Source organism: Hippoglossus stenolepis, chromosome 3 (assembly GCF_022539355.2).
Source record: "Hippoglossus stenolepis isolate QCI-W04-F060 chromosome 3, HSTE1.2, whole genome shotgun sequence".
Taxonomy (NCBI): Eukaryota; Metazoa; Chordata; class Actinopteri; order Pleuronectiformes; family Pleuronectidae; genus Hippoglossus; species Hippoglossus stenolepis.
In genome coordinates, this window is record NC_061485.1 from 6,532,274 (window position 1) to 6,775,872 (window position 243,599).

General features: G+C 42.0%; 16 protein-coding genes and 1 non-coding gene across 33 annotated transcripts; 10 read left to right on the top strand and 7 right to left on the bottom strand.

Annotated features, from left to right (window-relative positions):
• The first annotated feature begins 18,865 nt into the window (after positions 1–18,865).
• On the top strand, positions 18,866–35,871 carry lactbl1b (lactamase, beta-like 1b). 2 transcript variants are annotated; one of them, XM_035149696.2, is made up of 8 exons: positions 18,866–19,084; positions 22,623–22,698; positions 26,029–26,203; positions 27,465–27,571; positions 29,216–29,373; positions 32,058–32,305; positions 33,118–33,223; positions 33,975–35,871. In XM_035149696.2, the coding sequence occupies exons 2-8, from the start codon at positions 22,639–22,641 to the stop codon at positions 34,951–34,953; spliced, it is 1,833 nt and encodes a 610-aa protein (XP_035005587.1). In that variant the 5' UTR covers positions 18,866–19,084; positions 22,623–22,638; the 3' UTR covers positions 34,954–35,871. The 2 variants fall into 2 exon arrangements, with proteins under 2 accessions (XP_035005587.1, XP_035005595.1); XM_035149704.2 differs by lacking the exons at positions 18,866–19,084; positions 22,623–22,698 and adding an exon at positions 25,472–25,857.
• Positions 35,872–36,095: 224 nt separating this feature from the next.
• On the bottom strand, positions 36,096–41,432 carry nmur3 (neuromedin U receptor 3). Its single transcript, XM_035150244.2, has 2 exons — positions 40,520–41,432; positions 36,096–38,545 (listed from the first exon to the last, which is right to left on the bottom strand). The coding sequence occupies exons 1-2, from the start codon at positions 41,364–41,366 to the stop codon at positions 38,115–38,117; spliced, it is 1,278 nt and encodes a 425-aa protein (XP_035006135.1). The 5' UTR covers positions 41,367–41,432; the 3' UTR covers positions 36,096–38,114.
• Positions 41,433–58,675: 17,243 nt separating this feature from the next.
• LOC118105195 (guanylin) lies at positions 58,676–59,645 on the top strand. Its single transcript, XM_035152687.2, has 3 exons — positions 58,676–58,759; positions 59,017–59,209; positions 59,339–59,645. Exons 1-3 carry the CDS (start codon positions 58,676–58,678, stop codon positions 59,395–59,397), a joined length of 336 nt encoding a protein of 111 aa, XP_035008578.1. The 3' UTR covers positions 59,398–59,645.
• Positions 59,646–63,390: 3,745 nt separating this feature from the next.
• LOC118104982 (guanylin-like) lies at positions 63,391–65,681 on the top strand. The gene is made up of 3 exons (XM_035152325.2): positions 63,391–63,483; positions 63,603–63,789; positions 65,382–65,681. The coding sequence occupies exons 1-3, from the start codon at positions 63,406–63,408 to the stop codon at positions 65,450–65,452; spliced, it is 336 nt and encodes a 111-aa protein (XP_035008216.1). The 5' UTR covers positions 63,391–63,405; the 3' UTR covers positions 65,453–65,681.
• A 1,598-nt stretch (positions 65,682–67,279) lies between these two features.
• Positions 67,280–67,351, top strand: trnap-agg. The gene has a single exon. It is a non-coding gene; the product is annotated as a tRNA-Pro (tRNA).
• Positions 67,352–82,510: 15,159 nt separating this feature from the next.
• Positions 82,511–96,002, bottom strand: alpl (alkaline phosphatase, biomineralization associated). Of its 5 annotated transcripts, none has more exons than XM_035152791.2 (13): positions 95,847–95,982; positions 94,521–94,594; positions 92,710–92,877; positions 91,805–91,924; positions 90,571–90,686; positions 88,152–88,326; positions 86,723–86,898; positions 85,726–85,866; positions 85,500–85,569; positions 85,229–85,363; positions 84,155–84,346; positions 83,912–84,031; positions 82,511–82,986 (listed from the first exon to the last, which is right to left on the bottom strand). In XM_035152791.2, the coding sequence occupies exons 3-13, from the start codon at positions 92,828–92,830 to the stop codon at positions 82,718–82,720; spliced, it is 1,635 nt and encodes a 544-aa protein (XP_035008682.1). In that variant the 5' UTR covers positions 92,831–92,877; positions 94,521–94,594; positions 95,847–95,982; the 3' UTR covers positions 82,511–82,717. The 5 variants fall into 5 exon arrangements, with proteins under 5 accessions (XP_035008682.1, XP_035008680.1, XP_035008679.1 ...); XM_035152789.2 differs by having other exon boundaries at positions 94,492–94,594; XM_035152788.2 differs by lacking the exon at positions 94,521–94,594 and having other exon boundaries at positions 95,847–96,002.
• Positions 96,003–97,601: 1,599 nt separating this feature from the next.
• ece1 (endothelin converting enzyme 1) lies at positions 97,602–120,477 on the top strand. 3 transcript variants are annotated; one of them, XM_035152182.2, is made up of 19 exons: positions 97,602–97,755; positions 105,152–105,238; positions 107,322–107,460; positions 109,700–109,912; positions 110,029–110,153; positions 110,275–110,421; positions 110,551–110,616; positions 110,937–111,125; positions 111,401–111,543; positions 111,770–111,884; positions 114,954–115,064; positions 115,138–115,236; positions 116,514–116,591; positions 116,677–116,780; positions 117,080–117,190; positions 117,851–117,918; positions 118,027–118,217; positions 118,800–118,895; positions 119,553–120,477. In XM_035152182.2, exons 2-19 carry the CDS (start codon positions 105,152–105,154, stop codon positions 119,727–119,729), a joined length of 2,259 nt encoding a protein of 752 aa, XP_035008073.1. In that variant the 5' UTR covers positions 97,602–97,755; the 3' UTR covers positions 119,730–120,477. The 3 variants fall into 3 exon arrangements, with proteins under 3 accessions (XP_035008073.1, XP_035008071.1, XP_035008072.1); XM_035152180.2 differs by lacking the exon at positions 97,602–97,755 and having other exon boundaries at positions 105,095–105,238; XM_035152181.2 differs by lacking the exon at positions 97,602–97,755 and having other exon boundaries at positions 105,095–105,238; positions 109,724–109,912.
• Positions 120,478–123,705: 3,228 nt separating this feature from the next.
• On the top strand, positions 123,706–169,434 carry eif4g3a (eukaryotic translation initiation factor 4 gamma, 3a). The gene is made up of 36 exons (XM_047339287.1): positions 123,706–124,343; positions 133,177–133,249; positions 136,689–136,856; positions 138,634–138,726; positions 139,736–139,768; positions 143,370–143,390; positions 145,518–145,694; positions 146,813–146,924; positions 147,104–147,264; positions 147,871–148,005; positions 149,626–149,738; positions 150,103–150,143; positions 150,843–151,613; positions 152,501–152,589; positions 153,511–153,793; positions 153,936–154,060; positions 155,968–156,081; positions 156,579–156,737; positions 157,123–157,320; positions 158,037–158,183; positions 158,270–158,503; positions 159,559–159,663; positions 160,608–160,746; positions 161,071–161,192; positions 162,784–162,874; positions 163,329–163,446; positions 163,767–163,990; positions 164,104–164,216; positions 164,424–164,596; positions 165,144–165,269; positions 165,548–165,629; positions 166,045–166,143; positions 166,330–166,476; positions 167,497–167,578; positions 167,699–167,845; positions 168,408–169,434. The coding sequence occupies exons 1-36, from the start codon at positions 124,180–124,182 to the stop codon at positions 168,716–168,718; spliced, it is 5,490 nt and encodes a 1,829-aa protein (XP_047195243.1). The 5' UTR covers positions 123,706–124,179; the 3' UTR covers positions 168,719–169,434.
• A 2,611-nt stretch (positions 169,435–172,045) lies between these two features.
• hp1bp3 (heterochromatin protein 1, binding protein 3) lies at positions 172,046–180,434 on the top strand. Of its 2 annotated transcripts, XM_035152659.2 has the most exons (13): positions 172,046–172,194; positions 172,659–172,743; positions 173,796–173,988; positions 174,724–174,786; positions 174,897–175,053; positions 175,141–175,284; positions 175,395–175,454; positions 175,633–175,772; positions 176,187–176,277; positions 176,976–177,135; positions 177,639–177,750; positions 178,130–178,291; positions 179,032–180,434. In XM_035152659.2, exons 2-13 carry the CDS (start codon positions 172,677–172,679, stop codon positions 179,525–179,527), a joined length of 1,845 nt encoding a protein of 614 aa, XP_035008550.2. In that variant the 5' UTR covers positions 172,046–172,194; positions 172,659–172,676; the 3' UTR covers positions 179,528–180,434. The 2 variants fall into 2 exon arrangements, with proteins under 2 accessions (XP_035008550.2, XP_035008551.2); XM_035152660.2 differs by lacking the exon at positions 174,724–174,786.
• A 1,451-nt stretch (positions 180,435–181,885) lies between these two features.
• sh2d5 (SH2 domain containing 5) lies at positions 181,886–187,299 on the top strand. The gene is made up of 10 exons (XM_035148985.2): positions 181,886–182,039; positions 182,533–182,598; positions 183,374–183,454; positions 183,527–183,601; positions 183,713–183,859; positions 184,232–184,432; positions 184,815–184,998; positions 185,420–185,525; positions 185,615–185,774; positions 186,170–187,299. The coding sequence occupies exons 2-10, from the start codon at positions 182,548–182,550 to the stop codon at positions 186,371–186,373; spliced, it is 1,209 nt and encodes a 402-aa protein (XP_035004876.1). The 5' UTR covers positions 181,886–182,039; positions 182,533–182,547; the 3' UTR covers positions 186,374–187,299.
• An 865-nt stretch (positions 187,300–188,164) lies between these two features.
• On the top strand, positions 188,165–195,270 carry kif17 (kinesin family member 17). The gene is made up of 14 exons (XM_035152361.2): positions 188,165–188,592; positions 189,057–189,203; positions 189,642–189,743; positions 189,986–190,175; positions 190,979–191,431; positions 191,558–191,652; positions 191,769–191,970; positions 192,055–192,158; positions 192,303–192,418; positions 192,687–192,915; positions 193,532–193,790; positions 193,906–193,967; positions 194,056–194,182; positions 194,481–195,270. The coding sequence occupies exons 1-14, from the start codon at positions 188,362–188,364 to the stop codon at positions 194,669–194,671; spliced, it is 2,508 nt and encodes an 835-aa protein (XP_035008252.2). The 5' UTR covers positions 188,165–188,361; the 3' UTR covers positions 194,672–195,270.
• A 1,176-nt stretch (positions 195,271–196,446) lies between these two features.
• On the bottom strand, positions 196,447–203,012 carry zgc:158258 (uncharacterized protein LOC791186 homolog). The gene is made up of 4 exons (XM_035152351.2): positions 202,942–203,012; positions 199,466–199,621; positions 199,032–199,227; positions 196,447–198,919 (listed from the first exon to the last, which is right to left on the bottom strand). The coding sequence occupies exons 2-4, from the start codon at positions 199,568–199,570 to the stop codon at positions 197,811–197,813; spliced, it is 1,410 nt and encodes a 469-aa protein (XP_035008242.1). The 5' UTR covers positions 199,571–199,621; positions 202,942–203,012; the 3' UTR covers positions 196,447–197,810.
• Positions 203,013–204,758: 1,746 nt separating this feature from the next.
• Positions 204,759–209,387, bottom strand: yod1 (YOD1 deubiquitinase). Of its 2 annotated transcripts, none has more exons than XM_035149094.2 (3): positions 209,283–209,387; positions 208,072–208,284; positions 204,759–207,562 (listed from the first exon to the last, which is right to left on the bottom strand). In XM_035149094.2, the coding sequence occupies exons 2-3, from the start codon at positions 208,277–208,279 to the stop codon at positions 206,865–206,867; spliced, it is 906 nt and encodes a 301-aa protein (XP_035004985.1). In that variant the 5' UTR covers positions 208,280–208,284; positions 209,283–209,387; the 3' UTR covers positions 204,759–206,864. The 2 variants fall into 2 exon arrangements, with proteins under 2 accessions (XP_035004985.1, XP_035004993.1); XM_035149102.2 differs by lacking the exon at positions 209,283–209,387 and adding an exon at positions 209,114–209,276.
• Positions 209,388–209,993: 606 nt separating this feature from the next.
• On the bottom strand, positions 209,994–220,336 carry pfkfb2b (6-phosphofructo-2-kinase/fructose-2,6-biphosphatase 2b). Of its 7 annotated transcripts, none has more exons than XM_035149034.2 (17): positions 220,156–220,336; positions 219,783–219,875; positions 218,938–219,063; positions 218,030–218,126; positions 216,959–217,025; positions 216,732–216,806; positions 216,441–216,497; positions 216,208–216,332; positions 215,841–216,048; positions 215,600–215,746; positions 215,261–215,365; positions 215,012–215,141; positions 214,861–214,923; positions 214,715–214,779; positions 213,062–213,229; positions 211,802–211,824; positions 209,994–211,144 (listed from the first exon to the last, which is right to left on the bottom strand). In XM_035149034.2, exons 2-17 carry the CDS (start codon positions 219,850–219,852, stop codon positions 211,075–211,077), a joined length of 1,596 nt encoding a protein of 531 aa, XP_035004925.1. In that variant the 5' UTR covers positions 219,853–219,875; positions 220,156–220,336; the 3' UTR covers positions 209,994–211,074. The 7 variants fall into 7 exon arrangements, with proteins under 7 accessions (XP_035004925.1, XP_035004915.1, XP_035004961.1 ...); XM_035149024.2 differs by having other exon boundaries at positions 213,062–213,247; positions 220,156–220,335; XM_035149070.2 differs by lacking the exon at positions 213,062–213,229 and having other exon boundaries at positions 220,156–220,335.
• A 588-nt stretch (positions 220,337–220,924) lies between these two features.
• phtf1 (putative homeodomain transcription factor 1) lies at positions 220,925–228,933 on the bottom strand. Of its 2 annotated transcripts, none has more exons than XM_035149010.2 (17): positions 228,620–228,933; positions 228,206–228,362; positions 227,405–227,461; positions 227,255–227,324; positions 226,923–227,081; positions 226,239–226,428; positions 225,939–226,059; positions 225,032–225,214; positions 224,673–224,918; positions 224,313–224,441; positions 223,932–224,201; positions 222,925–223,056; positions 222,733–222,819; positions 222,473–222,628; positions 222,220–222,315; positions 221,793–221,918; positions 220,925–221,625 (listed from the first exon to the last, which is right to left on the bottom strand). In XM_035149010.2, exons 2-17 carry the CDS (start codon positions 228,233–228,235, stop codon positions 221,605–221,607), a joined length of 2,073 nt encoding a protein of 690 aa, XP_035004901.1. In that variant the 5' UTR covers positions 228,236–228,362; positions 228,620–228,933; the 3' UTR covers positions 220,925–221,604. The 2 variants fall into 2 exon arrangements, with proteins under 2 accessions (XP_035004901.1, XP_035004893.1); XM_035149002.2 differs by having other exon boundaries at positions 228,504–228,933.
• A 1,232-nt stretch (positions 228,934–230,165) lies between these two features.
• Positions 230,166–231,192, bottom strand: LOC118105148 (olfactory receptor class A-like protein 1). Its single transcript, XM_035152592.1, has one exon. It carries the CDS (start codon positions 231,105–231,107, stop codon positions 230,166–230,168), a length of 942 nt encoding a protein of 313 aa, XP_035008483.1. The 5' UTR covers positions 231,108–231,192.
• A 4,664-nt stretch (positions 231,193–235,856) lies between these two features.
• LOC118105077 (olfactory receptor class A-like protein 1) lies at positions 235,857–236,822 on the top strand. The gene has a single exon (XM_035152469.1). It carries the CDS (start codon positions 235,857–235,859, stop codon positions 236,820–236,822), a length of 966 nt encoding a protein of 321 aa, XP_035008360.1.
• The last annotated feature ends 6,777 nt before the right edge of the window (positions 236,823–243,599 follow it).

Below are 243,599 nucleotides of genomic sequence, written 5' to 3' on the forward strand. Positions count from 1 at the left end.
AGAATGTGTTTTATATTCATTATTATTATTAATAATAATTTGTGCCTGATCTAATCAGAGCTGGAAGGTAACACGCCTGTAGACTACGATACATTTACTTTTAATACTTTAACTACATTTAAAAGAAAGTATTTACTTACTTTTACTGAAGTATAACAGTTCTGCTTTTACTTTTACTCAACTACATTTTTGTCTATTTACTTGAGTAAAATACTTGAGTACTTCACTACTGGGTTACCATGATTTCCTGTGTAATTGTGAGGTTTATGAGCAGTAATTTAGATTCTCTGATACTCCTGCGTTAACTTATGTGTGTTTTTGTCAGTATTTTTCAAGCCGTATTAAGCAGGTAATTTATACAAGAGCTGGCTTTTACAGGTATAAACTACTGTGAAGGCATTTCACACTTGCACACTTCAGTAAAGATCCAATAAAAACCCTGTGGACTTCATGGGATCTCGATGTAGATACCTTTCACTTTAGGAAAGCATAAAAATGGTTAATTTAACGTGGTTGCTGCACTGAGGGATATTACCTCTTTATTGTATTTCCTTTGTATTTAACCTCAAACCCGAGAGGAAGAGGGAGAGGAATTGGAGATCTCCAGGGGGATTCAATTATATTTTCTCCCGTGTTCACTGCACTATAATGACTTTGCAACAAGACCTCTCTCTGCTCTCGGAGCTTCTTTTTTTCCTACAGATTTTATCTCAATAGACTTAGTAAGAGAACTTATTTATCTTAAGGAGCCTTTACCTGACCTCCATATTTCTTATCCTGCAACCATCTCACATTTTCACCCTAATGAACAATATAACAGGCTAAGAAGTACTTTCCTGTCGCCTGTAGGCTCAGTGCTCACGGTGAGTCATCGCACTTAACTCAAAGCCACATTGAAAACAATTGGTTGCTGTGTATTAAATGTTTGCCTGGTACAAGTTAAAATTCAGAGACGTATATATTTCCCTGTAAATCGCGGATAACGCTGACTCCTGCCGTGACGTCACGAGCAGACATGGTAACTTTCCAAGGCCAAAAGCTTGTGGCGAGAGTTTTTTTCTCCTTGCTGGCGAGCACAAATTTGTCAGCACTGACCAGAGTTTGTCTGGAGGCTTAAAGATCTTCAGATGACGCTCAGCTTGAGAGGACTCGCCAAAACGTGTTAGAAATGGCATATGGTTATAGAAAATATTTCAAACAGCATGAAAAGATATAAGAATGTCCTTTGGCTGAAACATCCTGGTTTGATCAAGAGGAACATGCGTGCAAAGAGTGATGCATGCGTGTGTGTGCGTTTGTAGAGTATATATGTGTGCGTTGCAGGGGGGGGGGTGTTTTGTGCGTTTGCGGCTATGCATACACATGTATGTGTCAGCATGCATGCAAGTGTCCAAATGCCACTGCCTGTAAACGTCTGTGTGTGCGGAGAGGAAACAGAGGGGAGAGCTGAAACTGTTACAAAAGAGAGTGGGGAAATAGAGCAGAAGAATATGGGCCTGACATAAAGAAAATCCTGGATAATTCTGCCCTAAGATGTGCGAGGACTGCAAAGAGCAGAGTGGAGCATCCAGAGGTCGTTCCCATGGCAACCTTTGCCCAAGGAGATCACTGACCCCCCCCGCCCCCGCCCCCGCAGGACAAGCGGAGCACAGATTGTAGGTCACATATGGCACCAGCGATCCAATCAGGCCTAATCTGGCTTGACTTGTGGGTCATAAATTATACTGGAAAGCTGGTTTACACCGTGGCTTATCTCGGCGTTCGCCTCAACTGTAGGATAATGGCAGTGTTTATGGTAACATGATGAACTGACCTATTAAACGTATATGTCAACAAATTTATGTTGTGTCTATAGGTGGAGAACTAAAGTAGTTCAGGGGCGAGTGATATCCTGCTGAGTATTAAAGCACCATTATGAAGATTTGAGGGTTGAAATTAATCCTGTGTACTGTATTTGTTCAAATTACAAACATGACTCACCTCAATTTCTCTAATCGTGGCATTTTTCAAAACGTTTGATATTTTTCTCCATAGTTGTTAAATCTCTGACATTATGTCAATTTAATAACAAATATATATTTTAATTATTTCACTTCTGAATCATATTGCAGTTATAAAAACAATGTATATGAGATTTTACTCTAATTCTTTACCCTAAATCTAGTTTCCAGTATAGTTACGAAGAAATGGATATATTTATTTTTTGTATTGTCTTAACATTGGCTCATTGTTTAGGGTCCTCAGATCCACCTGTTGTATGTGGAATTAATTATATACTATATATATACTAACTGCAATTTCAAACTTTTTTCATCCAATATTTTACATATTTGATTGTGTATAGCTAAAATATCAAAATGCGTATGTGACAAAACACAAAAATGATCATAAAGAACTAAGTATAAACAAAAATGGTTCATATATACAGTATAGTATCCTATTGATATCGGTTTGGAGTTAGACACCAGGGAAATCTCACTACTTCTTAATTCTCTAATGAACAAAAAAAAAGTATTAAAGTGTAAAGAAATATAAAATAATAACAGAAATCTGATTGAGATTTGGGAGGAGAGTGCTGAGTACTATAAGAATTATTAATACACAACAGATATTGAAAATTATTGAAAATCCATTGTTTTTACACCTGTGTCACAGCTGGAGTTTTTAAGACCTAAGACACAAGATAATGTCTTATTTATTGTCCCAGACTTATAAACACGTCTTCAGTTCAAGCTCAGGTTTATGAGCCATTCTTATGAAATCAGTTATCAGATATCAAGCTGATAAAACTATCTCAAGTATGTGAGCTGTTAAAGAGGAGCCTGTGTCTCCAGGAGCCCAAACACAACATTAACGTTGAAGGATCTCCTCATATGTTAAGTATTAGGGTTCTGTGTGTGTTTTATCTGGCTCTTTAGTGAAAAAATATATTTTTTGACATCTTAAAAAAAAATCGACCTGTGTTTCGTACTGAACGTCTCGAGATGTAACTTGATAAATCCAACCTCACACAGAGTCATCAGTGCGAAACACTCGGGGAAGCACTCTATCCAGGATGCGAGACTCGGAGCCGGCGGCCATGCGGCAGAAACACAGATATGATTTGAATGATTTATACGCCATGTTTCTGGAGTATTGGGATAGTGCGGCGAGCCAGCCTCAGAGGGGCCTTAGAGTTTTATGTGACTTTGGTTAAGGGTTTCCAGATACGCTCCCATACTGCAAAGTGGAAGCTTAATGCAAACTCCTACTTTCTGAGGTTCAGAGAGCTGTTAAATCATATTTAAGTCAAGTCAGCTTCATGGTCTGGATCATCTAAATTCTTAACACTCACTTGTGCATTAATAAAAGTTTGATTTGTATATGGGAAGACATTCATTTTCTGCAGGCGTGGCTGCAGAGGATTCCTTTTTCACCTATATGTGCAACTCTCACAAATACTCCTGATTCAGCTTTGTTGTGCTGATACAAACCCTGAATCTAATCTGGATGTAATAAACACAGCGCTGCAGGAAATGGAAGTGTCTGAAAAAGCTTCTCGGTGAGAGTATAAATATTTCATGTGTGTGAATTTAAATTAAGACAGTATTGGCTGCGGATGACTGCCTGGGCATATTTTCTTTTCAAACTGTGGACAATGAAAATATATATATTTTTTCTCTCCTGGTGTGTGTCAGATGGCGAAGCTAAGCAGAGCAGCGTGTGCCTACGAGTTCAGCCTCGGCCTGATCTCTGACGGCCGCTCCTTGCTCCATCACTGCCCCGTGGTTGGCAATTTCATGAGTGAGCTGGTAATAATCACGGGTGACTGGATTCTCACCTTTTTTGCCGGGATCTATAAGAGAGAGGGCAGCAACACTTGTCGGGGCCTTCGGAGCCATATGTGGATGCTTGAGGTCTGAAGTCAGAGGAATCTCACATCTGCTTTTCATCGCTTTATCTGCTTCGTATTCGCTTCCAAGTTGAAGGAATAACAGATTGTGTTAGGGAAGATTGCTACGGCTATTTCAAAACAAAAAGTGAATGTGTCTTATCGAAGCTGTTTGGATTACGAAGACGTTACATATTGTGAGAGAATACGCTTTTAAATGGTGAGACCAAATATTAATGCTTGTAATTTTACTCATCTTGAAATATGTGAGAAAAGTATTTGCAGGTGTTAGTAAAAATTATTACAGTGTGGAACGAAGAATTCCTTCCCTTGAATTTAATCTTTCTCTTTTCTGGAGGCAAAATATTTCACATGCAACAGAAAAATGTGTTGCAGTCAAATTTAAGTGATGTTTTAAATGGAATATTTTAGAAGTACTTCAGTGTACTTGGTGGATAATCATTTTATGCAGAATTAAACCCATCATGCCACGATTTTTTTTGCAGTGTTGGCGCCTGCACATAATGCATCATGCAAACCGTGCACTGCCCCCCCTGCAGACACGGCCTCGCTCTTTCTTCCAGCTGAAGCGACGATCTTCACCAGTGTTGACATCTGCCTACACAAGAATAACTGCACACCGCCCAGTCTGCACAGAGAAAAAAACCAAAGCAACCGAACTGTCTCGTTGTCTTTATCGTCAAACTCTCTTACACTCCAGTCCTTTTTTCATTTGGAGGATATTCTGTGTATCTAGTTTAAATATATTTTAATAAATGACTAGTGACTATTCAGATGTACTGCATGGTGTCTTCAAAAACAATTTACCCATTTAAAAGTGGTTTTAAATTGAATTATACTAATTTCTCAATCAAACTGTTTCAGAAACAGAGATTTGAAATATTTTAACTCCATCTACAGGCATTTTAAACTCTTAAAATATATCATATGATATTTATGAACATGATAAGTTATTTCAAATATTCAGCTCCAGTGGAAAATCTATGTTTTTTCTTCACTAACTCACTCTTTAAATTGTATATAAATATTTTTACATATTTTCAAAATTCAAATTCGATTTATCTGATTATATCCAGATAAACATGCTTCCATGAAACTAGTTTATCTTTCTGTTACGATTGTTGGCAAACTGTTGAAATTAGGTTTGATTATTTTTTGGGTGTAAAACATAAAAAAACCCGAGGATGATGTGGAATGCCCGGGAGCCATCAGGCTCGGTCATAACACATCAGTCTAGACAGTTCCCAGCTCCCACGTTGCCCTTCTGAACTCTGCGGCTGAATCTTTAAAATGTCTTCAAAGTTCACTGAGCTTGATGGAACTTTCTGGTCCAGTCAACTGCACGCGGCGTGAGCGACCGGGCCTCCTCTCGTTACTGAATCATGCAATGTTCAACCTCTCAGACTGCTTGTTTTTCTTGACTGAGTCCTCCCCACCTGAACGCAGGAAAGAGGTATGTGACGGCGCAGAGGAGGAAAAAAGGTGACAAGAGCAGAACGGTGACGCTAATGCAATCTGAAATGGCCTCTAATGCCTCGTTTCTAAATTGGAAAAATTGACCTTCCTGCGGAGAGGTGACACAAGCCTGCACTTGGAGATGTTTCAGGGGCTAAGTGGAGGTTCTCGGAGCAGAGCCTGGAGGCCAAGCAAATATTTTATGAGTAATTTAATATCTGGAACAGGAGAGCGCACTCCATTCCGGATGCTGGCCCGGATATAGACAGTGATCTGGGAAGAAGGAGGGAGAGAAAGGCGAAAGGGCAAACCAATGAGTAGTTAATGCCGTACAACAACTTTCCTCCGGGGCTGCTCAGGGGATGAAGTACGACCGCTACCTTCAATAAATCTGGTTCTGTGCCTGGGAACCAGTCTGCAAGCCCCCTGTTGGAAGGGACGTTTCAAAATTGCAAGAAATATTTGAAGGAATTGTTCACAATCTGCCCCGATACTTTTGTTTCTGCAGCCTGCAACATTCATTGTACTCAGCCTATAAATCCCCTGACATTTAAAAGCATTCGACTTTATTTTAATGGGTTTTTTTTCTACCAGCAAAACTTCAGAGCAACAAGGAAAAAGCAGTGAAGACGCAGTAAACATGCCAAGTTTTCAATAGGTCTCCTCACTGAGCAGGGAAAGTAAATGTTTTCTTCTTGCCAGCGTGAAACTATCTTGCTTCGCCTTCCACTCATGGATGGATTACTGGATGTGCTGGGTGAGCAGCTTTCACTGCAGTGGACGGGCACCGGGTTTTATGAACTGGATCCAGTGTCGAGTTCATAAAATACCTTGCATCCATGGTTTCACGGGACAGCGCTGCAACGTGGCAGAGAGAGAGCGACTCCTCTGAGCTTCTGTTACTGTTCGACTGAAAACAAGTTTTAGAGGAAAGTTCCCAGAGTGAAAGTGGAAGAAGCTACGATGCTGGGAAGCGCTGAGTGGAGGCAGACATGTTTGATTTGAGATACATGAGCAGCTAATCACATTAATGATCCTGTAGCTCCTCTCCTCCATCGCTGGAGCTGCTGCATGTGAATGGAATGTTATCAGTGTTATAAAAACACCTGAGGCTTCTTCCCGCTCACAGAAATAAAATCAGCTCCGAAAAAAGACTTGTGACATGTGAGTGAGTTTCTATTTCTAATATTCTGACACATTTAAAAACTCGTATATTTATATTAACAGTTATATTTAATCAAGTCAAATAAATTCCTCTAATAATAATAATAATAACTTTATGTATGAAGCACCTTTAAAAAACGGGGTCGACAAAATGCATCCATGCTAATAAAGACAATTAATAAATAAAAGCAATACGAGGACGGTATGACGTAAAAGCAGTAAATACAAATACAAAGAAAAGGAGCATTAAAAAGAAGAAGACAATAAAAACCAAATAAACACAAATAAGAGCAATAAAACAAACAAAGATCAAAAGACGACATCAACTGTAAAAATCTATCCAACATCCATCTGTCTATTTCTATTGATTCATCCATCCATAAATAATAAAACTTTATTTATATAGCACTTTTCAAAAACAAGTTTACAAAGTGCTTCACAAACTCGAGATCCTTTCTATCTATCTATCTATCTATCTATCTATCTATCTATCTATCTATCTATCTATCTATCTATCTATCTATCTATCTATCTATCTATCTATCTATCTATTTATCCATCTATCTTTCTATCTATTATCTATCTATCTATCTATCTATCTATTTATCTACTATCTATCTATCTATCTATCTATCTATCTATCTATCTATCTATCTATCTATCTACTATCTATCTATCTATCTATCTACTATCTATCTATCTATCTATCTATCTATCTATCTATCTATCTATCTATCTATCTATCTATTCTATCTATTTATCTATCTATCTATCTATCCATTTATTCATCTATCTATCTATCTATCTATCTATCTATCTATCTATCTATTTATCTATCTATCTATCTATCTATCTATCTATCTATCTATTTATCTATCTATCTATCTATCTATCTATCTATCTATCCATCCATCCATCCATCCATCCATCCATCCATCCATCCATCCATCTGTCATACAGCTGAACTGTAACCTACCATGACTGTGACAGATTTCATTCACGATAAAGTTTGCCTTGTAAACACAAAGTCAGCAGATGGAGATAAAGACCTGAGGCAGAAGAAAATGTTCATGTCCTTCATGTGTGAAGTGACAAAATCACTCCTGAGTCATTTCACTCAGCAGAGAAACGTTTAGACTTCCAGGAGCAGGGAGTCACAGGCGGAGGCTCCGGAGTCACACGGGGTCAGTGATGGGAGGCTCAGGTAACACTGGGAGGTTCACACTGTTCCCATTGCCCTGAAGTGCGATGAAAAACCTGAGGCATCATCTGTTTTTGCTGCAGTCAGAGCCATGTATTATTGAGAGTAACAGCTCTCAGAACACAGTTGAGGGAGCATGTTGACGTGTTGTTCAGAGCAGAGATGTGCTGTAACACAATACCAGGCTCTGATACACAAGTAAACTCACATCGGCCACAACACTAAAACCTATTGTCCCCCACATGTCTCCAGAATCGATCCAGGCTTGGTCTCTGCACGGACTCTGGAGGTTCCCGTGGTATCGGATCCTTTAAGATCCGACCCTGCAGTAACTTCATTACTTTTAAATCGATGCTTAAGACCACAGCCTTTTATCAAATCAAATAATTATTCTTTTCTTACACTGTTACCCCTACTTCATTTTTTTCTATGCTGCTCTTACATTTTGTCACAATGCCTTTTATTAGCATTGCTGTTGGACAATTCCCTGCTCTGCCTTGCGTCCAGCAGGTTGGATTGGACTTTCTTGATCGAGTTCTTCTCCATGTTCCTCAAACTGTTCCTGACATTCTCCAGTAGATCCATGCAGACGAAGCTGAGTTTCACTGTGGAGGTTACGGCTCAGGCTGGAACAAACCAGCTCAGAACTGGACCTTCCACACTGTGGCAACCAAGATGTCAGTCCAACAGGGTTCGGTTCTTCACTTTATCTGGTTCCCTTTTACCTTGAAAAAGCAAAGTATAAAGTTTTAGAATATGATAATAGAGGATGATGTGTAATACAGTAGGCCTACTTTTTTTTTTGTCTTGGACATGTAGCTTTAATTGTCGTCTTTTAGCATTTACCAGTTATTATTTATATATATTTACGGAGCACTCACGTGTATTCGAAAAGAATCAGCTGGAAATTATACAACCAACTTGTAGCACAAGCACAGAAATGGGGGTTAGCAAATTGATTTTATCCATATTTTTTCTTTGTAGATTACCAAAAATCTAAATATGATTTAATGAATCAAATAAGATTCTGTCATCATGTGGCACAAATAAAAAAAAATCAATCACATTCCAGGACGCTAGAAGAAGGGGTACTGCTGGGGCTGCAGCATCACCTACTGGCCAGGGGTGTAACTGCAAGGTAATAGACTTATAATTACATTTTTTTAGAGTAGCATAGTAGCATGTCATGTAATGTTTGATTCTATTTTTACAACATTTTGCATATTTTGATGCATTTAATTAGAACATGATGCAGGGCGGGTTCTGCGTAACGTCTGTGTGAACTTCAGCTGAATTTGAAAATGTGGTTTCTTGTCTGTTGTTGTGTAAAATGTTGTTGATCTCTTTAATTGACGCTACATTTAATATGGTGTCATTATTTCGACTTTCTCTCCACAGCCCATCTCTGACTGGCCTCCAGCGTCCCTGATTACCTTACTTATATTTCTTGCCCAGCTCAATCTCTGACATCTTCCCTGATAACAGCTGCACAGAGTCTCCTGAACGGGCCCTTTGTCACCATGTGATCTCCAGCCCTCCTCTGTCGTGACTAAGTGCCTCGTCAGTCGATGACCAACAATGTCTTCTCCTACCTCAGGAGGATGCCGTGAAGCTGCTGACGTGAAAATCGATCGCTGTCAACACGCTGCCATTCCGGATGCCACCAGGGACGTTGATGGCCGAGGCCGGGTGTGAAGGCCTGCAGCCGAGGACACGTGTCCCTGATGGGCCGGAGAGGACTGGGGGGACAGTGCAGGAGAATGGGCAGGTTTTAATGTGTCACTTCCCAGTCTCAGGTTTTTCTTGATGTGACTTCACGGACACAGCTGGTTCAGGGGCTCATGGGATCCATGACCTTTGTAAAGCTGCAGGTGTAATAGGTTTGAACACCTTTAAAATTTCAATGTGATTTGATTGTGTTAGACTTTTTATAAGGAAGGAATTTTCTCATATTTAAATTTTACATGGGAAGAAAATAATACCTACTTGGGGATTTTAGCTCTTTTGGGTTTCTTGTTCTCTCCTTATAATATTAATATAATTTTCAAAATTTTATTTGAAAGTATACAGAAATTATTATATTTATAAGATACTTTCAACTTTTTATACGTGTATTTTTTATTTGTTAATTTTATTAAATATATTTTTTAGCAGTAGCATTGTTTTGTATTGTAATCCCTTGTAGGATGTAGAAATAAAAAATTAAAACAACTTCAGTAAACATAATTATTATTGTTGTTGTTTTTATATAATTGAGAAATATTGTTGTTTATAAGAATTGCAGTAAATCAAAATAAATATTTTCAGAATCTCAGTGGCTAAATTTCATATTGAGATATTATATCAATGTTGTGTTTTACTTAATAATTCATCCAAATGCTTCACAACTGTTTGTTGGATGTTAAGTTTTTTTAATGTGGTTTGTGTGCGTGTGTGAGTGCATTGTGTGTGTGTGTGTGTGTGTGTGTGTGTGTGTGTGTGTGTGTGTGTGTGTGTGTGTGTGTGTGTGTGTGTGTGTGTGCGTGTGTGTGTGCATGTGTGTGTGTGTGTGGCTACGAGGCAGAGTGCTCATCCTTCCCCGGCTTCGAGCGTCACCATAAGCCCCTCGCTGGCTGGAATCAGAGTGTCACACTGGGGTCATCGGGAGTTTGCTTCCATGAACCCTTCGATGTTAGCTGGAGCATGGAAGCATGGAAGCATCGATGCCCCTGGAGGCACTGCTGCCCGCTAAATCTGTGTCAAACTACATGAACCCAATACACCTCCTCTGCACCGCAAAATCATCAGAGACCTCAGCTGTTGGCCTGTGTTGGTGGAGCCGGATCAATGGGCCGCCCATGGTTATCGAGCGGTGTAAATGACAAGTGACAGAGTCAGTGAAACTACAGGGTCAGATTGGGGCGGCAAAAGGCATTACTATGTATATTGAATGACCTTTTTCTTGTTATCCTTAGGTTTAGACAGTTTATTTTGATACTAACACTAAATGAAATGATTTCCAGTTATGAAAAAAGAGTTCTAATCACTTACAGTGACGCTGAGAATCATCACCAATGTTTTCAACTCTGTGCAATACTGTCAAGTTTACATCTTTTATTTCTAAGTGCTCGGAAATGGTTGAGTTTTTCAAACAGTGGTAAGAAATGACGAGTGGCTGCTTCACACACACGCTGGTTTTATGCAGTGTGAAATGTCAGATGAAGGGAGGAGATGTGATATTTCTCTCAAGAGCTGAAGGATTAAATCAAAGCTGAACTCTGACGAACACACGCGTGGAGAGAAGAGGGGATTTCTTTTTTTTTTTTGCCCCATGATTTCAGCTTGAAATGTAAAATTGTTTAACATCCAGTACTAACGTGTATGCCAAGATTTGTTGTATGGAGTTTGTTTTGGGTTCTTTGTTAAGCAGAATCCAGTTAAATATAATAATTAACGTCATGAAATGCATTTTACAAACATTTCATCATGCAAACCATATGAACGGCTGAACAAGCGTGAAGCATAAAGAATCATTGGCAACAGATGGACTTTTCCCCCAGTGCAGTGGCATCCTGTGAAATGCACATCAACCCTGCAATTAGTTGGCTGCACACTCACAAACACACACACTCACAAACAAACACACACACGCACACAGTCGTGCATTCTTGATCTGTTTATGGTTTGCAAGTGACACTGAGGGCCATCCGCTGACCTACATAGAGCGCCGTGTTTGTGTGGCTCGCACGGGGAACGCGGCGTCCAGATGCCCTGTTCTCTGTTCTGGAGTGAAAATAGGTCAGAGGTCAGGAGGAAAAACCGGAGAACGAGGAGAACGAGCACACGAGCAGGGACAAGGACACAAAGCCTCGGCTGCTTGTTTGTGCCATGTTTGCAGCAGGATCAGCTCGTCTGGACGCACACATCAGACACCATAGGCGTGAACCTGTGTGTGTGTGTGTGTGTGTGTGTGTGTGTGTGTGTGTGTGTGTGTGTGTGTGTGTGTGTGTGTGTGTGTGTGTGTGTGTGTGTGTGTGTGTGTGTGCGTGTGTGTGTGTGTGTGTGCCACCAAGGGGCGATCCAGACGATTTTTGCTTAAGTCAAACCAGCATTGATTAACATTAGACAGAAGTGGGATTTATATGGACGTCGTGAAAGAATGAAACTTTCAGGCAGATTCAATTCACCTGGTCTGACTGTACACAACTTTACCTGGTTTCTATCATTTTGGTTTGGTTTTAATTCATCACCTCCACCAAGGAGGTTATAATAATAATAATTATTATTATTATAATTATAATAACAACAACAACAACAATACCCTGTTTGTTTGTTGGTTTGTTCCTAAGCAAGATTGCGCAGAAAAAAAACGACGAAACTGATTTTCACGAAACTTGGTGGAAGGATGTCGAAAGAAGAATGAATCCGTTAATTTGGGGATTTTCTTCTTTCACTTTCTCTAACATTGCAAATCAGGGCGTTTTTAACATTCTTAACATTTTCCAAAGGAATGATTGATGAAAGAAGGTTAGCGAGGTTGGTGATGAATTTGTGACATTCGGTGCAGCTTGCTTGAATTTAAAGGAACACTATAGATCTGTCCTTTAATTAGGTGAAATAATAACAGTGACAGTAATTTGTGGTTTCACTGTTCTTCCTGGAGCTTGTTTGTGAGAGTAAGCGGAAAAAGTGACGTTAAAAGTGAGAGGATGGAAAGAAGCAGATAACAGGGGGAGAACAAAATCCACTCAGCTGCCTTTTGGTCCAGAGGCTCCTCTGTTATTATAATTGCTTCTATTTGACTCATTTTAGTGGATTTCTCTCCGTCTGCTCTTTGTTCGTCAAAAGAAATTCTTTAGAAGGAAGAGAAGCCTTTTAAATAACAGTTCGGGGGACTTTTCCCCCCCACACTTTTAATAAAAGTCTCGAAACTCCCTGTAATTTCCTGAATGATCATACGTGACCTTCAGTGCGGTGCGTGGATGCTCTCGTAGCTCTTGTGCTGTTCCAAAATGAAGTTAGAGAAACACACTGGGGATCTGTGTGATAGTGTAATTGAGTGTCACATGTTGGTGCATTAGCTGGAATGTTCCTAATCCAATACCATGCTCACCACTTCTCCCATGAGCTGCCGTCACGTGATCGTTCTGGCAATTGGTACCGGTTCATTTTCCACTGCCCCCCCCCACCACCACCACCCTCCTCTCTTAAAGCTCCCGGCTCGACATGCTGACTGGCAGCCGGCTCCACCGAGACCTCGTCGCCATCCACACAACATCGCAAAACACGAGAACCCCAACTTTCTTCCCCCCGCGGACCTGACTCGACTTGATTGCAATTTTCTATCAGGCATGGAAAAGTCCTGTGGGTTTTCTTTGCGTTGGTGGCGACAGTTGGCAGCAACTGCAGAGACCTGGCACACAGACATCCAATAAAAGACCAGGGTGGGAGGCCAAGATGCAACACAAGCCACTGCAGCTATTTACTGCAGTTATTGTTCTCCTCTATGCTGGAAAACAGATGGAGGCTCACAGGGTACAATGGGAGTTTAGCTGTGTATTGGTGAGTTATTCTGCCACACAGGGTTTTGTTATTTAAGACCCGCCACCTCCAAGGTATGTGGTCACTCAGGAATCTTCACATGTGATCTGTGCTTCAGCTGAGGGGTCATTTTAAAAACCTGAGTGGAGCGTGAGCGGCATCTAGTGGCGAGGACATGCCACTACACATCAGTATTTCATTCATGAAGTGGTTCTCTCTCTCTCTCTCTCTCTCTCTCTCATGGTTCATGTTGTCGCAGCTGTATTAAACTTTTTCTTACTGCAAACATTTGAACTTAGAATAAAAAGGTTGAATTCTGTTCAGTCGTACAAAACTTCCTTGGTTTCCAGGTAAAAACCCTGCTGTTAAACAGGGAGAACATATTTGTAAAGCTAAGTTGTGAAATAAAGGTTTTGATGTGTTTAGATATAAAAATAGATAAAATAGACCTCAGAGCTGAAGCAGCTAAAGGTAATTCCACCATTATTAATTTAATTATTTACACCTCTGCTCTTCTTCTGTTTAAAATCGTCCATTGTTCTTTCTGTAGTTTTCAGTAAAGACAGCTTCTGGGACTTGCTGCCGTTGCCGTGGGCAACCGGGTGGCTTTTTGATGTCAGCTCTCATTACACTTAACAACATGTGCGTGTGTCAAAACATGTCAGTCATCTGCCACTCATCTTACTCGACTGTGAGGATGATGATGATGATGATGATGATGATGGTGATGATGATGGTGATGATGATGGTGATGATGATGATGATGATGGTGATGACCTTGACCTGATTTGACCAAGATTATAAAACCTCTGAAAACCTGAAAGCAGAACTAAGAAGTATTAGTTTGGTGAATCTACACCTTCTTTTAAATGAATTTGAAAAAGATGATGTCAGTGTCCCCACAGCAGAGAAATTATGTTTAATTTGTATGAGGTGTTAATATTTTATCTATTTTATCTCAAATGTTTACTCCTGATTTTATTGTATTTATTGCACTCATCTGTGTTTCTCTTTTGATGTTTTACAAACTGAATAAACCGTCTTTGTCGTGTGCATTTTAACCCATTTTATCACCCAGTGGAAATTAAAGAATTTGATTCTATTTCATTCACATTTTCAAATGGGATTTTTGTGATTCAGCCTGATAAACACGTCATGGAACCACTGGTCTGGACCAACAGTCTAACATTTACTGATTAAATTTCCAGTCTTGTGATGATTTAACAGAAAACTCACAGAGCAGAAACGAGACAGGAGCATCCACCTGCTCAGCAACTATTTAAATCATATCCAGTTTTTACTGAGCCCCACAAATGACCTTGTGTTGACGATTTGAATTTGTTTACTTCATATGAAAGCTCAGCTGGTGTCCACAGACCTCAAAGACACAAAGAGAAGTCGTGCAGAAGCCAATCAGCTTTCAAACAGATTCCTTCTCACTGGGACTTTAGCTTTGAAGTCGCCACAGGGATCAGATCATCAAAGCGTCCTCACATCATCTTTTCTCACCTTTAAGGAAGAAGGAAATTAAAATATCAGACGATGCTGTTGTTTATATTTCAGACTCAAATCCTGGGATACAACTAAAGAGTCTGATGGTGACACACATATTAACACCCATTAACCACTAGAGGCCGCTATAAGCTGTTCAATGCAGTCTGAACAAATCTGTTGATACTGGAAACATTCGTTCTCTTCCACTTCCATAATTCTAATAAACTTCAGCCCTAAATGTGTTTGCAGGTGCACGGCTGTGAAGGGACGTAAATACACTTCAGATAAAGGTTGAAATCTAAGACCTGACCTGTGGTATTTTCAGTGGAGGCAGTAGTTACATGTTGGAAACACCAGAAACACAATAAATTAAGTAAAAGTGAAGTTATTTCTTCATCAAGATCCATGAGTTATTTCCTTGGAAATCATTGAAAATGTCATAAAAAAGTGAAAAGACTAAAATCCTGGATCGGCCCCTTTTGACCAGACCCACGCCAACGTTTAATGGGTTCTGTCTTGGCCCATGTTCCGCCCCCCCCTGAGTTTCATGTAAATCTGTTCACTAGATTTTCTGTAATCCTACTGAGAAACAAACATTTAAAAAAAACAAAAACATAATCCCCTCGGTGGAGGTATTTAAAATAGTCTGAGGGAAGCAGTGAAATACATCACATCCACTTTTACTGGTGTAAGAGTTGATATACAATGTTCATTAAAATAACAAATAGCCTGGTTTCAGTTCCTCACGACCTCAAACAGCTACTTGAAGCAGAGTAATAGGAACAGATTCTCATTTTGATTTCCCCGAACACTTAATTTAAAATGTGCACAGACTGTCATCACTCTGCTCCTGTCGAGAACTTTTAAAGCGACTCTCAAGGACCTTGTTGACTTTAGATTTATTTCTATGAAACTTTGTGTTGGACAAATTTTCATATTCAGTTTCATAGATTTTGGCCTTGTTGTTGTTTTCCTTGCGTTTGGTATTTATATCTCACTTTTCTCCACTTTGAGTTCATTATTTCCAGTTTTACTCTGAAAAGTTTTGTCCTTGTGTGTCTGTTTTATTTTACTTCCTGGCTTTTGTCTGATTTCCCTGCTCCCATGATTGTCTGCAGCTGCTCTGATGTGTCACAATCATCCTCCATCCTCCGGCCTCATTTTGTGGAAACTAGTCTCTTTGCTCCCTTCTCTGCTTTCTCACTTCATCTCTTATTGTCCGGGGACTTTCCTGGTGCTCAGGTAAAGACTTTCAATCTGCCTGCCTGCTTTCTTAAACTCTTGCTGTTTGTTCTGCCACAAACTCAAAGCGTGACACAGACATTCGCTGTGATTTGCTAGAACTTTTCAATACATCATAACAATGAGCCAGAATCTGGGGGGGTTACTTCTGTTAAGTGGTGTTTTGACCACTCACCAGGCCGCTCACTGGGAATCAGGCTGTGTTGGAGTAAACCTGCTGGGACGTGGTTCTTGATTCCAGACCTGATCAAGCTTTAAGCCGTATTTAACTCCGACTCTCGACCCTAAGAGCTGATACTTGGCAGCCTGACCAGGGCCTTGGGTTTACCTGTTATCTGTTTAGGCTGCTGCTGCTTCCACTGGCGTGACAGTCAGGTGTCGTCTTACCCATCTGACCCAGTGCACCTTGAAAGCTTAGCCAGGTTAAATCCTCACCTCAGCCAGACACTTGCCAGCAGGACCCCAGGGAGCCAAACAAAGACGGACGACGCGTCTCAGCTTCCTCCCACTATTCACAAATGAAGCCAAAATATACGGAACGTCGCCATCTTGCACATTTTAAACCAGAATCTGGACCAGAAACGATCGGGGATAATCGTGGGGGGGAAACTGTTGATACACGCGCTCTACTAATCGTAAACCCGTTCTGACCACAGACATTAAGAATAATTTATACCCTGATTGTCTCATTTGCTGTTGTAGGAAATAAAGTGGAATCAATATTAAAATGAGACTGTTTCATTCCCAGTTTAAAACTCCCATAATAATTTATGCACACGTGTTAAATATAGACAATGTATCATGTGAAATATATATTTAGTAATTGTGAGAGTTAAATAACAATCACCTTGTTCACACACCGTGCAACTATTCACCGACACTACAAACCAATAGAATCATGGCAGGTTTTAAACAATCGTCTTTTTTCCTCCTTGCTGATTGTACTGTGAATCTCCCGCTCTACCACATAATCCTGTTTTCATCACAAAATCCATTATGTGAACAAGAAATTAAAAAAATGCAAAGACTTAGAACTGAAACCTTTTGTTCATGAGTATTATAATGAAACTGCAAATTAAATTAAAAAAGTTGTTCTATTCTTGTTTACAGCTCGAAAATCAACAAATGAATCATTTTACTAATGCACAAGAGCACTGTCTCTGATTAGTGATGAAAAAACAAAGGATTGTATTTTCCATTTCTGTAAATGCAGAAGTCTGAGGATTACTGATGTCGGCCTCACTAATGATGGATGCTGATCACACATCATACCTCTGCTTTTAATGAATGTAGAAGTAATTAAATGGAGTGGAGATCAGAGACAAATACACTTGCCAAGGGGATAAAAATGGATTTTTATATTGTATTCAAATGCGAGAATTTATCGTGATACTTTTTAAAAAGGTCAAAATGGTGAATGTCTCTATTTTTGCATCCGTAACAACTGGGTGTATATATAAATGAATATTAATATCGAGGATGTTGCTTGGAAACACAAATTGTGTTTTCCAGAGCCTGTTAGCGATTCCCACAAAGCTTGTTTGTGCTTTTTTAAATTTATGAGCTCAAACTGTGCATAAAACACATTAAGACACACTCCACCAAATATTGCTCTCCCATGGTTTGTTCAATACCTAATCATTTCCTCCAGGCCTGTGTGAGGTAACCAGAGTAAAGAGGGGTTTGATTAACACTCATCCTGCAGTGACCATGCAACACAGCAGCCTCTCTCTCATATTACCAGTGATTGTGTGCATAATCAAAGTGCCAGTGGACGCAGCAACACGCCTGCAACTTCATGCCAAAAGCTACGTGCACTTAATGAGAGCTGCCACCCCCCCCTGCCCTTTCTGCTCTCATTGCCCCGGAGAGCGTTTCATTACTTTTTTAATTTTTTTTTTAAATCCAAAGTGTCACGCTCCCTCGTGCTCGCAGGCAGGCAGCGACTAACCGTGCAGCCGACGTTACAGCGTGTCACCCATCTTACCTTTCACGTTGCTGTTGTTAGGGACAACAGGCCCCGGCCTCAGCACTTATCTGTGATCATCAGTTTGTATTAAAATGCATCTGACCCCCTTCCTCCATGTTCCTACTCAACATGAAACGAGAACATTGGAGATAATTAGGTCAGACGTCGTCTATACATCATAAAAAAAACCAGAACCCGAGGCAGGGGACGGAGTTTGGACGTCTTTAGATTCTCGGCGCCCGCCTGCTGGTTTTTCTGTGTGTTCCAAGAAACATCATGAGGTGAAGGAAAGTGCTTTGTGTAAGCCAACAATACAGCTCTCAGCAAGGGCGTGATGGACTTGTTTGGTAAGCAGGCTGCAAAACAACCCCCAACATGACAGAGCCCTGGAAAAAGGGATGTTTTATTTCTATCATGTATTATTCTGGAAGGTGTTTGCACGGATCCGATGTGCTCCCTCCGTCTCTGTCTCCAAATCTGGCCTGGGGACACGTTTTATTTTTTTTTATCCACTGGCCTTTTTGACTCACTAATCTTTCAATCTGTTGTCAGATAACTGTGTATTTGTCCCTTGTTTTTTCGTTTTGCTTCTCTTTACTCACTTGCTAATATTCCAACGTCCTTTTTTACAGCACTTTGCGCAGCTTTAAAGTGCTTTAGAATTCAACTTTACTCACTTTTCTATGGGAGGATGTTCTCTATATAAAACTAATAACATCTAAACTGTGTAATCTTTCCCCATCTGTAAAAAAAAAATAAAAATTCAGCCCAGTGAAAAGCACCAATGGCTTTTTTGGCTCTTTGCTCAATTGAATGACCTTGTCCTTCAAAATCCAAAGGCTATGCAAAGCAAAAAAAAAAAAGGACTCACAAATACACACACACACACACACACACACACACACACACACACACAACGAATAGGAATCCATTTTTGTGCCGTGGCAGATGTGGCCATTGGCTGTATTGGTTAATCCAGAACGCTGGGTCCGCTACAAGCAGGATTTAGCCATAACCATGATACTAACATCTGTCAGGATCCCGTCCTGAGCTCCCAAACCCACACGGAAAACAAAAGCGGAATGTTTTGGTCTCACCATCTTGATAGAGAAGAGGGGAAAGGCGGTTAATAGATTCATAACCTGAGGTAAGTGAACCAGGAATTTAATCAACGAAGAACGTTTCCCGGACGAGAGAAGAGGGTTTTTGATTCATTACAACTTATGTAACATGTTGTGTGTTTTTTCCCCACAGTCTGGCTCTAGATGCTCAGTGCGTGTGACGCATCGCTTTATTTACAACTGCTCTGCATTTTTCAAAAGTTGAATCCATAGGGGAAAAAAGCTTCAGTTACTATGACAGCAGTTTAGTGTTGATTCTTATTGTCATGGATACAACAAATATATTATATATAAATTGATCTGACAGCTACAATTACGCAGAATTTTAATATACGCTTGTCACTGCTTTGTTTCTATCAGTGTGTGAATCATTTTACTAACAAGTTACTTTATATTTAGAATTTATTTTATTGGTAGGAGGTTATTTGAGGTGATGAACTAATCAGGGGATTTGTTTTAAAGCTCTCGCTCTCAGTTGATGTTAGTTTTACTCTGTGTTTATTCCAAAACACTCAGAAAAGTATCTGCTTTTATGATCATCTCATGTAGAGTTTGAAGTGTGAATGTTTATCTCACACTGCAAATCATGCCGTGCACAATTCTATAGATCGTGAAATTAAAATCCTCACCACTAAGTCACGTGACAGCTGATATTATAACCGTCGTTAATTCTTAACAGAAGACAGGTTTTATCATTCGGCTCCAGAGTTATACCCTCGTTGGATAAAGGTCACGCCTGTTCTGTCACAATATGAGAAATGTCTTTTTATTATAAATATGACGACAGTGAGAGCAGCAGTGGACATTATAATCTTACACTGATCGATGAAATGAAAATTCTAACGATCATTACTAGTCATTGGGTCATTGCAGCAGCAGACAGATGAATGAGCATTAATATTAAGCCAGTGTCCGAGAATAATCAATTTAATGCATCAATCAAAAAGAACATGATGGGCCTGTTGGTGGGATAAATGTAAAACTATTAACCTGCTGATCCTCTTATTTTCATCTTGTGTCATTTATCTGAAACTTTAGTTTATGACCAAATTAATAAACTAAGCAAATTCTCATCAGCCTTAATTTGTTTCATGCTCCCAAGCTAAAATAAGACGCTGAACATGATTAACATTATATCTATGTTCACACTTTCATTCTAACATGTTGCACTGGTGTAAACATTTAGCTCAAAGCGCAGCAGTGCATTGAAACAGCCTCACAGAGCGGCTGGACTCATTTACACCATCACCTATTCTTGTCTCGAGCTGCATCTCTCTGCAGGCGGTGAATGAACTTGATGTCAGACTTCAATATAAACACGTGCATCCGAAAATACAGCCGCACGACCATCACTTCCAACCGCGAGCTAATGACATTGATGAAGTGATGCAGCTGAGTCAGCACACTGGGAATGTGCTCAGTAAGAGTATGGGCTAAAATGCCAGGTCAGGTTTTAGCTTGATGCTGAATATCTGATGGACTTTTAATTGGTTTGGAGGCAAAGAAATGTAGGTCAGACTTGTTTTTATATTCCGCTTCTTGTATAAGGATTAAAGATGAACATGCATAATCCAGTTTGACTATTTTTAACTGTTTTAAACATGAGAAATTTTGTTTTTTGTGAGTCTGAATATCAGAAATCAAAGTGATGCATTTTCTTTCCAATTGGCTCAATTATCAGATGATGCCTGGATTAGAAGAGAATAAAAGAAATAACCAGGTTGTTGTATTTCATCATTTTATGACTGATCTGATTTTATTGTGCTTTTCCTGCTTTTGAACAAAAATTGAAAATCCTTCATCGTCACCACTCGTCTTAAAAGGTCAAATTATTTAATCAATTAAAGAAATGTTCATCTCCGTTTTAACTGCTGTTTGTCTGAGTGTCGGCAGGATTACACTCAAACTAAAAGCTTGGGCCAAAGACGAAACCATTAACTCTTGGACCGGATATCCCAGTAGAGACTAACCAGCTAATTTAACAAGTTTAACTCCGTCTGAACTCCCTATACAACGTCTCTATTAACCAGCTACTGTGCTGAGAGTTGCCACTTGGTCTTTTCATGCACAGGTCAGGTATTCGCTTGAGACAAAAAACCTAGTTTAAATACATGAACTCCCTGCGAAGGGCTTTATTTGAGATTGTACCAGAGACAGGACAAACTTCACCACTAGGTGTCACTTAATTCTACTCACTGAACCTTTAAGGTAAAGAATCCCAGACACGTGGGCCGCCATCTTGCACTTTGGAGTTCATTTAGAATCAGAGCCAGTGCCGTCGTCCCCGACCAATCACGAGTCAATTAACTAATTGAAAACAAACTTTATGAACAAACTTCAGTAAATGGTCTTGTTGGTTTACTTTATTCAAAGTATTCACAAATCACAGATCGTCTCATAGGGCTTTAACAAGGTGTGACATCCTCTGCCTTCAACCTTCAACAAGGGTAAGGAAATATCAGCATGCTAATACGCTGTAATGACTATGCTAACATTCAGATGTTAAAAGTCTTAGTTTCTCATGATAGCATGCTAACATGCTAACATGCTAATAATTGCTGGGTGACTGACAGAATAGTAGTGGAGTAGTAGAGTAGACTGAAGGTGCTGATGAGTCTTGGCTCCCACCTTCATGTGCAGACTTTTACATTTAAATATTATATGATCAGCTTTTCAGTCCCAGCTGCCAGCTGCTTCTGACCTTTTTATTTTCTGAAATTGACCATTGTCCGACCAATGTTTGCTCTGTCGTCCCAATTCGTGTGATTCATCATGGCTCGCCCCCTTTGTGACAGAAAGCCAGTCTGCCAGGCCTGAGCTGAAAGTGGTCAGACAACAACACGCTGCTCACACTGCTTCATTTCAAGCATAATCTGACCTCAGGGCAAAGTGTGGGGGAGGATCCTGTCGGCCATTCCACCGTGCAGACGTGTTGCAGAATAGAGTCTGTGTGATCTCTTGGGCAAACTGAGCCCACCTCTGCCTCCCCTGGGTCTTGTTTAGAGAGGACAGGGTCAGAGTGAGCAGGAGATCAGCGGCTGCACCGTGTGTTTCCTGTTTCTCCACTGGAGGCTGCCAGCAGACGTGCATCTGGCTGTCTCCCTGCAGGTCTCTGTCTCTTTCCCCACCGCTCCACTGTCTGGCTGTCAGCTCCTGCCCCACACTGAACAACACTGGGTGGATGTGCTCCTGCTGCAGTTGTTGATGGTCAAGTAGAGAGCAGCTCTCCATCAGGCCCCGTGCCTTTTAATTTACTGGGAAAGGGGGAGAGCACTTTCTTCTTCTTGCTCATTATGAGTCATTCGGTGCTTGGTGGTCCATTATGTCGCCTTGTTATTTGTTAGAGTGATAAGTAAATGTGCAGCAGAAATGTTCTCGCCTGCTCTCGCCTCGTAGTACTCTGATTTAATATCTGTGGATGTCATGTGCACAGGGAATGCATTGTCATTCTGTTCTAATTATTTCTATTTAAAACATTCCATTATGCAGTGTGAAAAAGAAAAGTAAGGACGACCACTTTTCTGCGGAAGCCACAACTGACTTGTTGTTTTTTCTGTGTAACAGCTGGTGAAGTGGAGCCATGGGCAAGGCAGGGAGTAAAGTCCTGAAGGAGACGTCGGTGGACGGGGTGCAAGCGCCGGTACACACACACACACACACACACACACACACACACACACACACACACACACACACACACACACACACACACACACACACACACACACACGCACACACACACACTCACGCAAGATGTACAAACTCCTTCCTGCACAAGTACAAACTCTACACATGCAAGAATTGAGCCGGTAAAGATAGAAGAAAAGGTGTATTAAACTAAAAAAACGTGTGTGTGCCCTGGCCAGCTGCTGTGCTCTGCAGCCACAGGTTACGTAACCAGGATCAGAAGCAGCTTGCTTTCACACATTCCCACATTGCATCATCATCGTATCTATAATCATGCAAACACATCAGTGAGCTTTGGACAAACCATTAATATACGATTCAGCTGAAGGAAAGATGGTCACTGGATGTTCTCGGGGGAATAAATTATATATTTAGAGTGTATTTTTATTTATATAAGCCACCCACCAGAAGTAGATTGATCAAATTTCTTGCTTTCATGGCCGCAATGACTGAAACAAGATAACTGTGTATGTTACCAGCTGTTGGGTGGAATTGAATGATACTGTGTCCGCATCAGAAGTTTTGGTCTCGTCACTTATCTCTTTGAAAAACATTAAGTCACCGGCACGCAGTGAATCCTGGGATAGGTTATCTGGAGAAGGAAGGTCGCCCCTTTGTGGGACACCTCCAGATATTGGACAACCTGTTTTGCACCCAAAGACCTTGAAGAGTTTTTCAACTTGGCGAGCACAAGACCATCTTCAGCCCTTCTTCTGGTAAATCCAATAATTCCACAAAGAGTTTCTTTATGCTCATCTCATATCTGCGTTTAACAAGTTGGGTCCAATATGCAACAAAAGCTGCTTTCAGACATGCATTGAGCTCCTGAGATTTAGATTGAGAGCCTGATTATCTGCAGAAAATCCGGAAAATCCGGTGTGAGAACACAGCAGGAGGTTCACTGCTGGATTCATAGCAACCGAGAGGGGGGTTGATGACACTTCTAACACCGACGAAGAAGTCAAGAGAGTTTGTGGTGATGAGAGCTGAAGCTGATGTTGATGTGCAAGAAAATCACGTGATCCCTGCAGCAGAATGAACACGTCACTTCCTGTCTCTGTCTGCTGCAGCCGGCTGCTCCACCTCGCGCCTCAATAATACAGAGGATTTGTTGCTGTTGTGAAGCTCCTGCTGCGCTGGACCCAATTCTGCAGAAATCCTTTGCAGGACATGGATGAAAATGGCTTAAGACACACACACACACATGTTATTGAAATAAAACCAAGAATCAACTTCTAAATCATGTGGAGTTCTGGTCTGAGTTCCAGCCGAGAAGATCCACAGCCCAGCAGCACTCATTCGATTCTGCTATCAATGACTGGGTTTGGGTTATTACCAGAATAATACAAACAACTCCCATTGTTTCATTGCGTCACCAGAACGTTATCACACTTTAACATATCATCTTCCACCATCACCCAAATGATCACCTTTCAATTTCTTTGAATCCAGATGTTCCATTCGTTCCATTTTGCATATTCTCTGAGTTATAATCATTGTAAATATCGTTGAAGTGAGAAGATATTAGTCAGGAAATCTCATATTTTTGGACTCAAGACTCACCTTGCAAACAGGAGCTGTACTATTGAAATACAGCAGTACTGTGATACTACATGGTACAAGTACTGCTCTACAAAATTCAATTCAGCGACTTGAAGTATTTCCTGGAATGACCGGTGGTGAAGGATAAACACTTTGGTATAAACCGTAAATCTCATCATCTCATGGTATCATCATCATCATCATATCATCCTAACCTACCGTCCACTTCTGGTTAAGAAGATAAGATGAGCAGGCTTAGCAACCGCAGACATCATTATTCACCACCAAATACTAAGAGATTATCATTTATTTAACGAGTAAATTTCACTGGTTTATGGATTTTTCATCAATCGAGCAAAAAAACTAGACTCTAAAAGCAAATAGATAAAAGAAGAAGAATCTAAGCGACTCCAATTGGGTCATCGCTCTGTTACTGCTCGGGCCCTGATGAAAAGGAGTCAGTGAATTAGCCAATATTAGTTTATCACTATATTTTTACCCAATTTTGTTAATGACCTATTTCTTCCACCAGAGAAACTTCCAAAGATTATTTGTCAACTCTTTAATATTTTTTCTCAGTAAAAATATATTAATATTATTAATATTACAAAAATGAAGTATATTTTATTCTCTTGAACATTGAAAGTAAAATATTCCTTGATTTCTCCAAGAATAATTCATGGATCTTGATGTTTAGGGGACTGATCTTTATGAGTGTGAGTAATTTGGTCCAGATCCAAATATAAATCTGAATCTATATGGTGAATTTAAGTTTGGTTGCATTAGGAGACTGTTGGGCCCTTTTGGTGTTCTGAGTGTTAATCTAGTTAATCTTGTATATTTGATAAAAGATTGATTGATGGACGTGTTATTACATGATACTTGAAACTGTTAGATATGTGTGCTGTCCAGAAGAACCCAGTGCGATTGAGGCTGTGGTTGTATGTCAGCCGTCAGTGGTCAGTGCTCATCGTCTCAACCCTGCTCATCGTCTGAACTCCCCTCGACGTCCCAAAGCGTCTCATTCCCTCACAGAGTTGATCCATATTCCGTGCACGTCTTTGTACTTTGCAGCTCACGCTCACGCTCTGCTCCCAAAAAGGCCCACCCTATCACCCCCATCCCAATTTGTTTTGGCTGAGTGGGTTCCATCTTTGTCGGCTCGTACGGCTCGGCGGTGGGCTCCACAAGGCGAGGCTGGACTGAAGTGAATTGATTCACTGGGATTAAGGATTAAGATTTCCCCCGGCCGCTCTGGTGGAGTAAATCTGGGGGATTATGATGTCAACAGCCTGTGGCTGCTGGAGAGGAAATTGAATTGTGAGGGACGGCAGCGCCGATGGCCCAGAATTACAGCAGAGTCAGTGGGAAATTGAAGCTGGGAGTCCATGTCTGTGCCTTTCTCCTGCTCGGGGAAACCTCCCTGGGACACCGCACACGGCCTTCAGGGCGTAGGAGTCACTTACACAGCAGAACTAACTCTGAGTAAATGTCTGGGATGTTGATTGAGTGATAAGAGGATTTCTGTCGCTGGTAATCCGCCCTGCTCGGGCCTGTGAAGCATCAAGTGGTGAGTCCGACTAAGTGCAGCAGAGATCACTTGTATAGTGAACAAGGTGACAGGGATTTCTTCTCTCGCGGCCGGAGTCCACAGATAACGTGTAGGAGATCATGGAGAGGAAACGGCTCTACACATTCAGTGCTAACCTAGTATGTGCTGCGTGTGTGTGTGTTCTTTAAGGCGCCTCCTGCTGCTGAGGCTGCTCCTGCTGCCACCGTTAAGTTTGAGGGACTCACAAAAAGCAGCAGGATGAAGGTGAAGTGGACTCAGCTGGGGTTGGTCTTCTTCCTCGTTCTGTCCCTGGTGATGACCGGATGCTTCTTCTGGCAGTACCAGCTGCCCAAGGTCCTGCAGGGTGAGTACCAGCACACTGTCTCACAACAGGTGATGCATCAGGTTGCATGGGATGAGATTTCCTCTCAGATATTGTTGCTTCATGGGAAATAGCTCAGGCCACATTATCCACATCACTGAAACATGAAATCTGCAAACAACAAGATTTTAAAATGTTTTTTTTTAAATTTTGACAGTGATTTATTTGTCTTAATATTTCACCTTTCTTGAGACTTGAAAGTCTGCAAATTGTTTAAAATGTTCTTCCCATGACGCCTATTGCAGGTTCATCTTTATTTAATACCCTTAACATTGAGACGTAGCTTCAAGCTAAAACTCTGGAGGCTCCTTATCTCTCTGCAACAACAACACAACCTCCGTCTCTACTGATAATCACTACCTCACTTTTTCCCCCTATTAAAAGATACAGATCCTAATTGTGCAGCTTTTATCCTGTAATTATAAGGTGGAGTCCTAACTTGACAGTATATCAGCCGGCAGGTGTTGTGCTGGCTGAGGGTTTGTAATTGGCCACATTAAGATCTCATTAAGGCAGCGTTGATTAAAACTGAGTTAACAATCACAACACGGCAGTAGGTTGATCATTTTAATTCTTAAAATCTAATCATTGAAGGCGACATTCATATTAGAAATGTGAAGTGTTTTCAGTCGTGGTAAAATCAGTGTTGGTGCGTCATCCCTCCATCTGTACAAATGAGGCTCTTTGCCGCCCTTGACATCTGATATTTCTTTAAGCAGAGCACACAAACAACTTCATGTCCAGGTCTCGACTCTGTGTGAGTGTCCTTCACGGGGACATCAGGTGATATCATTACTCGGGGGGAAGCAGCAGCCCTCTGCAGGCTCTGATTCATATTTCCCTTTATGCACTAATGTATCTTTTTATATTCCAAAAAACGAATTTCTTCATGTATGGCCGTCCTTTAGAATGGAAATGCAGATCGTGGCCTGAGGCTGAAGTGAAACATATTGTAATATCATCCCCAGTTCACAGTGGGAGCGGGGCCGCATCTCTTTTGATCAGCGGCTTGTAAACAGTACGTCCTGTCAAATGCTCTCCTGTATGATCAACAGGGTTCATCAGTCAGCAGGGAGAACTAATGAAGCCCCCAGCCAGCCAATTATATTACACCACATTACTTTTGTGCCATTGAGGCATTCTTCTATGAAATACGGATTGAGAATTACAATACCCCCGTCCCCTCTTTGTACTTCCTTTAATTTCCCCTCCTTTTCTGTCTCTTTTCTCATTTTCTTTCCAGACGAGGGGATGGGTCGCAGCGCCAAGGCAGAGATGACATGTCCTCGCTTCCCGGAGCCCCTCCCTCTGGAGCATCCCCTGCCCAGTCTGAAAGAGGCCCTGGAAAAGGTGAGAGGAGTCGACCCTTCGAGCCGCTGATCTAAAACACGCCCTCAGCCAAGTGTGAGGAAATGTACAGGCTGTCCGTGCTGTAATCCTTCACACCTAAAGCCGCTGCAGTTGACAGAAGGAGATTAAAAGATACAGTGGATGAAAAAGTGTCTGAGGAAAGGGTTTGTGTTGAGCTGCTTTCAGACATGCGCTCGACTCCGGAGATCCAGACATTCTCCGGAGGGGCTGTATACGTGTGAACGCAAATGTCCGACTGAGAGCTTCCGGACTTTCCGCGGAGTTTCTCCTAGTATGTGTGCAGATTGTCTGAAGGAATCGATGTGCGAACACGGCAAGAGATCCTCCGCAGGTTCCACCACGAGCGAGGGGGTGTGCTGATGACGTTTCTAACATGCATATGTCATGAACATGCTAACGAGAGCTCTTGGTGACAATGGCCGACACCGGTGTTGATGTGCTGTAAACAAAAACGTAATCAGAAGCAGAATAAATACTAGATTTCTGTGCTGTTGTCAATGCATCTGAGTGAAGAATCTCCTGCTGGGTTGTTCACGTGTGAAAGGCAAAGTCCAGAGAAAGTCCAGAGAAAGTTTGGACCCAATTCTCCTCATCTTCTGGAGTTCATGTCTAAAAATTATTTTCTCTGTGCACTGGGAGCAGCAGTGGTCCCACATGGTCAATGACATTTAAATTTTAAAAAAATGATGAATATCAACATAGAAATTTCATTATTGGAGCCAGTTTAATTTGAGTTTGCGAACCTTTCATCTGGGCACTGACCAAACACTTGAAGCCAGAGTGATAATGAAAATCAAATACATGAAACTGTTTGATGTTCATTAAAGTGAAAAGGTTCGTGGGCAACTTGAAATCAAATAAAAACTTGTTTCAATTCAATTTGAAGAGTGATGTTGTTTTACCTGGAGAGTTTGCTTTGGAAAAACAAAAGGCTCCAGTTCCTCCCAATAAAAAAACAGACTGTTCTCATTTAATTAATATCGTTGGGAGAGAGGGACTTCAAAGTAACTTCTCTGGGATTTCATGTTGCCGTTTAATAAGGGATGACAAAGTACAAACACACAACACAAATTGAAAAGATATTCTGTAAATATATTTGAGGTGTTTTGCTCATTTTAATTAACCAATGCCTGTAAACAGTGTGGTTCCTTGGGTAAAAAGAAATTCCAATTCATTTTCCGTACACAGATTTTAATCATCAGCCATAATATTTTTACCATCCGAGGCAGGGATATATGCTCCTTATGTCCTTATCCATCAACTGGGTTTTAATAAAAATGGGTTTTATCCACAATGCCGTTACCATGGAAATGTTTACCACAACCGCAAAGATCACGTTGGCTGCTGTCGGATGGTTCAGTGTTACGTTCTGGTTTACCTGTGATTTCCTTGTCAATCATACGTCAATATGATGCTCATGCATTGATGCATTAACATCAGCAATAACATCTAATAATGTCATAAGAAACAACCCAACACAGCTCAAATATAGTTTTTTACCACTTTTATTCCACAAGTGGCTCCAAAACCCAGCAGCCTGTTAGCTTAGCTTGAAGACTGGTATAGGGAGACAAGAGGCATTTCATTGTAAACCCGCTCACTTCCTGCTCCGTCTCTTTCCAGGTGGACGCTTTGCTTCGGCAGAGCGTCAACCCGATCAGCCTTCCCGCTCTGTCGGCCATTGTGATTTTAAACGACACCGTTTTATGGACCGGCAACTTCGGCAAGAGGAACAGCAGCGACCCTCTCTCAGGTTCCCCCAATGAGTACACCATCTACAGGTGAGCGCTGGACCACAGCCCCCATCACAAATGTCCCAGTTAATTCAGTCTTAACCATCACGAACCTCCTTGACTAGAGAGGACCACTAGACTCTTATCAAACTAGAAACTCTTACTAAACCTGCAGAGGCACCAGATATAACCTCAGTGTCCTCATTTTGGATTTGCTGTCAGGAAAGTTCATGTCGTCTCCTCGTTGTCTTTTCATCCTCAGTGTTCATCCTTCCTCATTCTCTCTCACCAGTTTTTGCTCTGCTGATTTTGTGGCAGCAATCAGCCACATGAAACCCATTTGTTGCTATGCTACAGGGAAAGTGTTTTGTTGAGATGAGAATTTTTACACCATTAAGATTCCGTCTAATGGGAAAAAAAGGTGATTCCACCGCTGCACGACTACGCGGTGGCTCCTGACTTTATAGGGTAATTGATGCTGTGTGATGACAATGCTGCTGCTCGTGAAATGACAACGATAAAGGAGCAAAGGATCTGCTCGATGCGTCTCTGCAGGGAAAAGCAAGCTTCATAAAAACTGAAATTCGCAGTTAAAGTAATTTTTGGCAGGGACATTTTTTTTTTTTTTTTTATCAAATTCAATTTAAGTTCATAAATTGCTGTATAAAAAAATCACAGAAATGGGGGAAGAAAATGGACCAATAAAGATTTAGAGTAGTTGTTACAAAAAGGGGATTTTGAGTTTGTTCACGTTTCGTTTATGGCGATGATGATGTGACGATGTGAGGTTTCTGAGCGAGGACTTGATGAGGCTTCTCCATAGCAACAGGAGACATGAGGCAGCCATGTTAACAGGCTGAGACGGAGCCTACAACTCAGTCTGTGTTGTTCATGTGTGAAATTGGTGAAATGCTCGATGGTTACATCAGTCATTTGTGAGCTTTAACAAGAAAGTGTTAAATCAGTTACGAATCTATATTCAAATATTCCAGCAGTTGTTTGTCTCACATTATTTGACGAGAACACATACGTCAAGGTACCAACGCACGATCGACAGTAAATGGCTCCAATTACTCAGTAAATTGAATTCTTTAAAAGATTCTCTGACATATTAGCAGCTGCTCCTGAAAGGATTCATGTTCCATTGAAGTCAATTTTCCACAATTGAATATATTTATATTTGTCTTATGATTTATTCACTGTAAGACTCCTGCACATATTGTTTTGGCTGCCACTCATCTCTGAGAAGTGGGATTTTGTTTGTATATGTTGTTTTTTACGGCGGATGTTAAATGTACATTTTATTCAGATGTTCTTAGATGGATTTGAGTGGTTTCAAATTAATTAAAAGATTGTTTTGCTTTGCTTTATATGTGGAAAACAGTCTTTGTGATTTCTGCATAGCTTCAGCACTGTTTCCATATTGGACCAGTCTGTGTTTAGAAAGGCAGTATTTAACCTCAGGAGACACAGACCATAGAAGGTTTTAACCACAGACTGTATTGATGACAGATTGACAACATGACAGCTCCACAAAAGGGAAGCCAAAGCGTCTTGATCGCCCCCTGGTGGCTGGCTGCAGTATAGGTCATAAAACACACCTCCTTCCTGTTTGTGGACAGGACATGGGTCAAACTAAAAAGTCAAAATACGTGTGAATAATCATTTTTCTGGGATGTTCTACTTTAAGCAGTTATTTGATGCTTTAAAACCGAGGTGAAAATAGGTGTCATCCATCTTTATACACGGTCTATGCCTGATCTTAACTGCTGCCGTGTGTATTGATATGAAAATACATTTTGCACCAAATCACAAACTTCACAGATAAAAAGAGTTGTGTCTCAAAAATAATACCCACTTCACTGTGGAAAAAGAAATGTCTTGCCCTTGTTTGGTTTGGTTTAACCTGAGTGTATCCAGACGCAGCAGATTGCTTGTTACACAGAACCATCTGTGAAGGCTTCATTTGAAACCGGAAAAAATCACGTTGAAAGTGTGAGAGCGTTGAAGCAACATTTGGCAGGTGAGCGAACGAACCATCTGTTCGACCCGTTCATCACGGCCGTCAAAGGGAAGAGAGTGAAAACAAGTCGTCCACGAAGAGAAACTTTCAGTGTTCTTTGTCCTTCTTCTCTCAGTGGCAGCATTTAGGTCGTAAACCCTGACCGCACTATTTATGCTTCCATTGACGTAACCGTCTCTGCGTCATCCTTCCATGTGTTGGTTGTTAAGCAATACATCCACTAGAGGGCAGCACAGTTTATCTGTCAACAACAAACATGGCAGTGATGGAGGTTGTGACAATGTGCCACTTAAGAAAGAAACAAAAGAAACCACATTGTAGTGGGTTCTTTTGTTTCTTTTCAAGTCTTTCTTGAAAGAAAATTCCGACATTGTCAAAATTTCTTCCTCGTTTCCTATGGTCGTCTCGCTTGGACTATCAGCCACACTGCCCCCTATGATTTCCAGTGGAACTGCACCATTTTGTCTATATCCTTAAGCTTTGAGAAGACGTGCACAAATATAGATGAAATGCATAAAAGAGCTTTTAATGGGGAATTGATGGAAACAAACAAACAAGCACATAAAGAAAAAGTCAAGATGCAAATGTGAGAAGATGCTTTAATAAACACTGCATCAGTGGAAACACAAAGATTCTCTCCAAAGGTGTTTTTTTTGTTGCTGTTGTTGTCAGATAAAAAAAAAACAATCCCATTTAATCCATCTCTCAGAATTGCCAGCTTATCCAAAATCTTCCCGACACTGATGCTGTACAAACTGTGGGAGGACGGGAAGATCGGCTCCCTAGATGACCCCCTGGAGAAGTACGTGGAGAACTTCACCATCAAGAACCCTCTGGGGAAGTCACGCGACTCGGAGCTGAAATATGTGACAGATGGTCTGATATTTCTGGACAGTGGGGAGGTTCAGATCCGCTCGTCCTCCGTCACCCTGCGCAGGATGGCCAGCCAGCTCTCAGGTACTGAGACACAATGGGTTATAATGAACTAACGGAATTTATACAAACTCCATTCCTAGTGTGGGCACACATGCATATACAGTCAATCGTACATATACACAGCAAATGAAGCTGATTCTGATTCTTTGAGCACAGTTTTTCTGTTCATCAGATCAAAAGACAACTTGGTCTCAGGAAACTACAATGAACATAATTGATTCAAATTATTTGACTTAGTTTGGTTGACTTCCCTCTTTGGTGCCATTTAAAGTCACTGACATGCAAACATATCTCCTTCAAACATGTTTATTGTTGTTAAAGGTTACAAATATATATACATTTTGTCACAAAAGTAAACTATAAAAATGAAAAATTAATATTCTAGTCCTGTTTGTATTTAGAAGATTACAGACATACCTGCAGTAGAGACACTGAACACTTTAGATTCCTGCCGTCACGTTTGTTTTTCAGCAGCTACTTCTACATAATCCGCTCAACAGAAGAGTTGAATGTGTAATACTTTACTATGTGTAATGAATTCAAATGAAAGATGAAAGAGATTCCTGAGAGACGAAGGATCATAAATCTTTAAATCCCTGTCTCAGGTTATCATCGAGGTATCGGGTCGTCAATCGAGTCTGAAGAATTCTGAATCTTTCACGTACCAATAATGTATTTTCACAAGTTCAAGAAACTATTCAGATTGAAATAAAAAGCTGAGGAGGAAATGTCTCCTTTGTTTGTGTTGTTTTAATTTATAATTCTTAGTTTTTAAATAAATAATGTTTTACTGTTTTCTGTTGTTGTTCTTTTTTTACCCCGGGCTGATCCAGGCCTGCCCAGGAGACTCCGGGCAACAAACCTGCTTTGGAAGGGAAAAACACAATCTGCAATCAATCTGCTGCAAGACGATGTCCTCGTCGCAGACCCAGGCACCAAGTAAGAGTCCTTCCACTTCGTTAGTATATACAGTACTTCACTGAAAACTCAAACCAACACAGACAGTTTCTTCCCCAAGTTCATTCAACCTCTTAACCAACACACAAACAAACAGCACAACTCTTGGGATTTTACTCTTATTTTACACTTTTAAGACTTTTATGGTACTTTTTGAGGCTACATCATATCCTTTTGAAGACAAATATAACCGAGCTAAGGCTTAAGACAAATTTATCAAACACAACAAAAAGGAAGGAGGAGGAAGTTCTTCTTCTACGACTATTGCTTCAAAGTGTGATGCGGTCAACAACACGCACTCTGACTGGTTGGATGTGTCCATGTCAGAAGTGAAACCTTGGAAAAATTGACCGTAAAGATAAAGGGCTGCAATATTGCTCATTGAAATTCTAGTACTTCTGTGAAAGTTTGCTTTGACTTGATACAGATTCGAAAATGGATCACACAAAAAAAAGGCCTTAAATCTTAATGGTCTTTTCACAGCATTACACTGTTAGAGAAATGACACAGACCCAAACTCGTGTGATTTTACTCAGAAATTACCAAATTGATGATCATAAAAGTCTGACGTGTAAATTCCTAACTTGTTTTTCACACTTGTTTTGAAGAGGTGTTGGAAAAAGATTTAGTTACATTTGGACTCCTCCAGGCTTTGTGCTAAGCTAACTGAATGCTCACTGTTTCACCTTCAATTTTAAGTTGTTCTTCATTTCCATATCTTTCTTCCATCTAGATGTCACTACAGCAACCTCGCCTTCTCTCTGCTTGCTCACGTGATGGCCGAGCGGGTGGCCGGCGTCGACTACCAGCGCTGGATCACAGACAACATCCTGGACCGGCTGGGAATGGAGGACACCGGCTTCGACATCACCCCTGGGCTGCAGAGTCAAATGGCTGTAGGCGTGTACACCAACGGGAAGCCAGCTCCGCTCTACGACCTGGGCTGGTACCGGCCTTCGGGTCAGATGTTCTCCACGGCGGCGGACTTGGCCAAACTTGCCATGATGCTGCTGGGCGCGTATCACCGCAAGCTGCTGGAGCCAGACTCTCTGAAGATCATGTTGATGCCACTCCTCAGGTGCGATAAGGACTACTTCGCCAACCGCACCGGGACACCGTGGGAGGTGAACGAGCTGATGGGCTACGAGATGGTGCGCAAAGATGGCGATCTGGACGGGTACTCTGCCACCTTCTCCCTGGTTCCCAGACTGAAGCTGGGTCTCGTGGTGCTCATGGCTGGCGGCAGGTCTCAGAACCAGGATGTGGTCACCAAAGCCTACAGACACATCATCCCAGCCATAGAAAAAGCCTTCAGGGAGGCAAAGAAGATCCTCTTTGCTCCGCCAAACCCAGACCCTTACATCGGCTTCTTCACCTACGGCAACATCACTTTCTACGAAATCAAAGCGGGGTCAGACGGAGTCCTCATCATGCAGCAGTTTGGGCCTCAGATTGAAGAGCTGATCCCTGAAAAGTTCAGGACAATAAAGCTCAACTACCTGGTGGACCGGGTCTTCAGAGTGGTGTTTGAGAAAGAGTACCCTTGTGTTCTGCAGGTCGGCTCGGCCTCGGTGTCCCTGGAAGCACAGGATGGTCAATTATTTAACTTCTACACGTTTGACAAGCGTGGTCTTTCCACTGGTTTCGACGCTCCGGGACTGAATACGTATAATGTGGTCAGAATAGCCCGCAAGCCGTCTTTCTCAAGCTGAACTGCTGCAACGACTGTGGCCTAAAGACAAAGGGTATGACACTGTGTGAGGTCTGTGAACATTGAGAGACCAAATGAAAATGTTTGCGGTCAGAGGAAGGACTGAGCGCAAACGGGGACAGTGTTGAGTTCGCCCTGATGTTTAATGTGACTGTTCTTTGTCCTTCATTATGTCTCCTGATTGAACACTCACATGATGGTGATACAGTGCTTGTGCTTTTCCTGCCTTTGTTCAAACTGCTATTAGTCGCCGCCGTCCTTAAGTTTTCACGAGTGAGAACAGAAGAACGGACTTGCAGCATTTATTGTGCTAATTGTGCACATTTACATTTCACTCTTCATTCTTGGGACCATATTTGCAGCTCAACAAAAATCATGGTCTCATACATATTTATCTTCCGTCTATGGTGAGAAAACAAACCAGTTACATTTCTCTGTGGTGCTGTTTCTGTGGCGGGTAAAATTGGAAAATTTTCATGACAAATGTGTTTTAACAAAATTGTGAGCTGCGGATTTTATGTCGACAGTCATGCACTTAGATGGGAATGAATGCAAAATATTTTTGGCTCCCAAAATAGCAGTGATTAAGGATAGAGAGGCTTTCGGTTGCCTGTGTGATACTTTCCTTTTTAATCCCTGAAAATGGAGTCCTGATTCATCCTGACCTCTCACACCAACATGAATAATACACTGCACTGGCTGCTGCTGCTGCTGGATGACGGATTCAAGTGGACAAAAGAAAACGCTGCGCACAAGGCAGAAGCTGATCTCCTGTGATAGATTGACTGTCTGGGGATGTGATGGAAACAGAGATTGAAAATGTTGCTTCGTGCTAAAGCATCAGGTGGAAACGAGCGGAGCCGAGGAACTGTGAATGCCTAAAAAAAAATTTCAAAATAAATGTGCTGTGTCCACTTTATCCGACTATGTGTGAAATAATGAGGCTCAGCTGTGCAATCCAACATTTCCACGGCCTGCAGAATGAGGCTTGTTCTGATTAATAGTGGGAAGGAAAATAACCACTTGGGTCATGCAGTATTCAACAAAACTGCAAAAATTACACCCTACACTGACGGAACATCGTCGGAAAACAGGCATTAACAGAGGTGAAAGGGAAGAAACAGCCATGTGTGGGTAGCTTAGACATTTATTGTGAAGCTTTTCACATTAGGCACTGCACAATAGCCATAATCACTTTTCATTTTTGCAATCACGGTGAACAACAGCTTACCAGTCATTCAAATCATGTACTGGAGGGCAGGCCATTCAACAAGAGACAAAACCAGAGCAGAAGCCCACGATAAAGCATTACATTCATTTGGTTGTTTGACACACACCATGATTTGACCGGTTTTTCGCCGCCTAGCAACACAACGTCAATGTTCCAAAAGAAGAAAGACAAGATGATTCAAGTACAACATTATGATTCAGGTCAGATATCACACCGTCCTATAAGGCAAACAGCAGTTATGGTATTAGACAGCAGGTGGAATGTGCAGGCACTGTTGAACAAGAGCATCCGTTGTCAATCCGGGTGTTCGCTGTGCGAGTTGAGCCCGATTTTGTTGCTGAATACATTTAGCGTCCGACTGATTTCCAGCCTCGTCGTGCAGTGTCGGGGGGGGGGGGGAGTGCGAGAACCACAGTGTCACAAAGGAACCAAACCAAAGTTTACGTACAAGCTTTGCAATGACAGGCAGTAAAGTTAAAGGTATAGTTTAACATTTTGTGTTATTCTCCTTCTTTGCAAGAAGAGAAAGGTGTGAGTGTAAATATTAGCATAAAGACTGGAATCCAGGGGACACATCTGGCCAGGCTCTGTCCGTGAGCACAAAACAGGGAAACAAACTTTAATAGTTTAAAACTGAAGTGGTGGCAAGGACAGCAGGGGGTGCTGAGGGGGCTGCAGCACCCCCTGCTGACAAGGAGTGCAAGGCAAAGGCAAAGGTTTATTTTATTGAGTAATAGTAATATTTCAAAAGTAGCATGGTAGCCTTGAAATTTTCTAATATTTCATTTCATTTTTAGAAAGTTTAGTGTATTTTCTGTGTAGCCTGTAATATATTAACTTTCTCTCAGGAACTCTGGCTGACCTCCAGCATCCCTGAGTGACGGATTGGTGGAGCAGTGGTTAGCACTGTTAGTACAAGTGGGTTTGGAACTTGATGGTGGACCATGGCCCCATGTTGTCCCTGTGTCTGTGTGGGTTTCCTCCCACAGTCCAGAGACACGTAGATAAGGCTGGTTGGAGACTCTACAATGTCCTTAGGTGTGAATGTGAATGATTGTTTGTTATATGTTGGCCCGGTGATACTGTGGCGACCTGTCCCCATGGTGAACAGCATATATCACATTAGATTCATCAGACATTAATGTAAATACATTGACCACAACAAAAACAAGTGTTGTTCCTTGTTACATTATTGAAGATTTAAATTGGTTTGGTTCTTTTTTTTGTCAGGAACATTTTGCAACCTTTATATTTTTCCTTCCAGTAAAATAGTCAGACTTTACATTCCCAACAGTAACAGACAAGTGGGAAGTCGCTTTGAACTGATTCTGTCTGTATCTCTGTCAGGTTTTCCGTATTGGGAGATACCAAGAGATACCAGGAGACTCTCTCGAGTTTGACCTTTTACAAAGGATGTTGCTTCATTTTTGAAAACTTTTAGTGTTCCCTGACTTTGTTCTTCTGAATATCTCTGTATTACATATAAACTTTAAAAGACCCTGGATTGGATCCAGTTGAAATCAATGAGAAAAAGATGATTATTAGCAGGTGAGCCTTTGCAACATCCAAGTAATTATCATCAAGAGCAGGTTGCATTTATGTATAATAAGGTTAATGCATAACAATGTACATAAATACCTGTATACACGTTTTAAGGGTTATTTGCGGGACATTTTGAGTTTTTTACAAATTAAATACACAATAACAAATAAATAAGTGAAAGTTTGATTTGTGTCAACAGAGCCAGGGCAGCTTTTACTTCCAGTCTGTATGCATCTCTCTGCTAAACCAAGCTGCAGCTTCTAGCTTCAAACTAACTTTGTATCCATCTGCTCATCGAACTCTCAGCAAGAAACTAAACAAGCTCATTTCCCCAAATGTCTTTTAAAGTGGATGAGTTGCTCGTTAGTTTATTCAAATCGAAATCTCCGTTAGAACACAGAGGTCTGGCAGGTCATCTCTTTGCATGCACACGTAAGGATGGCGGTGTCCATGCTCAGCGTCATGTTGGTGGACAGCAGGGGGATAAAACCATTCGAGTCATTACCCTTCGCCTGAGCTCTGGAGCCTGAGACGGAGGGACCCAGGAGGATTTTGGGGAATGGCGGCGAGTCTCTGACAGAGCTGTTGTCCTCCGTCTGGGAGCACACGAGCTCTCGGAAACTCTCCCTGAAGCGCGTCGAGAGCAGGCTGTAGATGATGGGATTGACCGCGGAGCTGAGGTAGAAGAGGACGCCCGACAGGATGTGGACGTACTGATAAATATTGTGCATCAAGTCGGTCCACTGGCTGATGGAGCTCCACAGGAGCCGCTCGATGTGAAAGGGCGCCCAGCACACTCCGAACACAGCCACCACGATCGCTAGAGGATGAGAGAGAAAACAGGCTGTTACAGATTCATAGATTTTCTTTCTCATCGCTCTTTTTTAATGTTATTTATTATTCCAATGTACTTTTGATGACATTTTCCCTTTAATTAAATGAGACAGAGTTATAAAAGTTATTCACATGAAAGGAGAAGGTGTAACATGCTAAGAAATACAGGACAGGATACATGACGATCCAGGGATTGAAAGCTTAGTGCAGTTTCTTTTTACTACATTTATTTCAAAGCTGTACTTACATCTGTTGTTTGTCTTTGTCTGTTGGATGTTTTCGCCCAATGTCAGCTGTGAGTAAACTGAGTAGATTGGGCGAAAACATCCAACAGACAAAGACAAACAACCGTTCACACCTACGGGATATTTAGCGTCTCCAATTAACCTAACCTTGGACTGTGGGAGGAAGCCAGAGTGCTCAGAGAAAACCCACGCAGACAACGTGCAAACTCCGATTATAGAGGCACTCATCTGAAGATTTCTCCTCCACACAATGAACCATCTCATAACCCAATAGACTTATCTTGTCACTCTTTAAAAAGGCATTACTCCTCAGTTGGGAACCACTAAAATTAACTGACTTTATATTAAGTATTTTTAGAGTAATTGAATGCAAATTAAATGTGTCATTATCCTGTGACTCTTTACAAAAGACAAAACGCACAGAGCCCCCAAAACCTCCAAATCTAAACGATTAAAAATGACCACAAAGTAATGCAGGTCTAAAGAGTCTATTTGAACATCTGATCAACAAGAGCAACATGAAGGAATACTGGACTTTCACTCATCAAAAGTGGAACCACATCAATCTAAAAATGTCTCTGTGTCTGTTGGTAACATAAGCTGCTCATGCACTGAACTCCAGGAACCTCCGGACATTCTCCGGAGGGGAAGCACTTGCCAAGGAGCTGAAGTGAGAACACAGATCTTCTGCAGAATTCACTGCGAGATGTGTTGATGACGTTTCTAATATGTGAAAAACAAAAAATAAAACAATTCACAGGATGATAAAGTGGTGCCATACACGTAGAAGACACTGACAAAGATGTTAAGAGAGTTCTTGATGATATGAGCCGACGCCAGTGTCGCGAATTCCCTGCTGCGTTGTTCAGGTGTGAGGAGCGACCTCCGGACAAAGTAATTGTGACGACATTCTCCGGGTTCCATGTCTGAAAAAGCGTCTGTCTCGTCACCATATCAACTTTATAAGTTATGAAAGTGACCGAAAGTCAATGAATGCAGGTATTTCTCCTTAGAATAACATTATATTATAGTTATTGTATGATAGTTGAAACCTCATTACCTCAAAATCGAGTTTCATCAGGATCAGCAGCAGTGACGATGTGAGCAATGAACTGTGGTTTTCCCCGTCATCAGAATCTAATCACATTTTTCAAATTCTTTATTCTCCTCACATGTGTTTTTTCTTTCCCTCAACAGAGCGCTGCCCACTTCAAACTAGTGAGAAGAGCAGAGAGAGGAGCACGGAGGGTGGATGGATCGTTTCTAACCTTGGAAGATTACATTGTTTTCATGTTGGTTTCAATCAGTAAAAGCGTTGTTAAGAAAACCCGGGTTTTGGAGACGAATCCGACAAGACTTCACTTTCAGACATTTTGTCCCCTGTCGTTAAAGTGTTGTGTGTAAAGAGGTGGAGGCTTTACACCGAGTGCTTGATGCACTGTCGAGTGTAAGAACTATACTAACACTGTACATTAAATCTCATCAAGCTCCAGAGCTCAGCGGATGTGATATGACGGTAGAGGCCCCTTCAGAATACAAATCGTCCTTACAGAAAATCCTCTGTCTTTCCACACTCTGTGTTTAGCTCAGCTTCTGTCTTGGGAACTTGTCTTGGCACTGACAACACGGATTAAAGGGGGATCTGCTCTGGAATCACAGCTTGTCATGTCAACTGTTGTGTTTCCTGCATAAGGAGGGAATGAGGAAAAACTCACAGAGCATCTTGATGACCTGTCTCCTGCGGCCGCTCTCCGCGCTGATCTGCCTCCGAGTGCTGCTGCTGCAGTTCTTTCCCAGGTTGCCGCAGGGCTGCCGCGTCTCCCTGCCCAGGTGAAGCCCCATCACCAGGTACAGGACGCTGATCACCATCATGGGCACGAAGTAGAAGCACACGGTGGTGATCTGCATGACCATGTTGTAGATCCACAGGGGCTTCAGCACGGTGCATATGGCCGACTCCTCCCTTCTCTCCGGCAGGTAGAAGATGCCGTGCAGTGAGGTGTTGGGGATGGCGCAGATCATCGACGCCGCCCACACGATGGTGATGACCTGCTTGGCGTGCTGATTCGTCGACAGGTATCGCGTTTTCAGGGGATGCACCACGGCGATGTACCGCTCCACGCTCAGCGCCGTCACGTTGAGGACCGAGGCGAAGCAGACCGTCTCGAACAGGAAGGTCTTGAAGTAGCAGCCACCCTCGCCAAAGGGGAACGGGTAGTTCTGCCACAGGTCGTAAATCTCCAGGGGCATCCCGAACAGCAGCACCAGCAGGTCCGACATGGCCAGGCTCACCAGGTACAGGTTGGTGGGGTTACGCATCTTCTTGTGCTTCGCTATCACCACACACGTGAGCAGATTCCCAGACAGGCCCGTGAGAAAGATGAGGAGGTAAACGCTGGTCACCTGGAGAAAGAAGGGGGATCGTTTTGGACCCAGGATTTCCAGGAGGTTGATGTCGGCGAACTGGTCGTTGGTGTAGTTCCCAGTTTCATTTAGTAGCATGCTGGTGTTGAGGAACGTTTTGGAAAGGTTTGAAGCGGAGCCCTGCAGAGAGATCTCCATTTCAGAGAGGAGAGCTGGAGAATCAGCGGGAGAATCAGCGGGAGACGTCAGCACATCCTGTGCAGATATGAGGGTTCACTCAACACCAGGGACCTGCGAGAAACAAAATACCATCAGGAGAGGATTTGATGAATTCCACCTCCTACTGGGGGTCAAAATTCAGTTCAACAATTTCTTTTTGTTTCATAAAATCACTTTTCAACTGAAACTCAGGGATTTGCATAGTTCCAGGATAATCTTTACAAACATTATTTTCAGTTTCAGATGTTTTGAACTAAGAGATTCATTGTTGGGCAGCGGCAAGGACAGCAAGAAGGTTCTTGGTTCGAATCTGCGACCTTCTGACGATAGCCAGAAGTTATGAGTCAGAAATGAGTCACAGAAAAGTTGAAGGCTAGCAATTTAAAAAATGTGACATCTTCAAATTCATTGTTTTAAAGAACAACTGTTGTTAAGTTTAAAATCACATACGACTCAGAAAACCAGCAAATCCTCACGATTAAGAAGCTGTTAAAATGAAAAAAGTTAAAAAATAAAAATGATTATGGGAACACTTGACTAGTGAGCGGATTACTTACTAAACCGTGAACCCACTTTGTGGAGAACCATGTCAAACAACAACATTTTTTCGGGGGAATAATCACCTCCAGGCAGAACAAGAAGCCGAACATTTTTTTACAGCAAAATCATATTATCCAGATAAGATCGGGACCACCTGCTGCAGAATGCATCAGTCCAAACAATCAAAACCACACTCCGACTGTGTGTTTACCCTGTGTGCATTTATTCATCCATATCTTTAGGTAAGAGGAGAGAAATTACTTTTACTTGTCTGTATTTGAAAACGCAACTATTGCTTGTGATTAAAATCTGCAGTTACACGTGTATAGCTCAGCAATAAGGAAAAACCTGCTCTTCACCTTATTATGCTGCAGATCATCAGTGACTCATGGGGGCAAGATATTTTCATGGGCGTTTAAGAAACAATTCCGTGGAACAAAAAAGTAATTTGCCTCGCAGACGCAGATTGCGTCTGCGGGTTGAGGGGCTGTTGTGGTTCAGGTCATTTCTCACCTACACACACACACACACACACACACACACACACACACACACACACACACACACATACACACACAAGCTTGGCGACTTCCCCGAGAAGGTCAATTGTTTTGGCAAATCTCGTGCGTCACGCTGCACATCCAAGGTTATGCGCATAATACAAAGTATGAGGGAGATGCTGCTTTAATGCGTGTGAGCTGCGCGTTATCTAAAGGCACTCAGACCGGGGATTTAAGCTCTTAGTCCATTAAGCCAAAGAAAATTGTACTTTCTTTGTATTTTTTTCAGAAATGACGGCTCACCGTTCAGTTTGGCTTCTCCACACACTTGCATGCGCCAGTCAGAAAGAATATTAAAACAAAACATCTTCATCTTCATCTTCATAAAACGCGAGCAGCCGATAACTTATCACAGGCAAATACATTTAAATATAATTTAAATCCTCACCTTGGTGCTGCAGCCGATTCCTAGCGCGCGCTCTGTGTGGCCATGGTGGGGGGGTGAGATCAAGCCCCGCGCGAGCAAGATCAATTAAAACATAGAGATGGGATTTGGCTGTAGATTGAACAAAAAGTTGATGAACAAGAGGAGAGGAGGCAGATGGAGGCAGCAGAGGAGGCACGTTACAGCCACGTCCAGTTCCCACTGCTACTTAAAGGGTGAGATGCAAAGGAGAGAGGGAGAGAGAGAGGCAAGAGAGAGGGAGAGAGAGAGAGAGAGAGAGAGAGAGAGAGAGACATGAGAGGGGAGAGAGAGAGAGACACGAGAGAAGGAGAGAGGGAGAGAGAGGGGGGGAGAGAGAGGGAGAGAGAGAGGCAAGAGAGAGGGAGAGAGAGAGAGACATGAGAGGGGAGAGAGAGAGAGACACGAGAGAAGGAGAGAGAGGGAGAGAGAGAGGGGGAGAGAGAGGGAGAGAGAGACATGAGAAGGGAGAGAGAGAGAGACCGAGAGAAGAAGAGAGAGAGAGAGAGATGCAGAGAGAGAGAGAGGGATGAGGTAGAGAAGGAGAGAGAGATGCGAGAGAGAGAGAGAGGGGGTGAGAGAGGGATAGAGACATGAGAGGGGAGAGAGAGAGAGACATGAGAGAAGAAGAGAGAGGGAGAGAGAGAGATGCAAGAGAGAGAGACACGAGAGAGGGAGAAAGAGAGACAGAGAGAGAGAGAGAGGGATGAGGTAGAGAAGGAGAGAGAGAGGGAGGGGTGAGAGAGAGATAGAGACATGAGAGAGAGAGACATGAGAGGAAGAGACAGAGAGAGAGAGGCATGAAAGAGGGAGAGAAAGAGAGAGAGAGACATGAGAGGAAGAGACAGAGAGAGAGAGGCATGAAAGAGGGAGAGAAAGAGAGACAGATAGAGAGGGAGAAAAAGAAAGAGAGAGAAGGAGATAAAGAGGGAGGAGGGGCCCATGAGACCACACATTTGCTTTCTTTATGTAGGGCAGCGTGCGTGAGCTTTCATACACTGTAAAATAAAATCGACATTAATCACGTTACACACATGAGAGGCTGCAGCTAATTGAGCAGTTGTATGATTCACTTTATAAAATATCACTTCATTAACGACTCAATATCACAACTAGAAAGAGACAATTTGTCAGGAACTTAAATGATACATTGGGTGCCATGGGACCAAGTGGTGCAGTGGCTACAGCACTGTTGCCTCAAGGTTCCCGGTTTGAATCCCAGTGTTTAGCCACAAAGTTGTTCTCCTCATGTAAGTGTGAGTTTTATACGTTGGCTTCCTCCCACAGTCCAAAGTTGGGTTTGTTAGGTTAACTGGAGATTCCAACTAGACTGTAGGTGTGAATGATTGCTAGTGATTCACTGGTGTCCCCTGCCCTCGCCCAGTGTCTGCTGGGATTTACTCCAGCTCCCCCCATGGTTATTATTCCCAATTCAGCCTGCCTATAAAGGGCAGTAAAAACTTTATCAATTCTTTTTAAACCCATGTGTATTTAGCTTCATATTACTGAGGTCTGGACCTCACATGGTAGCTGTAGAAAGTTTCATGACTCCGCCCCTGGACCCTGTGTTCTGTTGTCCACTTTTTTGTGAATCTTGTGGGTTTGTAACGACTTCAGCCTTTGGAATTTGGATTTATTACTTCCTGTTTTATTTTGTACTTACCTGTGTTTCTTTTTTCAGAGCACTTCATTTCCTGCCATTGTGTCTGTTGTCCCCGCCCCCTGTCGATTGCTTACACCCCCCCCCGGTTACTTCCACCTGTGTCTGTGTATTCAATCCCCGTGTTTCCCTCGTAATCAGTTTCCCAGTCAGCATTTTCCTCCTGTTAGCTCTAAGTTTTAGTTTTTTTGTCCTTTGCCTTTCCGTGTAACGAACCTGCAAGTCTGAAGATCATTATCTGGGTCTTTCATCGAGTGAAGTCTGCATCTGAGTCTCCACCTGCTCCAAGTGTAACAGTCAGTATCTTCTGATGATTGCATTTAATATAATTTGGTGTTTTAAGGTCAGAAAAGGCAAATGTGCAGCACACATCTTGTAAATATATCTACAAAGCTCTGTCAGTGGAACAAAACAAATTAAGTGTTATTGTTATTGTAGAGAATACATAGAGCTAATTTATTCTGGGAAATTCAAAGCACAGTGTGATGCCGTACGTTCACAGTGTGGATGATCTGGATTTGACCTTCTGGCCTCAACAGGCTGCTGAGACACTTCCTGACGGCCACGGACGTTCAAACTAGAACGGCAAAGCAGAATGCATTACAAAAGCAGAATCTCCACTTAATCTGTTCTCTGAACATTTTATCATCTATTAAAAAAAAAAAAGACAAGGCACAGAAGTACGTGCGTGATGATTCATTCAGCACCACTGACGAGTGAGTGGCCTGATTAGATACTTCACAACCAATCTCTCCAAAAAAGACTGGTTTTAAGTGATAGACAGAAAGATGTGATTCTCATTGGTATTCACCGCTGCTTGGCCTTTTCCCATTTGACTCTACGTTTCTCAGAGTGCACCCCATTAAAAATGCTTGACTTTGTTTCATTTCTAATCCTTACCCCTGCGCGGCATTTTTATTAATTGGTTTTGCTGCTGTCAGAAATCTCACTCGAGGAAATTTGTCTTCTTATAGATTTAATGTGGCTCCACGTGGTATATTTTATTCTATAGTCCTTGAAACCTACTTAATAGAGAGGAAAATATATGCTGCATGTATTTATGCCAGTTGCTGGATAAACCATAAATAATCCATAATCCTGATTGGAAATGTATATATGGGAGTAGGAGGAAATGCCAAATTACATTAATGGTGTATTTTGGCAGATGCTCCCATCGACTCGCGCTCCACTTCAGAATACATGGTTACATTTCATTGACACAATCAAATCAAATGATGATTGACATTTGCCAGCGCTTAGACTGTAGATGAATATTGACGATGCAGCTCTACTTTCTCCCATCGTGTAAAAAAATATTCCAGACACGGACACTGCCATCTTGTGCTTCTGATGAAATTCGGAGCAGTGACCGTACAGTGGCGCCGCCGTATCAAGGTCCTTCTAAAGCACGAGCTTGACCAAAGGTGAGTCGGTCTCAGCTGTCAGTCATGATGTTTCACCTTGTTTTCATAACATCAAATAACTAACGACAACCAAACTTATCAGAAAACTTTACAGTTGAACATCAGTGTGGTAAGCACTATCTAATATGAAAGAAAACATCTTTGATCATGTATTTAACTTGTACTTTGTCTATTTAGTTTGCTCCACTTCCCATCCACTAACATGGAGGAGGCTGGGTTTATAACCTATACGGCCACCAGGGGGCAATCAAGATGATTTGGCTTCACTTTTCGGGAGCTGTCATCTCGTCCATCTTTTTATACAGTCTATGGTATGAACCTTTTCTCTACAGTATATTTCCATTTAGAAGAACAACACTTTCCTGGCATAAAAATGCAAAAGAAAATACTACGTGTCATTTTGTGGAGAATAATCTTTATTTCAAGAAATGTAAGAAAATGCAGCTCAAAGTGCTTTTTACAGAATATAGATAAAAATCAATGTCGCAACGTAATTCAAATGAGAAGAGAACAGATATTAAAAAAAGGAGAAGACATCAAATTAAATTTAAGAATGTGCATAAAAACTGAAAATAAAGGATGTTATAAAAAGAATAAAAGAGCGCAGGCAAGTGAAAGATCCAATTCAAGGCTGAAGCAGAGAGAAATGTCAAACTCAAACATCCTTGTATTTAAAGATCCAGGTCATACAGTTGTTTTTCATTTATTTGTGCCTCTGTTGACTCCTGAGGGAAATATGACAGAACACCAAAAACACACAGGTCCAGTGATACAGGATGAACCTGCATGAACAAGCCACACTCGTCACCCTGTGACAACGACAAATAGTTAGCGATGCTCATAGCAAGAATTATACACAACTCTAAAGCTACTACCAGCAATTTATTAAAGCTGGGTTATCGTTCCACTGATGATTTTCATTTAATGGCAGCTACGGCATCAATACAACCTTTAAATAAATAAAAAATACTTTTCAGTATCTTGAGATAATCTAGGCTGTGACTTTGTCTCTTCTCTTCGCAATGTCATTTACCATCTATAATTTAAATGTGGAATCATTTTCTTGTCAATGCAAGTTTTACCTTGTCTCTGTTCTCCTGTTATTTGCAGAGATGTGAGGTGGAAAATGTGCTTTTCTGATCATATTTCTGTTCGACCTTGAACAATCAGCTCTCTCCAAAATAACAGTCCCTCAAAACATGGTGAACACACTCACACACACTCAGACAGGGTTGAAAACAGTATTCATCTTCTGCACAGAGGAGAAAGCAAAATGGAAAAAGGAAAAAAAGATAAATGGCACAACAAAAGACGAGAGTTAGTCACTTTCCACCTGATAAAACATTGAGTCACTCCTGGTTTTGTGTTGAGCTGAAAAGTTGTGCTCTGAAGACAAACATCACTTAAAGAACTCTAAAAAGACACAGCCCTTCTTGTTCAGTCACATCATTTCCTTTAACTCTGTACAAACTGGAGCCATGTTTTTCAGCTTTGTAAAAAGATATTAACAAACTCTTGTTTCATAAACTCTCCACCACTTCACTTTAATTCCCTTTCACTTTTGTCTCAAAGCTAAAGTTTCCAGCTCACACACACACACACACAACTGCAGCAGCTGCACAGGTTTTCTTACCACATGCTGCCCCTGCCAACAGGGGGCGCAGTCAGTTCAGCTTGTGATTGCTGTGTGTTGATAAAGCACCAGTTCAAGGTAGTGTTAGTAACCAACAACTGGGATAATAATGTATATACATGCAAATGTTGCTCTTTGATAGATGGTGAGAGAGAAATAGATGAAAAGAGATAGAAATAGATTGATAGATGGAGGAAATATTGCATGTATGTATGAGGACCTGTCTCCAGTGATGAAGACCTTGAGATTATCACCCGACTCTTCAGCTCCAGGAACCGTCAGCACCTATTTAAACTCCTTATTTTTGGTTTTCTGGTTTGTGTCGCTCTCCACCAGCAGCAGGTGTTTCAGCTAAACGCTTAAATAAGTCTCCTGTACCAAGCGGCAGCAGCAGGACACAGCCACTAGCTGCTGAATACAGCGGAGCATTTAGCAGCTTTAGAAGACCCTGGTATTTCCCTCAGGAGTCAGTGGGGAGAGAGCAGAGCTGAAGGAGTGAATATGTTGGACTTGTATTGATTATTGGGCACAAACATGACTCCTAATCAATGCTAATGTCGCCATGGACCTTAATGGCATCTGCTCGCTAACACGCTTGTTGAGTTGCCCTCTAGTGGCATCTTGCACAGCATAGGATTTTTTTTTTTTGGCTCACACATTAATACTAACAACTTGTGGAGGAAGCCTCTCTGCTTCAACCAGACAAAACCCCCATGCATGTGAGGTTCATGAAGAAAAGAGTCTCCCAGTTTGATGTGGAGCCACTTGACTGGGCCGCACAGAGCCCTGACCCTCAACCCCATCCATCATGTTTGAGACAGGATGAAACGCCCACTGGGACGCGAACCCTCATCACCTCTCAACGTCCGTGGCTGACCCCATTAATGCTCCTTTGTTTTGAATGGAAGCAAATCCCAGAAGAGTGGAGGAGGATGTAAAAGTGTGTGTGTCCATGCTGTGTATGAACTAATATTGATGCTACAAATGAACAAATGTGGTCTGACCATATAAAACATTTTTTATGTAGACTCCAGGTCCGGAAAGTGAAGCAAATGCAGGAGTACCTGAAACCTGTATTCTGTCAAATGGCCAGCAGAGGGGGACTCCACTAGACTCCACATTTCTATAGAAGTCTAGGAATGACGAACTTCTTACTTGATTTATTTCTAAACACTTTCAAACTGGGTTTAGCATGAGCCTGACGTTCTTTTGGTAAATTACAGTCCCATTCACAGTAAAATGGACGATAAAGCTTGGTATGTGTATGCATATGATTGACAGCTATACTGTCCAGTGGGTGCAGGTGTAGGTGGACGTGCAGTGTGCTCGCACTCTGTCAGGCTCCACCCCCACTTCTCCAAATATGGTTATTTGTGGTCTCACAATGTCAAACTCGAGGCTTCAAAACAACAAACTAATGGGTGACGTCATGTTGGGTTGACACAGGCCTGACACACCTTGATGAATAACATATAAAATCCTAAAGAAGGAAATCCAACCTACTAAATGCAGCCAGATAATTTGTATCCTGATGTAACTGGTGCCATAAACATCTGTATGTGTTGAGACATCTGTTTAGTGATTCACGTTAAAACCTCAAAGTTTTTGAAGCTCTCCCGATATGTTTTTTTTTCATTTGCATGCCCGCAGATTCCAGCAAAGTGAATAAAACTCTCTCATATACATCTATCCTTCCTATATCCTTCACATTGGCTTCTCATAAAGATCATAAAAATCACTCTCTCCAGATTGGGGTTGCTTCCTCAAGAGGATTTTAAGTATGTCAGGCTGCTGTGGTGAAGAGGGAGCTCAGCTGTAACTCATCAACTTTACCGATTAATCTACAAATGTCAGGAGCTCTGAAATAATGAGATTGTGGGTATAAATGGCTGGAGTGAGGGGTTTGGACACGTGGAGGGAGCTCAGAGTGGCGGCGCTGCTCCTTCACGTCAAAAGGAGATGTCAAGATTCCCTGGGAGGTTTACCAGGCTCGCCCAATGGAGGAGGAGACCCTGAGGTGCACTCAGAACGTGCTGGAGGGACGACATAAGCCATCTGACCTGGGAACGCCCTGAGATCCCCATGATCTCGGGGCTGATCTGAATTCTCTGTCTCTTTCTTTAACGTTGCGAGATAGGGTGTTTTTTTTTGTATTTTCAATGTTTTCCCAGGGAATAATTAATGTATCTCGATGAAAAGACTCATCAGGGGCATTTACGGAACTGATGTGTGTGTGCGTGTGTGTGTCTGTGTGTGTGTGTGTGTAATTTGGTTAACTGTTGGACGATAGTGTCCTCAAACTGCAATTTGTCTTTTACTGTCTACTTCTCCAAATGTGTTTTATTGACTGGATCTTTGTACTTTTGTCAAACACTTCATGAAAGATGCTCTTTACTTAACTTTTCACTTCTTCTCCTCAGTGATTGACAAACAGTCGATGTCAAAGTAAGTGGTGCGACATATAAAATGCACCGAAACGTCAAGTATAAACAACTTACTTGCAGCAAAAGAGTAATAAATGTAAAAGACCTGATTTAACATAATGCACCGAAGATACATCAGGGTTATTTATCTTTCATAAAGTATCTGTCGCTGGCCCCTTTGCAGCACTTCCTCTTGTCTTTATCATATGAAAATATTTGTTCTCTTGAAAAGACGGAAATAAACGGACATCAATCAAAATGACATGCGCTCTTTGCTTTGAGTCAATGATTTACAGAGGAACAGTCGGTAGTGTCTGCCTGAAAATAAAAATAAGATGCGTGCGCAGATGTAAACAGCATATAGGGTTTTGTTCCCTCAATAAAACTGGGCTGATTGTACGAGGAGAGCGCTGCACAGTTTCCTGCAGAGCGCTGCAGCCGCTGCAGCGGCTCCTATATCACCTTGACCTCGACATCAGAGCTTGTGTCATTTCTTATTTTTTAAAGGCTCAACAATCTCAGAAACGTTTGTCCGTGTAACTGTCCTTTTATTGTGTGTGTGCGGTCGGTAACCACGGCAATAAAGGAAACATTGCTTCACCGACTGAATGGTATCACTGGTGTCACACCAGGGGCCTTTTTTTATGAGCTAATTTACCTTAACTTAACCTAGATTTAGAACATATGAACATCCAGACAGAGAAAAGACAAGGAAACAAATCAGAATAACAATGAATTGCCTGTAAATCAACAATAAATATGAAATAATTGACATAATGTAAATGTCTTTATTCATTCAGAAATCATTGAGAGTCCCTCGGCCGCAGTATTGATCTGTTGTGTTACGTTTGTAAAAGAGGGACCGACCCCCTGCTGAGGGCTGTGATTGTAGCTGCATGCATCCAGTTACTGCTACGAGCAGGATATGTGACAACAAGGGAAAGGACCTTGTGAAGGAGAGGAGCGACAGCTGACCACAGGGAACAGACAGGGGTTAGGAGACATCCGCCTAAAGCTACAACGAAATGTCCTCTGTTCTAACATCTAAAAGATATGTTGTTCAATATGTTCCTTAAATACAGTGTGAGACTGTGACTCGATCCAGACCCGGCACAGTTTGTTCAGAAGTCAGTATCTCAGGAAATGTTTCTCCCACAACAGTTTCTGAAACGTTCTGATTAATGGTGCTGATATTTACACTTTGCTCTTGTTTCAGCTGTGTCTTCAGTGTATATTATCATGTTGTTATTGCGTTTTACAACTTGTTTTGGTTGCTCACTTTAATCAGCGCTGGGCCGATAAGATTGACTTTGAACTGACTGATAATTAGAGACAATAAATGAATAATAATAATCAACGTGTATCTGCAAAGCTGTAACATTTTACGTCCATTTCTTCCAGCTGCTCCGTCCGGTGAGTGATCCCCCTCCTCTGGCTCCTTCACACCTCAACAGATGAACATGTGATGAACGGATTTATTACATAAAACTGTGATTTGATGAAGAAACTGTAGAAATGAGCCATGGCCCTGATTATCCTATTATATAATATTAGACCAAGACTGTTCCTGCACATAAAGGTCATAAAAACAAATGCAGTCTGTGAATCGGTCGACTGTGGAGATTCCTCTGAGCAGCATGTCTAATCAATGCAGTGAGATAATCAGTGACTTCACTCAGATAAAGAACTGTCTGATTGTTTTGTGCAAGGCAAACACTGGCACTGCTCTGCATTAATTCCCGGACAGATAACAAGTACACTTTTCCTGTCCAGTTTGGATATTGGATATTATATTTTCCATGTATTTAAAAGTGATGGAGCACTGCTTCCCATTCCCGGATATTTGGCAAATAGAAAACCTTTAAACCCCTTTTAATGCAAGTCTGATTAAATTAAATGATCCGTTTTTCTACTTTTATTTCATGTTCATCATCTCCTACTCTTCAGATTTGTCTCTTGGGAGATCACTGAACATACAACAATTAATTTGTACATTTATTTATAACTATATGAAGGCAGCATACAGTCCTGGAGTAACTTTATATCTTATTTATATATTTCATAGATCATATTTCACAGCGTTTTTAAGAAGAAGGTACAATCAGACCTCTACTGATGTCGTCTCTACTCACATGTGTTTCTATGGCGATAAAACGGCGCATCAAAGTGATGGGAACAGACACAACACGAACACTATCTAGTCTGCAATGCAAATAACCCTACGCTGATTTATTGGTGAGAATTAAATCAGTAAATCCAACACCCTCTGTAAATCTCCACTTTATGACTTCGTAGTAAAGGCACTGTTCCGCTCCCAAGTCCCATAAATGGTGTGAAAAATGAAAGCGTGAGTGTGAAGAGTGTGAGACCTATGATCAGCGATGAAATCCTCCGTAACACAAGACTTTTAAAGTAATGTATCGATAGAATAAGTTTTGTTGACACCCATGCAGGCAGCCACCAAGAGATAGAACTTGTATTGTGTCTCACGGTGGCTGAGAGCTCAACACACTGCAAATTAGGAAAACTCAATGTGACGACACGTGTTCTGCAAAAGGTCACAACTCGAGCAAACTGAGAAAACAGGATGAAGTTGTTTTCTTAACTTTCACATGTTGTTCTTCTATTTGCATGTGTTTTCTTAATTTGAGCTCTTTCGGCCACCGTAGTATCTACTCGTCGGATAAAATATAATCTGGTTTACACAATTAGAATTGAATGCTGACAAGGCCGTGTTTCTTCTTCTGTTCGTTTTGCAGCTCCTGCTCACTTCCACTGATTTCAAACATTCGGGGACATGGCTGCTCTCGTTTTTCTTTCATCAACTCCTCCATACTTTTTGAAATATTTAGCTTTTAATGCAATTCTTAGATTTCATTGGTGTCTATGGGAGGCTTCTAGAGTGGCAACATCATGCAAGGGCCTGGTGATGTCATCACATGTGTTTGCCGTGTGACATCATCATGTATATTCTGCTTGATTCAGCAAAGCGTCTCAGCAACTCTGCCTTTTCTGGTCTAGTTTATATTGCACCTCCATTTATGACAGTAATAAACTCTGGAAAATGTCCCATTCATTTACAAAAAGACAAATAGATAAAATACTAGACATTTATTGGCTTTTACCCAAAGATCACTGATGAAATGAGTCTTTTCTCATAATCACAGATTCATTTTGTCTTTATTTACTTGACATTTTCCATCTCTTTTCTATAATGAAGCCAAAGGATAAAAATGCACTTTTAGGTGTTCTGCCATGTCACTGTGAAGATGTCTGAGAATCATTATCTCTTTACTGTCTGTGCTGTGACGTAACATGACATCGACAGGGATGATTTGTCCAGTTTACACCTTCAGATACGACCCAGCGTTAGATAAGAAGAGTTCACACTCACCATAACTGTGACACCTGAACCTGATGTACGTACCTGTGGTTTATGTGTCTGCCACTCAGTGGGTTTACTCTTCGAATCGTGTAATAAGTCCTCAGGGAAATTCTGCTTCTCTTAAATGTCAGTTTTCCAGTTAAAATGTTTTTAAAGCGCTTTTTTTTTTTTTATATTGTGTGATTTATGTCATAAGTATAGATGACTCTCATGTACCATAAACAGCTGGTTAGCATAGCTTAGCATAACGACTGGAAACCAGAAGAAACTGTTTTTTCTCTGTCTCGAGGTAACTCAACACTTCCAAAGCTTTCAGGTTTCTTTGTATAATTGTTTTGAAGTTGTTAATTATTTTCTCCGTCAGGTTTCCAAGCTCAGCACCAAGGAAACTGGAACTACTAAAAAAGTTTACAGTCACTTCTACCAGTTTCAATCTTCTCCCTAATCAGTGAGGGCACAGACTTGGCCTTTGTGTGTGACGGTGTGGAAAACATTAATAACCTCACAGCAGAATAGAGTTTATTACTCTTCTTAATGGAAGCAACAGAAAAAAAAAACTTATTTTAAGAACCGAGGTTGATTATATCTGAGGTCAGTTATTTCTCTGCTTCAGTCACTCTCACTCTGATGAGTAACTTTTATCCTCCCGGGAAGTGAGCTGCTCATTTCTGGCTTTGTCACAAGAGATGTGTGATTCAGTCAGGTTTTGTCTTCCTGTATCGTAGCCGCGTGGATCAAATGATGGCCACCAAAAGATTTTATTATCGTTGATAAAATACTCAATCAATCAATAATCAAGTTTTATTTTTATGGCCCATATTCACGTATCACGATTTGCCTCAAGGAAAAAACGACCAAAACAAACCTGCCTTCTATGTGAATTTATCACGTGTGATGGCGTTTCAGTTTTTCCAATTTTCACATGTGATAAAAACTTTTATTTTAACTTCAGCAAGCATCTCTTTGGCCAAATAATGACTATTATGCAGACTATAATAATTTGAATTTTTTTTTGCAAAATCAGCCTCTTATCATGTTACAAATATGGCAAGACTTAAAGGCTACATGTCTAAACATGATCTAGAAAAAAACTAATTATCACTTTCATTTCCATTTAGTTAGAGAATAATTATAATAATAAAAATCTCAAACCTGTGGCAGCTCTAACTCGTATTGAATCTTGCTGCTAGACTTCGTAACGTATTACACCAGTTGTCAGATCTCTGCATTGAATATCTTCACGTACTATCTTCAAAAATACTGTCACATACGTCTCTGACCACACAACGAACCCCCCCAACTACTTCTCGGTTATCAGAGACCAACCAGCTCAGAGTTTGATAATTCAAACAGAACAGTGTGAAGCTGCATTTCACTTATCATGCTCGTCACAGCTGGACTCAACCACCAGAGGATTTCAGATGTGCTGCGAATGTGGATACTTTTAAAATACAGGCTAAAAACTTTTACGTGCATGTTTATGTACTTTTTTGTATTTGTCTATGCTCTTCACTTTTTAAAAATATTTTTATTATGCAAATCACTTTGACTTGCATCTGTGTATGAAATGTGCTCCATACATAAATTAGCCGTGTGGTGGCTTCTGGTGGCACCTTGTCAACAATGATCTACGGCTTAAGATGATAAAAAATTAATCATCAGGCTTTTCAATCCCTTTCTCATTGACATGCCGTTAGGTTATTGCCTCATTTTCCCCCAATTTTGGAAAACGGAGCTCCCACTATCTCTAATCATAAGATGAATGATTTATCCAGGTCGCACACAACTGTACGACTCACAGCTCCACGTGACGACACATTAAGTGTAAAAAACGAAAGTGGTTTTCTCACAGTAGCTGATAACAAATAATGTTTTGACTCTATTTAAACTCTATTTCAATATGAGGCAGACTCACAAAGTTAACGAGTTCAACATATTGACGCATTCAGCAGCTTGAGGGCCAAACATTCCCTCAGGAGCGGGTGGAGACCAAAACCGAGCTAGAGAGTAAATATTAGACCAGAAAAACAGGACAAGTCATGAATCCTCTGTATCTGCTGAACGTGTCGAGTGTTAGAGAACATCTTTAATGAATGTTAATACGCTGGGATTATTCCTTCTTTTGCTGCCTAATGTGAATTAATGATTGTAGGTTTAAAGAGTTTCGATCATGTTTTCCTCGGGTCACAGGTTCAGGTTCAGACGTTAAAAGAGCTTGATGGAGCGTCGCTAAAGAGAAAAACACTGCTTGCTCGCCCACTTGACTGTAAACAGTCTGTGGGGAGAGGAGGTCAGATAAATACTCGTTTTCTATTCACTCCCAGGCTGATGATTTACCTCCCTCTGGCCTGAGTGGTCGTCATTAGTCTTACCTGTCTGAATCACTGCCCTTTCCCATGACTCGGAGCTCGGCACTAAAGCATCATACCTGAGGACTAGAAAAACTACAGACACTAGGAGCAGGGTGCTGTTTGCTGTTTTAAGTTTCTAAGGATTCGTTTTGTTTGCATTTTAGTCCTGTTTTGGATCTATTTATATTTTTCGATTTAAACAGCATCCACTCGTTACCTTAATTATTTTGTTAGTTATTTATCTAACCTCCCTTATAAATAACTTTTATTTTTACTGGCAAATCCCGGATTTATGTTGCTCCCTTTACCTCTCACAGGCCACAGTATACGTTCCACCTCAAGGGAAGAAAAATATCAGAGATTTCGAGAGTAAAGAAGTAATATTATGAGAAAAAGTCATTAATACATGATAATGAAGTCATAGTACTATGAAAATAAAGTTGTAATTTTCAAGAATAAAGTCTAATAAATTGAGCCAGACAAAAAAGTCATCTTATTACAAGAATGGAGTCGGAATTTAACCCCAAAAAGTCATAATATGACCAAATTTCACTCCATCTGAACCAATCTGAGTTTCTATGAAATCCTTTATAATATGTGTCGCCAACAATAACCTCACAGTCGACCACTATCAAACATTTCCTTCTCCACTTAAGAGGCAATTTCCTCCAGGTCTGTGTAATTCATTCTTCAGAATCTTCTAAAACGATCAAAGTCCTGATACTTAATGAAATATTATGGCTAAATTCTCAGAAAATCAAGAAACCGACTCGACACCAATATTAAGTCAATTAGCTTCATGTTTTTGATCACAGGTTGAGGTTTATCAGGAGGTTACTAAAGTGCAGTGAAACATCAGAACTCCCTCTCACGCTTTCACCTTCATGCCCAACATTTCTTCACATCACATCAGGGCGTGAAAATGCAGAGTTTTGAATATTTCAACAACAGTGAAATATTAACATGATTTCCTGGCTGCTGTGCGTCACACTCCATCACCCACACAGTTCCGCCCTGCTCTCATGGCAGCCCGTGGGCCACACCTGATTGGATGGAGCCCTACCTGCCTGGAATGAAGATTATTGATTAACAACAGCAATCTACACTCCTCCCACATGTCTGCATGCACTGTGTGATGCATACAGTGTAATTAATGGTGACTAACGCGGGCTCTACCACTGCAGATTTTATCAATCCATCATGAGAAACTGCTCTTCCTGCGTGGGGTCACCGGGGGCAGCAGCCAACCACGTCACACCCGTGACGTGGGTGAGAGGTCAATAGTTTGCTGATGCAGACGTGACACATGCAGCACACCCAGTATGGATGTGATTAGACTGTGGCCACCCAGGCTCCAGTGTGCATCCTGCATCTGTGAGGCAGACGCTCACATCCTTCATGCTCTGCGTAAAGAATTGAGTTTAATGAGCTCATCACAAACCTCACCCACGTGTCACCGGCTCGTCACGCGCCCGCACTGCTGTGTGTGTGCATGAACGCTCGGTGCCACTCGCAAGCCGAATCGATTGATTTTTCTTTTTTCTTTGAGAGGCGTAGCGATTAGGTCGCTTGTGCCGTTGCTGGAAGGTCACAGGTTTGATTCCTGCATCATGCCAACGAGTCTATCTCAGCTGGAAATGCTGTTGACCTTTTTCGCCGGACCTCTGTCCACAGAAATGATGAATCTTTAGCTCCTAAGGAAATGCAACTGGATGTATTGATGGAGTTTCTAAATCTTGTTATTCAGCTGACAGCACATCTCCCATAACCTTTTACGAATGTTGTTTTACATGCGCAGCGTCTCGTTGGCCTAAGAACCTCCTGCAAAGTAACACATCCTACATATGTTTCCAAAAATTCATTCAGATCTGCTCGGAGCCAGAGGCCGACGAAATAAATTGAACTTAATGTTTTATGCAGCAGACGCAGAGAGTCTTGCAGCAGTAGAAAAATAAATACTGAACATTCCACTTTCGGGCTAATGAGAACACTGAGGCAGGAAACGATAATATTTGCATGTAAATTTAGCACTGTCGCCTCACAGCAAGAAGGTTCCAGGTTCAAATCCCAGCTTTCTGCATGGAGTCTCCATGTTCTCCCCACCTGTGCCTGGGTTTTCTCTGGCTTCTCCCACAGTGAACCCCGCCTCTCACCTAATATCAAGTGGGATTGCCTGCCGCTCCTCCGGGAACCCAGGATAAGCTGTGTAGATAATGAATGGATGGATGGCCTTGTTAGGTGCAAACGGGTGCGTCCACATCCTCTTAAGATGATAAGAAAGGCAAAGATATGACAGGAGAGTATTTGACATTTAATTGTGGTGATGCCGGTTGCAGCTTTTCTTTTTGAAACCGTAAAAGTGACCTGCAGTAAGTGAGTCACTGCGAGTTAAGACCGGCTGCAGGACCCTGAAGCTGTGGCACCGCTGTCCAAATCACACCAAATTCAACGCTGCCCTTCTTTGGGCCCTCACTTCTTCTAAATATGATTTTGAAGCAGGTCTGGCAGATCTTTTCAAACATATAAAACAAAGTTTAAATAATGTGCAGAGGTATGAAACCGTGCTTTCTAACAATGGGCTGGTGCGGGTGCAGCAGTGGAGCTCATGGTAACTCTTTCACTGTCCAGCGGTGGGATGAATCCTGCGGAACAGAGCAGGACATGTGTGCCGGGGATCCACTAAAACAATCAGGCAGGTGCTGAGGTCAAAGTAGATTTATGAATTCCTCTTTACAACCCCCGTCGCTACTCATTAACCCATGAGAACGACAGCTCCGGTCACATGACTCTGTGGGGCCGCGGGGCCGACGTGTTTAAAAGGGAAGCTTGGAGGGAACACAGACACACCGAGCTGAGCACCTGTTGAGCGAATACACAGCAACAGACAAACAAGACAAACTGCTGTCAAGATGAAGGCCACACTCGCCACACTCGCCACCGTCGCTCTCCTGGTCCTGGCTCTCGGCTGGACTTCTGAGGCCGTGCAGATCGAGGTGAGTGCATCATTTAGCGTTTCAGACGACTGATGTCTTTGTGATGAGGTTGTCTGGACTGGACAGTGACCTTTTCTGCTCAGTGGGAGGAAGACCGTGTCCTCGAATGCTGCAGATCACGTTGCAGAGCAGAGACAACACGGCTACAAATTGTTAAATGTGCAAACCAAGATCTATTATCTCATTGCTGTAATAACAGTGTGTGCCTTTTAGTTTGGTTTCAGTTGTCTGACACAAAAACCTGCCTCTTCTTCCAGGAGAATGGGCTGTCGTTCTCACTGGAGGCCGTCAAGAGGCTTCAGGAGCTGACGGTGACCCGGGCATCACCAGGGCAGCTGAACCCTCGGTTCAGGGCGAGCACCATGTCCCTCTGCGCCGACCCCATGCTGCCACAGGAGTTCCTGCCGCTCTGCAAGCAGAGAGGAGCGTCAGCATCTCTCGCCAGACTCGGTGAGACCATTGTAAATCGAACAGCTCCCGTCTTTGTGATGGAATTTCAAGTGAACATGTCAGATTGTGAATATTAGAGCGCTTGCGTCTGATTTCTGTGGCTCACCTGTCGTGTCTCCTTTATTTCAGGCCTGGTTCCCCTGGACGTCTGTGAGATCTGTGCTTTTGCCGCCTGCACCGGCTGCTAAACAACCGCAGCAAACCACCAACATCTTGCCGAGCTTCAGACTTGTGATTTTTTTCCTTCTCCTTTAAAGCTATTTCAGGGAATTTGTCATTATTTTGGCCCCCAATGATAAAACGTTATTTTTCCTCAATACTGAGGTTGTGACCCCGGCCCACATCGTAACTTTATAAATTTAAAAGTTGTGTTTTATTTTGTATGTTTTGCTTTTGCAAACTGTTACTTAGTAGCATAGTTACTATTTTATTTTTCTCCTGGAAGTTCTCTCTCTCATGAATTTTTATCTTTGCAATAACACTGTTTGTTACATCTAACCAAGCTTTATGTATGTATTTAAAGGAGGTTCTTGTTGAATTCTTCTCCTTTTTTATTTTCATAGTTTTGAATAAAAAGCCTTCACTGATAGATTGTGTGTACTTTGTGTGAACTTCAAGCTGCATGCATTGATCTTTAGCCATTAGGGGGCAGAAAAGACTCAAAACAAACTGACAGACACCAACACTATGTCGACATCCACACTAAATACATTTTAGTTTTAAAACCCTGAGTCAACGCTACTCTACTCCGTACTTTTCAAGCCTCTGAAATGGTGATGACCTTGTTTTATTTTGAAATTCCCGGGTTGTGTTGCTCGAGGTGAATCCTGCAGAGTATGTCCTGCTGTGTTCTCACAGGCCGGAGAGACTCAGCAGACTGTCACTCAGACATCTCCACTCCGCAGAACGTCCCAGAGTTCAGTGCGTGTCTGAAAGCAGCTTGTGCAATGTTTATTTCCAAGCTTCTAAACAAGCTATTGGCCCATTATTATTAACACAACTTGCAACATCTGCTCGACCCTGCACTGCCTTCGATTCTGCCTCAAACACGTCTTTGTTTAAGACTATGAATAATGTATTTTATGCATCCTATCTGACACGGCTCATTCTGCAGATATACCGTCAGCTCTCTGAATAAACCTGCAATGCAAAGGCACATAGTTAATGTTATGACATTTACGCTTACATATGAAATCATAAAAACAAGCTATGCAGCATTTTTTCTTGCTTTCTAAGGAAAAAAACATTATTGCAGTTTCCCTTTCCCCTTTATTATTGGGTTTAAGACACACACAGAAATACAGCACTGAAAAATAAGACTCACTCTACAAACTAAAACCACCATGTCCTCTGGATTATCTGGAAACTGGGGGATTTGAACAAACAAATACTCGCTTGGCTGATTCCAGCTGATCGTTAGAATATCTATTTAAAAAGTAAATGGAGATGTACAGTATCTCAGCATCTGTGTGTGGAAATATTTGAAACAGCACTTAGGGAAATAGGATTAATAAGGATTATATCTAAACAGGTAAACTAATTGATATGATTTGAGGGAAAAAGCTGAACATTTTTGTTGTGACTGTTCCAAAAACGTCTTTGCGTGGTGAAACAGAAGCAGTTTCCCTGATGTGTAGTTTAAGATCAACTAACGTTCCCTCCAAAACGTATTTTATGAATCCCTGTTCACCATTTTATTACCAACTTGCCAGTTTGATTACTTGTATTGTTTTAAAGCATTTATTTATTTCATATTCTTCTATTCTCTGATCGTATTTGCTCCAGTCCTGAAATGTTTCATCCTGTTTCATCCATGTGAAACGCTGTGTTTTGAGAAGTGTTGTATAAATAATAGAAAACGTTATTTCAGATGTAAAGTTCATCTCATCATTTTCAAGAAAACTGAATGTTTCTCCGAGTGCAGTCAGAAAAAGCATCAAGCGTCGTAACGAGACTTGCTCTCACGGGGACCGCCGCACGAAGGGAAGACCAAGAGTTACCGTCTCTGCAGAGTTTGTTTAAGTCCCAATTAACAGCAGAGTTCAAGCAGCAGACACATCTCAACAGCAACAGTACAAATAAACTGTTTAAATCAGGTCTTCCTGAAAGAGCTGCTGCAAAGACTCCACGTCTGAGGAGAAGAATCGCTGTGGAACACGGAGCCAAGAAAATAAAATAGAAGAATCTGTAGTTTAGTTTGATGAGTTTAAGATTTCTGTGTCTGAGATGTAGAGAAAGTGAAAGAAAAGAGTATGACCTTTTTACATAAAAAATAAAAAGTCTACTTCTACTATGTACTACTACTATGTACTACTTGTAGTACACGTGTATCAAGTTCCTGCAGCCTGTTACAATGTTCCTCTGCATTGTCCCTGTCAAATAAACAAATACATAAATAAATAAATGGTGTTTGTGTTCCTGGTTCCCACAGCGACAGGAGGAGGAGGAGGAGGAGGTGTGATGGTGTGTGGGTGTTTTCATGGTGATTTTATTTAGAATCAAACTTGATTATCGTGGCCACAGAAAACGGAACCCCCCTCTGGTTTGCACTCATTAGCTTTTCAACATGACCGAACATTTTCCTCCTTGCAAAATCAATCACAGAGAAAAATCTCTAAAGACAAAATGAGACTTAATGTTCTGTAAATTCTGCTTTTTAAAATATATTGGATTTTAAATATCTCCCATTAGCTTAGATTTAGCAGCTGGGTTTTGATAACACAGGCCTTAACTTACTGTATATAGCTGAACAATTAAATTAGTTAGAGTTGTTTTTCTCTGATTATTATTAACTTTGTTTATATAACACATGCTTTCTGAAGCACTAAGAACAAAAATGATTCGGCAAGAAGAAATAAACACAACAGCATATAGTGAAAGAAGTTTTTATATATTAGATTCAATGAAATTCAATAAAATAAAACAATAAAGGAACAGTTTTTTCAATGAAAGTTATGTTTTCTTATTTGAATCTGTCCAAAGGAGATTGCATGTCACCTCTTCAAATTACATTGCAGAGAATATTGTGTTTAAATCTCCACCAGGACCAGATGCACTGTACATTCTGACTTATATAATGTACATTCGATGAAAACCTTTGGAAATCAATGAACATTTCTCACAGTATTCATTGATTTCCCAAACAACACCTGTCAGTACCAGTCAGTTTAGCTTTTTCAATAAGAGCTGTGTGTGTGTGTGTGTGTGTGTGTGTGTGTGTGTGTGTGTGTGTGTGTGTGTGTGTGTGTGTGTGTGAGAGAGAGATATCACATTGTAGAGTTTCAATTTCTATTCTTATTGAGTGGAAATTGAAATTACACAATTTACTCTATAGCATTCATTTGTCAAAATAAAGGGACACACTTCATTTCAAACACTCGCAAAATACAAACAAATCAAAGCGTTAAAAAAATTAAATGAACTCCTGTAACTCAGCAGGAGAAAAAACTGAGAGAAACTTTGATTCTAATGTGAACTCAGGGACTTTGAGTTCACACGCTCTGACCACAAACTGCTGCCGACTGACTCATCGTGACATCACAGATGTGACATCATAAACTATGGGAGGGATGGGCCCCCTCAGACCAAAGTCGCACTAGATGAACAATAGTTGTCTTATCTAATATTCTCTGTTATAGTTTGAAATAAGGGAGTAAAGTGTCTCTTAAAGTTAAGTGTTTTTTCCTGTATTTTAAACTCACGTAGGAGCTTAAATTCTAAGGTGCAGGTTTGTCTGTGTGAGAAAACTAAAGGATTTACCATTTGGGTCAGGAAAACGTCAATATCACAACTATTCAAACAAGCGACCTACACGGCTCAGCTCTGCAGGTATACAGCCCCTCGCTTATCAGGCCGCTGTGTGACGACTTTCTGTGGGAGCGAGACGAGAGATGACATTTATTAGGGGGCAAATAGTGAAATATCGCACTGACGGAGGAAGCAACAGCGATATAGGTTATAAACAAATTTCGAGAATAGTGGTTATAAACTCAAAAAGAGGATCCACAGCCCTCAGAGTACAATGAGGTTATCTTTGACCCCCCCCTACCTTTACTCTCCTCCACCCACCAGCTGCCCTTGTTAATAAATCACTCGCTAATCTGTCCAGACACCTTATAAGAGGCAGCGGAGATACAGGGAGAGAGCACAGAAGAAACACTCCTCTGCACTGACAAGGCAACTTGCATCGTCTAAACATGAGATCTCTCAGTGTGGTTGTCGTTGGGGTTGTGTTGCTGTGTGTGTGCACTGGAGCTCTGGGTGTGCAGGTTAAGGTGAGTGTCCACTGTTCTCGGAAATGCTGATAGTGTTCTTTCAGCTTTAAAGTGACCATCCTCATCCCTCTGAACCGAATCTGAACCTTCTCTTTCCTCTTGTTCCTGGTCCTCTCCAGGTCGGAGACAGGAGCTTCCCCCTGGAGGCAGTGAAGCAGCTGAAGGAGCTGATGGATTTAAATGGAGACCTCAACCCTCGCCTCGCCGAGACAAGTGTCGCGGCAGCTTGTGAAAACCCTCTCCTGCCCCAGGTCTTCCAGCCAGTTTGCCAGGGGAGGGGCACTGGCACTGTTTTCTCCAGACTAGGTAAGACCGGACTGGGCCCAGGGTAAATGAAGAAATAACAAATATGGACATGTTATCGGATATCAGATTTATTTGGGCATAAATGTAAAAAGAACACCGTGTTCCTCCTTCTAATGGGTTTAAACAGTACATTACTGAGGGTGGAGAAGTTGACATTTATTCATAAAGAGGATTGATTTTTTTCATTTCTCAGTATTTGCTGCTTCCCCCACATGTCTATGACACTCAGACGTGAACCCATTCATTTCCATTGGAGATGGAATCATAAAAAAAATGAGTGACAAACGTAGAGTTTAGTTGTTTTGTAAATGATGACAACAAAGGAGCTGTGAGGAACAGAGGAGAATAACTTGTGTCAAGGTTTCAGCTACACTGACAGTACCTGATTCAATTAATTGTTGGTTTTGCTCTTTTGGTGGAATCAAATTATATTAACTTTTATTTGTACAGCCCATTGCAGCTGGTTTGCCTTTTACTGCAGCGGTAACATTTTGCTAACAAATTAATTAGACAGCTCTATCCACTTAATCCTGCCAGTTCCCTCCCAGCAGGGAAGCAAATAAACACATCAGTCGTTAAAACCTTAACTGGTTTAAAAACCCGAGCTCCAGCTGCTTTATACTTATTAAAGGAGCATCAGGGACATTTGTCAAATTCATGTCACACGCGGACTCTTCCAGTTCCATTATCACTCAGGCACACGTTGTTCTGGAGGTTTCCTGGAAGCTGGTGAAAGGAGAACTCAGGCATCAGCTGATGTCTTATGCAGAAGGTTTTAACGTAGACCTCAAGGAGACCAGAAGGTGGAACAATATACAAACACTGACAGAGTTACATGAGCAATTGTTACAACATCTGCTCGACCCTGATGTTGTACCCCCCCCAGCATCCACATATGTCTTCCTCTACTTGCGTCACCAATTCTAACAGCACATCTATAAATGGCTAGAACTGCCGTCACTCTCTATGTTACGTGTAGGTGTTTGCATCCTAAATCACATTGTGTCCTTACGTCGTGCCACCGGTGAAAGAGTTAGAGTTGGTGCCTCTCTGTCTGCGGCATCTGAGTTAGATACGAAAGTCCCTGAGCGTAGACACTACAATGTACTGTTGGTTTGGCCCTTTATCTATAACCTGACCTTGCTTGGAGAGAGGAGGGAGTATGTGTGGAACTAAACAGGCCCCACCCTCCCATTGGTGGACAGATATAGTGTAACACACACTATATACATAATAAATAGTGACATGTACAGTAATGTGTGAGGACGGTCAAAACTTCCTCAACACGTGTTGTCCCTCAGATTTGAGCTTAAGGACACAAACAACAGGCACAAGCTTCAGTTACTTCACCTTTAATGAATTCCTCGAGTTCACTGTTTACACATTACGCACATCCTGAACCGTAAAGCAGCTCTGGAATGATAATGTCCGACCAGAGGCCAATGAAAAGCAGTGTAAATAGACTTTGGGAACCATAAAAAGCTCATAGACGGCGTCTTTGTCGCTGCTCTGAGACGGATATGGATCCTGAAAGCTTGGGTGTAACAGGTCACATGAATATTTTTGTCCTGTTTCATTTTGTTTCTCTCCAGTTTATATCATCACGCCTTCAGATGCCTGTGAAATATGTGCCAACCCCTCCTGCTTCGGGTGTCTGAACTGAGGCGGCCATCTGCAAAACACGCAGACACATCGACCGAGAGCCTCTGAGGGCGTCAACACCTTCCACAGGTTTTAAGTGTTTCATGGAATAACACTTCCAACTGGGCAAATATCACCCGGCAACCAAACCCAATAGGTCTCAAGGATCTGTGTTCAACATACTGGGATTTTAAAAGTTTCGTTAAAAATGTTTTGGTAGATTGGTTTCCTGTAAGGTGTCAAACAGCTGTTCTATTACTCTGGAGTTTTCAAATTGCTTTCATATTGATTTTTTTATTTATTGAGTCTGTTGCAGCCTCTTCACAATAAAAAATATATCTATTCTTTGCACAATTGAAAGTATTTGTTTTTGTCTCTAAAATAAACACACACATACACACACAAAGGGAGGATGCTGCTTCATATTGAATGGGGAAACAATGAACAAAGAACTTTCGCTGGTTCCTGTAATCAAATCGAAGTTTGTCTATGAGTAACTAATTGGTTCACATACTGGGCTGCAAAACCACTCATTACTCTCCCACTGACCAGTTCCACTTTGTGTTGCTACGTGACTGATTTTGACGCAGTGAAGCCAACTGGAGCAGCTAATTTATGTGAAGTCGATCAGGAAAATGCTTTCCTGACGTCAGGCGTCAATATACATGGCATCATCGACCGGCTTTTCCAACCACAGAGGTTCATGATGATCTTGTGTCACAAGACATCAGATACAGGGACTCCTCACTACAATCATTATTCAAAGCTGCACTGTTGAATGTATCGTGTTCAATTTGCATCGGCTGATCAATAAACACTAATTATGTGAGTTTAATCGATAGGATGATGAACTGGTCCAATGAAAGTGATCAACCTCAACAACTGCTGTGTTTCATCCTGGACAGCTGATGTGTTTCCCTCTGTCCTGTGCAGTCAATTAATTTGAAATAAAGCCGACATTTCTTTACTAGAGGTACTGACTCACAGATTTGATCAATTAATTCACATGGTATGGGTTTGGTTCTTATCCTGCTTCAGTCATATTTGGAGTCGTCCAGGTTTCTCAAACCAGGATAAAATGTTTACATGTGCCAAAGATAACCTGGATTCTCTTTTTGAACAGTTTTTGGCCCATCGAACACTCTCCTGGGTACTAATAGATTAATTTAAGTAGTATGTTTATTAACTGCATAAACTGAGGCACCTTTTTTTAAGGACTGACAATAAAGAGAAACTACAGAGGGCAATTTAAATACAAAAATAAAATGTGCATATTAAAGAATTCAGATCGGTCTTTATTTGCTCTGTTTTTTGGATGTTATATGAAGCAAGTTACATAAACTTGATAAATAACATCAGCTCCAACACTGGTGCTGATATATCATTAATCACATGATTGATTATTTGAACAAAAGTAGATCAATCGAATTATAGAAAAAGACGTGTTGGTGTTTTTTCTTCTTTGCTCTTATCTTAACTTATCTTATCTTATCTTATCTTATCTTATCTTATCTTAGAGGAAGCAGGAAGTGAGTTCTTCCTGTTAAGATGCTCTTCTCACCATTAGCTGACATCGTGACGTGACTGTAAAACAAAGGACCAACGTGATCTCTGTTGTTAATTCAACGTCGAGCTGCGTCTTAAAATGAGTTAAATTAAAGTTAAATTCAAAGATACAGTTTCAGGAGAAACAGGAAACTCTTCAGCTCGATGTTGGTGAAACTATGTGAGTAAACTGAGAATTAATAACTGTAACTGTAAACCAGCATTTTATCCCGAGCCTTACTTTCCATTTAGTCGTTTTTCCATTTACGTCTTGTACCATAGTACGTGCTTTGTGTCGTCACGTGGCTCGTTGGTCTAGGGGTATGATTCTCGCTTAGGGTGCGAGAGGTCCCGGGTTCAAATCCCGGACGAGCCCTCCCCCTTTTTATCCGCAGGAGAAAATCTCTTTTCCTTTAATCCTGCACATACTTGAGATTTAGTTTATTAACATATCATCAATTCAACTGGATTCATGTTCCTAGACACGTGTCACTTATACATGTGTTTCTGCTTTAATCTGCATGGGCATGAGTTTGAAAATTGCATCCAGGTAAAATGATAATTCAAACCAATGAATAATGTTAAAACAGAACAGATGGTTGATTAATATATTGTATAGATATTCTTTTAGTTTTTGTATTTGTGTATTTTTTTTCCGTCTTCAAATGTAAATTTGGAGGCTGAAGAGTATTTGTTCAATAGAATGCAAAAACCTTAATTACCATAATACACTTCATTAGCGCTGTATAAATACAGACCATTTACCATAAATAAAAAACCACGACCACAACATAATCATGGGTGGGGCAGTGTTGACACTCTTAGGGACACTTGAAGATTAAGACGTTTATTTGGGTGGTTAAGTTAAAAAAAAAGTGGTTTGACACGTTGTTTTGAGCTCAAACATGTGTTGCACATCTTTTAAAAATACCTTTTCAGAAGCTTTACTCATCATTGACCCAGATTCAGTCAACAATTGTTGTCTATTTTGTCTGATAAAAACAGTCCCAGCCGAAGGATCTGGACACATGTTGGTGGACAGCATGAAGAGGCAGTGCAGGGCGCAGAGCCTTGGAGAGAAATATTTAAATAGTGAAATAAATAAGCAGCTTTATATGTTAAAAACATCTGCTCTGATGTGTTAATGTCTCTATTTGCTGTAGTCAGTGTCCCGTGTGCTGATTCCTCTCGATATCCAGGAGAGGGCACAATTCACTAAACTATTTTCTCTACACACTGCAGACTTCTGTGTTGGTGACATTTGCTTATACCCTCTGCTTCCATTCATTCCTACAACTGATGATTTGCATGCTGCCATGAGAATAGAAGATTTAACTATATAAAATAAAGTTTTAAATTAGTCGACAGCGGCAGAGTAACACACTTGATTGTATTTTACCTTTCACCATACTAGTAATAATAAGAATAGAATAGAAAGTAAACAATAAATTAGATTTAACAAATACATATTAATGTGTCCACACCTCATTTTCCTCCCGTATGTTTGCTACACGATCACCTGGCTCCTTTTAATGATCAACAACATCAAATGTCCCTGACGCTACATGCCTGTGAAGTTCGGACCTGTTTCCTGTCTCAAACAGCCATGAGAATGAGTGAGATTCGCTGGCACACATCGAACGTTATGTAACATCTCTGGAATTGGAGTTTTTTTTCATTTTGACAACTTGATTCCTATGGTTAACGGGAACTGTGCATCAGTTCCTCCTTTGGCTTTTCCCCTCATCCCGTTCAGGGTTCAGCCGCTGGAGCCTGTCACAGTGCAGAATTAGCATTTTTGACATTTGTGTCAAGGCCAAAACACACATGTAAACACACTAACAATCGAATTCACACGGAAGATTGAGAGTTTTCTGTTCGGCTAATGTTTGTCTTTAGACTGTGAGAGAACAAGCAGTGTCAACATGGAAAGGCCCCGGCCAGCAGATGAAATTTAAACCCACAGACTTGTTGTTGCAAGGCGATATATGGGAAACCATGTGAAAAGGGATATTTCAAAGCCTTAGCAGCGTTGAAAGAGTTTCGTTTTTCTGTTTGAATCATATCCTAGGTATTTTGTCATAAACTGAAGATACAGATTTCCACAGCTTTACAAATCTTTGAATTTTTATTTCAGCATGTTGCAGTTGCATCACATGATCAAACCTCCTGCACTTCCCCCCTTTTCGTGCCATAAAAAGACAAACTTTATAAATTTCATCTTGTAACTGGAAGTACCCGTAGATTTGTCAGTTGCCTGTTTGCCAAACTCTGCCTCCGGCAGTTACTGTTGCTACAACTTTCATTGCTTTGCAGTTTGCAATGATTATGCTGCCACTTGAAGTTATTGTGTATCATTTAAATACAGTATTCCCGTATTCAGCAAGAAGGTGACCCCTTGTTTAGTGAAACTGTAGAAAACAGAGACTGACTATCGCCCAAGATGTTCTGTTTAATGTAAGAAAAGCCAGCAAAGAGTTGCACGCTATCTCACCAAGTTAAAGATTGGGACATCTGGATCTTCTCCAGAACGGATTGGGTTCTTCCTCGGGTTATGTCGGTTTAAATAGTTTTTCAGTAATCCTGCAGTCAGACAAACAAATAGCAATGAAACCATAGATTTGCGGAGGTCAAAATGCTAATCAAGCTCCACAACAAACAACACATTCTTTTGGAAACAGCTGTGACATCCGTGATTATTTGCAGTTAGAGCAGGGGAAGTGAGATCTGATCATAAATGTTCATTCTAATGCCTGTTGTGAACCGACATATTTAGAGCTCTCCACTTGTGATCACACAAAATGCATATTAATGCCAGGTATCAACTCGCTCAGCGTAGCTAAGCTGGGACTTGACACTGGCTGTTTGGGGGAAGGATTTAGTAAATGTCAATATGGTCAATACGCCGGTCCCTGCCTGCCACATCTGTCTCCTGCTTTGGTAAAGGACAAGCTGCACATACCTGTGAATGTGTACCGTCCTCTTTCATTCTTCACGTGAAAGAATCCTGCATTTCACCAGAGTCGCTCTGTATTCCAGACACAACTGGTGTACACTGCCCTTCACCTTGGAGGGACACACGTGAGCAAATTAACACTTCAGTTTGTCCGTCTCTCTGCCTCATTCGTCAACACTCTCTCTTGTCTTGGCGAATCTTCGTCCATCGCTCTCATTGTGGTCATGATTGTATTATCCTGACTGGCTTGATTTTCAGGAGGATGTGCAATCGATGCTCAACAGTTATCTCCTTCAGTCTTAAATGAAAACTAGAATGGCAGTAGAGCCAACTGTCTCCTTTTTAAAACCACATTTAAATCAACTACATCTACATTTATTTGGCTCTGCACCAAGTGGCAGCATCACCCATTGGTTTGTGAACTTCCATTTTGAAGCCTCGAGTTTTGCATTTTTTGTCCAGCACCATCTTGGTTTTTTGAAATCAGACGTAAACATAGTAGGAGTAGGAGTAGGGAGGTGGAGCTTGACTCAGAGCTCGAGGACACTGCATGTTTACACCTGCGATCTGCACCCATTGGATGGTAATAGCCAAGAATCACACAGTATCTACAAGCCAATGCACGTGGTGCTGTATTTAAGTGGCACCTTTTACTTTTACGACATAAATGTCATGTCAGGTCATTTCTCGTAGACTTCTACGGAAACTGACTCCTTGAGAGCACACAGGTTTCAGGCACTTGCCATTGGCTTCCCTTTCTTGACATGGAGTCTACATCCATTTTAATGAACAGTCTATGATCCGCACCAAGTCACATATACTCTCATAGATATCGTTCCACTAAATATGCCTGATTTTTTCCAATCAAGATCCATGAATTATTCCCCTGACAATTCTGCAAAAATATAAAAAATGCATCGTGCAATGTTAAAGCAAATGATACAAATTCCTGAATCTGCACCAACTTTAAAGGCCCACGTCCCATCCTTCCATCAAGTTTCATGGAACTCTGTTCTGTACCTAAACCCTCCTGGATGAGTCTACCACTTTTTGATTCACTTTGAGGTTTGAATTATATGCTTCACTTAAATTTCTTAATCACACTTTATGTCTTCAACAACTAGTCTTAAAAGTTGGCAGCGTGGGTTTATGGGGTTGAAGTTGCAGTGACACTCATAATCATCTCAATGCTCAACACGTAGTTCCCTCATTTATACAGCATGTGTCTGACCGAGCTTCATTCAAGTCACTGGATGTTTTCCGGACTAAAATCTTTGACCCAAAACCCTGAGCACACAGAACATGTAGCCTCTGCAGCTGTGAGGATAAAGTCCCGGCTTGAATTCTTCCCTCAGCATCACAAGTCTGACTCAAACACAAATTACACACCTCAAACTATATGATATTTTCCCCGACATGACAGTGTGCAATAAGTCAATGGTTTACAGAGCGTCTGGAGTGGAGCTGTTATTACTGCTGATATTTGGTTGTAATGTCACATAAAGCAAACAAAACCACTTCAGTATACAGGGGTTCTCTGGTCCTCTGGGGTTCTCTGGTTGTTATTGCCAATAGGATGAACTTTAAACGATCTCTAATGTATTTTTCAATCTAAAAATAATTAGAATACTTAATTTTGCCTTGTTGAAACATTGTCTGGGTTGATTAACAGACTTTTTTTGCCCATTGTGATAATTTGAAGACTTTAATATAACATGTCTCCTGATGTTCTTGCTATCAGATCTTTTAGGACTGTCGGGGTTTCCCAGAGGCCTGAACCTGGCCTGATTCCCAGTGTTCCAAAGCTAACGTCATTGATTCAAACTTGATGTTGTCCTTCCAGTTTTTCTAATTTCTCACTACAGTGGTTTCCGCATAACTTGAGGGGGACGGTATCACTGTGAAATGATGGTTCCTAGCCTCAGCTTCCAGGTTGATGGTGGCAGGGCTTTAACTAAGGGTTATTTCAATACTGATAAATTAACAGATTATTTTGTTAATTGCTTGGTCTGAAGGACATCTGTAAAAATAGTAATCCGACGTATGTATTTTATATCCCGACATCCCAAGCAACAAACCGTAGAAACTTTACTTGAATTAACTGAGCCTTCCAGTTTCTTAAAGGTGACCAACTCATCCTTGCGTAAAATACACCCTTAAAATGCAGGGGTTGAAAATAATGTGCTTTACCTCCTTAGAGCCATCCCTTTTAGACATACCACAAAACATGTGAACAGTTAAATTCCATAGCTGTACTCACACATGCAATACCAGTGCAATTTTAGGGTCTTGACTTTCTATGTAAAGTGTCTTGAGACAATGTATATTATGATTTGTCACTACACAAATAACATTTAATTGAACTGAATTGAAATTAAACAATAACCGTTTGTTTTTCAAAAATCCTTCCAATTGTGCGGTTGATGGTTTCCTCTTCAGTCACCGAGAACCCAAAGGAGAAGACCGGGGGGGTTGATGCAGTGGCTCTGTAGATATGTGAATTTCAAGGAGGGGCGGACGTGTCTATGATGAGTTGTGCAGCTGCAGGGTTACACAAAAACTACCCAACTCCTTATAAATAACCCAGAAAAATGGCCCAAAACACTCAACCCCACATTAGGGTAGATATAATAACCCAGCATCTTCGTGTGTGTAGCGCTGACAGCTGGTTATTATGGGAAACTTGTAGAAAAACAACACTTTTGGTAAAAACTCTTGTAATAGATTTAATGTGAGTCAAATTGAAAGTAAAAAGGAAAACTGGAATGCAAGCTAGCTAGCTAATCGTTTCATTTTCAGCTATAAATAAAAATTCTGTATCCAATTAATCTTAACTTTACATTAGGGAGTGACAAGTCAAGCAATGACCAAGTCTACAGTCAACAGTGAAGTTGTCCCTCCCTGCCCTCTGGGAAATACCTCATCCTCAACAGTTTGTTCAATGGGATGTGCTGCTGTTGAATCACTGACCCAGTCTAGAAGAGGATATTTGTCTGTGAATCATCTGAGCTGTGTGACGTGTGCTGCTGTTTGATCCATGTTTAACTGTTTTGAAAGAGTCAACATGGTGTAGAATTAGTTTTTAAAACAACTTGTTTTGGGAGAGCTATACTTTTGAATTAACTATGATAATAATTCTTAGACCATCTTTTTCTTTTCCTGTATCGTGTCTTATTTTCTGAAGTAGATTTTCCTGAAGTAGAGACTTGAGAAATAAAAAACAAATATTTTGTTAAATATCTTGTAGTGTTTGGCTCCCCAGTTCCCCAGTTTGTATTGCAAAACGTAAACAGACTAGAAACATGTTTTGGAGACACTTAATTAAGTTAGAAAATGAGTCGTCATTCATACAAACAAAGAATAGCCTGTCAATTTCTGTCATGAGCGACCATTTGATCTTCATTTCGTTTGGCTGGACGAGACGTTCCACCACACAAGTTATTTGGAAAGGAAACATAATCATCTGTGTTGTGTGCTCCGGAATTTCCGCCATTGCAAACAAACCCCCTTCTTCTCTCCTCCAGATGTTCTGAAGAAGAAAAGATCTTAACCCAGAACACAAACTTAAAAGTCTCATGAGCGTTTCAAAGTTTGAACAAATTCTGTATCTGCACGCCAGAGCAGTAAACTTTGAAAACTGAGCGGATCTGAACTAAAAAAAAAAACATTTTTCTCATAGACCTCCATTATGTAATCATGATTTTCAAAAAAGAAATATTAAATGTAATCTGCTACAAATACAAACGGTGAGTGCAACAGTCTCTTGATGTTCACATCATGTTTACAGCATATTCTATGCTTGACCATGCTGTGTTATATAAGTTTCCTAGCATAACTAAAATGGCACTATAGTACGTACCTCCGCCGAATCAGTCCCCTTATGAAACCAGATTTAAATCCGCTTGATCCAGATTTCTATTTGGATCTGCACCAATTTCCACATACTTATAGAAATCCGTCCCCCAAATATGTCAGATTTGCTTTTTTTCAACATCCATGAACGCTGTTAAATAAAGTGATACAAATTTTTATCTGGATCTGCTCCTAGATTTAATGAGTTCTTTCTGGGACCAACATGTTTCGTGCAAATCTGTTTTGCATAATCTTGCTAACAAACAAACAACCTATCAACAAGCAAACAAACGGACAAGTGAAAACATTGCCTAGGAGGCAATAATCAAAATGTGCAACCAGCAGAATTTATCTTGTTTGTGCTGGGACAGCCGCAAATTGTTGCCAGAACCTAAAAATGGTTCTCATCATTGTTATCAATGATGAGAACCATAGAAACAGAAACAACTACAAAACAACTACAAAACAGAAATCAATCACTTCTAAACAGTCTCTCTTCTTCTTTCTTTGTTCGCTCTATATGCGATGAATCTCACTGTGTTTGATTCCGTTTCCCTCCCCCTCCATTTTTCAATAGTAATCAGTGGTTAATCCCAATTTATGGCCAGATGGACAGATATGGTCTGGGTTTCAGAAGCATGGGATTACCTTCTGATTACTGTCTACTTATCAGCATGGTTTGTAACTCATATTTTATAATGGTCTTTCACTTTCCAGTACACTCATGCGTATACTGGAGTTAAATTAGATGACAGAAACAAAGACTTGATGAAGAATGTAAACCCACGATGTTGCAGTGTCCACAGCGAGCTACAGGGTCAAATACAAGCAGATGTCTACAAGAGCTATTAACTGTATATTATGGCTCCAGTCAGTTGAAAGGAATGAAGAATGTGTACATGTATACAATGGTTAGCCCCCAATGTTTGTTTGCTAATGCCTTGACCCAAAAGTCACTCATTACCACGTGACCCCATCAAAGAGGCCCTTGTTTCTGCAGAATTTCAAGCAGCCATTCATGGGCTGACATCTTGAATGAGCGAATAGAACCTACAACATTCACACTAGTAACAGGAGCTAATATTAATTACCATGTAACAAGGCAAAGGCCCCGAATGTGGTGTTTAAATTGGGGGCATTATCAACAGGAGCAGCCTGTGGATGAAGGGATTTGGGTTCAGCCGTCGGGTTAATTGGATATTAAATGAACTTGGCAAGTTGTTCTCTGCTGTGATCATCAGATGAATACAGCAGTTGTGGGACCTCAGCCAAAGTGTGACGCTCAGCTGACGCCGCTGAAGCTCAGCTGAAGCACAAACATCTCGAAGCCATCGATCCAGGTTGTGACGTGTGGTAATTCAAGAGGAAAACACAGATGCCGAGGGAGTTCTGGATGATTGGTTTTCTGGTCCTGCCAGTGGGAATTGTGTTTTATCCCTTCATAGAACAGATTTATGGGGAGTCATGATGAAAAACTGGTCGTTCTGTGACTTCATCATTGGGGAAACCACCTTCCTGACTTTGGCTCTCCAGCTACAGCCAGATCTGATGGTCCCATCTCCCAGTCGCCACACAAAATGTCATGTAAAAGATTAAAAAAGATGTTGAGTTGATCCTCCTCTCCACAGGATTGTTAAAGCAAAGCTGGAAGATGCCAAAGGTCACAGATAAATCCACTAAGCCACAACCTATGGTCAGTTCATACAATTGATGTTTTGTCAAACAAGGGCTGAAGAAGAGAAGAAAGAACATGAATTTTGTATTTCCCGTATTGACTTAACCACAGAGCGTGTCAGCTTGGTATAGACACTGTTGTACATTTTAATTTAACATTTCTATTTGGTAGTTTAAACTTTATAGATTGCAAAAGTAATGAAGCTCTGCATTTTTGTATGATATGTATTTTGCATGGTATTCTATGGACGTGACCAAAATCTTGTATCCCAATAGTGGTCTTTTCAGATAGATGTGTGTAGAATGGGGCCATGTCTTTACAGTAACTATATCTCCCTCCATCTTTGTGATTCTTTGCCGTGTGGTACGTCACGGGTAAAAAGCTTCTAGCAACCATCTAACTGACTGTCAGGATTACATCGCTCTGTGTCACATTCACTGTCCTCAATGTTTTCTTGTGTTGCTTTCATGCATCTGTGTTTTGTGGAAGAACGCAAAGCGCCGTACACAGAATAGTAATAATCCCGGTGAATTCTGTGAATTTATTTGGGTTTTTTTTTATCTTCACCTGACATCAGACAAACGATGCTGGGAACTCCAACAAGTCTCATTAACTCTCTGTCTGTCTTGTTTAATCTATTGCCAACACTGCTTCCTGGCGTAAAAAGCTCATTAAAGGTTGACTTGGCGTCCTCTCTCCCACTGGGTTTTCCACGGAAACAAGAGGGCGATGGTACTACGTTCACTATGTGGATCCGCTTATGTATGCAGCTGTTGAATACAGTCAAGACGCTGGGTGGGGGAGGTGTGGAAGGAGAGGAGAGGGCAGGGGGTTGTGTGGGAGCCAGGAGACTACAAAAGAGGTCGGCTCCCCATTTCAAAGCTCTGCTCTCAGGAAACGTACGAGTAGAGAAAGCTGCTGCGGACATGAAGCATTCGACCACACGACAGACACAATCCATCAAAACTGTCTCAGTCCAACAACCATACACTTCAAGTTGACCAGTTTATTTAAGGTTTGTTTTCGAAAGTCCCACGAAAGGACCCTCGTCTTGTTTGAATCGTATAAATCTTGACTCAGATGATGTTTGGATTGAATACTGAATTTTCTGATGGTGACACATGAACTCGTGTCACCACTTATGACTCAAATCTTCTCCGGCATCTTTACAGGTATTTCAGCGGCTTAAGATAACTGTTGACTCCACTTCATTAAAACTGTGGTAGTCTTGTTACAGCTCGGGTTTTCTCACACATCCTGCATTCATCCCTTTGGTCTGTTTCATTGTAGTTTCCATTTGTTTGTATCTTCGTCTCCAGGACACATTTAATTGTTATTTCTCATTAGACGTGAATCACTTAAGCTCTGCTGTCGGTAAGATTGTCACACACAAAGTCACACTCTCTCTCTCTCTATCTGTATTTCTCTCACCCCACCCTCCCCTCACTCTCCCAGCCTCACCCTCACTGTGCAGCCTCGTCGGCCCATCTCTGTAACACTGGGAGGCCGTGGCTGTCTGAGCGCTGAAACAGTGGTGTCTCGGCTGCCTGAAGAGCCAGTCTCCCTGGGAAAAGGTATTGAACAAACTTTGCTGGACTCAGAAATCAGTTGTTTGTCCAGTAACCTGTGCAGAAGTAGCTTTTAACGGTGGAGTGAGTGATCATAATTCAATACACTTAATTACAATTACAGCAGCTAACTTCTCATGGTCTCCTCGATGTCCGTTCTGTGTTTGTGCTGAACAAAAATCTGGTATTTCCACACATCCCTAGAATACTTATATATAGATACATGATAAATGCAAGCGATGGTCTGGCACATGCTAATGGTTAGTGCAATTAAAGGATTACCAGGGAAAGGACAAGGGGCAGTCCACCCGTCCTTCAACAGCAGGCCATGTGGAGTTTTGAATGGGATCGTTATCGGCCTCATGGTGTTGAAGCCTGTGCGAGCTGGATGGTTTCAAGATGGCTTTCTCTCCTCCTCCTGGAAGGCTCCCAGCTGGGTTTGGTTTGGATTGTGTTTCATTGAGACCTTGGTTCATAGTTCAGGTAATTTAGGTTAACACCACCATGGTCTATCAATATTAGTGACCTAATACGTCAATCTGCCAATGGTGAAGTTAGTCAATTTGGACTTGGCAGTTAAAAGGAGCGCTCCTTAAACTCCCCTGTGGTTGTGTAGTATGTGGCTCAACATGGCCTTTCCTGTTCTTTTGGATGTGCTTAATATATTTAACTTTCTTTGCGAAAATTTTAATCATGGATTCTGAGAATAGTTAATACTTTGGTACTTTACTGGATTTGGCAACATATTTGGCAGCAGCACTACCCAAAAACTGCCAAGATACAAAAAAGGCTGAGTCAAGGGGAATTGTTCAGGGTGGAGCTGTATCTGCCAAGTTTTTAGAGGAAGTTCAACTTGCAGGGGCTCCAGTAGTGACATAACTTTTTTTGTGGGACTTAAGCTGACAGCATTGCTCGGGTTGTTGTGGCCTAAAACTTTAGAGACTTCTAATTCAATGCATTGTACAGAGTTGCAGGTCATCTCGATGTGAATAAAAAATCTATTACACGGCCCTCCACCATTTCTAGTGGCCACATCTAAAAAGGGATGTATAAATGTACTGCAGAACTTGCAATTCACCGGTCAGTTAACCGGAAAGTCCCACCAACAGATTAAGGCAGCTCCTTTGTACCCAATTCTAGTGGCTAAGAAGCAGTTTGAACATCTTTTACCTGTATTTCGTGGTTCCACATCCAAAGTACCACTGGACCTACGTACTACTGTTTTTCTGCTGCATATTTCCTGTGCCACTGCTTACAAAAATCTTATAGAGAAAACAAAAAAACACCAAAACCCATCGCTTGAGTCAAGGCATTAAGTTTCAGCTTAGTTGTCTAACGTCAGGTTCACCATTCCAGGCAACATTTAGTGCTCCACACAGTCAAGAGCTATATCTCATCTCATTGTCATTGATAACTTCACAGCTAACCAAACAACTTGTCTAAGGCTGCTTTAGATTTAGACACAGCCCTGGCCTCACCAGCGCACCCCCCCATGCCCTTCTTTTAAAAGAGAGCTGACCTGAACCCCTTGAGATGATTCGACCTTGAAAGTTTCCAAACTGCAATTATAAAATGGAGACCTGCGCATTTACTCTACTAACTGTTCTACAAATTGACCCCAATACCAGTACGTAGCAGTAAACGCCATCTGGTAGACTGATCTGAAAGAGACGACCACACAGTCACTTAACTCACCTGGAATCTTGTGGGTCTGAAGGTGACTGTTGAAAAAAACCCACACTTTTCATTTTCATTCCCTCGTTCCATGTGTTTTCAATACGCACCAGCGTGTTGCTGAGTCGAAAGCTGTTCTTAATCAGCGACGCCAACGATCAGCTCTCTCTGAAGCTGTTCCACTCTGAAGCAAATGGGAGGCTGACTTTGCGCATCCTGTGCGACAGTGCGATAACAGATTACCTTATCAATGGCCAACAGTTGGCGAATGCAGCCGGCGAAAATGAGTTTGGTTGACAGGCAGACAACACAAAGGAGGAGACTCAGGCAGAAGTCACTCTTAACAATTAGTGGGTGGAAATCTGCGGCATAATCACTCACACAGCAGCTGCCTTGATTATTTGCTTCCCAACACGACGAAGAATTGAGGCTTTGTTTCACAAAATGCATCGACGGAGTAACTACCCACCAACTGAAGACACCTGTGTTTGTCTCACACTGTATATTTAACCAAATGTGTTTTTTAGTTATTATATTGCTACTTTGACAGGAATTGCTTTTTGTTGAGTGTTGCAGTGATTGTGGATGATGCAGGATCTTGTGTTAAGTTCAATAAAAGTTTGATTTAATTCCTCAAATAATTGGACACTATAGCTGCTTTCAGACATTCACCGAACTCCGGACTTTCTCCATCTGACCTCTTAGTCCAAAGTCCGTAGAAATCCAGGAGAGAGGGGGGTTGACGATGCTTCTAACGCGCGACAGACGCAAACAATTTAAAAACCAAAAGAAAACAACTAACTACAGGTGAAAAATCAGTGACACACACGTTGAAGACGGAGAAGAAGATGTCAAGAGAGTTTCTGGTGATAAGAGCTGACACCGGTGTTAGGGGGGTGTGGCCATGATCACTTGAGCTCCGCAACAGAGTTAATACATCACTTCCTGTCTCTGTCTGCTGCGCCCGGCTGCTCCACCTCTCGCCTGAAAAACGTGGAGGATTTGATACTGTAGTGAATGCGTCTGTGCAGAGAACCCCCCCCCGCTGTGTTGTGCATGTGTGAAAGGCAAACGTATTCTCCGGATTTTACCCGCAGGTCATGTCTGAAAACAGCTTATGGCTGGTCTCATTCTCAGATTCATTCAGCTCCTATAGACTTAAGCCCCTGCACATTTCCTCGGGGCACTTTCAGTTATTATATTCATGATTTTTAGGGCTGCACGGAGAAGACTTTGAGAAGCCAAATGGAAATATGTGCTGAAGTCAGGGCCATGTCTTGATTCTCTCTGCCCTCACTGTCTGCAGAGGGATTAACCCTCGTGCTAGCTGCCCCCAGAGGGGAGAGGGGAGCTGGGGGGTGTAGAACAAGGCGATTAGGACGGATGTTTAAATCTTCCCAGCTGGAAACAATAAGAGATTATAGAGATTATGAACAGGTTCAGAAGTATGCAAGGGGAATGACAAGATAACTCAACATTGAATCCAAAGAATTAGAAAGTATAATAGCTGGAGGTAAACTGAGTAAAATCCATTTGAATATAAAACATTTAATCCAAATTACATTGAGATATGAGGTTATTTCATTTTAAATACTAAATAAGAAACCTAAGTAAATATAGTGACTCGTGTTGTGGATCAGTGGTTAAAGTTCCTTGCCTGTTACTGATTAAACCCTGAAAAGTCATCCTCAATGCCACATATTTCAAAGTTATATTTCTTTCCTTCAAGGTTTTAAAACAGCTTGGATATAATTCTACACCTACTTATGTAAATTACCCCACCTCTAACCCCCCCCCCCCTCCAGCATCTCACCTGCAGCTCCAGCTCCGCTCAGCAAACACACAAACCTCTGTTTGTTTTCTGTTGTGAACGCGAAGAAGAGCAAATTGTATGAGGTCTTGTACACATCAGTGTATCAGAGTACAATTTATAATTTATATTTTGCTCTCTGCAGCGTTAGAAACGTATGTATGGGCAACATGAACCTTGGTCCAGATTGCACATGAAATATCTTGTGTCATTAAAACTGCCATACAGTCATGGTATCGAGGTTAAACGTGTGCATGCTGATCACCCAAGCGAAGGGGGTCAATGACTCCATTTCTGCCCAGGGAAGGATCTCTGCTTTGAAAAGGGGAGAATTAGCATCTTCTTGCAGCCTCAGTGCTCCTTTTATACAGCAGAATCACAGCTGTCAGCCCCACGTTGCTTTCTTAGTTTGATCTGTCTCAGGCTCTGTAATCTCAACACACTTCTTTTCTTTTTCAATTATTCAGCCACAGCGACTCAAAGGGTTGCAGATCATGACACAGATTCGAGAGTGGGTCCTTAATATAGAGACGGATAGATTGGTTGATATAAAATCCCTCAGAGTAAAAGTGGCCAAATCGAAGCGAAGGGGGGGGAGAGAGAGAGAGGGTGAAATGGAAACGACTGAGCTGCTGGTCAGAGAGATTGAGGTGATGTGTTAGATTAGAAACTCGAGAGATGATTTGATGACACAGTCAGAACTTTTTGTGGGTCAATCAAGATCTGAATTTTTTGGCAAAAGCATTTTTTCCCCCTTCACATTCAAGCAGTGAACGCTCTGTCCCAGATGAGCAACTGATACATATGTGTAGCAAATTATGTATCTTGAAGTTTAGCATGGAGAGAGATAATACTGCTCTACGTATATTAAAAGATTATGTTATCTAATATAATATTTCTAGTTCACAAATAATCAGTTCAGCAAAATACAACTTCATGGATTTAAAGAAGAATATTTCCCCTCTTAAGTATCTGTAAGTTGGAAAACTGGTCTTAGTTCAACAGTTCAATATGCAATTTGTCTATGGAGAAAATACCACCACCTATTAATCTCTGATTGGTTGATTGTTTCTTCTTCACCAGTGATTGTTTGCCTTTAATTACTTTACCTTGTCATTGATGAATTTAAAAACAACAACAAACAAAGTCTTTCTCTAGTTTCATCAGATCTTTCGTCATTTTAGAAAAACAAAACGGTTTTAATTATTCTGAGATTTTCATGACTCATGAGTCATGTAGAAATATACCTGAGAAGGAAGATGAAGTTGGGAGTTGAAAGCCCACTTGAATATTCATGCTCCCACAACCTGATACCCATCATCGCATATCTCTAAATATAGAATACAAAAGATAACACCGGATTACAGGGTGAGGATTTGTATAGCTGCCAGGAAGCATAAGAAAAATCGGGAAAGCAAGTTCACAAAGTGGCCCCTGAGGCTTTCGGTGGATTCCAAGCAGCCATTATGTGTGGTGATACTGAGGGTATAGTGGAGACTGCATGAGAAGTTCATTTCATACACATTGAGCACTAAACCTCCCCTTTTCATGCTTCAGCCAACAGGATTCCTCTGTTTTCCCAGTGAGCACGTGATGACACAGAATGAGTGGCTTCAGTCCATTCACATTCCACACAGGCCACAACAGAGCGGATGGAAGAGTACAACATACAACATGTGTGACATTAAAAAAAAAAAAAAAGATATTCACTGTTACATCAGGTTATTTCGCTGCAGATGTGTGTTGAATGGTGAATTTGTGACATTTACAGGGACAAGAAAAAACACAAAAGTAGGATTTTGACCTTGTGTTTCCCTTTTTTTATTCACAGTTCTTGCGAGTTTTTGCTTTTTAAAAACTGTTAAATGTTGACAAATTTGACTCAACTGTTGTAACTGCAGTAACAATTACATCTAATCATGACAATTTAGGAGAACGTGTATTTAGGAAATGAGAAAATACAAATTTCAAGCATTAATGCTGCAACAAAACTGACACGATTATCAGAAAACAAATTTTTATTGGTCAAGAGAGTTTACAACTTCCATTACTGGACACAACGGTATGTGAGGTTTTCAGTGCTTTCTCTATGCACAGGGTTAGACACATCCTTAATTTTTTTTTACTGTTCCGCTAACTATACATTCAGTTGCTTCTGGATTCAGTGTCAAATTTGTCCTTCAAAATGTGTCGCTGTCAGAGGTGAGTCAGCAGAGAAGTCGGGCAGCTGTGAGAAGGGCTACGATGCTTGAGAGGGCGGGGTGTAAAAGGGGCGCAGTCCCGCTGGATGACTTACAGTGGTCCCTGTTCTGGCCGATGCAGGCCGCGTAAGCCATCACGTGGGGGATGTAGTTCTGCTCGTGGACCCCGTGGAGCAGGTGAGCGAGGGGACCTTTGGCAAACACCGCAACATCCTCTCCTCCGTGAGTCTCCATGCTTAGAGGTACAGCTGCCTGGGCCTGGTAGTTGTTATCATCTGTAAGGGCACAACACGGAGACAGATGTTAATATTTATTCTTGATGGAAAAACGAGGGATGGATAAAAGCAGCTGTGGAGGTTCGGGCCTCTACTCTAATTTGCTGCGTTAGCGTCGATATAAACATCTGTCCTGAGGAATCCGATCACAAGTGGCAGCTCACACCTCAGGTCACCTCACAATCGGTTCACACCAGGCATTTGAATTCTTCCCTACGTGTGTCTCCAGTGACCACTCGTGATCGGATCTCCCCCCCCCCCACTCTATATGCAAATAAACGTACACTTTGATGCCTGCAAAGACCAAATGATTTAGCTAGCTTGAATATAGACATGGCTGTATTGTCAATATGTTTGTGAGTGTGTTTGTGTGTCAGTGAAAGAGAGAGATCTCTGTCCTCCATGTGTCTAGGTTGTGTTTTCACCTGTACTAAGAGAGCTGTCCACTTGTGATCAGATCGCCTGAGACAGATGGCAAATGGTCTGTATTTAACTTGTCTTTTCTAGTCCTGATGACCACTCAAAGCGCTTCACAGTACAGTACAATTTCATACAGTGCATGTATGTGCAGCACTTTCTCTACGAGAAGGCTCAGTTTGGGGTTCGATATCTTGCCCAAGGACATGTTGGCATACGAACTAGGGAAGACTGTGATTGGACTGCCGACCTTCTGGTTAGAGGACAACCGCTCTAACCCCTGAGACACAGCCACCCCCAAACCGTCCATGGTTCGCGATACGCAAAGACGGAACCACTCCCTGTGCAACCCCATGCACATCCACAGCAGCAGGTTCAGCCTGTTGCGTGTGCGCATGTGTGTCCAGTCACAACCCTGCGTAATCTGAACCAGTGCAGAAGTGTCTTTTAAATATATTATGTTTCCTAAAAATAAACACCGATCTGGTGGCTACATGATTTTACTTACGGTAATCAATAGTGGACACGTTCTCCCTCGCAGCACTGACAAGTTTGTAACCTGGTCCGTTCCCATATAAAATGGAGGTAAAGGGCTTCTGGTCCACATCACTCAGCATGGGGGCCAGACCTGCGGACGGAGATGGGGCATTAAGCATTTTCACTAGGCCATAATTTTGCATTACCAAGAGACATATGGTACAACAATGGAAAAAAAATGGAAAATAAATAGCACTGAATCATGATTACATACCAAATATTGTGTTTCCTCTGACTGTGTAGCCTCCGAAGTTGAACATATGCGAATGGTCCGCAGTAACTATGGTCATTGTGTTGTGGATGCTTGTCATGAGGTCTGCCTGGCCGATGGCCCGGTCCATTTCCACAGCTTCATGCAGAGCTAGCTTGGCCTTTCCCTCATGGTGTCCATGGTCAATACGGCCCCCTGGAAGAGGAGGAAACACCTGAAGTCATTGTATGCTTTTAAATTAACTTCAGTTGTCTTAAGCTGTTCGACCAAGAGAGGCTCAGTGCAACAATCCGTCCAATGGGTCTAGAAGTGTGAGACGGCCAAAGTGGTCGTGTGAAGAATGAAAAGTAATGGACGCTCAAAGAGACGCTGTTATGTTCTCATCCCCACAAAACCTAATCACTGGGTGAGTAGGCATCAATATTAGACTGACGGTTTTACAAAGCTACAGAAACCAGAGTCCTACAATCAAAAAGGTGTTGGAGTTTCAAACAACACCATATTATAGACAAACTGACGTCTTAAGCCTGTAGCCGAACTCTTGCAGTCATACTTGCAGGTTTTTGCTAAGTACAGAGGCTTATCAACCGCAAAATTCATCTTACTACTATATCTGCAGTAGAAATAAAAGGAGGAGGATCCACTCACTGGATCCATTTTTTGCAAATATTTTTTGTAAATATTCTTAGTTGGAATGAGCCTTTTGAAATGGTACAGCCTTGGTGTGCAACTTTGGCACCATCACTCTTCAGCATCCAAAGGATGTGGTCCCTGAATTGAGACACAGCTTCTATTTTCTGACAATCTAATGAGCCTGCCCACTTTATGCTGCGACTTGCAAGGTGTGGAAGTAAACAATTGTCCTCAAGCTCTCTTTGTTTCATTCTTCACACAACTACTTCCATTGCTTTTTGTGTGTACAACCAAGTCCAGCACCATGGATGCCTTCTGATCTTAACAGGCAGTTCTCCCCATTTGTAGGGTTGGTTTAAGTCCAGAGAGAAAGGCGTGAAGCATATAACCCAGTATAGACAAACTTTGAAACTATTTTCAGTACAACACAGGTACAAAATTCACCTTCTACAAGCAGGTAAAATCCATTGGGGTTCCTCCTCAGGATCTTGATGGCCACCTCCACCATCTCTGTCAGTGAAGGATCAGTCTCTTTGTTCCTCTCCAAGTCAAAGGGCAGATCCGAAGGTTCAAAGAGACCTGGGATTACAGTTCAAGGAGAAGTAGGATATTACTAGCAGAAAATAAGCCCCAAGCAAATTCATGCACGTACAGCATGGCTCTTCATTTACACTTCAATGAGAGTTTCATAATGACACTAAGGCTGAAAACTCACCCAATAAGTAATCCACGTTGATAGGGTTCAGTGATAAGAGCTGCCTCTTGTTCCATACATAATGGCCTCTCTGCATATTAAAAAAGAAAAGACAAATGCACAGCACAGTGTGAGCGGTAACGCCACAGTCACTTTGAACTCCAAAATATGCAAATGTATTGGGAAGATAAAAGAGGGAGCAGAGAGAAGAGAGGAGCGAACAGAGGGATGAGGAGGAGAAATTTACTTTATCCTTCGTTCTGTCGATCCACTCCTGGACCAGGTTTCTGCCGTCTTTGCGTGTGCCGCTGTGCTTCGCAATGCCGGGGTACTCCACGTCTGACGTGTTTTGGGGGAACATGTACTTCCTGCCTCCACCCATAATAACCTGAAAAGCAGCAGAATAGAAGACAAAATTCAAATTAAATGACCACATGCACAGAGAATGACAGCTACAAAAAAAGAAAGAAATTGAAAATTGCTGTTTTCCAGGTACACCATTTGGTTTGTTTCAGTACAAAAGCATCTGACGATTAAATGTTCAAGTTTGTTTTAGCCCACTTGGGTTCCTTTAAGTTAAATGGAACCCACATAATCCTAATGCCACCTAAAATTCAGAGAGCTATTCAGTTCACTTGCCAATTACTTTCTTGATTATTATATTAATTGCTTTGTCCATAAAATGCCCAAAATATAGAAAAAAGCCTCACAGTTGTGTAGTATCAACTTTCTTGTTTTGTAAGACCAACACTTAAAAAGCTTTAGCCGAACAACTAACACCATGATCAGGATTTTTCGGGCTATTTAGACACAGAAGTACTTCCAGCAAAATGCACATTCACCATCTTACGTAAGAATGCTAGTATGTAAACAGCTGATAAACACGATGTCCAGCTGAGACCAAAGGGCATGTCATCCATTTTGCAAGAAATTTATCAATAACCAAAGTTAAACAATTAACATTATGACCTGATGGAGGCTCTGGAGGAAGTTATTACAGTTTATTCTGAGGGGACCGTGATTTAATGTCCATTGACATTAATTAATCCATCCGTGATTTAATCCATTCAACCGTTTTTTGCATGAATGTTAGTTGCTAATGCCGGTGGTGCTAGAGGAAAAATCAGGGGATCACTAGAGTCATTGGGTTTTTAATCTGAGTGATAGACCCAAATAGCCATAAAGCTAATTTAGTCATCAACGAATTGTTTCAGCTCTGGTCAGAATCATTGCTTTTCACTCACATCAATGTTGGGAATGTTTTCGAAGAGCTGCCTGGCGATATCCTTGCAGCCGGACTGCAGCGCTTCACCTGGCATTTCGTTGTCCGAGTACCAGTCTCTGTCCACACTGTGGGCGTAAGCTGCACTGGGAGTTGCATGGTTGACACGCGTCGTAGTCACAATTCCCACTGACTTGCCTGCGTTTGACACAATCACATGCGGCCGTCATTTTCTGACAAAAGCAGAGGTTCTAAAAATTCACAATTCCAAACACAAAATTCCATTTCTGGGAATCACTTCACAGGCAGATATAGGAGTCGATTATCATCTAGACATAGTCAGCACTTTAATCACATAGAGGCCGTCGTAAAACATGAAAAACATCTCAGAAAGTTCAACTCAACTACTTACTTATTTTTAATTAAAAACTGACATTACATTACAAGTTGGTTTTGAATAGGTCCCCCAAGTATTGGATGAATAACCATAATAAGGTGTATTATGAAATAATAGTGATATTGATTTGAAGACATATCACCCGGCCCTAATGTCCACCAATGATCAATGCTTGGAGGTATGTTGCTGGCATAAAAATGATTTAGGCCAAACTCTAGTTAATCTTCCGGGTGTAAAAGGTTAAAAAACAAACGACTGGTAAAGCAAGAGCGGGACAGTCTCGTAAAATGACCCGATGAAAAAACACATTTCTATTTGCTTTGTGCAGGAGGTCATCATGCTGCCTCCCATGTCCCCTGAGGAATGATTGGATTTCTTATTATCTGTGACCTCTGATCCCACACACACGCACGCTCTTTCCCTGTCACTCTTTCCCTGTCACTCTCACACACACACACACACACACACACACACACACACACACACACACACACACACACACACACACACTGTGACCCTCACCCACCCCCAAGTAATCATTACCGCTGCTCTCTAAAAAAATCCAAGGTTCAAATTCCTTTCACATCTTGTTTCCTCCTCTGTGGTGCCTTTCTCCTTTGGTCTTTAAAGCGTTCAACAGACGACATAACACTGATGCATCCTTGAAAGGTAAATGCTCATACTCAGACAAAATCTAATGTCCTCTCTCTAATAAACTCTAATAAAATGGGCCATGTTTGTGGCTTTTGACTGAAACACTTTGTGTGAGATGTTGCTCTATGTTTTGGTCTGGCACTATGGATACAGCATTTAACTTCTTATTGAAACTGAAGTCACTCAAACCCATGTGTGAAAACCTTATGAAACTTCATAGAAATGATGGGTAGACTAGTCGAAAATCCCCTTTTTGGTCGAATAAATGTCACAAACAGCTCTAAAATAACTTTGGTTAGAAGGATGAACAGCTGAGAAGGTGAATAAGGTAGAATTCTGCCTCTAATCCACAGATCTTGAGACAAGGAAAGTGAAAAAGGCCTGTTTTAAATCACATTACCTGCATCTTTAGCCCATTTGAGGATGGAGGTGACCTCGTTCCCCTTTGCAGTCTTACACTGGGATCGGACAGCAGCTGCACTCACGCCCACTGTGCCCTCGTTGGCCTTCACCCCGCAGAGGTAAGCTGTGGCTGTGCCAGCGCTGTCTGGCACCTGTGCATTCGTGTTATATGTCTGCAGGGACACAGGGCGTTGGCATGGGATCAGATCGGTTTGTTTACAGTCATTCTGATGTAATTTGTGTAAACATGACAGGTGCTATTCCTTCAATAACAGCCACTGGCTAAAACACGATGACTAGCCAATAAACTGATCTATTACTGATTGTTAAATTGCTGCTCTTCAATGTTCAATCATTGTAAATTGAATATCTATACATCATATCTCCTTTGGTTTAACATTAACTGGTAAATGGAAAATGTTGTCCGGCATCTCAGCTCCTTCTTTACCACAACAGTCTGGTACAGAGCCTGCCTTATATCTGCCACTACCCAAATCTGCCCTTCAATCTCCTGCTCTATTCTACCTTCAGTCGTTAACAAGACCAAGATACAGAATCTCCAGATAAAGCTAAACAGAACCACAGGAAATTCCGAGGCCCCCAAATTATACAACCCAAGCCTCCCTGACCGCGCCTTGAAATCCTGGCAATGAAAATACTGGTGGCAAGGGAATAACTTGGCAGAGACCTGTGCCCTTAGAAAACGTGTTTGACTTCCCAGGAAGACAAACAAGTTTACACAAGGACAGGTGGCTCATAACAGCGGAACCTCATATTCCCACAATATTCCCCACATGATCACCAAAGAGACCAGTCATAGTTCTTTTCTAAATTCATAAAACATCTGTAGACTGGATGGACAAACTCAAGCAACCCGGCAAGGGGTTGGTCCACTGTGTCGCTCTACTGTTTCATCCACGTTGTTTCAAAGGAATTTGAGGTTCGTCAGTGCACCCTGGCATTCCTTTGGTGGCCGAACAGTGAAAAAGGAAATCCCCCCCCCCCCACGCCTGAGCTTTCTTGAGGCCAGCTGAAAGTCTTTCTCCATGGCCTCCTTGAACTCCTCCTACACAAAAGGTTACCATGGTCCTCTCGGGTTCCCCAGTTTTCCTAATCCGGGCAAGATGATGCAGTCTCAAAGTCCCTGTTAATGTGAACCACTCTTGGTCTGGCCTCTCCCCTGGGACAAAATTTGCCTTGGGAGACCCTACCAGGGGCTAAGGCTCCTGACGATCCTGCTCTCCGGATCACTGAGACACACGAATCCGTCCACCATGTTAAGGCAGCAATTTTCTGAGAGGTACGGGGTAACACCACAATAAAATACCAGGACTTTCAACGAAAACATCTTTCACGAGTTGTACAATATAGTTTTCATGTTTATACAGTGACATAATGTTTACATTTTTTGTTCGAATAAAATCTAGCAAACTCTGTTTCCTCCAATCCAAATAGAGTTGTATTATCAAAAGGTTTGTATAAGTAGTCAGACTTTTTCTCTCACAGTATTTACAGTCAAGGCTATGTTGTGCACTTGTGAGTGTACTCTATTGAGTCCACTATTGAGACCAAATGAATGCAAGCCAATTCAATTTTAGTTTCAGTTCTTGTCTAGGATGCCACCGATACACTACAGCTGGCACTGAATGCTCGTGCAATGAAGGAACATGTCACCCAGTGTAATGTGCAGCTCAGTTATGTGTTTTCAATTAGGTTTGGACAACAATTAAGCTCCATAGCACAGAGAAGCTACATCAGGCTTTGGTCACACAGATATTACTCATTCGTAAGATAAAGTAATTTTTACAAAACAAGATTTGTGTTTAACCAGGTAACTTCAGGTTTAACCCTGGGTTTTCTGGCACAAAGTGTGTTGACCTCCTACTGGGGTTAACCACAGTGGTAACTTAAGGCTGATTCATGCTTCTGAGTCAAAGCTACGCCGTAGCACGTAGCCTATATGCACAGGGAGAGCATTCATAGTTGTGCGTAGGTGTGTGTGAGGCCTGTACATTGCACCTCTAACTTGCTTGAAGCCAGACAGGAAAAGTATGAGGGATTAGCCAATGTTAGGTTTAGTGAAGCCAGATTAGGAAAAGACATCCTTTTTATTGAACGTACTTTGTAGTACCGGCCCCTGGTCTTTTTCACGAGAGTTGTTGACAGTGAGAAAATATAGAATATTGCCAAACTTGTTCTTAAACAATACATATAGATACACAGGTGTAAATAATGAAACTACTCTACAATGTCTGTCTGTCTAATATCAAATCTGTATCATAACACACAGCCCGAATGACATAACCCACTAAATGACCTTGTTAACGGTCACAGACCTTTGTCAGGAAACCATCAATGGCCAAAGCAAGATCAATACATTGCCCTATACTGTGTGATATATAATGACCAAATCAGACCTTAGCCAGAGACACAAAAGGGAACTTGTCCATCTCCAGCTGCGTCTCCTCTCCGCTCTGTCCGTTCAGCTGACCCTTCAGGATTCGAGCAGCCGTTACCGTGGGAACGCCCATCCCTAAACACCAAAAGCAGACTGTTAGTTGGTATTATCTTTTTTTCCTCAGGGTGAGAGATAAAGACAAACGTTGAACTTTTTTTTCACTGCTGTGCTCATTTTGCAATGTGTAACTGACTGTTTCTTTTTTGCCACTTTAGTGAGATAAGATTACTGCTGTGAGACAAAACATTTACTTAGAAAGAAACCACTTTTAAAACAGATACTTTTGATGGGACAGGAAGAAAAGACCTTGTGTAGTTCATCTGTAACCTGCTCGATTCATCTTTCCATGATTGTTTTGTTGTTCGGTTGTCTAGAATGAATATCTGAAAGTCCCACCCACAAACTCATTGTTTCTTATACCATTTTGGGTCACAAGAAGTGAGGATATCTTTGGAAATCTGACCTGGCAGAGCTGGGTGAATTCAAAAGTTCTCCACGGCCTTGTATTGCATGCAGGAAGAAAAACAAACGGATAAAACTCACATATATGTGAAAGTCACACAATTAAATCTAAGGCTCAAAGCAACAATGGGTCAACGTGCAGCTGAGATTCATTACTTTCCCCCGAGCCAGTGATTTTCTTGGGAAATGTCTGAGAAACACTTTCCAGTTGGACAATCATCTCCCGTTGCGTGCTGCCAACTTTTTTCTCAACACCATAAGATGCTGCCTGTTATTCTGTAACTATACTAACATGAGCACGTATGCTGCAGTGCACAAGAATGTCTCTCTGTGCATGTTGTCCAAACAGAGAGAGCAGAGGCCCGATGGAGGATAAAAGTTATTATGCAACCAATGAGCGTCCCGGCACAAACAGAAGCCCAGTGATGTGGTGGCGGCGCAGTTTAGTTCACTGTTAACCATTAGAAAACACATCTTGTTTATTTTCCACTGGGTCATTTCAATTTACATAAAACTATTAACTTGACTGGGTTGTTTAGAATTAATCACATCTATAAAATGTAATGTGGTCTAGACTGAAGAGAATCTGACATCTAGGGTGTTTTCTGATGAGATTACTGAAAACATTTCCTCCTCTAAGTGGTTTTACACAGGGTTTTGGGGGGGGGGGGTCACTAATTTGAGTCTCTTTCCAAAATCAGTACAGAAAAAGAGTTGATGTCTTGACTTACCATCTCCTAGGAAGAGGATGAGGTTGTTTGCTTGGTTTGTATTGAGTTTTTGCAGATCCAGGGCGCTTTTCAGGGTCCGCTGGGCCCACGCATTCCAAAACTTAGGCTGCTTTTCTTGCTCTGTGCATCGCAATAAACAATAAATAAGACTGGTTGGCTGTGGATGGTTACAGGATTCAACACGTACATTTTTATTGCAGTAAATGTGGATCAGATTAGTCAGAATATAGGAATTTGTTATACTTAAAACAAGGGAAAATGTATTCTAAGGCAATAGTCACAAACTGTAAATACAATTATGACTTATTACCACTTTTTACCACAACATGTACAACAACTGAGATTAAAATGAATTTGGTTATTCAATTAATTGAATTTGAAAATAAAAGTATTAGATATTAATTTTACAGTTTAAGTTGATTTTTAAGGAAGACAAGAAATTATATCTTTTTTTTTTATTTATTATTTCTTAGTAATCTATAGATGTCGTCTTAGGTTCTGGAAAAATTTGAATATATTTCACAGTTTTGTGATATTTCAGAAACCAAATTATTCATCGATTACTTGGGAAAATAGTCAGCAGATTAGTTGATAATTAAGATACGTGTCAGTCGCTGCTCTAACTATAATCATGGTAGAGTCAAATTGTCGAAAAGGGTTGTACATTAGCATTTGACATGTTCAGAATCTGTGCTCGTAACAGTGGATACGCTTTTTTAAACAATTGACAAGAAAAGGTCTTTCAGGATGAACTCCTCTCCACAGAAAAACTTCCTTTAAGACTTTCTAACATCCTCCTGCAAACTGAAACAACCTTGTGTGCTCTAAACATCTCTTTTCCAGTTACACAAGTTACTCAGTTGTTGTTTGTGCGGCGTCTGCTGACTAACAACACAGTAACTTACCTGGGAATTGCGGCTTCCCCAGACTCCCCAAGATCAGACAGGAGCAGATGATGAGCACGGCTGTCACCTTCATGTTTTCGTCTCCGCGTGGCTGACGTGTTTCTCTAGACGGCCATAACATGCCACTTGGAGAAGCTGAGGGAGCCCGTCTGCTGCACAGCCTCACAGCTTTGGGAGAGAAGCGACACACAGTAGTGGTTAAGTTTGTGTCATCTTGTCATATCATGACTCTTACGTACCGGTTTAATATTTATTTTAGGCTTAGGGTTAGACACACCTACTGCTAACAGCACTTTTAGCTCACACTGTTGCCCTGCAGGTCGAGTTCTACCACAGGCTCATGTTGCAGAGTGTGTTGAGTTAAGGGATTTTAAGCACACAAAATGTTGACATGACGTAGGCAGTCAGGTAAAGTGAAGGTAATTTAATCTGAATAAACAAGTTTACACTTGCTCTGCACTCCAGGCTATGCAGAGACACATGAGCTGAGCAGATGCGCAAGGAGACGTCAATGGGAAGATGAACAGATGAAGGAGGCAGGCATGATCCAGACAGGGGAAACACACAAACTAGACACAGACACACAAGCGAAAAGAAGAAATAAAAGTCCTAAGAGTCCTTAAAGAGGGGCAGATCAGGACCACGCAACAACTGGAGCATTAGTTCTTTGCTCAGTGTGACCTTAAAAGAAATAGTGGAGAGACGTGGTGGTATTACTCATCCCCTCGCAGTCTCACATAGGCTTTCTGAATAAAACAAGGAAAAAACTGTGAAGGCAAAAAGCACAAGGACACAAGCAGCAGTTTGTTTCATGTCATCTAAGCAATATCTCATTTCTTCATATTTCCTTATGCATTCGTGGCCTCGCTTGTTAAAAAGCACAGTTTGCAGCCCACCACTGGGCCTCGCAGCAGAAACAAAAGCAACGCTTGGTAAAGTGAAGCTTTGGGCCTTGCTGTGAATGCAAGTAGTCACAACAGGGGCCCTTGTGGGTCCTGGCCAGTAATGCTTTCATTTATAATTATCCACACCCTCCTCCTTTCTTCCCCATGCTTATAGTCAAGGTCATTTTAATGGGATTGAGCTCCATAGCACCGAGAGGTTTACGGGGCCATAACAAAGCCGATTAACACCAGATGATTGACTGGACACATCCGGCCCTGAGAGAGAAACTCAGCCCAGTTATACTTTTATCTCAAAATTACCTGTGCAGTGGTGGCACACGGTTTCTGCTTATTTTTTGTTGAGTATACACAAAGATCTAATATACGAATCCCCCCCCGACACAAACTGCAGCGTAAGTTCAACTCCTTCGATGTAGTTAACACACTTAACACTCTGATTCCACCTGAAGTCTCGACCTGATGTCAACAACTCTACATGCAGCTTGATTTTGAACTGCACTCTTCCATACTGACTATAAGATGTTTGTGCCACGTCTGTACCAGGATCGAATCTGAACCTGGACCTGTTAAACAGAAGTCCTGCACCAAGCAGACACAAGTCAGTGGATTTAATAACAACATACAGATGATATTCAGTAGAGCTCATACCTTACATTCAAGATCCATGAATTACACCCTGGGAAATCAGTGAATATGTAAAAAAAATCCTTATGTGGAAAATAAATTCCTGGATCAACCCCTTTGTCTTGATTTGTGCCAATCATCCCTCGTCCCATCCTTCCACCAAGTTTCATGGCAATCCTTATTCTAGTTTATGTGTAATCCTGCTGACAGCCAAGCCAACAAACAAACACATGGACAGAGGCCATAACTTAACCTCCTTGGCAGCGTTGAGGTCCTGTTTACCATTCCTCAGATGCAGCAGACCAGAGTGACCTCAAACGGTGCCAGGTCCACCCAGAGGCAGTGCACCGGCCAGTCTGCAGGTGAAAAAGCAAAGCAGAGCCACCACAGCCACCAGCAGGATGCCACACAGGACAGTGGTCAGAATCACGTGAAATCCCACTTGAATCATCGTGTCCCAGAGAGTCCCGCTGCTCCGAGGTGTCCACAACCCACAGCCTGTGTCACGTATGGTGAGATTTTCCCATCAGTGACTCTACCTCCCCTCAGCTCCATGCTGAGCTGCTACTGAAGCCCTGGAGCCAGTTACTGCCCCAGCAGGTAGCAGCTTCAAAGCATGGCTTAGGCTTTTATTTCTACTCACGAGTGTGGAGCTGACCTCCATAAACATTCTATCACACCATTTATCACTGCTTCACTTAAAGAAAAGCAAAGCCGATGAGTGGCTTTGTGTGGCTCGCAGACACATTATCCTGCCTGTCTCTGCTCACTCTCACTGGCGAGGACACTTATCACAGTTGCCAGTTTTTAAATAGGCAACTTGGTTTGCTCCTCACACCAAAGTCTGTATCACCCAGAGTCTTGTATGCACACAGAATAAATAACATTTAGAGAGGAGCTCTCTCTGAGGGGAACATCTTACTTATTCCTGCCTTCTTATTCGGCTAAATATCTGATCTCTCACCGTGTATGAATATGTATCAGCTTTAAAAAAAAAGAAAGATAATAAAACAGATTTGTATAATATATCTGAAACTGTGTAAGGAATTAAATGAGTTGTAGCAGTTTAGAGCATCCCAAACTTTGTCATACCCTCAAACCGCTTAATTGTGTCTGCAGAAGTCTACACCACATATGGAAATCAGTTTTTTCAAAAAAAAATAACCCACCACTGGGCATTGAGTTGCATGCAGCCTCTTATATGAAAGGGGTTGGGGGGTTGGGGAACAGAAGGGGGTGCAGGGAAACCCACCACATGCACTTTTACAATCTCCAATCGTCTAAATCACTTTTAGGATGTCATCAAAATGATGTGGTCAAATCTGTTATCACTTAAATGAGTAAAAAACTAAATTAACTAGGAGAGGGAAAAAACAGCAAGTGTCTGTGCAACAGGCAACAAGAACCTTTTTAAATAAAAATAAATCCAGATTGAATGATTTGACTCTGCAGAGCAAACTCACAGGAATGAATGAATCAAGGAGGAAGATGCAAAGATGCAAAGACATAAATCTGAGGAAAAACAACCTGTGAGCATATTTATGTCTCTATCCCCCAAACGCAACCTGTTTTAATCTATAAAAGAAACCAAAACTTAGCTTTACTTACTGCAACTGCTTGTCCAGGAGGAAATCTACATGCAGCTCATTCACTCTCCTCTGGATTAAATGAGCACCGCTGCTTCCACGTCCCTTTTATAAGGCCACGATTGTTCCACACTGCTCCTCTGGAGGTCTGAGAATAGCGGTCTGTATCCCACGAGGGGGAAAAGACAAAAAAGAAAAAACCCTTAGAAATAACGGAGCTGCTGCTGCTGCTGCTGCTGCTGAGGGAGAAGATGGACCGAGAGCGCCGCCTGTCGGACGACCCAAGAGTTGCGTCAAGGACAGAGCACCCACACAGGACTGTCAGTGGTGGAAGAATTCAGATACTACAATGTACAAATACTCCATTGTGAGCAAACGTTTGGTAACAGTACAGAGGTATTGTCATACATATAAATATTAGATCCAAAGTCCTCATGCAGGAGAATGGCTCTTTCTGTGTTAGTGATATGTATGAGTGAGCTAGTTTGAAGTACTCACTCCTCCGACTACTCTTAAACTGGCCTTTAAAATACTAAACAGCACAATAAGGTCATGAAGTACTTAGAAAATAGCACATAACAGAAAGGAAATCGAGCAAATTCAAAAAACATAAACATAAAACGAACAACAAAATACATGCAAAACAGCACATATGCTTTGTATTTAAAATCCTCAGCCTTCAAGTCAATAAAGTACAGTAAAAAGTACACATTTCCCTCTGAAATAGGTAGATTAAAAGTATACAAACAACATGAAATATCTATCAAATTTATTTGTGTAACCCATCTTTACAAAAAACAATTTGCCTCGTAAGACTTAACAATATGCAACATCCTCGACCTTTGTCCCCGGACAAGGGTACGAAAAGTTTAATTTTAATAGGGGAAAAAAACGCAGAAACTTCTAGAGTGAGGTACTTATCTTGTTTTTCAAGAAATATCTGGAACAAAAGTCAGTTTGCCTGTATACATGTGAGTTGTGATGATTGTATACTATATGTATGTGCTGTATTTTGCTTTTTACTTAATTTGTATCTTTATATTGATGGACCTAAGATAAGACAATATAAGATAAGATAAGTTATAGATAAGAAAAAATAAGATAGACTTTATTAATCCTGAAGGAAATTCTTGTGCAAGCTTATAGAAATAACAATAGAAATGAAAGTGAGTCTAAAATAAAGCTGAAAACTAAATCGCTGTTAAAGGTCCAGTGTGTAAGATTTAGGTGAAATAGATCTATTGCCAGAAATTGAATATAAATAATCCTAGTGATGTTTTGACCAGTGTGTTTCATCTAAATTGTACAAATTGTGGTTTTCTTTACCCTAGAATGAGCCCTTTGTATTTAAATACTTATATATATCAGGAGTGGGATCTCTCTACGGAGGCCGCCATGTTTTGTACAGTAGCCCAAACTGGACAAACTAAACTGAAGCTACCAAAGGTTCATGTTTGGAAGGGGAGGGTGAGGTGAGGGGTATTCAGCTGCAACGTCCAACTTTACCACTAGATGTCACTAGATGTCACTAAAGTCTACACAGTGACCCTTTAATTTAAAAGGACCAACAAATGTGCTCCAACTCATATTAAATGGACCAATGCTCCCATGATGTGCTGAAAACAAACATTTACACTCAAGTAGGTTGTTTATTAGCTTTATTTAACCATTAATTAAACAAAAAGATGTCCCCCGCTGTGACGCACGCTGTCTCACCCACACAGGGAGACAGGGTTTCGGGTTAAAGAGACGTTTCGCGCGGACATGACTTCCGGGTTGTGGGCGGAGGGCGTGTTTTCAGTGAACCATCTTGACGGAGCAGCCGCAGCCTCTTTGGTTCGCTTTCACCGCGGCTCACGCACGGTTCCCGGTCAGAGGATCACCGGAGTCACGGCAGCGGCGGCACCGGAGCCTCCTGCAGCAGCAGCAGGGTAAGACCCCCGGGCTCCTCTCACTGAGAACCCCCCCACACACACACACACACACACACACACATGGGCGACTAATGGCGATAAAGAAACCCAACATGAAATTAGCGCAGATCCACGCGGGGACTCATCACTCGTGGCTCGTGTTGTTTACAGTGAAGTCAACGTGTTGCTTCCTTAAGTCCTAAACGTGTGTTATTCTGTAACAGTCCAGGTTACACACAGTGTTAAACAGTCGCGTGAAGTGTGTGTTTTCACCTCTTCTCTATTGGGACATTAAATTCTCCCTTATAAAATATATATATATATGCAGTATTCCCCCCCCCCTCAGGCAGATATAGATATACACACATCTGCATTTTTCCTCACAGATGCTCAGGCCGCTTCCACTGACTTTTATAGTCAACACGAAATGACCAGACCAGCGTTTGAATCATTTCCAGTGGCCTGTGCATCATAAAACTGGTGCATGTCTGTGTTTAGTATTTAATGGCTGCAGAAGCATTAAAAATTGATTAATTTTCTTATTGGGTAGCGGAGGGGAGATAGAGTGAGCAGTTGCATGAATTAGAAAATATCTCCAAGTGGCAAATGTGACAGATTTTTGTTTGAGTTGTTTCTCTGAATTTAACTGTCAATGCTTGGCAACGCGTACCCAGCAAAAAATCATACACAAACAAGGGTTCATTTTATTAATCGTGTAAGGTAATGGGGGGGGGGCATGCCAGCTAACTTTATTTATATAGTTCTTAGAAGCTGAAGTTACACAGGGAACAGAAACTAAAGCAACTTAAATGGAAATGTATGTGAACTGATTCTTGATATTGGTAAAAGGATTTTTCCCAGGATCTGGATTACGTTGCTTGCATGTCGGCTTCCTGTGTGCCGTTGCATTTCCTTTTTTATTCGAAGACCAGTTCTCCTTTATGTGTTGTTCCAAAGCAATTAAATTGTTGTTCATGCTACAATTAAAGCTTTAACAAATCCCAGTGCCACTAATTCAAAACAGGTTGGCAGAATCCTGTTAAACAGCTTGCTTCAGTCTTTTTTATTTATTTTTTACTGCACCAGGCCTGGAACACACAGATCACCGATCACAGAAACTGATGATGCCCCGAGCGGGTGATTGATTGGTTCAATAACATTACACGGCTCTGGGTTTGTTGCCCTTCGAGGGAGATTGGTTTACTCTGCAGTTATTCATTACCTCGGTGTGATGGCGAGTGCGCGGCAGGGAGCCATAACAACAGAGGGAACAGGTAATCTCCTGTTATCTGTCTGTACCTGAGTCTGAAACCACTCATTGTAAACAAGCTTCCGTGTGCCGCTCATATTAATGCTCACCTCATGCTGGAAGAAAGTCCGAGGAGGAGCTCTTCAAATTACATTTAGGAGATAAAACAACATCAGATTTAATCAACTATATTATAGATTAGACTGAGAGATAGAAGACCTGGTTGGGGGAGATTTGTTTATTGCTCATAAACGTCGGAGCACCTGAAACGTGCCCATGTTCTGTAGATCCAAGAATCCGAAGAATTCCAGAGCTGCAGCCTGCATATTAATAACCATGTGAGGGGAAAACGCAAGCTCTTTATTTCATTTAAAATAAAGCACTCACCACTAAAAATACACCAAACTTGTTATGATTCTGGTTAAACTCCCTCAGCTTAATCTAACGATCCCACTCAAAGCTGATTTCCTGGGAAAGTAGCTTTGTTTTTTCGTGGTTTCTTAATACTTGCCGTTATTATCAGGGTGTTTTCCCCAAAGGAAACATCCCTGAGCTGCGAAAAGAAAGAAAATTCCAGTGGTGGCTTGACGTCACAGGTCAGGAGCTGAAGCCTGGGACAACTCGGTCTTTATCTGTGGCCTCCAGGCAGAAACACCAGGGGGGTGACTGGACCCAAAAGATAAAGAGCTGCAGTGATTGTATGTATTTATGAATGTGTTGAGCGATCGTCTGAATGTTTGTTTTGCTTCGGTCGATGCGTGAACGCGCAGACGAAAGCACAAACAGTACGCGGCCCTGACCCCGCGTGGGTGGGCAGCATGTCTGTTTGGTAAACAATCTCATACGTGGTTGAAGTTGCGGCGCTGTGCAGTCGCAGCACGTGCACTTTACCTTCAGCCGACCAAAGCGCTGACTCGTGCAAAAGCTCTTTGAACCCTTCCTGTCTTGTTGTCGTTGGAGGCGTCTCAATGTGGTTATGTTTACGTATTACACGGTGGTATTTCTGGAATGTTTTCCCAGCCTCACTCTTCCTCTGGGATTCACGAAAAAAGAAACGCGTGTGTAGTTTTACACCTGCAGATGAAGTTGTCTTAGGTCATTGTCGTCTGTGGGCGGCGTCTGTGTGACGAAGAGTTTATGAGCACAACATACATCAAAAACTGAGGAGTATTTGAGCAGAGACATGCCTTCAGTCACAGAGGTCAAGTAACTTGTCGCGCTGAATGTGAGGCTCAGATTGTTTCACGCGTGCAGCCTTTAATTACTGATCTTCTGTGGTCTGAAGCCACATCTGTAGAATCGGCATCTGCCTGGATTACCACAGTGGTGTAATGAGCCGCCTTTCTTTGGAGGCAAAATGTGTTTACTGCCAGCTTGCGTCAAACACACCCCATAAATCATCTGCAGGAGGAGTCTCCTTCCTCCTCCTCCTCCTCCTCCTCCTCCTCCTCCTCGGCCTCTTCTATAGATTCTTGTCCTCAGAAATTAACTGTACACTACACGTATACACGCTGCAGCCAATCCCAAACACAAACATACTCCAGTTATTCCTGGAGGAATGCCACCCCCCCCGCGCTACAAATAATCGTCTGGTTTGAAGGATCGGTGACGCACGTTTGTGGTTCACGGCCTCACTCAAAGGTCGCAGGCCACACGTCGCTTCCAGGAACCACGGCATACTGACCCCCTCATACCAGGGGCTCTTCTGTGCGAAGACACCCTCACGCCCTGTAAGACACAATAGGAGGTTCCAGCACCGACCTTGACCACAGGCTCTTAAGTGTGAGAACTGCATCGTGCTGTATTTTCAAATGGCTCCCAGGTGTCACCACCGGCGACTTCCAGCAACTAAAAGGGCATCAACAGGAACTCCTCAGTATCAGTCTCAGTTTTTGCAGATGTTACTTGATAAATCATTCACGTCGCTTCTATTGCAGTGGGCTGTGGCGTAGATGTGTGTTTTATGTGTTTTACTCCAAAGTTTCAGGATTACGCAGATTACCAATCAGTTGCGGAGATCGTGACTCATTTCATCAGACATTAAAGTTCATGGGGCGTAATTTCCCAAGAAACGGCTGATATTAGTCATTGAATATCGCCAACAGGAAAGGGAAGGCAGCGTTGGCCTGTGCAATCACATCTGCTCCCCAATACCAAGGAAGTGTTGGGAAAAAGTGAGTGTGTGTGTGTGTGTGTGTGTGTGTGTGTGTGACGAGGACAACAACATGTTCTGCGCTGTTAGATACTGATATCTGTTGCTCTGCTTTGTGACTGCAACAGTCTCTATTCGGTTGTGTCAGCCGGTCTTTGTTGTCTCAGCTGCAACTGGTGCAAAAACACTGCAGCTCTGTTTTTTTTAACGGGCACAAGCAAGCGAGACCTCATTTCATCTGTTCTGGCTTCCATACAACGGCTCCCGGTTCATTTAAGGATTTCATTGAATGGTTCAGTGCCTCTATGATTGTTTAACTTTGCACTCACGTGATCATTTGAGGTCTGATCTCTGGGTTCCAAGGTCCAGATTGAAGAATAAAGTAAATCGGGCCTTTGCAGTTGCCCCCTAACTGTGGAACAGTTAAACATCAGGACCTCACCAGCTTTGGACACTTTTAAAACTCAACTCAAACCCATTTGTACTCTCTGGCTTTAAAATGGGTCGAAACTTGTGGTTTCATCTCATTTTGCAGTTTTATTTATTCAACACATGATGAGGGTCATGTTGAAGAAAATAATTAATTGAAGTTTGACACCTTTTTGATGTTAATTCAGTTTGAATACATCATGTTCTGCTAAATGGAACAGTGTGTGTGTGTGTGTGTGTGTGTGTGTGTGTGTGTGTGTGTGTGTGTGTGTGTGTGTGTGTGTGTGTGTGTGTGTGTGTGTGTGTGTGTGTGTGTGTGTGTGTGTGTGTGTGTGTGTGTGTGTGTGTGTGTGGAGAACAAGTCAAACATCAATATCAGGCCTTTTGCTTTCAGCTGCAGATCGTTTAAAACCATTTGTGTTCCTGAACGTGGCCTAAAAACAATCGGTGTCCTCTCACGTCTCCCCCTCCCGCTCCGTCTCTGTCTCTCTCTGCATCTTTCATCACTTCACTCGTCCATAAGCTGATAAAAACACACCAGCACAGACAGGGTTCGGATGCTTGGGTAATGTTTATTCGTTGTTGTGGTGTCGGGTTCCCTCCTGGGCCCTGATTTGTGGCATCTTGTCCTGATAGAAAACAAGATTTAACAGGAGTCAGTCTCCCGCTTTGCCCAGAGTTCTCTGGAATGTTTGTGTTGGGGAACGTGATTTTTCTCCTCCGAGGGATGTTTATGTGAAACAAGTGGGAAACAAAATAAAGTGCGGATCATGCGACTGGACTGGGCTCGCGGTTGTGTTTATGAGAAACTCTCATCCGTCTCCATTAAGTCAACATCTGTGTTCAGTCCCTGGTTTGTCTTGTGTTGGGATGGATGATAAGATGGAGGCCGGAGGAGAAGAAGAAGAACAGAGCCTGAGATTGTGCTGATAAAACAAAGACAGTCCTCGTGTGCTCTTTTAGAATCTGGCTACACATGTGATGTAGATGTAAAACTCGTACTAAACAGAATCTGGATTGTTTCCCCTTGGACTTACCTCTGCATCAGATGCAGAACCACTGCCTCTCTTGTTATGCAGTGTGTTGAGCAACCACCCTGGGGTGAGATATATTTCTGTCTGGCTGACAGGCAGCTGACGTTAATTATTGCCCTCCTCTCAGCGCTGGCAGCGTAGTGTGAGAATCAGATTTAAAGCTGCTGGACCTTTGGTTTAAGGTGGAGCAGTCTGTTTAGTGTTCAGTGTTCAGACAATAAAATGCTGTGTGTGTGTCTAAAAGGATTGTTGCTACGCCAAGGAGGTTCGGTTTTTATCTGTGTTCGTCTGTTAGTGGACAGGATTACACAAAAACGACTGCATTTATCACCATGAAACTGATTGGAAAGATGTGGTGTGGGTCAGGGAACAACCCAATAAATGTTGTTGCGCATCCAGGATTTTTTTCCACTTACTTCAAGTTGTGATTTCAGCATTTTCACTGATCTCTCAGAGAGTAATTCATTGATTTTGATGGGGAAAAAAATCACACCTGTTTAGGGGAGTGAATGCAATTTGGTTCAGATCCAAGTAAACATCTGGATCTGGTGAATTAAAACATGGTTTCATAAGGAGACTGCTGGGCCTTGGTAGAGGTACAGTATGTCCATTCTAGTTTTCCTTATCGATGAATCTACCAATTATATTCTCAATTTAGCTATAATTTGTTAAGGCTATGAGCTGTGGTATGTTGGCGGCAGTGGCTCAGAATACAGAGTGGGATGTCTGCTAACCAAAAGGTTGGCGGCCTCCCCCAGCCAGTGTGTCAGAGTGTCCTTAGGCAAGAGCCTGAGCCCTGAATTGCCCCTGACGGCTGTGGCAGTGATGTGTGATAGAGAAAGCGCTGCACATAGATGCACTGTAAATCACTCTGAGTGGTCATAAAGACTAGAGAAGTGTTATATAAATACAGACCATTAAGAGAACAAATGGGATTGTGTGTTGTTAAACTATATAAACTATAAATGGTGAATAAAAGCAGCATAGTCTCACATTTGAGAAACTAAAATGAGAAAACTTGTTATTTTTTAAGCGGATAATGCCAATTTTTGACATTTGCTTTCAATCGTGCAGTCATGAACAAAATCAGGAATGCAGTATGCCTGTGGTCTGCCCTACATATTCTCAATCAATTATACATTTAGAAATTCTACTCATCGCTTTTAAAACCAGTCTTTAAAACTACATCACAGACTTGTTAACCTGCTGTGGGTTAATTCACATTCACTTAAACCTGTGAACGGAGCTCTGCTGGTTATTAACAGATCACAGTTGGTGACAAAGCGTGACTGGGCCCGGAAACTGTGGAGGGGTTAACCTACTGAGATCAGACACGAAACATCCTTAACTGCATTTTAAATCTTCTTAAAACATTTTTATCATAAAACATTTATGAACGTTTGATATATATGTAACTTAATTTCAGTCCCGTCTGTTTTATTAGCTGATTATCTTCCTCTTGTTTTGATTATCTGTTGTTTTTCTTTCAGTGAAGCACTTTACCTTTTTGTCAAAGGGCTACATGAATAAAGTTTATTATTGCATTTATTATAAATAAGGTACATATCAATTTAGCTGAGCTTGTTTACTATATTTTAGCTGTTAAGTTGTAAATTCCTGTGGCGCACACTTTCTTTTAAATCAGGAGAGTTGAACTGACGGACTCCTCCTGCCTTTAATGAGGAGTAAACGCAGGGCCTGGGTGACGTGTGAGACGGCCCTGTGGGTGAGGGGTTAAACAGGACAAGAAGTGACTGTCATGCCTATCAGGTAACCGTTACCAGGGGCAGCCACTCCAAGCATTTTAGTGGGAGGAGGTGTATTTCTCCACGCTCCTCCCACGGCCCTAGTTATGACCTATAGAAACGACACTGGGTGTCAACTACAACTGTTAGGTTCCCTCCCATAATATAACCGAAACCACAATGGGGAATGTACACACTAGCACACACACGCACACAAAAACACAATCACTCCCACACTCTCGGTCTCAGTCATGCAAGTCGCTGTAGTCAGTGCTACTTCCTGTTTTTCACTAGTTCCGTCTTCTCCCGTGCCGTCTTTGCACAGACCGGGCTGAGGAGGAAGTCCTGAAAAAAGTTTGCCTGTAAGAACCACGAAACGGGCAGAGAGAGGAGCCACACAGCGTTTTTCAGAGGAGGACGTTCAGGATGAGGTTGTTGTCCGTGCTGTGACATTTAACCCCCAGGTCTATCTGCCATTAGCCATGAGGGATTTCAGAGATGGTGTTGAGGCGAGCAGGGAGAAACATACCTTTGAAAGGAGAGGAGCGACGCGGTCTGTGTAAGCAAACTGCAAAGTGTATGAGGGAAAGAGCTCCAACCAGACAAACCAGATTCCTCCCCATGGATATTGGAGGGAAGCCCTGCCCTGAAGCCTCAGAGATTGTCGACGAGTAGCCGTCAAACTCCAAACACACTCTCGCTCTCTCTCAAACAAACACACACACCAGGTGGGGGAGAGTGAGGAGAGGAGAGGGGTTGAAGGATGGACTCACTGAGAGAGTCTTTTCTCCATTTGACTTTTCAGATGTCATCGTACAAAAGAGCCACGTTGGACGAGGAAGACCTGGTGGACTCCACAGCCGACGACATCTATCCTTCATCTCCCCTGCAGGTAAACATGCACAAAACACCTTGTGCTAAGAATGCACAGAACTTGTAATTCCACATTACTTAGGAAAGAATTGTAGACGCTTTCACACCGTACGTGTGCCAATGTAAAAATCTACTTTTGAAAGATGGTTTTACTGCAGATGATCATCTTTTAATGGGGTTTCGTCTGTTGTCTGATCCTTCTGATACGATGCTCACTCGTCCCTCTGTCTCCTGTGTCTGGAAGACGACGACATATTTCTTTGGAGGCCTGAATTTCAAACACAAGTTCATGTGCTAAGCAGATGCTTCAGGTTGCACTGATGTGAGGATGCTGTATATTCTGTGTTGACACAATGTGCGTTATGGGATACGAGATGTAAATGATCATTTTACATTCAGAAAACCTCCCTGAGTTTGAGATGTCTTTTAAAGGACGGGCCTGACAACCAATTAAATGTCCACGTCATCATAACAAGATAGATCAGTCACACCGAGCTGCCTTTACGCAGACAGACACTGATTAAATCCTGTTAATCTTAAACCCGTGTGTCGTTTACGATTAATGAGGATTTAATCAAATTTTAATCCTGAGATTGTAGATTATTTGCTAAAATGGATCATGAGGATTTTGGAACTGAATCCCTTATGTCAAACAGCGCAATGTTCACACAGGCCTGTGAACACAAAGCATATTGTATCATAAGTATTGAGTCACTCCTGGATTTTCTGTTTCTTACTTCTGGGTTTAAAGATGACATGACTAAGCAGTGTTCTCTTTAAAATCTCTTTTAAAGGATTGAAAGGTCTTTTATAGACTATAAGGGGCCTTAAAGTTTTAGGAGGTTGAATGAAGGAGATGTTTAATTGAAGTCAGATTCATTCCTCCGATGATTTATTGGATCAGAGCTCAGAGAAAGTGCTTGAATTCGAGACACTGCCACGATTCTGCCTTCATCATATCTCAACCATGCATTGGTTAGTGGGAGTTGCAGGTTTCTAGCTCTATTTGAAAACGTGTAGCAGCTGAAAGAAAATCTGCTTCCCATCTTGGACATTTTACCAAATCCCCTAAAAGATTCCTGCATCCACAGCAAAATTGTGTGGGTTCTTTCTTGGCCTAAATTGCATCCTTCAAAGTTTGGTGAAAATCCTGCTGAAAAACAAACAAACAAACAGACAGGGGTGAAAACTTGGCCAGTGAGGATTCACTAAATTCAAAACGTTTAGCTCCAAACCAACCGAACACACCAAGCTCAAGAGATTAAGAAGCCACTGTGGCTCATAGCAGTAAATCTGATCCTTATACATACACTCCTCAAGGATTAATAGACCCCCACAAGATATATGTGAGGTTCGATCTGGCCTTTATTTACACTTTAAGTGCTAAGTGGTGCCCTGTGATGGATTTGTGAGCGGCACGCTGGACTAATTCCTTTAGGAAATAAATTACCTTGGCGGCTTTCACCGAAGGAGAAACCTTCACCAGAAAACATGGAGGAGCAGCGTTTGCTGTTGTGAGGTCGGCTGCACCAATCATTCCATCAACAACAAAAAAGTCCATTCATTTACCACAAAGACAGGAAGTTCCTCCAACTTCTAAATTCTTCTTCTGGGGAATGTTTCTTTAAAACCTTTTTCTCTGGAGTCGACTGGTGGTTTGGTTTGTTCTCCTCATTTGACTCTGTCGCTCGACTTCCTTCTCACTTTATAGGTCAACCACAAAATCATCGGACACGGTTCAGCAGGATTATTGTGTCGATTTCTCAATCGGGGGCAGAGGGAAACTTCTCTTTATGACTTTGTGGTGAACTAGAGGAGAGGGAACAATAGGAAAATGCCTCTCGGTGTAGGAGGGTTGAAAAGGTCGCTGAGCTTTGAAACCAAATCTGTCATCAGATCCTGAAAGAAGCTGTTTGAACGCCACACAGTATTTTCCACACTGCATTAGTCCAGCATGGTGACATTATTAAGTGTCTATGTTTTTGTATCTTAAAGTAGATTTCTAAGTCATTTTATGCCTGTTAATCTATTTTAAATTGTCATATTTGACTTTTTAAATGAAGCGCTTCAAGGTTTTTTTTATTCTCTATTTGTTTGTGCAGGTGAATCTGCTGAATGGCCGCGGCCCCATGTGTTGTCAGGACCGGACCAAGAGCGAGAAGCGGGTGCTGTGTCTCGTGTGCGTCGTGACCCTGGGCCTTTTCATATCTCTCATCACAACTGGGGTCTTCTACAAACAGAGTGAGTCTGAGGTTCTATTCAAACTCTGTGGTGCTTTGGAATACACTGTGAAGTGGGCTGACCAGGTGACTCTAGATTGAACTCCAGCTCCACCAATTACAAGCTCAACCAAATACACAATTACCTGATTATTTAAGTTGTATTAATATTGAATGTATCACGGTTCCAAATTGCTTCCTTGGGCCGATAACATGTGAAAATTCTAAGCCGGAAAGTTGAGCAGTTCAGCCGGAATCGGCAACGGCCAAACTCCGTATCGGTCGGGCTGTAGATCAAACTGCTTTTGTGCTATTTATTGGGATTTCTTTCTATTTATTGAATATGTTGTCGACCACCTTCCCAAAAACAAGAACAATTGACAATAAAAAAAACTCCCACACACTAAACGGAGGAGGGCTTAAAGAAAGGAGTTCAGCAGTTCCCGAAATATGAGCTTTTGTTTTTTTCTTGCTCAGAGTCGGATAAGAAAATTGATACCAGTCCCATATATGAAGCTGCAGCCAGGAGAGGCTTAGCTTAGCTTAGCAGAAGTTAGCCTCGGCTTTTCCCCACTGTTTTACAAGAGGTGTGTGCTGGACAATTTAATTGCCAGTGAACTGCTCTTTGTAGACTTTCTTGTTTGTGCAGATGAAACAAACAGGATGTCCCTTATTAATCAGTGAGCATTAGAGGTGTTGATTTTATGAACAGCCAGACTCTTTGTGCCAAGATAATCTGGTGGTGGCTTCATATTTATCTTGCAAATATGAGAGAGATGTTGATCGACTCATCTAAACTGCCTGCGAGAAAAGGAATAAGGATATTTCCTACAATGTCAAATGAGACCTTTTAATTTTTAGAACTGTTTCCATCATCAAAACTGGTTTTGTAGTGATAAAAGTGCTAAAATGTCCCACAAGCATCTGAAAATAACCAAGTTTCTGTGTGTTCTGGTTTGTAATTGTTTTATAAATTAATATGTTATAAATCAGGTAAAAATATCAACAAGTAATGAAGCTGATTTGATCAAAACAAGTGTAGTTCGAGCTGAAAGACAAAAGACAAGTTTAAAAAAGATCTGGAAGCTCTGAGAGGCTTTTAAGTACAAACAGGACTGAGACGATTAATACAGTATATGCACTGTATTATTTCTTTTAAAGCCACACCTTTATCTAAGCCTGTGAAAAACAACTCTAAATCGCTCCCCTGAGCTTCTTCATTATGGAAAAAAGTACTTGGATGGATGGATGGATTTACCATCAACGGTTGGGCTTCCTCAGATTCACCATGGGAAACCCAATACCACTTCCTCCCATTCAGAGCCGCATGTCAGGATCACACTTTGAAATAATAAAAGGAACAAGGATGAGGTCTCCTCCGGGTACTAATCTCATCGCTGCTTGTTTCTGTGTCTCCGTCTTTGTCTCATCGCCTTATATGGGCAGGAGGTGAAAGTCTTTACAGTGAGTCAAATATTAATCGTGAGCTGTTCTGCTCCGTGACGAGCGGCACTTACACTTCTCTAAACACTGACATTTTTCTAAAGCTCTTCTTGTTCTTTAGCTTTTGTGTTTAGACTTTAAAGTATAACAGAGCAGCCAGAAGGCCTCTGGTCGTCTCCCCTGAAAATGATTCTAGAGAGCAAACAAAATATCTATTCTCGGAAAATATGTGTTTTTGGAAGTCGCATGCAGGCGCAGACACAAGCAGAGGAGCAATGACGTTTATCTGCGAGCCAGGTCAGATGAAAGTGTTTAACCTGAAGTCTTCCAGGGCTCCTTCACCCTCATCTGTTCGTGTGTTCTCTATTTATTTATCAGTCGGCAACCTTCAATTTTCTACATGGAGAAATATTCCCTGCAGGTTGTATATCTTGGCTTTTAACGCCTCTGAAGTAATAATTTGTGGATGGTCTGAAAACCTGCATGAATACTTGGACGTCCAAAATGAAATTATTATTCACAGTTGTTTTGGTGCTGGAGCAAAGCTGCGGGGCCTTTAAACCATGAACTTCACTCACTGACTGATGAAGTTAAAGTCCAACAAAATGTGTCAGATCCTTTTAGAGACTTTTTCAGAAAAGCACCTTGTATCACTTTCCATGAATAAAGAAAAAGTCTCTTATTGTCCCTGCAATAAATGTGATTTCTCTCTGCAGGTACACCACTCTGTGTTGACTGACATGGATGTTAATGACTTGTTCATTGGGTTGCTTGGTGGTGGTTAGTGGTAAATTTTCTTTAAATCTACTTCTGTACAGCTCACCCTGGCTTGTGCCTAACAGAGCCGTGCGTTACTGTGGCCAGTACAGTGATGGGAGCCCTGGATCGATCCGTGGACCCCTGCCATGACTTCTACAACTTTGCCTGTGGGGGCTGGATGAAGAACAACCCCCTCCCCGAGGGCAAGTCCCGCTGGGGACCTTTCAGCAACCTCTGGGAGCACAACATGCTTGTAATGAAGCAATTATTGGGTAAAGGCCCTCGTCTGAATTCTGCTCCGTGTCCTCAGCTGCCTTTGGGCAGTTGCCTGGGGAAATGCCTTGTTTTTCATTCACACCCAATTTATTTTCTATCTTTATTTAATCAGAAAACACGACGATGAAAAGTGTGAGTCAGGCTGAGGGAAAGGCCCAGCGATATTATCAGGCCTGCATGAATGAGGCCAAGATCGAGGAATTGGGAGCTAAACCACTACAGGAGCTAATCAGCCAGGTATGCTTAGTTCCCAAAGCTGTCGCAGTCATCATTTCAATCCCTTTTCATTTTATTCTGAATAATGAATTTCCTTGCATGCGGGTGACTTGAGTGTCTGATTAATCCCCGTCTGTCTTAGATTGGGGGATGGGCCCTGACAGAACCCTGGGACAAGAACAACTTCGATGAAGTTTTGCAAATGGTGTCAGGCAATTACCGGACGTCACCTTTCTTCACTGTGTTTGTCAGCACCGACTCGAAAAACTCCAACAGTAACATCATCCAGGTGAGCGGGTCAACCGGGGGCATGTTTTATCTTTGCTGAGACCCTATAGCCTGCAAGCCTGGAAACACAGGGATGAAGCCAGAGGCTGTGTGTGAGCTAAAAGTCATTGGATGTTTCTCTTGACTCCAGGTGGATCAGTCCAGCCTGGGACTTCCTTCACGGGATTACTACCTCAACAAAACGGCAAATGAAAAGGTACTGTGCACAAATTGTTTACAGTGTTACACTAGAAGTTAGACTGACGTTAGACTGAGTTGGACAGAGTTTGAGAGCTAATCCAGATGTTCTCTGTAATGAAAATCATATCCAGTGGCTCATTGCTCATTTAGAGAAAGTCTGGAAATATTAAAAGTGAAATATTTCAGCTTCAGGCGAAAAATGAAAACAAAAAGACTCTGCATAGTTGCGCTTGTATTTGCATAGTTTAGGATTACTGACTTAATTTAATTTTATAAACCACTGAAACAACCCTCGTCTTCCCAACCTCCCCCATCTCCGCCTCGCTTCCTTTGCAGTATCTGACAGCATACCTCAACTTCCTAGTGGAGTTAGGGGTTCTTCTGGGAGGCACCAAGGAAACGTCTCAGGCAGTGATGACGGAGATTGTGGACTTTGAAACATCTCTGGCCAACATCACGGTCCCTCAGGAGGAGAGGCGTGATGAAGAGCTCATCTACCACAAGATGGAGGCCAAGGACCTGTCGGTGAGTTTCTTAATGAATCAACAGAAGTGGCACACAGTTTTTAAGAAAATGATTTTCTACAAATCATGACTCTTAAACCGTTTTCAGACATGAACTCTGGGTATTTTATCGGAGTTTGCTGATATATCGATATTGGAACATATGAAGAACGCAGCAGTTGATTGTCTGGGTCAGACGCGTTCAAAACAACAAAACTGTACATGTTTGTGTTCAGACCTTTTCCAACATGTCTCTGTGTTTGTTTTTTTGTGTGTGTGTTTTGTGTATGTCTGTAGACCCTGGCTCCTGCAGTGAACTGGATGCCGTACCTCAGAGAAGTGTTTTCTCCTGTGCCGCTCAACGACTCGGAGCCCGTGGTTGTTTACGCCAAGGAGTACCTCCAGAAAGTCTCTAAGCTCATAGAGAAAACAAATAAAAGGTCAGACGATCAGCCATGCCTCAGAGTTTTTCCATTGACGTGCGAAAAACAGCGAAGCTACCAAATGTGTGTTTACTCTGATTTATAATGACGTAGTTAAACTGGAATGAAGGAGCTACACTTTACACTGTAAACTGTGTATGTACAAGTACAAACCCTTCTACAAGCATTCAGGCAGTATTGAAGTAACCAACGAAAAAAAATCTATGTGCTATTTTCTTTGCAGCCTCCTCAACAATTACATGATCATGAAGGTGGTGAGGAAGATGGTTTCCATTTTGGACCAAAAGTTCCAGGATGCTGAGCAGCGCTTCCTCGAGGTCATGTACGGAACCAAAAAGGTAAAAGATGAAGATTCAGGCCCCAACACTGTGACCCAACGTGACACACGTGGATTAAAGGGATGGGATTAAGCGGTGATAAAAGTAATCCTCTGTACATGTTTGACCTGCAGGCAGATTCTCATCCTGATCATGTATTTTTAGTTTCCGTTTGCGAACTGATTGCGAGTATCTCAGTCGCTGCTTTGTCGTTGTTTTACGATCGTCGGTTAATGTTTATTGGAGTTGCTACACAGCAGAGAAAATGAGGTGAATTACTCTAAAAAGTCCTTTTTAACCCTGGTACAAGTGGGTCCAGTACTGTCGGAGGAAGTGGGCCAGAGCCCAACAGCTGGGTTTTGCACAGCTTTTCTCCTGAACTCTTGTTCTTTTGTGTGATACTCGGCAGAGGATTCATTTTGGGTGCGAGCAGATAAATGAAAACTGGCACAAAAAGCGAAGCGGAGACTTTTTCCCTCCCACTGTGACGAGATTTCACAAGAACTGTAAATCATCGGCCAGCGTTTTATGTCGGTTTTCTGCAGAACCTGACTCATTCAACTTCGTGTGAGCAAAACCACCTGGTTTTCTGAATTGGGTCCAGAGGTTTCAAAGAGAATGTGATTCACAGAGCTACAATTCAGTCAGAGAAAACTAATTTATTGGTGTATTGATATTAATTAATCCAAAGACTCAGCACAGTGACAGCAACTATATGAAAGAATGGAGGGAAACATTACAAACTGAAAAGTAATTTAATTAATTCAAAAGAATTTGTACAGATCCTTTCCTCGCACTGTGATTTAAAAAAAGGTAATTTTTTTAATTAAGTAATGGTGATATTGGACGGTATAAATTTTCACCGACATATCGGGATCTGCATATTTGCAGAAAACCGTCTTTTACACAATTAACAATGCAGAAAAGATTTATATTTCATGTTTAAATGATTATGTTTATTTTCCTAAATGATTAAAACAAGTCTTTATTAGTTTTATATAATTGGTTGTGTTTTCTTTTTATTATTTATAATAAAGTTTAAGGTTAAACTATAAAACATCAATAAATAGTGTGTTAGTGAGTAATTACCTCTCATTGTATCCAACCCTGCGGATACTTTAGACCTTACATACTCGGGTTTAGTGATTTTGGCAAATACTCCAACAAATAGCTTGCAATGGAATTTCATTTTCTGGCATTCAAGATATAAAAGAAAACGTAGGAACGTCTTTCCAGGAACGGTGACCTGTTTTCTTTAGATAACTCACCGACCTCTCTGTGAACAGCTCTAATTGGAACGACTCCTCGTAAGACCAGAGTGTTTTTGGACAGAGATGTTACCGTTGAATTTTTTTCCAGTGCGGTGAGCACCACTAACAAAACTCAGTTCAGCTGTGCTGTATTGGAGGCAGATGTCTCAAGTCCACAGTAAATCAAAACCGTGTGTGCTGCCGGTCGCCACCACATTACAGGTTGTGTAGCGGAGTTTGTACATTTGGTGAAATTACCCTTTAATTAGCAAACAAGGTTGTTTGTCCACTAAAACCTGTGAGAAGGGAGAAATGTGTTGACTGCAGCAAGAAAAACAGATTTATTTCTTTGACTGTGGAGGCTCCAGTGACTACAGCTCTTATCTGAGCAAGATCCTGTTTCCTCTGCCTTGTTTTCCACTGGGTTCAAGCTGTAATAACAAGTCCCTAACTTGCTGTGTGTCTCTTTTGTGTATCTGTTCAACGCGAGAGTGCGAAACTGTCTCTTTTTCCATCTGTGCCTAATGTGTCCGAGCACAATTACAACTTTGCCTGCTCAGAATACTCCTCGTTTCCTCACGGCGACCTTGTTCCTTTTTGACTGCGTTTACACGCAGCTCTATTTGTCCTTGTCCTTCCCTTCACCTGATAATGACTTTGCCATATAGGGACTTTTACGTCCCCACAGAAAGTGACGGTTTTGATTCCGTCAAAGATGTGAAATCGTTGTTTTAGGATGGAGTCATGTTTGTGTACGTGTTAACTGTATGTTTATCTTTCTACATTTGAGATTACAAGAAAAGGCTCATGAAAACATACAAAACTTTATGTCCAGAATGATTTATTTGATCACAAAAATCACATAACACCATAATTTCCTCACATTTATAATCAAATCAAAGTGCTTTGCTAGTCTTGTTTGGTCTTTGAGGCTCAAGGCTGTCACAGAAGAGCTCGATAATAAATTACAGCCCTTCACAAATTAGGATTTTATCTCTTTTTCCCACTGAAATCTCTCCTGCGCCATTCGTCTCCTCTTGTCTTCTGTCCTGGTGGCCGTCCCACTCGCCTCGCTTCAGTTTTGAGTGTAAATTGACCAGGAGTTGGCCTGTGGCTTGTCCTGTTGTTGCTTTTTCGTCTACCAAAAAAACACAGCACTTGTTCCTTTCGGCAGGAACACTGTGTCTCTCAGGCGGCTGAGGGATAACAGCTCACTGTTGCTTCACAGAGGTCATGAATTTCTCAAGATCGCAACTGTTTTCTTTGTTACTTGAATCCTCCGAACAAAGGATCACTGGGATTTCTCAGTCTTCATTGGATTAAGGCCTATTAAAATATCATACTTTAACAGAGGCAGTTCAATGTATTGTATAATTCACGAAAGCCAAAATCGGACAAAAGACCAGTAAATGCAAACTAATAAATACTCTGAAATAGAGGAGTGGTTTCACAGAATGGACATAGTTTGTTCTTGTCAAACACAAATGTCGTAGGTTCGTATTTGCATATAGGGCAGGAAGTGAGATCAGATCACATGTGGTCACAGGAGACACATTCAGGAGGCATTTTAACTTCCAGTATGAACAGACGAACTCAGAGCTGTGCACCTGTGATGTGACCGCTCAGGACAGACGAGGATACCAGGTCCACAGCTCAGTGCAACAAGTCCTGTCAAGTTCATCGGACTTGATGTCACGATCTTTGTGGGAAATCTAGAATGTGACTAATTGCCGCAGAAAACAAGGGTTGAACAAAGTGTGACACGCTGAAAAAAAACACATTTTAATCAGATTGACGATATCATGAGGATGTATTCATGTCTTTCATTCTGATGTTGCAGAGCTGCACTCCTCGCTGGAAGCTGTGCGTTAGCGACACTGACATCGCCCTGGGCTTTGCACTCGGAGCCATGTTCGTCAAAGACACCTTTGCTGAAGAGAGTAAAGCCATTGTAAGTCCCTCTCTCACATTGGCCGCCTGCTGTGTGAGATGATGCGCTTTTCTGACTTTCCTCTGTGCTTCAGGCTGAAGACATGGTCGCAGACATTAAATGGGCGTTTGAGGACAGCCTGAAGGATGTGGGCTGGATGGACCCGGAAACAAAAAAAGCAGCCAAAGAAAAGGTGGGTGAAAGATCCTGCAGTGTGTCTTCTGTGTGATTCACACCTAAGACCTGAGCGTTGGAGAGACAGGGACGCACTCTGAGAGCAGCAACACCAGAAATGACCTCCTAACAATACTTCAACTTTTGATGAAGGAGCTGAAGAAAAAACACTTAATTGTAGAAAATACTGGTTAAGGGACGTCTCTAAACCTGAATATTTCTAATCGTTAGAAAGAAAGCTACAGACCAAAGCTAGCTGACAGCATGGAACTGTTTTAATAGACCCCTCTAAATAACTGGAACAAGTGTGACGGAGGATTACCAGTCTGTGGGTCAGGACGACACAGAGAGCAGAGGGAGGAGCCTCAGGAGGCAGCTACAATTCCTGAGACCTCCTAATTCCCCCTGCGCTCCTGTTCTCAGCCCACATCCCACAGACTGATCCCTCAACCACACCCCGGCCTCTTACCCCTCAGCCTCTGGTTGGGAAAGCGACTGTGGGAAAGTTTGTTGGCTCATCTCATGCAGAGATCTCCTCCCTGCTGGCCAGGATGACCCCACCTCCACACCTCCACCCACTGTACCAGCCAAGCCAGAGGCGTAGGTGGTGTTTCTGATGGAAGTTTGCAGAAACGTGTTCAAGCACTGGACATTTGTTAGAGCTGCTTCAATGAGACTTTATTGGCCGTCCCCAGATCATCATTGCTCACACAGGCACTGAGAACCTGCACCAAGACACAAACCCCAGAAGACTGCGCTGGTAGCCGAGTCATGACTTATGAGAACCAATCAGGATGAGAGAGAAAGCGGGTGACTGTGTCATCATTTCTGTTTTTGTCCGACTATACCAAAAACAGGTGTCTAACAACAGGGCCACCAGCATTTCCAAACTTTTATGTTTCAGGCACTCAAAAGCTCCAAAACAGTGTGGACGGCATTTTTTTTATTATTTAGCATTCATCTTCATTATTATTTGTATTAGTTTTTAAGCAAAGAAAACATGGGCCTGATAGAAGACTAATCAAAATGCTGAAAGGCAGCACAGTGGGTTATTCTAAAATTATTCCATGCGTGAGTTGTGCAATTTAAATGATCAATATCAATTCCTGACATTTTTAATGGCTGTGACAGATCATAGAGACAAGGAAAGAGAAAACCTTCTTAGAAAGAAAATAGACTCAACCAAGACCTGCATGCAGAATTTACACAGCCAGTGAGGAATACAAGTACAATACAGCACTGCCACCTGGTGTGAAAATGTGTATTTTACAGCTTTTCAAATGTTATCCTTCACAGGCCGACGCAATATACAACATGGTGGGATATCCAGACTTCATCATGAACGCCACGAAGCTGGACAAAGTGTTCAATGATGTAGGTAAACGTGGAACCGTTTGGTCCGTCACTTTTATTTGATCTCATAATAAAACGCCGAGTATTTCTATCCGCTCTCTTTCAGTTTGAGGTGGTGTCAGAGCTCTACTTCCAAAATGTCATGCAGTACTACAACTTCTCAGCCAGAGTGACGGCCGACCAGCTGAGGAAAACCCCCAACAGAAACCAGTGAGTGGCTCGTCCTGCCAGAAAGGAGGTCGCACGCTCGGCCTGGGAGACACATTCCCATTATACTGACTCAGCAGAGCGCCGCTTCCATCCACAAATGTTCCCAGGCAACCAACTTCTGTCCGCTGAACTGATCCTGGTCTCTAATTAGGCTGCGGGGGAGGGAGTGGGCAGATCAGGGCCGCTCCGCCCCTCCATGCCCTCCAAACTGATCTGTTGTCAGCCTGGCACAATCAATATTCTTAATTTGTAGTGACCTTGTTGTCCGCCTCATGTTGTGGCTCTATCCGTGTCTGCAGGTGGAGCATGACCCCGCCGACTGTGAATGCATATTACAACCCGACCAAGAACGAGATGGTTCTGCCTGCAGGAATTCTTCGGGCTCCGTTCTACAGCCCATCCTGGCCCAAGTAGGTCTCATACATTGTACTTTTTTAGAACTGGAGAGACCAAAACTTAATAGTCCACCAGAAAACTGTCATAAGAGATTGTGCCCATGTAGATAAATAGCTGCTTTCAGACATGAACTTCGTAAAATGTCCGGATCAGACACGTTCACAACAACAGGAAAATGTCTGGAACACTGGAGCCTGTGGAGAACATGCAGGAGGCAGGACATGATGTATTAATTCTGCAGTGGAAATCATGAGTTTTTGTCCTCAGCATCTTTGTTTTGTTCTCTTTTTGGTTTTCTCAGTTTTGCGTGCATCACGTGTTAAAAGCATCATCGACACGCCCACTCGTTCGCTTTGGATTTTATGGACATTTTCCTGCTGTATTTTCACATGGGCTCATTCAGACATTTTCAGGACATTTTACTAAGGGGCTGACAGGAAAACTTCATTTGCGTTCTCACCCTCCAGAAAATCTCATAATGTTTGGTGCATGTCTGAAAGCAGCTGATGTGAGATTCAGATGTGCTGGGTGCTTCCAGTTAAAGTAACTTGCTGCAGCTTCATATTGACTGGACAGAGTCTCAGTCTGTATCAGTTATCATATCTCACTCATCTGCTTTTACAAACTTGCAGTCTATACACACAGATGTCACAGATGTCTCTTTTGTTATCCAGGGCTCTTAACTTTGGTGGAATAGGCGTAGTCATGGGACATGAGCTCACGCATGCTTTTGATGACCAAGGTTGGTACATTTAAATATTATTCTAAAATAAATGTAATGATATTAAATAGTCTTGAAACACAAGCTTGGCAGAGAACACAGTTACATGTCACTGTTCCATTCAAACAGGGAGGGAATACGACAAGGATGGAAACCTGCGTCCCTGGTGGAAGAACTCCTCCGTGGAGGCGTTCAAGAAGCAGACTCAGTGCATGGTGGAGCAGTACGGAAACTACACCATCAACAAGGAGCCTCTGAATGGAAAACAAACCCTGGGAGAGAACATCGCTGACAACGGTGGACTCAAAGCTGCCTACAAGGTCTGATGGCGAGGAAGTAGAATTCACCTCAAATGTTTTCTGTTACATACGGAAAATACGGCTTTTTGTCACTGATGTGAAAAAACAACTAAATGCTAGTGCACGAGAGCATTTTGATATGTATGGACATTTTATATCGTTACCTCTTTGTCACCTAAGGCAACTTTGTCCGATTTTTACGAGGTCACGAAACTATCGCGGTGATCTCAGATTAATCCCCCGCTCCGGTTTATTTGTCTTGGCTGTTGTGTGTCGCATCCATGAATCTGTATTGGAAAAAGCAGGTTGTCTGGTTTATAGTGAAGCCTGGAAATGCAACAGGTGGTTATGAGTGGCCTTGTCAGCCTCTGGTTACTTCTTCACATGCACACATTCTTTCCGTGTATTGAAAGGTCATGGGCTAGAAAGCAGATGAGCAAATCATATGGAAGTAAAAGCGTTGCACGTTAAATGGTGCACGTAAATCTGTAGAGGACCTAAAGTGATTTATGTATTCTTTGGTTTATGTGACTGTGCAGTTTTCCATGTGCTGAGCAAAAGATTGATGGCATGTGTGTAACATGATCGTTTGTTTCTTGGAAGGCGTATGTGAACTGGATCAAAAAGAACGGAGAGGAGCCCACGCTGCCCGCCCTGGGAATGACCAACCATCAGCTGTTTTTTGTAGGATTTGCACAGGTTTGTACCAATCACAGTATTCTCTTTTTCACTTTATTCTACTTAGACATGCTCATATTACAACTGTACTACAATATCTCTAATGCTCCTCTATACATGACAACATTTTTGCTATAATATCTGATGTGCAACAAAAATTAAGAATTTGAATTACACCCCCTCAGCTTCGCTCACTGACAAAAAAAACAATCTATGAATATGCAGATATATTTCTTTTTGGGGAATTTAACTGCTGGACAGAAAATGTCTCCTCCTTCATTATAAAGTCCATTCTCTGTGTATTTGTGCTGAATGCTTGTGCAAGACGCACACGGGACTGTGAATGACTCTAAACTAACTGTTGTTTGCAAAATCCTCATGCTCCTGTGCACACATATTAAACTGTGGATTTAAGGTCGACAAGCGAGTGTGAAAGCAGCGTTCTAGTGTCAAAACGTTGCGCATAAATCAGTCTGCACATTGAGGCGCAAACATCACAGTCAAGAAAAAAGGGGAAAAACATATTTTTGTAAAAGAGGGTGAAATTAAGTTTATCTTCCAGGAAATTTTCAAAATACAAATGTCCGAAATCAGGCCAGTTTCTCAACTCTCTATAATTCTCAATAGAAATCAACAGAAAAATAATATTTCATGTGTTTATTCGTTGTCACGTTGCAGGTATGGTGCTCCGTCAGGACACCGGAGAGCTCACACGAGGGCGTGATCACCGATCCGCACAGTCCGTCAAGATTCCGAGTCATCGGCACCGTCTCCAATTCACACGAGTTCTCAAAGCACTTTGGCTGCAAAGCCAATGCTCCCATGAACCCTAAACACAAGTGTGAGCTCTGGTGATACCTCACCGCTTGCTGCTGTTTATCACCGAGGAGTGAACAGACGTTTGTAGGGGAGAACAGCTATTTTAATAGCTTGATACTGACAAAGTCTCTCTGGACAAGGAGCACGAGAACCACTGAAACTCCTGGTGTTGTTGCCACTATGAGGCTCCTTATCTGCACAAACTGTGCCTGCTCTGTACGGAGGATTTCAATCTTCGATGCTTGTCCTCAAGCACTGCTTGTATAGCAAACCGCTTTCCATGACTTCTGAAATCTGATCTGGATATAAATGTGCTTTTAGAACACTGGAAACCCAATAGATAGTCGCAGAAAGCAGGGGAACCACTGTCAAACAGCTTGTTTGTCACATAGTGATGAATGAGCAAGGTGACGTTTCTTTCTCTTGTTACTTGTCACTACGCTCGGATCTGCTACGGTTTTATTGTTATTGTATTTTTGTTAATGTCGATATTCTTTACGTGACAGAGAACCAGGAAGCTGCGAGATTTTAAAATGTGGTGGAAGATGAAAATCTGGTTCACACCCGTTTTTTAAAGATTTAAAGCCGTTCATTAACAATTGTTTTTTAAATACATTTTAACAGTGCATCAACAGTTTGTCTTTGAATCTTTGTAATATTTCATGTTGTACAATCTGGTCAAATTTTATAGAGATTAATTCAGAACTTGGTCATGTAGACTAAGCCATAGCCATGTTTTTATGAGTAAAATATTATTTTGTATAATAAAACCTGTCGTAAAACATCTTTGTCTCGTGTCTACATTTTGTTCAATTGTTTGAAATCTCCTTCTGACGCACAAACATAGTTTTGCTTCACTTGACATCTGTGAATAACTAATAACCCAGTATATATAGAACATGGGATTGGACTGTACTTCACCGGAGAGCAAACAATAGGTCAGGAGCAAATGCCCCTGCCTCCAGGATCCAGAGTTTTATTCAGACCATCGGTTTTGTAGTTTCAGATCAGAGCTGTGGGCCAACGTTTACAAAAATCCCATGATTCACAAGCTAATAAATGTGTGGGCAAATCTCTGAATGGTGGGTGCTGCGAACTCTGCTCTGAGGTAACAGACAGAAGCAGGAGAGTGCAATGGTGTATGTCCGCAAAGTTTCAAAATAAAGATTCAACAAAAACTAGGGCTACGTTGTAGCACTAACGTGCCCGAGCTCATGCATTTTGAAGCCTGTTGCGGTTAGTGGAGAGAGCGATCAATGACCAAGGGCATGTCTCTGCGTTGCATGCGTTTTGGGGCTCTGATGTAGCGTGAGCAATTTTGTGTCAATTGGACAATGTTACAACAAATCAATTTTCACACTGATCAATAGGTGGCGCTATGACTGTTTCTACAGTTTCCGCATTTGTCCACCAGATGGTAGTGTTGCACTGTTGTTGTACTGATTATGCCGCAGGGGGGGGACCGGGAGAAACGGCTCCGAACCACGGCCACTAATCACGCACTACATTCCACGCCATCACGTGCAGCGCTGTCAGTATCACTACGCACAGACTGATCTGTTCAGGTCAAAAACAAAAAGTCTCCATGTTGTTGAGATGACGTCATTTAAAGTTGATATGATCGAACGTGTAACGTCAAAAATAGGCGACTTCCTGTTGCGTTTTTCCATAACGCTCCGCCATAGCGGCTTTTTTGTGCAACTGGTATGCAACTGGATATATATATATATATATATATATTATATATATATATATATATATATATATATATATATATATATATATATATATATATACCAGTTGGACAAAAAACTGTTGTTGTACTGTTCCTAGAAAAAAAATATATATATATAAAAAAAACCACTAAAGCCTAAATGGTGGGCTTCCTGTTTGGTCTAGCATATCTATCCAAGAGACTTATTTGTTTGTTATGAAAAGACACATGTCCCCATCGATTTTTGTACATGTCGGCCAATCGTGGTGTCGGGGCTGCCCTTTAGGGGGCGCTAGTCAGTTATTTTGCCACGCCCATTGGCAAAATAACTTAATAATTCCTTAAAACCATATGAATATGTTCAGGGGGAGGGGGTCTGTTGATACACAAATGTAGTTTGAGGGAGGTTGAACCTCGAACACTGAAGTTAGAGCAATTTCGTGTGTCACAGCGAGTTGATGAACTTTGACGCCACGCCACTATTATGGCGTTTGACGAAAAGTCACAGTAATCTTATGCCTTCATTATCAATGTCTTGAGACCCATTTGACACAGGTTTGATATGGTTGCAGTAAGTGGATGAGGAGGAATACATCCAAGTGGAAGACATGCAAAAAAGACATTTCCTGTTTCCACCAGGGGGCGCTGTGATTTTAAGTCATGATTTCTGTGTAGATGTCATCAGGCCGGGACTCTTGTCTTACATGTCTAGTTTGGACTCGATTGGACCATGTATGTCCGAGATACAGAACCTCGTGTTTTGATGGCGTGTAATCAAACTGTGACGCCACGCCACGGTCACACCGTGTGACGAAAAGTTGATCTTTGAGGTAGTTTTTATCTCCATCTTGTTGTGATGACACTCATCTCCATATGAAGTTGATCAGATAAAAGCCCTGGGACAAGTTCGTCAAAGTAAAAATGTGGAATATGGCCAAAATGGCCACTAAATGCAAAATGGCGGGCTTCCTGTTGCGTTTTTCATAATGCCCCTTGAGACTTTTTTGTGTGTCTGGTCACGATACACCTGGGCTACGATTTTTGTGAAGATCGGTCAAAGGGAAACCTAGGGGCGCTGTTGAGCCATTTTGCCACGCCCATTTCAAATTACTCCAGAATACGTACATTTTCACCACTTTCTAATTTTCTGCAAAGTTTGGTAAGAAGTTGAGCATGTTAAAGCCCTCAAAAAGCCAATTCATTTGGGTCACTATAATAAGAATAATCCTTACAATTTCAAGAGGGCCTCCCACCGTCGGTGCTCGGGCCCTAATAATCTACCTGGAAAAACAAACTGCTGCCCTGAGAGAACAGTGACAAATCTGAAACTGTGGAAATGTGCTGGAGAAACATTGTAAAAAAAAAAACTTCTGGCAGAGATTTGAATTTTTTAAAAACATTATGCAAGGCTTCAAAACTAAATTTCAGTAATGCAAAACCTTTTCATGAGATTTGAACATTTCAAAGCCTCCTTCCTGCAGCTGTTAGACTGTACACGCAGCTCTGCTCCCAGTAAAACTACATGCGCCCATTACGGACTTTAACTCTCGTTGAACTATCTAAACTGTGCAATATTAATTCAGGTTCATGTGCAATGTACATATTCTCACACTGCATATATTTCTCTTGTTTGTACACTGTATATATACGTTTTTATCCCATTTATATTTCCTTACACTTAAGTATTGCATGTTACTTATTACTTACTGATGCCTATTTTTTGACTTGCGGCTGTAATATTGCAAATTTCCCCATAGTGGGATTAATAAAGGATCATTTTATCTTGTCATATCTTATCTCATTGGGGAGAAGCGTCTTGACTAGATTCTGATAATTACCGGTCTCAAAGGATCAATTAACCAAATCAGGGGTCCTCCTGCAAACTTGCAACTGCAAAGCAACCAAACAGACAGTAGGTGGCGCAGTGCACACAGGTCCATGGAATAGTTTGCTGCAGAGAATCAGACATTAACCAAACCTCTCGGAAATAACAGAATACAACGTGTAAAAGCCCCTGAACATATGATAATCACATATCAATATTTAGTTATTTATTGATATTTTTCTTTGATTCTCGCTTCATAAAGTTATTGTGTGTATTATTATTTATTATTTTAAACCTTCCGCCTGGACTTGTTCATTCTTTTAATTACGTTGTGGACTAAAATGCAACCAAAAAAAAGAAAAATATTTAAAAAATGGATTTTGCGCGTGAACCCGGTTTTTGAATCTCCGCGGTGGATTCGATTGGATCGAGCCCACCGAGCCGCGCTGTTGGCTGATTAGCCGAGCGATTCCGGAGCTGGCCGAGGATTCCCGAGTCGTCCTGTCCTGCCCGGACTGCTGGAAGCGGCCGCAACGCCATGTTGGCGAAGTCTCTCATCTGTGCGAGAAGGAAAATGATGGAGAACAGACCCGTCGAGAAGAGAAGGTAGATCGCCGACGGAGGCTGAAGACCGCGGCGATTATTGCGCCCCCCCGACCCGTGAGAGAAACGAACCGAGCCGGATCCGCGGAGGTTCCGGACGGACGAAGGGAGGCGAAACCTCCCACCGTCCCCATGAGCAGCACCGCTGACCCGAGCCGCGACTTTCCATGAGAAAAGAGACGTTTGTGTTGCTATCCGAGCTTCGCTGTCCCGCTTCGTTAAAGGGATCCGCGGCCTGCTTCGACACACCGCTACGCTTGCCCCATGCCTGCAGGCTAGCCGCCGCTCCTATCAGTATTTATTGAGCTATTGTTTTTATTTGTTTTCATATTTTTTTTGTTGCAATGAGTTTGCCACCGAAAGTGGTCCCCAAACAAGCCGCTGTCGCAGTGAGCGGACCTGGAAGTGGCCCCTCTCCGTCGAGCCAACTGCGGGCTACCCTGACCTCCGTGTCTCTGCCGCCGGGAGCCCCACAAGCTCCGCAGCCCGGCGCCGTGCCGCCGCCTCAGTATCCATTCACGCGGCCATGGCTTGTGCTTTCAAACATCTCCCCCCATGTGAGTATCCCCACTTTGCTAGTTTTTTTTTTTTTATTAGCGGGGGGATCTGAGCGGTTGGATGCGGGGGATGATGGTTTCGTTCGGGGGGCAGCTGGGAGGGGAGGGGAGGGGACAATTAGCTAGCTAAGTGTGCTAGCATTAGCTTACCGAGCCGGGTGTCAAAGCTAACGGAAATGTCAGCCTGGCTGTCGGTAGTTGTCGCGTCACTTCTCCCCCGGTAGTTTTATTTGTAATTTAAACGCGAGTGCCCCTGGAGCCTAACGAGAAAACAAGCCTTTATCACAGGTTAGCTCCATCCCCGGGAAGCTAAGTGGCTCTCCACACCGGCTGCCGGCTTTGTTCACTTACCGCTGTGGGCTAGCAAGGTACATTAGCCTCTCCGGTGCTAACATTTGTGCGGCTAGCAAGTGCACAAGTCACCACCGCAGAGCTGGAATGCTCCCAGTCCGTTTCAGGGTGATGACCTGGCCCTTGTTAATGGGGGCTAATGGTCGCCCGTACAAGGCCCAGCTTCTGGGAATCGCCCATTTCACACAACATTAGCTCGTTGGAGGGATGGTGGGGGTGGAGGGGGGGTGTTCCCGTGCACCTTGACGGGCCTGTCAGTCCCTGGGCCGGGGAGAGTCTCTCTGGCCCGCATAGCTTAACGTAGAGGCGCAATTAGAAAGTAGCGGGGTAGTTTAATAAGCTTCAGTTATGTTTGCTTTAGTATAAAACGTGCAGGAAACCATCTTCCGCTCATAAACGTGTTAAAAATGCCTCCTGATGCATCATAACTGTTTTATCATCTCCCCACACACACACATGCAGTGAATGACTACATCAGCGTTTCTTCCCAGGGCTTCGTGCTGCCCACTGCCCCCGGAATATTCATTCACCTTTCGAGTTGACTCAGAGATGGACTCGGCGTGTCTCTCTCTAGCCTACTTTCGGTGGAATGAAGTCACTGGTTATGTCACCTCAGCTCCTGTTTTATTTACAGCATGGTGGTGGTGGCGGCAGCAGCAGCAGTGTGAGGGAGAGGATTAGGTCCACGTCTCCTGTCTGTCAGTGGCACAGAGATGTGTCTGACAGCTTCCGCGGTGGCTTAGCTTTTTTGGGGGGGTGTGATGTCTCAACCTGATTTCCTGCCACACATGATCACAGTCCACCCCGTCTTCCCTGACGCCTGTGCAGGGAAGCAAGCTGCAGGTTATGGCAGGGGGGGGGGGGAGTATGAAAGCCCTCCCTCGCTCTTTAGAAGAGTAAATCAAACAACACAGGAGATAATGGTCTCTGTATTTGTTGTGCCTTGTCCTCCTCTGACTCCTTCAGCCTTTTTGAAATGACTGTTTGAATTTGCTTAACCTACTTTCAGCTCTGTGATCTAAAGAAAGTTCCTACCAGTTGAGTGCATAACAGCATCCTCTCCGTTTACCAGACGAACGTCTCGTTAAAGGCATTGATGCGTAACGATTAAACAGACTAATGGTAAATAAATATTTCTGTTTGTAAGGAGGAGAAATCGTAGCCCTTTGATTTTTGGTTTGCTGTGAACGCTCTTGCTTAATTAAAACAATTTACTGAAGTGATCAGTCTGACCATGTTGCACCTGTAGCACACAGCCATCAAATCTATGTTGCACAGTAGTAAGTCAATTTATAAGAATATTTCTACCTCCACCATTTTCTGCATTTGTTTGTTAGTTAGCGGGAATGCGCAGAAACTACTCAACCAATTTATGACATTTTGTAGAGGGTGTGGCATGAACCAAGGAAGAACCCATTGGGTTTTGGTGCATATCCAGGAATTTTATTTTTACTCCGTTTAACATTGGTGATCTCTATGGGAAAAAAATCAGGCATACTCAGGGGACTGATCAAAATCAAAAAATCCTGATCAGGTGAATTTAAATGTGGGGGGGCTTTAGGGCCTTGGCGGAGGTATGCACTCTTTGAATGTCATTTTAGTTACTATAGCCTTTAAATGCCATTAATAGACAGGATTTAGCCTGACTTGTCCATCGTAGTTTGACAGAATCTAGATAATATCATGAAGACTATTAAATTCAATCCAGAATACCTGATTTCTCTGTTTGGTTGATATGATATCTCCTGCTGTACGCACCAGGTGGAGCCGACAAAACACGCCATAATGGTTACACCTGTCAAATGTACCTTTAATTCAATCCAGCAAAGTGACCCTGCAATAAATCCTCATTCTATGAAATCAATCATTATTAGTGTTGGCAAATGTGTTGAAAAGGTAAAGTTTGAGTTATGTGGCATATCTGGTGTCTCTGCTTGCTTTGCTGTGCTATTTCAGCTGATTATATTGTATGTGGAATGTCTTTCAGTATAATTAAGTGTGATTTATACGCGCATTATATCATCTGTTCAGTAGGTGGGGAGTTAACAGGAGAATAAATTATACTAACATCAAATGATTGAATATGTATGAACATTTTAAACTAGTCTGTTTCGTCCTGGGAATATTCTTGTAAGATCACCCTGATGCACTCAGTTATATTTACCTCAGCAGTTGACTAGACAATATTTGATTTTCATTTCTGTATGAAAACAGGCCGTCTGAGTGTCACCACTTGTCTGACCTCTCACTGCGTAGACCTCAGAGGTCAGGAGTGTGGGAGAATGTGACTCTGTCTGGCCACGGCTTCTGGTGCATGGGGATTCCCATTGGAGGATGTCGTCTTGAGATGCACAGGGGTTGTGAGGGATGCGTGCATGTGTGTGTGTGTGCAGTGCACAGGAGGGGGTCGCAGTTTGTTTCTGTTCCTGGTTGCCAGAGAAACGCCCAGCGCATGCGTCTGCTGCTGCACTTGCCAGACAATGGCAGCACTGCTTAACATTCAGAGTGAGAGGCCAAGGTGGCGCTTCCCACCATCTGCCAACAAAGGCCCAGGTCACTCAGCCGGCTTTGGCCCTCCCTTATTTCCTTCCATCCCCCCATAGCTCACCTCATCCCACTGCTGGCCCAGCTGAGAAAACTGAGGCTTTCTCCCCACTTTCCCCTGCTCCTCTCTGTGTGCCCCCCCTCCTCCAACCCATCAGCTTTCATGATACAGTACTTTCATCACTCTTTGAATAGACTTCTTTTTCTGTCCCTCAACCTTGCAAATGTTTCCCCCTTCTTTTCCCCCCATGATTTGTGTTTCTGCTTAGACAAAAAGAACGACAGCATGTGCCTGTAAAGAGAAGAGAAATCCAATGTTGGCCAGGAAAGCATAGTCAGCCAGAGCTAGTTCTGAGGCGTTGCAACGTCATGTGTGGACCCAGCTGGGAGGTCACACTGCGCAGTAGTTGTATATTCCAGGACAGGTGTGTGCAGCCTGCATGAGAAGATATTCTCATGAGTATACTCTCTGTGGGATGTTATAAATAAACTGCTGAGTTGTTGTGAGCCAGCATGCAGGACCGTTCTTTACAGAGAGGGAGTGGCTTGTTGAAGAAGACATCCTGCACACTGTCAGTGGTTTTATCTGAAGTGATGTTAATACACACGACTGTGGATATATTACTTCAGTCTAGAATTACTTGTATTTATTCACTCTCGAAAATTTTTTCAAATCAACTTAGTAAATGAGGATATTGGACATTTTAACTTCAACGGCTCTTACAGGACCGAGTATTTGTGTAGTTCGACACTTGACAGCATCTAGTGCTACAACTTTCGCCAAAACTTGTGTCAGAGCAAGAATTTTTGCTTTGCTTTAAAAATGTACCCATACAAGTTTGCATGTAGCCTGCAGTGAGAATATACTGCAGAGAAGAATAGTTTCGTTCAAGGGCAGTTGCAAGTGTGGTAGATCTGCCAAGTCACAACTGTTGACAGCTAGCCATGCAAGTCATTTTAGGCATTCATCATTCAGTCAGTTGACCATGTGCAGGTCCTTGTTACCTCCTCCAAGAGGTCATGTTTTCACCCCTGTCCATTTGTTTGTTTTCATTGAATTTAAGTGGACTGTTGGGCCTTGGTGGAGGTGTGTGCTCTACTGAGTCCCACTGTAGTTGGTTATTTATTTTTGTCTTAATGCTACTATCATAGGTGTTTGTTGTACATGCTAATGATAATACATTAGGTACTATAATGGGTATTTCATGGTGAAACCTGGTATTTGTTAGTAATTGAATACTTTTTTTATAGGCATTGTTGGCAAGTGTTTTTTGTCAGCTGGATCATATTTTTTATTGCCCTGCCTTGTGGTGCTGTTTGCTGAGTTCATTGCCGCTGCTGCTTTAACCATGACCCAGTAACCTAGTGATAATTTATGTTTAATTTCTCTGGCAGTGTAATTTTGGCTCCTAATAAAATTATCACCTGTGTCTAACACCCACAAACAGTTCAACAGCACAATCCAACCACTTCAGATTTCCACCGGCAGTTGTGTCGACAGTTTCCCAGAAGATAACTGCCACTGCAAAAAAAAAAAATTCCACCATGGTTGGTTACTAAATGATAGGAAGCAAAGATTGTAGTTTACATTTTTTTTTTCATGCATCTTGCGAAATGATTGCTAATGTAACACATGTGAACACATGCTGTTGAAAGTCTCTTGTCAAAGAAAATAATGTTATGGTCTCTCTGAGTTCCGTTGGAGGAGACTCGACTTTATCACATTATAAACTTGTGTTTAACAGGTGAAGCCCCTTCTGTGCGGCCACATTCAATTCTTTTAAGTATTTAAGAAAAAATATTTTCTTCATGTAATCATCTCTTCATTGTGATTTAAGTGATTTTAGTCCCTGAAGTCTATTAAGTGATACATTTAATAAGGATTTTACCTTGTCATTCTCATTGACGGACGGACGGACGGACGACAAGGAAGTGGAGCTTAATCATCTTGATTGCCCCCTGGTGGTTGGCTATAGTAAAGGTCATAAACCCCCCCTCCTCCACGTGAGCAGTTGGGACATTGACCAAACCAAAAAAGTCAATGTCCATATCAAATAAATGTGACTGTCATTTTAGGTAGTTGTTATCACACTGATGTTTGTTTAAGTGTTAATTTTTCTGGTAAGTTTGTTTTTAATTGTGTTTGATGCTATGTAAACAGGGTGAAACATCATGATTTACTTCTAAGAATCTCATTTGGTCAAGCGTGTGTATCGGCTGGTCCTCGATATTGCACCTCAATCAATTATTCATCACACAGGAAGTGTAGACGTGTTCATAGTGGTAATGGTATTATTTGGTATTTATTTACTTTGTTGCATTTATATCCTCAGACGTGCAAGTTTTCTGTCCCTTTTTTAATTTAACACCAAAAGCAAATACAGTCGAAGCTGCAAAGATCCAGAACTATTGTTGCCTAAGATTTGGTTTGGAAGAATTGAAACCATCAACCTACCAACTAATGGTGATTACTATGGTGAAAGAGCAGTCCCTGCAGCAGCAGGCGGCCAGTGAGTCAGTAAGGGGAGTGAGTGGCCAGTAGGCCAGCAGGCCAGCAGGGGGAAGGAGGGATTGTGTCTGCACCATCTGGGTCGTCTCCACTCACTTCCTGTGCCTCAACTCTGAACCCTCTGCAGTGACATTTCCAGGTAGACGGCATCATTTAAATGAGACATGGCGCGTTCCTTCATTATTATTATTATTATTATCTTTTTGATGCTGCAAAGAAATAACCTGTGTGTAATGTGGGTGACATTTGTCTACAGAGCAACTAAATCAGCTCACCTCATCTCACAGGGATGAGGTTATTAACCACACAGCTGTGCTCCATTACTTTTTTCAGTATTTAGTTAGTTTATTGAGCTGTATCATCCTCCTGATCCCACCCTGCTCCTTGTAAGGCTGCAGCTCCTCTCCAGTCTTCCCCTTTCTCTCCCCCTCTCCCCCTCAGAACTTAAGTGGCTTTACAGTAAGCTAATGATGAAGCAGGAGCCGCAGCAGCTTTTTCCTCCTAAATGTGGCTTACAGGTCAGGAAGGGGACGGGGGACAGGGAGGAGTGGCCCGAAGCTACTTTATGATATCCTCAGGGAAGAAGGGTCAGAGCTGGACTCGTTTCATTAGACGTTACATTGTTAACAGTAAACTAAAAGACAGCTTGGCCTTCTGTCAACACATTTTTTTGTGTGTGTTTTCCTTGATTTCTCAGAGAATAATTCATGGATCTTGATCAAAATATATCAGACATTTTGAGGGAACTGATATGAGTGTGTTCAATTTGTTGCAGATCGAGTGAATTTTAATGTGGTTTCATAAGGGGACTGTTGGACTTTGTTGGTGGTATGTGCCATTCTTGTTGGATTAGGATTATACACCCATTAATTTCCCATTATCTAAACATTGCATTTCCTCTCAGAGCTTCAACCACTCGTGTAGTTCTGTCCAGTTGGATGTTGCAGATACGGCCGCGCTGACAGCAGTGTCCCTGTCGTAAATCTTTCAGTTGACATTGTGCCTACCCTCTCTCCTCAAGCAGAAAATTAACGGAGATCAAACTAATGACTAATTTATAATTAGTGCGGTCAGCCACTTTCATGGTTGCGCCTGATGCAAGAATTTTGACTGCAGTGTCAGCAACCATCTGGTCACCTGGCCACCCACACGGACGGCCTGACGTAGATTACGTTTTACCTCAGGAATTGTGTTGACTCAGCGTGATCACCTGGATGTGACGCTGCAGTGGAGCTGTTATCAGATACCAGCAATATCTTTACCGCCACCGCCGCCAGCCGTCAATCCTGCACTGCCAAAACTAATCATAGATATTTATGATGCATCGCATCAATCACTTTTTGTGTCTTTGAGGTGTATTTATGCTAGCTAACTATGATGAACCCTCAAAGGATTTATGTAGCCAAAAATGAAAAAAGCTTTTAATATCAAAGCAACACCTTTTCATGTAGAACGATTTAGCTTTGACTCAATCAGTTATGCAGTTAAATAGGTCTATTGCTGTGCCTTGTTTATGTCAATATGGAGTAAAAAAGATTTTCTTCTCCGTCTCATTGATTGAGTTTCAAAACATGATTCTCCAAAATATATATATTCTGCAATTACTACATGTCTTCTGAGATGACAGAAATCAACATACTGCTTTTGAGCCTTTTTAATTAATCTCAGGTTTTTACAATTTGGCTGCAGTCATAACAAGGGTAGCTAAACTCCTTAAGTCTCTCATTGTAACTGATCGTTTGCTTTTCCTGCCCTTGCTGCTGTTGATGATGACCCCTGAACTCCACATGGAAGCGAACCTGTTGCTCTGGCAGGTTAAACCCCAGGTTCACCTGTGCACGTCCTGTTCCCTTCTCTCTGTTTATCAGTCCTCCACACAGTTGCCCATGCCAACTATCAGTCACGTAGAGCAGACGGATCAAGTTGCCTAACTGCCGCACGCTCTCCTCTCTCTTTCTCTGTCACCCACCAGATGTGGCTGGGTTGTGAAATATATGCAAATAACTATTACTGTCAACTTCTTTTCTTTTCATTTGTGCTTTGTGGCTTGGATAAGCAGCATTGTGGCTTTCAGACCATGACAGGTAATCTGTGAATCATGGGCAAACGCCGCCTTTCTGACGAGTCACATTATGTGTGGAAATCTCCTCTCTTAGTTTCTCATAACATGGCAAAATGAAAGTAAAAGTTGTAAACACTATGTTCCTCTTGGCTCACTGTTATTGTGCCCCTTCTCCCCTCGACTTCCATGTGAGAGTCTGAGTCTCTAATTACTCCTAATTTCAGTGTACAACATTTACTGTGTGGGGATAGGCGTGTTGTTTTTCCAAATTCCCTGGCGATGAAACCGATAATGTTTCCTGCTGTGCTTCTGCTTTTTTTTTTGAATCACGGCCCTCTTTTTAAATGATTCTTTTCACTCTTTATCCCCCCCCCTCTCTCCCTCTTGTGTTGTCGGTTACAAGTAGAGGTGCTGGCAGGGGGCCAAGGGAGATGACGGCCCCCGCAGGCGAGAGCAGAGTAAAAGAAGAGGACTTAGGGGAAAGGGAGGCCTGATTTGGATGAAAGGAAGAAAGCCAGACGTTCGGTTTCCCTTAAACCATATGACCAGCAGTGTGCGAGTCTGTCTGTCACAGACAACTGCTCCGGCAGGTTATTAACCACAGGGCCTCCTTATTTATGTCACATTCCATCTTTGGACAACATCTGATTTATGTGAGACTCATTATTAAATGTTTCTGAAGACTCAAAGAAAACTGTCTTTAGTTTTAAGACTTAATGAAACCTGGAGTGTTACAGGTTTATTCAGTGTTGTGACAGGAGAGTTATATTTGACCTATTATTGTTTACAACCTAAAGGGAATTAATATGGAAAGTTTGTTCTTCCCATGTAAGACGTGAGCAGTTGTCTAATCTGCTCTCTGTGTCCCCCTGCCTGAAGCAGTCCAGAAATCCATTTCTGCTTTTCCCTTTAACTCTTGCAAAATGGTGAAGGTACATAGTGTACTCTCCGAGATGGGGCATTTTGGGCGGGGTGGTGGTGGGGTGGGGGTCGGGAGGGGATCCATGAAACCCAACTAGCTGTGCTATTGGGGTTTCTAGGAAAGCCCTCTGGATCAGCTAACGCATTGATCAAAAACACAAATGTAAAACCGGACAATCAGCAGAGTTACATCAGCGTTTGCTGAACGGAAAACTTTCAAACATACCAGGTGAACTCTTCTCACAATGGTTTAGTCAGCAACATGTAGATTAATCAGTGCCTCTGACATGACTGTGTAGAATCGTACCTGTCAAGCCTTCAGACTAATCTGTAGAATGAAACTTGTTTTCGTTTTTTCTAGTTACTTTGAGAGTTTTCCTTAATGTAACCTTTTCAGAATCCCACGGGTTCAGCCGTCACTGGACGATCGAATCTTCCCCACACAGCCTGGAGTCGCTGCAGTCTACAGCGTGAGTCACTGCATGCAGCCAAACACGCTCAAATACTGTGTATATCCACCTGTAAGGATACCGCATTAGACGCATATGACTCATATCTACACTATGCATACAACTTTTAAAAGCTGTTTTCATCCTTACCGACTCACCTGAAAGTGCACATCAAATGACCATTAATGCACAATGGTCATGCACATAAACGGGATGCAGCAAATGGTTGCTTAGTTGCAAATAATACTATGAATGAGAAACAACAGTGGTTAGAATTAGGATGAGGGATTTCTTTTCATAGACCAACGACAAGGTGGAACTGTTACTGACAGTAAGTGTTAGCAACACTCTGCCCTCACCGCTGGTGGTTGAGTTACTGGTGAGACCCAATCAGGGTTCAAATGAGTCATCGTATCCAAACTCCTCTGTTTCTGCCCATCAAGACTAAAACACAGCACCTGAGATTCAAACAAAAGCAGAGCCGGCGGCATTTCCAAATTTCTCTGAAAATTCGGTAGTAGTGTGGACGGGAGCTGTAAATGTAGAAATAGTGATGCGTTTTAAAATGTAAACGCATTTATATGGAAGAGTTTGGTAGCGTCCAAGATAAATCTACACTCTCCCTTTTTAAAATGTTTTCAGAATGTATAATTTCGACAGTGTCACAGTATTTGTAATTAAGATTTTTGATAGAGCAATTCTTCATTTTGGTTGAGTAGCTTTCACAGGCACTGTAAACACTAGTGACAAGGAGAAGACATGATGTTGTGATCTGAACGCTGGAGGCCTGTTGTGCAAACTCAGCACTTCAGGGGACCGCTGCCATTCACTGACTCCTTCAGGAGTCAATTAACATTTCCTGTATCAGATAATTATCAAATTCCAATAGCTTCTTATATTTTATTTGAACCTGCTCGGGGCATCAACATGTGAGTTAAAGGCTTCAGGCGGACAGATTTATAATGTCCTTGTCTGAACTTTGCTCTCCTACACTGCTCTGGGTTTCTCCGTTGAGCAGTACAGTATATATATATATTTACCTGGGGGGCAGTAATTTGATTGACTGATTGTGACAGTCCCGACGTTAAAGGCACAGATGCCTCTATGTTCATTGTTGCACATCTTGTAAATAAATGTTTAATATGGAAAAAGGAAGAAAAGAATATTGATTTCCACTCTCACTGCACATTGTATTGATTTCTGTTACATCCCAAAACTGGAACTGGAAAAAATAAATTCAATATGGACATTGTCGGAAATATTGGCTTATATGTTTTTGTTGCCCCTATGCTGGTACAACCTAAATTATTTGACACCATATTCCTGTGTCAGGCAACATTAGGAAGCTGCACAATGTGAACTTTGCACAAATAAAGTCACTGTTTATTCAGCTTTGAGCTTATTTATCTACTGTAACACAACAATAGTGCAAACATTTTATGATTTTTTTTTTTTTCCATCTCATTTTTGGGGGTTAAGGCTGCAACAGTGATGCCCCTGCTGGAAATAAACTGATCCTGTGGCATGAAACAGGTTTTTTGTGCAGTGGATGCTGGGTTTAGCACTTTGCTCCCCCCCTCTGCCCTCATGCATAGCCTCTATACCGCTGCTTGCCTCCCCTCCCCCATCCCATCACTCTGTATGTCCTCAGAATCAGTCACTTGCCTGAAGCAGAGCAGGCTCCTCCCCTGGCAACAGCAGCTAGATTAGTTGCTTTATCCCAGGTCATCTGAGGGAAGTGGGCCACACAGAGAAGATGGAGAAATGCAGAGCGGCTTGGTACTATAGAGGCTGTACAGAATGTTCCCTTCAGTACCAGGTAGATGTGAATGCTCTACGTTTGGAATGCGTTTTAAAATCCCAGTGTTGTTCTTTAAGGGGCTTTAAAGCTCTAATGGCCAGGTTCTGTAAGAGGGGAAAAGGGCTGTGGGAGGAGAAGAGGGTTGCCAAGCTTTCCATAGTGTCTCAGTGCCTCCTACCTTTTCTTCCTGCAGTATCCTCTCTCATTCCCTGTGGTGTCAGGCCTGCTGCAGCAGCAAGCTACACCTGCAGTGGTGCCAGCCCGCAGCTGCAGCAGCCAAAGTCCATCTTGACACACTGCGGGCAAAGCCAACATCCACACGGATGCCTTCTAGTTTCTAAATGCATCACTTCTGCTACGTTCACGTCTGTCATCCAAGCTACTCCAGAGTTTGTGATCCCTTAAAACGGGGAAGTTAAGGAAGCATTGCTGGCCCTGTTATAGTTTGAGAACTCTGGGGTTGTGTTTTAGTCTGGACGGGCAGAACCAACAATAGAGTGCAACGGTGACCACCCACTTTTAGAATGGCTCTGCCTGCAGAAATTAATTTTCCTGACATTTCAGAAAATCTTTAATAAAGAGTTTCAAGCCTTGTTCCAGGCTGAGTAGTAGCACTTCTCATTGACATTGCAAATTAAACAAATTATGTAAACGCAGTTGATATCATATGAAGCTTTGGCTTCTACAGGACCATAAAACATTGTTCTACAATCTTGTAGCTTGTGGTAAAGTCTAAATGGTTGGATAGTTACAATTGTATGCCTGATAATCAAAATCTCTTTTCAGAAAATGGTTGTAATCTTTTTTTTTTTTTTGTACTTCCATAACCAGACTGATTTCTATGACGTAAAAAAGATCAAATTCGAGTAAGGAGTCAAAACGTAGTTGTAAGGTAGCAAAGCGTTGGCAAACCTTACTTTCAGCAATATTTCCACCTTGTCGGCGATCCAAGAAAATCTAAATCTTCAGTCTTACTTTTCACCAGTTCTGTTCCATGTTAGTAGTATTTTCCGCAACTCGGCAACCAGATGACAATCGGCTTCCTCCTTACACCTGCTTACACGACCAGTACACATGAGTGGTAATGTAATACGTTTGTTTCAGGAGAGTTGGTTTGTCTGACACAGAGCTGCGTTCGTCAGACCTGGATGGTTTTACTTTTAAAATGGCTTTTTAATGTCAACGTAACACAAGAGCGGAGTCAAATCCTATATTTTTATAGTGCTCTCTGGGAAGGCACCACCCTCCTTTGGCACATCGACAAGGCTTATTTAACACGACTCAGTTGTACCAGGTGCACTCTCTCTATCACAAATGAGTGGGAATGTAATATAATTTACTTGACCCAGTTTTGCCATATGAGGCCCAGACATCCTTGCACAACATGTTTTGGCACAGTGGGCTGCAGGAGAGGCCAGATCCCCGTCGTTAGCCAACCGCAGCAGGCTTCAACACCCACAGATCCAGGTCCTTACCTCGGCACACACACCGGGCTAATCCTGGAGCTTGAGTGCTTATTTTACATTCCTCGGCAGGAGGCAGTAATAATGACCTGCGGAATCCTGCCATTGCTGTTCTTCCTTTTCATCAGTGTTTTTTCATCAATCTGACTGAAGTCACATTTGTCATGTGTATAATTTTACTGTGTATGTGATGCAGGTACCCAGGCATGCTGGTCCTCCTTACGCTGCTCACGACATCACAAAGGGACACCCTAATTTGGCGGGCACCCCGCCTGGTCATGCCCACTCCCCAGCGCTCTCTCAGGTATCAATACCCACAGCTTCCCCATATCGCTACCCTAAGGGCTGGGAGACAGGCGGAGGGGTGAGTTTATCGCTGTGTCCGCCGTCATCCTCTCTGCATATTCATCCTCTATCTGTCAATTTGTCTCCTTTTGTTTGTTTGACCTGTGTTAGGTCTGGGCGACAGTTCATTACTGTAACTTATTGTTTCCTAATAGACTCACATCATATATTGTTTCACTTGTTTACATATCTGAATGTAAGATAACTTGTATTTAACCAAAACTTGACAGTGTAAAAATTTGGACCCTTTTTCTGTTCAAAATTATAGTATTTTCGCTTGAATTTTAAATAATGATTTGAAACGCATAAAAATGAATCGCACACATCGCCTACACCTAACCTGAATTATCTGCCTTTTATTACATCAGCGTTTTATTTTCCTGTTTGTCATTCTCTCTTCTAATATTTCTAAATGGCAATAATCTGTGTACATGTTTTATTAAATTCAGGTTACATTATTAAAAATTGGATCAAATTCTAGAACAATTTGTGATCACTGCTGCATCAACATACATCTACTGTGTATTCTGTTCTATACGACAGCTATTTCACCATGAGGTCACGATGTAGCTCAACCTCAAATCAGATCACATTGGTCTGTTAAACACAGTGTAAGGCTTCAAAGGGAAAGAGGTTTGAAACAAAAGCTTCAACATTAATAACTTAACATTTTTTAGCATTGCCGCTTTATGGTTAGACCTAAACTCTTTGTGTTGAAGCTCTTTAAAAGTAGAAAGTTGTAAATAAAAGATGTGGGTGTGAAATCCTGGATCCCATCAGGGTTAAGAGCAGAAGCTCTTGGTTGAATTTAAACAAGATCTCAAATCTGTATAAATCTAATTGATTTGAGATGATAGAGGTTTGGTTAGTTTAAAGGCAACTGTCTTCTCTGCTTGTAACCACAATGGCATCCATACACATGTGATGCAGACTGGATGCGGAAATAACACAATTCAGAGGACCAGCTGGTAAATCGAGGCTAGCCATTATGGGAAAGGTTTACATCCTTCATTTAGTTGGGAAAAATCCCTAAACCAATGGACATGGACCATCATTAAGATTTTTGCTGCCGTGAAACTGGCAACCGTGCTCTCATCAACAGGCATGTTGACTCCATGACTCAGCATCTCTGGAAGTATGCAACTACGCTCGCAAGGAATCTAGAAGTTCCTCTTTACTGTTACAGCCTAATGGCCCACTGCCTCCCCCGAAAGCAGCTCTAGTCTCTCACCAGCCTTCTATAAATAGTCCTGTCAGCCAGCACGCACTGAAATGATCACAACCGTACCAGCCGCAGCAGCTCGAGGAAGAGTCAGAATATCTGTTTAAACCCACCTCAGCCGGGCACCACTGCTCACGAGATAAAGGATAAAGGGACACGGGATTTGCAGTCCTTCAGGCTACCAATTATTTACTCCTGGTGCATAAACCCCAACACATCGAAATAAAATTCTCCTAGCAACATCTAAAGTAGTGAACTGTTGTGATGTCAGGCGTTTTGTTAAGCTATGTTACAGTTAGTCATTTTAACCCTAACATCAGACGTATTTAAACATATTTAAACCCTTGTCATGGGTCATTTCTTCCATAAGAAGTCTTAGCTACCATAGATGCAATGTGTTCAACGCACCACGGTTTACAGTTGAACATTATGAACTTGAATATGTGCATAATGTCTCCTTTTAAAGTGTGAACTGTACAGAATAAATGACAAGTGACAGATTGCAGCACAGCTCCTGGTTTGTGTTTAACAAGCCGTCTCCCTCTGTCCATCTCTCCATCTCTTCTCTTCACAGTCTCCATACAACCCTGGACAAAATGCTGGCTCCGCCTCTCTAGTGTACTCTCCCCAGACACAGCCAATAAATGCACAGCCACAGAGTCGCCCGGTGAGTGTCCCTCCGGTGTTTCATTTACAGCTCCCCTACCTCAGAGCAAACAAACTGTTGGGATTTATGATTACCGTTGTTGAGAGTTGGGAGTTTGTCCGTAATGGAGGGTTTCTGTGCTGGCTGTAGATATTTTACTGTGAGGAATTTTTGTGTAATGTCAATCTCATATAGTATGATCAGTGAAGTCTACATTAAGATGATTAGTAACACATTAAGACCTTTTGTGAAAAATCTCCCAAAGCAACAACCCTAGTAAGAAGTATCCAAATATGATATTTTACAACATTCTATGTGTAATTACACTTAATATTGATTGGTTCCTTCCCATCAAGAGAGCAAGACTAACCAGACCTGAGTCAGGGTGTATTCACTCATGCAGGAAGTCTTGTTTTAAACCTGTTATGTTTGTCACTTATTGACAATTTGGAATTATAAACATTGTCCAAGGGATGGGTGATATATCAGTCGATATCAAGAATTATCACGTTAAATGTCACGTTATTTTTTCTAATAAGTTTAAAGACAGATTTTTGCTCCTGAGTGATGAATGTGGTTTTAAACTCTTTGTTGACAGAGAATCACAAACACTTTATAGAGCTGAGGTAGACGAGTTATTATACCTCCTCTCTGTGCTTGCACAATAATAAGTATTACATCAATATAAATTGGACTTTAGTTATTTGGCTATTGATGATAATTATATTACGATAATTATTGATATCGTTTTATTGCCTAGCTCCCTGTAAATCTAGTTTCACTGCTGCTTAAAACAAGATAAAATTTACAAGCTACTATTTGCAAACACAAACTTTGACTTTGATCTGTGCGTCACGTGCCACGTGTCCTTTGAAGCTTTGTTGCTCTGTGATTTTGTTCTGTATTTTCAAGCATCTGCCTCCATCACTCATTTATCTCTGTGTCTCTCTTATGTTCTTTCTCCCCCTCGCCCTGCTTTGCCATCACTGCTTCTCTCTCCTTGCTGGACCTCTCCTCACTCCCCCACCAGTTTGCTACGGGCCCTCGACCGACCCATCATCAGGTAATTTACCCCACTGTACGTCCCCTCCTGCTTACCTTCTCGCACCATCATCATCATATCAGTTTGCTGGTACCTGCATGCAAAAAGGCTCCAAATGGGGCATATAGTCTCAGATTTGAAAGCCTACAAATATCATGAACACAGATTAACATGTTTTAATTGTCATGTTGTTTTTCCTGAGTGTGCTGCTACTTAATCATGAGAGCCAGGCGGGTGCACAGAGCAGTTTCTTGATGGGTGTGATTTTGCTCTTTTTCAGGCTATTTTTATGGTGACATTTGTCTGACTCACCAGATGTAGACTGTGGGTATCAGCTTGACATTGGCAGTGAGTCTCTTACAGAATACTGTTAACCGTCTGCTTCAGGCTTGTTACTGTTTAAAACCCCATCTTCTACCTCAGAGCTAGCAACCTGTACGCTGAAAATGAGTTTTGATGGCGATTTGGATCGTAAACTGGCACAGTTGACATTTATTTTGCTGTGTTTTGGGGGGTAATCAACCATTTTAATGACAAGTTTCCCCAACATTATTTTTGATTCTTCATCCTGGCGTTAGCACCACCCACGATGACTTGGTTTACAAACAATTGTTCTACTCCCTCGTAGCAGAATGAAAATAAGTGCAGCCAGACCTTTCTCCAGTGCTGACACAGCACTGTGGAGATGGGCCTGGCTGTGAGAGACTATGATGAGACTGAAATTGGTTAATTCCAAATAAAAGTGAATTGGTATTACATAGTCTTTACAGGTTTAATTGTAATGAGGCCTGTGTGTGTCCTGGGCGCCAAGTGGAACAAATAACCGCAGAGTCTCTCAGCTTTCTTACAGATGATATATTTTTGTGAGTGTTTATAAGTCAGTTTCACATGATAGAACCTTGTCCTTGATTGGATTTAACACAGTTTCACACACACACACACACACACACACACACACACACACACACACAGTCTGCAGCCAGACACAAGCTGATTAAAGTTGTATATTCTCTGCTTGAGTAAAGGAACCTCATTAGTCTGAATTTGTAAACCCCAAAAATTTGAATTTATTTTCCTGCATGGTTTGAATTCACAAAGAGAGTGTGTCTGAAAGCAACAGCCTTGTGAGCCCATTGTATTATATTTTTGGAGTCTGGGAGCTGACTTGCTGTCGCATCTCGACACCATTCAACACACTCTATTAGCTGATTAGGCCATCGAATAAAGCCTGACTAGTGCCAGTTGTGCTTTACACAATGAAAGGCCCTTATGTGCAGCAGAAAATTGGGGCTAAATATCAGTTCTTGTGCTCCTCGCCAACCAAAGTTTGTTTTCCCCTTATATTTTTAGTTTCATTAATACATAGAAGAGACGTTATCTCCCGTCAGCACTGGTCTTCCAGGGTATTTTGCTGAATCGTTTAACGCCTGAAAATAGAAAAGGGGACATTTGTTATTTTTGTGCAGCCATTGCTAAGACTTTCCAATTTATTGCAGTGACAACGCGATCATGACTTCATGGTTTCCAGTAATTACATTAATGCGCTGCAATCAATTTGGCTGTTTTATTGTTTTGTTGAACCTTATTGTTCTTTGTGGAACTAAACTTAACACACTCACCTTAAAATGACTGATCCATGAATTATTCCCTAGTTATTGGTGAATATGTAAAAAAAAAAAAGTCCCATCTCACAATATCAAAAGAAAGTGACAAAAAAAACCTCCCTGGATCCGCCCCTTTGTCCGTGTAACCAAATCTTTTCCCAGTGTAAGAAGACAAAGATATGAGGGGTGGCCGGTGATCATCAGGTTCGCTGTCGACAAGTAAAAGGGCTGGAACAGCTGTGTGGCCCCAGTGTTTGTGTTCAAGACTGACATTTGTGTAAATGATGAATCCTGTTGGACAGTTGACACTCTGTGAACCAAGGTCATTAGATTATGAGGGCCACGTATTATCTCACGGACGCTAAGAGTCTCGGACATTTCAAGGTGCTGACATTCAGTCCATGTGACTTCCTGTTCTTGTTGTGTTCGTTGATTCATGTTGTAGTGATTAACACAATTGCCCACTCCAAAGACTGATGTGTTGTTCACACCCCTGTACTGAAAGATGTGCCCTGACTAAGTTGTTGTCTAACATCCTCACCTTCTTGATGCTTCTGTGTGGGTAAATTTTAACAGACTATTAATAGTATGGTGTCAAAGTGTGTCGGATGTGTTTACTGCCATTGGTGTAACACACACACACACACACACACACACACACACAGTGCATGCCCTGGCTGTCACAAACTGGCGCTGGGATCTCTTGTGCCACCACGGAAGTGGAGTTGGAAAGCAGATGTAGCTGAACAGTAGCCTTTTATACCAATGGAGAAAACAGCCATTGTCCCCCTGAAACACACTTGATGCACAGTGAAAGGGTGCAGAGGGATCAGAAAATTAATTAATTTGGCCAAAATGTAAGTGTCTTCAAACAAGCATCATCTTTATTTCCTTTCATCCCCCACTTATGGGTGTAACGGACCTATTTAGATTTCAGATACAGCTCTGGAGTGTGACTTTTTTTAATGTTTGTGAACCAAAAGGTCAAAGTCAGAGGAGATAAAACATAAAAACAAAAGCGCTTCACAGTGTAAATGACTATTAATCTGAATTTGATCCGCGAATTTGACGTATTTGTTGGCCTTTGAATAGTGGAAATGTCACACGATGTCAAAACCAGACTGTGAATAAAGATGGACAACACGTCTCCAGTTCCTCCCGTTGTACAAAAACTAAACTAAAATATATACCAGGTACCAGTGATACCATCTTGCACGATTTATGCCGTTTGGAGACAGAGCAGCAAATTAGTGATTGTGATGTGGAGCGGCTGTAACAAGGTTGAAACAGGTGCTTGAGCAATTGTAAGTCAGTCTCAGCTGTCAATCATGACTGAAAAATTATCACCTCACAAATATTTGAGAAAAATGTATTTCATCCCATCCATTAACATGGAGGAGGCAGGCTTTATGACCTTAACTGCAGCCAGCCAAGGAAGTATCAGGGAAACTTTCGGGGAGCTGTCATGTCGCTCATCTTTATATACAATCTATATTTTTAAGTGACAGGAATAATTGCATCACTAGTTTGGCAGCTGCATCAATCATGAGTTCACAGTGTGTTACTCCTCTGCTATGCAGCAAAAACAATCAGGAACAAAAGGTTTGAACTCTATTGTCTTTGTCATAAATATTGTACCGGACTACCAGGGTAATGAGGTGAACACCTATCAGCTACTTAATATTGAAAGATGCCTGTAGATCAAATCACACTTGGCTCACAGCCCTCAACATCATATCTGTTGCTAAGTCAGCTCTGCAGGTGACAGCCAAGTCCCGTCGGGACCTGAAAACTGCAATCTGGCGAAACGACAGGCCGACTGGGACGTAGGCTCAGGCTGCACAATGTGACAATTGCTCCGGACCACTCACTGTGTCAAGTGGATGAAAAATTACATCTGCTAGTTTCCTGCCTTCATGTGTGTGGGTGAATGATGCTTGTTGTTTGTACTGAGGCTTCAGTCTCACCAGTGCAGTCTCCCATTGGCTTTTCTCTCTTTCCTGCTTTCAATACTCAAGGGAGGATTCAGGCCCATCCAGGTAACATTTAACTGTTTAAAAGTCTCTTGAGACCTGCATGGCATGATGAGGATCGTCCTTAAATGATCCCACCCCTCCTAACTTCTAACCCTGTACATCCCCCTTCATTCTCACTGCAGTGAATGCTCAGATGAGAGGTCCTTCCTTTTTTATCATCGTTATATCTATATGTCCTGTCCTTAATCCTGTAGTAGATCATTACTAAACTTCTCAGTTCATATTCTTTGCTCCATTTCATGATTCATCTTTTATGAGCTTGCACAATTTAATGAACAGCATGTGGGATGAGAGTATTATGCAGAATATTACTCCTTGAAATAAGTGTTTTTAGCTCCTTTTTATGTCCATGTGATGAAGTGTGTACTACTTGTTGGAAATATATATATAATGTTATTTAATAGATGCCCATCAGAAGTTTGCCTTTCACATATGAAGAACGCAGCAGGAGGTTGTCCGGGTCTGACACCTTCACAACAACAGTCAGGCAGTCTGAGTAGAGCATGTTGGAGACAGGACATGATGTAAAGATTCTGCTCCAGAAATCGCATGTTTTTTGTTATTAACACATCAGCACAGGCTTTGGCCCTTGATTTCTTTGTTGGCGTCTTCCACGTCTATTACATCTCTTTTGCATCCTGACATATATATATTTTTTTTTTTTCTCACTTTTGCGTCCATTGCATGTTAGAAACGTCATCAACACACCCACTCGCTCACTGTGAATTTTCTGCACATTTTCCCTCAGGAACCGGTTGGAAAGGTTCCAGACAATGTCTGTAGCAACTGACTCGGACATTTCAGTTCTCATGTACATGTCTGAAAGCAGCTAGACTTGCATATGGTGTCAGTGTCATTGGCTACACTAAATGTTTCAATGATTATTTCAAGCCTGACTTACCAAACACTTTTAATTGACAGCGCTGAAAACTTCCTCCTTACTGTTGACTCACATTTCTTGTCGCACCATTGACTTTACCGAGGCCCTCTTAGGGTAGCTGATAATGAACGGTTTCCTGGTCATTTCCCAGACTTCCACAGGGCTATTTACAGTAAAGTAAGCCATTGAAGCTGATTTATTATGTTGAAGGTGATTTCCCTCCTGGGTATTTTTAGTCGGTTTTACAGCATTGTTTATTCTGCTCTCCCTCACCGGAGCACGCTCACTGCAGGCGGGTGTCCCCAACCTGGGCCTTAGTTGTTTGGAACACCGCCGTCCGTTGTGCTCTTCTTTCTGACTGGCACTCAAGAGATTCCTGCATTAAATTTTATGCGCTGCCCAACAAACACAAAGCTCGTCATTAAACTTAATTAAACATTAGAGTCTCAACTGATTGAAACATGTTCTACAGAAGCCATTGTAGCTGCAGTCTTTACAGCAGCTACAGTTTTATCTTCTACATCGTGAGTGCTCTGTGATCCACGAGAAAAAGGCCACATTACTGCTTGATGAACACAGCCGTGTCACACTTTTAGTACAACTGAAAGGTTGGCTGAGCAGCTCGGGCACAGAAAGAGGTTTTTGCAGCCATTCACGAGCTTTTATTTTTTAACGGCTGTGGAGTCTGGTGCAGCATTTGTTGAGCTTATCAGAAAATCATCTGATTTTCTCTGAATTAAAGGCTGAAACATCAATGGCCATAAAAACCAAAGCACCAAAGTATCTGAACAGGGTTGTGCTCCCTACTTTGTAGATGGTATTTATCTGATTCATGTTTTTTTAATTCAAATATTACATCCACATTTCTGTAAGGTTTAGTGAAGTAATTCAGGGTAATTATGAGTTGTTTATTGAAGCATAAATGGAAGTTTAAAGGGCTGCATATCTGCCTGAAAATCATTACACAGTTTATCCCTCAGAGTGGTTGAAATGTGATGGTCTGAATGGTCTGCAGCAATGATGAGAGTTCAGAGAAATCTGTGGTGCTGGTCCTTTTGTTTCATTATTTTCGCTGCTGATTAAACACCAGGGGGGGGGGGCCTCACTGTGAGAGATGTGTTGGCCAAATGGTGAAGTCGTCTGAACTTGTTTGTACTTTAGATTAAAGCATGGCAGCCTGCAGAAATGAGTCAGCTGTCTCTGGGATCGTACTTAATGTCTTCTGTGTTTCTCTCCCATCTTACCTACAGTTTTTCCAGAGGACTCAGATGCAGACTGCGAGGCCCACCATCCCGACAAACACGCCCTCCATACGGCCTGGCTCACAGACTCCTACAGCCGTCTACCCCACTAATCAGCCAATCATGATGACCATGGCACCCATGCCTTTCCCTTCCCCGCAGGCTGCACAGTACTACATCCCACAGGTGAAAGAAACACACTGACCTGCTTACAGTTGATGTTGTTTGCTCTCATTCAGGGGTAGGGGAACCTTTTTTCCTATCGAGGGCCATTTCAATATTTATAACATCCTTCAAGGGCCATGCTAAATTATTGATCACATATCACACTAGCCTTTCTAATGTAATGGCTGGCACTGCCTGCTCTGATGTCAGGTGATAGTGATGGCGACGCTACTTGCAGCTAGTTTTCCAGGTTCGTGTGAGTTTCTTTAGAGGAACTGAGTCTTTGCGATAGTCAGTTTTTAAAAGAGCAGCTCACATTAGTAGGCTGGCTCAAACAGAAACACTAACTTAAGTGTATGTCTCCTCAGAATAAGAAAATCCTGAACATGTAATTTATCGAGCTTGAGCGGAGGGAGGTTGTTTTGCTTATTTTGGAGCTCGTCAGTGTTTTGCACCTGAGTTTATGTTGTCAGACTCATGAGCTGGTTCCCCATTCAACAGCTTAACAAATATCCTCCTGAAGGGGTCTTTTACACAACATATTCCGATGTCATAGCAGACTCTTCCTCTTGCAGCGTAGGAATTAGCAGTATTTGCACACAATGAACAATTTCACACAATGAGCTGCAGTCGCAACAAGGCACTCCCCTATTCTCCTTCTGAATGAGAGTGTTTTCTGTTTCATGTTGCATTATGAGGTATTGAGTGTGAATGTGAAAGGTTGTGAATACAGTGTAATGAAATACATAGTCAGAATGTAACATACATGTTAACTATAGGATTTAAAACAATTTCAATGCTTAACTAGAAAGGCACTCAGAGACATCATATGTCCGCCACGGCTGATTGGCCACGTTATCACCTTATTGCATATTGGGATCAGTAGCATGTACAAAAAAATACAAATGTTTGAGAACTCTGCTATTCATTTATCATAATTTTTATGTATATATCCTTGTTTATAGTTGAATGTGGAGTAAATGTGCTAAAATTAAATGCATAAAATTAAATTGGAATGTTAAAAGATAAAATCATATCACTGATTGTAAAAGTGCACCATTTTTGTACAATGTTTGTATTTCCCTCGCTGATTTTTTTTTTTTTGATAATAGGTTTCTCCTTGTCCTCTTTACTTGCAGTATCGCCACAGTCAACCCTATGTGGGACCTCCTCAGCAGTATTCTGTTCAGCCCCCAGGGTCTGGCACCTTCTATACTGGTCCTGGGCCAGGGGAGTACCCTGCCCCATATCGTGAGTCATTAATCCAACACAGATACACATCCTGCGCTATTCCCACATCACATTTTAAAAAATAGTTCACCACACAGTAGCAGAAATACACACTACCTATCAGCCACATGTGCCACCAGAGCAGAGAGCCTGTCTGTGTTTTACTAAAATATCTTTTCTTTTCTCCGAAACTCATTCAGATCCCCTCAGGTACCACCCACCTGTCTCGCCCTCTGTCCCTGCTCCCGTTCCCACAGCTGGCCCACCTTACTACCCAGGACAGACTGTGTACCCCCCATCACCCCCCATCATAGTGCCTACACCACAGCAACCTCCACCAGCCAAGCGTGAGAAGAAAACAGTGAGTATCTTAGGAGTTCCTGTTGGCCGCTCCAGGAACGACATCCCTGAGTTCAGTTCAGTTCAGTTCAGTTGTTGAGTTCAGTTCAGTTCAGTTGTTGAGTTCAGTTCAGTTGAGTCGAGTTGAATAGAATCGAATTGAGGTCAGTTGAGTCATGTGGTTCAGTTGACTTCAATGGTTCATTTCAGTTGAGTTCAGTTAAGTCGAATAGATTTAGTCTAACTTTAAGATTTAATTGCTACAATGTAATGTATGTAATGAATATAATGCACAAACTACATAGAATACTTTATTTTTTTGCTTATATCGGCTGATAAGAGCCTTTCATAGACGTATCAGTATTGGTTTTATTTTACAGAATGAAAAATGTAGAAAAGATAATACATGTTTATATTTTATAGAATGTTTTTTTTCTTCAAGTTCTATATATTTTCTTGTATTTATGTTTTCTTTTAATTTAGTTCGTATCCATGTTTAATGGATTTGATACATCATGTATAAGTTCTTAGCAGTGTGTAACACAGCTGACGGCTCACACACATGTGGCAGACTACGTGTCTTTCAAAGACGTGGTTGCTTTAGTGAGGTTTGTTTTTTGTGTCATTGTCCTCCCAGATCCGTATCCGGGACCCCAATCAGGGTGGCAGGGACATCACAGAGGAGATCATGGCAGGGGGTTCAGGGAGCAGGAATTCAACGCCTCCTGTAGGTCACCCCTCCTCTACCCCCACCCCACCACAGGTGAGGCTCTCTCTCTCTCACACACTTGCGCTTGCCCAATCTCTCACCCGCAGTAGTTAGAGGTAGTGTAGAGTTAGCGGCAGCTCATCAGCCTGGATCTTTAGCCGAGGGGTGGAGAGATGTCTCGTGTTGCCTGGTAGCAGTGTGAGCGCTCCGCTCTAATCCTTTTTGCTCTCCACCATGTGTGTGACAGACAGGGCACAGCGCCTGTGTCATTTACACGTCTCACTTTCTCATAAGAAGATCACCATGACTCTGAGTCCAAACTGTTACATGTCTGTTGGCTGTCGCTCAGGACATGTTTACATTATCTAATTAAAGACTTACTGATTTGGAAAATAACAAAAAGACTAATTGTTACCATCATTACACACTATATATTTTTTGGGACGTGTAGGTTGAGGCCATGACTTGTGAAGAAACACTTCTCACTTTATTTTCCTTATAGCTGTATGTCAAATTTAATGTACTGTCTTTCATTTTATACTTTCTTCCTTCCTGTCACTGTTTCTTATCACTCGCTGTCTCTTACAGTAGATTTCCTATGTACTGTGTGTATGCTCCCTCTACAGAATCCACTCAGGTCCGCCATTCCCATTCACTTCTCTCCTTTAAACCTGCAGTGTGGCTCTTTTGTCTCCCCCTGGCAGTGAGAGTAATTACACAAACACTGGCAACATGTGCTGACGACATATGCTTCCTATGTCTCCTTGCCACCAATTGATTTATTTCTTAGACTGCCACCAAGTTTCTTTATTTCTCTTTATTTATTTTTTATCTGGAAGAACAGAAACCCCTCTAGGCTCTTCGCCATCAGCTCGTCCAAACTCATAGTTCCTGTTTTCTACTCCATTTCTGTTACTAGGGTTTTTTCCAACAAATCAATCATTGCTGGTTGATGTAAAACGCATCTCGACACCGTATTTAAAACTCTGGTAAACAACAAAATACAGAGCGATTGAATCAGAATTGATTGATTCCACAGTTTGAACGTAACAAACATCCATTTATTTATAAAAGTTCCACATTTCAGCTTTAAATCAAATAATTAAACTTTTGGCCTTCTAGTAAATAGGTAGAGATGAGTGTTTTCACCCTAGATCTTTGAACACTGGTTTTAAAGTCCCAGGAAACCAGCAGGGCTCAGGTGTTTGTGCTGAAAACCACTGTACAAACGCCAACCGCAAAAAATGTAATAAATGAAATGAACCTACGAGACAACCTTCCTGGATTCTGAAGAGGGGGGTTGTGACTTCTTTCTCCCTTTGTCCTTCTGTAGATGTTAACAGTGTCTTTCCTCTCTTTTTCTGTCTTTCTGTGCCCCTTTTTGATTTTTTCTTTTTGTGTCAACCCCCTTTTCTCTGCATTGATCTGAGCCGTTCCCCCTCCTCTTGTCATTCTTCCTACATTGGTCTTCATTCTCTCTTGCTCCCCCCTGTCTTTTTCTTAACCACACCCCCATTGGACTGTCTGCTTAATCCGGCATTTGGGCTTGCTTGTTTGTTTATCTGTTTGTATGCGCACTGCCTTCATCTCTGTGCCCGTCTTTCTGGTTTTCTGTGTTGCTAGTTTTTATGGCCGCACCCTCATTATCCTCACATTTTCTACCTCAAATCGCAGCAGCTGAGCAGCAGCCAGACTCCAGAGCCGCCGCAGTCGCAGCCGCAGCCTCCTCAACCACAGCAGGCCCACCCTGGAGGCTACACCTTGGAGTCCCTGCAGCCCCAGCAGCCGCAACAGCAACAGCCGCCACAGCATCCCCAACAGCAGCCACAGCATCCCCAACAGCAACAGCAGCCACAGCAGCCCCAACAGCAACAGCAGCCACAGCATCCCCAACAGCAGCCACAGCAGCCCCAACAGCCACAGCAGCCCCAACAGCAACAGCAGCCACAGCAGCCCCAACAGCAGCCACAGCATCCCCAACAGCCCAAACAGCACAAAGCAGCCACAGCAGCCACAGCAGCCCCAACAGCCACAGCAGCCCCAACAGCCACAGCAGCCCCAACAGCAGCCACAGCAGCCCCAACAGCCACAGCAGCCCCAACAACCCCAACAGCAGCCCCAGCAACAGCCACAGCAGCCCAAACAGCAGCAGCCGTTGACAACAGGGGCCTCCGACACCAAACCAGGGCCAGGTATGCCCCAACACTCTCACCATTCTTTTAAACTATTTCCACAGATCCTCACAAGAAGGAGTGCCACTCTTAACATCTAACCAAGGCAGTTTTAACCCCAGAGCTTTTAACATGATATGAGAAACATTTCTCATATTAAAGGAGATATGACCAGTCAGAGTAACCCCCCAAAAAAGTTAACTTGGTTTGCCCATATCTCCATTAATTAGGATCTGTGACATGTCAAATTTAAAATTTAGAAATGTAACGTTAGACCCTCTAGAATAAGTTGAATATTATTTTACTGCCGTGTCATTGCCTCCAATCGCAGGCAATGTCACCTTTGGAGCAGCAAAGTTTTTCCCAGAACTCGCTGCACACTGAACACTTTCACTTTCGGTTCACTTACAAAGTGTGATGTACGCAGGGCTCTCTGAACCGAGGTTGAACCTTTCTAGTACGTTATGTTATCTGTCTTCCTGCTGCGGTTTCACACTCGCAACCTCCACAAAAATGTTGACGTAAATGGTTTCCCCCTGTTTGGCTTGTTGAACTTGAAGCTGTCACAGTCACAAAATGTCACAGATTTTAAACAGATTATATTTTTTATTACATTACATATATGTGAAGAACTGTTAAGTATAGTTTGTGATACAAATATAACCTTTTACTGATTGAATTCTGAAGACATGTATTCATCTGTTCTTTTCCTTCTTCCAGATGATGCACCAAAACTGCAGCCAGTTGTCCAGAAGTCTTCCTCACCTGGGCTTGTGCAGCCTGAAGCCCCCGTGGAGAGACCGGAGGCCAACACACCTGAATCTGAGCCCACTCCTCCTGCAAGTGAACCGGAGCTTCCCCTCCCCGCCTCGCTCAGCACCCCTGTCAATCTCCCACTTACAGTGGCCAACTCAAGTGAACGTCCCTCAGCCAGGGAGTCAGCCTCTTCTCACTTGTCCTCAGTCGGGGAGCAGAAACCCTCTTTGGCGCCACCTCAGCCTCCCAACACAGACAAGCCTCTCTTAGACGCCCCAAGAACTCTGGCTTCCTTGTCTGTAGCAGCCCCCAAGGCTTTGAACGGCCTTGCCGAGTCCGGGACGGAGCTGGAGACAGCGGCCCAGGAGCCTTCTCCTATGCCCCCTGCTGCACTCCAGCCCCAGGCCTCTAGTCCTGCTTACCGAGAAGCCTCCTCTGAAACTTTGCCTTCTGACATGAGGCCACAGGTTCCCGTTGCTGCTGCGCTGGCCCCTATGGCTCCTGTGGCTGTGGTGCCAGTTACCCTGAGCTCGAGCCCGGCCCCAGCTTTGCCCATCATGCTTCCCCCTGGCCTACCGCCTCTAGTGCAGGCCACGACAGAGGCTGACGAGCCAAGCAAATCCATAGACACTAAAGACCTTGTACCCAGAGCAGGGACGGAGGCACAAGGTGGCATTACTGACAGCAAGACAGAGTCCCAGCATCCAGCACTCATCAGGAATAGCCCCACAACAGGTACTTTAATTTGTTGCATTTCAGGAACTATAAAATTCACACATAACTCTCAGTTACCAATAAATGTATTCTGCTCTTTGGGATTTTGTTTGGTGACAGGGCAGTCGGCATGAGAGATAATTTTATGAGTCTGCTACTTTCATAATTTTATTTGCCAGACACAAACATACGCTATGTTCAGAACAAATGGTTTGTTTACTTGTCGTAAAAATGCTCCACCAAGTTGTGAGTAACTGAAAGTACTTGGGGTCACAGCAGGAAGTTGGGTAGCTCAGATTCTGCTGCAGAGAAATAAGTGACAGGTAGAACTGAAAGTTTTCAGCATCAGTTGATTGACGTCCCTGCAGAATGTGAGCGTAACATCACACTTCTGTAAAATGTCATTATTTATGGGCTTTCTTATTTCATCATGTTCCTGTTTCTGTTATAAATTATAACAAGCAAATACTTATAGGCCCATAAGTAAGGAATTTGAAGAGCTTATTTATTGTGAGATACCAATGGATTTTAAATGAGAGTGTGATTTGTGTCGGTAATAACAGCTGTATGTCCTCCTGGAAACCATAACAATAATAACTCAATGGGGAAACATACCCTTTTCCATTTGTCCCTCTTTTTCTGCCTTGTTAAACGCTTTGTGCTTGTAGCTGTTTGTTTTACGTTGGTCTGAGATGAAAGAGTTTTAAATCATCAAGGCAATGAAGACATAACGTGACCATAAAGCATTTTATATCTGTTTTATGTGTAGAACTGGTCATAAGGTTTCATTATACAGACAGATTTTCTTGTCATCGCTGGCTTTTGGACACAAATTTCACTTCTAAATCCATTGTGGTTCTGCTGTTTACTGACTAACTGCATGTTCCTGCTTCTGTGTTGTCCTGCAGTAAATCAGACGGCTTCTGCGATACCAAAGACCTGGAGGAAACCAAATGAAGGGATCTCTGCTGGAGACGCACCTCAAAAGGAGGATGAGGTAAAAATAAAGACCGGATGAAAGGGGGGGAAAGAAAAGACAAGCTTCAAAGTATATATCATCAATTGTATGTGCATTCTTGTCAGAAGTCTGTCGACACACAGACAATAAATTGTGTTTTAAATAATTTAATGAGGTATTGTCACCATTTTTTCCCCAAATACAAGTAATTTTAAAAGAGAATCAAAGGAGTGAGAGAGAAGAGGAAAGGCACAATGTAGGCAATAGTTCAAGTGAAAAATGTTTCCACATGTGTGGTTGGGGAAGCAGACGTAAATGACTTTGGGGTGTTGTTATCTTCCGAGAACGACATCGAAGGAGTTATCCATCATGTTCAACCTCACCCGGCCCACTGTCTGTTAAATCAAGCTCTGTCCTGTGCTCATTTCCTTTCCTTTATTGTTTGGTTCTGGGCTTGTAGCTGTGGGAGAGTTTTCATACTGACAAATAGGTTTTACAGGCTGTTACACGGCTTCTTGTCTACACAGAACAAACACTATAAAGTTAGCGTACCTACAGCTGAGCTGCCAAGATGGTTGTGTTTTGTCTGCGTTTGTTGGTTCTTTAGTTTTCAGGATTACACTAAAACTACACAATTGATTGCAAAAATATATTTTAGAGAGGTGGGGAATGAACCATGGAAAAAAAATCCTGGATCTGTCCTGATCTGCACCACAATGATGAATTTTTCCATTTTCTTTGATTTTCTTAGAGAATAATTCATGGATCTTATGAAAAACTAAATCGGGCATGTTTAGGTGACTTATATTTATGAGTGTGTGCAATTTGGTGTAGATCCAAATAAAATGCGGATCTAGTGGATCTATAAGGGGACTGTTGGACCTTGGCGGTATGAGTGCCATTCTCGTTTAACTGACAAATAATGAGGGGTCTGAAAACTGAATCTTGCCTCCTTGACAGGACAAGCCAATGTCAGTGGATCAACCTGCTGGAGACCAGGCCCTGCAGGCAGCTCCATTGAGCAACAGCCCTGTGCCCCTAGCAACAGTCTTCACATCCACCCCTGCTCCCGCCAGCAGCCCAGAGGCTGACGGAAAGCTCGCCGCCCCGGAAGAGAACGGTGAGGCTGAGATGGAGCCCATGAGGAACGGCGCCGGCCACACCTCAGAGACGGAGAGCAGCGACAGCGGAGCCACCCCTGGGGACAAGGAGAATTCCACAGGAGCTCCACAGGATATAGAAGGTAAAGACGGACCATATTCTCTGGACAGTTTGAAGTTACCATATGCAGAACTTGTATTTATTTCTATTTATTTTCTATTTCTGCCTTTTGGAGATGCCAGTGTGTAAAGCTACTATATTTACTCTTTCTCTTGGTTGTCCAGACCTGGCTGATCCCAGTGGGACGCGTCAGTATGACAGGGCCTTCCTGTTGGACTTCCAGTTCACGCCTGCCTCCACACAGAAGCCTGAGGGACTCCCACCAATCAGTGACGTGGTGCTAGACAAGGTATGTTACAGACTCATAGATTCATAGACTGTTAGACAAAAGTATTACACTGTGATTAAACCTATTACAGCCGAGGGTTAATAAATCAATGAATGGAAATGTCCGGACAGTTTCCTTAGCAGATGGCAAACTCTCTGAATGTGACTATAAAACTGGAATGTGTCTGGTGACGTTTTTTTTTCCTGTCTTTATTCAAGAGTTTAGTCTTTCATTTTAAGAGCAGGACATTCATTTGACATTGACAGTTTCATTTGTCAGCACTACACCCTGCACTCTATTGGTTGGGGGAATTGTGACAGACTTGTTGCCCAAACAAATCCAAGTGCAGAAGAAAAAAGAAAAATCCAAGAACAGAGGTGAAATACGAGAAGAGACATTTCTCGCATGCTCAGAAGCAGTGTGAGCACGAGGAGAAGAGCCAAAAGCTGGAGTGCAGGGAATCTAAGCTCAGACAGGGGCTAATGGAGTGTGAGGCAGGGTTTTGAGTGAAAGCATCACAAAGTCTGAATATGAAATCATTGAGTGCTCTCAAACTGAAACACCACGCTCTTGAATAAAGATAGGATGTAAAGCACTGCAACTTACTTTTGTTTATTATCAATTAATCTGATGAGAATTTTTCTTGAGTTGTTTTGGATTGTATGAAATCAAAAGCTCTTCGGTTTCCCCGAGCCAGATGTTTTTGAGTTCAAACGCTATAAGATATTCAATTTGTGATCCCTTACTCAAATTTGAGTCAGAAGTAGTAAGCGTTTGGCATTTTTGCATAAAAAAATACAAAGATGAATTAATTCATTTATTAAAATTCTTTCTAAATATGATCCTATTGATCAGGGAGTTGTTTCAGCTTTAATGTCGTCCATTTTGGCTTCAGTGTCATTATTTGCTTCTGTAAACAGAAATGATTATTATTTGGAGCTGTAACAATCAGTAGATTAGTCATGAAGTAAAAAATGTCAAAGATTCTTTGCCTCCAGCTGCTAAAATGGGATGATTTATAATCTGGTGTTTTATTTCACTGTTTTATTTCAGTTTTATAGTTATAACTTATATACAATTTGAAAACCTCACATTAAGCTCTGGAAAACTGTAGTGGTCATTCCTGAGGAAGTAAAGCTGAGTACTTGGGCTTTTAAATGATAAATAAAATGAATAAATAATGAAAGTAATGGTTATTTGCACCTCTAATGTAGAGTTTAACACATTGTTCTTCGTTATGGGCTCGTAGCAGTAGGCTGTGTTGGGCTCTACTCTCTTTACTTGCACTGGAACAAAGATGCACCACAGAGAGTTAGGTCCATTGCTCTGATCCCCACATATGTATGGGTGGAGCATATAGCCCAGTAAATGCTGTTTTGATTAAAATCACATTTCCATTATGTCACACTTGGCAGTGTTGAGAGTACGTGCCCCTCCCCCACCGCTCTTAAAAGAACAGCCAGACTGGCGAACACTTGATTGGTACAATGCCACCATCTCATATTCTCTGTGGGAGATGGTGAAATCTCACTGGGAAGGAGTTTAGAGGAAGTCAAAGACGGCTGAAAGACAAAGAGCTGGATTTGTTCTTCTCCCTCCTCCCCCACAACTATCTCACTCTCTCCCGCGTTCCTTTCTTCCTTCCCTCCCTCTCTTAAACATCTGGTTCTGACTTCTCTCCCTGAGCAGCTCGCTGAACCAAACCAGTTTCATTTATTACCAGTACAGTAAAAATACATAAAGCAAGAGCTGGTAGTGTGCTATATGACTGTCATTCGGCCAGGGTCACCTTTAAGGGTCCACTGAGTTAGAACGCTCGCACATACACATTTTCACACCAGACTCTTTTTGCCCACTACTATTGGGGGGTTCATTGCTCCCCCTGCTGTTCAGCTCATTGTGTGTGTGTCTGTGTCTGTGTGTTGCAGATGAACCAAAACAAGTTGCCATCTCGAGTCGTGGATTCTCGGGTGATTTCGAGAGGACCTGATTTCACACCTGCCTCTGCAGATTTTGGCAGACAGAAGAAGAAAGGACGAGGCGCTCCAGTAAGTAACTAACAAACAAAGCTTCTGTTTCAGTCAACACTTGATAACACGCTGCTTTTAAGTAGAGGATGTTTTCCTAATTTATATAATTCTGTTAGAGGTCAGTGATCTGATACCACTGGAGGATTTGAGTTTCTTCTGATGGTTAATTCAACACAGAAAAACTCTTGAGCTATCTAAGTAGGGTTTTGCTTTTGCACGGGTCAAAATCAGGTTGATCAGAAAGAATATTTTGGGGAAAATAGGCTTATTCATTATCTTCACAAATCTCAGGGGAGAAGATTGATTAGACTTATAAAGCATCTTATCGTCAAATATAAGGCGAGAGCTTCGCTGGCAGTGTATGAGAGGATCACCTAAATGATATTTCTGTTGCCTTACTTATGAAACTCACACAAACTTAAACACTGGAATTGAAAATCCGTTATTTTGGCTAATTTAAAAGTTATTGAGTCATAGTAATAATACGGTTTTTCCTTTCTTCCTGTTAGAAAAGGCTTATAAACATTGGGGCGCAGCGACCACCACCCAGGAGGATCATCAACCTGTCTGTGTTCGACAATGTTCAGCTGAAGAAATCAGAGAATGCCTGGAAACCAAGCATGAAGAGGAAAAGCCTCCCAGCGGAATTAGAGTCACAGAGAACACAGGTACGACCAAATACACAAAAACTGAAATCCACAAAGCAGTGGGCACATGTAGAAATTACATATACAGACTCATTTTTATAATTAATGATAAAGTCTACGTGATTGAAGATTTTCAAAGTATTGGAAATTCCAGTAAAAATAGATAAGTTTGTATGTTTAAAATCTGTAAATATTGGAAAAGCTTTGTGAGTATTTAGTTTCTGTATTACTTGATAAATTATTTAATGTTGCACATAATTTCATCTCCCAACTTGTGTTGGGAAACCGTGTCTTTATCAACAATAGTAGCTTTACAACAGGATTAGTTTGTCATGTGGAGCGAGAGATTGATCTTGTGCTTGATGACCTCAGAGTTTAAGTACCTGTTATGACCTATTCCCCTCAGGACCTGTTCAAGAAGGTCCGCAGTATCCTGAACAAGCTGACGCCTCAGAAGTTCAATCAGCTGATGAAGCAGGTGACGGACTTGACCATCGACACGGAGGAGAGGCTCAAAGGAGTCATTGACCTGGTGTTTGAAAAAGCCATCGACGAGCCCAGCTTCTCGGTGGCCTACGGGAACATGTGCCGCTGCCTCGCCACGGTAAGCAGGTCGCTTAGTTGAGCAGAGAAGTGTACGGAACGAGAGAGTCTTGTGTTTGTAATGTAATTGTTTAAATTGGATTTGGAGAAGTACATAAATATTGCTCTTTTGTAAACTGTGGCGCATTCATCAGATGCAAAAAGACGATGGAGGAATTAAGTGATCTTTTAACCATCTATTGGAGGTGTGTGCACACAGTGTCTCAATATGCAGTCAACAACTTGCTAAATGTTTATGCAGCAAATGGATCAATTGGTTCATATTCAGCTCTGCCTTGATGCAGAATAATGCTGTGAAAAGCAATACAATTCAGTACAGTGTGATGATGTAGTTCTATTGTTTTGATGCCTCTAGTGTCTACACCAGACAACACACTATTTATGAAGGAGCTTGAAAAGCAGTCACAAATAATCCTTTAAAACACAATTTATTAAACGTGCATATTCTCAATTATAGACTCTATTTACAAGAGTTCTAGAGAAACTATTTAATTTTCTGTCGGCCATCATTTGATAACCATAACCTTACATATATTAGTCATTAAGACCAAAATAATCCAGATAATCCAATAATACGAAAATGTTAATTAGTTGATATATAAAAAAAATTGTTAAACCCGCAGAAATCTCCTGTTTTTTAAGGGTTAGTTCATTACTTATTTTGTCTTGATGCTTGTGTTCTCTACTAAATTCATTCCACTTACTGTTCATGTGCAGCTCAAAGTGCCCACAACTGACAAACCCAACAACACAGTGAATTTTCACAAGCTGCTGCTAAACCGCTGTCAGAAGGAGTTTGAGAAAGACAAGGTGGACGATGTGGCGTTTGAGAGGAAGCAGAAGGAGCTGGACTCTGCTGCATCGGTAAGTGTGACGCCGGATCTTTACCGAAACGTCTTTAGTTTCTGTTTCAACTCTGTTCAAGAGGTTTGTTTCCTTGGTCCCATTAGACGGAGCGTGACCGTCTTCAGGTAGAGCTGCAGGAGGCCAAGGACATTGCCCGGCGGCGTTCCATCGGCAACATCAAGTTCATCTCCGAACTCTTCAAGCTCAAGATGTTATCGGAGGCCATCATGCATGACTGCTTGGTCAAGCTGCTGATGAACCCCGACCAAGAGTCTTTGGAGTGTCTGTGTAAACTGCTCACCACCATCGGCAAGGACCTTGACTTTGAGAAGGCCAAGGTGAGCTGGTGGTAGTTCATTTTTACATAAATCTTAAATTTCTTTTATTATGGTCTTAGAAAGGTCTGAAGGGCTACAGATTGAAAAGGCTACAGATTGAAAGCTTCGAATATAATCTACAGGATAATATGCAGCCAAAATAAAATATTAAGAGAAATGCGTTGTTTGCAAGGGTGAAGATGTGATGTGAACTTTTTGTCAGCAGTGTTTTTGACATTAGTGCAGCTGAAGATCAGTTCATGTCTCTGCTTGCAACCCACCAAGATATATTCTTCTGCACGTGTCAAATAAGTGATTTAGGAGGTGATTCTGATTTACAAGGACACAGTTTCCAAGACATAAAAGAAAAAAGTTCCGGTGTGACTCAATCCCACAGCAGCTGCTTACAAGTAGGTTATGAGGAAACGGGAATATCCCCTCAGTGTCCCCACTCGGCTCTGCCTCACTCAGTGACTCCCAGCTGGACTCAGCCGGAGTCCTCAGATACTTGGAGAGACATGAATGATCCAGTGGCCTTTCTGCCCTCTCTCTCTCTCTCTGCTGCACTGTGATGTGTGATTTGATCCTCATCTTATACCAGTCACCCTGCAAACAGAAAACCATCTGACCACGGAAACCTAAATAAACTCCATAACTTCATTCTGCTGCATTTTCCCTGTTTAGCTTCCTACTGAAATTTATTTTTGTTATATTTTTACGTTTTCTATATTTTTCTGTACATTAAATCTCACAGAATGTGTTAATAAATCATTCAACTTGTCCTTCAGAGGAGTTTCATCCTGTTTAATGTGGTCGTTTCCTGAGCACGGAAGCTTTAATGTTGGACGGTTACAGTGAATTGCATCCGTTCGTTTCTGACTATTACGGTTTTCATGCTGCTGTTGATGAAATGTTCCGGTTTTATCTCGGGACTGTTCCAAGTAATAAACTGGACAATTGGTCAACTCTGTAGAATAATAATCCCTGCAACCTGCTGTCTGGTAGATTGAATGGAGACATGCTGAACATGACCTTCACGTCTCACATTAACCATCTCTTTCCCTCTGTCTCACCAGCCTCGGATGGATCAGTACTTTAACCAGATGGAAAAAATTGTCAAAGAGAGGAAGACGTCGTCTCGGATACGGTTCATGTTGCAGGATATTATAGACCTGAGATTGGTGAGTGGGTCTTTGCGATTTTTCTTTCATTTGCACAATTGTAAAGAGTCCGACATTCAAAGTCTTCAAAGTAAGATGGATTTTACCACAAAGATTTATTTCACTGATCTGTCTGATGACCTGGAATATGATACTGGATATTCTGGTCATATTCTGCTAAATGAATATTTACACTGCTGTTGTTAAGGAATTTTAACACTTTGTAGAAGGACTGATATATAGATTATGGCAAAGAAATGTATAGTGGCATATGTTAGTTTTTTTAGTGTAAACATAAATGCAGGTTTTTTACATTGTTTGTTCTGTAAATTTAAGTTTTCATATCAGCAAACATAAACGCAGATACAAATATGTCAGTGAAAGGCTCAAATGGGCCGATTTTTATTAGCTCTAGGCAATACTGTATAAACCATCACAAACACAGCAGGAAAAAACCCTCTTAGGAATATGTCACTATGGCCAAAAATGCCCAGCCATCTCACTTTTACTTCTTCTTCCTCACAAATGCATAAGGAGGAAAATCACTATTGAGTACTTGCAAGCTTGATATGATCCTGGGATGGTGATAAAAAAGCTCTTACCACCAGTAAATGAGTCCTTTCTCATGGATTTACCTCTTGAGAAAATATCTCATCAAACACAGCAAACTCAAAATTCCATAGAAACATTGAACAGGGAAAAATGGAAGAAACCTGTGGAAGACGTGATAACTATTGATCTTTAATAAATTCAACAGTGTGTCCCCAGTCATTAGAATATTCCTCTGTGATTGACTGATTCCTCTGTTTATGCTCAGATGTATCTAGCACTGTGTGATAAAACCCACACATGCTCCTAAATTCTCTGAACTGTCAAAGACAAAGAACAAAGAAATCTGTTTAAAACTACAGAATCTGTCTGATTCAGGTTTGAGGTCATTCTGTGTTTTGTTTTGTTTTCTTCAGCACAACTGGGTGTCTAGAAGAGCCGACCAGGGACCAAAAACTATCGCGCAGATCCACCAGGAGGCGAAGATTGAAGAGCAGGAGGAGAAGAGAAGAGTACAGCAGCTACTTCTCTCCAACGACACCAAGAGACAGCCAGGTCAGGCCTGCAGTCTAAATCCTCTTTAAGGCTTAGAATCACATCGGCACAGCTGTAGTGACTCAGAAAGCCAGGCTGTAGACTTCCTGTCCCTATGGACCTGCAGAGATGCCATTGTGCCCAACAGCAGACAGGAAGCCCCCTCACTCTCTCCCATCTGCTAGCTGACCTATAATATTTCATCTTGTAACGCAGCATGCCTCAGAAATGTCACTCCGTCTGCCACTTTCACAGCCGTTTGACTCCACTGTATTTCCTGTGAACCAATTTTAAACCTTTATTTCCCTGTTTGTTTGTTTTTGTTGTGTGGGTGTGTCTCCACAGATCCGAGGGAGCAGAGAGAGCAGAGGGATCAGCGCGTACAGAGAGAGGAGACCTGGAACACTGTGCCCATGACGAAGAACAGCAGGACCATCGACCCCAACAAGATCCCAAAGATCTCCAAGGTGAGACCAGCTGTCAGAGGCTGTGAGGAGTGTACAAACACTGCAGACAGGAGACTGCACACGCTCGTATCATTTGAAGCTGCCATTTACTTTCTGTCACTCATAGTTCATTTGCTCATATTTCTACATTGGAATCACAAAGACAATGACAAACAATTACCATGTGGTAACCGGTCGTGTTCCATGGAAACTTAAGCCGTTGTCAGACGTGACCTCCGGGTAAAATCCGGAGAATTGGCTACAGACTTCAAACATTTAAATTACTTGAGCTGAAATTTTGATTTGATGATAGTTTGATCTGAGAGATTTGAAATGTTAATTTGAATTAAAGTTGGAACCTAAAGCAGAGTCAGGACTTGTTAAGATGCTGCCGTACAATCAGAAACGTATAATATTTTATGATTGATACAGATATTGGTAAACAAGTTCCTTCGATTTTATACTGAACATTGTTATTACTGATAAAAGACTCGTAACAGGGGCATTTGTGTTGGTGTGTAGATTAATCATTAACTGTGTTTGTGCTTACAATGTTGCACAGATCAGAAGTTGAGCTGGATTGAGTTGAATCCAACTAAAATATCATTATTTTCTACTTAGTTTTCCTCAGAACCGTCACTAAATGTCTTCCTGCTGCCTCCTCACGCCCACGATTTCACGCCCTCAACTCAGAGTAAATCAATTCGACGATATACATAATGATATGTATAATAAGTTTAATATAGAAAAAATGAATCAAAACAAGAGAAGCTGAATATAGTAGATTTTGTGAAATCAACAGTGACCTCTGAGAAGAAACTGATCACAGACGACGTGAAGGGTTGTGTGGCTCATTCTTTGTGCCTGATGGTCTGTGCTGAATCTGCAGGCTGTTTTGAAAACTCCGTCTCGGTCGAACATCGCCAGCTTTGTAATTAAGATAAAGTGGTGAGGTCGTTCTTCGTGTTGTGACAAGTTCGTCTCGTGTTCGTTAAATGTTTTTCCATGTTGGTCTCAGACTTCCTCGTTCGTGGTTTCTGTTCTCTGGCTGGAAAACCGTACATAGGGTTAGATAACTCGGGTCGCGTAACTGTTTATGATTAATCCTTGGAATCGTCACAACCGGGCTGTTTGTACAAACTCTCCCTGCTCCCATCTGATCTGCATTACTGTAGTTTACATGTTCGGCAGTGCAAAGGTGGCACAAAGGATCTGTGAGGTACTGCAGAATAGAAGGAAAAGATACTTTTTGGGATCTCCACCTGCTGGATGCACTCTGACATGTTTCAGTGTAGAACAGGGAGCACACGCGTTCACTAAGCTGTTGGGTCACCTCATGTTTACAAAATAAAACGTATGGTATGGATGCAGTAATGTGGCTGGGACTTGTCCTTGATTAACATTGGGCATTGCAGAATTCAGCCACTGCTTTGGAAAGAAGCTTAGTTCTCCCTCTGCTGGACATTTTGAGAACAAAGAGTTTACCTGTAGATTTGAGTCTAAACCTTTTTACTTTTCCTTTCAGATTTTCTACTATTGTCATCTGTATTTCTGCTGAAGTTTTTATTGCTGGAAATGTCACGAGTGATCATTGTCGCTTCTCTTTCTGCAGCCTCAAATGGACGAGAAGATCCAGCTGGGCCCCCGGGCTCAAGTCACATGGGTGAAGGGCAGCAGTGGAGGAGCCAAGGCCAGTGACTCAGGTGAGGTCTCACCACATGACTTTTAAAGCTGTCGGATCACTGAGCAGTTCACACTACATGACCTGCTGTCTTGTGATCGGGAGTCTTGCAGCTGTTTAGAGTTCAAACTACAAGATCGATCGATGACAGGGCGTCACACACTTCAGTGTTTCAACTGTTCTGCTCTGTTTAGCTGTAGTTGTCACTGATTCATCTAAGATATTAAGCCTGTTAGAAATCTGGGAGTCTGATAGTCTTTCATATCTATTACATTTTATGAAATTTAATTTATAATGTTCTTAAAAAGGTTTTAAATTACATTAGTGAAACCCTGATATAAAACAGTAACTTACAGCATATCCTGTATACGGGGTCAGGTGACGGATCTTCCTCTAAATGACTGGACCTTGACTCTGATCATCCACATTCATTATTTTTCACTCATCTCTCTTGTAATGTTTCATCTCTGTAACAGAACTATCACGCACAGCGGGTCTCAACCGTTTCTCAGCGCTGCAGTCCACCCCCTCCCCTCAACCCTCCACCACTCCTCCACAGAACCCAGACTTCGACCCCAGGAGAACTCTGGGAAGGTATGAGATGACAACGCTGTCTGATTTAAGGATCCTGTTGGTGTTTGTTTTCTCTGAAACATGAGGAGAGTCTCTGGGATTCTGATATTTATCTCTCCTGTTAGCAGGATATTTAAAACTCTGATTAAGTAGTTTTCATTGAATTTGAAAGAAATTAGTTTTGTTACTATGGTTTGGTTTTGCTTCTGTTTAGGTCAGAGATAATAATTTGTAGTAGCTGGTTTAGTTTAGGTTCCAAATTGGTTGAAAAGCTTGATACTCAGAGCTCCTCATTTCCACTGACATCCTTCCTGACTCTTTGTTTGTTCGTCCCCCACCAGTCGTAGCAGTACAGGCAGAGAGCGCAGCGACAAGCCGCTGATCTCTGCGCCGCCCCCGTCTCGGCCTGGTCCGTTCTCCAGGGGAAGCAGTTCAAAGGAGCTGCTGGAGAGTCAAACCCCGGAGGAGCCGCGAAGAGACAGGGAGCGAGAGGGAGCCGAGCCCCGGAGACCGAGTGTCACCGAGGACAAACCGGAGCCAGAGCGCAGCAGAGTCCGAGAGCCCGGTGAGCCGCACGGTGCTGCCCAACACCGGACAGACAGGACGATAATGCTGACACATTCACTCTCTGCCATTACACACACTGTTGTGACTGTGGTTGTTTATTTGCCTTGACAGTGAAACCTGAGCCTGTTGTCCAGACAATAGAAAAACCCGCTCGGTCTGAGGAGGAGATCGAGAGGAAATCCAAGTCCATCATCGACGAGTTCCTGCACATTAACGATTTCAAGGTGCTGAGATCCAGTCAACTGATAACTGATAAAGTTTTTATTCACACCAACAAACAGCCGCTAATAAGAATATAAACAATGTCACAAGATAAATCAGTAAATTATCTATCCCCCATTCAAAATAAATATTTAATTTCATAGGATAAACCTTCTTAAAGGGAAGAATAAAAGTATTAGTCTTGAACATGCTTCTTGGTTTTCTTGCAGGAGGCTGTCCAGTGTGTGGAGGAACTTGATCTGGGCTCTCAGTTGCACATCTTCATACGCGTGGGGGTGGAGTCGACTCTGGAGCGCAGTCAGATCACACGGGACCACATGGGCCAGCTCCTCTTCCAGCTGGCGCAGAAGGGAATCCTGCCCAAACCCCAGCTCTACAAAGGGTCAGTTCCCCTGCTCAGTTCTACTTGAAAGTTAATTTGAAACCCTGTGTGGAGAAAACGATAGTAAATAGATTTAGTTGATCATCCTGTTCATTATTTTCAAAACCTATAAACATGTCGATACGAGAAAAAGAGAGAATGACTGACAGGTTCCTGTGGTTTGTGGTATTTCTAATAGAGAAATGTCTCTTTGGGCATGGATGCTTTTTCTAGAATGGACTGTTTTTACATCTAATTTCTTATTTACTTGAAAAGACACAAAACTTCTTCTGTCCCTTTGCTGTGGCCAATTTTCAGTGTATTTTAAAATACCTAAAAAGAAAACCACTGTTTGGTTTCTCCTTATTATTCTGTTCTTACAAATTCATCAACAACTCTCAAACTTTAAATAACATCAGGTATAAAGAAGAAGTAATTCGCATTTTCTGGTTCTAAACTTACTGAATTTAAATTGAGTATAAGAAATCCTTTTGTTTGTGCTCAGTAATTAGACGTGTTTGGGAGCAGCTCTTTTTTCTAACCACAACATCCTTGTTTCTTTCCCCAGGTTTGCAGACATGCTGGAGCAAGCGGACGACATGGCCATCGACATTCCCCACATCTGGCTGTACCTGGCCGAGCTGCTCAGCCCTGTGCTGAAGGAGGGGGGCTTCTCTATGAGAGAGCTCTTTAGGTACGAGACACCCTCACATGCTCATGGAGCCCATAGGGGTGGAATCAAGTGAAAGTCGGTGTCCAGGAAAGAACCTTTAATCGGATCTTGGAGGCCAAACTTCTCTGGCTGATCATTTTAGTCATCTGTCTCAGAAATAAGAAGAATAACCACATGAAAAGGCCACAAACGTGTTGACAGTGATGAACTCTGCTCTAAACTAAGCTGTGTATGAAGTAAAGATATGTTCCGACTTTTAAGATTTATTAAAATTTCTGTCATGTTCTGTTTGTTCACAGTGAATTAAGCAAACCTTTGCTTCCTGTGGGAAGAGCTGGGATCTTAATCTCTGAAATACTGCACATACTATGCAAACAAATGGTAAGAAACATTTCAGTCTGTTCTTCACTCTTTTTTCCTGTTACCTGTTCTCATAATGAAGCAGGTGGATCATAACCAGTGACTCAACTGCAGATATAATGTAAATATACATAGATTATTGACTTGTACAGACTATATTGATATTTTTATTGTTGCACTGCACTGGAGTTCACTGTAGCATTTTTTTGGATTATTCATTCAGTGTTATTATTATAATTCTTATAAACCAGTAAAATGAAAAATCTCAATTGAAATCAACAAGGCTGATTTGCTCTTTTGATTTGAAGCAAATATTTTTCTCATTCATTAAGTAAGTTTATGAATTAAATATTTCTCCCTGCTGTAAATTAGACGTAATTTAAAAAAGACATTTCAGAGCATAGGTTTGTGACGTTGTCCCGTCTCGTCTCCACAGAGTCATCGAACTGTGGCTTCTTTGTGGGGGGAATCAGGCCTCAACTGGACTGACCTTCTGCCGGAGGAAGAGGACGTCCAGGCTTTCATCTCACAACAGGTCAGTGATGAAGGTCAACGCTCATCATATATCACTGGGAGAAAACCCTCAGTTACCATCGATCAACTGTTTGAAGACTGTTTAACTAATTGAGATAAATAAGAACTTTAAAGTTTTTTATTGTTTCCACGTCGTCTTTCTCTTCTATACGTCCTCACCATATCAACGTTGTCCCCTCTCAAACAGAAACTCCAATTTATTCAGGCGGACGCCCCCAGCTCAGAGGCGACTCTGACCAAAAGAATCTGGACTCCCGAGGAGCTGAGACGACAGCTGGAGAGACTCCTGCTGGAGGACAAGGCCAGTGACGAGCAGATCTTCGACTGGGTGGAGGTACGACAAGTGACATCAACCAGTCTCTGCGAGTTAGTGGCAAAAATCCTGAAGGGCAGACGGAGTGGGGCTTAGTTACACCTCGTTGTAAAGTAACAGAATATACTTATATTTCGGACCTTTAAGCTAATGTTGCTCCACGACTGTTGGTAAGATGTCATCAATACAATTCCTGGATCCACCTGTTTGTCTGGATCTGCTCCAAAATTTAACGGCTTCCTCCTTGGGTCCACAAACGTTCATGGAAATCACTTCAGTAGTTTTTGATAAATCCTGCTGACAAACTAACTAAACAAATGAAAACATAAGTTCCGGTTTAAGACCAGACATACGTTCATTACATATCTACATACTTTGAACTTGCACCAATATCTGGTAAATATAAATAATAAATAAAACCAGAAGCACCCAGTAGAGCACGTACCTCCTCCAAGGCCCAACAGTCTCCCTCAATTCAATCAAGCTCCACCAAATTACACACTCATAGATATCAGTCCTCTAAATATGCCTGGTTATTTTCTTCAAAATCTCCACGTTATTTCTTTATCAAATTCTCTCCATGGTTTCTTCATTGGCCCGTAACCCTTCAAGTTTCAATAAAATATACATTTTTACAAACAATCAAACAAATATCTCTCTATATCTGAAAAAGCAGCGTCACACATGTAGAAGACACCAACGAAGATGTCAGAGTCTGTGGTGATAAGAGCCAATGACAGTGTCGGTACACGATCATGTGATTTCTGCAGCGGAGTTAATTCGTCACTTCCTGCCTCTGCCTGCTGCACCCGGCTGCTCCACCTCTCGCCTGAATAATGCAGATAATTTGTTGTCGATGCGTCTGTGCAGAGAACCTCCGGCAGGGTTGTGCATGTGGGAAAGGCCATTCGCGTTCAGGCCATGTCTGAAAAGGGCTTCGTGTTTACTGCTCTTCAGTGTCATCACTTCTAAGCTGATGCTTGTGAATTTGACAGACGCTGTGTTTTTACTCCTCCTCCTCCTCCGTTCTCCGTTTCTCAGGAGAACCTGGATGAATCTCAGATGAGCTCCTCTCCCTTCCTGAGGGCGTTGATGACGGCTGTCGGTAAGGCAGCAGTGAAAGGTAAGCTCTCCACCACCCGGAGCAGAGACTCCTCTGCTCTGCTCAAATCGCACCGCTGATTACAATATTTACTCTCTGCCGAGCGAATGAATTTACTCTGCCCCCTGCTTCTCTGTGCAGATGTTAACACCACCTGTCGAGTGGACGCGGCCCTCATTCAGAAGAGATTGCCTGTATTACTCAAGTACCTTAACTCAGACACTGAGCGACAGCTGCAAGCACTTTATGCACTTCAGGCGCTGATCGTCACCCTCGATCAGCCTCCAAGTAAGTTCTGCATCAGAGTTCACTCCAAAGGAAATTCAAACATGATCCTTTTTCTTCATTTCTTAAGAATAAACTGTAACACGTTCTCAGTTGTGATCAAACCAGTGTTACAGTTCAATCTCACCACAAGGTCCATTTAGTAGCTTTTCTGGAGCTTTCCTTGTTGTCACATGATTCTCATCAGCAGAAGAACTTCGCCTTGTTATATGGAATTGTAGATTTTCATATTTCCGTTTATTTTTGAGCACTTTAAGGACATTTGGAACAATTTGGATTAAAAGCTGAGACCTCTGTAAATAACTTTGAATCTCAAAATGATTCTCCACTGAGATTAACTTGATTTGTTCATTTGAGGAACATCACTCCGACTCCAAATCACTTTTCTTAAACACAATGCCGTCTTCAGTAATTTCTAATCCATCCACTTTCTGTTTCTTATCTAGATACAAATCACGTTAATTCAATTGATAACATTAGGAATTGATCTCACCTCGCAGAAAAATGCGATTTATTTCCGTTTCGTCACAGCTGAAACGATGACTGACATGTACTTGTTCTCCAGACCTCCTCCGGATGTTCTTCGACTGTCTGTGCGACGAGGACGTCATCTCCGAGGACGCGTTCTACAAGTGGGAGACGAGCAAAGACCCGGCCGAGAAGCTGGGTAAGGGCGTGGCCCTTAAGTCCGTCACGGCCTTCTTCACCTGGCTGCGGGAGGCGGAAGAGGAGTCGGAAGAAATTGACGCGGGGAGACCCCCCGGGGGACATGACGTAGTACAACTACATCCTTACAGCAGAACAAACGTTCAAAATGGGTGCGTGAGCAGGACGACATGTTTACGGCTGGAATTTTTTTCTGCGGTACGGTTCTGAAACATGCCGCCATTTTGAGTTTGGATTCCAACGGCGGAAGCACTAAATACCTGTATTATACATAGAAAATATTTTTGTTTTAAATTTTAACTTACTTTTCTTTTGTTACTTTATAAGAAGAGACTTAAAAGATACATAGGTTCCGGACTCTTTAATTTATTATTTTTTTAAGGACTGCAAATATGAAAGTTATTTAACATTTGCAGATGCTCACGACAACAGAACAGAAATAACAATATAATTAATTATAATAACAAAATAATAATGAAATGAAATAGCCTCCCCGGACTCCACACTGTTTGGTTTAAAACAGGGTAAAACAAAGTTATTTTGGGATGAAGGGGAAGCAGAAATGAAAATCAAATGGATGCACAGGAACTGTCACCGTTGTCTGTGTGTGACGGCCGGGGGTCAAAGGTCATCCTCCTGATAACCACAGAACCTCGGCCTATTCTGCGTTGATATGTACATACACCTCATGAGAGGTCGAGGTATGCATTCATGAAGCGATGCAGGTCAGTCCACAGAACTGTCGAAAACAAACGCAGACGAACAAACCAGATACATTCAAACGAAAAAAGAGCAAAAATGCAACTTTAAAAAGCAAATGGCCAGGTTCGCTGAGCAAGAAACAAGACATGCTTGTAATACTCCAGACCTACACAGCAGGTTCAACGCTTGTAAATACATTAAAGACAAAAAAAGGTATTTAAAAATGCTCGTTCTCATGATTTGTTCTTTCCATGGTTGGTGCTTATAGGGGATACGAGTGTGTGTGTGTGTGTGTGTGTGTGTGTGTGTGTGTGTGTGTGTGTGTGTGTGTGTGTGTGTGTGTGTGTGTGTGTGTGTGTGTGTGTGTGTGTGTGTGTGTGTGTGTGTGTGTGTGTGTGTGTGTGTGTGTGTGTGTGTGTGTGTGTGTGTGAGATAAACTGAGACAGTTGTGTTGTGTCGGAAGTTGCTGTAGCATCGTCAGAAGAGTTGTGTGATCAGACCAGGAGGAGCAGCTGAGAGATGAGCTGCCGTCGCCTCAGGATCAACGACACAGGTTCCACTCGTTTGGTCTGTTGAGTCATCGAAGCCCAAACAAACAAACAGCACCGTGTCGTTGAAAGTGTCTCAGCAGCTTGTCGCCTCATATATTTCTTATTTGTACCATCTTTTGTATGTGTGTGTATCTAGATTGTGTGTTTATGACGTGTTTGAGTGTTGTCCGGCATAATGTGGTCACATGACCACCAGATCACCCAAAACACACCCACTGTGAACATGGATACCGGAGACGTATTGGTTAACTGATGACTCAATTTATTGGCAATTATCTAGATAATTTGTTCCAAGCAATAATGTTGCACTGTTAAATATGACTGTACATTTTTGTTTCACAGGTATTTTCAACAACTGAGCTGAAGATTAGACCCAAAACCCTGAAATATTCACTTTACTATTAAATATGACAGAAAAGTGGCAAGAGGCTGAAATATGCAAATATTGTACAAATGTTTTTTATTATCACTGTTGCTTTTTCTCAGTGAAGGTTAAACGCTCATGTTTCAGGATATGAGTTCTCTGTTCAGTGTGTGTGTCCTTAAAGGGTTTTGGTTTTTTTACTCTTGAAACAAGTGACTGATGTTTACAGATACACAACGGTTGTCTACCACTGCTGATCAGAAGAAGTTGTTTTGTTGTGTCATCATTAGACAGAGTTAAACAGATGTTTGTTCCACATTATTTCCCATGAAGGTTTTTCTTTTATCGGTTTTAACTGGAGTTGTTTATCTATATTCAGTTTATTAAGTTGAATATGTTGGTCCACCCATGTCTGGACTACCAACTGAGCAAAGTGGGCAACTGCCCGAGACCCACAAGGATCCCAAAAGCCAGAGGTTTCCCCTCCATGTCATCACTACATAGTTTCATTCATTGAAAGTTTCTTCCCAGTTTGCACCAGTGAAGTAGAATATCATATGTTGGATCTTCCATGAACCATTTAATGGTGATGTGTTTTTAAATTCGAGTTTTAAGACTAATATTGTTTCAGTTAATGTTTGTGTTGATTTTATTTGATCAAATTGCTTCAATTGTTTCTCTGTGACAAGAAGTTAAACACTCACCAAAACTCAGGCACAGTAGTATTAGTAACCAACCAGTTTGAGTTAGTTATAGTTAGATAGTTAAATAATTTAAACTTGTCAACAAGCTGTCAAAAAAACAAACGATGTTTAATCTCCTAGAAAACTGAGAAACTAGCAAATAATCAGATTTGAAGGAACAAGTGATTCTTTACTTTTAACAAAGGGCCATTGATCATTGTCTACAAATTGATGAATCATTTAATCGGGGAGCTGGTTGGTTTCTGTGTGTCTGAGGAAACTATCTGTTAATGATTCTTCTATTGTAACAGATGAGGCTTCTCAGATTTAACCAAGGTTAAATTGGTTTGTATAGTTTCCAGTGAAGAACTACAGCTCCCATGAGTCATAGCAGACATCCTATCAAAATCTATCAGAGGTAGAGATTGTTTCAGGATTCAAAGATCTTCATTATCTTCATATTCAATTACAATGAACATGAAAGAGGCTTCTCTCTCCAAGATATCTATATATACACATGTAAAGATGTATATAAATAATATGAAAAGCAAATGGTAGCATCAGCAAATACCTACATAAAGAAATTAGAATCACTTTTTATTTTATTTTTTAGATTTAATTATTATACAGCTATATTTCATTAGATTTTAGTTTTAATTATTTCAAATCTCTATATATTAAATTTCATTTCATTTTAGAAAATAATCTAAAATGAAATGAAATTTAAAATATATTTCCATTAAAATATATACATATATTTTTAATAATTAGATTTTATTTTATTTTTAGATTCTCATTTTGTTTCATCCTTAAAATTCAATTAAACTTGATTGCAGACACAAGTGTCCATATCTATAAATGAAATAAAAATACAAACAAACATATAAATACAATCATAGCTGCTCACATATCCAAGATCATCAGATTATTGTTTAGACACATTTGTTCCAGAAACAAGAGGAATAACTTTCTCAGTTAAAACCAAGATGACATTTGTCGAATCAGTTAATCGACACAAAGTTGTACGTAAAATAAGATTTTCCTCCTATATTTATATATATATATTTAATCAGGTTGTTTAAATAAGCTTCTGTTGAATGACACTTAAACTTTGAGTTGAGTAAAAACGCATAAATATCAGTATTATATTGAAAATGGCTCCTCGCACTCGCAACGTGTTTTTGAATATATTCGAAACGTCGGAGAGGAAACAGCGGCCCCCGGCGGCCGGCCGGCGCCACGACAGTGGGAATCCTGCGACGTGACGTGCGACGCGGCGACGTCACCAACGGTCGTAATGGGGCGGGGCCGCTGAGCAGGAATCTAAATAAAGGATCGTGCAGGATTCAAACTACAAACTCTTTCACTTTTCCTCCGACTCTTGAGGTGAGTTCGACCCGCGGTGTCGTTCGTTGTTCGCCGGACGCGCAGATGCACGGAGCCGGTACCGGAAAACACGCAGGGGCCGCCGGGTTTCCGCTCTTTTCCCCCCCCCTACTCCGGGCCAAGTGAAATGAATTTTATCTGCCGTGTGCGACGCCATCACTGTGCGTATAAACCAGCGGACAAAATGGCGAAATAGCTGTTTAAAAAAAAAAAAATCCTCGCCGCTCCTCTGCAGGGCTCGAGTGAACGCGGCCGTTTAGCTAAATGCTAGCGCTCGAGTCCGTGCACCGCCCGACCGCGCTCCGCGTTTCACCAGAAACAAACGCACCTCTTTTATTCGCGTTACTCTCGTGTTTTCGGTGCACTGGGCCTCAATGAATGAAACCCGGTCCGGGCAGCGTCACCGTGTTTCCGCCTCTCACGCTCACCCCGGCCCCGGCGTCTGTTGTTCTCCCCCCATGCAGATTCATCCCGTGTGTGTGATGCCGATACGCCGAGCAGCAGCGACTCCGACCCAGGAGAAGGCCCCCTCCGCTGCAGCAGAGAAAGGTGAGGCCCCCGGGGTCGACCATTACCTGAGCTCCAGAGCCCTCCAGGTCCCCCCTCCCCCTCCCAGTCCCCAGATCCCAGCCCGGCACCAGTCCCCCTGCAGCCCCTCTCACACACACACACACATATATACACACACACCTCCATGAGTCTGGAGGTGGATGTGTGGTCATCACTTTTCTAATTTCATAACCATAATAATACCTTTTTATCCGTGTAGCACTTTTAACACTGCACGGAGACGTGTGAGAGGATTAGAAGTATAAATAAAGCTGATGTAGAGTGCACATCATATTCAGATTTACACGTTTCATCACACAAATAAGATAATTGTGTAACAATCAAATCCACCACATTGCTCACAGTCATAGATGTCGGTCCTTTCATCAACTTCCATGAATTATCCCCTGAGAAAACACGAATAATGTCAAAAAAACGAATATCCTGGGTTAGAGCAGTCGTCCCCTGACCAGTCGTCCCATTCGCTTGCCTAAGTGTCCTTGGGCAAGATGCTAAATCCCCAAATTTGCACCTTCTCATGCTGAAAGGCCTACATGTTGATGTGTGAATTGTTGAATGGCCAGAACAGTACTAAAGCACTTTGAGAGGTCATCAAGACTAGAAAACAACTATATAGTTACAGACCATAAAGAAAGTGATCAAAATCTGTTCTTTCCATTGTTGGTGTTAAATTAAAAGATAATTCTGCCCCCTATCTAGATCTGCACCAAAATGTTATTGGTTCTTCTCTGACCCAAACTGCTTCCTTCCACCTAGTCTCTACCTTTCCAGTAGTTCTTGTGTAATTTGCAAAACGAACGGACGGGTGAAATCAACAGATGACGTCTTTAATTATCTAGTTTTGTCACAACTGAAGAAGATGCTGAACATCAGAACATCTCTACCAGTGGATACAAAAAAACTTAAAGGATCCTCTCTTCTCTATTAACTATAAATTAAGGTTAAATTTAAAAAAAGAGCGTATCTCATGGTTATCGCTGGTTTTAAAAGCCAGGGCACTTTTTTTACGCTAATCCTTGTCTCCCCCTCAGAGCCCGAAGCCTCGGAGGAGTCGCCCTCTGCTGACGAGGAGCCGGCGGCATCTTCAGCCGCAGCGGCCGAGACTAAGGAGGGTGAGAGCGAGGCGGCGGCGACGGGCGATGCGGAGCCCACAGAGAACGGAGAGCAGAAGGCCGATGGCGAAGCCGGGGAGGAGAAGGGAGGAAAGGGCACAGAGAAGAAAGAGTGAGTCTCAACCAGAGAACGAGTTTGCAACTCTGAACACTGCGATATTTCACTTTGATATCACTTTTATCTGTTTATATGATCCTTACCTCTGCTGGATAACTGCAGACTGCTCCTCATGGTCGCAGTGTTGCATTTCCACAAGATGTGACCTGTCACCGCCACATTCATCCCCCTCTTTACGTAGCTGTCAGACAGATGTACCCGTCTCTTGCAGGAGACCCGGAGGAGGAGACCACGATGGCATCGAGAAACTGTTACCAGTTCAGTCCGTATCTGAAAACTCAAAGAGCAGCATTGGCTGTGATGCTTTGTTCTGTACATTTCAGAATAAGGCTCAGATAATATTTTGTCTTCCGTACAAAATAAAACTGAGCACAATGATCTGAATTCTAGTAAAATCCGTTTACCTGTAGGGATCAAATTATGGGGCATTTAAAATCCCAAAGATCGTTATACAAACCCAGAAAATATGTAAGGAAACATGAATGTTTCCACTTAGCTTCAGTTGTACCGTCAGGGACTTAAACCTTTCCTTCAAACCTATCAGCTCAAAGTCTTGGTTACTTCTCCTCCTTCTCTTTTCCCAGAGCTGGACAAAGAAAAGATTCACTTTTCTTCACACAGTTCAGTAGCTTAGAAAACTCCAGTCAGGGTCAAACTATCATGGTGGTCATTAAGCCAGATGTTCTCAAACTTCATTTTGTCTTTCCCGTCGGTGACAAATGGACAAAGTGAGAAATGCAAGGACTGCGGGGCTGGACAGTGCGCTACACACTGCTATGTTCTCCTACTAAGGTGAGGATGTGATAAAGATAAGGGTGAAAACGATCACAGTGAAATATCGCTTCCAAAGAATCAGGCCGCTTCACTCAACTTGTGTCTTGCTCCCTTTTTTTTGGCGACAGGTTAAAGGATGGCTACAAGTACGAGAAAGCCAAAGTCAAGAAGGTGAAACGGACGATTCCTGCGTGGGCTAGTGTCGCCTCCAGCAAAAAACTTCCTGTTACCAACTTTGCAGGAACTCAGAACAAAGTGGATAATATCCTCATTGAAGCGATCACGGTGTGTACAGAGTCTGGAACTCCAGCACAGTCGTACAAGTTACATTTCCCCCCTTTTTGAATGATTTCTATTTTCTTTTCTTTTCAGTCTTGTAACGACAAGTCCGGGGTTTCGTATCAGTCCGTCATGAAATTCATCGGGAAAAAATATCCAGACATGGAGCTCGACAGGAAGAAGTTTCTTATCAAGAAGGCAATGAAGAAGCATCTGGAGAAGGGAACAATCAAACAGGTGAAGAATAAAAGTCTATATGTTTTTTCTATGTGGGGATAAATAGAAGCTTCGTCTCGAATCTGGAGGAAACAACATTTTTAACAAAGACGTCTCTTTCTCCGACACAGCTGAAGGGTAAAGGCCTTTCAGGAACCTTCGCTATTGGGAAGCAGACGGCCTCGTCTAAGGTACGTTACAGCAGAGGTGGGAAGGGGAGTGATGTTTCCATTACATACTCAGCTTTAACTTCAACGGTTCTGTAGATTTGGGTTTTAGGTGCAGGTCTGAAAACATTCTGGTATTATTAAGAACATGAATTTTAAACCTTCAGCAAGAGATCTTAGTACAATGTTTGGTTGTTTTTAGAAAGCTGGTCAGAAGCAGGAGTCTCTGGGAGATGCTCTTCCTCTCATCATCACTCGGCTCTGTGAGCCCAAAGAAGCCTCCTACAATCTGATCAAGAAATACCTGGAGCAGCACTTCCCCAACTTCAACATTGAGAACAGGTACAGTCACACATGCTTCACGAGCAGGACAAGTACTGTTTGACCTGCGTTTATAAAAGTGAAAAAAAATTCTTGTGGATATGAAATGTTGTAGTAACCTGCAACGGTTAATTTATCCTTGATGTAAGATTTTAATTTTCTTTATCAGAGTTTGAAGTCAAACTAACAATTTACCACAGACTCAAATTATTTATTTCTCAACATAGTTAAGCTTCAGGCATGAATTAAAAACAAAGGAACAGAATTTGAAATGACAATCTACCAAATAAAATATATGAATTTAGTTTAAACAGACGGCTCTGTAGTTTTTACCGTTGCCCTTGATTTCAATGAGTCTATATGTTTTACAAATGAGTCTATATTAATGTTTCTTTAGCTGTGATTATTGATAATATGAATTTGTTTCATCCTCAGGCCAGACGTCCTAAAGACGGCTTTATTAAAGGCGGTGGAGAAAGGACAACTGGAGCAGATCACTGGGAAAGGAGCCAGAGGAACTTTCCAGGTGAAACTCATATTAATTTTTACTTCAGTGACAGATGTTCTAAACAATGACTGATGAAATGAAATCCTATTTGATAGACAATGTGCATCACTGGTTTCTATCACAGATTCTGCTCCTAGCCAATTATCTTCTGTGCATTAATAACCTTTATAAAAGTGTTTATCTTATAAGATACATTTTGTTTTCACCACTAAAGGACCTGTTTGCTTCCCTCTGCCAACTCGAGCATCACTGTTTTGTTATACAGTTTTTGTGATATTAGATATTTCCTGAGGAAACAAGTGTTTTCAAGTTCTCTCTTCTTTTTTTTTTTATACTGGCAGCAATGAAAAAACAATTATGCTGCTAAAAGATACAGACTCTCTGAAATTGAGATGACGGACTGGGGATTTGTATGATTTGAATTAAGGATACAAACAACTGTTGTTCCTAGATGAATCTTTTGGTAAATACGATGTCAGAAGATTGTGAATAATGTCAAATCTCATGTTCCCAAAATCCAAGAAAAATCTTGTTTATCAAGACTAATGAAACCAGACAAATTCACATTTGAGCAACAGAAAACCATTTTGTTTTGACTCGGAACGATTGTTGAGTTTTCCACGTAATTTGTCTGTAATTGATGAACGGACAAGTTCTCTGAGCTGTGGTTTGAACCGACCTTCCATCCTAAACGTGTTCCTATCTGCCCGTCACAGTTAAAGCGTATTGGGAACCAGGTCCTGCTGAAGGGCAGCACCTTGGAAGACGCCATCACAGCCGCCATCACAGCCATGAACGAACCTAAAACCTGCAGCACCACAACTCTACGCAGATACCTAGTAGACGCCAACAAGGACAGGAAAGAGAACCAACTCGGTGAGAAGCACTCGCTTGCGTACAAGGCTTGAATTAAAGGTTTACAGTTGGAAAACCATCGCTGGTGTTTATAGATCTGTTCTCCATGTTGGTTACATTGGATTTATATAGACGCCAGTTGTCTCAGCAGAACATTCAGCACCTCATTCATTAGTCCTAGGTCCTGTTGTTTGTGCCCCTGACGTTCGGAAGCAGTTAAACAGTTGTTTCCTCTTTAAATGAAACATTAGATAGTCAGTGAACAAGCAGGAAGGAGTCATTCATAAACAGAAGTGGATTATGGTGCAAGATAATTAATGTTTTGTTGCTTCTCCTGTTATTGGTGCAATCTGCTGGAACACACACAGCTTTTGTTCTCTGCAGAAGATGAAACTATTTGTTTAAACATGTTTTTTTAAGTTGAAGCCTGCAGAGTTTAGACGTTCACTCTTAATAAGATTTTAGTGAGCAAAGTTTGTGCGTCCAAATTGAATTGAACTAAAAGCGGATCTTCTTTTCTTCAGTGGCCAGTCTGAGGAGGACCCTGACAAAGTGTAAAGTTCTGGGCTGGATGGAGCAGATCACTGGTCACGGCTTCACAGGAACCTACCGGCTCTCGTTCCCTTTCTACCCAAGGTAAATAAACTGCAGTGGAAGTAAAGGAGATCAGTTCATGTTCAAAATACATTTTGTTTTTCTTTATCATGTTTGTCTCTATGTACAAGAATCAGATTTTGTTTCCCTGCGGCAATTATCAATGCAAACTGAAACACAGATGATCTTCTATTTATGAGACATGATCAAATTATTAAATCATCATCTCCTGATATAGGATACTTATTATTCTGAGGTTCTAAGGAAGTTAAAATAAATGTCTCCAACTTATCATCTTTAGTGGATGCCGTCATAGAATATAGTTTCACGAAGTTAACATATTTTAAATAAATAATAAATTAACGTTCCCTTTTATTTTGAGATATTTTGTCATGTTTTTAACTGAGATTGTTCTCTTCAGTCCCACCATCCTGTATCCAGACAAGTTCCTCCCAGAGCCTGAGAAGAAAAACGCTGCAACTCCATCAAAGCGGAGGCGCACGGCTGATTCTTCTGACGAGGAGGAGTCGTCGTCGTCCGAAGAAGAGGAGGATGAGGATGACGAACCTCCCTCCCGTAGAAGGTAGGTGTTAACTTGTTTTAATTAACAAACGTTGATCGTAAATGTGAGCAGGCGTGTAATCATTCCTCATTAAGACCTAATGCACAGAATTAAAACTCACTCTAAAACCTGAGAGCTGTTTGAAAACAATCTCCTAAAACCTGAAGGTTTTCTGAAGAGCTGACAGAATTCCCAACGTTAATAAAACAATTTCTGAAGCAGATAGAGAAATGAAACAAAACATTCAATAGCTCAAACTTCTCCCTAAACTTCATGAACATTGAAAAAAAACAAAGAAAGGAACCAGGGAGACATGCCAAGACCCAAACTTCTCCCTCTTCCTCAAACACGTCTCTTACAGAATGAGTCTTGTTCAGCATCGTCTGGGTCTGAATCTTCATTGTTTTTCTTGTCAACGAAACACTCCTGTACTCCCCTTTTTAATATCGCTCCCCTCATTAAGATAGTCAGCCATTGTCTGAAACGCTACTTTGAAAAATTGTTAGCAGGCTAAGAGCGCTAATAAACAAACCACATTGACCATAACGCATTTCGCGAATCACGATGAGTCAGTCACACGTTTTTAAAACGATGACGAGGATACAATGCACACGTCTCATGCGGCTCTAAAGCGAGAAGCACGCAGACGTCTTAAATGTACATACACGCAGATGTTGCATCAAGTCTAATTCGACACCCACATGTGTCTGTTTGTATCGTTACTGCTTGTTAGGTGACTTGTCTGTTCTCGTCACTCTTAGGAAATCTCAGAAGAGGCCTCCCCCCAAGGCTCGCCGTCCTCCACCGGCCAAAAAATCGCGGAGCTCCAGTCAGTCAAAAGCTAAAGGCAGAGGACGTTCCCTCGCTAAGAAGTCTCCGGCCAAGAAAGTGGTCAAGAGATTGGGAAAGAAGGAAACCACGACGCCGCCTAAAGCCACGCCCGTCAAGAGAGGCGCTCCTGCAAGAAAGCCCAAAACGCCAGTTGTCAAAAAGCTGAACAAACGAGCGACCAAGCGGCCGGTGTCCAGAGAGTCGTCCCCCGAGGAAGCTGTAGTCACAAAGGAGACGACAAGGGTGTCCAAGCGATCTAGAGCCGAAGAGTCCACCCCTGAGAAGCCCGCAGCTAAAAAGGCAGCGACCAAAGGTGGATCCAGGCGCCCTGAGCCAGAAGAGTCATCCCCCAAGGCGCCCGTAGTGAAAAAAGCGGCGAAGGGTGTCAAGAAGACGACTCGTAAGTCAAAGAGAGGGAGGAACTGAGCCCAGGAGCCACTTCCACGAACTGGGCCGCTCTCAGTTTGCAGCGCTCGCTCTCTCGTTATCCTTGTTTTCTCCTCTTTTTAACGAGGCCGTAGTTTATTTTTTATTTCTATTGTAGAATAAGAATGTTACGTCACCCTAACATTAAGTTAACTGTTCATGGAGGGTTTCCCAAGTTCCTTTTTGTAATCCTCACGTGTAGAAGCTCAACTAGCATTGCCGTCAAAGCAGATATGTGTCCAGCTGCCAGTCAGGATCCGACGTTCTGTAAACTAGAGCCACGTAGTGACTTCTGTTTTTATATCTCCCTCTCATCCGCTCTGTAGGTGTTGGCAGCACACATTCCTAATATCAAATGACGTGGGTGTTTCGGAGCGTTGAAAAGAATGTCCATTTTAAATCAACCACGTGGGTTAAAATCTTAATATTTTATAAATCACGGATTTTAAGCCTGTGTTAAAACATTTCTTTTGGCCATGCAGCACTGCACCAGAATCTGAACTGTTATCCATACTTGTCCATTGTAAAACTATGTTTTTAATTATTTGTTTAAAAAAAAAAAAAAAAATTGATCAGGCCTGCTGGTGCCAGGCTGAGGATTTAACAAGAGAATAAGACATAAGATTAGTGTTCATTTCAAAACAAGTCACATCGGGTAAAAAGTCTTTTTATATATGTGTGTGTGTGTGTGCGCGCGCGTGTGTGTGTGTGTGTGTGTGTGTGTAATCGAGCATATACATAATGTGATTCCATTGCTTCACAGCTGTAATTCAGTACAAACTGTAAGAAATGTGTGTTGTGAATAAGGAGGATAATAGCTCATACAGTACATACCCTGCATGCATGTATTCCTTGTGTTGTTAAGCTTTTTTTTCCAAGTCATTAATAAAATGGCTATATTTGTAAACTTGCTGTGAATATCGTCATTCCATCGACTGGGGGAAAATATATGAACTCTTAATTCGTTTTTTTATTTTTCTGCTCAAACTACACTTACCACCTGTGTGATGCTGGGACAAGCAGGTGTTAAAGGGATTTTATAATTTACAGGATGTGTTGGAACTTCCTGGAAAATCAACCAATCATGGTCTTCAATGTCTGATAATGTTAAGATCATTTTAAGTTCAAAACTTCACATTTATATGTTGGACTTAAGTTCATGAAATGTGCTTTGTACCTATGAGCGGGGGAATTAAGTTGTGCGGTGCTGTTGATTTGCACCAATCATGAGTCTCCACTGAATCATTTTGTTTCACACTATTTTTATAGCATCAAAAAACGAATTAAAATCAAACTGCTCAGAAACATGAACATGATTAAAACTACCTAAAGTGACAGGAGCAATCTTAAAAATATATTTATCGCAGACTGACTGTTTAGTTTGGTTCCTGTCCCATCCATTAACACAGGGGAGGTGGAATGTATGAGCTATACTGCTGCCACCCACCAGGAGGCGAGTTAAATGCCCTGGCTTCACTTCTGGGGAGCTGTCATGTCCTTCAATTCAGGGGCTGCGTCCTTTGGGGGACTCAGTCTACGTGGCCCATGAAGGTTAAACCGAAATGAGACAGTCTGGTCCACAGATGATTTCTGAGATCAGCGTCTGCTACTCGTCCCACCCTTGTTGCTGTTTCCTAGCAACTGAACTGAACATGGACGAGAAAGTTTAAATTCCCCTTGTTTTTTTTAAAAACCATGTTCCGTTAGCAGTTTGGTTAAGTTGAAGCCCAAAACTAATGCATCAAACGGCGCCATCACCACTTTGAAAAATGGTTCAACACTGAAGCGCAATGAATCCTGGGCCAGAAAGGATCCACCCATCGGAGCCTGCTTTTCTCGGAGGTGGAAAGACGCATCGGTCGGACGCTTTTGCAGGAATCTTCGAAATGGGACAGTCTGGTCGCTACACTGTGAAGCACTCAGTCTCCACATGCAACCTCGGAAGGACGTGGCCCCCGAATTGAGGGGCCAAGCAGGTGTTATACGTCCAAACCTCTGGACTCCGTGTTGCCCTCTAGTGGTTGTTCTGCTTAACAACCACGTAGCATGTAGGCTACATTGTACGAAGCAGGTGTATTTCTCTTTGTATGTAAAGGCAGCATGACTGAGCTTTAGATGTGACACCTCTTTAATCTAAGTCAGTGAACCATCAAACTAACCTTGAAGTTGATATTTGTTTTAAAAAAGTGACCTAGTGTTACTTTAACCTGATTCTATTGCTACTTTACATCCTGGTATGTTCTCATCTGCTTTGTGACTGGAGACTTGCGCAATGAAGAGGAATGTGAGGATCCAGACAGCAGCAGGGGGGGGGGAGTGATTCACTGCGATAAACTTCAACTGAGAGAGAGGAAGAAGTGTTCAGACACCTTCCTCCTCCTCTTCCTCCCCGGAGCTCCGCCTCTGGCCCGGAGCTCACACCTGGAGGACGGAGCGGCGGCTGCAGGTAAACCTGAGGAAGAGCTCGGTGTTCTCGGGCTGAGGAGGAGGAGGCAGCGGCGGTGGAGAACAAGTGAGTACGAGGGATTTCAGAAGCTGTTCACCGACACGTGGACCGGGTCCGGGACCCGAGACACTGCGGGGGAGTGCGGGTCCAACACGGGAGGAAACTGTTCGGAGTTTCAGCAGGCTGTGATTTGTTTTCTGAGACTGTGTTTGGAGCATGTCAGGACTGATGAGGCCGTAAAACACGTCCCGACACTTTGAAGGAAACTCTCCGCGGCGTTAACTGCGTCTTTCACTGCGTTGGAACTGAGATTTAACGCGTTAAACAGTTCACGTGTGAAAATCCCAGAGCAAGTTTTCCTGTCTTCATGTGAATCTACTCTGCTCCACTTTACACGAGCTTATCATTAACATCTAATCTCCTGTTCCACTGTTGTTGTGACTGTTTCACTTTTAACTTCCTAAAAGTTTGTGTCTTCACAGGGTTTGTAATTTACTCTTTTTCTTTTAATTTGTTGTCCTTTGCTGAGATTTTCTGTTTTCTATTTATGATTTGACAGAGAAAGTCAGTCATCATGGGTGAGGCTCCAGTGGGTGAAGATGGTGCAGTCACACGATCAGCGGAGGTAACCCCAGAAATATACATGTACAAATATATATTTGCATGCAGTAGGTGATTTGTAAGGGGATGAGAGGGATGCTAACTTTGCCCGTTAAAACAAAATGACCCCAAAAAAACCTCCAAATAAATAACCTGCCAATCCCAACATCCTGCCTCAGGCTTTATGAGAGAACGTGTTGTATTCAAACAACTTAATAAATCACTATGGAGGCAAATCATTTGGAACAGCTTGTACAAAAACATACACAGATTTAAGGTACGATATAAGGGAGATATACGAGGGATGAGAATATATATAAATGATAAAGTTAATAACGATACAAAAGGTTTAAAAAGTGAGTGCCTACAAAATCACAGGATCCGCAGTTTATTTTTAAAAGTAGAAAATGGCAGGAGGACGGTGTCTTTTCCTCGCTCTCCCTCTCTCTCCCACACAAACACATGGAACATCTGTCTCACTCAGATTGACCATCGAAAGAAATCCTACCCACGTTGGTGGCTTTTAACATTTTGCTCTTCCTTGGCAGGCAGATGAGATTCAGTATAAACGCGGTAGATAACGCTCGCATGCTTGTTGCACGTTCATGTAAAGAGCAGGTGAAAATCCCCCCCAAATCCAATGCATTATTATTTAGCTTGCGTACACACACAGGGGTGAAAACCACACGTTGCTGTGTGTAATGAAGCATCACCCTCCCTGTGGTTAAAAATTAACAAATCGCTCACGAGTGTCCTTTTGTTCCTGTGTGTGCTCAACCTGCCTTGTCTGTGCTGTGAAGTATGTCGGCTCATTTCCTGTGGATGACCGCTGCTTGGACGACCAGATAGAGCAACTGCACGCTCAGCTGAAAGTCCTGAAAGTAAGTACAGATCTAGCAAAAAATCTGTCCAATGCAAGTGACAGCAGCTAAAACCCTGGTTGTCCCTCACAGACGTGCAGGAGGAGACGACAAGTGTCCCTGAAATTCTCCATCAAAGGTGTGAAAATGTACAATGAGGATGAAACGGTAAGGATTTGTCTCTGATGATCTCGCGACTGTTTTAACCTAAAACCTGAAATGATTAAAGTTGTAGAAGTGGTTTCAGTCATCTGGTGTCTCTGCCTCCCCTGTCCGCAGACCCTCCTAATGGCTCACGCCCTGCGCAGAGTCTCTCTCTCCACCGCCCAACCCGCTGATGCTCAGTTTGCCTTCGTCTCTCACAACCCAGGCAACACTGACGCACAACTGTACTGCCACGTCTTTCAGGCTCGGCACGCCAGAGCGGTAAGGGGACGTCCAGATTAGACCTTTATTCAGGTTAAAGCTGCTTAGAGCTATGCCGGGAATTCACAAACTACCTACCAGTCAGAATGATTACAGGGTAACTTGCCCCTCCACCACCAAAACCACAAAATGAGAGGGAAATGTCACTTAATAACACCACCACAGCCCATAATCCTGATAGTATTCATTAATTTTGTTGTGAACACATTCAAAGGGATTGGACATTGAAAGCTTAGTCTTTATTGGCCGGGATTTGTGTTTCTTTGCGTGTGTAACTGTTTTTATATTTATAATTCTACTACTTTATAATAATTCAGTTTGTCACATGACACAGAAAACTGTTGAGCAGTGTTAACCCTCTCTCTCCTCTAGGCCCAGTTCCTGAATCTGCTGCTGTGCCGCTGTTTCCAGCTGTCGTACCTGGAGAAACACCCCGACGAGGCCCAGACGCACTCCGAGGGCTCGCTGCCTCGTCGGAACCCGTCACTGCTCAACCACGGCTTCCCTCTCAGTGTCAGTGCCCTGGTGTCCTTCAGGAGAGCCCCCTTCCAAGGGCTGCTGCCCGGCCTCAAGGTTAGAACCTGAACGTCCTCTCCGCTCTCCACTCGACAGGACACAACCTGCAGCGTGGATACATTTCATTATTCTCACTTTGTTTGTAGTCGTAAAAAACATTCAATCTTAGCTAATTGCAGCTTTTTAATCAAAGTTATTTTCGGCTGTTTGGTTAGCAGCACACACTTATGGAAACCTCTGATGTGGTTGGAGCGGATGACTGTAGAAAGAAGTCTGTGATAAGCTGTCGTCACTTTGTCACATATGAATGATACAATTATGGATTTATCAAAGTGTCTGTGGTTAACGAGACAAAACAAATAAAGACTGTGGCGACAACTGACTGAAACTAAATCCTCACAACACAACGAGATAACATTTTCTTTTCCCTCATCCGTAGAAAAACAGCAAGTCCTTCGATAACACACAAAGCAGCCAAGACGACGTGTTCCCCACCTCCTCCCCCTCGCTGGTTCGCAAGAAAGCCATCCGCACCAAAGCGCTGTGCTCCGGGGCGTACCGCTCCTTCACTTTCACCCCCCTCAAACAGCGCCTCGTTCAGGAGCGCCTGAACGCATCACAAGGTGGGCCCGGTGTTCACAGAGTGCTATCAAGAGTCAGAGAGTTGATTAGGTAAAGAAAACCCCCCTCAGTGTTGGGTGATGGCGACCACTCACCGTCTGTTGTGGTGTCGAGAGGAGGTTTTTACCATTTCCACTTTTTGATAGAGGTGACAGATACAATTCTTGTTTCACGTGGGTCATTTAAAAAATGTTTAAGCTTCTCATTGTTGAGTTTCTCAGTTTATTTGACTTGTAGCTTTAACATATTGATACACAAGCTGTGGTTTTATGGATTATTTCGTCAAATGTTGCCTTCACTGATTTTCTGGGTTGTATAAAACGTTTTTCTCCACAAACGTGGGTTGTGGATTACCTCAACTATTGAAACTCTGGAGATTAAACAAATCCAAATCCAAACGATTTCTTCTCATGTGTGAAACAGAAAAGGCGGAAGACAAGACACCAGCGAGAAGGTCCCGTGCTCCGAGTCTCGCGGAAACAGAGGAAGCACTGGCTCATGCGGTGTGGTGTTGGGCTGGTATCGCAACGTGAGGATCCCCTGAGCATTTAAATAACTTCTCTGACAACAGATGACGAACTATAGAACTTGTCGTTTTTCTTTTCCCCAACGTTTCAGTGACAGCAGCTACTCTCTGCTGGCAGACGATGTTCTGGGGTCGTACCTCCTGTGCCCTCATCCCAAAAAACCCAAATGCGGCTCTCTCATCATTCGCTTCCCCTCCGGCCTGATGACACACCTCTTAGAAAACTCTCGTACGGGGAAGTTCCTGCTGGAGGTAAATGTTTCATCCAGGCACGAAGGCAACTATCAAGCTAATATGTGCTGAGATTCATAGTGGGAACAAAATCATAAGATGTAGACTGAAAGGAAGGAAATGGTTTACTCTCCAGAAATGTCTTTTTATTAGATATATTATGAATAACATTAACCTTTACAATCAGGTGGGTTTCTAGGATAGAACATTGATATTTCAAAGATACTAATATCAGATATTTCCGACAAATGTCTAACACTAACCCTTTTAAATAGAATCCTCCATAAATGTTTTCTTGGGTACATATATTTTTTATCTGTTGGGGATGTGTAAAATATCAAATACCCAAGATTATAATTTGGTGTAACACTAGTTGTGACATGACTTTCATTTCTTTTGTTCTGTCTCTGTGTCAGAAATGCAGGACTGAGTTCAGTTCCATCGCAGAACTGATTGAACACTACACCGAGACCCAGGACGAGCTGCCGAGCCTCCTGAGCTGTGCCCGAGTGAACCACTGCTACGAGTGGGAGGAGAACACCGGCAAGCAGCCGCCTGTGAAGTTGCCCAAGGTCTTCAGCATAGCCAAACTTAAAAGTAGCTCCAGGAAATGGTTTTAAACTCTGCGGACTGCCAAAGTCTGAGGATCCAAACTAAGTAACACCTTTTCTTTCTCTTCTGCACAAACTGTAAATCGGCTCTTACTTAAAAATATCACATTTGGTGTTGCGGAGAGGATTCACAGACTAAAATGCATCTATCAACAGTGTTGGCACTTAATGTAAATAGAGTACACGTCATTTCCTGGAAGGGTACTGCTTTATCAAAGATGTAAGCATATATTTAATGCTTGCTGCTTGTATGTCTTTCAGTATATATTTTCTAAGTGTTTTTATATGTGCCTGCAGGGCGTCAGAGGAGGTGATCTGGGTTTTTAATGGTGTGATATTGAGAAACTCAGATTGTTGCACCTGAAGCCATTTTTTTAAATCTTTTTTTTCTTGCGTTATAAAGACAAATGTATTTTATCGTTTCATTGAACTTAAATCCCGCTTGCATGTTATTTTTTTCTCAGTTTAGACATTAGACCTGGAGAACATGCAAGTGGTTCTATACAAGGAATTTCCTGGTTTAAGAAAACGTTACAGGGACATCAGTCATTTTCTAAGTCATTGGCGTATATTAGAGCACTTATATCGTGGCCATGATATTTGAATGTATTCAAAGTTTCTGTGTTTTTAATATTTGTCAGTCTAATATGTTATGTCGGTTTTACTGGTCATTTTAAGTGGTAAACTGGTATCTTGTGTCCTGATGTCAGATCAGTGGTTTTTCAGCAGAGCATAAACCAAGATGTCATGATATAAGATTAAGTTTGCATTGGGATGTTGGTCATCATAAAATAATCTGATATTATTTTTCCTGTGTAAGGAGGCATATTACAGTGAATGTTATATATTTATTGTAAGTCAAATGTACCATCTTTTCTACATTACACAGACAATCCTTTGTTGAGATTAAAATACACGTTTTCTTCCATTTTCAATCCAGTTTAATTGATGAAACTTCATGATGAAACCTCACCTGAAAGATGCTGCTTTTCTGCAGTGAACACGCACATGGTGTTGCTTGATTTCTACACTCAGATACATGCACTCAGTTGGGGGTTCATTAAATACAGCAAGCAAATACCGATAGTCTAAAACAAACATCTGCAGTAAATCACTACCGTCATAAGGTCAAATGTTTATAGAAGTCTTGATTGGTCATTGGTCATTGAGGAGGATCAGTTGATACAGGTGAATCCAGAAACATCTTGAACCTGTGATTTACTGCAAAACTGTTCCTTAACTTTAAACTGCATTAGTTTTTAACTCTAGTTCTATTTTATTCCACTTGTCTCACCCCAAAATGAAGAACCAAAATGTGTCCATCTTCATCGTTGCAACTTTTGAAAACAAAATGCCTCCGTTCGTTTTACTTCATTCTAAAACATTTCTGTGACTCTCTTAAATATAGTACTTTCTTTCTAAAGTTGAAGTACAGCAACTCTCCCTTGTGTGTATATATAGCATTATTTCTACTTTATTGTATATAGTATTTCTGCTTATATTCTTACTAGTGCTGCTACTTTCTTGTGCTGCTGTCATTTGTGAACTTTCCTTTTCACTACAGGTTCATCTTATCTAACAGATAAACTTACATGTAACCCTGTAAAAATAATGAGGATGGATTAACTTAAACTCTTATTTAAATGGTTGTAACCGGACACACTGACGGTACCAAATCACAATCACTGTTAATATGCTAACCTCGACCTCACCAAGATGGCCGCCGCTCTCAGGCCATTTGCTCACGGCCTCAGCTGTAGTTTGTGGTCGCTAGGCAACGTGGAGACGCTGAGTGGAGAGGAGCTGAGACGATGCAGGAGAATCAGCTGCGTTTCTAGAAGTAACTCCACCTCCGTTCAGCTTAGTTTCTCTTTTTTAATTCTTCTTTGACCACTTCTTGTCACTCGTGATGTTCTCCAGCCATCAGCTGTTGAGATGTTTAGTGTTTGTTAGCTAGTTCAGCTCTGAACGTAGCTTCTTCTACTCCTTGGTGAGTGATGGGGTCGGAGTCGGTGAAGGTGGTGGTCAGGTGCAGGCCTCTGAACGACAGGGAGAACGCCCTGGGCTCTAAGACGGTGCTGACCATGGACCTGCAGCGCTGCCAGTGTTTCATAGAGAAGCCCGGGGCGGCCGATGAGCCTCCCAAACAGTTCACCTTCGATGGGACCTACTTCATCGATCAAACCACCGAGGAGGTGTACAACGAGATCGCCTACGCTCTGGTGGAGGTGAGTCTGTTGCTGTCAGTATGAAAACAGAGGGACAGTGTGCAGATGTGTGCAGCTTCACAGTCACTGGACACCATCAGTCCATCTTCAAGGACCTATATCTTATTGCTACTGATGGCAGACCTCATTATTTACTTAACAGTCTGCTGTCAGTCACCTGTAAAGGTCAGCTGTGTGTGTGTGTGTGTAGGTAGGTAAGTAAGAAAGTGGGTAGTTAGGTAGGTAGGTAGGTTAGTAAGTGTGTGGGTAGGTGGGTAAGTAAGTGTGTAGGTAGGTAGGTAGATTAGTAAGTGTGTGGGTAAGTAAGTGGGTGGGTAGGTAGGTAGGTAAGAAGGTAGGTGTGTGTGTGGATAGGAAGTTAGGTAGGTGGATTGGTATTCACCTACCTACACACCTGTACCTAAACGTAAAAAAGCCGGATGCAAAACATCACTGATGACCTTTATTGTTTTTCTTTCTTACAGGGAGTCACTGAAGGATACAACGGCACAATCTTTGCCTATGGACAAACTGGAAGTGGAAAGTCGTACACCATGCAGGGGGTGTCCGAGCCTGCAGCCCAGAAAGGAGTCATCCCTCGGGCGTTTGAACACGTCTTCGAGAGTATTCAGGTGAAGGCATTGTTATGGACATTATTTATAGTTTAGGTGTATTTTATTAATTTAGTTTTTTCTCTTTCACCCAGTTTGCATTGTCTTATTTTTGGGGCCCTTTATAACTCAGGATGACAGAAAATAGGCTGAGAACATTTTCCAAACTCACCACATATATTTGCTATAATACCGAGTCCCTTTTTCTCTATTGCAGTATTTGTAAGACCCAAGGTTGAGTTAGGAAGCCAGACAGATGTCAACAACTGTGGGGGGTGGGGGGTACATAATATCTCTTCTTTGAGACAGACAGAGAAGACACAACAATGATTTGGCGAGATGAGCCAAGGTTTAGTACAGCTCAGATTTGCTGGTGGCAATACAACTTTTAACATACAGCTCATCAGCCTGGTACTTTGCGTACTCAATCATATTCATGTATGTTTGTGTGCAAGCTAGTGTGCAGAAAATACAAAGTTCCTGGTGAGGGCGTCGTACTTGGAGATTTACAACGAAGAAATCCGAGACCTTTTGGGAAGCGACACCAAACAGAGACTGGAGGTGAGTCTGTTAAATCAGCGTTAACAACATTGTGTAACGTTAGAAGACAAAACTATTAGTGTTCTTTGTTAAATACAATGATTGTGAAACCTCTTTCTCTGACTGTCCTGACAGTGAACGCAGCGCTTAGTTGCCATGGTGATTTTAAAGAACAGTAATGATGTGGATTCCTGCAGGTGAAGGTGAACAGGGTGACACATTTTGATTATATTTGTTGCTGTGTGTGGTTGATGATTGTTTAGCTGAAAGAGCACCCAGAGCGGGGGGTGTACGTGCGCGACCTCTCCATGCACACCGTGCACAGTGTGGGGGAGTGTGAGAGGATCATCGAGCAGGGCTGGAGGAACCGAGCTGTGGGCTACACGCTGATGAACAAAGACTCCTCCCGCTCCCACTCCATCTTCACCATCCACTTAGAGATCTGCAACATCGGTGAACACACACACACACACACACACACACACACACACACACACACACACACACACACTCACACAATTATACAATACTGTTATACAATACTGTTATCACACAACTGTTTAATGTATGATAAAGAAGTTTGCATTAGCCCGTAGAGGTGTGGTACCATTATGTCTAATCACCGGCAGCTCAGTTTTCCAGTTAAACAAAAATTCCACCTCCTGATATCGTCAACCTCTTATTAATCTTCTTTCAGGTGCACCCACATCTTTTATATAACACATAAATGTGTCTTTCACTGGAAAGTGTTTACAATGTCTAAAAAAAACCACAAGAATGTGTAAAACATTTTCTATGTAGCTGACATGGTTGTGAAAAAACAACAACTTTGTATTTTGCTTTCTTTACTATATTTTGTGGCGAAACTGCCCTTTAGGGACTTTATAGAATTATAGAGCAAGTATCGTGAGTATAAGTAAAAGCTTTACAAAATAAATTTGGTGCAAAAATCCCAGTCAAAGAATTTAAAAAATAGTGTTGCACAATAATAGCAAATGATCGAGCACAAATTGACCAAAGTCTTTTACAGAGAGACGTCAATTAGCAATACAAAATACAAAAAAAGTATATAAATGTATTGAAACACCACTGGCATGATGTCTATGACAAAAAAAATTGCAAATAAAACTTTAAGTACATTTCAAAGTATTTTCTTTACCTGTGTTTGTAACTAAGAGTGGATTTTTGTATTTAATACATCTATACACTGTCATGTTGTAGTTTCTTTACATTGTCTTTGTCACCCACTTCCTCAGATGCAGAAGGGCAGGATCACCTCCGAGCAGGTAAACTCAACCTGGTTGACCTGGCAGGAAGTGAGCGTCAGTCCAAAACCGGCGCCACTGGCGAGCGACTGCGTGAGGCCACCAAGATCAACCTCTCCCTGTCGGCCCTGGGCAACGTCATCTCAGCCCTGGTGGACGGACGCTCCAGATACATCCCCTACCGGGACTCCAAGCTGACCAGGCTCCTGCAGGACTCTCTGGGAGGAAACACGCGCACCTTGATGATTGCCTGTCTCTCCCCGGCTGACAACAACTACGAGGAGACCCTGAGCACGCTGCGCTACGCCAACCGGGCCAAGAGCATCCAGAACAGGCCGAGGATCAACGAGGACCCCAAGGATGCTCTGCTCAGAGAGTATCAGGAGGAGATCAAGTCACTGCGGGCCCTGATCTCAGGCCAGCTGGGTATGGCTGACCTTTCCAGTAAGTGATGTATTTCAATTTAGGGGAAATAGAAACTCTTTTAATTTAAATATTACTAATTATTGACAGATTTCTGACTATTATTTTCTTGTTTTGATTGATTTATCGTTGGTCTTCATCGTGCAGCTCTGTTGGCCGCTCAGTTGTCTCAAACGTCCCCTGATCTTCCTTCAAGGCCAGAGTCAAATACCACAGAAGCAGAGAAGGAGCAGATAAAAGAGGCAACTCCAGGCTGTTCCCACACCAATAAATCACTTCACTTCTCCAAATGCATTGTACAAGGATGAAGTGATTCATGGCTCTGTGCTCTGCTCTCTCTCTCTCTCTCGCTCTGCAGGAGTATGAGGAGAGGCTTGCCAAGTTACAGGCCGAGTACAATGCAGAGCAGGAGTTCAAGGCAAAGCTGCAGGAGGACATTGCTGCACTGCGTTCCTCTTATGAATCCAAGGTGTCCAATCTGGAGCAGGCCCGAGCCAGCAGGGGGAGCACTGTCCCAAAGAATGATGACAGGAAAACGTCGGGACACAGCAAAGACACTTGTAAATAGATTCTGAATCAGCTTTTCCGTTTCAGTGCTTATTCTTCTGTCAATTATTCTGTCAATCTGTCATTTTGTTTCCCAGCGTCAGTGAGCTCGAGCTGCATGACACAGTTTGCTGAAGAGGAGCTCAGCGTTAAAACGGACGCCTTGTGTCTCAGTTCACCTGGAGAAACGTCTTATTCCAAGGTACAGTCCTCCACCACCATTACCACTTCTTATCCAAAATAATCGAGGTATCCAACACCACCTGAAACGAGTATGTAAAAGAAGTAAACAAAGAAGGATTGTTACAAACTCCTTGGATGTTACTTCCTTGTGTTGGTGAATCAGCCTCCTGCTCCTTGTGCTGAAGATGAGGTCCATGAAGGTTCCGGTGGAGACGAGCTCATTGACTCAGAGGACGTCACCACAGCAGAACCTCTGGACCAGCAACATGTCCTGGAAAGGTTCGAGGCCTCCTGTCGTAATACAAAATTACAATTATTATTATACAATCCTGGAAGAGGATTTCAAGTGTTTAAGAAACAACTTACCAGCCCTAAATTTAATTTATTTCTTTTTAACATTGCACACTGGATATGGAACATTCTCTGACATATTATGGCTCAATTAATAATCACGACACCAGGACATTAAGCATCTTCCACTGCCTCTTGTTCTAACACACTTTGATGGTATTACTCCATCACATCCCTTCACCTCCCTCTTCCACAGGCTGCAGCAGCTGGAGCAGCAGGTTGTCGGAGGAGAGCAGGCCAGGAACAAAGAGCTGCAGCAGAGACACCGGCAGAGGAAGAATCTCGCCGACCAGAGAAAGGTGCAGCTCATCCGAGCGCTGTCGGAGAACAGCGAGGAGAGTGAAAATGTGCTGCTGAATGTCTACAACTCCATCCAGGAGGAGGTCCACGCCAAGAGCCAAGTTCTGGTCAAGGTGCAGGGAAAGGTGGGTCACAGCTGCTGTAAAACAAGTGGGACTTACAGGACTGTAGGTTTGGAGACAAAGGAACATTCTGATATAACATGATTTTTTTATTTAGTTTATTTAGTTTTTCACTGTAGCTGAGACTATACTTAATGAAGTTTTCTTATTCTTATTCGTATATGTCTTATTAACCCAGACTCATGCATCATTTCCAAGCCTCTCAGAGAAGGAAATCAGTCGTAATTGGGCCAAAATTCCTAAAGCAATTTTCTCTGACTACTATTGAGCTTGAAAGTAAAAGCATTTTATCAACTCTCACAGTAGAAAATTAAAAACCCTCCAGGATAAGAGGTAGGGAGCATAGACTGTATTTAAAGATGGGAGACTTGACAGCTCCCCAAAAGTGAACTGAAAGTTTCTTGATTTCCACCTGGTGGCTGCAGTGTAGTTTATAAGACCTGCCCCCTCCATGTTAGTGGATGGGACATGGACATAACATGACATAATGATACATTTTATTTCATGGGACCTTGTGTCAGAGCACAGATATAGTTGCTTACTGGTTCATACTATTTGATACTGATGACTTTCATGCACCACCCTTCAACCATAAAGCCACATTAACCTGCTGTGACAGCTGAAAGCAGCCAAGCTGGAGATCCGTGACCTGCAGGCAGAGTTCGAGGTGGAGAGGAACGACTACCTGGCGACCATCCGCCGGCTGGAGAAGGAGGGACAACTGCTGAACAGCCTCCTGGAGCGCATAGTGCCCCTGGTGCGCCGCGACTGCAACTACAGCAACCTGGACCGCCTGAAGAAAGAGGCGGTGTGGGACGAGGACTGTGCCGCATGGAGGCTGCCAGATGTGATGGTGCAGAAAACAACGCTGCCTTCAGGTGCAACATATGAACAGGGGAATTATAATAAAGGTTTTAGCAAACTTCTAAATCCTAAATGGGTTTTGCAACTTCTTCCATGTAAATCGTATCCTGTTCTGTTTCTCTTTCACAGCCGTTCATCCAAAACCATCAACCAGACGAGGCTCAGCTGCTGATGGTGGAGATCCATTCTTGGTGTGTTGATGTGTTTTATGTTTCATGCATCATGTTTTACTCCCTCAAACTGAAACCCTGACGCAGCCTCACCCCTCTGTGATTTCAGCAGGTGGAGGAGGACCGGTATAAGGAAATGCTCGACCGCAGTGACAGTGAGAACATCGCCAGCAGCTACTTCAAGTCAAGGAGGACCAGTCAACTGCTGCTGGGGGGGGACGCCACCAGGGGACACGGTAAGAGCAGGACCTGGAGACTTCTCCACTGATTGTAGAGAATTGTATAGAAACCTTTCAGTTAAAAAAGAATAAAGTCTTGACTCTCTGGGCTATTTCCTTTGGAGGTGTCAGTCCTTTGAGGGGGAACAAATGTAAAAGAAATATAAAGTATTACAAAGAAAGTAATCATGATTAGCTATGAAAGAGTTAAGAAAAACCTAAAATTACTTTTATATTTGATAACTTTTCCTCAGTTACAATGACACATGTTTACATTTTGGCATCTTCCCTCATATGTTGCTCTCTTCTCCTTCAGCCGTCCACTCTCCTCCCCTTGTCACCGGAGCAGCCCACCTGTCACTGAGCAGTTCTGCTGTGAACCCACCCGTCGGCTCGGACTCCGTCGTGCCTCGACCCTTCCGCCTGGAGTCGCTCGGTGCCCCCGTGTCCAATGGTAAGGTGAAGCGCAAAAAGAGCAAATCTCACATTCACAGTGAGGTGATTTAAAAAGACTGTGAACTCTCATCTGCTACTTTCTCTAACACGTCTCACTGTGTTGTTGACTTAAAGGTCCAGTGTGTAGGATGTAGAGGAATCTAAAGTGGAGTATAATGTCAATATTTATGTTTTAATTAGTGAATAATCACAGTTTCTGTTGACTTAAATCGAGCCCTTTATGTCTACATCAGGGGCGGGGCCTCACTTAGTTCTCCTCCACACTTTGGAAGGGGAAGGGAAGACAGTTGGTTGCAATATACAACTTTGCCACTAGATGCCACTTAATCCTACACACTGAACCTTAAAAATATTTAATACAACGTGATTGGTCACATACAGTATATTGTAGATGATCACATGTTGACTTTTTGATTACTACTGATAGAAAATGTAGGAAAGTATACATCAGGCACTTTGTGTTGACACTGAGTCATGTCATGTGTTTTAAATTCACAATGTGAATGTAATTTTGATCAAAGAGCTTCCTTCATTATGATGCTACCCTTGAATTTTTGCACTGTACTTCAAAACGTTCATGCTGTTGTGATAATCAAACTGTTGTAACGTTCACCTGCTGCTGAGCAGATCAAATAAATGACTGTATCCACTTCACGGCTGATTTATTGTACTTTACAAACCTGGACGTGTTTGCAGTGTTGTAGTAAGAAGATCTGAGCCAATGACACGTCAGACCGGTTTGTGGTGCTGGAGTAAATAGTGACTCCACTGGGTCAAGGGGCTGTTGTCATGGCAGCAGCGTTGACAGATAGTAGACAGTTATCTCAGGTTGCATGTGACCTCTGGGGTCAGCATTGTGGATTGAGGTGTTCTTTTACTAATCCTTACTAAAGACAAGAGAGTTGTTGATTTATGCTCGAGCCAAATACAAATCTGTGAATTATTTAGAATTGATTTGGATCCTAAACTGGAAAGTTTGCACAGATTAATTGGCAGTAAACTATTAGAAATAACCCGACGATAGCTACTGAAAATACAACAAACACTGTAGTTGTAGTTTTAATGTTTTAGAAACTCAGTTCTTTCTGCAGTATCATATTTCTAATTTGGGCTCTGGCCTGATTTCTTTATCCATTGTTTGATATTACTGACAGAGACTTGTGTCAGTTTCACAACTCAACACCCTTTATTTGTCTGTGCAGACACACTAGACACAGATAACGGCCCATCATGCGACGTGCTTGCCTCATCGAGAAGATAAAACAACAGAGGGCTACTGTAATTGTCTCTCACGATTATCAACCGCTCCCTAATTTAGCTCAGGCTCCGGAGGCAGTTGCGTAAAACAAATCACCCGGCCGTTCAAATAAATCATTAGCAGGAATTAGAACACTAACATGCGACGGACATCAAGTAAACAAAGACAGGACAGTTCACACGGAGGTGGGGCTGCAGATAATCGGATAATGGAAGAACAGCTGAGCTGGCTTTCCCGTAGCCCGAGTGCTGTGTAAGAGGAGCAGTGTGGTATGACTGATAGTCATTCTGTAAGTGGAGAGCTGGATGGAGCCCAGAGGTAGAGTCACTCTGCAGGTCGACAGGGAGGAAGAGTTGAAGCCCCGTTAGGAGGACAAGTCCCCATAATGTGACTGTATGTATGTAGGTCCCCACTACATGAGTAATACGTGAACACACACACAAACATACAAAAACACAGCAAACCCATAAAAAAACAAAGAACAATCAAATAAATCATATGGGAAACAGTGGCTCAAATGAATTATGGAAAATATAAAAGCACATTTTGAAAGCAATGGCTAATTATCTTTAGATTTTTCTCTGATCATTTATTGTAGCAGTTGGGGCAGAATAACAACAGACTAGATAAGTACGTTGGTAACGTAACACATCGATGTCCATTGAACCGTTTCATATCAGTGACGTGTACAAGTTGTTGCACTAGTTACAAGTGACATAATTTATCAGAAATAACCACATTGTCCTTTTCATCTCAAGGGAGTCACATGAACAGTTTGTCAAACTATGTGTGACTATCTCTAAATACACCGATACACTTTGAAATTATAGTAGAAACAAATCTGTCAACTACTGTTACATCAGATCTTAATAATCATTTAATACTTATAGCTACTGTAGTTTTAAAAAAAACAATGAAAAAATCACCCCACAGCATTTTCAAAGTTTTGCTTTACGAGAATATTGAACTGCAAACACACATCTGCTTCTTTGAGGCTCTGCTCAACAAGACAAGTTGTCGATGATCCACTTAAAGGCACGTCTGTGATCCACAGTTTATATAAAAAATCTCTTAATGTACAGTCTGAGGATGGAGCAAGATGAATAGAAAACCATAGTTTGCGTCAGTGTCTCTACACTAAGTGGGATGTTTGTGCACATCAAGGCTCATTGCAATATAATATTCTACAGCTGAAGTAGATACAGATAATCTCATAGCCATAAACCTGAGGTGTATGGAAAACTACTAACATCAGCAGCATGGTATTTGGAGATATGAGGGTGAAGATTATATTGATGTTTAAACTGCCTACTTTTTTACCTTGGCCAAAGACGTTATGTTTTTTACTTGTTTTTATCCATTTGGTATTTATGTTGCTTGGTTGGTTTGGGGGTATTTCCCCAGCAGAAATATGTTTATTCTAATAAACAGATTTCCATGAAACTTGATGAAATGACGTGACAAGAAAGAATCCATTAAATGTTGGGACGGATTTGGACAAAGGATCAACTAATATTTTCATCACTTTATCTAACATTGTGAGATTTTCTCGGTTTTCCAAGGGAATAATTCATGGATCTTGATTTTAAAAACAATCATATTAAGGGAACTGATCTCTATAAATGTCTGTACTTTGGTGCAGCCTGATTAAATTAAAGGGGACTGTTGCAGAGGTATGTGCTTGTAGTTTGTTTCTCCTGAGACCAAATAAAAATAGCTGGGAAAGACACTGTCCTCAGGTAAGTAAGTTCAACCTAGATTGAAAGTCCTGGTTTTCCCTTTTAACTTCTTCTCCTTCATCCTCATGCGTTACTTTGCCAAAAGTGTTGAGTGCCAAGTTCCCTCTTAATGCTCTAACACTCAGTAAGCTGATGGTTCTCTGAACTCTGAGCACTGCATCCACGCAGTCACACTCCTGCCGTTCGCCTGTTCTCACTGTTTAAGAAGTCCAAGTTTTCGGAGTGCTTCTCTCCGATCAGCTCCCATCCCTGGCACCACCATTACAGAATATCCTACAGAGTTTGAGGGTTTCTGAGGCTGAGCTGCAGAGGTGGTCTTCACTGGTCCCGCTCCTGTGATGTGTCCCCGTTCAGGACAGTTCCCACCTTTCCTTGGGTCCCCCAGAGCATCCGTCTTTAATCCTTTGGGCTGAACAGGATGTGGTACAGCTGCAGACTGATGGTCAGATCTGGAGTAGTGATGGAAACTGGCGCTGCTATGCAGAGGCTTGTTCTTGGGCACTTGAGAATAAGAAAAGGATGGGCTTCTTGGTGGATTACCGTTCGATGAACCTCTTGTAGATCTTCTGGGTGTTGGGTCCAAAGAGGAGTGAGGTTTGGGGGGAGGTAGTGGAGCAAGTGTCTCATATTCTTGTTGTTCATCTTTCAGGAGGCCGAGCTTCAGCAAAGCCTTCTGTCTCACCACCTGAGGATCTTTCGCATGCTTGATACTGTACAAAGTGTTTGTGATTGTCGAAGCTACATTCTGTGTTTTCGCAGCAATGCTGGCAGGAATCTTTTGGGGTTTAGGGGGCACAACTGGAGGACTTGTGTGCGGCCTGGAAGGCTCTGGGTGGGATTTGTCAGATCTCTGCATGTTTCTGAAGTTTGGTCCTTCAATCAAGGCAGGAGGACGCTGGTCCGATTCTATAGTGTGATCAATTGTGGGGCATAGAGGGGTCTTCTTCGTGGACGCACTCCTTTGCAGATAAACAAGCGCATCGTACGACAAAGGTCCTCGAGGTAAAGGACCCTCCGCTGTCCTGACTGAGTTGTCCTTGGGTTTCGTGGCAGGAGGTATCACAACATTCACCTCAAAGTGAACAACAGGTTTCTTGTTGGGTTTTTGATGAGATTTGTTGCTTGAAGGTGCGATCTGAGGCCTGGAGAGGTTTGAATCTGGAGGAATGCCTGGTTTGGTGCTGGATACAGAAGAGAGAGCGCTGCCTGCCATAACAAGAGGTGTAGGAACCAGGTAGCTCTGCAGGGGTTTAGTGTCAGCGTTCTCCTTGATGTTTTCTCTTGAGGGATGTTTCTGTAAATCTGATTCAAATAAGCACATGTTTGGCAATGGAAACAAACTGCAATGCTCTTCACAGTGTTTAATCGACTGATGTATTGTTAGTTCTGCATCTGTCCCCAGAGATTAACTCACCGTTCAGCTTGCTCTTGCTCAAGGAGGCTGACAGGTCAGCCAGTTTGATGGCGAGATTACCAGGAGTGGGCATCTGGTCGGGCTCATCATTGGACAGTCCACTATCCTCCTCGGTGTCCAGAGACTCAATCGTCTCCTCCAAAAACATGAGGCAGGCCTTCTCCTCAGCAGACAGGTGCTCCAGACTATCATCGCTCTGTAACACAGGGAGGAAATCAGATGTGTGACAAACTCTTATACACGCAATTGTGTAATGTCTCAAACCCTTCATTTCTAAATGTATACAAAAATGATTAAACCTGATAAATCCCTTAGTTTTTAGGTTCCAGCTCTCAATTGCTACACAGTTTTGTCTTGATATCCCATGTTCTTTTGTATCATGTAGTACAACTCTACTCATTCTCAGAGTGAAGGAGGGAAGGTCAGGGACTCACAAAGCCAGAATTGGCACTGACGACGCTGTCACAGCTGCCGGCAGAGTCCATACCGCTCATCGTCTCCAATCCAACGCCACCTGGCCAGGTATCGCTCTTAGGCATGGTAGTCCTCTACTGGTTCAAGGTTAGAGGCCCAGATCGCTGCGTGTCCCTCTGCACCGAAACAGAAAGAGATAGTTAACTTTCAGTCTTATCTGAGTGAAAATATTCTGGAAAAATTATTCAAAAGTAGATTCAATTTTATGCATCATACCATCATTTAATCACACTGTTTATACTCTGCATCTGGGAGCCATTTCCTGCAGGTTCTTAGTATTATTTAATATCAGTGTTTATGTTTCTAATAAGAAAAACACTTGTTTACATAGAAAATGTTCTTAATTCCAATTGTAGTTCAGTATTGGGATGTTTTTACTCCTTCATATCAGCATCATGCTGTGTTCGGATGTACCTGTACACGCTGCCAGACACACAGAGTTAATATTCTTCAAGTGCTTTTGCATCGTCTCCTTTGTTCTAACCTTATCTTTTGTGTTGCCTCACCTTAACCTTATGGAGGAATCTGTCATCAGTGTTTCCAATTAACAACCAATTGAGGAGGTGTGTGTTACCAGAAGGCAGAAAACATGTGATGTGATGTTGTTATGGCTTTTATCTACACATTTTTACAACTTGCTGGAAGTAAGTTGATTTAACACAGAGGCTTTATCAGCTGATCATAAAACCTTTAGTGACAGTGTGAACTCTGCATTGAAGGCTCAGCCCGAGTTTAACATATATTCTACAAGAAGCTGTGGCTGGACATCGTCTTTTTAGCTGTGAAGGAATTTAGACTTTGACAGTTCAATGTGCACAGACTCTGATTAACAGTACAGGACATGGACATGGACGCTATAGATTTGTTTCCAACAAACGTACGGCGACATGAAGAGGAAGGGACATCAGCTGCTGTGTGTTGGGGGATCTAAATAAGTGCTAAGAAGGGGACTGAGTGTGTTTAAAAACCTTTTCTTACTGAAACTGTAATCGGTTCATTTAAATCCCACCCTCCAGAAAATGTATTCATACAAGGTTAAAGAGGAAAAACGCATCAGCGGTCCAGGTCTCCACAGTCAATCACCAAGCTACTAACTAAAATCTAATAAAATTCATGATTGTTAATATGAACATTTACAAGTAAAAGCCAATAAAAAATAAATAACGATGATATGTTAAGAAAGTGCTAGTAGACTTAAATCGGGTTTGGTTAGGGGCAGGGTTATGTCAGGGTTAAGGGGATTAGGGTTAACCTTAACCTTAACCTTAACCCTTAACCCTGAAAACATAGATAACATCGCCTGTGAGGGTAACTTTGGTTTTAACAGACGAGACGATGAAGCTCCCCCAAAGAACTTTTCAAAACAACATGACCAGGCAATTGAAACTTAATTTATAAGGGGAAAAACAAGAAATTAAAGGAGGCCTATAATGTTGAATTTAAGTAAATCTTTAGACTCTGCAGGTTCATTTGAAGCTATTACCAGTCACTCTTTACTCATATGCTCGGGAACAGAGGTTCCTTTAGAATAAATAATGTGTAACTGGGTTGTGATTGCTTAGACAAGAAACGTGTGATTTATGAGTTTGTTTTATAGATTTCTAAATGGCTCAGTCGCTCACGCCGACCTCTCATCACCGTGTAACATCCTGTGCAGCCTTAGAGAAAGACCGGTCCTGTTTCTGACAGATATCTCACTCCTCCTCTCGCTGCATGTGACTCAGATTACAGAACACATGCCACTCCTAATCTTCCTCAACCGGATCAGTTTCAGGGGGAGCGGAGGGCGGCAGAAATGATCTCCTGAAAGCTATTTGATATCCCGTTCGTCCACTTTGGACGGTTTTAACTCGGTTGTAGGTTCTTCCCCTGAATCGAAATTTGAAATACAAAGAGCGAGTTGTCCTAATGGTGTATTTGTTGTATATGGTGATTAGACATTGAAATCCCATTTGTTTTACAGCCATTTGAGCCAGAAACACATTTTAGAGATAAACACATTTGACCTTCTCACTGGGTTTTGTAAAAAAGGAGCTGGAGGCTTGGTATAAAGAAACTTCTGTCAGATTCTCGAGAGAAAACCAAAAGTCACTTTGGGATAAGTTTCGACACCTGAGAGGAAGCTGCTGAGGAACAGGAGCACTCACTGTTCCCTGTTCATCTACCCGGTCATCCCATCCCTGTGAAGTTTTAGAGCTACTTATCAACAGGCCACCATGTACACTTCCCCATGGGTCCTGCCTCATGCAGCTCGGGATATGAATGTGAACAGTGGAAACTCGCCGATAAGGTTTATTGTGTTTTTTAAGCCGACACAATCTGGCTTGACCACACACAGATAACCAGAGCAGCTGCTGGAGCCTGGAGATGATTCCTAACAGTTTGTAAAATATGGATTCAGTATTTTAAACTTGGAGCCAATTGATTTTTGGAGATCACGTTCATCTTCCTCACATATATTATCCATTATTTCATATTTTCTCAGCTATTCAATGTTACTGAGTTGGGATTTTTCCTCATTAAAAACATCACAACAGCAGCTCTATATCATATCTATGTATGTAGACACCTACAGAGACAGTCGCTCTCACTCCAGAGACAAATGTCACAGACTTTGTGGAACATGTGACTCATATGACCCATTGGCACAGTTCTGCCTTGATTGAGGTTATAAAAGAGCAAGTGTACATTGTTTTATTATCCTTTATGTAATGTTTGAAACTGATTACTGGCACCAGCTGAAACCATCACTGTGCAGTGAGTTCATAGCCTTCAATACTCTGCTTCTTCAATACTCTGCTTCTTCAATACTCTGCTTCTTCAATACTCTGCTTCTTCTGGAGAAACTATTAGTAATTTTAATCATTATTTGTTATGTTATTACTTCCAACTATTTTTCTATAGTTTGTCCTTTCTAGACATTATCTGCCCTAATGAAAGTATTTACACAAAAACACAAAATTCCCACAGATCAAAAGACGCATATATACATTACATAATCATTTAAGAGTATTTTTTACTCTTTTCTCATCTGTGACATTTTTATTCTTATATTTTGACCTTAATCTTCGAATTTATCATAATTGTTTTTACCTTCAATTCTTCATTTTTAACTATACTAACGAACTAACAAATAATTATAATACAAAATAAATGAAGGAAATCCTGAAACAATTCTGCAAAATATGTCAATGGTTGTAAATTACATTTGCTATAACGACAGTACACACAAATATGTAGTCAAGTAATTCAAATTTTTTTTAAAACAGGGTAACAGATAGAAGAAGAAGAAAATTCAATCATAATCTATCTTATATTTAAGTTTACATTTACCCAACATCAATACCAGAAGAAAAGTTTACTTACTAAACTTCTTAATACTAAACCTCATATTAAAGTTTAACTAAACATCTAATAGATATCGTGTGAAACGTACCTTGTTGTTTGCCTCTCGCTGCATGAGTGAGTTCCTCTGTCGTCTCCCGTGTGAGTGAAGAGGCAGCAGACACCTGCATGAAGGACACGGAGCTCTCAGCCAGTCACGGAGCAGCGCTTCCCCTAAGACGCACAAGCCCCCGTCGTCATGGCAACCACACCTGTTAATAATCTGTTAATCTCTGCTGAGTGAGAGTGAAAGTAAAGTCTCAGTGGGGTTACTCAAATATTAATCAATAATTAATAATCATAATAATCATATACAGCAGGAAAATAGTAATTTGTTACTCCACAGGAATTAATATTATTACTCTGTTAGTATCTGTATTTTCGTTACTCTTTGTGAACAAAGCTTCACCTCGATTGATCCATTAGTTACGCACACGTATTCTTTGTATACAACAAAGAAAATACCTACTTTTACCAAAATAATTACTATGAAATAAGTATAAAATAAGTTTTACACATTTTAGAACCTACAAAAAGCAAATATTTGATCCTGTTTCTGAATGAAAGTTATTGATGACATTTTTACAACACTTTTTTATTCAGAGCAGCAAATATTTAACTTTTTTCTAAATCTGTTAATTAGAGAACTCAAATTTCTTGATTAGGGGCCCGAGTGGGAGGCCCTATTGTATTTCGAAGGATTTGTATTTCCCTTTTGGGGCTTTTTCAGGGCCTAGACATTCTCAAATCGTTACCAAAGTTTGCAGGGAATTCAAAACCCCAAAAAGTAATTGTATTCTGGAGTAATTTGAAATGGGCGTGGCAAAATGGCTCAACAGCGCCATCTAAGGAAAAGCCCCTCAGTTAGCTTTCACCGATCTTCACAAAAATCGTGCCCGTTCAGTGCTACAACGTAGCCCTAGTTTGTTTATTTTACAAATGTGGATCTGCCAATGTCCAACTGCAGTAGAATGTAGAAACTTTATTTAGCTATTCGAACTTTTTACACTCAGTTTTGTGTTGTCATACATAACAGACAATATCTATTAAGTGTTATTTAGGGAGAACGACTATTCTTCAGGGTATTACTTCCCTGTGAGGCCCATACTTAAGCTTATGTAATTCATGAGCAATAACTTCTTACTTACTTAATAAAAACACATTACGTGCATCGCAAAGACTAACAGTGACAATATGCTCCTTATATGCACGTGAACTAGAAAGTAGTTAATGACAAATAAGTTTACTTAAAAAAAACTTTTCTCATGTTTTCATGGCACAGTACAGACGGTCAAAGAGTTCCTGATTGCTCCATCCAGCCAGTATGTATCTTAAACTCAGTAGAAATCCCATCGACATGTAGACACAAACTAGTTCAGGCCTGGAAGTGAACTCCAGGCTAACTTCATAGTAGCAGTGGGAGCTGCTCCAGTCAGTCAGTCAGTGAACAAACATTAGATCCTATTAGGAAAAAGTAGATGTTCCTTAAAATAACATGTAGGTAGTTTAATCCCACTACGATGGCACAGGATCAGTGATGTTTAGACAACTGGGGTTGATCTCCAGTGGATCGTCAAATCTGAGTTATAAATAGAGATGGTTATATATACACACACACACACGCGTTTTCTATTTGGATCTACACGTACAAAAATCTATATTCAAATGACTAAATTCTTTGTTTTGGATTCTAGCTTTTACCTTTAGTTTTTTATAACGGTTTTATATTCACATAGACATGAGAACTGTGGAGCGTTATTATCACGATACAATAATATGGCTAAATTAACAGCATTTAACATGGAGCCCTTCAGTAAACTTTAAAAAAAAGGTTTTAACAGCTCGATACAAAAAGACTCGTACACGACACCAGCGGCTATAAGTTTTAATTGTGACACAACACTGACAAAAATCAAGTAACTCCAGTTGTTCTGTAGTGCTTTGTGTGCAACATTCATGAGAACTTGGTTATGACAAAAGACAACAAAGCCATTTCATAGTTTCACTTAAATTCAAGCTGATCAATCCATTACTGCTGAAATAAAAAGAAACTAAGGTAACAGAGGAGGGGGAAAAATAGTATAATTCACATTCAAACAAAGAAATAAGTGACATTTTTGCCATTAGTTGAGTTAAGCATGAGTCATGACTGAAAACAAGAAAGAAATTACTAAATTAAAGTCTAAATCCAGTCCTCAATTGTGAAAACTCTTTTTCTGGCAACAACTCAGTACCAATATCACAGATGTGTAGCATAGAAATACTGGTTCTGCATAACAAACGGAGCGTCAAGAAAAAGGAAATCCCACAAATATCAAACTCCAATTAAACATTTCTGACCCGATGTTTAACATAAATAAGAGCGAGCTTCATCCTTACAGGCAGCCGGTGAAGGGAATAAACTGAGATCATGCCTGACTTTAGCTGAGAACATACAGTGGAACAGCGTGAGAATCTTAAGAAGAGTGTTACAAAATAAAACCCAAATCTTTACTCGCAGTTCTCAAACATTCACATCAAACCGAGTTGTTCTCAGGAGAGGTTCATGTTTAACGAAGGTGACGAGGAAGTAATGTGCGGACAGTACGTGAACAGTAAACGCTGTAGGGTTGAGTAGGATTTCTCCCACACAGTCATTGGTTGTGCCTTCATGTGGTGTCGGAATAATCTGAAAAAAGTATTAACGTGAGAGCATCTGAAGTCAGAACTCGGACAGTCAGCGAAAATCCGAGATGATGACGTGATCACTCATTAACCGATCATTTTACAATTAGCTCTAAATAGTAGATTCTAATGTTGCATGCGACTAACGATGCAAACGTTTTCATCGATTTAGATGACATCTGATTGATATTGGAAAGATGTGTCAATGTGTTGTTTAAATGCATAAATACATTTTTTGTTTCCCACACATTCTGTCTTCAAAGCACACAAAGACACCAAAGCCAGGAAAAGGACTTCACATCTCGGGAAGTGGGACCTTCCAACGAGCACCTGAATGCAGTTACACACCGTTTATAAAATACACCACCCTCTCACCATGACTTGTGTTCTGAAATGCACTGCACAGCTTTCTCAAAAATATGCAGCAATATAAAACAAAACACTGTCTAAAAAGATTAGTTCTTACAGCATGACACCCGAAAAAAATTACACCATTTAAAAAATCTACACTCCTGAAATAAGAATCTGCCGTACCGATGGAGAAAAGCAAAGCCCTACAGAGTTTTTAAAATGTTTAGTTTTCAGCACCATCCTTTTTTAAATTATTTTTATTTCACTTAAAACAAGTTCACTTATAAATGGTGTCGCAACTTAATAAAACATGGAAAAAGTCCCACAAAAATAATAAATTCGGGATCATGACATTTCAAAACCTCAACCCACGACTCCAGCTTAGTGTCCGACTGTCCAAACAACTCTGCCCACGAGGGAAATAAAAAACACAATGCTACATAACCAACATCATGTATAACAGTCAAACATAGTGTTCTGCGGTTAAGACAACAGTGAGTAGGATCACATCATAGCACAAAGAATTCTCAGTGGTTGTTTTAATTCAGTCACATTTAAGTGTTTGGTGTGTTTCAACACAACCCGGGAAACATCGAGTGATCTAAACGGATTAAATCAAATCCTAAGAATTGTTTGCATATTTTTCCTGGACCCAGTTACATCGATTTGAAAACCATCTGTAACAGACGAGTGCGATGGTTTGTTGACACCGGAGCGCTGCAGTAGTGTTTCTTCTGACTTTTGAGAACTGACGGCAGTTTAAAAGTATAATACTGAACAGGTTAGAGGCTGAAACACGGCGTCTGCAGATTCTCCGGGGATGTCGCTGGGCAATGTGAGGTAGAGGATCACACAAGCAGACAGACACGGACTGACACAGTTGCCAGACATGGGGCACGGGTTTGGTGGTGGCTCTATTTGTGAGAAGGGGGGGTGGGGGAGGAGAAAGACGAAATAAAATCACACCTCCCCAAAATTGGTGTGGCCTGTTTCCTTGGCGTGCTCACGAGCTTCCTTCTGTCCCACCAGGCCGGTCTGGCACACCATGCAGCGCAGCGCAAAGCGGTTTACGTCCGTGAACTGCCGCTTGCGCCGAGCCTCGTCTGCCAGCTCAAGGGCCAGGGCCAGAATTACGTCGTCCGTGGTGGAGAAGATAGTCTGGGGTGGGACGTCGGAGCCGGGGGTTTCTTTCTGCAGCGGGTCGTAGTGGATGCCGTCGTAGATGAGCAGCACGCGTTTGTGGTAACCGGCGTCCTCCCCGAATCGATCCACTCGGACTGTCTGAGTGTCCACCACGCAGATCTCGCACTGGTAAAACTTGGACAGGATGGACACCTCGATGGCTCCTCCCCAGGTGTCGTCGCGGCTTATCCAGGTGCAGTACTCCTCGTTGGTCTTCCCCAGCACCGCTTCACAGTACGCGGCGGGGTCACTGGACACGATCTGGGCGATGAGGCTCCGCATCTCAGGAGCACACACGGGGTCATATACGCCTCCTTCCACCACATAATACACACTGGTGAAGAGGCAGGAGTTGTCGGCTGGGACCACGCGGCGTGCCAGCACGGGTGAGGCTTCCAGACGCGGCACTTTAGTCACAGTGGGATGATCCTGAGGCTTTGGCTTGTTTTTTTCTTCCTCAACAATGAGCGTGTCGCCTGTGGACGATGACACATCAGTGACTCACACTTTGGTTGACAAGCATAACCGGGTTAATAAGTATTCACATGAACCTTTTGCACATATTAGAAATCTCTAGAAAGGTAGACACAGATAAGGTGCATGTACACGAGCTGAGATAAAGGGTCTGTTCACCCAATTACACATTTTTTTTAATGTTCTTTTGAGACTTCCATCTCTAATAATAATAAATATATTTGTGTAGCGCTTTTCAAGGAAACTCAAAGACACTTTACAAAGGATTAAAAAAGAGACTGAGAGACAAACTTAAGATAAAAACATTGTGACACGTTGAAATCAGTTCTGACGAGGGGATGTTTCTGCAACTTTCTTCTAAAAAATCTCCTTAAAACGTTATTTCAGTCACTAAACTTACAATATGTCCCTGAAAAAACATTCAAACAATGTAATTAAAGCAATAATTTAACCATATCTGCAATAAAAGGTGTGGGGTTGGTCCATATAGTTGTGATGTCTGTCAACGCACCTGATTTGATGGGGTAATCCTTGAGGTGAGCGTCTCCGTTTCGGAGATCCAGGCTGGACGGTGGGTAGCCGACCATGATCTTCTGCACGTCGCAGGGGATCCCAGTCAGCTCCTCCACCTTCCTCTTCAGCTCCTGGACGCAGGACTGGTGAGTCAAGCCCTGCATGAGGTGGCTCCCATTTTTGGTCTTACAGCGAAGCCTCAACATCCTGCCTGCGAGGGAACATGGGAATTAACCTCAAGTAACGGGTGTAAACATGACTGACACACCAGGGACCTTGTTGATTTCTAATTGGGAGTCTGGAGCTGTTGCAACTGCAGGATCGTGGTGAATGTGTATATACATCTATAGTGAAGTAAAGTCAAAGAGTAACAACCTGCCATTTTATTTTCAACAGTGCAAAACAGTGTAAAAATAGAAGAAGCACGTACATAATACATGAAATAACAGTGTCATAACATTACACAAGTCTTATCTAATCTCACAAGTTCGTCGACGAGTTGTTTTACCAGCTTCGACTGAACTTTTACAGAAAACTATTCCCTCGAGCTGGAGTTCACAGCTACTTGTTGTTGTTGTTATTTACCTTGTAAAGTTAACTGCTTCTTTTTTTAATCGTATAAGCTTCAAGCAGCACTAGCTAACAACGGCTAACCGACAGTTGGTCAGCCTCCATGTTTACACAGCAGGAACCAGCCCCTCGGATGGTTCCACATTGAGCCTTTTCAAACCCTGAGCTGGTTGAACAATGCCTCTGCTGACGGACACGTTTCTTTGTTTTGTAGTTTCTTTTGTTCAGTTTTTAACTCCGCTACAACAACAACAACACACAGAGAGAGAGAGAGAGAGAGCTAGCAGGCTAAGCTAGCAGCTAGCAGCTACATTGCCAAACGATAGAAAAACCACATGAAGCCATTTCACAACTCGACTCAACAGCGTCACAGTGTTGATGACATTTCTAATAAAAAGGGAATAAAACCAACAACAACCTGGACTCAAAACTACCGCAGCCGGTTAAAAGCATGCAGCCTGTGTGCTAACCTTAGCATTGCTAGCTTGGCCGTTAGCCCAGCGCCTAACCGGACAGTGTTTCTTTATTTCTCCAGGTGAATCACACGCGAGTGAACTTGATTTAATTCTGCTGCGAACACCACAAAGTAAATGTAATAGTTTGACACTGACGCGAGCGGTTCGAATCCGGTTTGCTCACCTTCCTCTGACTGAAGCCCTCAAACAATGGACACCCACTGAGACCGCTGCTGCGTGCCGCGTCACGGGCCTCCCTGTGACGTCAAGACGCCAGCCACACTGTACCGTAAGTCCCGTAGTAGATGAAACCCCCAGTTTTGTGCTGTGATTTAAAAAAAAAAGAATTGCTCTAGATCTCCTGTCTTCACAGTATTTGGCAAAATACTTGTAATATTAACACACTGTGAGAAGTATGAAATAGCATCACATTTAAATACTATCTAAATATATACTTCAAATTTTAACAAAGTTTATTGAACCATGTCAAAATTCATCTGAAGATACTGTTATGTTGAATTTCTAAAATACCATATTAAAAAGTACCTATATTCACTTTTCTCATTAAGCAGCACGTTCCCCGAACATCGAACCCAAAGAACTGAGGAACATCGCAACTTTAAACCTTTTCTCCAATTCTACTAAACAATTGTTACTTGAATCTCTAAGCTGTCGTCATCTGGAGTAGTGGTGTTAGTCTATATATATGCAGTGCTTGAGTATATGTGCCTAGTTACTACGAGGTCATCTTCTTTATTTCATTTAGTTCTTTAATAATATTGACAAAGTTTTTCATATTACAAGTCACAATACAATGAAAGTCAAAAATGATCAATAACAGAGTTGAATGCACAGATTCATCTTTCTCTGATATTTCTATGAGAAAAAACAAGACTCATCGAAACTCAATTTTATTGTCGGCTAAAAAGGCACAAGGAGGCTGATTGGAGCACGGCAATAACTTATCAATGATCAAATATTACACAGTCATCCAATGAGACTTTGCATTAGTAAATAAAAAGGCTTATGTTAAGGAAAAGTTAAGAAGAAAATAAACGTTTGCAAGAAGCAAATAAAGCAAATTCTTTGTTTGATAACATGAACAAAAGTATCTCAACAAATTAGCAATCACACCTTTAGTGTGTTAAACTTCTGTTGCACAAATCCCTTCAAAGAACACATAATGATTGAATATGTATCATTTAGAGCTGATTGAGACACATAAAAACATTGTGAACAGCAGCTTGAGACAGAAAGTTCAATCTGTTACCTACTGCCTGGACAATATGTCAAGTACTGTGAAGTATTTTCTAACAATGCTTCTATAACAGAGGGATACATGTTTATACAGCATTTTAATCTTCCTTCAGAACCCTGTTCAGCACAATTTCTCAAATCTATAAGACGAGACAACACATGATGGCTTCAGATAAGAATCACAAGTGCAAATGTTTGTCTATAAGATGAGCGGATTTATATTATAAAAAGTTTTTACAGCATCTACTTTATAACATGATCTGTTTGCGAATGTAGAAATTGATTTTTATCATAATAATGTGCTTGTATTGAGAAGAATAGAATAGCTGATACTCAGTGTATCTAATGATCAGTAAGGCTTTATACTATTTACAGTACAATACGGATTAGTTGCCAGTTGTGTTAAACATTGTGTTGTGTTGTTTTGTTGATTGATTTCTTGTAGTGCACATGCAGAAGAGTTTATGATACTAATGATAAGGCCTCCAGGTCAAAGCCTCAGCATGCAGAGTAAAGACAAAGACAGAAACTGCAGATATAAAGAAACTAAAATGACCTCGTGTCCAAGTGAACTCGTTTTTTAAACACAAACTCCTCTTTGACTTCATCCTCCTCTGACCACGATTTCCAAAAACTGTAGTTTAAAAATACTTCTTTCCATCTTCTGATTCAAGATTGAACCCAAAACTTAATTTGCACCGTGGAGAAACTTGTCATCTTCACTCAGAAGCGGACACAGCCACCAGTTTCCTCGGGGCTGTCAAAGTCGATTCCTTCGCACAGGGACTCCTTGAAGAGAGAGGAAACGTCACTGACACTCACAGATTAATGCCTCACAGCAGAAAATACTATTAGAGGAAACTAATTGCGGCCCAGGAGTCTTAAGTTCCTTTTTGGAAAATTGGGTCATTTATGTGGAGTGCGGTTAAACGGCCGCAGCACTGGAGACTGTTCATTAGCACATTGTCTAAGAAGAAGTTATTAATTATGAATCACTTTTCTGACCCTATGTGTGATTGCTTCACTTTAATCAATACTGAGACACTTTTAAATAATCATAATATTATTATTAATACATTATATATGTGCACAGCAAAGTGTAGTTACTTGTTTATCATTTTACCTCTTTAAAACATATCTAGGTGTCGGACAAATGTGATAATCAAATGCTTTTAAAGAAGCCGCGTTTTACTGTCGCAGCCATTTATTAAGCTTCCAAAGAATCAGTGTGCGATAGTCGTTCTTGATAACGCCGCTGAGATGAAACAACATCGACAGCAGCTTTCTGAGTGCAAAGGTGATGGAAGGTTGAAGAAACCAAAGTGCTGGAAAACCATAAAAAAACATGAACAACACTGTGATAACGTATATTGAGATAACATGACTTGAACAATGAGTTGAATTATGGGAAAGAAAATGAAACCAAGTCCTTCAAAAAATACTCACAGACATCTGCCTCCTATTCGGGGCTGAAAGACGGGTTCGGAAAGAGAGAGAGAGAGAGAGATGTGGAGATGGGCTGAAGCACTGTACCCACAAGGCAAGGCCAACAAATACACAACAAATACACAACAAATATACTTCTGAATATGCATTTGTGAATACAAAATATTTTTTTTATAATTTTTTAAATCTCTAATCTACATTTTATATTAACTTCAAATTGCAGTTAAATCTTCTCAAATGGATTTCAGTAAAAAAAAGAGTTGTAGAAAAGAGTGTAAATCTAACTTTTTTAATTTTTGGCAGCTAACTATATTTAAAAAATGTATGCCGATATATATTAAAAAAGTGAATTTGACAATGATTCCTAAGATTGTTCTCTACCTTACAGTATATAAATGATTAGTTGGTTATAGAAGAGGCTCATGAAGCGATTACTACTCTTAAACCACCTCTACTCCACATAACCTTTAAATTAAATTAAATTTCAGAAGAGTAGAGGTTTGACTGATAAGGATTTTTGGGGGAAAATGCCGAAAATAAGGAATAAATGTTTTCAGATACTGATATATCGACCAATACAGTATATATATATATATATATATCTAATTTAAAGGAATTATCAAAGACATCATTATCAAACCCTGATGAAGGATACATTTAATCCAGGCTTGATATTTTACAGATTTACTGTAAACTTTCTGATAAATAACTACAAATAAAAAGAAAACAAATACAACCAAATATAAAGAACTTGAGTTCAGAAAATAAACATTTTAACGTAAAATATAAACATAAATCGTTTCTGCATTGTTCATTCTGTAAAATAAAGGTTTTCATATTTGTGAATAAGGCTCATATCGGCCAGGCTCTATTAATATGTGTCATATATGTTCTGTGTATGATGTCTAAATGTTTGTCTTTTATATCTTTTTAAGGCTCAACTCATCGGGAGCGTTTCTCACCAAGAGACTTGCTGTTCTGCATATTCAAGCTGGAAACAGACCAGTGGTGAAGCAAAGGTCATGCAAGACAAACATCAGACGGCCAAGAAACATTCAAGAAAGAGAACAACCTCTTCCAGACCCGACACGTGACAGAGACACAGACATGAGTTCCATGTCAGTTTCAACACAGACACTAAGTCATCGAGAGGATCCAAGACTGACGGGAGACGGACGCCAAACACACAACTGTGGTGGGAGGTGACTGATTGAGGTTGATGGAGACATATTTGAAGGGGGCTGTAACTCTTTCACTAACTTGGCTTTGCCGTCCCTCTGGCATCAGAGCTGATGGCGTGGGGGCAAGTGGTAGCCAGGGCGGGTTGCCCGCACTGTAGAGCCTGGGACGCTTGACCTGGTCGTGACTGGACAAGGGAGTGTAACTATTCCGCCGAGGTATGAGAGCAGAGTCCCTCTGGACTTTATCCTGGTAGGAGATGAAATGCTGCAAGATGTTAAAGGAAAAACTAAAAGATCTGGGGACACCTGATCACAGCGTAACCATCCTCTCCACATTGACTCGTGTTAACAGGTTCAACAACAGAAGCCAATTCAAAGGAGACACATCATGATTTTCTGTTTTTCCTTCCTCTCCCGTGTTATATTGGTTTTAACCTCTGCCAAGGAAGTTATGTTTCCACCTCTGTCTGTTTGTTTGCAATATTATACAAAAACCATGACACGGATTAGCACAAAACTTCATAATAATTCATGGATGAAAAGATCAGGCATGTTTAGGGGACTGATATCTAAGAGTTGGTGCAATTTGGTGAAGCTTGATTGAATTTAAGGGGACTGTTAATGAGTGTCATTCCAGTTTGTGCATGTAAAAAACCTGCAGTTAAAAAGACCAAAGTCCTCAGTGAAGGCAGCTCCTCTCCCCCACAGACAACACAGCTCCTGAAGCACCTGAAGCTCCTGAAGCACCTGAAGCTCCTGAAGCTCCTGAAGCACCTGAAGCACCTGAAGCTCCTGAAGCTCCTGAAGAGCTCCTGAAGCTCCTGAAGAACTCCTGAAGCTCCTGAAGCTCCTGAAGCTCCTGAAGCTCCTGAAGCACCTGAAGTTCCTGAAGTTCCTGAAGCACCTGAAACACTCGTCAGTCTGGCTGATACTTCCCCACCATCGTGATACCCTGTGGCATCACCATTCCCTACATTTGCATAATGCACGTCCAGCACCTAGTCCGGCACAACTGCAAATAAAGTCAGGTGAAGCGAGAGCCTTGACCAAGAGTGGGTTAGCGGGCCAATCAGAGCAGACTGGGCTTTATCGGGAGGCGGGGCCTTAAAGAGACAGGAGCTAAAACGAGGTGTTTCAGACAGAGGCTGAAAAGAGGAGCTGCAGCAAAGGACAGTCTGAGGAAAGTGATGCGTTTTCTGAAGATTAGAGCAAGTAAACCTTTTCAAGTCATAACACAAATTCAAATTATGACCCTGAATATGTCTCCTTTTACCGATAGAATAAGTAAAGCACAACCCTGACACACCTTCTTCATTAAAGGGTGTAAACCTTTAAAAGAATCAAATAAGCTTAAATACAGCTTTTCATTCAAACATAACCAGAGTGATGGTAATAATGATTATTTAAGCCAAGCAGGGCAGCATGATCAGCCAGGGCTTCAGTCCATAAAATATAAAACAGTTAATTTCATTATCTGAGCTGCAGCCAGGTTAAAGATTTAAGGGACAGGGATTAAAAAGAGGGAGTTAAAGAAGCAAGGCCTCACATACAAGCATTAAACTAGTGGATTCAACAAAGATGAGCCTGTTAGACTTTGGATTAGATGTAGTGGTTTGCTGATTAATTGTGAATTATTTTTGATGTGAGTCAACAACACACACACATACTTTACACATTACACGTCTGTGGCTTTAAAAAAATTGATTATTCAGCTTGAATGAGAGGAACTTACAAGAGGCCGGTCTCGATGTGTGTTCACTGCCTCCACGTTAAGATAAAACAGTTCCACTTTGCAACCTGGACGATAGGAAACAGAATATTTCAATAGATCAAAGAGTCATAGGGTAAAGTCACGTGTCCTGGAGGTGAAGGACCTACCATATGCCACAGGTGTGAGTTTGAGCACAGTGTGGAGCGGACACTTCATGTACGGCAGATCTTCTGTGGGAAGCACAAAACACAAAGTCAGTATCTGTGTGTCCGTGTGTCCTGTGTGTGTCCTGTGTGTGTTTTGTGATCATTCTTTTACCTGCACTTTTGTCCAGGAAGTACGCCAGCAAACATCGCATCACGGCCTGGTGGCAGACGACCAGCACGTTGCCCTGTCTCTCCAGCTCCATGATGACCGGCTCCAGTCGCTGAACGAGATCCTGGTAGGACTACAGAGCCAGAGAGGACGATTTTAATGTAAATGTAGAGGTCAGTGTTTTAAAAAAAAAAATTCAACCTGATTAACATCTGTAAAACACGAGGGGATGGAAGGAGTGGGCCAGGTTACCTCTCCTCCTTGGTAGCGATAGTGATACTTGTCCTGGTCTCTCAAAGCAAACTCCTCTGGGAAAGTGTTCTGGATCATCTCATAGGTCATCTCCTCACACACACCCTGAGGAGGGATATTACAAAAAGAAAAGAATATTCATTCTAATATCAAAGACCAAAGTAAAGTAAGCAGAAGCACTTTCACTGCACATAATACAAAGAAAGAAGTGCTTCAATTACACATATTATACATAGAGATTGTTTAAAGACAGTAGCAGAATATTTTAATACATAAAGATACTTTATGAGAGATTCCTATCATTTCAAAATGTGGGAGGTCAGATGTCGGGGTACTGACAGCGTCGATCTCGTTGAGAATCTTCCACTGTTCATAAGGAACCCCGAGCTCCTCCGCCGTCTGGATGGTTCTTCTCAGTTGACTCGTCCAAACCTTCAAATCCGACAGTTGGTGCTCCTCGATGAATTCTCGCAGGGCGTGGGAGAACTGGGAAACGAGAGAAACACAAATCAACAATCATCATCTAGATATCCCAATGAACTAATGAGTCTTGTGATTGGTTCTTTCTCTGTAATCGTACCTGTTTCCCTCGAGGAGAAAGCTCGGAGTCTCCCCCGATGCGGCCCTCGACGTTGTGGTTGCTCTCTCCGTGGCGGCACAGGTAGATGGAGTGAGAGTGCACGTGGATGTTCATGAGGTAGTACACGATCTTGCTCTGGATGTAGTCCTGCACCCGGTTCACCAGGAAACGCCGGCCCACGTTTATCACCTTGATAAACGACAGGTCCCTGCAGGGGGTGATGAATCATAGGGGCTGAACTAAACATTTGTTTACTGACGCCATCTAGTGTTTATTTTCTGAAGTGCAAAAATGACAGGACGCAAACTGCTATAAAACCTGTAATGACCTATTGAGATAGAGAGAAGCAGATATTATCAGCTCTTACTTGTCGTAGTTGTCAGGATCTAACGGTTGATAAGTGACCTTGTAGCACTCGATGCGTTTGAGGAAGTCGTCCATTACTCTCTCTCTGTGTCTCTCAGGGTAGTCGGGACTGGACACCTTCACTTCCTGCGGCAGGTATGCAACACAGTCAGACCATGTGAGCAGGCAGCATGGTTCTTACATAGCAAAGCAGACACTGGGAATATTTATAGATTATGGGTTTGAGTGACGTACCAGAATATTAGCAGCTATCACCTCAGGGTCGTCGCACACCGACTCCACGAAGAACACCTGTTGGAGAGAGGTCAGAGGTCAACGTACGACTAACACGCAATCAACAAATCTGAATCAGACATTAAAGGGGCCCTGTGGAGTTTTCTTGGTAACATCTAAAAGTCTGATCACGTTCATCCTTTCACGTTCAACGCTACATAAACTGTGAATGTTTGAATGTGAATTTCAATTATGTCCAATTTCCAAAGACAAAATAACAGCAAAATATAATAAAAACACTTCCAATCTTACCTTGAATGCATTCTCCTTCACGAAGGCTTGAATGAGGTCTCTACGTTCTCTTGTTGTGTTTGTTGCATCAAAAACCTGAAAAACAAGAAAATGTGTATTGTTGGACGTCCTTCAGGATTAAATCTGTCCTAATGTGAGATGTGTTGCTGTTCTAGACATTTCAGAGCTTTAGGAAATGAGCCGTCACAGAGACGCAGAGAGAGACAGATGGACAGATGAGTCCTCACCGCGATCTGACCTCCCTCCTCCGTCAGGTAAGCCCCCACATCCTGCAGAGCTACCAGAGCACACTGTCTGCGAGGGAGGGAGGGAGAGGGAGAGAGAGAGAGAGAGAGAGAGAGAGAGAGAGAGAGAGAGAGAGAGAGAGAGAGAGAGAGAGAGAGAGAGAGAGAGAGAGAGAGAGAGAGAGAGAACTTAAGTTATAAAAGGTATCATAACAAATTGTCAAAGCAAGATAATCCAATAAAAAAGACAAAATGAGCACATGCACATATATCAGTGAGATAAGAGCGAACCTAAAATGCCAGGTTTACGACCAATACTGCAGCCAGCCACCAGGTGGCGATCAAGATAATTTGGCTTCATGTCGAATATCTATAGATCTATTGTCAAAACCAGGCTGACGTGTTCACCTCTTTCTACACTAAAGTAACCAGCTTCTGTCTGTGGCTTCATATTCTGCAGACACAAGATTATCAATCTTTTCATCTCACTTTCAGCCAGTAAACACATTTAACTAAATCGTATTCCTTTAACCCACGTGCCTGAGACCCCGAAGATTAAAAAAACAAGGACAAAGTCTTTCTCCTTTTACAGCAGCAGTTTGATTCAGGTTTAATGTCGGTGCGACACCCGGGGGGGGGAGGTGTCAGCTTCAGAGTGACAGCAGCAGCCTGTTTGATATCTAGGTCACAATTCAGCAGTGGGATGCTGTCAGGAGCCCGTCACGTTTTCATGAGACAAATTCCATTTCCACCAGATACGACCGTGAGGGGAGAGAGGCAGCTCTACTCTAATTAGCAGTGATTTTTTATTTATCTGCAGTCTAATAACATGAACACTGTGCTGACGCCGACTCGATATCGACTGCCTGCCTTTTAAGAAAAGAGCTTAGTCACTGATGCAGCAGGGGAGGCTGCAGAAAACCAAACAGACTCGTGTTGGCTGAGAGAAATGTGATAATCCAGACAGTAGAGATGCTCCAGCTTCTCTCACTGTGACACACATGATACGTTAATGTGCCAGTTAACGACTGGACGAGAGCACGTGATGAACACACTGGTGGAAGGGGAACTTACTTCCTTATTTTCATGGCTGCCTCGTTGTCGTGGCGGAAGAAGTCGTAGGACTTGTACGCTCTGACGGCCTCCCTGCGGTACACGCCCAAGTTAAACACTGCCAAGGAACAAACAACATTCACACTCAAGTCACTGCCGAGTTCATTTCAACTATTACAACTCAACTGATGCTAAACTCTAACATACAGTACATATCGTATTTTTTATTACACTTATGCTCTAATTGCTTTAAATAGTTTGCCATTTTTTTGCCCCCAATTCAAATGTTCCCTTGTAAAATGCTAAGTTAAGTATAAAAATAAATCCTGAATCTTCCCCTCCAGCTCTTTCTGGAGCCGTGTCTCATCCCACCACCAAGTTTTGTGGGAATCAGTTTTCTAGTTTTTGCATAATCCTGCAGACAAACACACAGATGGAACGTTCCCTCTTTGGCGGAGGCAACAACAAATTCTCCAAGAGGTCGTTTGAATGATCTTTCAGTTGCGTTTCGACAACAGGAACTTTCCTCTGGAACGAGGAACCTTTGCTCCTTGTGTTTCCACCGCAGCGATCAGGGTCTGAATAAAGGGTAAATCTTTTTACCTACAAAAAGTAACCCACTACTGTAATACTTGACAAAAGTACGTTTCATTTCTTGCAGCAAATCCTTGACTGGTTGATTACTCCAGCATTTGATTTCAGCAACCATTTAAAAAAAATGTGTAGCTGCGTATACAGTTAAAAATAAAAAGGAAGTATAGTGATTTAACTACAATACACTGTCCTAAAAAGTTGAGCATGGGATCCATGTACTACACCTGACAACAGGAAGGTCAAACCCTCTCTGACTTGAAATATGAGCAGTGAACTTTAAAAAAAAAAAGTTAAAGAGAAGTACAAAGAGGCTTTTGTCTCGAGTGGTGCTGGACCTTTGGTTGGGACTCCGATCCAGTTGAGGTACCGTGTGAGTTTCTTTGACATGTACGTCTTCCCTCTCGCAGGCAGGCCGATCATGACGATCACCGTCGGGGAGTTTGTCATGTAGGAGGCCCAAGCTGCACAGGAGACATATATTTATATTATATTATATTATGGTCACGCACATTTATTAAAGTCCTACATTGCATTATTAAAAAGCTATATAATGAGGAGGAATTAAGTAAAACAGCAAATTTACATCTTTTGCAGAAGCATAATTACATCTTTTAAAAAATTAGGTTGTGTTGACCGAGTTTTACCCTCTCTCTCTACATATATACTTTATATTTTCATAGTTTATTTTGTATAGTTTTGTTTTAGTATTGTTTTATATCTTGAATAGTTCGATACGTTGCTGCTGTAATACAGGAATGTCCCAGTTTTGGATCTATAAAGTAAATCCCTCTAGTCCTCTATCCCACCTTCCACCTCCCTCCAACTTAAGTCCACATAATAACTAGGTCTGCTGGACAAAAATAATTGAGTCTCTCTGGACAGAAACACAGTTTATGTGGAGAACTATGTGGAGAAATTAGAGGAAGAAAAAACGTCCTGGGAGAGAAAAGGTCATCTTCTTTCTTAAGGGCGACAGCAGGAGGAGTATTTTTATATCACTTGGTATAATCTAGATTCTTGCCTTTCCTACTGAGATTATGGGCTGGCGTCTAAATGGAGGAGCTTGAGAGACAATGAGTGAATTGAGTCCAACGGGAACAACACACGGTCTTAAATTACAAGCGCACCTGTGGACCACGAAGCAGTCATGCAGCAGAATCTAATGGAGCAGTTCACTTACAGCATTTCTTCTCCCGCAGGTCGGATTTCTTGGCCTCTGCGGAGCCGTTGTCCCTCTGAGAGCTGGACATGATGTGGTCTCAGTGGGCAGCTCCTGTGGGAACACCAGGGAATCGAACGTGTGAGGCGGGGGGGGACAACTGGAAACCAAAACACACGTGTGGTGTTTCTGACTTTGTGTTTCCCTGGCAACACGGACCGACTCTGCCACATCATCCGATGCAGAGAAAAAGCTTCGGATTCACAAACACACACACGAAGAATATTCCCTCACTGACTGAGTTCATGCGGCAGAATTGCAGCTTTCACTCAATCCACTGAGACATGGTTTCTATCAACATCTCATTCAGTGTTTATCAGGATTTATTTCTTACCTGATCGCTGGGTGAACGTGACGAGCACAGCTGGGCGGAGACACATCTGGACACGAGGGGATCCGTGGGTCTACCGCACCGGGAGTTTGCGCGCACCGCAGCGGGCGGAGGAGCCTCTCCGGTCGGCCTGTCCTTGGTCCTCCACCTCGGCTCCGTCAGCTGGAGCTGGAGGTGTGTCTCCGTACGTCACATGTCCCTGCGCCGCCGTAATGTTCGTAATAGATCCGGAGCAGGATGCGTCAATGGCGTAGATCACGTTTAATAATTCAAATTCTATTCATATTTTATTAATACAGCAACAAATCACAACATACTTTATCTTAAAGCACTTTAAATAATAATTAAAATAATATTATTCACCTTCATCATCTTACACTTTCATTTATTTATTCATTGTTATCTCCATCTTACTGCATTAGCTCCAAATTGTTTTTTAATTGCTTTTTTCTATGTCTGTCTTTTGTGAATCAATCAATATAAATAAAGTTTGATTTATTGATTCACTCACATTTAGACGTTCTTATCTTCAACCACATCTTGGAAGTTTTTTATATTGTTTGTTCCTGACCATGGTGTCATGCGTTCTTCTGTACATAGCTGGACATATCATTTAAGAGGGTTCTCACATAATCTGCATTGTGGACTAACATCAGCCATTCCTGGGGGCCCCCCTCTCAGCTCAGGGCCCCAAGTATAGCTGCCTGCTTTGCCCACCATGCTGCCACGGCCCTGGATGGAGCACCAGCAATGAAAACCTGACGCCAGCCTCCATGGATGAAAAACAATTTTATTCACTTCTATCAAAGAATTCCATAACCCTCTTTGCATAGTTATTTTGTTCAACAATGGTCCTCGATACAAAAGGCAGATAGTGGTCACAGAGTCATGATTTACAGGTACCAGTACAAGTGTAAGTGCTAAAGCAGAAACCCCCAAATAAATAAACCCTACTTACAGTCACAATATTTCCTCGTTAAGTACAAGTACAAAAGGTTAAAATCAAAGCTGACACCAATGAAAGTCTAGAAAGCACACAGCTTGTTTTATAGTTAATTATATTATCATACTGATGAATAAACTATCCGTTATCTGTATTTAATTATTTACATCTCACACATCTGTACAAAACATACTTGGAAAATTTAGATGCAACAGAAGCCTGAAATGACGTCAGAGCTCGACTCAGGAACATTCAAGGGTCAAAGGTTAGGCAGTGGGTTAGTGGATTGGCCGAGGGAAACACCAGGTGAGGAGCCAGTGACGGCGTGAGAGCGATTGTCGGAGCGTCTCAGGCTTGGGAACTGATGAAACGCAGACAGATGTTGGAGTTGGAAGGCACAGACGATGAATATACTGTCAGTAGGTTTGCACGCTTTTCGTAGCTGAGACAAAGATCTCTGGTCTCCAGTGTCCGACGTTTAGTGGTTTTGCCATTTTGCCGTTTTCACATTAAGGCTTGATTTTCCACAGCTGAAAATGAGACGGACACATTCGTTAGAGAAAGAAGTTCACGGTCACTTACCATAGCAATTCCCCCAAAAGGTTTATTTACAAAACAAGTGTCATGAAAAAATTAAGCTGTTAAACAGAAACCAAGGAGCTGCTATTGTAACATTTAGAGGAAGGAGTCCACTCACTCTGATGTTGAAGCCGAGCAGGTCGCTGACCACAGCAGACACAGCCGACAGGATGACCACTCTGGTGATGTTATAGATCAGAGGGTTCACTGTCAGACCCAGAAGTCTGAACGGAGTATCCAGCTCCTGATGAAGGGAAGCAGGGATAAAATCAATCTGAGGTCACATATAGAAAAATGAGTGGGTCTCAAACTGAGAACTAACTATTTTCTGTCTGGCCAACATTATTCTTACTTTTTGAACAGTCTTTAATGTTTGTAAGAGTTGTATTATATTTTTCATTTTGTCTCATTTTCTTACAAATAAAAGAAAAACATTCAAAGGGTTTTTGTTCTTCATGGAAAACTACTTAGTTGTCAATGAAAATCAATTTAATGTTCAATAGTAAATCAAGGCTGAAAAACCAAACAGGCAAACTCATGCTCACCTTCATCAGCTTTGTAGCCAGTTTCAAAACATTGTTCACGATCCCGAGTTCTTCTTTCTTATTGGGCTTTTTCTCCATCTTGAGATACAAGTTGATCTGAAACCAAGAGGAGACTGTTTGATCTGGTGATTTATTTAACCCGGCACTGACCCACACTTTGATATTAATAATGAATCAGCTGACTCATCAGAGTGTTACTCCTAGAACTGATATAACCTGTAACTCCACACGTTCTGCAGCCTCGGCTCTTTACCTGCTCAGTAAGCAGCACCGACGAATTGCTGTATTTGCAGTTGGTCTCTGAGCCCAGTGTGGCCAGCCGCAGCAGAAAGAGGATGAGGGAGGAGCCCCACACCATCAGCTCCCAGTTTGTCTGAGACTCCAGGAAAGTTTTGTGGCTTCGCAGGAGCTGAAAAAGAGCAGAAGCAGCAGCATAGTTGATATTTGCAGTCCACAGCACTTTGTAAGAGGTTTGCGGAGCATTATTAAATGTGTGCATAGATATCGACTGACCTGGGCACAAATGATGAATGAAATTGAAAGCGCCAAAAGGAAGATGGTGGAGACGATGACATCAACGGAGCGCTGCGGCCCTCGCCTCTGCAAAGAATAAGAAACGTAGTGATGCACCATTGGAAACAAAGACCAGTCAGTGCCCTCTAGTGGTAAAACAATGAAGCCATAAGAGAATAGGAGAATACAAACCCTGAGAAAAGAACGAAGAGACAACCACATCTTTATGTTCTGGACTTTCTTCAGCCGAAAATGAGGGATCTCAGATTTCTTGGCCTTGCGAGCTGACGTGATGTGGCTGAAGTATTTGGCAAATACAAGTCTCTGTTGGGAGAAATGTGGACAAACAGTAAGAGATACTGAGAAAGAGATAGAATTTCACAGTCCTGCAAAGAGGAAAGTAGGCAATCGTTTTGTCTGTGGACACTACCTGCTAAATGCCACTAGAGGGAGGCATGAGTGTATAAAAAGATGGATCTGTGTTTGACAGAATCTGGATTAAGTACAATAATTTAAAAAAGGTTCAATCAGCCACAACAATGCAAATGATCAGGGATTAACCTTCAGAATCCTTAGTCTTTTTCACCCAGTATATTAAAAGGCTTTTAGCAGATTCATATATTGTAATATTGTTATTTTTAAAGTAAGCAGTTAATTTGTTTAATCACAAGAAATCTGTCTATGAATAGGGGAAAAAAATATGAGCCTTGAAAAACACATTGATTGTGCAAACTGAAAGAATAATATTGATGGATTTTGTTGCTCCTTCTTTCTTCTATTTGGGATGATTGATTAATAATGATCATTTGGAACTGCAGTTCCCATAATGCTTTAGAGGAATGCAAGTAGAAAGTATAACGTGACCATGGAGTCTGTATTTCTTAACATTAACAGAACATGACAGAATAGATATTAGAACATCCTGTTTGTGCTGATGAATGTAACCATGGAGACAGACTATAAAGACTATCACAGTATTAAAAACTTCCAAACGTGAGGACTCATGACTCTCGAGGTGAAGAGGTGCAGTCAGGTTGAATGAGATCAAATCTAAGTTGTTTAAATGAAGAGCAGTATAATGATAAGATGGTAAAACCTCAGATTACGATTGTTACAGCTTTATTACAGAAGCCACAGAGGTTGGACAGAACTAATAAAGCACAGTAGATTTCTTCAGACCAAACAAAGGGACCACTCACCTGTTTGTACGTTCTCTCCGCCACACACATCATGAAGAAGAACAGTCCGGTGAGGCAGACTCTTTGCACTGTTGTGATGAAGAAAAAGGCGTAGGCCTTGACACTATGCTGCCCGACCACCTTTTGCGCCAGTTCTGTCAGAGCCAGGGAGCTAAGGCTCGACATGTCCAGATGCTGAGCCAAGTGGAAGGCGAGTGGAAGCAGTGCCAGTGTGGCAGTCATGAGGCCACCGAAGACAAGGTAACCCATGCCCTGCTCCACTAACTTCACCTGTTTCCAGGAGAGAGACACAGGAGACATGTTGTTTGCTGATAAAAAGCTGCAGCAACTCAGACAGACAAGACTTTTGTTTTAAATCAGCACAAAGAGGAAAATGTTTACCCGTGTGAGGATGATCCCACTGATCTCCAACACAGACATGTCTGCTTTCTTACACTCGCCCTGCTCCCATATTATGGCACTGACACGGTCCTTGGATGGATGACAGGCCTGAAGCCAGGAGAGCTGGCTCTAAAACAGGAGCACAACAGATAACATCCTGTTAACAGATGGTTTCTAATGTGCAAAATCATTAATGTATGTACTATATGTATTGTATGTAGTGTATGTATGTACAGGGTGAGGGTTATTAAATGTTAAATGCTTGCCATTTCAAATTTTTTCACCAAAAACGTGAATATCTTTGGATTTTAGGCAGTAAAAACTATTACTTGATTAATCAATTGACAGATTTTGACTTACTCCGGTGATCCCCTGCTGCAGGTTTTCATCGTCACTGCTCAGAGTGGTGGTTTGTGGGAGTGCCAGGCCGGCGTTGTACCTCCCGTTCCCCTCACTGTCACTGCTACCTGTGGTGGCAGAGTCGGGGTCTTGGAGAAGCTCCTCCCACATTGTGTCGTCGGTGTCAGAGGCGGGACGAGAGCCAACGCTCGGCCTGAGACGCTCCACCTCTCGCGGCTTCGCCTTTTTGGAGGCTCCGGTCCCTTCCTGCTCTCAAATCAAACAGTGCATATTAAAAACAATGAATTTAATTGTTGTTGTACATTGAACATTAAATGTACCTCGACTTTCATTGACATAGAGTGAAATGATACGTTTACCTGAGGTTTGGGGTTGGACTTCAGCTTTCTCTTTCTAACAGAAGACACAAGTGCAGATGCAGCAGGGTGCCTCTCTTGCTGAGCTGGAGCATTCATCTGTTCCACAGGTTGTATCCCCTCCTCCTCCTCCTCCTCCTCACTGGAGAACTCATCAGATGCCCCAAAGCCAGACCTTCTTACGTTCTGCACGAGAACATGAGAACACAAACACAGAATCTTACGTTAATCTATTCCAAGACACAAACGCATAAATACAAATTACATCTTTTTATCTGTTTTTTTTATGCATTTGTAAATTACTTAAAATAATAAATTAAGCATCACTCCTGTGGTAGAAATACATTTTATAATGATTCATAATGACAAATCATGCTTTAGAACTTCTTTTAAATCTTTAAAACTTTTCTAACAGTAAATGTTTTTACAAATGAATGACATTGGCTCTTATTTATATTGACTACCTCTTTTTTATTAATATGATCTCAGATATTATATTTTTCTATTTTTCTCAGCTCATGTTTCGTCTTTTTCCTCATTTTATCTGCTGGTGCTAGTTTTTCTTCGAATGCATCAGAAGGCATGATCTTATTTTTACTTTTTAAAACTGCAGTAACTATGAAAACCATCCTGTACAGCGATAAACAACATAACAAGCACATCCAACAATCTAATGAACATGAATGATATTACCCAGGAGTAAATACGACATTAACGAGGGTTCTAATATCGATCAGAAGCTCTGGTCGTGGTTGAGGAGGATCATTAATTGCATTGATCATGCAGGTGTTCATTTGTATCATTAATGACTCATTAATGTTGAGACAGGAAGAATAAACTTTCAACAAAAAAATACTTTGGAGGAAATTAAACATGAATTCAGCTCAGTTCATCAACTTAAAGACCGTACCCTCCTCTCCTCATTCCCATATAGACGTTGGCTCTCTTCAAACGGCCAGGGCCCCGGCTGTGGTGTGTCCGCTCTGTTGTTCTTTTCTTCGGATTTTTTCACCCCTCTGCTTTTCTTCGGCCTAAAGGAGACAGAACAAAAATAACATTCAAAGACAAAAGTTGGTGAATGGAGCAGATACAGTATACAACCACAGGAGTGAGAGCATGCCACAGCCAGGTAGAGTCTATCTGTCTGCATAATGTGTGGGTTTATGCCGAGAGGTGAGAGTGTGCACTGCCTAACAATGAGAAAAATCACCTCCTTCTGCGCGCAGGGCTGGTGGTGCTGCTGGTGCTGCTGGCAGCTGGACTGCCCGAGGGCCACCGGCTGGACTCAGTCGACACAATCTGGCAATGCACAGTGCCCAGCAGCAGCATCAGACAAATGGGTCCAAACACCTCGCTGGCACTCGCCCCGGGGACCTCCAAGTACAGCACCACCGCTGCCACTGAGGGGAGCAAAGCATTTGGAAACAATAAACAACATGGTCTCTTAGGGGAGACATTATAACAGAATGCTCACTAATGAGATCTTCCTGCTGCTCAGGCGTAACTGGGCCCAGAGAGCAACAAATGCAGACACTGACTTTCGGCTGTAATAGATTTAAATAAAAGTAAAATATCAAAAAGTCCGTGGATTTCAAGAGGTTCAGGTTCAATATTATATAAATGTCAGAGTCTTTAAAAAAAAGAGTCACTGTGTATAAAGTCTGTAAAATAGATGTTTTCATATCAGAAAACTTCAGCCAACCAATAAATCAGTCGCCTCTGGAGGTGAGACGACATTTTTCATTTTTACAAGACACAAAAAAACCACAGTATAATGAGTAGTGTGTTACTTGAGCCCTGGGTCCTCTCATAATGTCAATGTTTAAGATTCAGAGCCTTTATCCAATAAAATCACAGCCCAAATATGAATGTGACTGATCAGAGTGATTCTAACCTTGCATGAAGTAGAGGACAAGGATACATGAGGAGATGGACCTGGAGGTCACCTGGATCCACCACTGGAAGAAGAAGGGGAACAGCAGCACTCGGACCAGACCTTTTCGAGTCAACGCTGCCCACGGACTCTCTGGTTTGGCTTTGCTGAACGTGGATCCTGAGGGTAATTACAAATATGGGTATCTCACTACACACTAGACAATCAATTGTTTTTTATATTTACAGCCTACTCCTCTGTATTTGGTGAAGAGTTAAAGCTAGAGGAACATACAACTACATAGGTGAGCAGAGCGTTGCAGGTTAAGTAACAACAATAGTATTTATTCTTACCTCTTACTAAATCAACATCAATGAGGTCTTGTTTGATGTAACAGGTCTTCTTTGGTTTGCGGTCTAAACCCTAAATGAGAGGACACTTCAATTCAGTGCTAATTCACATATTAATAAATCCAATCACTGTTGAATTTGTAGGAGTCTCACATTTAGATCTGCCTTCTCAAGAGATTTCTCCCAGACTTGTTGATCGTAGGCACCGATCTGTAACAACAACAAAATATAAATAAGTTCTATGAATAAATATAAAATACATTTAAGGTTATGGATCAAATAAGGTTTGGCATCTACCCCCCGACACAAGCATGGATGTACTGTGTGTATGTGTGAATCCATGTGAGTGGAAGAAGGATTTAAACAAATGTATGCGCGTGTAGATATATTTTGTTTTTATATAATGTTTACAAAAACATGGGTTTGTATATAATGTGAAGCTACAGACTGACATTTTATATAGACCTCATGTACAAATATATGCAAACACTTGATATAAACGCGATACTTTCAAAGACATTGCAGAGAGATAATGTGCAAATAAAGATCAACACATTATATTAATAAACATACATAAACATAATATACAAATATGTACACACTCACATAATATAAACACTACATGCAGATATGTACAAACACTATATGCAAACACATACAAACACTTTATAAGAATATGTACTAGACTAAACAATGTTTATCTAATGTGTTTGATATATATATATTCACGTTTGCCATATTCGTATTTAAACTAATTTTACTTTATTCTGTTCTTTATTACCTCCAAAGCTTCTGGTACATTTCAGTTGGATAAAATAACGGGTGTCAAACTGACAGACTGTCATTGCACTGATAACGTGTTTACTCCTACACATTAGATTATTTATGTTTAATACTTTATATCTTGGTATTGAGTTTGTTGTGCAGATGTGAACGTGCTGTGTTCCACGTTACCTTCTCTTGGTACCAGGCGATTCTGGCCATTCTGGTGCGGAGCAGCGAACCCAGAGTCAGGTCATGTCACTCGGATCCTCGGGCGGAGGCAGCGGGGGAAGCGGGCTTCTCTCCGGGATCGGTCATTAAACTCTGCAGCGGCTCCTCCACATCGAACCTGACACACACACACACACACACACACACACACAGAGAGAGAGAGAGAACAACAGTTCACATCCAGGTGTGTGGCATCTGTCAACAAACGTGGAGGTACACAACACAGTTAGCGAACAGCAGCAGCTACACAACCACTCACCTGCAGCGGAAACAACACTCAGCACGAACCAGAAGAAAGTGGGAGCATCACAAACTGTAAACACTTCAGATTGAGCTCCAGCTGTTAGCATGCTGAGCTAACGGCTAACTGCTAACCTGTGCGCTTCACCCCCCGAACCACCGCGTCCCCGGCGACATTCAAAGACGTGCAGCCTCGACGCTACATTTAAAAACGTGTTTTCCTTTCCTGCGCGTGTTGTTATTCACGGACACGTTTATTCCTCGTTTACTTCACTTCTCTAAACTTCACTGTTTGTTTGTTGAAGCTCGTTTTCCGCTTTTCATTTCCGGGGTTTGTTGTGTTGACAGTGGGTTTGTTTAGTCCCTGGGTTTTGTCTGTCAGGCGGGACTTCACCGTTTAGTGTCGGTGAGATTATCAGAAAATTAATGTTTAAAAGCTTGATTGAATTAAAAGTTCACATTTTAACTCGATCACTGATTTATGTAATGTAAATGTGTTACAGCGGATGGAGGGTGCCGCCTGACAGGCTAATCTCAGAGCATAACATACCCACAACACGTATTCAACCAATCAGAGCTAAGCAAGAGAAAGACATGAACATAATGGACTGTAACTAACTATTATTTTGTCTTTATTAGTAGATTTAATATTAGATTTTAATAATTTTTCATCCCATATAACTCCATTGCTTTGGAAATGTAGACAGTGCTTTTCTTTCTTATAATTTATATGTTATATTAGTTTTTATATAATTTTATAAAAACAAAATGCATATTCACTAAATGTGAGATTTTCCTTTATAATTTCATTGCACATTCTAAACCCTTTATTTTAATTACCCCTGCCTTAATAGAGCATATTTTCCTTGTAATCACATTTGATCCAATATTAATATTTTATCTTTATTTTATTTTATTCTATTTAATGGGCTCAGTGCTGTCGTGTTCCAACAGTTTGCCCCCATTGCAACACCAACCCTAATACAATTTAGAGAACAATTTTTTGCCTTCACATGGTCAGGTCTGTATTCAACTTCTTAAACATAATTCTGGAACAGATTTGCTCCACACTTAACTGCCTGAATTCAGTTAAAAATCAGTGTCAGGAATATATTTCAGATGGATAAATTCCAAATGCTGATATTTAATGTATGTTTAACGGTCACATTTTAAGGTTTGAAAATAACTGAACCAGACTTTAAAGCTAAAACTGATTCTTGACACATTAAAACCTACACAATTCCCTGAAAGGACAGGTCAATACTTGGTGGTTATATCTTTACCCAAATAGCATTTTGCAATCCCAAACACAATCATACTGTCACAAATAAAGACAAAGAAAAGCAACAGTTTCTCACAACTAAGAAGCTGGAACAAGATGATGTTGACTTTGTTGCTTGACGTTGAGAACTATGTGTTTTTTTTGTTGCTGCCATACAAAAGGACCACAAACTACAGAGAGTTCAGTTCAGACACCTGTGTATTTATGATTCAGATGAAAATATACACTCAAGAGACGACAACACTGCAGACACTTGTCTCTGTTACTTTGTAAAAGGTCCACCGCTCAGCTAAATGACAGTCATCTGTGCACCGGTGCTCAAAATGATAACGTCTGAGAGAACAACTCTGCCGCTGCCCTGCAGGTGCGTCAACAGCCTGTCAGGACAGAGAAGTGGAGTCATTTGTCATTCGACTCCTGAGTGTCCACTGATGGCTGCTCCTGCTCAGATGCACATATGATCTTGGCCTTGACCTTCTTGTTGGAAGACATGATGAAGTAGGGGCTGAGAGTGGCGTAGCAGGAGGAGAAGAACACCTTCATGTCAGGCACCTCCGGTGACACCTTGGCCACCGTCAGCATGTAGATCCAGATCACGTTATCAATCCCGAAGAAGACCACGTACAGAACCACCAGGGTGATCACTGTTTTGGCCGCTCGGGTCTCCGCTCCACCGCCGTGAGAACGACGGATCCCTCTCACCTTGCGGCTGTGGTGATGGAGAAGCACCAGGATGTAGCCGCTGGAGCCCATCATCAGGCCGACAAACAAAAAATCCCTCACAAAGACAGCCACCCCGTTGATCACGTAGGACAGGTTGTCTCTGAAGTCAACATGACAGAAGCCCAGGTTGAGGGTAAACGCGGGGACAGTGCCGTTACGTGGCGCCATGGAGAAGAACGGGGCTGCGATGCACATGGCCATGTTGAGGAGCCACAGCCCTGCAAAGGTTGGGAGGACCAGGGAGGGAAGTGCAGGCTTCAACCTGGACAAACGGGGCCCAGCGGGGGCGACGGTCACTGCCTGGAACACACTGAGCATGCAGGTGATGCACACCGACAGAGCCCGTCCGATGCGGTAGGCGTAGATCACCACCTTACAGCCGCCGTCATTCAGCAGATGCCTCAGCCCGAACACGGTCAAGGTCTGAGGGACGCAGCGGGTCAACAGCATCATCAGGTTGGCAAAGGCCAGGTGGCACAGGATCATGTCCACGGGAAGGAGCTTGGGTTCGGTGTAGATGATGTGGCCGCAAGCCAGCAGCACCATGGCGTTCCCAAAGATGCCAATACCTGTTTGCAAGAGGAAGGAGACCCCTTTGATGGTCACACACAGATCCATGACATCAGTGGCCTGCAGCGGCCGTGATCGGCAAAGTAGACAGAGAATCAAATCTGTTACAAACAGGCAGCAACAAAAACGAAAAATCTTGACGTAACAAGATGTTCTAGCTGTGAAAATGATGCTCACCTGAAGTTGCAGAAGAAAAGTAAAGCCTGTTGTGCGTTACCTGTTTAATACCCTGTGTAATTAAGATTTATAGTCTACGTTGCCCCTTGAGACCATTGGCCAACATTGCAGAGTTCAGCCCAGTTTGGCAAATTAAAATAACACATTAAATCTGAAATGGTCTCAGAGGGCAAGAGCTGCCAGGGAATTCAGTACCACTGCAGGATACACACAACCTTTCATGTCTGACTTAAACCAATACAACAATAATCAGGTGCACACATATGCATGGAAACCTTTTTGCATGCTGTAATCTTTCCTCCTCAATAGAGGATGGGGGAGAAAATCTGCAGTCCTTGTTCTCCAAAGTTCATTCGATGGCCTCTTATCATATTTTAATATGATGTGAGGCTTCAGCCATCTGGGTTGAATAAATCACTTCAGCGTCTTCCACAGCTACAGCAGTTAAATTATGAAATCCCCTCTTTGTGTTTCCTTGACAATGTTTCTGTGCTGAGCTGCAGCAGATGGTTTGTAACACAGGTACTAAAGAACTCAGAATGCTGAACTTAGGAAAAGCTTAGGAACATTTAGTTTTGCACAGGACAAGGACTGTGGAGTTTGTCCTGTATCATCTCCACTGCTATGATTAACACTCTACTTGGTTTGAAACAGTAAAAGTCACAACAGGAAAGTGTAGAAACACAGAGAGGAACTTAAGCAACACAATAAGGAAACATAACAAATCTATATATACACATGCTGTTACAACTCCAAGCTGAGGGAACCGTACATGTGCTACAACAGATTTCTACCCTCTAACAATAATCCTCAGACCAAACTCTGGAAACATGTCGGGATGAGACATTTTAAGCACCAGTGTGAACAGGAGAAATTATTACAGAAAGCAACGGTTTCTGAAAAAGTTAACCAACCTTTAAGTTTTAATGTGACATCCTAATTAACTTGAAAATATTCCCTTTTATTTCAAGGGAGAGAACTATGTTACACTCCAAGGACCAGCTTAATAGGTATAATAAATTAGAGTGGGTTCTGGTTTAGAGTCAGATGCAGAAGCACAAGTGTGACGTGAAACTTTCAAACAAATGTGGCGTGAGTTTCCAGATCGCCCTCTTTTTTTCAATATGAATCACGATGCTCCAGACACAAATTTCAATGTTGGGAAAACTGTCATAGTCATAAAAAGTTACTGAGATAAAATACGAAAAAACATAAGTGAACTCTAAACTTCCTCCAGCTGTTAAGTTTCTTTGGACAGAGAAACAACACGTCAGTCTTCTGAATTGTTATAACGCTTAATTCCCCCGTGGAGTTACATAAAAAAACAAAAGAGTTAAACAACCCCTACGGAGACGACAGTGTGAGGTTAATATTGATGCACAATGAGCCTGATGATGCCTTGACTGAGTCATCAAGAGGCTTTTACGTGCACAGCTGGTGCTTCCAGTGCACGCTCCCTGCCTCCTCCATGTCCTGGGAGCGTGTTAACAGACACAGAGGAGCGAGACAATTAGCAATATAACAAAACGTGTCTGTACTAATTGGGGGCACAGGGACGAGCAGCTATTATTCATTAATGTTCTTCACTCTCGGTGCTGACGTGTGCTCGAGCAGAACTTTGCAACATGTACACTGCAGCATCTACTGTAAATGTCAAATAAAAAATCAATGTATTGGTCAGGAATCATCTATTTTGTGGCAAAACTCAGATTGTGAGCGGGTGCATTGGTGTTTGATGAGCATCATGAGACGTGTTATCTCCCTGTGTGTTTTTAACATGTTTACAAGTTCGGAGAGCTCATTAAAATGGCAAGTTCAAGCATGTCCTGCTCAGGGGAAGTCATCATGTACAATGTGCTGCAAGATTCTTAAAGGAGACTTCCCCCTCTGGACACTATTCATTTAGTTTGTTACGTATGGAAGATGTAAATAGATTTTCCCACATTACACTAATTTAATTTATATACTTTCAATAACTGATTCATTATAATAATAATTATCTTACATTAGGACACTACAACCAGAATATTCAATTCAGTTTGCTGTTTATATGCAACTTAAATGAGCTCAGAGAAATGTAACTTTTTAACCTTTTGCGACTTTAAATATGTTAAACGTCTCTGGCTGGTGAGGAGAGAATATTCAGTTCATTTCTCACTGTGCCAGTTAAGCTGTCCCACAGCAAAATGTGTGATTTAAGAAGCTTTTGGCTCAGCAGAGGCTCACTCTGACGCTGACAGGCCTCACTCTCTTTATCTGTATTTGAGGGGAGGAAGAGGAGGAGGAGGAGGGGGGGCAAACGTGACGTCTCACGACTTTAGATTTTATTTGTCTTTGGGCTTTGTCTGTGATATGTTCACTTCAAACTCTGAGACAACTTATCCTTCCATTATCTAAACCGCTTATCCTTTCTTCCAGAGAGTCTCCAGTTAACCTAACACCAATCTGCATGTGTTTGGACCGTGAGAGGAAGCCGAACCAGGATTCAAACCAAGAACCTTCTTGCTGTGAGGCGAGCTAACCGCTGCACCACCTGATAACTTAGGTACCCTGATATTGTTCAAACATGCAGACAAAATAAAGGTTTCATTCATTACGCTCAATGGATGCACCTTCAATCCTTTTGCCGATGACGTCAAGTCGACAGAGACATTTAGGAACCTGTCTGCACATCTCGGTTTCACTTATACAGCAAAAAAATGTCAAATCACAATCTTTATACGATGTAGCCTATGTCCTTAAACCATTGATTTGTACAAGGAGAAAAAACAACCTACGAAGAGCAGCGGAGAGAGTGATCCCTCTTCTGAACTAAAGGTCATATATCCACTTAATAAACTGGAATCGCACTCAGTAGAGCGCATACCTCCGCCAAGGCCCAACCCTCCCCTTAAATTCACTCAGGCTGCACCACATTGCACACACACAGAGATGTCAGCCCCCTCAATATACCTGATATGTTTTATAAAGATCCATGAATGATTCCCTCTGGAATTGGTGAATATAACAACTACAACAACAACAATGTTAAAATTTGGCCAAGTTTTGCAGGATTACTTTCAGTAGTTTCTGCGTAATCCTGCTGAAACACACACAAACAAAGAAAGGGGTGAAAACATAACCTCCTCGGTGGCGGTTACAACAAGTAAAGCAAAATCACACTAAACCAAACGAGGCAAATGCAAGTGTAAAGTACAAATGTGAAAATGCAAGATAAGTGGTAACTAAAGCAGCATCACTATCAGTACCAACACACAGAGCTCGGCCTGATGAGCCTATTGTACATGCAGCTAATCTCATTATGGTCATATTGTAGAATTATAAGAGAGGTTGCTGTTAATTTCAGTGGAGGACATGTCTCGCCGTGCTCCTGTGAGAAATGGTCTTAATATTCATTACAGAGTCCCCGTGCTGTGGGACATGTTGCAGTTAAATCACGCAGCCCACCCACACTGATTCGCCCTTACAACATCCTCATGGTTTAGCTTTATTTCCATTTTAAGGACTTTTATTGCTTCGGATGAATTACGCAATCATAAATTGGATGCTCTGTCGGGCTCTACAGATGAAACTGCAGGTGATCGATCACACCCGACGTCCTCTGTGTTTTACTGTGTGTCCGATTTCTCCACTGGAGGACACTGTGGTGTTGGTATCTGACGGGCCGCCCTCTTTAATGGCTGGTGTTCAAAAATTGATTTCAGAAATAAATAAAAACTTTAGTGCTTAATTAGAGGGAAAAAAAAACTTTTAATAGTCTCCACTTGGTAAAACAGTGACACTGAGAAATGGTTTTAATCTCTTTTTTGGGGGAATAAACATGAAGCTAATTGATATCATCCTTTAATTAACACCTTTTTTCTCCGTCCTCCGGTTGGATCTATGTTTCTCCCTGTCGGTAAATCCAAACACAGCTTTCTCTGTGTTATCCCGTCGGTGTGAAACCCAGCGAGGGGACAGAGGCAGTCATCTGAATTGATCTCAAGTAATTGGAGGCTGAGGGAAGAGAAGTCAATGGACCGTACGAAGCAGATCCAACAGCCGTTACCTGTTTGCAGGTATAAGAGCACAAACAAGTCGACGGACGGCTTCAGGAGAGAGGGATCGGGGACAAGGTCCAGCTCAGACCTCTCGACTGTAGGTGAGTGTGTGACGTTTGTTTCTCTTATGTCATTTTGAATGTGAGGTATCATTTAATATTCAAAGAACATAAGAAATGATAACTTGACTGCACTACCATAGGTGGTAGTAAAGGCCTAGATTGTATGTTGCATCATAGTTATTTGCATTTGTACATTTTTCTATTAACTGTCTGTATATCTTTACTATTATTACTACACACACACACATACATATATATACTCATAGAAGTTTTTGCATTTATTATTTATATATTTAGATGTTTTTCAACATTTTCACCATCTTCCCAAGGAATAATTCTTGGATCTTGATTTTTTTAAATCTTCACATTTAGGGAACAAATATTTATTAGTATGTGAGTTTCCCGCTTGATTGAATTTAGGGGACTGTTGGCCCTTGGTGTATGTGGTATGCGCTCTACTGAGTGAAATTGTAGTTATTGATTTAATCTTTTATTTCCTTCTCTCTGTCCCTGCAGGAATGTCATCAGAAATCTTTGTTCGTGGGATGCTCTATCTATCCCTCACTGTCGTTGGCGTCCCGGGTAACGCTGCAGTCATCCTGGCATTCCTCCTGCTGCTGCACCAGGAGAACCGGCTCCTCCCGGCAGACGCCATCGTCCTACATCTGGCCTGTGTGAACCTGCTGGTGGTGGGCGTCCGCTGTCTGCTGGAGACCCTGGCCTCCTTCCCCCTGGCCAACGTCTTCAGCGATACAGGCTGTAAAGCTGTGATTTTTGTCTACAGGACGTCACGCTCCCTCTCCATCTGGCTCACCTTCGTCCTGAGCGCCTACCAGTGCCTGAGCATCGCCCCTCCCGGGTCACACTGGGCCTCCGCCCGTGCCTTGGTCGCCCGCTACCTGGGCTGTGTGTTCTTCTTCCTCTGGCTCCTCAACACCTGCATGAGCTCGGCAGCCATAATCTTCTCCTTTGGCAAACAGAGTAACTCCAGCCTCACAAACCACGGCATTAATGTACAATTCTGTTACGTTCACTTCCCCTCTAAACTGTCCAAAGATGCCAACGGGGCGGTGCAGGTGGGCAGAGACGTGGTGCCCATGGCCCTCATGACCCTTGCCAGTCTGACCATCCTGGTGTTTCTTTACAAGCACAGCCGGCAGGTGAAAGGACTGCGCAGCAGCAGAGGCGGAGGTGGAGGGAGCGGTGGGGCTGAGCAGCGGGCCGCCAAAGCCGTGGTGGCGCTGGTGACCCTATATGTGGTCCTCTATGGGGTAGATAATGGGTTTTGGGTGTACACTCTCACTGTGAGACAGACCATGGAGTCCTCGCTGATCTCTGACCTGCGGATATTCTTCTCCTCGCTCTATGCAGCGCTAAGCCCCGTGGTCATAATTGCATCCAACAGAAAGGTGAATGGCAGGCTGAGGTGTGCGGTGCAGGAGAAGCCAGTCCAAGAGAGAGCCACGAGTCTGTCTACGGTGTGAAGCCTGCTGGCGGCTGATCACGCACAGAGCTGCAGGGGAGATGATAAAGACTGAAACCTGAGTCGAGCCCTCTGTCTGTGTATTATACAGGTTAAATTATGTTTTCATCTGTAATGTAGCTCATAACAATGATGCTTTTTCTTCTTAGCTATTAAAACATTTCCCTTATGAGACTCTCCCGACAGATTGTAAAATAACCTGTAATCACCTGTAGCTTAGGATGACGTGTTGTGCCTGTGTGCAGGAGGGAACCTATTGTCTCACTGACTATAATTAAGCAGAAAAACTGTCATAACAACCCTGTTACTTAACACTACTCTGTGTGAATCTCTGCTTATCTGGCACCATCTTGCTTCATTTGTTTATTCATTATGTTTCCCTCCACCTTAATTGGGTGGATGAATTACAGCGGGGGTCACTCAGGGCCCAGTGTAGCTGTCAAATGATCTCCAGCTGCCCCATTCAAGATAATTACGGCTTTGAAAAGAATCTCGGAAATGTCCCGTGCTAATGTCACAGGTTAATTTCCCCTCAGGGTGTTGGTTAAAAACTGCATTTTATTTTAGAGAGGAAAAGATGTAAAACAAATCCATTATTCAAGATTACTCATTACAATTCTGACAATATGTATGTACGGGTGCAGTCGTAAAACGAGGAGACTTGAGGGACACAAAAGAAGCCTTTTGTCAGAATTTGCAGTGGATTTGGAAACGTGGGAATTTAGGAGTGATTATGTAATTGCCGTGTCTCGGCGAGGCAAGGGCAGAAAGACGGAGTGAGGACACAAGAACGTCTGTGAGTGACAGCCTAAAAGACATAAAGTGGGGCTGGCAGCACTCTGTGATCCTGCAGTAACTCTTAAGTGCAATCAGTGCAGCGGTTTTCAACTGCTGTCGCAATGCAGGTGAGGACAAGTCCCCCGTCTGTGCTTGTGTAGAACCGTTGCATTCAACAACACCAGGTTGACATGAAAAGACAGTAGAGTCCATACGTTTTCTCACAGAGCAACATTCATCTTTATTTTAAAAAGTAAAGCTTAAAGGTAAACGTTGTTTTTTCATCCAGATGACAAATTCCATGTGTCTTACTCTTCACACCACTGAAATCTGATTGGCACTTTACACAGACTCCGGTGGAATGAAGGATAGAATACATGGATGTTCTGATTAGAGCAGCGCTGGTTGCCGCCGGTGAGGAGTCGCTGGGACGCTTGACACGGATGATTCCCTTTGACGCGCTCTCTCCCTCAGCTTCTGTCGGGAAGAGATGTGGCAGATTAGTTAAAAGACACAAATACATGAAAGACGGGTTCCAGCGGTGCATGTGCTCAAGTCTCTTTCAATGCGAGCATGAAGGGTGTGAAGGGCGTGCAGGGTGTGCCAGGCAGGCCTCTCCCTGCACAAGACAGGACCTGTTCTCACTGTCTTCCATCCTTCTGGAGTCTTTTGAGCCCGGTGAATACAGGTCGAACATGTAGAGACCAAAACCCACAGAAACACAACTCACTATTACTGCCTCGCTCTCACATCTCCACCAACCTTCAGCTCACACATCTCCCCCCTCCTCCCTCCCAAGACTTAATTCTGCACATAAGACAGAACTCGTAAAATAAATTCAACCTCAACTCACCTGCGTCAGAAGGCGAGGTTCACCAAATGCACAATCTGGAAACACGAGAATCGAACCGGCAACTGAAATGAACCAACTAAATAAACCCACAAACTCTTGTAGTTTGCGGTGGAGTGCACAAAAAGCCGTGGAGCCATCCGGAGTAGTCCATCCCTGCAGTGCCTGATGTCAGTCTGTTTACCTGCAGCAGGTACAGGTATTTTTGTCCCCGGGTTCCACCAATGGCAACGCAGCAGCAGGGTTAAACCTCGCCCCCTTTTCTGCCTCGGAGCCAGTCCACACCCTAATATAGCCTTTCTTTAAAATCTCAGTAAATGAGTGTTAAGCCACAACCCTCTCCTCCCCCGCATGAAACTTTTCAAATTACACCAGCATCTACATCACAACAGCCACCGTGTGTAGGAATTTGTTCTGTTTGTACTGATTAAAGGGGAAAGTTGACAACTGATGTGGTAATGTACAGAAAAGCACGAGTGATTATTGTAAATGACTCCATAATGATTCACTGTAAAATAATCTATTAATCCAGTCACGCTGAATCGTATTTTTCGTGACCAAACTACAACAAAGTTATTAATCCCATCAAAAAATCTTCTCTGTCACGTTTTTTTCCCAGTATAGAAGCGTTTTGAGTGACTGTGGCTACTGGAAAATAGTTTATTTTCTACCGTGGGGAAAATGTATCAGTAATAAGCACATCCTGTGGCACTTTCAAACCCCAAATTTTATGGAAATGACAGACGTAATAAGCCCTTTTTAAGTTTGCTGATACCGTCTTTGCTTTTTCTTCAAAGGGATGTTTCTTCAGGCGCGTTGTTTAGAGGATTTATTCCCTGTTTGAGTGGAGCTACTGATGGAGAACGCCACCGAAATCAGCTGTACCTTTATGTAAATCAACTTATTCAATATTTTAAAAGTGCAGGACAGAAAGAAAATTCCATCGCAGAAGCATTTTTAATCCAGTGCAGTGCCAGTTTAGTTTCCTCCTGAGCAATAATAAAAAGAAAAGAATCCTGATAACGAGAAAGCTCCGTGCTCTAAACTCTACCTCGGGGAACCTGCCGGGAGGTTACCTGAGTTTCACATGTTTTTTATTTCGTTTTTCTGCATCTCTTAAGTCCCAGAGTTGTATGTGGGTCACTCACTTCCCTGCATCCACCCAGTTTAACTGATTCCCTCGGACAAGGAGCGTGCATGGACGTGTTTCGACTCGCCTGGAATGCTGCGCTGCACGTCAGCGAGGAGCAAGATGGTGGGAAGAAAATGTACTCAACTGAGGCGAAAGTTAGACCTGTTCTGTCTTGAGAGAACTGATTAGAAGCTGCTGTGTTGAAAAAAAGGCAGCTGGATTTCAAACAGCAGGTTCTGGAGTTTGGTTCTGAAAACTTGATTTCGATATAGCGGCAGAATATAAAAAAGTTTTCAGACACTGGTGGAAATAAGCTTATTTCCTTTCTTGCAGAGAGTTAAATGAGAAGATTGATCACTCCTATTACTCTACTCTGATTATGTTGTTGGAGCCAGCAGCTGGTTAGCACAATGAGGAGTAATGGGGGGGACGCTAGCCTCCCGTCATCCCCTGACAACAAAATCCCTGTAACAGCATCGCTTGAGCTTCCTCATTAACACGTCATATGTTTTTCATTATAACGACCAAAGTGTAAAAAGAAAATCTAGTTTTACAAGTTGTTAGTTTCCTGTTTCCAGTTTCCGAGCTGAGCTGTAAGCGAACCTGCTGCAGCTTCATGTTCACTGTACAAAAACAAAAGAGTGGAATCAATCGTCTAATCAAACCGGCCTCAAGAAAGCAAATAAGTGCATTTCCCAAAATGTCAACAATCAATGTTGCTTATTGAAAAGATACAAGTTGAAGCCTTTTTTCAATCAGTATCAAGAGAAGAAAGAAAATGAGAAAACAGAGAAACTACAACCACAGTGATATCTGTGCAATCTACAGGAGGCATTTGACGCCCATTTCCATCGAGCTACTGAGGACAGGGACCCCACCGAAAGCGGGTGGGGGTGCAGGGTTTGGGGTGTGGCTCAGCCTCGGAGGCCCCAGGGGCAGCAGCCTCCTGCAATTTCAACCCAAGATATGCAAAGCTGTGCCGAGACTTGAATGACACGGATGCTGTTGCTGCGTATCCAGCAGAGATCCACACTGTAAGTTACAGAGCAAGAAGGGAATGAGGAGCGGAAGAGAGAGAAAACGGTACAGACAGGAATGGAAGTGCTGTCACATGAGCTTCTGTGAAATAATGAAATATTAATAATCATTCCACAGAAAAGAGATGAGGGTTACAGTTTGAATTGGCGGAGACCTGCCCTGACGTGAACCAAGTATCGGCATGTCAGAGCTCTCTCAATGTACGGCTCATAATTTATTACTCAGGGGTGAATCAGGTTTTGTCTTATCCTTATTAAGGTAGTCTCACTGAGATCACGATTTTTTATTTTTTTTTTAAAAAGGAAAGAAACATTTCAAGAGAGGCATGAATGCATCAGGGAGGGAAAGGGCTTCATTGACATGTCAGTTTGCAGAGATTTATGCTTTGATGAGCCAATCCAGAGCCCGCCCCCCCCAGGGACACTGACTCATGCTGAATACTGTGTGAATGCATCAGCTCAGGGCCCAGATTTTAATCTCTTTAAATGGTTGCAGTTAAAAGGCAGCTAACATGGCGAGACTCAAACTGGGGCTTTGAAAGATGAATTCAACTCCAGGAATAACAGTGACGCTGCCTCTGCAAGTTAAATACTATTAGTTCTTTATTGTGAATAAAAATCCTTAAAAATGAAAAACAAAATGCAGAATCTAGGGTTTGTTCTTCCCTCGAAAACCGCAGTGACATTCCTGATCTTATACGTAACACTCGATCTGATATGAAGCCGAGATGTTTCTCAGCCAATGTAAATGATACTGAAATCCTATATATTCAAAAACAAAAGCTCAGGATTAACTTTGAAGATTTATGGGATGTTTTATATTTAGCTTGGCGCATAGTGCTAAGATCGCAAACTAATTATCAAGGCAAAACTTGTTTAGGTTCAAGCTGTACAACAACTTTGTAGTTGCCTTGAGGTAGACAGCACGGCCAACTGAGACCTCAGGCTAACCGCATTCGGTCTATGCTAAGCTAATAGTCTCTTGGCTGTACAGCTTCATATTCACCAGACGGGCGTGACCGTTGTATCAAGGATTTGTGTGATTTCCGAAATGTGATTCATTACACCTCGGATGTCGGCCCTCGGAATGACACCACACCCGAATAACCGGAGTTGATAGTGTTCCAGCATAGATCCGGAGCAATATTTACGTTAGGCAGCTAGCCATTGTTCGAAAAAACAGTTCATAATAATGCATCACGCAGCATTTCATGCATACTTACATCGTAGTGTAATGTCTACTATGTGTACGACACATTTAATGACAGCTTTCACTACTGTTGATGTACGGAGGGGCCATCTTGGATTTCAAAGTCGGGGATGTGGTTCCTCTGACCTTCAGAGTCGAAATTCCTTACCTTACCTTAGTGTAAAGGTTGAACACTAATTTGAATGTTAAATTTTATTCTTGTTCAATCGGTACAAAACAAAACAAAACCTGACTTGAGCCTCCAGGCTAGTGTTTTCCTTTTTTTCGGCCTTTCTTTTATGCTAAGCTAACTGCTTCTTGGATGTCTAGCCTCACATACCACAAAGATATGTGAGTCGTATCTGGGGGAAGTGTTGATTTCTAGAATCTGTACATCTGTATTTTCACAATTACAAGCACAGACAAAACAGACCCTTTCATTAAAAAGCAACAAACCTCTTGTCAACTTTTCACCACAACAGTAAGGTTCCTTCCACCAGCAGCTGCTTAGCTTAGCTGTCTAGCTTAGTGTAGCATGAGGATAGTAAACTAATTAGCATGTTATATCCTGTTCTCATTAAATCTTAAGTCAGACGACCAACATAGATCGCAGGCGTTTCCCAATGTTTTCAGTCTTTGTGTAATGCCAAGCTAATGGTCTCTTGGCTGTAATTTCCCAAATGTGTTTGTCCACAAGTACCTCCACCGCTCGCTGATACAACATTGGTCATAAATTCAGCAGCAGATCCAACAAAGACCTTTAATTAAAAAGCAACACAAGCTTCTTCATGTCAACGCTTCACTGCAGCAGTTACCAGGTTCCTGCCCTTTATCGTTCCAATCTTCCCTTCTAAATGCCACAAAGGTGGAATTTTCCACAAGCCACTTCCAGTGAGTTCACTGTGGAATGCAGACAAGATGGAGCAAGCCTGCAGAGCCGCGGCATCTCGGCAGTAACAGCACGTTGAGGTGCTTAGCTCCTGCACATCATGTCCACCTCTTTAATTCTCCCTTCAGGGAGTTTGTTACAGCTCTGTGTGGCCCTGCCCTGATCTGTCCTGTGGGCGGTTGCCACTGTTGCTGTTGAATTTCATGAGGATCCTGCCGAGGGCTGGTCCAACTCCTGCACTCACTGCACACTGCATTCTCTGATTGTGTTATCATTCAGTGGTTTGTAATCTAAACGCACCATCCAATACGTTTCTAGTGACTCTCGCAGAAAAAGTCCTGAAAGCTGCAGGATGTTTCAACCCGATTCAAAGCCGCTGGAGACGTTTACGACTGCTCTATTAAAGAGTGGTAGATTGCCATCTGTGCCTCAGAGCAACAGACCTTGTTAAGTTATACAACAGGGGCATGTGCTGACATAACAGCCACACATATCTCATCTCGCTATTACCGCCCCTCACACAGGTGAAGGAAGTGAAGAATAATACGTGGAGAAAAATGATGGAAACATCGAGCCCCGTCGGAGACAGAATTACCATCTGTGGTGGCCTGTGACAGGAAGAAGCAGAAATCATGTCTCCCCATACTACACATACAGCACATGTACACAACACTTAATGTACAGCACAGCGTTGCACTATTAATGGGAAGTACATTAGATGACAAATTGCTTTCGGTGGGGAGTTGTTGCGAGTGTGATGATAAGGAGCGTCTCTCCACAGCACACTATGAAACATTTAGTCTCCTTGTCCTTTTTCAGAACGAGCGGTGTCATTCCCACCACTTCAATCTGAATAATACAGCAGATATGAAGGATCCTCTGTGCATCATACAGCTGCTGTAAG

Coding starts and splice junctions, on each gene's coding strand:
- lactbl1b (XM_035149696.2), top strand. CDS start 22,639: ATGGGCAAGGCAGGGAGTAAAGTCCTGAAGGAGACGTCGGTGGACGGG. Junction 27,572..29,215: donor TGAAAGAGGCCCTGGAAAAG/GTGAGAGGAGTC, acceptor GTCTCTTTCCAG/GTGGACGCTTTGCTTCGGCA. Junction 29,374..32,057: donor AATGAGTACACCATCTACAG/GTGAGCGCTGGA, acceptor TCCATCTCTCAG/AATTGCCAGCTTATCCAAAA.
- nmur3 (XM_035150244.2), bottom strand. CDS start 41,366: ATGGAGATCTCTCTGCAGGGCTCCGCTTCAAACCTTTCCAAAACGTTC. Junction 38,546..40,519: donor ACAGGTCATCAAGATGCTCT/GTGAGTTTTTCC, acceptor CTCATCCTCTAG/CGATCGTGGTGGCTGTGTTC.
- LOC118105195 (XM_035152687.2), top strand. CDS start 58,676: ATGAAGGCCACACTCGCCACACTCGCCACCGTCGCTCTCCTGGTCCTG. Junction 58,760..59,016: donor CTGAGGCCGTGCAGATCGAG/GTGAGTGCATCA, acceptor CTCTTCTTCCAG/GAGAATGGGCTGTCGTTCTC. Junction 59,210..59,338: donor AGCATCTCTCGCCAGACTCG/GTGAGACCATTG, acceptor CCTTTATTTCAG/GCCTGGTTCCCCTGGACGTC.
- LOC118104982 (XM_035152325.2), top strand. CDS start 63,406: ATGAGATCTCTCAGTGTGGTTGTCGTTGGGGTTGTGTTGCTGTGTGTG. Junction 63,484..63,602: donor CTCTGGGTGTGCAGGTTAAG/GTGAGTGTCCAC, acceptor GGTCCTCTCCAG/GTCGGAGACAGGAGCTTCCC. Junction 63,790..65,381: donor CACTGTTTTCTCCAGACTAG/GTAAGACCGGAC, acceptor GTTTCTCTCCAG/TTTATATCATCACGCCTTCA.
- alpl (XM_035152788.2), bottom strand. CDS start 92,830: ATGTTATGGCCGTCTAGAGAAACACGTCAGCCACGCGGAGACGAAAAC. Junction 90,687..91,804: donor CATCCTCTTCCTAGGAGATG/GTAAGTCAAGAC, acceptor TTTGGTGTTTAG/GGATGGGCGTTCCCACGGTA. Junction 86,899..88,151: donor CAAATGGGCTAAAGATGCAG/GTAATGTGATTT, acceptor TGTCAAACGCAG/GCAAGTCAGTGGGAATTGTG.
- ece1 (XM_035152180.2), top strand. CDS start 105,110: ATGGACTCACTGAGAGAGTCTTTTCTCCATTTGACTTTTCAGATGTCA. Junction 105,239..107,321: donor ATCCTTCATCTCCCCTGCAG/GTAAACATGCAC, acceptor TTGTTTGTGCAG/GTGAATCTGCTGAATGGCCG. Junction 111,126..111,400: donor TGGAGGCCAAGGACCTGTCG/GTGAGTTTCTTA, acceptor GTATGTCTGTAG/ACCCTGGCTCCTGCAGTGAA.
- eif4g3a (XM_047339287.1), top strand. CDS start 124,180: ATGAGTTTGCCACCGAAAGTGGTCCCCAAACAAGCCGCTGTCGCAGTG. Junction 149,739..150,102: donor TCCCTGCAGCCCCAGCAGCC/GCAACAGCAACA, acceptor CAAACAGCAGCA/GCCGTTGACAACAGGGGCCT. Junction 166,144..166,329: donor AGGCTTTCATCTCACAACAG/GTCAGTGATGAA, acceptor CCTCTCAAACAG/AAACTCCAATTTATTCAGGC.
- hp1bp3 (XM_035152659.2), top strand. CDS start 172,677: ATGCCGATACGCCGAGCAGCAGCGACTCCGACCCAGGAGAAGGCCCCC. Junction 175,285..175,394: donor AGAAGGGAACAATCAAACAG/GTGAAGAATAAA, acceptor TCTCCGACACAG/CTGAAGGGTAAAGGCCTTTC. Junction 178,292..179,031: donor GAACCTCCCTCCCGTAGAAG/GTAGGTGTTAAC, acceptor CGTCACTCTTAG/GAAATCTCAGAAGAGGCCTC.
- sh2d5 (XM_035148985.2), top strand. CDS start 182,548: ATGGGTGAGGCTCCAGTGGGTGAAGATGGTGCAGTCACACGATCAGCG. Junction 182,599..183,373: donor CAGTCACACGATCAGCGGAG/GTAACCCCAGAA, acceptor TGTGCTGTGAAG/TATGTCGGCTCATTTCCTGT. Junction 184,999..185,419: donor GCGCCTGAACGCATCACAAG/GTGGGCCCGGTG, acceptor TGTGTGAAACAG/AAAAGGCGGAAGACAAGACA.
- kif17 (XM_035152361.2), top strand. CDS start 188,362: ATGGGGTCGGAGTCGGTGAAGGTGGTGGTCAGGTGCAGGCCTCTGAAC. Junction 192,916..193,531: donor TGGTCAAGGTGCAGGGAAAG/GTGGGTCACAGC, acceptor CTGCTGTGACAG/CTGAAAGCAGCCAAGCTGGA. Junction 194,183..194,480: donor GGACGCCACCAGGGGACACG/GTAAGAGCAGGA, acceptor CTTCTCCTTCAG/CCGTCCACTCTCCTCCCCTT.
- zgc:158258 (XM_035152351.2), bottom strand. CDS start 199,570: ATGCCTAAGAGCGATACCTGGCCAGGTGGCGTTGGATTGGAGACGATG. Junction 199,228..199,465: donor TCAGTGCCAATTCTGGCTTT/GTGAGTCCCTGA, acceptor CCTGTGTTACAG/AGCGATGATAGTCTGGAGCA. Junction 198,920..199,031: donor GAGCAAGAGCAAGCTGAACG/GTGAGTTAATCT, acceptor TATTTGAATCAG/ATTTACAGAAACATCCCTCA.
- yod1 (XM_035149094.2), bottom strand. CDS start 208,279: ATGTTGAGGCTTCGCTGTAAGACCAAAAATGGGAGCCACCTCATGCAG. Junction 207,563..208,071: donor GGATTACCCCATCAAATCAG/GTGCGTTGACAG, acceptor CATCGTCCACAG/GCGACACGCTCATTGTTGAG.
- pfkfb2b (XM_035149024.2), bottom strand. CDS start 219,852: ATGTCCAGCTCTCAGAGGGACAACGGCTCCGCAGAGGCCAAGAAATCC. Junction 215,366..215,599: donor TTCTCAACGAGATCGACGCT/GTCAGTACCCCG, acceptor ATCCCTCCTCAG/GGTGTGTGTGAGGAGATGAC. Junction 215,142..215,260: donor ATCGCTACCAAGGAGGAGAG/GTAACCTGGCCC, acceptor CTGGCTCTGTAG/TCCTACCAGGATCTCGTTCA.
- phtf1 (XM_035149010.2), bottom strand. CDS start 228,235: ATGGCCAGAATCGCCTGGTACCAAGAGAAG. Junction 227,325..227,404: donor TTGAGAAGGCAGATCTAAAT/GTGAGACTCCTA, acceptor CCTCTCATTTAG/GGTTTAGACCGCAAACCAAA. Junction 226,060..226,238: donor AGCCCTGCGCGCAGAAGGAG/GTGATTTTTCTC, acceptor TGTCTCCTTTAG/GCCGAAGAAAAGCAGAGGGG.
- LOC118105148 (XM_035152592.1), bottom strand. CDS start 231,107: ATGGATCTGTGTGTGACCATCAAAGGGGTCTCCTTCCTCTTGCAAACA.
- LOC118105077 (XM_035152469.1), top strand. CDS start 235,857: ATGTCATCAGAAATCTTTGTTCGTGGGATGCTCTATCTATCCCTCACT.